Source organism: Anabas testudineus, chromosome 2 (genome assembly GCF_900324465.2).
Source record: "Anabas testudineus chromosome 2, fAnaTes1.2, whole genome shotgun sequence".
Lineage (NCBI taxonomy): Eukaryota > Metazoa > Chordata > Actinopteri > Anabantiformes > Anabantidae > Anabas > Anabas testudineus.
Window position 1 is genome coordinate 20383475 of NC_046611.1, and position 259728 is coordinate 20643202.

A 259728-nucleotide genomic window follows, 5' to 3' on the forward strand; every position below is an offset into this window, starting at 1 on the left:
CTGAAACCTGTGTATTGTAGTTTTCAAAGTCTACTAGAACTAGAACTAGTGTTCCCTTTCGTACAGTATGTATGCTGAGCTAAGCTACTGGACTGCTAGGTGACCTGTCCTATTGACCTTGATACTGTATTACAAGAATTATACATAGTGTCTTGTACATCTCATTAAGATTCTTAATTTAATTGTAATCCTCTTTTTTGCACAGAATGTTTTATTAGTCAGAGTAAGCTTAAAGAGGTCTTGCTTAAGGACCCCTACTGGTGGTAGGTCACAGTCTGGTCTCCTGCATGGAGGGAGGCGATGTTACCACTACACTACCCAGCAGCTAACATATTTCCTAAGGCAACAGAAAAGACCCCGACTAACCTCAAAACCACGTCCCCTATGAGAAATATGGGACATTTGCCTGCTCTAACACAAGGGGCCACGGACTCATTGATCACCTCATTCTGTGTATGTTAGTTTTCTCTGTAGCTTCTTCATTTAAAGATGGATTGCTTTTGCTCTCACGTGCATTCTGCAGCGGGCTATCCCACGGGGACCACTGTTGCATGAGGCTTTTCTGCCTCTCTCCCCACATGTAGCACATGCTACGGGCACACAGCTGGCCTTATCAGGATTGCTGCAGGAAACACGCACAGTAATCTCTCTCAAGACAAAAATATTCCTTAAGTACAGGAGATGCACTACCTCGTTTTTAAACTGTGACGATGATCTTGAACACATGTCGGTCACGTTTTGTCATACACATACAAACGTCTGGATTCACAAAGAGCCTTGAAACAACTGACTCTTTAAAACTGTTTTCAGCATATTTGTCTTTAGTACATCAAATATCCACTCTGTATTGTATCGCCCTTTTAGCCTCACAAATCATTATAAGAGCAGAGAAATACTTTTCAGTGTCTCTGTTCTCTGTGAAAACTGTAGTGCTACACCACAGGGTCCAAAACCACCAATGCACACCACATGGTAGTTCAAAACGAATACATTTTGTATTAATTTATGCAGAAAATCTGTACTTCTTTCTCAAAACTGTTTTCAAGATATGTGTACAGACATGTGTCTGGCACGATCGTGCTCAGATTCAGTTCCTTCCAGTCTTTCCTCACACTGGACCAAATTTGGATTTTACTGGCTGCAACATGTAAACAAAAATCCAGGCTTCACAACATCCTTTGAAAAGATTTAAGGTGTCCTCAGTTACACAACATTGATGCTCTGTTAGAGTCTGTGGGCTACATTCCTAAAAAGAAAAAAAACACAGGCATAGATGTATTAGGCACTAATTAACGCTTTGGTTTTGGAGATTATTATGCAATAGTGTTAGTTTTCTGTGGCCCTGAGAGCTCAGTGCACTGCAACCTAAAGTATCAGGGATATGCAAACAGACAAAAGCAGATGACGAACACTTGAATTTAATAAAAAGATATCCTGCAAAGTGAGAAAACACACAGCATCACGACACTGCACGAGTTACAAAGCAACACAAGTTTAACTTGGTTGTGTGCATCTTTATAGTGTACACTGGAAGCTGTTCCGCACCTTATTTCTGTATTTGGTTGTTTTTTTCCTTTTCACTTGCTGTCAAATAGTGAAACTGTTTTCTTCACGCATCATGTTCATTTGTTTGCGCTGAGCTATCAGACCATTCTTACTGTGTATTTGGAAGAAGAGATGCTTAAGCGCCAGGCTTGTTAACTAATACAGCAGGCACTAGAAGCATCACAAGCCACAAACTCTTCTTCCCCAACACTAACGTGCATGTTTTTTTTCTTCTGTGAGTGCTTTACATCTTCCTATTTGCTTGTGAAACATGAGCCACCATCCTGCATCTTGCATGTACTTCTCAAGTTGTAACCACATCTGGCTTCACCTCACTCAGAGATGTCAAGGCTGTTTTGTTTTGTTTTGTTTTTTGTTTTTCTTTCTCAGTTTTATGTTGTGATCATAAAATTTTGGCCTCAGCAAAAGGAAAATAGTGAACTTTGAGGAAAACATCACTGTCTCTCCTCCCAGCGTGTGCATGTTAAAAAAATATTGTGGAAGACTTAGATTAGTTTTCAGACACCAGAAAGGGGCAACAAGGCTAAAGTGTTAAAGTGCTGTATGGCAGTTAACTAAATGTTGAGTTATTGTGTCACATGTTGTCAGTAATCAGGGAAATGATGTGAAAATCTCTATACTGGTGTTAGTGGATTGAGTTAAAGCGACTAATTTGAATCAAATGTGTATTGTGTCATTTAGCTTCTGGACCATAGATCTCAGTGAGTAGAGCTTAATAACTACTTGGTGAAGTTTAGGGAAAGATTGTGGTTTGGGTAACAACTCGCCTATTGATGGGATAATAAAAACTCAGTGAGGTATATTTCACATCATTTAATTAATTTAGATACATGTAGATTTATTTATTGAATTAAATCTTCAACTTTGTTATAATTATCATTTATTTTCAATTCTATGTGATTTTGTGTGGCATCTTAAAAGCATTCCCATGTTGTAATAGTATCTATGACGTCAGGCACTCATAACTTTGCTCAAGCCCTCACGATTTATTATTATATGTTACTGGGACTTCTATGTATATCTTACACAATGAAACTGTAGTAAACGATTCATTCAAGTCTGCTTTTTCAAACAATTTACAGTGTAAAGAAGTGGGGGGGTTTTTTTGTTGTTGTTGTTTTTTTTGCAGTGTGCACCCCTCTGCTGTATGCATTACCCAGCCTTTCACTTCCATTAATTGTCCATCTGTTCAACCTCCATGTTTCTCAGCAGAGCACTTTTGACTAATTTGATCTCCATTTAGTCGCCTTTACGTGCATTATGTCCTGCCTTCACCGGAAAATAGCTCCTGTAAATGTGTCCTGAGGAAGACGTGTGTTTGTGTGTTGCACACAACCTTTGAAGTTTTCCTCCAGAAGAAACTGGGATAACTTCAAATCGTCACAGCGCTGCACGTCAGGACCTCCCTGTCAGACCTGTACTGGAGAGTTCGAATGAGCATCCTAATTAGTGGAAGCCTCTGTGTGGTGAAATGATGAACCACAGTAGTCTAATCACCCTCACCCACAGCTCAGCCTTTGGGTTGAGCATGAGGTCCTCAAGTTGTTGCTCAGCGCTCATTGCAGTGACCACGTGTGATCAGAGAAGACACATGATAGATCACCATTGACTGACAGGCAGAAGCCAGTGTCCTCCCGCTCATTGTAGCTCTCCTGCCGTTTATTCTGACTGTTTCAAGCTTCGCAATCTTGACTTCTCTTGTTTAGTTAAACAAACCTCCAGCCATACACGCTGAGCAGAGAGGTGTGTGCCGACAGCCAGTGCCCTTATTAAAAATATGCCATGCTGCGAAAAAAGCAAGGTGCGGACCACACTCTTGAAAGACTCCCCTCTTCCACTCCCTGCAGAGAATTTCAATTTCCCCCACGAGTCTCAGGTTGCTCAGCATGACTGTGTCCAGCATCCGGTCCTGTGGGTAGAGACAGAGGCAAAATTGGCTCCAACCGTTCAGGTTTCAAAGATGGTCTCAGTGTCTCCATGAGGCCGTCTGTCAATCACAGCAGAGTTTCTCCAAACAAGCCACACAGCTACTTTACTGTCTGGGTGTTTTTGGAATTATTGTAGCTGCTCAAAAACCATTACATCTCCTCACACAGAGAGCAGTAAATGGAATTTGTCTTGAGTGCCTCATTGAGGGTATTTGTGTCGCCGTACACACTTGAAGACGATCGCTTCCCAAGGTTGTGAATATGTGTAACCTCCAGCATCAAATCATAATAAGCTACGATATCAATGTGCTGGAAACAAATTTAACCTCATCGTTAGAGCGGCACCCACAGTCAAAGCCCAACTCAAGGTTATGTTGTTTGGTCGGCTCCTGAAATTATAAATACACCTTCAAGGTTTTGTTTGGGTCAATAACACAATTGTTGTACACCGGTTTCAAATGTTAAAACATTGAATTTATGTTTTTACATTTGCATGCTGTGATGATTTCGCTCACTCCATTGTTGTTTCCCATTTGTAACTGGTTGTTAATGACTGCACCACGTTGCCTCTCACTGGTGTTTGCATGTGTTTGATGTCCTTAATACCTGCTGCTTAATGTGGCCTGACATCTGGTGTTGCTTTCCTTTGCTGATGTTGTTTCATCCTTTCATCGTTCACCCCCCCACCCCACACCCCCATTTCAGTTTGCGCACCACTTCTGTCATTGCAGTTTGCACATCACTTGTGACATTTGCATTTCTTCCATTATCTGAAGAAACAACACCACACGGCAGCTGACACCGACTAGTAGGTGAGAACGGACTGATGCAAACTACCAACGTATGCGTCACAATCCAAAATGACTATGCAACCACACGATTTTGACACAAACAGAGCCTCGTGTTTGTCCACTGTGGCATTTTTTATTTTCTTTGCAGTCATCCTAATGGAGTGGAGAATGATCTTGTGGTGCAATACGCTGTAAGATTATTTAACACAGAAAGAACAAATAAGACAAACAAGAGGTCACATTCAATAATTTAAGTGACAAAATACAAAATAATTGGACAAAATAAAAAACCAAAGAGACATTTTAATGTAATACTTTCTAAACTAACCAAGAATAACTTCATATGTATGTTCGTCTTTGAAATATACAGAAAACAAAGTTGTGCCCTCCACTGCTCTACATCGTTCTCAGGTGTTTAAGATGCAGACTTGAGAACTACAGTTTCTCGGAGAGGTTAGCGATGGCAGCTGTACCTGCAGCCACTGGCTTTAAGTGCATTATTCCCTGTCCCATAACAACTATGATTTATTTATAGACCTTGAGGACATGCTTACGTGGTCAAAACTAGCAGGAACGTTTAAAACTAGAACCAGTGAACACAGAAGCGATACTCAAACGCACGATGAAGAAAGCTCAGCGGCATCTCACTTTAACTGGTCATCTTTGACATACAGTATTTAAAGAGACACCGTGTCAATTAGACAGAGCATTGAAGTATATTAAGGTTTTTACACCCAGTTTACTAAATGTGTTGGTGTCGCTGAACGTTGTGGTGTTCCAGTTCCCTTATGGTGTTTCTATTGTTAATGTTTTCCACAACATTTTCAAGTTGATGTAAAATTTTAAACACAAATAGCAATATAAGGTGAGCATTCTTCTTTGTGTGTGTGTGTGTGTGTGTGTGTGTTTTTTTTTTTAACACAGCCCCACACATAAATATTGCTTATTGATGTGCCTGTGCCTCCTGAAGATTGCTTCATTGAAATGTCCCATCACTATTTCAATCTCTCCTTCCATCCCGTCGGACTCAGTTTACAATTTGCACTATGTCAGTGCCGAGATGTAAGGTAGTGAGTAATAGGAAACAGGAAATGACACTGACCTTCTGTCAAGAGGATCAAGACAAAAGTGTAAATGCTTGGCACAGTGACTGCCAGTCAGCAAATGCGTATAGTATCACTGACCAAACACTGTTAAGCTTCGTGGTTGTTTTCACCGTTGTGTCCTTTTCACGGTGTGTATTTTTTGACCTAGAAAGTTTGCTGCAGCATGCGACTGCCCTTGTAGAGATAATAACATTGAATTGAACTAAATTATTCATAATCCTTCACTCACCAAGTTAAGTTTTTGGAGGCTTTGCTCAGAACAATCCAGATGAGGCACGCAACACGAACAAACACCAAACCAACAAACACTATTACCCAAATTAGTTTATGAAAAAGATGTTTGTCCTTTGTCTTGATGTACTTTCCATAGTTTGGACTTGTGGTGGGTCTGACTCTGCACTGTGATGTGTAGAAAGTAAGGGCCACAATTCCTGGGGCTGCTTTGAGTCATTTACTGTATTCCAAAACTCCAGCACCAGGCGCGTGCCTAGAAATCTTCAAATGGAGGGAAGACCAGGACACACACTCTGGGAAAGGGCTTTTAAAAATGGTTAAAAATGTGTTATGCTCAATTTAAATCCCTCCTTTTAGAAAATAATACATTTTATTTTGTTGTTTTGAGTGTTTTTTCCAGCGTAAGAAATGCAAACACACAAGGTTTTATATTCAGACATGAAATATCATCCAACCCAGGCCACTGCTATTGTTTTATTTATAGTGATGCAAATGGGGACCTGAATCATAAAGAAATGACAAACCACTTTCTCATTCTCATAGCACTAACTGTCCATGAAGTTGTCCTAAGCACAGTTCAATCTTTTATTGAAGTCTGACTTTATATTATACTTGTATGTGTTAAGTGTATTAGTGTATATTAGTATATATATATATATATATATATATATATATATATAATATAATATTCTGTATGTCGAGTGCAAAGGCAACTGAATTATTATATATATATATATGTATATATAAATAATTCAGTTGCTTTTGCACTCGACATACAGAATATTACGCCATCAAATCGAATCTTTTTCCTTTTAGATCAGATTATGTGTCAGTAAATTACAAAGGATTTACCACCTGTCTGATCCCTCCTCACATTTCTCACTCCAGCGGATTATTCTGTAGTAATGTTAGTTAAGTGCGACAGTATCATACCAATAGAAAAACATAAAAATAGGGCAAACGTTATGGTGAGTTAGTATTATGCCTTTAGTTTTCAACTTCATGTTACTGGACAATAGATGCTGTAGTTTCATTTGAAAAATCACTTTGACGGTGAAGGGAAAAAATGCATGTGTCTGATGTGTGGGCAGATTCACTGAGCTGACTTCTGCTCTACAGAGCCCATGAAAATTTTACAGACACCGTCAGTGTTGATACAGTTACCTGTTTGACTCCTTGCTTGGAGGTGTACAATAGCCTACAAGTTCTGAAACTCGCCATGAATATTTCAAGAAGCTAATTTCAGCATCCCGAAGGATAACTGGATTTTTACAAAGTCACATTTTATGAGAGGTGACAGGAAGAGAGATGAAGATAAAAATCTATTTAAAATCAGCAGGAACCAAACAAGCTCACAACGGCTCCTGCCATCGCAGCGTCACAGCCACCTATTTGCTTGAACTGATTTTGTTCTGTTTCCCCCATTTGCTGATGCAGCTATGCAGATATTGGTTTGTGTGACACAACACGTTGACTCTGTACAGAAGCAAATAAACAGCCCTCAAAACTAATTCCAATTCTAAAGAGTGACATGCGATTTTCTCAGAGGGTGCCAAATTAAACATCCCACTGTGACTGATACATCATTTACTGCCAGTGTTGTGGTTTAGCTCTTTGCAGGGTGAGATTACAGCTGTGGTGATGTTGGTTTTCGTTTCTTTTTTTTTTTTTCCACCTCACTCTTTCTTGCTACTTTCAGAGAGTCTGGGATTTAATCTGACACTGTCGGGAGTCATCTTTTCACAGCAAACACATCAAAGAGGCTGGGAGAGAATCAGAGTTCTCCTAGGTGCATTATTCAAATGGGCAAACTTGCTTCTCATAGTTTGGGTTCTACATCTCGTCAGCCTCTGCAGCTGACATGTCGCTGTGAAGACGGGGAATAGGAGATGAGTTTCTAGTGTCACTCACAGCAGCATCCAGTGGGAAACTGCAGCGTCTCTGAAAAGGGACTAAAAGATGAGACACAGTGCAAGGATAACTGTGCCTACTTCACACCATGCAGTGTTTTGGCAGGAGAGCACAGACCTTTTCAACAGCACCACTGGCCCCATTCCCCCCGGCTCCATCTGTAATGTACACAGATCAGTGTATGAGAGCTTTGCATAAATTCATGAGACTATTTGGCCCTAATTAAAATCCATAAACAAGTGAAGTTCAAGTTCATCTGCAGTTCACAGTGAAATGTCGCATTGATTTCCTGTGTTCCTCCAGCAGCCGGGGAACTGTGAATGGTGGCCTGTGAGGGCAAACTCATCAGTTTACAAATAGTCTTTCCTTTCAGAAAATGTGTAAATGGATTGTTATGCTACAAAGATTTTACATTTCAACCAGTGTTTTTTTTATTTTTGTATCTTCTTGAAGTAGACTGAAGAAAAATATCTCCAGACATCATGGTTTCACCTGCTTCTTTGCCATGTTGGTGACATTTATCTATCGTGTGGTTTGTCTGTCTATTTGTTTGTCAGTCCACCATGTTGGTCCAGACAGATTTATTTCAACATCTACTGGACGCATTTATAAAAAGTTTGTGGACATGTCTGTGTTTCCCAGATGACATGTGCTAATGACTTGACCCTTTAGATTTCTCCTCCGTCTACAACATGAGCCTGACATGTGTAGTTTTGAGTGAAATGGCTCAACAGGTTGTGGATGGATTGCCGTGGCATTTGGTTCAGACATTCCTGTTTCCCTGAGGAATAATTGAAACGACTTTCAATTGATCAAGTGATCTCTCACCTTTTCCTCTAGGGCCTGGACAAAATCAATTTTCTCTCATGAACAAATATTCGCAAAACTATTGATATTTCGAACAGCCTCTGCCTCCTCTGTTTTTTAGTATGTTGGCATGCAAACACACTGAACCACAATGGCGAACACAAATAAATATTATAAATAAATATCATATAGGCTAGTTTTTGGCAAACATTATGTTAGCAATATTAGCATCGTCTGACCCTTGTTCAAACATGAATACTGCATCTGTATCTACATGTTGTGTTATGCTTGTCCTATGGTAGTCCATATTGGAAACTGAATGTAGAAGGCAGAGTTAGATAATGGAGAAGAGAGGAGACAAAATGCAAATTAAAATTTTGTAATAATACTGCAATACACAGGACCTCTTGGAAGACATTCATAGTGGAACGCTCACCTGTATACACGAACATTGCTACAGCTAGTTGTGTAACAGATGAAAAGCTGAGAGCCAGACACAGAAGTCCAGGCTCACTTTCTCACCTCTGCACAGCTGGTCGATCATGGCATGGAGTGGCTATGAATGCCAGACTGTCAGTTTTGGAAAAGTTACAGAAATGGCCAGACACAGCTCCCTCTAATAAATTCTGGTTTTGCTTAGAATAGAAAAAATATAAAAGACATCGACCTGTTTTCATCTGTCCTCTGAGGTTTTCAACATGTCCTTATTGTCAGACTGCAGTGATTTTCTGCCTGGCAGACCCAGAACGGTGCTTGGAGGCCTGGCCTAGAGAAGCAGCTCTGAAGGCCACAGAGGATCTGACTTCAAAGGCAGTCAGTATTAGGAGTGACCAGTAGCTGAATGTGCTCCTGCATAATTCTCTGGCACCTATGAACACTCGTGTTCCCTGCTCTGTTTGGGCTGCAAGCTTGACCAAAGGCAGGGTGATGTTGTCTGGAATTAGTTCTGATTACTCATTTCTTTAATACAGAATGTTCTTCTTTGAGTGATACTCTTACTTTAAATGCCATTAATTCTGTCCAAGGAAGACGCTTCAACATTTGAAAAATAATTATGCACAGTAAGCAGTCTTGTTTTGTAATTTGTTGGAGGAGGAAATCTATAATTTTTCAAGTTTATAATTGCTTAGGCAAAACCGGTAGGGAATAAAATAAGTGATAAGGACAGTGGATTCCCTGTTAAGATGTGGGTGCACCGTACTGAGAATGTTAAGATTAAAACACACTTTGATGAAAAATGGAATTATGAACACAGGCTTGTCCTCGCTGAAGGATGCCTCACCAGAAAAAGGGTTGCTTTCCTGAGCCTTGAAGTAAATCCCTTGACATCTCCTGATGTGACTTTTAATTAATTCCGAAGTTTCTTTCAAAAGTTTCCCCTCACAGGGAACATCCTTTTGACAGTGCCATATGACTTTTAAGGGCATGCCTTAATTCAGCAAATGCCACCGAATCAATATAACTGCATTACCACTATAAAAAAAAGTTTATATTACTATTTGTTTAACGCTTAACATCACAGTATCTGTCAAAGGATCTAATTAAATACACATGTCAACCAGTGACTGACTATTTCTAATGGCAGCGGTAACCTTTCCTGCCATGGTTTGCAGCCACTGTTCCCTGGCAGTACAGTCGGTGCCAATTACAACTTATGTAATAATTTAGAGAGATAATCCAAGCCTTCAATATTTATGATGGCACTAGGTGAAAAATGCTTCAAACACATTTGCAGACTCACAGACAACTGCATAATAATGATAATGACTAGAATCTGCTCTGCTTCCCCTCACAGTTAATAGGTTAATGAATAACTGGTAACGCTTTATATTACAAGTTCTGTATTTTCTACATAATTTACTGGAAATGTTTACCATCATTTCCTAAAAATTTAAAATGCACACATTGCTACAGTTATTAAGCACCAGCTAATTAAAGTATGTAGTTTTGTTGTTGTTGTTGTTAAAGAAAAACTTGGAAAATATGTCTGCAGAAGTGAAACATTATTCATAAACAGACATCAATAATCCATCTAAAACTTGACTAAGACTGAATAATTCACTTTTGAGGTTCCACATCGAGTGACTATTTAGCAGTTATACTACTGCTATAATCCAGTTTCTCTCATTTATTAGAAAGTACTGGTATTAACAACAACACAACCAGTTAACTATCAGAAATGTATGAGGAAATTTCCAGGAAATTATTGGAGAGATGTAAAATAAGTCACCGTGGGCGGACGCACCCTGAACTTCTACAGCACTGATACAAGGTGGGAAGTTAAGATTTTAGCTAGAGTTTATTTAAACTTTTGTTCTGTATAAGAATACATATTATGATCCATACAATTTACACAGTGTACATCATTTTAAAATTGCTGAGTTTTGTGCAAACAGTGGTAGTAAGGATGCGCAGACACATGTTAATCAACTTTTAATTGTCCCTAAACAACAGTGCTTTTTGCCTAAAGAGAACTACACACAGGATTCTCTATGCAAACCATTCACCAAACCAAATCCCTGTAACTTGTTTTCTGTTAATATATGTAGTGGTTCATTCATTAGAAATATAATCATAATTAGTCATAATCAGAGCACTGGATTACAGTCCTCATGTTTCCAATTTCACTGCACTGTGACTTTACATTGAAGTAGTTCCTCATATTTTTGTTTTAATGGTGAGAGGTGGATTAGTCATTTACCTTTGACCTTTGAGAGACAGGCTATTTCCTTCTTTTTATGCTAAGCTAACCACCTGCCCATTATAGCTTTATATTTAGCTTGCAAGCATAAAAACAGAATCAACCTTCTCTCATTTTCAGCAAGAAGTGAGTAAAAGTATTTCCCTATACATCAAGCTATTTCTCTAGATTTCTGTAATATAACAACCATGTTTGGAAAACCCCAATATACAACTTCTTCTTTTTCCCAGTGTATAAAATAGTGGCGCTTTGTCAGTCCCCTTTTATTTCTTATGTTGACATTAAAGGTACCCTTTTGCATCAGCATGTGACACGCTGGGAGCAGCTGTATTTCACAACTTGTAAAGTAAATAATAAATAGGCAATAAAGAATAGTACTTTTTTACAGTAATATACATGTCATTAATGTCGGGGGCAGCACAACAGCTCCTCTAGACTCAAATGTCTGTTTCCTGTGGGAAGGTCCTGTGTGCTGTTCATCTATCCAACCACTCCATCCTCCTCCCTATGTGGACTCCATCTTTGCTCTAGGTGACAAATATTGACGTGACTGGGTTCATATTGCAGCTGACTGACATTCCCATGCGTCTCACTCATATACAAAGGGGTGCCTTTAGCGTCAGTAAAGGACTTGACAAAGCATCACTAGTTTTTTTTTTATACTCTATGAGAACAAGCTGTAACACAATACTGATACTTTTTAAATCAAAATCAAGAGCAGAAGCACTGTTAAGCACATTTCTTTTAAATGCCAAAGATTCTCTTCAAAGAAACATGAAATAATAAGTTAGCACATTCAGGACATTTTTTCACTAGTTGGGAAGTCAGTGAAACATTGCTTTTCTTTTCTTTTCTTTTCATTATGCCCTTTCTTTTGATTGTTAGCCTATTGAATATTAGTGATATACCAGAGCATGGTGTTACCAAACTTTCTCAAACTTTGATCTCTATCCAAACACTTTCTGTGGAAATAAACACTGATATCTATTTGGGTTCTGTTTAAAAAGCATAGCAATATGATTGCATTTTTTTTTTCACCAAACAAATATTCTCTGGTCCCATTCAAACACACAGTGTTGTTAGGTTAATAACAACCCATGCTTATCATTCACTTTCATTTTTATGTAAATTTGGCAGCAGCAGCAGCAGCAAGACAGCCTTTTTAAAAAGAGCCTGCAAGACACATTTACATGTGTTGTAATGGTTCTGTGATTTATACAGACAGCAGGAGGGGAGTGAATCCAACCATCCAACAGGATATATATATATATATATATATATATATATATATATATATATATATATATATATATATATATATATATATATATCATGGCCTGCTTGGATTGATTAACTTTAGGCTCCTGCTTTGTGATTGGCAGCTTCAATTCTACACCACTCAGCGGGGTAACTAGTATCGTGTGTCAAAGTGCTCCTCCAACTGAGCTGCCCAGACCGCAGTGTGAACAGGTAAAAAGTTGGACAAAATTTTAAAATGTATGCAGTCAGGTTGGGAAATAGCTGGGCACATTTCCATATCATAAAAGCTGCAGCTATGATTGAGCTGAGGTTCTGTCCCTGTGTATTTTCCAGGAGGATCTGGGGTTTTTTCAACTGGTAACATTGGTAAAAACCAATGAAACCACATTTTTTTAAGGCTCATCACATTAATTTTAGACTAATTATATATACTTGTAGCCACATTTAGGCCAAACAACATTCAGTACATCTTAATCTGAAGATGGTATTTTTCCAGTATGTCAATTCTATATTATTTATTAGACATTTCCGGCAAAATTATCAATAATCTGGTATCTGTTGTAGACAAAATAGAGATAAACCTATGGCAGAGTGGCTAGTTGTGTTCAATATACAAGCATTTGTTGAGTCCCCGAGGAAACTTCCAGAAACTATAATTGTACAGCAAACCTATGAATCAATATTCTTTGCTACAGTCATGCATATATTTTAAGATGAAGTAGCGCTAATGTATGCTACAGACAAAAGTAAAAAGGTTGAGAGGATTCGTTCTATAAACATTACTGCACATAAAACAGTTTTCATTAAGTGCCAATATAGTAGAAACGCCGCTCTAATATGTTTACATACATTTCTCACAATTAAAAGTTTTTGCATCACTGCATTATATCATATGGAAACATCACAAAGATAATTTGCTGCTTTTCATGCTTTAACCCCGACTGAAACATGGTGTGGGTTTTAGTGACTCTCCGGCTAATTAAACCGTATTGAAATCCAGACATTCACAGAATAAACTCAATAATTCATGGGCATCAAACAATAAACAAAGCTAAGTTAGTGAAAGACTGACAGATTGACAAGACCGAGATGGGATAGTCGCACCTCAGTGGGAGGACGACTCAAAATCACTGTGTTTGGTGGATGGACTTACGACTAGATGACTTTACATAATAACCTGCTAATGTTTACCATGTTCTCCGTCTTAGTTCGACATGTTCGTACGCCTATATTTTCTAATTAGCACTAAACATGAAGGACAGCTGCAGCTGATGGGAATGCCATTAGTTTTGCACATAGGCTATGTCAGTCAGTTCACTGCTAATGTGGTTAAAAAGTTTACTAAAAGACTCCACCGTGTAATTAACAATGTGAATGCTGCCTTGTAAATTGTGCAAAGTGAGAGTAATTTGCATTGCTGCGCGTATCAACTCCATTTAACATCTATTAACACTTTGTGTTGTGTTTTGCTGTTCTGTTCACTTAGCATATAAAGTGTGCTTAGCCCTGCATGCTGTCTCTGTTTATTCATTAGGCTGCTCTATAGCGTAGAGGTCACACCTCCTGTTTGATAAGGTTGTCCTTTTGCCCTCTCTACAGCTGATTTGATTAATCAACATCAATTAGAGCAGCTTAGCATGGCCTGCCCTCTCCACTCTATATCTTGATGACTAGATGCTCATACATATGAGCATAAAAGCACTTTCCTGTTCTGCCTCAAATCCCCCATTACCGACTGAGATGTCGCACAAGCATGGCCGCTCATACATTAAGAACATCCGGATAGTTTTGTTATGAGGGCATCTCTCTTTAGTCAGTGTAATTCATCCAATTTCTAGCCAAAGATCAGTTGCAGAAAAGCATGCTTTTCTTGTTTCCACAATTTCTCATTCTTGGATAAATGGCACCACAGTAAGCATTTGCATGGTTAGGCAGAGAAGGCTCATTTATCTTAATCAGGACTAATATCGCCATCAGGGAGATAGAGGGGCTGAGCTATCTATCACATTCCCCCTGGTTTTCTTGGGGCAAAAAATTACTTCCGATCAATCTCCAGAAGCAGATAAGTCTACCACAGAGACCTGGAGCTTTATCACTTCAAAGCAGGGTATTTTTGCAGGGAGGGGGGGGGCCGCCAGGTCAAATTCCATCTGGGATGAGCTATTAACTATTAGAGACCACACAGTCCACAGTGAATCAAGATGATCACTGACGGTAGGCTAATGTTTCCCAAAACATCGGGACTGCTATTTGTCTGGTTTATTCTCCACTGTAGCTTGGTCTCAAACAACTGTTGGCATCATACCGTGTCATCGCTTACGATCTCAGGAAGATGGATTTACTATTCGACTAGCATTGTGTTCAGCAAATAACATATTCAGTGCAATGTGCTGAAAAAAAAAAATCTACATTTTAGAGGTTCATATTTCCCTTTCAATCACTGCACTTCCATTTAGCTGCTAACTTAATAGCTTTTCTAAAGCAATTAATTTGGAAGTGATTTGAAACTTCTATGGTGTCACTTTGTTCCCTCATTACTTTGATGCAAATTCATTTTAAGCTAAATTAAAACCAGTCATGTTGTGAGTGACAATCTTTTAGAGAACATCTAAAAAAGATTTCATCTCAGAGGGTGTGAATGTGCTGTCAAATGTGAGCGCTGTGCCTCGGAGGATATGACAGATAGGTGCTTTTTATGGTCTCATAAATGTATATTTTACCAAAAGTGTTGTACGCAAACCAGCCAACACGTTTCCCCCTTCTATAGGTGCAGGGAACGCAGCCGAGCGGATGGCATATGTCAACACAGCGATGCTTCACCGTCCAGGAAAAGTGGAGGAGTCGCAGAGACCAAAACAGATCAACCGTTCGCTTGACACAGCGGAGTGGCTCAGTGAAACCGGGCCACAGCCACTAGCTCTCTGGAGCCTCTCATCCCTCGTCACAATCAATCCACCGCAGACCGACCGTAATCCTATTTGTTCAAATAAATAATGAAATAGCTGCAGCCCCACATGGAGGCACACAGAGGGTGGTAATTGCTGCGTTTCAGGCTGGATCAGATGGGCTCTGTGGGAGGCTGGCACGGCTCCAGTGTGACCTTGTGTGTGTTTGTAATTTTCCACAAGCTTAGTGGATATGCAGCAAGCAGGGGCCCTCAGTGGGTGCACAGGAATCCTAGCACCTAGGGAGTGTGCCAAGGCCATGCGAGTGAGTGTTTCTGTGAGATGGAGCCTTTCTCACCACTAAAGAAAAAAATAAAAATAAAACACACACACTGAGGAGGGAAAGATGACATGACAACCATTAGGCAAGTGCAAGGCTGTAGAGCAAGTGTTATGTCCTTAGCTTGCTTTGATGCACTGTAATGTGTCTTGTTCAATTTGTTTACGTGCAATGCCTCAGTGCATTACAAGGACTTCTGAGGGAGCAAATAAAAAAGGTTTCTAAAGCTTTAGCCTCCAATTGAACTTGAACCTCACTCTTCGGCAGATTAACCTGTAATACCACACTTCTGAGTTTTACAATTAACGTTTATCCTGTCCTGCCAGCCTGTGTTTGCCCTCATAATCCTGTTATCCTTGACAAAATATTCCATTATCTGGAATATTTTTGAATGTCATCCTGACCAGTTGAGCTTTGGGTCACGCTCTGTTCACTGCTGCAGTAATCTGTGTAGTTTAGCACTGGCAGCAACATCTATTTGCAAGGTGAAATATTGCACCAAGCTAGGTTTTCCCTATTGGTCCGAATGGTTGGTCATTTAGTAAAGTTATGGCCCGTTGTTGTCAGTAAGGTGTAATTGCACTGACTCTTATGGCCCATCTCTCTATATTGTTGAGACGTTAAGCAGAGTCAGGGAAGGGTCAAGCCACGTAATGTTGCTGAAGAATGAATATGACTGATTGAAGCCAAAGCTTTCTAAAATGAACACTTCAGCCTAGCAGTTCTTTAAAATGCTATGTCTAAAGCAGTACCTCTGTAAAATGCACCCAGCTCTACACCATACACATAATCTACACAGCTTTACAATATACATATATACTACTCTGAGATTAGCAAATATATTTCCTGTAATATTTGATTTGTGGACCTAAAATATGCCTTTAGGCTAGTGTTTTTAAACACGCTTTTACAGTAAAGTAGCTTTAAATCAATAATTACACATAACATAGTTCTCCTTGTGCCTAAATATGGCCTAAAAATGAATAAATATGCACACTGCACAAAAAACTGAATTAATAATGGGGAAATATAAGACTGCTGTGGCCATGTAACACAAATTTCAGGTTCATATTTAACATTTTTTTCATCCTTTATGGACTACCTCTTCTGACCCACATTTTAGAACTCTGGCTTAGTTTAATACGGACCCCCCCATCACCATTACAGTAAATGTGCACCTAAAAATACAAAAAAAAACAGGACATAGGGTGGAAACTTAAATATTAAAAGATTCCTCTGTAATGGTGAAGTTGGGCTGCCTCTTCTGCTTTGTGAATTTTAGATGGCGACTTTTCGAGGTACAGTAACTGAAAAAGGACTCGGCTTCACTTGGTATTGAATCAGATCGGCAGCAGGACAGAAGGCACTAATCAATCCAGTTGCTTGCGTATTTTGTTGTGTTTTCTCTTAATGCAGCACTTTTGTGAACTTGTTTTCTCTTTTTTTCTAAATGCTGTGGCTGTGTTGCCAAATTGCTGAGGTCGTGTTCTTAATTTGCCTGTTTTCTTATGTTGCAGCGTGTTAAGTTCTCTGGGCCACCGCACTAAACGCTGAATCCACGCTTAGAGCGCCTCTGTACAAGGAACGTCTGTGTCAAATAGAATCTTTCACCAATTGCTAAGAACGCTTGTGGGGAAAAAAATAATTTTTTAGAAATTGCTTGTTGTGATGTTTTTGCCAGAGGCACCCCTTCTCCTGGGAGAAGAAGTTCGAAAGTGCAATGCAATCTGGAGATAAAAGAGAAACTTGGGCAAGGATAAAACTGCAATTTTGTTAGTGTTAAGGCTACTCTTTTACTTGTTGACTTAAAAATCAATAAACAACCCCCAGTTTTGGTTTGTATTGTCACAGAGTATAGACTTAGCTCAACAAACCAAGACCAGAGTTCTCCAATCCCTGCAGGTCAAAACCTGTAATCTTTGATTCATTGCTGCCTTTTACTCCTTGTTTCTTGTCAAAGCTTGCCTTTCCACTGTCATCAATCATTTATTGCTATACCATGTATCCCTTTTATTCCGAGACCCCAGATCTCCACCAGACAAAATAGTAAAGCTCAATGCAAAAAATTCTGATGGTGAACTCATTGAGAATACGGTGAAAAAACTGTCCCTACTCCTCCAATGTGTACTGTGTCTGTTTAAAAATTAATTGCCCTCCAGGTACAATAAAGTTGTTATTGGGTGATTGACTGATTGATACTAAATGTAACCTGTCATATAGGTGAATCGTTACCATGCCACAAAATGCTTTTTTACTTCTTAACTGTCTTGTTCCTGTGTTTATCCGTGACGGTTGTTTTTCTCACATCTACAAGTATTTGTTGTCATAAAAGAAGTTGTCTGAGAACAGCAGGGAAAGAAATTTCATCCACTGTCATCATCCCAAGCCATTAGTGAGGCTATTTGATCAGTGCTAAAGCTGAGCGGTCATGGATGGCAGCCAAGCTGCAAATCACAGTCGCACCACTGAGTGAATGAAAGTGATGTGCAGACACATGTTCAACAAAGTGTCCAAGGCTGCACCACAGCTCCATGGCTTAGAAATAACTGTGTGTGGTTTTTAAACCATGCAGTGATTTGAGAGGTTCATGGTTCAGTTACTGGCAATGACCTGAGGAGTGCCGAGCCAGCTGAAAGTGCAGAGCTGTTTGCACACTGTGAGGTGGGAGATAAGCATCCAGACTATGGTCTGTTGACAAGAAAATGGTCAGGAGTGAAGACAGGATGGTCAGAAAGGTTTAGAATTGATGCTTCGTGGTCACTGTGAATTCAGAGGCTACAATTCCCACTTCTATACAACATGCTTAACATTATCTTATGGAAGAATTTCCATGCACACTTATGCATAAGCTATAACTGTTCTATTTGCATTTAATGTGACCAAAGGTTTTTTTTTTTGTGCCAAAAGACATTTTGTTCTGTCACGAGCACGCCCAGCGCTGCTACACAGAAACTGCTCTCTAGACTATTGTCAATCCAGCTGCGCTGGAGTGCCCTCAGAGAGTCGTGCTCATTTCAATATTAATTGAAATGTTATCAAAACCACTCAGAGCGACTCATGGCAATCAATGCTGTTTAGGCTCTGTGCGGCAGAGGCAGGTCTCCCTGCTCTCACTACCATTGTTTGTCTTCATGCCATTTACCCTCATCCCTCTGAAGAAAAGATGGTGAAGTCACACCTCTGCAATTTCTACCTCAAAGGAGTGATTCAGCTTAGATTGCATGCTCACTGACTACAGTGTGTTTTAATTGACAGAGCGTACATTTTGCACATGTGAGAGAAGTGCAAAAACATGATAAGGGGCAGGAAAGACTATGTTGCACAGAAGGCCTGCCCTGCAGGGTTCCTCTATATTTCCAAAGGCATAAGGACTACCACTGTCAGTACCAACAATTTTAATTCATGCAAGTTAGAACCAGCAGTTTACCTGAAGAAAGAAAACTGAGTGATCCCTTTTCCTTTTCTGAAGTTTCAGGTTCCTGACAGTTACCAGCAAATATTTACACTTATAGCAATAAAATGACATAGGAGGTACTAAATGATACATGAAACAGTAATCCACTGGGTGACAGTATTCATGTGAAAAGAAAACATGAGCACTCAGTCCCTGTGTTGCTCTGTCAGCATTGAGAGTGACATATAGGTTTGTCACGATGGACTGAGCTTTAAGTTCTCAACAGCCAAAATATCTGTGTGTTGTTACCGCACTTAAAAAAAAGGGCAAGAAAGAAAAGAGATTTGCCTTGTGGGCTTAAGTGGTCTGAGAGGGGATGGATTAAAGAATCATGAGATAAACAACTGACAACATCCGAGCTGTAGTCCACACTAGTTAGGTCACGCTAGCTCTGCATCAGCAACATGTCATCCAAACATCTTCCATCTGCCTCCACAATCAGGGAGTTTACAAGTACTTAAGTTATTAGGCTACAGTGGGCTTTCAAGTATGAAGCTCATTCTTTAAGTGTCATGTAAATTTATCCTGTAAAACCTGGTTTACGTAAATGGGGTAGGGGATTAGAGAAACCTGATGTCTCAAGGATGAGTAGCCCTGAAGAATGCAGATTTCTCTTCCATGTACGCATAACTGGATCTCTAATCATTTTTTTACAGGAGCACATTTGCAGGATAAAGGCTGTAGACATGAAACAACAGACCCTCAACCCAAATTATAACTGAAAGAAGAACATGTTAGGAAGCAGACCTTCCAAACATATTAACTATTATTTATTACCTCACTTATGTGCTGCATGCAGTAACCAGGTTTCTTAAGTGCATGTAAACTAATTCGCCAATTTCCCAAGAAACCTGATTTCTCTAAGCAACCTTGTTATGTGCATGTGAACGCTGTTCAAGACTTTTAAAAGCATGATTGCAAAACATTTATTAGAACACTTCCCATTAGTACAACTGTAAATGAATCACATCTTTGAATAAATAAAGAATAAGAAATTCATAGATGACCATTGCTGAAATTTGGACCAATAGTACGAAAGATATTTAAATAAAACTGTATTATATATAAAAATGTACATAAATAAAGCTGCTCATTTGCTCAAAATGCTAGGAACAAAGCACTATGTACTGTGGCAATATTTTCTGACAAACTTTACAATACATGCCACTCAGTGTTTCCCCAGTTGAATGCTTTTACTGTGAATCCTCAGTAAGAAATGTTAATGTACTTCAGTGTCAACAGTAAACAGTAAGGCTTATAAGATCAATGAAATGGATTACATGCTGCCTATTTCATGTAAATCTGTCAGTATTACAAAGGCATGACAGTTAAATCCAGGACCATACCGGCAGACTCCACCACTGGTTTTATTACAATATGAAGGATTATAGCTTTAACTGGATACATGTTGGTAATAAATGTATTTTAAAAGGAAAATCCAGATAGGAACAGTCCATCTGTAACACAGCATCTCCTTCCTTACTGCTTTTTCAATAGAAAATTATTCTTTCTACGGCAGCTTTAAGAGAACTTTCAACACAAGGTCACATGTGTTAACTCAGTACTTTGGTATTTGATAATCACTCAATATATAGTGTGGCTGCACTCTATTGTGTTTTATTGATACAACTGGCAGTGTTGAAATTAGTTTCCACAGTTTCCCACAGTTAGATTTCTACTATTATTTCTTTCACTTGAGGTACAAAATAGTGAAAATATTCCTTCTTCAAAGGGACAGCTACCATAAACTGATTCTTTATTACGGGCTTCAAGATTGCTTTTTTTATTAAATTTCACTGATGTCTCTCATGGCTAGATTACTATAAAAGTAAGATAATAAACAACAGAATTGCAAAGACCATTGAGGATGTTTCTTATAACCACTCATTACAGAAAGTACAGAAAGCAACACACCAGAAATTCACCCTGATCTACGCAAGTGAGCTTAAATTGTGAAAATTGGACTATTTCAAGTTAAAAGTACCCAACTGCCTGCAGAGTCCTTGAGGCATTCTTTGGCTGATCCAGGTGTTGGAGGTACTGTCCTTTTCAGTGATAAGAGAAGGTCCTTCACATTTAAAGGACAAACAGAGTGGATCCATCTGGTTTCTCACCTTTTGACTCATCATCCTGCCAAAATACAGATTTCTCTGGAGCTGAGCCAAGCAGAACGGGTGACCTATTATAAAAGTGTCTCAGCAGTACATGTGCAGAGTTTTTCTAGATATCTTTCTCTCGTTTTTCTCCTCACCCTGAACAGTTATGGAGTGTTTGTCTGTGCTGTATATAATACATTACTGCAGAGGTCAAACTAGAAGTATATCACTGCATCCCACAGATTTATTCCAGCCAGACAGTCGATGTATGAACAAGCCAGGGATCTCACAGGACACTGAGCAGATGGCGAAACCACACAGTGTCAGCACTTTCCCCCCCCTGGCAACCTGAGAGACTCACTATGGTCAAATGTAACACGAGAATAGCAGACACCTTCAAACTCTATTTATATTGCTTTTTGCAAACAGGCTTCTGCTTCTGAAAACACAAAATATTTCCACCAAATTCTAATAACTACCCTCAGAATAGCATACTGTTGCAAAGCTAAGCGTACGGCGCAATGATTTTTGTTTTTCATTTTGGAAAATAGGTTTATTAACTCTTTTGTTAAAGTTAGTTAAGAGAACTGATATATTCCTCGTGTCTGTGCTGCCAGTATTTAGCTACATGTAGCTTAGCATAAGGCCTGGAAAAACAAGGACCCGAGCATACTAATTCATAATCGATTAACCTGATGAATATAACAAATACTTTATATACTTGGGTATATAAGATATAGTTGTTGTATTTATATAGCTATTCTTTGTTTGATGGTGAAGTACGATATCACAATTTTGATTGTAGTATATGTATGGCAAAATGTACTACAAAAAAACTATGCAGAACAACACTGGGATCGTTGATATGTTCCAAAATGGAGAACTGATCGGGCCTCTCATTGTTTTAAAACATATATTTGCAAAGACACACAACTGAGATATAGCAAGTTATTTGTTTACCTTTAGAGGGGCTGATACTATGAGGCTGATCAAAGCCTGGCCGGCTGTTCGCTCATGTTTTCCCAAAATGTCAAAGTATTCCTTTTAACTCGACTGCAATGTCAAGTTTTATTTTTTTTAATCTAAGGTTTTTATTACATCAGGAGTTTGAAGGGATACCGTTACACCTAATAGCACCTTCTGCAAAAAAAATGGTGCTCCAAGAAGAAACTATAGACCCATAATGAGAGATGGGGTTTCAATGGATGATGTGTGGTTGGCTCATTCAGTGGTAGAATACAGTTTAGAAAGGGATTGTCCTCTCACTAGTGCATCGATTGTCTCCCACTCTAATTTCGTCCTGTCTCCAATATCCGAGAGAAAGGTGGCCAGAAACTGTCGAGATCCATCACATGCTGCAAATGTATGGTGGGACGTGAAACAATTGTTTATTGTTTTTCAGCTTAACTTGCTTCCTGATGAAGTTCATTGATCTATAAAGCAATCCATGGTCCCTGGCTTCACATCATCTGTTCCTCTGTTGAAATGATTGGTTTGATCTCAAGGCCAGGCATCAGCTGTAATTACTGAGATGGGATTTCAACTGTCAGCATGATAAATGGCCATTTGACTTTATTTGTCTTGGCTTGCCATTGGCTTGCAGTGCTACCTGTCACTGAAGTATTCTATTTCCTCTATTCAGCATCACACACACAGAAACATATTGAATACCTCTTCCATCACTTCAACAGAAAATCTTTCGATAATAGCAGAGATAATTTTCTGAGCAAAATGCTCTCAGCGGGCAAAGTGGCATAACAAGTCAAGCTGGTGTTTTTCTGGGAAAGGCTTTTTGTTTTGTTTTATTGCTGTTAGAAAGTTAGTTTATCGAACTTTGCCTCTCTGGTCATCCACACACTTTGCCTGAGATAGACAGACTTTTCTCATTTTGATACAAATCATTAAGCTGGGTTGCAGAAGGAATCCACAAGGGGCGAGATGTTTGCAGGTGCAGATCTCTGGAGGTGTTTTTGTGCGTCAATGAATACAGCTCCTGGCCCTGGGTGACCTTAGCCCTTATCCCTGAGAAAGAATCAATTGTGTTTCCAGACTGCCTGTGTCGGCTGCTAGAATAGAAACATAATGCTAACAATAACAGTCAATACCATGAACAAGGGTTGTTCAGTGTACTGAATGAACTTATTTATTTGTAATGCTGGCAAATATTTGTCTAAATGGATGGGACAGCAGTTGGCCAAATGAATAATAATGTTTGTTGGAGTCTAAGATAAAGTGGAGTGAGGTGGCTGATAGAAATGTTTTCTTAACAGCCTTCCCACAGTTGCACACAATGCACCTTTTAAAGCAACCTATCCATTAGCTGTTAAACAAGCTGTGGAACATTTTGTCTTTCTGGATGTTGCTGCAGTTCACAATGCATTTTCTTCTCAACAAATCAGAAACCGTAGTTAAAGCTATTCATTTGGCAATGTACTGCCAGGCAGCCAGCAAACAACAACAACAACAAAAAAAGAAAAAGTCAAGCAGCAGAATTTGAGTAGTCAAAACTGTAACAGAACTTTTTTTTTTTTTTCTGCCCAGCTCCTCTGAGCCTTTCATTTCTGCATGGCAGTGCTCTTTCCAGATCAATTATTCCCACTAAAATAAGTAAGAGGACGCCATGAAATATTAAAGCAAAGGCTGAGCAGGGGTTGAAAGCTTCCCTAACGCGGGGGTGTTGTATCTGTTTTATTTTTCATGACAATGGAGGGGCTGTGGCGAGGAGGAGGCGCTGCAGTCGCCTGGGGCCGTTTCCGTGGTAGCTAATTTAGTCGGCGGCCCAAATCTACCAGATGAAGAGGCCATCCAGAGTTGAAAGAGGGCCAGAGCTCACGGCCGAGGCGTCCCTCCTCTTCCTCATCCACATCACAAGCACGCTGTTACCTATTAACCACAGAACTGCTGTTTATCATTTCGTGCTGCTGCGGTTTCAACTGCTGACTCCGGCTGGGTCCTCGCGCTCGCAGAAATGAGATGTGAGACAGTTATGTGTTTAGTCTGTGCGCCTCACAACATTGTTAGTGCTTTTTCCTCGCCTTTCATCTTCTTGCTTTAGCTTAGCAGCACAAGGCAGGAGCGTAGTCTCTGACTAAATTGTGAGATTTGTCTTTGCGATTGAAATGCAGATCAAACTCTGAAGGCAGACTTTGTAAATATGTTACCAAATCCTGGTTCTTACCACTACATATTTTTATTTTGAATGTCACAATGAAAAATTAATTCAGCACTATTTTTTGGAGCTGGCATGTTTTGCCTCAAGCTTGCACAGGTTGTCATTGTGTCCATGGCACTGTACTCAGCATGTTTATTACCTTGAGTAAAATGCTGTATGAAAAACTTATGAGTGTCAGCCTATTCTCCAACCTGGTACCACTGGACTGTACAATACCTTCCAGATGTCATTGTTGTCCCAGCTGCCATGTTTTATGTATTTAACATCTTTGTTTCTCACTGTTCCCATTCCCATCTGCATTATGGAAATGTGGTATTAACTCCATAGCTGTCAGCGTAGCACATGCTGTAGTACCTACAGTAGGCTGTGAGACAGCAATGAATAGACACGTCTCACTGATGGAGCTTCAAAGCGTATTGGTAGCACTGTATGCAAGCCAAGCATCAATCTGTCCCAGATCAAACACTACATTTGTCACTCTGAAGCCAACATTGAGAAGATGGAATCTGTATTCCTCAAAACTACAGAGTACTTTTCAAACAACACGGTTCACTGACTCCCGGGAAATGCTTTGCTGAAATTCAGCAATGATGCAAATTCAGCCCTTTGTCTTTTTTTATAAATAATACAAGTTTCATCGTGGTGACTTTGTTCAATTTATGAAGTGACGATATGATGAGGTTATGGAGGACACAGAGCAGCTGTAGGAGAAATTGCTTGGGGTATGTGGAACGGCCTTACAAATACTTAAATATACAGCATATATCAATAACATAATTAAATATATTAATAATATGAAATAAAACATGCATACATTAAGACACATGCATGAATACAGATAAATAACAGAGTTAAGGAACCATTCATCAGGGGCATCTGAGGTCTGATATACAGTAGTAATCACTGGATGTCGATGCCTCGTCATGTGCAGTCACACATTTCACACAGTGGCTTAGTAACAAAAAGCAGTGTAGGCTAACTATAAAATCTTACGTCAGAAAGTATTTCACACAATCAAAGAAATTGGCCCATAGACTGTGCTCGATATTAAACCAAGCCTCCACCAACGGCGCTGCCCTGTGAAGCAATTTTATTGTTAGTGCCCAAATTGCAAATGAGAAAGCCCAAGTGACAGGTTCAAGAATTACACAACATTAAAAGATGCACAAACACCTCTTAGCTGATACTTTTTGGACGTGGACACAGTTTCCAGTTTGATATATTTTTGTTACCAACAGGGGAAGAGCGACTGTGAGGGGAACTAGACGAGCTCCTGTTTTGAATTCTTCTTGTTCAAGATTTTATAATTGCCGCTGCTTGCTTAAAGCAATCACACTGTTGTTATCCATTCCATTAAAAAGAAGGAAGAAAGAGTTCACTTCATTCTGGCAAATGCATTGATGGAATGCAATGCAATTGTGCAGCCTGAAGTAAAAATAGCTGCACCAAAATGATCTTCGACCGGGCCTCCTAGTCCCTTTAAATTACCCAGAATATCTGTTTGCAGGTGCAAATTAAACCCATTTGTTCAGCGTTGTGAGAAGCACAAACAAAATGTATTCACCTCCATTTTCAGAATTCAAACTATCTGCATGGATAGACACCAGATAGAAAGTAATATGCTGCCTTTTGTATTTCAGGTGAAGTGTAATGACTTGAGGGAACGTCCCAACATCCAGACATTTAGGCAAACCAGTGCTCAACAGGATGTGTCCTGTTCTGAACCCAAGTTATATCTACAAATCTTTCAAGTTGGTGAAAATTTAATTTGCTGTTATTTCCAGTGCATTGACTTTAGGTGAACCGTAGCGGGGAGCTGTAAACAAACACCCGAGAGAAAGGTTTGTGGAATACAACATCGAGATGCGGAGCTGAAGACAGCCTATGGAGGAAACAAGGCAATAGCTGTTACAGTGTGTGAATTACAACAGCACCGCATGAATATTTAAAATGTGATCAGGAGAGACCTCCATTATGTGAGCTACTGAGCTGTAATGCCACGGCTGATTATGAGAGCAGAAACGGTTCACAAGATGTCGCCGAGCTGACAAAAATCAATGGCCCTGTGCTGCGAACGTATACAAACAGGTAGCTGTCAACTCCTGCTTAACCGCGTGCCTGCTGGTGTATAGCTCTCTCTCCACAGCACAACTCAAACATCCACATTCATAAACAGAAAAATAAGAATTTTATACAAATGGACCTGCAGAACATATTGGAAAATCATTTTTGAAGACTTCAAATGCGATCCCATTTTCTCTTTCCACTGAAATCCCATCTCCCGTAACAGAATACTTATCCGCTGTCAAGCCTGCCGTCACAGAGCGCGGTGCAGTCGCGAGCCGTGCCACTTCTTTTACTTCTCTGCTAATCTCAGGGGCACTGCTGCAAATTAGAATTTGGAATTGATGAATTATGGCGCCTGTCCACACTGGGTGCTCCTCTGCCCCTGAATCAATTTAAGTGACTTTTCCCCCCACAGTGAGAATGGACTTTTTGTTAAATGACTTCATGAGAAAGAATTATAGCTATAAATCTGAAGCCAACACCAGCTGTTATGAAGATTTATTGCCATACTTAATGTTAATATACCACCCCGCCCTGTCATATCAAATGCTCAGGCCAGTGTAGGTCAACCAGTGGGGTTTCTGATTATCCTTATTTCCATGGTGCCCAATGAAATTAGCTTGACAGTAAAAAGGTCAAGACAAATCAACAACTTCTGTGAAAGTTGACACTTGTCAGGTGTCCTCAGAGAAATGTGGTGTCAAGACAATATTCTCCGTGTGTCGCATTTTTGATTCTTCTATAACAGCGTGTAGTTTATGTCACCACTGTGTCAATATGTGATATTGTTATAAACATGAGTGTTCACAATGTGTCATTGAACATTTAGACAATACTATTTAGGAAAATTATGAACTTCAGATTGTTAATAGACTTTTTAAAAGAGTAAGTAACAATAAAAAGGCTCCTTGTTTAATTGTTTAATTCTGCAACAACTATTAGCAAATTAACAAACAACTATTTTGAACAATTATCATGTATTAATTCTGTACTGTTATTATGAATCTTTTTAAGTTCTTAGATCTTTTGAATCTCTCACCTTGAGAGTTAGAAGTAACATAAAATGATACACATTAAGATAGGCCAATGACAAACTCAGGATAAGGTTTCATTAATTGATGTGTTTGCACCAAAAGCAAGTCAGCTGTGCTTTTGATACACGTATCAAGCTCCTGATGCTTACTCTCCACACTTCTGTGTCTTGCTAACAGCATTCACATTATGCTTATGTTATCTGGTTGCACTTTCCTTTCAAATATACTTCAAACCTACTCTCATAGTGAGTTCTGCGCTGCTTTATTACCTTTGTTTACATTTCATTTTAAATAGCGTGATTTGCCAACACGCGTACGCCATAACTGCAGCTACCATCGGTGCTCGTGAATTCAAATGCCACCTCCACGCAAGCTCGGTGACATTTAATAAGTAGATTAGATAAAATGCAGTTTCTTTCACGATGTCAGGAAGCTGTTGAAACAACAGTAAGTAGAGTAAGAGTTAGGAGAGTGATTTCCTTCCCCGTCTGTTCACAGCTTGCACACCACCTGACCTTTCACCTGCATTGGATGTTTGCTCCAAAGCGCCGGTCAATAAGGATTGTCCCACACAAATTGAATGTTTTTCATTCCCTGCATCACCACTTCAGTGCCCCAAGCTTTGGTGCAGCACAGTGATGTTTATCAGTGATGTTTATGACAGAGATGGTGGAGTTTAAATTCTGTTGATATGCAGTAAACGGCGATGGGGGCTTTGAATTGCATCCTGTATCTCGACACTTCCAGCGATTAAAACTGAAGAAATAGGTCTATTGATTAGTTATTCTTCAAGATCAGTGATCATTTTAAACTGATCATTACTTGGGGGCCATCGTTTTTTGTTTTATTTGTGTTTGTTTGTTTGTTTATCGGTTGTTTCGCTGTATAATTCTTGATTACAGTTGTAGCCTCAAAGGATTCCTATATGCCCACACAGAGAAAAAGAATGAAAACAATAAATGATAATGACACCTCCAACCTTCAGCCCTCACTGAGAGGGAGAAAAAAAAACCCTCATTAAAAAGTTCAAATCAGCAAAACAAAGTGAAAACAATTAGCGGCTATTCCATGGTGGGCCGTAATATCAGCAGTTAAGCAGCACGCTCTTCTTATTACTTAGAAGGCGATGGGGGGATATTGTCGAGATCTAGCTCTGCAGGGCGCTCCAAGTGGGCTCTTGTCATTATAGAAACTCAAGACCTATCATCCTGGCACACAGAGCCGTCAGAATGAGCCAGAAGCAACAGTGTGGAAGCCTAATTGAACTCTCTGTGATTCCCTCTCAAGGGCTATTCTCAGTGCTCATTATCTTACCCTTGTCCCTGTAAAGACCAGATGAGTTTGCTTTGACTTTGAACCTCCCTCTCCAAACAGGTCACTCGAGCTCCCCTTGTCCTTTCATCTTCCCTTTGGCTTTTATAAATAAGCAGGCCTGCCTTTCTCTCCAGGGGCGCGGTTGCATCACCTCAGACATCTGCCAGCAGTGGCTCTACTTAGAACAAAGTGGATCCAGGCAACCCTGCTCTAATCACTTTTGTCATACTTGGTGCTGACTCTGCCAACAGACTGAAAAAATATATTTATATATATATATATATAAAAAAAAGGGAAACACAATTTCCAGGACTGTTATTTTTCCTCTATTTTCACGCTTGTCATTTTTACATCTGTGTTCAACATCGTGTCACTTTTCATTTTACTGAAAAGCTTTTCGAGTTCTTTTTTTTTTTTCTATCCTACACTAAAGCACTCAAAGACTCCAAAGGATGAAGCCACTAAAATCCATCTTTTCAACACAAAAACACTCGATAACCAAATAATCGTGGCATGTTGCAGCTGTAATGATCATTAGCTACTCTTTCATCCTTGCTCACACATGTCTCTGTTTACTTTATATCAGCAAGAGATCTCAGTGGTTAATGCTGTCCTGTCGATGGCTTTTCTGCAGCGTAGCCAACACAAAGCTACATTCAAAAGCCATCTGGGTTGTCGTACTTGCTTCCTGATCATTTCCACAATTCATGCATACAGCACGTTAGCAGAGCAAGAGGTTCAGGCACAGTTATTCAATATACGTAGAGTGCATAAATATCCTTTGGGTCGTTAAGGGCATAGAGAGCGAGTGGAATGTGAGCCAGTGTGCAGCCTGTGTAGACAACTGGATTTATTAAAACACAAGTAGAAAAGGTTGCGTGATATTGTTATATTATTGCAAAAGCATTCAGTCAAGGGGCTGAGGCGGATGACTGACTGTACAAAGCCTGTGACTCTGACACTGCTGCTGTGTCACCTGCAGTGAATACAGGTTTACTTTAACCATCATGGAGAACTTCAAAGGGTTCTCTAATTATGGGATCTGTAATCTAATGGACTGTAATGGATACTTATATTTGAGGAAATATTTGTCTAATCATTAAAAGGGCACTAATATTTTGGGAATATATCTATAAAAGTCTTTCTTCTTCTTAAAAGAGAAGATCTAAACCTGTCTCTCATGGCTGCATTTTTAATGTGAAGTTACCCTTAGCATCTACCTACCTTAGCACAATGAGGAAAAGAGCAAGTCTAGCTCTTAACTCTTTAACCAGAAATATAATTAGATAAACAATTCCCCCAAATAAGAAGAAGAGAACGGCTTTGTTAAAGAAAAAACCTCCATTCCGGGTAACTTTGAAACTCCTTAGTTGCCTGGTACATTAAAAACACATAGAAAACACAAACCTCACATTAATCATACTTTGAACAGTCACATGTTTTGGACGACAGAGACAAAGCTGGCCACAATAAGTGTGTGTATTAATATAAGTGTGCCTCTCTGCCCGTGTTTAGTGGGATACATAGACTCCAGCCTCCTGCGACCTTGAACACAAATAAGGCCAAAATGCTGCCCGAGTTATTTTTCATTTATTTCAGCACATGGGTCATTTGTTGAAAGTGTGCCCTTCTTTTAACTCTGTGACCGAGGCGGCCCCGCGATTGCTTCATCAGCCCCACAGTGCCTGAAGAAGCCCTCTCTGAGACATGAGTGCGAACCAGAGCGGGTCCTCGAGCTTTGAAGTTTCTTTCAAAGGTGAATCAAAGCCAGCTGGTGTCCTATTACATGGATGTCATATCTCATTTAGTTATTCAGCCTTTTAATAGACGTATATCGATGTAATTGTTGGGATGGATAGTATGTGGCCACATAGTACTATATATATCTATATCTATATCTATATCTATAGATAGATAGATAGATAGATAGATAGATAGATAGATAGATAGATAGATAGATAGATAGATAGATAGATAGATAGATAGATAGATAGATAGATAGATAGATAGATAAAGAGATATATATATAGAGATATATAGAGATATACAGATATATAGAGATATATAGAGATATAGATATGTATATATATAGATATGTGTATATATATATATATATATAGAGAGATATATATATATATATATATATATATATATATATATATAGATATATATATGCGCTGCTACACTACACTACGAACAGCAGAAAGCTAATTTGACATTCTGCCAACATGCTACTATATTTAACACAATCACTCTTATGTTCACAAAATGTTCCCACACATGATATACATCACCCCACAGCAGCTGCAGCAAACTCCTGAGTGTCACTCACCTGTCACTGTGTCAACATGCACGCACACACACACACAGAAGGTAATTACTTCTCAGCTTCAGAATCTGCTGACAGGTAATTACGGTGTTTAAACATACATGAGGACACAGTCTTAAACAGACCATATATCTTAGATAACTGTGGGTTTAATGGACTGTGAAGAATCAGGGTGTTGTGATTGTTTCCTGGGAAAATGAATCATTAATTATGGATGTTTTTGAAGTTACTTCAAAGGTGATTTTATCAGAACTTCAGCACTGCCAGAGGTGTACATGTATTTAACTGTAACTAATAGAATTATTGAAAGAAATTCATTTATTGTCATTTATTTATTCTTTCATTACAACTATATAACATCATATTTGTGGGCTGCGCAGCACTTCTGTCTCACAGCAGTAAAAGTCAATTAGTATATAATATCCATACATCTCCTTATTTTTTCAACACAATTCATATTATGTGTAAAAACTACTTTTGATCAACTTTATCAGTTGTTGTCAGTTAGAATTTTAAATATTTACTAAAACAAGTCTTCTGACACTGCACAAATGATGATGAAATATAGACCCGTTTTAGGGAGACTATGGCCACCATAATAATCGTTGTCAGGGAAGCTAACAGGACATTTTTGGATTTGTGAGATGATTTTATGTCCATTAGTGACTTATTTCTGTCACATTGTTAAAGTACCAACACTCCCATCCCCTCCATGTGTCTGTGTCTGGCTGTCACTGTAATAAGGTAATTATACAGCTGGATAGTGTAGTGGTAAGATCACTGCCCCTGCATGTGGGTGACTGGGGTCCTTAGGCATGACCTCCTTACGTTTACCCTGCCTTGGCCTTATACCTCACTTGTAAGTCACTTTGGATAAAAGCTTCTGCTAAATGACAAAAAAAATGTAAGGGTTTTCAATTGTCATTAAAATAATGAATAAACTGTAAAAAATAGTTTGATAATTCACATTACTAACAGTTACATTGCTGTAAAAAGTCAAATAGTACGCCAAAACATTTCAATTAAATAACATCAGTTAATAAAACGTCCATAAAAACATATGTTGGATACGGATCTAGATGTTACATACAGTAGCTCATGTTGTGAGAGTACTTCTGACAAAACAGGATGGGAAGCACAGGTTGACAGGGATTTACCAGATAAGCAAATATAGTTTCATAGTAATCCTGTGGATACTACAGTTAATACCTACATGGCAAATAAGATTAGGTCAGTATCACCAGTGTGTTACCAGTGTGTTATGTTCATCTTAGATTCATTTGAAAGATATTTCTTTTTTATAAACGTCTGATCTATTGTTCAGAGGATGAAAATTAATGACATTTTACAAGCGGCAGATGTGAACATCATGAAAGCCCCCTTGAAATGTGATTCAGATTGAAAGGGGTCTCACAGTTCTTTTTCATGGTAATTCCCGTTTTAGTCTATTATATTTCTTCAAACCCATCAGATAGCCCATTGAGAAAATATTTGTCCCGTTATTAAGATAATTATCTACCAGCTGGCGGCTAGCAAGCGCAGTGATTTAAAAAAGAAAGAAAAATAAATAAAAGAAGAAGCAGTCAATACTTCTGAACATTTCCCTCAGTATGTAGGCCACAGGCTGTAAAGACAGGCTTAAGGGGAGGTTGAGAAAATGACTCTGTGGTTAAAGGAGCTGTGTGGATTCCCAAAACCTCCATGTTGACTTCTGTATGGAATGTAGATGTTGGAAAGTTTAAGTAAACTAAACAAACCTCTGCAGAAAATACATGGACACTACATTCCCAAGAGCTACCATGCCCCTGCACTGTACTTTGATCTGATTTAAGTGAAGGTTGCCCTCAACAAAATGGCCTCTAATTATTTTGTCTTTGAATCTGAAATGAGAAAAAAACCCACAGGGCGCTGGTGGAGGTCTCAAAGAGCTGCTGCCGACGTCCATTTCTTCATCTTCCTCTGCCCCGTCAGCTCCCCTTCGCCAAACACACTCACAATGAGAACCACGAGGATGGGATGTTACATTAAATCATGCACTGAAGGATCGGGAGCGCAGAGGAGCCTTGAATCAGAGTGTTTCCTATTGAAAAGTTTAATGTGCTTTCCTAAACAACACATCACCACTGTGTTTTAAATGCAAAGTAAGACACTGGTCTCTCATCAACACTTGCCTCGTAGGGAAAATGCTGTGGCAGCCGGCCATCTCTCTGCTGAATCACTGTATTCATTGCCATAACCAGAGTGCAAGTGCATGGGAGGACAGCAGACAGAAATATCTCACACTCTTTTCTCCAGAGGCTGACTCCAGCCCTGTGATTCTCACCCCTCAGATACGGGGCTCACCTTGACATTTCCAGGTAATGACACGACTGAGGGCTTTAGATTTTTCACGGCTCTGTACGGGTGCGTGCCATTTCTGTGATTGAACTAATAACTGATTCTTAGATGTAATTGCGCCTGTCAGCTTAGGATCGCTGTACAAGAACTCTGTGCAGAATATCTTTGTCTCTCCACGGCTTTGTACACTGAGGTTTTTATTTTTCACTTATTTTCTTTCCTGTTAAAAAAAGATTTTCATTATTCCCTGGGTATTAAGATGAAACCACAGGAAACACTATTTATTTGTCAGAGTGGTTGTAAAAAAAAATAAGACGACTGACAAAACAGGACAATGTTAAATTCTGGTCAGCAGTTACGTTTTAATCTCGGCAGGGAAGGAACAGCAACTGTGAGCTGTTGGATGAAGAGATGCAGGTAAATAATCAATGAACTGAATAATAGAAGAAAGTATTTTTTTAACTGCTGTGGTTGTGTAAAGATAGTATGTAGTTTCGATTCCACGTTGTAGCATGATGATGTTTAATGTTCCCAGCATCCACCGGTTAGCAAGCGCCTCTTTGAAGACACGCAATAGCTTTAAAAATACTCATAAGAATTTTATTTCATAGAATAAAACATGAACATTTCCTGACCTTCGCCGCAGACCTTAACATAAACTCAATCAAAAAACCTATTGACTTCAGGACGAGGGAACCAGAGGTCAGGAAATGCCATTTCATTTACGGGTTTTAGTGCTCACCATACGACACCTTGTTGAATGATATAAATGATATTAAATGACCATCACGCTCTTGCCAAGACGTCTGTACGGTAAGATGTCTGTCAGCTTAAGATAAGATCTTATCTTATCTTATCATGCAGCCTAGAATCAGGGAGGAAAGACAGCTTGGCTCAGATCGCAGGTACAAACATCCATCTACTGTAGCAGGCTTCTAGTGTTAGTCCAGAACATATCCCTGCATCGAGCAGTCCATTCTTCTTTTTGGTTTGTGTACAGGCTAAACAAAGCTGTATAGCTGCATAACAAATGATAGTTGTAATAGTTGGATGGTAAAGTGAGTAACCTTTGAACCTTTGTTCCCCCGGTTTATAAGAAATGCCTTTCTAATAATGATGATAAATAATTCAGGGATGTAAAACAATAATGTTTCTTTAGTAAGATCATACATTTTTGTAATAGACATGACGTTTCGACTGTGTTATTTCTAAAAAGTTGTATTAGATGACGTGCTCCTCATTTCCAGGTGTACACTGTGTCGAGTGGGGCTGTAACAGTTGTGTTACGGTGCAGGGTTTTCTCATTTGCACTCTCTCATGGGCTTATTCTCCATAGAGTGGATGAAGCCTGTACATGTGTCATCTGAACTGCAGGAGATAACTGCTGTGCTTTCTTGCTTTTCAAGCCTCTGAAGCCTACCTTTGATTTTCCTCTGCTCTCAGCTTTGCATTGATACCATCTGGCAGGAATGGAGAGCTAGTGAGCTGGGCTAGAGAGGAGGGGAGGGGAATCATGGAGTACTCTGCTGTCTGATTAATCATGCTAATCAGCGATGAGGGGTTCGAAGTCCATTAACCTTTTCTGAAACGCCACAGTCTGCCATTCTTCTGAGGGCACATACCAAGTGGAGCACCAGCCGTAGATGGGAGGGAAAAAACCCCAAAAAACTGGAGTCATACGGAGGCAGGCTCAGGAGCGAAACACCTGCGCCGATGATGGGACGAGGAGAGTTGACAAAATATGGATTCAGCTCTCCTCCTGTGCAGCACAAACACACCCTCAGTCCTCCCACCCATCATAAGACTGTTAGGAGACCTTCCCCCTGAGGGGTCAGCTGTGCCTGCAAAACAGAACTGAAACAAGGATAAAAGGATCATCCAGTGCTCGGCTAATGTGTGGGCTAACGTCACCGAAATAGCAGCTGAGGTAGTCGGTGTTGCTATTTAAATCATAACGAGCCGCGAGATTACAGAGGCAGTCCACTATGATAGTGGTTTCTAGTTTTCATCCTGTCAGAGGCTTGATTTCTCAGCTATAGCCAGAAGCATCGAGCAAAATAGCACCCATATTTCTAACATACAGGCATCGTAATCGCTTCCATTGCATCGTTGTAATGAGGAAATATGTATTAGAAAGCACTAAAGCGGCAGTTTCAATTTTCTGAGATCTAGGTGTGAAAGAATATGTCCCAGCTGTCAATCCAGAGCAGAACTATTGTTGTCCTCAGACTTCAGTTTGATTCTTTTGAAGTCTGAGGGTTGTTGGTTTTTATTTTTATTTTTTCACCACTACCATTTATGAAAGCTACAGCAGCCTAAAGAGAACATGTGAGCTTCTTTTTTTTTTCAACACAAAAGCAGCACTGCACAGCTGCACAGTCTAAGGTGGGGGAGTTTGCCTTTAGACGCATGGATTTCTTTCATGGGGCATACAGGATGGAGTTTTTTTAGTGTGTGGAGATACAAATAAAAAAAAAAATGAATGGAGGAAAAGACTGGTGAAAGGTAGCTAATGCAATTTCAGATATCTCTGAGTTGGTGTGTACTGAACCCAAAAAAAAAAAAAAAACGTCTTTTAAAGCCAAAACTCCCCTTCAGACACAATGCTGGTGGTATCCTTGAAATATGAGAAAGCTCAGTATTTGTGAACAATTCTCTCCTACAGCCAAAAGCTAGATTATCAGTGCTTTTAATGCTGAAACCTTCATGCAATAAAAAGTATCCAGCAGTAATAACCTGGAGATTTCATCAAGTTAGAGATTTTCTAGTTGGTATCAAGGAGCATCACAAGACTCTGCACTTGCCTCTGCTGTTTTCTGCTTTGGGAGAATTGATTTGTGTGTGTGTGTGTGTGTGTGTGTGTGTGTGTGTGTGTGTGTGTGTGTGCGTGCGTGCGTGCGTGCGTGCGTGCGTGCGTGCGTGTGTGTGTGTGTGTGTGTGTGTTCAGAAATCCAAATTGAGGGGAGGGAGGTTACATACTGTAAATGCACTGGCCTCCTGACCAACGGCCTCTAGGGAAATGAGTGCCAACATTTAGGCCAGTCTCTCCCTCTGTCTCTTTATTTTGTTCTGCGAGTGTCTGTGTGTGTGTGTGTGTGTGTGTGTGGGTGTGGCAACATGCGTACTGTAGGCTGGAAATAGACTCCACAGATGATGGATCTTACAGGAGGGATGAGCAATTTTGCAAATAAATAACTACAGCTCAGTACGAGCAGTTACAGCCATTGCTGTCATTACCCATAATGTCAACAGTAACTCCATCAGCCTATTTTCCATTTATCCTGCTATAAAATATACAGCGTGCACTGGTGTAGATCGATGTTTAGCTGTCTGGTTCCAATCAAATGACTTCATTATATACAGATTATGTTCACATTGTGGAAATACTTTGTTTACTGTAAAATTATACTGTTAAGAGGCTTCTCTATGATTACCTTAGAGTGACATTACCTTTGTTTGATATATCATTGTAGATTATAACAGTATAAAAGTGTATAGAGAATTTTAGAAATGGTATCACTGCATACAATGTCTAGGCACGGTAGCAGAGGTATGGTTAAAGGTCCATATGAAAACTAGTGGAATAACAATGTGTGTCTAATATGAGTTTTAATAATGTCATTAACAAATATTAAAAAGCACATCTGCTCATTGAAAGATACAATTTGAAAACATAACCAGTTAGTTTAGTTTACCTGCTGCATAAGAGATGTTTCTTACTTGACTAAAACGTGCGAGCTCAGTGAACTTGCACTAGAGGTTTAAGGTCAGCACACATAAGCTCGTCCCCTCCAGCAGATCCAGTACATGCAGACTTCTAATGTCAAACTCTGCACAAACATCATTCTGCACAGCAGAGAGTCAAACATCCAAGTGAAGTAACAATAAGCAAAACACACTTTCTGAGCCGAGGCGATCGTTCAGATCAAGGTGAGATTGTGGTTATGGTTAATAATAACAGAAACATCAAGCACAGCTCTGACAGAACGCGAACTCCAGAAGTTAAATATGCTACACACCCATCAACCATCCCCGACCTTCACACCCTGACTTTCTGCCTCTCAACATAAAGAACACACTGTTTTCTGCATTGCTACCAAACTTTTGGCATCGGAAATAAATCATGAGGTGCATAATTCTCCAACACTGAGCAAGTATGATTTATGCCTGTCCCCTAGCTATTGGGCTGTATTTCATGAATGTGCAATGACACCAGGAGAACAGAGAGAGATCTGGCAAAAAAAATAAATAAATAAAATAAAAACTGCATGTGTTTCTGGTAAGTTATCAGCCTGAGAGGCAAGGATGCATCTGTATATTCAGCCCAACCTTTATACAAATGATATACGACACAGCACAAATCAACATAATATGATCTGATACAAAAATTCCTCCTGCGTCGTTAGTTCTGTCTAAAAGCTAGAAACAACATTTAAATATTGGACACTGGTTACAAAACTAATTCATGCTTAAACCAATCACACATAGCAACATCATAACATTTGCTTCCACTGCAGTAGGTCAGGACGTGGTTTTGCAGCTGAGCAGCACACCAGAACAGAAACATACTTGGATGACTCTGCAATTCACAATTTCATCACTGGAAGTAATGTGCAATAAATAATATGTGGAATGCAGAAGACCGTAGTTTCCATGCACAGAGGCTGCAGAAAGCAATCATTTTGAAAATGCTGACACTGGATCGCATGATCCAGAGCAGAGTCGTCTGATATTGACGGACTTGGCTGGTAGTGGGGTTGGTATAATGTGCAGTGTCTGAACCGAATAGAAAAGATGGACTGCACAAACTGTTGCTCAACTAGGGTAGGTAAATAAGTACCATCAGAATGTTTTCATTATAAAATCATACAGCAATAAGCATGTTTGTAGCATTAAATGTAAATACGCTGCCCTGGTCCTACTGAAAAACTTCACGTTGGTTCTTTTTGTGTTGTTTTTCAAGGTTGGTTGCATAATTTATATTTTGTTATTTAGACTAAAGGTAGTAGAAATACTGTAGCAGTGAACCCATTTAAATAACAACCCAAAGAACCTGTGTTGTAATTTTAACTTTATTGGTTTGGGACATCGCTAAAGCTGGGGTTAATGGTCAAGTTATTATTTATTCATCCCTGTGGGGAAATTTGTCCTTTTGCATTTGAACCATCCTAACTATTTAAGAGCCATGTGCAGCCACATTGCAACACCGGGGGACCAACTCTACTTCTGCGGAAAGTTCTTCGGGTCAAGGGCAGCTTCAGTAGTATTTCTAATACCTACAGCCACATCTGTGTCTTTCGACGAAAGAACCCAAACATCCTAAACAGAGACATGCGAGTTCAACACAGAAAGCGCAGCGCTGAGAATTGAAAGCGGAGCCTTCCAGGACATTTAGATTTAAATTTAGATTTTGCTCAGTTCGCTCAAGTAGGGCTGAATCAAATTTCATTGAATGGCCAGATTTGAGTGCACTCTGGTTTGTGTTTGTATTGACTGCGCATTGGTTTTGTAAATTCAGAGTTTTCCCATAGCTGTGAAAGTAAGATGCTATCACTGTGCTCTGTAACCAAATTTCCACTTCTGTTCTTTTGATAAGAAACAAAACATCTTACAGCACAAACAGTCTTTATATTGGAACAGATGAAGAGAGGCTTTCCAGTGACTCATTTGTACATACTGCTATGAATAGAATACCCTGCCTGTGAAGCTACCGCAGCACTAATCTTTTTCTGGATGTAACAAAAGCCTCACAATGCACAAAATATATTAACTAAAAGGCATAAAGATCCTTCTCCTGGTCAATACTACTGTGTGGACTAATCATTTAGTCCAGCAGAACAAGCTATTTAGAAATGCCAAGGCTCCATTAAACAGAGTTCTTATCTTTCCCGTGCAGATCAGAGAAGTGCCACATTACTGTATCTGGTTTTGTATAAACAGTGACCTCTCTTGAAGCTGTGTGCACCTTGATCTCAAATGATGACTAACTTTAATTTGAGGCAGAGCTTTTCCCTCCAAGGTTTTTACATTTTATTTAATTTTTTAATGATTCAAAGGGGTCAGATTATGTTTTTCATCTTCTGATGTCACACATACATATACTTTTGTTAGGTCATGGTGCCCATCTTAGACATAGTCTGAGGCCCGAAACCTGAGGTGAACATGTGTTTGCGTGCTGCAGGTAGTGAAACACCCAGGGCTCAGTCTGGCTAATTCATTTTGTTTGTGTGTATTTTATTTTTTATTTTTTCGAAATGCTGCATCAGTGTTGAAGTTCATCACTGGCGATCTGCACTGGGCATCTACAGCACACCACCTAAGCAGGCCATCCTGCTTTTCCTCTCAGGTTAGCTGCCACAGCTCTGCTTATGCCTAGTGCTTGTTCAAATCTTTGTGCAGACGTGAATATGTCTCACAGAACAAAACAAAATTATTTTGCTTACTTTTCCCATAAATGAATGAGTCTAGCAACAGACTTAATAATCGAATCAGTGGGACCTCAGAATAAATATAAAATCTTACATTTAGCATATTGTGGACAATTTAATTACCTTAATGTACACTATTTTCCTAACCTCCTTTTCCTGCTGTGAATTTCCAGATACTCACATTTCAGTCAGGTTCTAAAAATGCATTCCCCATGTTTAGCACCTAGTTTAATTCTATAATGGTGGGCCACAAAGCACAAAGTGAACATAACATACCACACGGAGGGGGCGCATAAGGCAGCCCAACAGCACTAACATAAGAAAAACCTGTCACAAGTCCAACATGGTCAATATATCACTCAATGCACTGGGCTGCTGGTCCAACCCAGATAGGATGGAAGCCAGGAAATCTGGGCTCAGACCAAGGGGCTGAACATTGGATCTTTTATTTATCGCTACAACCGTAAAACGTGGAGGCAGACCAGTGATGAAAGGAAGGAGGGAGGATGGGAGTAGTCATGTTAGGAAGAAACCCTTATCTCCATAGGAGTGATTGATGGGAATAAGGAATTGGTCCTGTCATGGTGTAATTACACCAGTCTGACAGGATGTGTTTGAAGGACAGAGCTGGAGAGTACAGACTGAGAGGATGAAGTGATTCATGCTGAAGGAAAGCGCAGCAAAACAAATGGTGTCACAGTCTTGACCTTGTAACAGTGACAAGATATCATTTCTCTAGTTCATTTTAAACGATTTCTTGCCTTGGACCCTTTTTTTAATACTGCAGGTTTGTTCATTGAGACTCTTCATGGTCACTGCTGGGAGGGGCTAAATTAGATTAGCCCTTCTTATCCCTCTTTATGATTCTCCTCAAAGGAGGTTTTGACCGTCAATGCTGTCATGGAGTTTAATGTAGGAGGCGGCTTATACATATGTGTGTGTGTGTGTGTGTGTGTGTGTGTGTGTGTGTGTGTGTGTGTGTATCTACAACTACTGTAGTTTCACTCAATCCTTAGTAGTAAAAAGTTCAGTGTCAAAAACAATGAGAACAATGAACACTTAAATATCAATAGCTTTGATCTAAGAACTTAAAAAGCATGCGAAAATGTTCACGTTGACCATGACCATTAATTATTATTAGGCTAGAATTCATTTTAACTGGTGTGTTAATACTTGGCAATTAGCCCTAAACATAAAGCTGAAGTTAATAGTGATGTTTCAACATCTCTAGAGCGACTTCAAGGCTAAAACAGAGAATAAAATGTATTGATCTGGAATTTCGTTTAGCCGCTTCCCCAGTACGTTAAACGCGGTGTAGGTTGCACAATACAACATGAAGGACAAACAAACAAGAAAAAGCTTCCTCTGCATCTATCCACAGTCTCATCTCATCTTGGAACAATTTTAATCCCAGGTAATGCCACTGTTTACACTAGATGTGGCTCTGAAAAGGAGAACAGCAAACGCAGCTCTCATGAAATGTAATGTTACAGCTTTCATAGTGTGATTAGGTCAAATTGAAAAGCATTTTGTATATGAGTTGGCAACAGAGAGTAGAATCTCCCAGTTTCATTACTTGCCTATTAGTTTGTATTTTTCCCCGATACTTACTTAATAAACTCGCTGTTGATCTCATCAGTAGCGGCCACGGGGACAGCTGACCCTGCTCACTTGAAGAACTAACTCAGCAGTTCTCCTTGAAAAACACAGTTCGCCGGTGACCTCGAGATGAGCTCAGTTCCCCAAGTGATCTAGGAAATTGGCAGTGGATTTAAGATATCTTGCCCTTCCCTCAAATCTGCTCGATACCTGGCATTTCTTCCTTCCTCTCGGTCTTTCTTCTTATTTCCTCCATGTGACTCAAATCCCCTATCAGTCTCTTCTCTCCCTTGGGTCTCGAAAGTTTTTGTCTAAATAAGCAACTCTGGTGTCAGGACTGGCACCTCTGTGCTGCCTCTACGTCTCAGCTGAACCGAATCTAGTCAAACTTATCTTCGTTACTAGGAAAATGACAAAGGACAAATAAATGAACATTGATCTTAATAAAGATTCACACCCATGGCTCAATTAGCTTTGAAAGTGTTGTGATAATTCTCGGCGTGTTAACATCTGTCACCAGTGTCACATCAGTGACATTGTAGAAGATTATCTAAACTGGCTGACTGACACACGAGGGAAACATCAACTCAATCAAGCGTTGAATTTCTTATACTGTAAAACATCAGTAGTTAAAAAATTCACCAACACACCAGAAAGACCATCTGAGGCACAGGAGATAGGGTGTGTACTGAATTGTGAAGGCAAAATAACATTTTGAGAATTTGGATAAAAGATGACGAATGACGTCTTTTCTTGAATGGCACAAACTTCAGTGCGCTCTCGTCTAAGAGAACTCTCAGATCTCATAAATAGTTATTCCTTTCTTTTCATCTCATTTCATAAAAAAGGTCACCACACAATTTTTATCATTATAGCTGTTCCTTTTTTTTTTCCCCCCACAGTTAAAACTGCCAAACACTATTACTGTCATTATGTTATCCAAGGCACACGCTGGATAGTGCACGGGAATAATACTAAACCTTCTAGAGCAGGAACGGTGTCAGGCAAATGGAGAAAAATGGACGTGGAGTGAGTTTTTCCTCACATTGTGGAGATCTGCGTCACTCGACTATGATTTGTTTGAGTAATTCTTTTGACAGCTCCTTAAATAAGACACCGAATATTGTTTTACTGAACATCTGTACACATCGTGCAGCGCATTAGGACAAATGATGTTTGATGAAACGGCTGAATGAGAATCCATTAGAAACAAAATAATGAACTTGTTAAAATAATAGCTACAACAGCAAGGTTGCTATAGTTATGTAATTCTTGTCATTAGTGGATTGAGGAAATAAATTAATTTTTTTTTGTGAGAACTTCCAACTAAGCATGGCCAACATGTCACATGTATTAATTATTTTAAGACAGCAGTCCACCATTGAAGGACGCTTATTGCTCTGCCGTATGGCTCAATAGATCCCAGCATTAATATGCAACACTCTTTTAACTTTCATTATTAACCTCTGAGCAAGACCAGTGCGTGGATGACACATGACAAAGAAAAGAAACCCCATCAGCCGTGTTGAGCTTGAGTGAGAAAATCCAATAGCGAGCTTAGGAAATGAAAAGAGCAGTTTGATAAGAGAAATGACTGGGAATGATTTTTTTATTTTTTTTTTTTTTCCCCCACTCCTTTATTGTGAGCCGTCTCTATGAAAGGCCATGAGTGTCTGTCACGAATGATTCTGCTTTCATAGAGTGGTCTAATCCAGGCTCTCCATGCTGTCAGGTCCACTGCTCCTCATTGTGTTCCTTGCCTATCTGATTATCTACAGCATTACAAGTGGCCACAACCACATCAGCGCATTGTTATAAGTATAATACATTTCGGCCAGATCTGTGCTTTACAGAGCCATGACTATGAACAAGTTTGAAAGGGTTTACCACAAAGTCCACAGAGGACTGTAATGACATTCATAACCTTTCTGTGTCCCTTACAGCAGCCACTGAGGATATTGTGAGTATTAAAAGGCCTGTGCTAAGTTAGAAACTGTTGCTGTGTATATTCTGAGCCTTGTGACTTTTCATTGAGATCCCTGTACTATGTTTGATACCGTGTTTTGCTCTGTGTCGTAATTAGCATTGATTTTGATTAAATAACCAAAAATACCAAGCATTGTCTTTTATTTTCTATTTCAGGAACACCACTGCTAAGAAACATGCTGCCAAGTGATGAGCTACTAACAAGCCCACATACAGGTTATGAACAGTGAGATATTTAAGCCGTTCCTATGTAACTCTGAACTTGTGGGAAGATGCATTTTACGGTTACATTTGTATAATAACTGAAAAATAGAAAAAAATAATTGTCTTTAAAAGTGCAACAATGCCCACTTATCACAGGCTCCCACACAATGTTGTGTTCACAGGAGAGAAACAATCAACCTATAATGCTGTCGTGCCAAAATGTTCCAAGGCCAAGTTTTCAAATTCAATGCAAATTTTAACCAAATTTCCAGAAAATCTAACTCAAATGTAAATGAATGCACTGTTTATTGTTTTGTAAATGTTAGGTGTTGAGTGCATTTATATTTTTACCATTTATAGCAATTAGAATCATGAACCAATTCATCTGTGCAAAAATAACCACTGCACTGGGCGACTTGATCTTCAATTCTTATGAGCATTTGACCTTTAATGACCTTAGTACGACATGGTGAAATGTGCAGAATCACATAGGAACTGCTAAAATCACTAAGCAGTGGCTAATTAGCCTACTGTTCACCGTCTAGCTGGTTTCCTACGAGGCTGTGGCAACTGTGGCAAGTATTTTAGTGTCCACACTACCTATGAAAATACCAGTACCAGCAGTGTCACTTATAAGTAATAGAGTTGACACATAAACTCATAATTCTGTCCAAATGAATAGATTCAAATATAAACAGCAAAGGTACTGATGTGATAACAGACAATTATATTTATTTCAGCAGTAGATGAAGTGAACATCTGCACGCAATGACTGATATAAAATGTAAATAGTGAAATGTATATGATACTGTAAAAAAACATATGTACATATTCCTGTCAATCATTATTCAGGAAAATAACTATACACTACTTCATTTCTCGTGTCTTATTGCTCACACACCAGAGTTTTGGGTTGGTCTCGTTGCCATAACAACGTCGTTATTCAGCCTGATCAGCACTGAGCGCACAATAGGGTCTGCATCAATGGCAGCCAAAACATCACTCTGCAATCAGCCCAATCGCTCTACAAGCCTCTTATCAGACTGCATGCACTGACAAGGCCTGAAGCGCGAATCAGATCCACCTCATGAATGAACAAACCCCACCACTGACTGCCACTTTTAATTTGATTGGGCAAATAGAGATTTAATGGGGGCTCACTGGGAGTTAGACTAGCTCGGAACGGGCAGGCATGCCAAAACCTCGTCCAAGGTGTATTATAAATGATGCCTTTTGCCCCTTAAAGGCAGCCATTAGAGCACTTAATCATTAAACATTGCTCCTTAGATACCCAGCAAGTCCTGCTGTGTTAGTGCAAAATATGCTCCCTGCTGCAATTCATAGCCAAGCATGCTTTTTTTTTATAATGTCAGACCTACTTAAAGGACAATATCCCAATTATTCACCCTTGGGTAATTTGTCATTCAAGCTATGCCCAATTTCTGGGATCTCATTACAGCTTGGTCTTTAAATTATTTAAATGTAAAGTATTTATTTTGCATTGCTTACATAATTGAGTGGCATCGCAGAATCATCAGCATGTGAATAATTATCACATCAAAATCTAATTTCATTGCCAATATTGTGCTATGAAGCTCTATTTTGAATAGCACAGAATAAAAACTAAAAACATGTTGGTATGATGCAGCATCTTTTCAAGGAGGGAGAGAGATTTCAAATGACCTTTTCATCAGAGGACCAAAAAAAACGCTCTGTTGTCCTTTAAGCTTTCACGGTACACAGCTCAGATTCTGTTAAGAGCTGCAGCACCTTTGAATTCAAAGTGATGATGTTGCATAAACTGTTTTTCTCCTCGGGGTATAAAACATCATCTCTTCTCCCACCGTACGTCTAAGTGAAGAGAGGGGCTGTTTTGGGAAATGTATTTCATCAGAGTTTTTAAAAACTTTTCAAACACCACTTGCTCCTGCCAATTAACAGCCACCGCAGACGTTGCAGCTAGTTGTCAGGATGTGAAATGCGTATGACTGTGAAACCACCTGTGATCACTTAACTGTGCCAGATGTGTCTGTAATAGAAGATTAGTTCATGCTCCATATGACCAAAAGTATGAATACGTAATAAATATGCAGTACGGAGCATGTTTCAACTAAACTATCTAATTTACAAATGGATTTTTAGATGTAACGTGGAGCACTTCTCCATCTCCGCTCATTCGTATGCACACGTATTATTTCATGTCACCTCAAGTCTGTCTTGATAATTGTTGAGGCTTCCTGTTATGTTTCCTGCTGTGCTTCTGTGGTTGAATTCGGCTTCTCTGAATCTTAATTAAAACTTTTTCAGTCTTCTCTCTTGTCAGAGGAGAACCATGTTTAGCTGCATATTCATCACGCAGCGTATTGTGTTTGATTGATTGTATCAAAGTAACTTCCTGTGTGCTCCTTTACACAACTTCCTGATTGCTATTACAGCTTGGAGAGTCATGCAAATGCTGTAGCACACATGAATTGTTGCCTTGCAGCTGCTTCCCGTGTTCTCCAGTGAAGATTATTGGTTAAGATGCAGCACTGTATGTTCTTGTGACATTTTGTGTCCAAAGAAAAAGTCACCACCTGGATTTAACTAAGCAAATGGGTGCATCCCATTGGATAATTAGTGCATGGATATTGATGTTTCAGCCGCCAACAAGTTATTTTACCTGAACTGATGCAGTGGGTAGCTTCTCATTTCTTAAACAACCATGTCTGAAGACCTGTGGTCATGGAAAAGATGTTAATCTGTTTCAGAAAGGTCAAATTATTGACATGTATCAACCAAAGAAAACACCTAAGGAGATTGATGAAACTACTAAAACTGGGTTAAGAAACTGTCCAAATAAATGCCACAGTGGAGCCTTTTTTCTGTTCATTCACATTAAATTTACATGTCAAGAATTTTATATCTTACCCAAAAACAAGTGACACATTTTAAAATGAAGTTAATAGCAGTACTTAACGCCTTCATCCAGAGACTTTTAATCTAGTAGTCTCTTTATTCTCGCTTTTTTTCCAGCCTTTGATCACAACTCAGTCATTCTGGAAAACATGAGATTTTCTCTGCTTTTTGAAGATACTACTAAGTTTAAATGGTGCATACTGTGAATAAACTTGTTTTTTTTTTATGTGTGCTGGAATATCAGTCAATGGAAAGATACAAATAGAAAGAAAAAAGAAAGATTGCACAGAAAATTCTCCGTCCCCCAAAATTCTCCTCATCCCCTGCGTGAATAAAGCTGTGGAGTTTAGCTGACTACATGTTAAAATGACATCTTCAACAAGTCAAAGGTGCAGAGACGAGAAGGCTCGTCTCCAGGGAAACCAAAATTTGTTTTTCTACATGTGGACAGTTTTGATACACAGCCAATAATTTCAAACCTGACTGAGCACAAAATAATTCTATTTTCCTTTTTTTAGGCCAACACCATCCAGTGAGTTTGTCCCTCTGAATATTTATTGACCCAGTGTTCTACATTTGAACCTCTATGATTTCAACCTACTCCATTTCTCATGATTTATCATAAAAGTAGTTTGTGTCATGTTATAAAACCTTTGAAAACTGAAAATCCAGCACCTGTTGTAAAAAATAGTCTGGATGATATGTATCAGTGCATTCTGCGATATTAATGCTATGGAGCTATTTTTGGGTGGAAGTGGGGGGGATGAAACAGCAGGCCCTCGCCCAGCAGGACTCCAAACTGTTGGGATTAATTGCTGCAGTGTGGGTGATACAGCACCTGTGGGCAACTCATCTACAGTTTTAGCATACACCTGTGTTATAAAAGTATGCAAAAACAAAAAAAAAAACATGTTAACCTGGTTTTAATGTGTGAGATATTAATGAGAAATTTACTGGACTCAGATTTTTCTGCTTTCGTCTAGTGTCAGCAAATTTCTCAGTAGGACGTGAAGCACTGTTGTAGTTAAAAAGAAAGAAGTTGTCAGCTGAATACAAAGCAGCAAAAATTGTCCTCAATCAGTCCATGTTTACTTTTTTTTAGTGGAACATGGTGAAAATGTGAACCACATGCTGGCTGAAGTTTGATTATTCCATGGCCAGAAGCACATAACTCAACCAACAATCTGCCCACTGAAATGCAGGCATCCTCCAAGCTCCAACAGAGGACAAAACCACCCTTGAAAACCCCATCATGACCCAGTCTGACAGATCTATTTAAGACAGAAAAAGACTAGAGCTAGACACATGAGCCTACTTCAAAAACAAATGTTTCCTTGAGCTTAATAGGTGGGTTTAAGATTCATATTGTTTAAATGTCATCCATGTTGATACAGTATGTATGATATCACGAGCCCCTTGCTTCATGGTATTTTGGTGGTCCAACCAAGCGGGAAGTGCAAGCAAATCTCCAGAGCATGGAACAATCACAGAGAACATTTTCACCAAAATTGCACTTCACAGTTGCTAACACACCCACTTCCGTCCCCCTACTTCCACGTAGTCAAGTTCACAGGGCGACAGAAAAACACCCGACAGGAACTGGGAAGAAAATAACCTGTGTGCACGGAAAAAAAATTCCACTTTAGGAGAACGCCCCAACATCCTCCATGCAATATCATAAAAACAGACCTCTCTGCCCCTCCAGAGATGTTCTGAGACACGCTGCAAAGGTAAATAAAGGTCAGAGGTGAAGAGGTTGAGCTCAAAAAGATTGACAGAAATGTCTCAGTTGGTTAGACGCCTGTGCTGCAAAACTGATTTTATAAATAAATTGCAAAGGACTGTCCTTGTAATGTTCCTGCTCCTTGACCCCTTTTTCACACTATAAAAAGCTCTTCTCCTGTGTAGGTCAGATTACCTGTGACTACATTAGTGGAAATACACTGAGTATGCCTTTATTTTCATTACACACCAAAAGTGTTAAAGATTAGTTTTTTAAACTTTGCAAAAAAAACTGAGTTAATGGATCTCCTATGACTACCCGCCAGCAGAACCCACTGAACTTCATTTGTTGGCAGAGGAGTTTCTGTGCTGAGGTCAGTCATGTATGGAGTCTCACAGGAAATATACTCTACTCAATACAGTTCATGTAAGTCTTCTTTTGCACTATTTTAATCAAAGTTTTTTGTTGAGTTGCAGGCTCAGACACAAAGTGGATTGAACTGCATAGACACAGTTAACGTCCGCAGAGATGGTTATGCCTAAATGATTAAACGTGGTAAATAATCAATTAAAACCTGGTTTATGGCTTACTGCAGTTCTCAGAAGATGCAAGATGCAGATGCAAGACGGAAGAAAGTATGGAAACAATGACACAGATGACGCTGATGATGCAGTGGCCGACAATAAGGAGGAGATAAATATATTAATGCATAATGCCAATCAATTCAATTTATCACAGGTGTGTTAGACATACAGGGATTTGAAGGAAAATAAAAGTGATCATGGACAAACTCCATAAACTATCCAACATTGCAGGTGTTATTTATTTTGGGAGCTTTTAAAAGCAATTGAAGCCATTTTGTTGACTACCTTACTCCAACTCTTAATCAACTCTTGAAACAAAATCTTGCACTTGAACCTAATGAAAAGGAAACATTTCTTCCATTAGCACTTTAATGTTTTTCTCCTTGACTTGGATATTTTGCCTTGTACCTCACTTGTTAGTCACTTTGGATCAAAGCTTCTGCCAAATGACTAAATGTAAATGTAACTCGTGTTGTGTGCTTCTCTGAGCTGATGGCCAGAAGTGAACTTCCCAGGAGCTTCGTCCTTCCGTTTGTGAGAGGACGTTTGCTGACTTTGTCTGGAGGTATACATGGATACGATATTCAATGGATATGACAACAGCTGGCCTGTTATTAGCTACTAGCTATTAGCCCTGTAAAATATAGGCCTGATCCTAGGGGATCACCCATCACCTCAGACTGATCTGAGGTCGTCTGCCTCATCATATCTTATCTTCACTTAACATCATTTCTTCATTTGAACTTTAAATCTCCTCTAGAACATCACACTGTATATTAATGAAGAGTTGAATACAGTCCAGTCTTGTATGACATACACACAGACTGCAGACAGGAAAATCATTTGAGCTCATCCATCTCTGACATGGCCTGAACAACATTCGAGCATGCAATAGGACTACTCTTTTTCCTCACACTGCACCTTATACATTTATTTTGTATACCTCCGGTATGTCCAAGAAGTTGCAGAGGTTTTTATCACACCTGAATGGATTGTCTGCTTAGTGTGTTTGTTTTTTTTCAACATAAATTCAATGTCAGGTTTGTTCTTCTTCAGCTTTCTTCATTTAAATTGTGTTAATGCTAACTCGTTATTTAATGCAGCTCTGATTCAATATACTCAAAAAGAAAAGCTGGTAAAAATGTTGCACAATGATGCAACTGCAATGATCACAAATAAATCTAATTGAATGTCTTGTGTTAAATCAAGTCTAAAGCAATTAATATACTGACATATATCATTGAGTTTGGCAATGAAGTACTACAATTGAACTACTGCAATGTCCAACTTATTTACTACTACTTTAAATATTGCTTGGAAAATGTTTCTTTTTTCACTCATGTTTTCCTTCTTTTATTTATCTTAGTAGCAGTTTTTACAAACTGGCATAGTCCTGTACAATCCTTGCATTGGGTCAATCTGGGTAGGCCACTCAATCACCCCTTTACTTGCTGTGTTCTCCGTGACAGATGTGTCCCTGCCAAGCTCTTCCTAAACAAATGGATGTTTTCTGTACAGTATACCACAAGACCTGCTGCTTGTTTGCTGAATCAGGAAAACCACCTTGCTGTTTGTCACTTCAGGGGTCTATATCTCACTCATCGGGCGATAGGTATTTTTTCAGCAAGACAGATTGATACATCAGTTGCCTATTTTCTGCACACTAGACTACAAATAACCTGCTTGTTTCTGTACAGGACTGAACAGAGCCTGCTTTGTGCATGTGTTTCCAAAGACAAACCACACCTAAGCACCGTTTCCCCTTCACTTCCTTAAATCTGTTATCTCGCAATTTTATGCAAATAATATTACACAGGCAGAAAAGAGCTAATGGAAGACATAAATACACATTGTTAGTGTTGCTCTGTTGGTGTTAATCATGCACTGATTTTGATTTATTGCTGCATCCTTTAAAAGCATCAAGTCCACAGTCTTTCCAACAAGCAATAAACTCCTAACAGCAAAACAAATTGTTTGTTGGCACATTAAACAAAAAGGGGGTTTCTGCTGATCTGGTGGCCAAATGCATAGGACATAAATAAAACCACAGTGTTTTCTTCAAAAACAGGCAAATAAAAGCTTTATTGAACTCATTCATGGGAGATCAAAGTTGACTGTTAAAAGGTGGAAGGACACAACCTCCAGTGTGTTCAGACTGGCCATGACGTGAATTTTGGAGGCAGCATCATTGTTTATAGAATTAGAGGCATACTTTGACATTTTGGGAAAGACTCCCAGTATTTGCTTTCTTGCAGAAAATTTGACGAGAAAATTGAAACCGCTCTCGTGTTTGCAAGGTAAATATGAAGAAACCACCAGAAGACAGTTAGCTGGACTATTTTCCAAGCCAGGAAATAATCTAGCACATAACCCCCTGTCTAAACCCTGTCTCTTGAAGTATAAAAAAATGGTGGTAGTTGTATTTTGTTACATTTGGACAGGGCCAGGCTACAATCCTTCTAAAGAACTAGGCTAATGAACAGCTGGCTTTACCATACAGCTCCTAGAATCAGTATTCTCATCTATGAAGGACAGCAAATATGCATATTTCCTAAAATGCCAGTTAATTCCCTTAACTGCAGATGCTGAGTAGACATGAATGGTTCAACATTGATTTATTCTAGAAGGTACATTTGATGAAAACGGTGTCTGTGCAAGTGGATAATGTCAAGTCATAAACTCCTCAAGGCTGTAATCCACTGTATTTGGGTATTAACCAGCCTTCTCTCTTTTGCTTGCAGCTGGTGCAGCCTACCAGTTGGTACCAGAAAGAAAACATCATTACATCTGTACCAGCATCCTTGCATCCTTGACTCCCTGTCAAATACTGTACAGGCCTGAGTTCAAGGTCCTCTTATTAATTTTTAAGTCCCTACATGGGATGGCACCTCAGTATATACGGTATGGGATATTTCACGCCTCTACTCCAGTCCCATTTGATTTGAAAATCATTTGCTCCTGTTTCACAATTAGGGCTCGTGTCAAACTGATACCACAGTCCTTGAAATATATTTTTATAGTCAGTACATCAAACTGTTCTCGGACTGCAAAAATCTGTGCAAGAAAACAACTCAAAAAATAGTTTATTTAAATCAATCTGGACACACCTCTCCTGAATTTTCATGATTCATTGTTAGCTATTCGAGTATATAACCATGCTGTAGACCTCCCCAAAGAATCTTGTTGTGTATAAACCCTTTGTATAACTATATATGTGGGTCAAATCAAAAATGACATTGTTTATTATCTAAGAATAAACAGTGATGCTACAGAGGGAAGGACCATTTCACCTAATAACCTCTAATTCAAGAGAGAGAAGTGTTATCCAGGCCTTTACGTACAGCGTATATGTATGAACCTGGATTGGAAGAGATTTCTCCGCAAAAGCTATGAAAAGCACTATAGTTGAATTTTTAAATTAAAATGCATCATTGCTTTTTCATGTATCAAATAGACCTTGAAATTGTATTTCCAGTGGGAGATGTTATTGATATTATAGAGCCTTTGATTGTGTTTAGGTGGGAAAGGAGGGAGCAGGCTTAATGTAGTAAAACTATCTGCATCATTGTGCTCTCTCAAGCTGTTCCTAAAAGGGCCATCTGTGTTGCAGCACTACAAAGGTGTCACCAGTTTATTCTTATAGACAAGCCAGTAGTTTAATCTGAGGAATTTCAACAGCTGCAGTTTTGTTCCATGCAGTTTGCAAGACTAATACTTTGCAACTGCTACGATATGTGGAAATCAATAATTAGTTGTTTCTGTGAGTCCAAATCGTATCTTGAATCTGTACATGAAAATGCATGTATGTGACATATTGATGAATAGAAGATGGGACTGTGCTGTGATTATTCTTTTAAATAATTGATCACATGTGGAGACCTGCTTTTTTTTTTTTCCCTTTTTAGCAGTGAACACACAGACTCTGCACGCGGCTGCCACCCTGCTTCTGCTCTAGAGAAAGACAAACGGAGACGGCATGAAAATGCAAAAATGCCCTGATGTACCAGTGGTTCAGAAAAGCTACACGGGCCTTGAACTGCACACGGCTGGTCCCTTTCTGCAGTCTGCATTTGAAAAGCTTGCTGATTACCCGCTGCTGCTAATCATCAAGTCAAATCAAATTATAAAATCTGAAAACTTTAATGGAGAACTAAAAAGTTATTATTATTGTCCAGCTAATCTTTAGCAGCTTCATATCCACTCCACTTGTCCTGTTGTAAAAGGCCCCCGGTATTACTAGGACTAGGTGAGTGTTTTGTTGATGTCTGGCAGCTTCAAGTAAAATAGCCATCACTGAATGAATGACTTGTTCTCTGTTTTTTTTTTTTTTCTTCCCACCATCAGTAATCTGTCTGGCTCTTGGCGTCTTCTTCTCCATTCGATAATGAGGTGCTTCCAACCTCGCCCAGGGACTTTTTTGTAGCTGCTCTGCCAAATTTGCACTTCTGAACAATTTTTAATTATACTCTGTGGTATGAACATACACCAGGGGTGGTCCAACAGCATTGGCAGGGCGCGTGCCAGTTAAAAATAATTATGTTTGTAAAGTGAAAGACGCTTTAAATATTCGTGTTTTCTAAACAGGTGAACTGTTGAGATGTTTCCAGCTACTGTATCCAGCTCCCATAGTCGAAGTATTGGCTCATTATTAACTGAACATTAGTAGAATCAATGATACGAAGCATATCAACAGATAAAGAGTGACTGATGGCGGTCGTTAGAGGTTCGTGGCAAGGCTTTGTCATTAAGAGATTTCTGCTATCGATTTTGCAGAGGTCACTGACATTAATTATGCCAAAGAAGATCTGATGATTAAATCATAATGCAAGGCATGATAAAATCTGAATTATAAGTAGGCTATGATAGGGAGATTAAATGCAACGCAGCAACTGGCGGGAAAACGCTCAGTCAAGACTCAGAGTCGTAGAAATTAATGATATGGATAACCTTTACTGTTCATCAAGTTATCACCACTGCAAGATCTATTTCTTCTCGATCTAAAATTATCAGCGCAGCGTTCACAAGAATAGCTCGGCCTCTTTTCAATCATGTGTGTTCGCAGTCAGAGAGCGCTGCCCATATGGTGCGCTACAGAGGTCTGAGCTTGAACGCTGCCTTCATAAACCCATGGTTCATAAAACTTAAGGCTCCCCTTAAAAAATGTGGCCGTGATTTAATTAAGACGAAAACCCACAGTCCACTTCAGTACAAAGAACATAGCTGCTGACTCCAGCTATTCCAGACACTTTTACAGCAGTTGCACTTCACATTGCCGTTTCTTGTTAAAGTCTGTAATTGTTTTCAGCATACGGGGATGTTGAGTGGGAGTTGGTGAGCAACAGCAGTAGGAGCAGGGCACACAGCTTTTGGAGATGCTTGAGTTACCATCAGAGGTATTTTTCACCTTATTTGCAGTTTTCCTCGCATATCATTACCACCTTGGACCGCAGTATAAATCTGTGTTGGTTCATTGGGGGCAATACAGATATTTAAATGTGATCATTTATCAGTGAGGGTGTGTTTATGGGAGCTTCAGGAGCTGCACAGCACAAGAGAGGTCAAAAGGATTTTGAATTTTCTAAAAGATTATGTTGTAAAGAAAGTACTGTATATATCCATTTTTACATTTCTACAGTGACTTAACTCATTGTAAGTTTATTGTTATATGAACAGTCTGTGTGATGGAGGCTTGGAGAACTGCACCGACATGAATTTACAACTTGGGATCATTATCAAGTCATATTGTATCTGTTCCTTGTGGCTCTGCATGTGGTCTGGTGGCTTCGTATATGTTAGAGTCTTTACATCTCCACACCAGGAAGATCTCTTCACATCTAATCAGTTGCTCCTAGATGTGCCTACATCTAGATTAAAACAATGTGGTGTCCAAGCATTTAATAATGAGGGCTCCATTACCGAGGAATAGCTACCACCAGACATTAAGTTTGCTCCTAACATCACTCTTTTTTCCAGTCACTTCTTCAAACATATGTTTTCGCAGACATTCATTCAAGATTCAAGAGATTTATTGTCATATGTATGTATAAACTGTACAATGAGATTCTTATTTGTAACCCTTCATTCCACAGTAATAAAAATAAGTGAATTTACAGTAAAAGTTAACATTTACAGTATGTACAATATATATTCCAGCAGTAGCCAAGTTTGATACTTGTATTATTTTGTTTTGGATGTTATTGTGAGGGACTTTGTAGCCTGGGGATAGAAAGTTGTTATATAGATTAGATAGTTTACTTTGTTAATGTAAAGTGATTTCTTTAGCTGTGTACAGTTTTTGTGAATTAAACTTTTTCTTGAAAGTCATCACACTTCTCGGTTCCTATACACCTGCTTGGCTGGGAGGGGTCCTTCTAGGTAAACTAAAATCCATTCAACACATTTTCATCATCCACAAAAGTTAATGGAGCATGATTATGTCTAAAGTTATGGTCTTAATGTTGTTTCATGTTGGGATTTCCAGCCTGCTAAGAATAAAACTTCCATGGAAAGATACATTGTAGCTGTAATTTAACAGAAATAAAACATTTAGATTATAGTCTGAACACACCCACGCTTGTTTTTACCTTCACAAGCCAATTGGTTGAACTGTACTCGACTGTGTTTCACACAGGACACATATACACTATCCTCTAATCAGACTCAGTATGCAGAACTATAGCCAAGAGCGGGAAGCAGCCTCCGTCCTCGGAGATCAAACAGGATGCTACCCTTTCTCTATTCTTGCCTTCTGTCAGGAGGGCAGAGCCTGCCTCGACGCCTCTTTATCTTCCCCCTCAGCTATCCATACACAACGACGGGCTGCATCTGTTCACAAATGCTTCACTCGTTACAGATAACAGTGAACAGGAAATGGCCAGTGAGCAGGCCATAATAATAATAATAATAATAGAAAAAAATACATCCATGGTGTGATCACAGTGTACTTTAATTTGTTGCTCAGAAGCACAGTGTGTCACAGTTTTGATTATCAATTAATTCTCTTCCGTTTATTTAAATAGCACCGACCAAAAGTACTTCACGCTGAAAATGTAAGTTACTTCGGACTCTATCATCTTGTGACGGACATTTTTCAAAATGTTTTACAGACAAACCACATTCAAATAAAATCAACAATTAATTGAAATGTTAAAAAAAAAAAAACGTAATTACAGCAAACCATCAATTACATAATAATGCATCCAGATTGAGTCTATAATTGATTTATCTAAATTAAATTTACCTGTCAAACATTACATCATCATCAGCTAATTATAAATCCTATCTTGCAGTCTATTATTCAATATTTATTTTAATTGTTTGTCTACAAAAATGGTCCTTAAATATTTGGTGGAGCTCATGTACACGTAGTTTCACTTTATTCTGGCACTCTCAGTTTAGCTATTTGATCCAAAAAGAAAAAGAAAAAAATAATCAAATGCAATCAAATGCGTATGAAAAGCGTATGAGTCAAATTGAAATCCAAAGCACGTTCAAAGCCAGATGTGCAAAAGTGTAAGTAAATCCATCTCTCCAAGACTCCTCCTACTGTAAGTGTAACTGCTCCAGTAGGTGGTCTGTGGAAATGGCCTCTACAGGAACTGTTCCATCTTCACCCTGTTATAAGGGCATCTCAAGTTACACTGAAATTACACAGAAATTAGCCTTTGCGGCTCCAGTGATTTAAACACACACAGTTATACTGAAGGCGCACGCTGTAACATTTATCTGATGCCTGATCAGTTTGACCATTAAATGATCTGTGTGGGTTAGTGAGCGTAATGAGAGGAAGAGGCTACAGTTTGTGTCTCGCTCACAGCTTTTAAATGAGACGAATCAATGTAATGCACATTTTTTAAACACAGAACTGCATTGAGTTGTGTCTAATTAATCCAGATAAGAGAGTTTTAAAATGAAAAGTGGAAACTAAGAGTTGCAGCAGAAGTTCTCACATGAAATGAAATGAAATAAAAACTATGTTTTATTATTGTTACATATGTTTGAATAAGCATGCGTGTCCATTTGCACTTGCACTTCACCTTGCAGCTTCCCTTCTTCTCCAGCTACCCTCCAAGTCAGTCTAATCAATACTAACTTGTCTCCATGTGTCTTACAGCCGGTTTAATTCCACAGTTTTACAGCAGGGAGTGAAATGTAAATAAGGTCTTTGTATTCCTACAGTAAATCCCCTTTGTTATCAGACAGCCGTGTTGCTTTATCTCTCGGTCACTAGGCAATACCATAGCATGTCATTATAGGAGAGGTGGTCTCAGTATTGTCTGACATCCATTGTTGTGAGAGAGAAGAGACAGCGGCGACACGATAATGACATTGCCGCAGTAAAAGGAAGCCTGAGAGCACATTGTGTTTGTTGGTGGTCTGGTGCAGGCAGAAGAATAATGGTGGATGAGCATATTACCCTTCATTAGTGGGTTGACCAGGGCCGGTCATTTAAATGGAGTAATTACTGGTGTCACGGTGATGATTAATGGTAATGAATGGTACTAATGTGTGACATCCGTCAAATGGATTTGAAGATCTATGCAACTGTTGCAACTCATTGTTGATGTCCACCCGCCTAATGACAAGTGCATCTGTTTGAATTTGACTCATAGAGAGAGACACAGTCTTCTAAAAATTATAATATTATAGATAACTAATCCAAAAACAGAGCAAATACCTTTTGTGATAACTAATGCCACGTTTTTTGTTTGTTTGTTTTTTAATCAAGATAATGAGGAAATATTTTAATGAACGTCAAGTCAAACATACTTTATACAGAACATGTTTAACAAATTAAACCATTTTAGTTAATTAATGAAAATGTCAACAAGACTATATTTCATGAATGCAGCTATAATAAATACTGTTTACTGACACACTATGTTACTTGGATTTGCAGGGATGAGCCTCTCTCAACTCTTTGTTTTGGTTTCCACAAAGTCAGTCAGTTGTTTTAGTTCCCTCCCACTGCTCTCATAGAAGAGTTCTCAGACGCAGCAGGAAACAAACCACAATTAGAGCCTCACCGGTGGACACAGTGGAACATGCTCCAGGTAAGAAGACATAGTCTATCTTTTCTTTCATTGTTCCCATCACTTTCAGAGGGTTTAATATTGACAAAACAAAAAGAACCACACTAATTTCAGCACAGTGCTTTCGTTTCCTAATTCTAGGCGCTACTTGTGCAACAACCCCACCAAATTAAATGATAAAATATACAGTCCATGACCTTTAGACAGACACAGAATTGTTTTCCAATCTGATGCTGCTATCAGCAGGACACATCTGCTCCTTTCAAACCCATTACATATCACTTGTGGAATAAATCACATTTATCATCTGACAACACTGTGTTTCAAGTTTTGGTTCGGGCTAATGACAGAGCATGGTCTAGATTGGAATAAGTACTTTGGTAGTGATTGATTAAAGTCAGGGGAATCTTATCGTCAAGCATACAATATACAGTAAACACTAAATGTTAGGTGATCATACTTTAACATAGTAAATAGTTTTTTATTTTTAAAGTTCAAACTTTTGTTTATTGACCCATTCTCCACCCCAATTTCCCCTCAGCATCATCACCGTACCTCCTCCATTGCTCATAATTCCTAGAGCTGCTACAGGGATTTGTCATTTGAACATGCAGTATACATTTGTCATATTGGGACATTTGCTATTGTTCTACAATCCACTGAAACTAATCTAAGTATGAAGCAACAAACCTAACTTGAATATGATAATGCACACTAAGCCAGTCAAATAGTTTTTCTCCTTTCTATGGATTTTTATTTCCTATTTTTTCTTAACACACACACACACACAAAAAAAAAAAGAAATGATGTAAAGTTGAAATTCTGCACTCACTGCAGAAAGAGTGGCACTAATGTCACATCGTATTCAAATATGCAAGCAAAATGCGCGTGAATGAATTTTCCCTGTGATGCAATAGAGATGAAACATCGCCAGTCATGGCTGTGGTGGGTGGATGACAGTTATGTCCATGTTGACGTATGGCACCATTAAGAACAAAAGCTCCACTCCGGCAGAAGAGACATGACAACAGTGTCGCCACAGATCTGATGGGAGCACACATCTTTTCAGTGCCATCTCTGACCTCTATATCTCTTAGCTCAAGATAGATGCGTTTTCATGCCTGGCTTCAGGCTCTAATAGTCCATTGATTCATTCACAGTATGGCCTGGAGTTAGCCAGGTCTCTGATTATTTATTTTCCTCTCCAAAACACTCTGCCCTCTCTCTCATCTGTCTTATTAAAATGTAGTAGCAAACAAAACCCCAGTCTCCCTCTATCTGATGGTGCAGAGAAAAACAATTTTAAGGGATTCGCGACGGTTTATAACCCACGGCTCCTGGAGGAGAAAACACTCAGAGGTCTTAGATGAGATAGACCTCCAAATCAATCACTACCGCCAGAGGATTCCTCACACTGATGCTGGTTCTGATTGACAGACCTCAAATCTTTTCAGCGACTGTCAAACGTAGTCAACTTTGACCACCTGCTTTGGCAGTCTAGACTTCGTGCCCTGCTGTGGGGAGGTTAGTGTGAAATTTAAAGTTGTTTACGATAAAAAAGTGTGAAGAAAAAAAGAAGAAGATGGGGCGATTATAGCAGAGCAGAAATATTTTAACAGGCATGAATTGCGGTTCAGTGGATTATGTGACTATTTAAACACGCTTTTTAAAAACTGTTAAGGAAAACATATAGGAGCGGCCTCTGAAGCTGGAAGCATTCACTGCCAAGGTCATTTTGGCTTTTTTTCGTGGAATGTTACTTATATACTCAACTGGAATTTGATCTGAAATTCTTATTCTCCCAGATGTTTTTTTCCAGACTCATACTTGTGCAGCTGGTGGTTCAGTTTGGTCTCTACATTCAGGGGGGGTAGCCAACCACACATGTTTGGGGTACGCCCTGGTAGTCCTGAAATGACAGATGAGGGAAACCTGTGTCCGTAAAGCCCATCTATCAGAGCAAGATCTCACTTGGAGGGTGGAATTGTTGACTTATTGAAACCTTTAATTTTGCAAACAAAGTTGGATGAATGTGGTTGAATTTAACTAGAAAGTTTGTCCTTTATATAGAAACAAGACAGATGTAGGAGAGGAGGCTGATGTTTGTGCTTGGGAGGCACTATAGCTTTTGTAGAAGCAAAGCTAAGTGAATACCAAGGGTATACCAAGGGAAGGAAGGACTAAGAATCATTTTTCATAATGATTTGAAGGCGCTTTGCCAAATATTCCTACATTCTTTTTAGAAACATGTTTAATATTTCATACAGATTGAGCTAAAATAAAATATTGTTCTTTAACTTTTAACTTACAAAGCACAACCATATACCTCTCCTATTGGTCATACGCTTTCTCCAAGTTCACAAGCCAAATGTAATGCAGAGTGGATAAGCCAGCTCCCATGACCCCATCAAGTAACACATGGGTAAAGAGGTATTTCCCTGTTTGTCCATCAGGACTGAAGATGCATTTTTCTTCCTGGTTTTGAGGACAGAATAATCTGAGGTCAAGTGTTCACTTGGATGAGGGCCTAGACGGCCTCTGGGGAAAAGCTAGTCCTAAGGGTGTGGAATTGCTTCCCTTACCGCAGCAGAAAGAAGAGTCCATTGTTAGCACCTCCCTCTTCTCTCTCTACTGAGGTGCCGTTGGCTTTGAGTGGTTGTTAGTTCCTCTCCTGCTTTGTGATGGTGGGAGCGGTACGCCACCTGTAGTGTGTCCAAGGTGTCAAGTCATGAAGAAGTGATGACGCTTCATCACAACAGAAGTCAGGGTACCACAGTGGTGGTCTTTGAGGCAGGAAGGCCGAGGGGGTTTTCGCAAGGGGTTTGATAGTAAACTTTCAAACGGACCCATTGTCTGGTCCTACTGTCTTCTTCAATTTCCCCACAGAAGCTGCACCATGTGACACTGTAACAACTGGAGCACTGGTGGCCACTTCCCCAACGACAATTTCTGTCTTATCCGCGTCTGTTAGATCTCTTTTTCTACCCATTTTGCCTGCAGCAAAGAAGCTGGCCAGAAGCTCGAGGCAGAATATAAGGCATGTCTCAATTTAAGTCACATCCTCTCCCAATCAAGCAATCACATGGAAATGATCCTACAGAGTGAATATTGAGGTTCACAGGGTGAATGTTGGAACAGTGTTCATGAAAACAAACTGCACACTAATTATGCAAACAAAATATTGTATATCACATTTGTTTTCATGTGTCAACAAATGCTCACTAACTATAATGTGTGTATTTCCACACCTGTCATAATTGAAGACCATTTAATCTAACCTCCACAACACAAAATAAATACTGTCAAGCCATTTTCCACAGTACACGACTGCTGTGTTGTCATTGCCGATCTCTCGAATAACAGGTTCCCTAATTTATTACAAACAGCAGATTTTGTTTTACAAAAGCAGGGTTCACGAGAGCGAGCGTTTCGTGTCAAGCATGACATCCACATGTTATAACCACAGCCTGCACAAAAGCAAAATAATAAACAAAACTAGATCACAATTTCTACAAATAAACATCTGGTGTTTTGAAATGCAGATGGTTGCTACTGGCAACATAGCAATGGAAAAGCAGAAAACCTTTTTGAGGGCAGTTTAATTGTCTTGCAAGAGCTTTGTAGGAATGTTTTATGTAAATGCTGTGCAAGTCACAGAAAAGGATAGGTTTGTATTAACATTAGTTTGTCTTTGATTTAATATTAAAATAGTTTGATTACAAAAAATGTACACAAAAGCCTGCAGCACAAGGCTTCAAAATCCAACTTCCTATCTGGTGATAATCACAGCTTCATAATAACCCTGTCAGAAGAACCTGACATAATGTTTTATTGGATAATACTAGGCAGCGTCCAAATAAAGAACATGGGCAATGTAATAAATGTATTCCAACAGGCAGTGCATCTAGGTTCTTCTTTTTTTTTTTTTCTTCTTTTTTTTTTTTAAATGCGTTTTTTGTTGTCTATGACCCCTGTGAAAAGAAGGTTAATTGCCGTCCCTGTGAATCAGTCAGAGATGGTTAAGTTGGCCAAACACGCCCACAGCAGAATCTTCCCCGAGGCTAGGTCTGAATTAAAAGAGAAAAACAACAGCACAAAGCTATGGGTGAGCCAGGATAACCTTTATGTTGGTTACACATGTTAGGATGCTCGTCCCTCTTCCATCCCAATTCCATATGCAAGTAGGTGCAGTAACACAAGTGAAGACTAGGTGTAAGCTGACAAGAGACTTTGCTCACAAGAGGCCACTTGATACAGTGCCGTGTATGAAGGGAGGTTTCCAGTACTTATTTGATAGCTGATAATTGTGAGGAATAGACAGCAGTTAACACTCTAGTACAATGAAGACGTATTTTATATTGTTCTAACTGTAGTCTAACTGTAGTCTTAGATATTACCACAAAAGGAGGTTGTCGCTGAGAATAAATACATTAACACCTATGTCTGCTTACAGCTAAATTGTAGTGTGTTTATTAAATATTTATATACTGCTTATTCATGGCAAATAGGTGGGTCAAAGCTGAGAAAAAAAATTCTAACATGAGTATACCTAAGAAGCTTCAATTTGTGTTTAATGGCAAATGTGTAAGTTTATCCATTTAAATTAGGTGTAAAGACACAGCACATAAACCCTTTTTAAGTATATTCATTAATTCGATCAGTTATTATATTGATGTCATCTCTCTTTAAATGTCAGTCATGGTGGTTGTAGCCCATGTATAATATTTGATATACTATAAAATGTTATCACTTGTTCAAGTCATTCAGCCGAGTGAGTTTTTTGACATGCTTCAATTATAAGTGGGAGGTTGACGTGAACCGTTGCTCATAATAATAATGATTATTTAAATGAGGTGACATCAATCAGCGTTAGGCACAAAAACAACTTGGTTAGATTTTAGTGAAAAAAAAATAGTTTGGGTTAAAAAAAAAAAAAAAAAAAAACTACTTCAGTATCTTGTATGCATCCATTAATGTTGTCATGGTTACAATAATAAATGTGAGGTTAGAGAAGAATTGTGATCATGCTCTACAAAAGCAGTGAGGAAAAGAAAAGGCGGTTGGGTATTTTATATTACTGTATGTGAAAATATATTTAACACAAGAACAAAACACATGGAAACAAAAGCTAAAAGGAAAAAAGAAATGTAGAATTACCTGCAGTCTAAAGCTGAGAGTAGCATTAGGTTTTTGTTATGAGTCTGGCTGCCAGTGGCTGGAATTACTGCTTTCCCTCTGAGGCTTGCTGCCTGAGGCAAATTAGGTCTCCAGGATAGTGTTATGGAACACAATAGACACAATGCATCCATCACTGTAGCCACCTACTCCATATCCAAATTACAGTACTCACAGTAAGAGGCACTTGTTGCTGGGGCCACTGTCCTGCCCTGCAGACCCCTGACATGAAACCTCTGTCTTTTAAAGTGCCAACAGGAAGACCACCTTCACCAGAAGCTAACTGGGACACCCAGATTTTAGCAGATGCTGTCCTGCCAGTGGCATTTTTCTGTCCCAATCAGTTCTCTGAATTCCCCAGTGGCCAACAACTGGGGTAAAGATTTCTTCAGGCTTTGCAAATTTAGAAGATAAATTATAACAATGATGATAATTTATTGTGTACAGTTAAGACAAGAAACACAATATAGTTGTCAAAAATACTCCATGCACCAGATGGCTCTGCCAGACCTTCCCATAGCATTATCCTCAAGCTCAGTCCTGTCAAAGGTTTTGTTGGATATTAAGCCTTAGAGTTGTTTAGGTTTTGGACCCCTGCTGAGGGTTATAATTACTACAGCTTTATCTCCATGGGGGTGAATGGAAAGTAGCCAAAGGTTAAAAGTGTTTCCACATGGCTGTGCTTCAGCTAAAACATAGAGATTGTGCCTAAAAATAACCCTGAAATGTGGATTGTTAAAGATGAGGTTATTCAAATTTCTCAAATCCTAATCAGTGGTGAGAGAATGACATCCCACCCCATGTAACAAAAGACACTGACGTCCTTTCAAATGGAAATATCACTGGCTTTCTCTATGATTCATTTCTCTCTGTTTTACATTTTCCACAGGCTAATTCCTGGTGGGTGCATTTAGGCACCTCATTGTACTGGAAGCACACCACTTAACTTGACACCGTGAGTTAACAGTCCAAAACACCAAGCTTGGCACATCCCTTATACAAACAACAATCTGGATGGCATAAAATTGTTATCAGCTGCAACAAATGCTATGTTGTTTCCAGCATTTGCATTCATTAAAATGTTCCATATCAAAGAACGAACTGTCACTGATGTCAAATTCATCCCCTGAAATATGAAAGCTTTTGCTTACAGAAAGCATTAATTTGCAGGGGTGGATTACAACTTTGGATGGCTGAACATGAGCAGTGAATGCTAATGACACACACTGTGTTTAAATTAAACAATGCAGAAAAGCTCATTTTGCCTTCAGTTAAATTATCAAAATCTCCAGCAGCATTCATTCCTTCATGCATTCAGAGCTTCTGTAGTGACCCTCATGGTAGTCGGTGGCACAACCACAGTTATATTTAACATCCAGGAAATTGTGGCCATTAATCTACGGTGTTGCATCCAGTGCAGCTAGGGCGGGGTAAAGATGTGACAGTGTAGCTAAAGGAAACAAGGAAACTAGCTGCTGTACGTTTTGCATTATCAAAAGGTGCGTTATTTTGTAAAATCCATGTCAACGAGATGACCAAGGTGCCTCACTATTTCTTTCTTTTTTATATGACAGTAAACTTGAAATAAGTTTGTTTTGCGTTTTCAACATAAATTATTACTTTATTTTATTTATTTTTTTATTTTTATTTTTTTTAAATCAAACAGGCGTTCATGCCCACACATTAAACAAAATATTATTCTTATAAAAACTAAATGTAATGGCTAATGAACATAATATTTAATTACTTTTTTTAAACAACATGGAAAAAATGTTAGCATGTCAAATTAAACTATATTGTGATACTCATGACACTACTGCAGTTTGTTGCAGATATTGTGGCTGTGTAAATCTGCTCAATGCTAACGTGATGGAAATAGAAACCTGCTCTATGGGGTGCATCCTGTAAATGTATATTACCTTATTATAGTGACTATATAGAAGAAAAACAGGCATAATGGGTTTTTTTATATTGTGTGAATATATATACCAAAATACAGTTATGTCATGAATACTAATGTGGGTTTGCACCCCAGCAGATTCATGCAATAGTGTTGTTAGATTTGATTTTATACAGGTCCACATATATCATTACTATTGGACTGGTGAACATTGGTGTCAGACTTACAGCAAAGCTTTATTCCATCTACTACAGAATAGACATTGCCCTAAGTTACATTGTTTTAACTTAGACATAGTGTAAATAATTGCAATGTGTACAAGGCAAACCTACAGTATCTGCAGAAAACAGTTCTGGTAAAATCTGAAAATTCTTGACCAAAAGTGTTCTGAGGCACCAAAACCAAATTGGTACATTAGAGAAACACCCTCTGTGAACCACAGAAAAAAAGCCACTTTCTTGGTGAATAGTTCTGATATACACCACTGTTGCAAAGATGCCCCTTTAGGTCCAGTTGCTCTGTGAATACACTGTGACAGAGGATAACGCGTTTCAGTCAATGCACTTTGGCACTGACATAAAACGGAAAGATACCTTCCTTCCCTTCACATGGGTTTCACATAACGGTGAAGATTTACAGGCAAGGACAGCAACAAGATGGAAAGAAACTAGCAGCTTTCTATCCACATTAAAGTCATTCTGGGGCTAGGCGGTGCATCATTATATCCAAAAGAAATGTCACAATATCTGCACAGGGTTTTCTGTGGCTTATTTTTGAAAAAAATATTTATTTTTTTCCTTTCTAGCACCACCATACAGTAGGTTGATATTTTTAGGGAGAAGTCTTGTTAACTATTCAATGGATTTGAAAATTTTCAAGGTCCCCCAAACAATGACTCCTTGATTTTGGTGGGATGTCAGGTTTTTACTTTTTCAGTAAAATATTACTGCAATGATTAAACAAATTTGCACAAAACCATACAAAACTTGTGTTAGTTTGATAAATACACTAAATTAAGATGGTGAGCATGCTAAATGCCATAGTGTTAGCAATGTCATTGCTAATGTGAGTATCATCCACACAGAGCTGTTAGTGCGGCTGTGGATATGTCCAACTCATTTGTGGAATTTATTCCATTAAATTCTTAAATATATATATATATCAATATCTTCTAATAATGTGTATCATCTTCTTTAATACCTCTCTTCAATTAATATGAAACAAGTAGCAAGATTTTAGTATTAATGGAAGGAAGGAATGCTCAGATTTTGTGTTATATTGTGAATATATTACAGACTAATAATGGGAAACAAAACCTAAAGAACATAGTGAGCATTGTTTCACTATGACGTTGAATCATAGCTTCTCCCGACAGTTCAGTCAGTTCCTGTTTGACAATTCTCCTTTGAAGTGGCACTTCTTTTAAAATAATCCCCCAGGTTTACACGTACTGTAACAGTTCAGACTTAATTGCAAGGACCTGAAGGAAACCACAACACAAGACAGAGTCATTTATGTGCGAGCAATATTTCCGGTGAACCAAATAGGATGAAAGAATGCATCTGGTACACTGGTTTACTAATGAATCTTTAATGGGTATTATATTTGCTGCAAATAACTGTACTCAGACACACTATTTGCTGCAAATAACTGCTGGATGGTTTCCACACATTCAAAGTGAACAAAAGAAAGGCCGGTACAGACACATCACTGAGTCCCTCTCGTCTAATTCAAAGCGATTCATCACCCTGAGTAATACGATACTCGCTCATTTGCATATTTGATGCTAATGTGGTGTTTGTTTACGGTAATGAGCACTTGTAATTGGATTTTAATTCATTATACGAGGAACTGGCTATTGGTGGAAAAGAATTTTGCAGTATTTACGTCAGTGAAGGCATCAGTCTTTATATCAGTGCATTTCTTGTGCAAAAAAAGATGTCTTGTGTTTCCAGCAAGGCCCCAAAACTAATCTGATTTTAGCAAATGCAATACTTCTTTAAATAGCTATTTAGGGTTGTCTGTGACTCAGTCCACTCAAATCAAATTGTTCAGCTCTTACTTTAAGTATCTCCCACTTTGTGTTACTATTCATGCATCAGCATCCTCCTGTGCAGCTCAATCGATGTAGCGACACAACTTCCAGCGGCTGTTAGATGAATATCTCTCATCTCTCCCCTCCGCAACACCACTGGAGAGTTTCAACAACATCAGTGGAAGACAACCATTAGAGCAACATTGTACCATGTGAATGAAATCATTGTCTACAGCTTCTTTAGTCACAAAAGAAATTGTTTTTAGACCCACTGGGACAATCTAGAGTGAGATAACCAAAATTGGTTGCCAGTGATGTTAAGACGTGGTACAGTGTTTTATGTGAGATAATGGACAAGTGGATTCTCATTAGGTTTTACTTATGTGATCAAAATTTTAACTGCAAAGAGAATTAAAGTAGTTTAATATTTTTAGAAAAAAACATAAGGGCAGCCAAGATATTCAGTAATCTTACCTATCCATACAGCATACTTTAAAGAAAAGCTGTATAAGGATTTTTTGTTTGCAGTTTGTTCTCTCATCAATATTAACAGTAGATGATAAGATGATGCCATTTCAAATCAGTCAGTATGAAACTACAGTTGACCAGCCAGTTGGATTAGCTTCACTAAAGACAGGAAACTAGGAATAACTAGTTTGACTCTGTCTGGGGCGAGAACAGTGACAATTCTCAAAATGATTCTGCAAACTGAACATTTAATTCAATTCAAAATCTTGTACAGGGGACATATTCAATAGGAAAAGTAATTTTAATCCACTGCATTCATTTGACAACTACAGCAGAATAACCCTTGAATGCAGCACTATATATTGATATCTTAATTCTTACTTTAAACAAAAAATATATGCGCTTTTAAAAGCATGCACTCTTATTAAACTATCTGAAAGGCTACCTACATGTGGTATTAATTGTTAACTTCAATTGTACGATATAAAACACTCACAGATGCTTTTTTTTTTTTTCCTCTCTCTCTCCTTAAATTATGAGTCATTTTACTTTTGATAATTACAGGTACATTTGCTCATAATATTTACTTTCAATTAAGGGATATTTTCAATTCAGGACTTTCACTTGAAATGGAGCATTTGAATATTGCAGACCTTTTGGGTGAGGAAAGCATTTTGATATTTCCTCTACCAATGACAAACACCAGTATCCTGGAGCTACAGTAAATTAGCTCCTGAAATAATAAAAGCACATTTTCTAGGTCTGATTCATGACTTGTATTTGCAAGAAATGAGTGTTAAAAATATGCATTAGCCTTCATAAAAGTCACCTACTGGTGCCTTTTATTATCATTTTTTATTCCTTTTACTTTAGTTTCAACATGTTCAGGTCCGAAACAAATCTTTTTTTGCTGGTGCCAATCCTCGGTAAATTTTCTCAAAGCACAGATGACATATGTCAAGGCTACGATCCAGTCATACACCCTTAGGACCATGTTTTGAGGTTGGAATCAGCTCATTTGGAAAACCTTGCCACCTGTCATTGTCAGATGATATCTCCAACAGGCTTACACACAAAACGAGGCTTTCACCCCCCACCCTCTCTATTTTCTACAGAACACAACGGTCTGAACGCCCATCCTCTTAACAAGAGTGAGCTGGAGCTCAGAGTGCAATATCAAACTGGCAGCTCGTGCTCCCAGCTCATGTTGCCATGGTAATAATGGTAGAATCCATAGTCTTGCCATTTTGGTAATTCGGTTATTTTAGCGCGAGAGATAGACCTCATTGGCGACACAGTCGAGCTGCAGAGACCACAATGAAAAGAAGGAATTAAATGTGTCACCACATTCAGCATGACTGAAATATACAGGAAGAATGAGGCAGTGTAAATGGAATAACCCAGAACACCACATTTCAAATGCCATATGTCACCTTCATGTAATAGACTACATAGACTGCATTTGTTAAGCTCAAAAGCCATATGTCTTTACCTCAAACATTTATGGTTCTTATTGCCTGAAACCTACTAAAATGGCATTGAAAATTGTGAAGATCACTCATGCTGTTGGAAGTACTTGCTTTATTATAGAACCATGTTTATCAGGCACATATAGAGCCATGAAAATAAAAATCAAAGCAAATGATCAAATAATATGTTCCTGACTTGGGGAGTCCTATTTTTAGATCAAACCCAATACCCTGTAACATTGAGTATAGGCATATACACTCACAAATTATGTAATTTTAGCCCAATTACATGTTACAGCATCTTCATGAGTAAGTTCATAATATCACAATAAAAAAACTTGCAATAACTGATCTATTTTTAATGTACATGTTGTACAAGTCATCATGCACCATTAGATATTGTAGTGTATTCAACTGTTAAAGCATGTTTTGTATGAATTATTGTTGCATTAAAACTTATATTAAGTAAAACTGCAAAAAAATTATAATAATTATCCTTAAGAATGATGAGAAATTCATCAGCAAAGACACAGAAAACTAAACTTAATTTTTTTTTTTTTTCCTCCAAAAGGCAGAATTGGTTCTAAGCTCAGTTCTTTGGTTTTTGGATTGAAAAGATTCAGAATACCCTCTTTATGACCTCGTTTTGAGGTTGGACCATCATTATGAAATCCATTCATAGCCACTGAGGTTAATAGAGATACATAATCATCAAATCTAGCTTCAGCACATTACAGTGGTTGATGTATTGGCATGGTTAAAACACAGCAAATCACAACTATACATTACAGTTCCTCTACTGTATTCACTTATTTCTGGAGTTAAATTATGTCAGAAGTTCACTGTTCTTATATCAACCCCCCCCCCCCAAAAAAAGAGAGAAATTACATGTAATATAAGATTTCATTCATTAAGTCCATCAACTGAGACAAAAACGACATCCGCTACAGCCGCTTCTAAGAAATTGAAGCTCTAGTGAAATTACACTGTATTTTTCCCAGGAACGATGAATGAACTGGATTGAATAACCTCTTAGAGGAACACTTTACTTAAGTCTATGTAGTATTGTGTGAACATTTAATAAATGGTATAAAATGTATTATAATGAAGCCTTACGCAGCTATGAGGACATTTAAGCAGTTGTGTTAAACTGTATTGTCACTCATCATCTGTACCCTCATGTATGGCTGCCCACAACAAGAATTATAGTGATTCACAGATACATTACCACACTCTCATATCTGCTCATAAATGGTAAGTGTTCAAAGTGTAAGTGTAAGGAATAAACTGTATACCTACTATCAATTGGAGTCATTAGTGCTAGTCATTTTTATTTGTTTCTTCATGGACATTTTGAAGCAAATCAAACACAGTACAATACTTTTAGTAGAAGTATATAGTGGCAAGAAATGTCAGTAGTCAGTAGTAGAAGTACAGGAACCTCTAATGTGTAAAAGTACAGTACTTGCATTTCACCAAATTATTTTGGTCAGTTTTTTATAATGTATTGTGCAAACAAAAACCCTCCACTGCAAACTACTTAAGTATACTATCATTTTGTGCACATTACTGTATGTGTTTTTACAGGGATCAATGTAATTAAAGTGCAAATTTGAACATACAGTTCAGTATGTTTACGTATGATGCACAGCTCTTGTCACCGTGAAGTCTGTTAATCTCCTCTCATCTTTTCAAAACAATCTGGATGATTCAAGTTTACCCAGACTACAGATCTTACAGTCAACATTAGTATTCAGACACTTATCTGTTGAATCCAATTTTAGCTGTACATACAGTTTTGTGGTCAGTGGCCAAATGGATATTTCATACCCTTAAACTGAATTATGATAAGACATGAAATGACATAGTTGGACTTAACAAAAGCTCCAATAAACTTTAAAAACTAATTCAATTTAAATGTAGGAGTCCTTGAAAACCCCTGGATACTCATGGATATTTCATGACAGCAATTAGGATCACAAGCTATGAATGACTGATTTCGTTATGACCTCAGTCTCTCACAAAGGACAGTGAAGAGGCTTGAAGATCAAGCACACTTGATGGGAGACCCCTGCTGTATACTGCCCTGTGACGGCAGGCTCTGGCTCCCTGCGTGCGTTTAAATCACCCAGCCTGATGAAGTCAGCTAAATGCAGCCTCGCTGGAATTTTAAAACTGCTAGCTGCACCGCCATAAACAAGGAGTATGCTACTTTTAGAGGTGGCAATAGACACATAGCATAAGCTGTTACTCTAGGGTCCACCGCTAACTGACCGGCAGTCCTGTTTCTCCTTGGTTCAATTTAATCCTGTACCTCATGCTCCCATCTGGGACACAGCAAAGAGGATTCAACTCCATGAGGATTTACAGTATGATAGTGCACTTGCACAGACTCCACTGGCAGTTTATTAGGTACACCTGAAACAGCAAGTGTAGCACTGGCATTACCCTGGCTCCAGATAAAGCCCATTTAAAAAGCATCAGCTTTTATCTAGAAATACCCTAGGAGTCTCCTTTTTTCTAAAAGACATCATGGTCTCTTATGGGCACTTAATTCAGGTTATATAAGTGCAGTGGTGGCATTTTTTTTTTTTTTTTTTTTAGATATTAGAGCTTATAGAAGGCTCTGGTGTCTGCTATGTGGCTGACAGAAAGTGATTGACAGTTTGCTCATCTGGTGCTCCCTCTAGTTGTTGAACTTGGCACAAAGACATTTGGTTTGGCTTCCTTTCAGAATTATCATCAAAACATTTTTTTATAACCATTGAACAATATTGCATTGTATAGGAGAGGTGTTTGTTATTTAGCCTCAATAATATTAACTGGGAGACAAAAATAACACCTGACATTTACCAGTATATAATTGTACAAATAATATCCTCCACAATGACACTCATACAAGAAAAATGCATTACAGAACTGTTGTATCAGACTGCATTAGTTTTTTTCTTGGGTTACTTAATGCGCTGCAGAGTACACAGTGTAAATTATCACAGCGTTCTTACATGAAAAGTCGAGCACTAGAATGAGAATACAAACACTTCACAGGAAGCTGCTGCACTTTTGATTCAAGGTGTAACATTGCGATAGGAAAGAGAAGCTAACAAAGATAGCACAAACATGACAATCTCCATATGCAGCTGACGCCTTCACTGTGTGGGATTAATGAAAAATAAATATATAAAGTCGATGTTTCATTCACAACCTCACCCCAAGGGATGTTATCAGTGTGACAAGCCTGGCTTCATGTCGCTCTGAAATGTCAGACACACAGACAACAGTGCCATGGTCCATTCTTAATGATTCACAACACCAATCAGACTTGCTCACTACCTGCCAACTTCATATTCCTCGTCTGAAAGCACACAATGGGCAGAAAGCGGATCGCTGCAAGCAGAGGATAAAAGGAGAGGGAGTGCTAGTTTCGGAGATGACATGAAATATCTAGGAAATTGCCACCATCTCACAGATACTCTCAGAGCAAGGAGGCGCAGATTCAAAGACTAGCACTGTCACGTGTTTCAGACAAACACACAAAGTCTGACATAATATACTTTTACAGCCCTGTGTGTGGTTTGAATGTATAAACAGACAGGATAATGTAAGACTGCTAATTTGGGCGATGCGTGGCACATCTGTGACAACACACCATTGCAGGAACAGTAATGGGAGCCGTCATAAATTGACTGAAACTAGGGGATGAAACACGGGTTTCCAACAGCTTTAATCATTCTATTTTGTCAAGATAGAGGTGTGTCCTGTCTCTCCTCCTGCTGTCGGCTCTGTGGCTCATCTCTAATTCAGGCTGATTGAAATAGCATTCAAGCACTTCCTTCAAACACACCAAACAGAGAGACTGTGGCAAGCCTATCTGGTTGAGAAACAGCTGGATGAAATTATGTTAGAGTGTCGTCATAGAGGAGAAAGGACTAATTTGGGGTCTTAAATTTTAAAGTGCTCAGATTACGTGTTCTTCACGCCCACCCACATTATAATGTATGCTCCTGGAGGATGTGTAGATTGATGAGAGCGATGGATATGTGTCAAACAGGGTGGTGATCACACAGAGTTCCCAAAAAAGGCTTAAGACTGACACTTGCTGAGACACCTTATGTAACAACCAGGTCTTTTAAACCAGAGAATGACGGTTACTTTAATTATAATTTTAGTTTTATCCTAAAGGGCGGCTTCCACAATTTCGTGTCGCACTTCCATCAACTTTTGAGAGACAGAATTACAATAACATTCATTTAAGCCATACAAAGTTCAAGTAAAATAGCACATTTGGGTTTTATGGGAGGTGGGCACAGTCACCCCCTGCAGTCTCTGCTGGTTATGTGACTGTCTCAGAGGAACTTGTTCTTTCATGCCCACATCTTTCAAACATCACACCTCTAGTCTACAGAACAGGCTTTGTGTTAAAAGTCTCTAGCACATGCTGAGAAACTCCATAAAAACAGATTGTTTCAGACTTTGAAAAGTACTCTGGGTTACAGTTAGTTAACTAGAAGCAGTTAAATGTGACACCAAAAATTTGGGGGAGCTTTTCTATGGAAGCTCCTGTGACTGGCTTGATTGGCAGCTTCATCTGAATGCCACAGCATGCCCAACAGTCCAGCCATTATTCTACTACTAATAGTCATACCAAATTGGCAATCTTTGCCCTAGTGTACCTTTAAAACATTCTTATGTCCCGTCTCCACTAAAGCATAGAGCAGAATAACCCAGACATAACTCTGCACTGTCTTGTTAGGCAATTTCATCACCCAGCAAAAATATCCCATTGTCCAGCCACCGTCATTGTTCCACTATGTACTGTAGCAACTCTGAATGAAATAACTGTCTTAATAACAACACGTGGTACCACAAATAAATTGTGTGTTAGTATGGACAACACAGGGCTCAGATGTGTGTTCCAGCACCTTCCGGGCCCGCAGCACCCCCCATTACCAGCACCTCCATACACAACACAACCCATTAGTGTAGCCCATCTTGTTGATCCATCATACAGTTAGGACACAATAAGCTAGCCAGCATTCTGCCTGAGGCATCAAATATTTGAAATAAACCATCAGCACCTCTTCTGTTACTTCATGTCAGCAAGCAACCAGGCCCAACACAAGGCAGCCAGCATGCCACGCTAGCTAGTGTCCTGCCCAAGCCAAACATTTCAAATAAAACACACACATCTCTGCTGCTACCTCATGTTAGCAAGCAACTAGGTCAAATTACCAGCTAGCCACTGTGCCGTGCTAGCTAGCATCCCACCCAAGCCGCCAAACATTTAAGGTAAACCACCCAAACATGACCAACCTGCCATATCAAACACTATCCATCGCGTATCAAGCCAATCCTGCTGTGCTATCTCATCTTAACAGACTGTCAACACACAGCTTTTTAAATTCAACCCATTCAGCTCTTACCTGTGTCTCTCATAGTCACATAGCTTTCTTCAAAACAACAACCATTCTCCAGAACAGCCATATTTTACACTTCCTGCTTTAAGCTCCGCCCTTTTATACCAAACTCAGTAAAACAGAGAAAAAAAAAATGTACTTATAAAATAATCCAATAAAATCCTACAACCAGCATCCACTGGGGAGAACCTTAGCTTTCCCCCCTCTGCAGCATCCTCTGTGTACATGTGTTTCCTCTCATAGAGGCCCCTTTTCTGCTCCATCCTCTCATTGGACCAGATTCACAAAATAACCAAGCTGCTGTGCCCTTAACTACAACCAAGATCTGGTCTTAGATGAGTGCTGGCGATCTCCTGAGGCATCATGAGCTGGTTTTCTAAACCTGCTCTTATTTTCCAGACGTAGTAATTATAACCCTCTGGTTACAACACTAAACAAGTGTAGCTACAGTTATGATGAGTAAACTTAATGATCATGAGCACGAAGCTTTTGATGGTGATTCTTAAAACAGGCTGATTATTTTAAAAACATGGGATGAGGTGTTAAAAAAAATAACAAGACGCTCCTTTCTAGCGAGCTGTCTGCTGCTGGATTTAGTGTTCCTGTTGCCTTCACCCCTCCAGCAGGAGGAAAAGTTTGTTTTTCTCTGGAACAAGAAGTTTATCTGACACAGCATATTTTACTCAACTGACTCAGCTATTCTCAGTGTTTTGAATACACGACAGCTTTGCCCATAAGGACATTTATCGTTGCTGATGTCACGATACTACATGTGTCAGATTGACAGTCACATATTCTTACAATTTCCTGTTATTATTGGAGACAATGCCACATCTTGTTTCTAGTGAACCACTCAGCACACAAACACATACACACACACACACACACACACACACACACACACACACACATATATATATATATATATATATATATATATATATATATATATATATATATATATATATATACTTGTATAGATGAAACGAGCGTTATCTGAGGCTTTGAACATATGATATAAATAAGCAGTCTATTTTTGGACGCCTCCCTCCTCACATCATCCTTTCAGTTGCCCTCAAACAAGACTTACCTGTGAAAGTCAAATTTAGTCTTTGACAGACATACAGGGTGCAATGTTCAATGTGCAACACATCAAATGTCAGACGTCTGTTGATGGCAAAAGCAGAGGAACATCAGTGCTGTGCGACTGCAGTATTTTTGTGCTGTTACTGAGGGAGCGCTGTGGTGCTGTTGGAAACAAATGAAGCCCTTTTAAACAGGCGCTGTGAATGACACAGTAGTGACACTTTGATCACGCACACCTGAGATGCAAAAGACACGAGAGCCCTCGACACTCTTGCCAACTGTTTTTTTTTTTTTTTTCAAAGTGTGTTTTCTACACGAGGAGTCATTTCAAACACTAAGTGTTGGTTGTCTGGAATAAATGTGTTTAAAAGTCTGCCACCACAGAGCTGCTACTTGTATTTAGAAATATTAATATCTAGTAATGAACTACGTACACCATCAATGAAGCTGTAGTTGTGATCATGTGCCAGAGTTTAAGTTGTCACTGTTGTGGTTAAGTTCTTTGAATTGTTTTCAAAGAAAATTAGTGGTGGTGTCAACTGTGAACTTCGTAACAAGATGTAAGGTTTAATGCTGACAAGCTTGTTTACATATCATCGATTAGAGGCTGAGAATGAGAATGCATGATTTATCTGGGGTTACTCTGGTTTCCTTGCTAATCCCTGATCATCCCTGATCAAAGGATGAGACAGACAGATTTGTTCAAATAGCCAGTAAAATCTCCAGCACTGGGACACTGACATATATGTAGGGGTGTTCAGACAGGTTAAAAATTCATGTACCTCTAAACTGCTAAATGTACTTTTTGCAGATAGCAGTTTCCTTCTGAAAAATATGTAAATCCGTGCATTTACCAAAAAAAAAAAAAAAAGCACAGCTGATCTCGCATTTCATCTGCCTAAGGTACTGTATGTGTATCAAATTCTGCCTCTGCACTGAAGGCCTATCAGTAGATGAACACATGGGAAAAGAGGATTTTGAATCTGCCTCTCACGGCGCATATGCAAGCCTGGAAGTAGCTGACATTTCAAGCTCTGTGTTTGGTGCGAATGTGACACATTGCGATGAACACGCAAAGGTAAATACTTTCTAGGCACTGAAAGAAATGTGTGGAAAAACCGAGTGCCTTTCTTTTCCACCACACTTTTGCAGTAAACTTGCTCGTTATTATTTTTTCGTGTCTGCCTACATGCTGTTGTCATCATGTCCTCAGGCGCTGGATCCACAATTCAGCTTCTAATGTAAACTACAGTTGACCAGCTGGCCACAGGATTGTTAAACTCACTTTTTTTGGCCAAAACAAGACTGTGCTTGACTCTAATCCATCTGGCCCTTTTGTTTGCTCCTTAGCCTGAATTCTGGGTATGTTATCATTCCTCTTCAGACCGCTGACTAGCTCTGCCATCCAATTGGAGCAGGATCCCCGGGCTCTGCAGCTCTTCAAGTAATGCTGCTAATGAGCACGAGCAGGCTTGGTAGCAGGGATCAATGTCTGAGTTGAGTGTCGAGGAACCAGCTACCCCAGCCTGGCCAGCTGCTGCCCTGTATGCACCTCAGCCCTGCTGACACTGAGGCTTTCTGGGTGACGCTGAGAATACAGGTGTAGCTGTATCCCCATAATCACCTGTTGTCTCTCTCACAGCAGCACTTGAGCCACTGATACCGTGCACTACCAAACAAGTAGTATGGATCATTACATACTGCACGTGAAAGCCACAGGAAAGACACAGGAAAAATGTGTCATGTCCTCCTGCATTGTTTCAGTAGTTCTTATACAATTAGTTAAGAGTAAACACAAATAGACCGTGAGCAGTGTTGTGTGCACTGCACATGACAGGCTTCACAATGTGAGCACATAGTGTGGTGATTCAATTCAAATCAAGAGCAAGGGCAAAAATCCTTTCTCTTCCTTCACTTGTCAGTTAGGACACTAAGGGCCGGTTTATGGTCTGTCAGAAGGAGTGCTTAAAACCTGCTGTCCAAACACACCTGACATCCAAAGTGTTTGTACCTGATCTAAACAACTACACTCAAAGGCAGAGTGAAAAGTCAGCCATCACAGAGAAGGAGCACATTTTCACACAGACGGCAGCCATAGTATTTCACTGTGTACTCAAAGAAAATGTGCTAAGAGAGGCGAAATCACACCATCCCAGAATCCATCAGTGAAATGAAAACACCACCATGTTGGCAGGAATAATGACATTTGACTGATGGACCTGTAGTAAAGATTTCATGACATTTACATGATAACTAGATCTAATGAAAGGGTGGATGATGGTATTAAATAGGCATAATTAATTCATATAAAATCATATCCCAATACAGCACTGTACTTACAGTATATTGTATATGGTCATCTGTGATCACCCATGGCAGCGTAAACAGATAAACTATGATGGGATACTGTACTCTTCTCAAAGCAATATACAGTATGTGCAGTGCACCCTTTTTATTATATATTGCTGTGAGATCTCATTCTTTTGATGCTGTGCCTGCTGCCACACTGCTCACCTGAAAGCTACCACCACTGCTATTCATGAATATTTTCCTCACCTCCACCCCAGCATCCACCTAGAAGCTAGAGAGTCCACCATCCCAAAATAAAAAGGGGGGAGTTATTAATTTCACTCCCCGCTCACTGCTGTCCTGAGGTTCAGGTTCTCTTGTTGGGGGTGAGCCTTTGAATATCAACACTGTGCTTACCTTACTGTGCCAAACGGACAGGAGGAGGCGTTCGAACAATGTTTGAAGTGAAGCAAAAAAAACATTTGGGTGTGTCGCAGCGCTTTAGGAATCTAACTTCACAACAGAGACAAGAGATAATCGGAGAATAACAGGAGGGGGTTTCTAATGTCTTCAGTCGGAGGAGTCTGTGGATTTGGATAAATAAGCTCAAGATTTCCAGCTGCTAAATTAGCACAAATGAGTCAAGGTGAAAATTGGCCCTCAGTTTGAGCACACCTTGGTTTTTTCATTATGATCTGCTCCATGCAGCGTGGTTCACTGAAATGTTCATCGTTTCAAATGTTTAGTTAAAATATAGTGGGACAAAACCGATCACGTTTAACAAGTGATTTTCATAAAATGCACCTGTGGTTATTGCACAGGTTGCCAATCTTTTAACTCTTTAACATGAAACTAAAGCAAAATGCTTGTCAAATACTACCTGTTGTATTATGTCCAGTTTATTTTCTAAAGATTAAATATTTTTTTGTTATTGTCTTATCAATGGGGCATTGTATGAGACATTTTAAAACAGCAATAAAAACATCTACAGGAGGATTACCATCAATCCAGCATTTTTAGTTTTGGAGGTATTTTCCTCAAGGTTTTTCTGCAAGTGATAGCTTCAAAAATCCATAATGCATTAAAAATGAAAACTTTATCAGTTCATTTCTACTGACATTCCTGACATAGAAACTCAAAGGCTTCATGTGGAGGAAAAAGATGAGCGCACAACAACCTTAAAATAACAGTTGATACAGTTTTCCTCATAGTTGCATCACTTGTTGTCCAGAGTGTTTCACACAAAACAAACAAGTGACATTGAATGCAGCTTGAAACCATAAAACCATTTGTCACAGCACAATGTAAAAACAGTTCCTTGCATCAGGGCCAATTTCAGTATGGATTAAGGATCTTTAAGTGCCTCTCAAAAACAGATTGTGATTTCACTCTGTAGCGCTGCTGAGTCATTGAGCAGTTCAAGCGGCTCACACAAGTGGGTGGATGTGCGCTTCATGAGTGGACTCTCACATGGAAATGAGACAGAACAGAGGAGAGAGTGAAGCTCAAAACAGTGTGGAGTGATAATTGGGCTGTCAGGTCACCTTTGTTCAAAACATTTGCGTAATTGTGTTATGTGCTGTGCTTATAACACAGTGTGTTGGGTTTATAGTTCCTTATCACAGCAGCAAAAGGATCATTAGAGAAATAACCAGGGTGGATAAGAGATCTGGATACACTGACCTATTCAGCTGTGCCAAAATTGTTATTTTCTGGCCACATACAGTGCATAAAATGTTATATATTACAGTACAGTAGGATAGCTTTTGGAATAATTGTTGAAGCTCTCAACTCACAAAGCTGTTGAACTATTTAACAGTTTTTACTTATCTGTTGTGTTGATTACAGTTACAGAACTTTTTTTTTTTTTTACATTAAAGTTGCACTACTACATATTTTTATATCAAGAATAGTTCACGGGTTCAATCATAGTGAAACTGAATAAAACCTACAGTGAATTATGACCTCACTCTAAGACTGAGCTGAGCCCCTTAGCTGTACGGTGCATTTTACTGCTTTTTAGCTTGTTGTTTTGGTTTTTCAGGCTGCAGCTTTAATGCTCTGCCTTGTACTCTTGCTGCTCTCATATTCCCTGTTCTCAGTCAGGACAGGCAAACAAAGAATTATTAGATAGATATTTATTCTATACTACCTGCTCAGAGGCAAAACAGGCAAAGTTAACAACAAGCCAATGTAAAACATTTAGCAGCTAATTTCATTCAGGATTTGTCCACCAGATTTGTAAGTAGGTAATTATTTGCTGTGATATAATGTGTTATAAAATGGTTGAGGAAAATAAGATAGACCCACAAAATATTAGACATCAGTTCTCATAAAAACAATATGTCTCTAGAAAGTGTCCTTGACTGTGGCAAACAGTCATGTTAGTTGACATTTCCCATCCATTGATTCCCATCATTGGTTCAACCTTTCAGCGTGCTTTGGCCTGACCTACACGGGCTCCACGGGGAGGCACAATGCCACTGAGACCGGCACAAAGCGGCCTCCTATCGATCACCGTGCGCCTAAAAATAAAGCCAAGGCCTAGCAATGACAGAGAGGCAAGGAAAAAGCCTGTGTCTGCTAATCAATGGTGACCTAGAATTTTATGTCCTGGATCAATACATCACACTTTTCTCCCATGATCTAATGATCTCTTGCATGTGTCCATCTCTGACACTGTTTAGCACCACAGAGACAAATGTCAGGCAGTAAATTGTAGTCATTTGGCTTGTAGTTTTGATATATAGAGTGCTTTTTTTTTCAGCTGAACCCAAATATTAATGGATAAAGAATGTGCTCATTATGTGTCACGCAAGGGCTTTAGGAGACTTGTAACAAATTTGCAGACTGATGTGACCTTTCCAGACAAAGTAAGATTTAATAGGCCCTGAGTCAGATTTACAGTTTGGATATGTTAATTGCACGCTGGTCATTTGTTCACCTATTCTTTCTTCCGTAAATCTCCTTTTACATTCCCTTTCACTTTCCATTTTTCCCAATTTGTCCCCAGCTCGCCCCGTCTCTCTCTGCTCCTCTATCTCTCCCTCCATCCCTCTATCTCACAACAAGAGCCCTGCTTGCTCAAGGCTATGCGCTATCTCCCCACATTTCTCTGGTGAATATTTTATCTCGCCTTTCAAGTATTATTTTCATACAGAAAGGGCTCCTGCATGTGTCCTGCAGTCTCTCTCTTTTTTTTTTTTTACCTGCACTCTTTATTGTGAAACATCTGTTTCTGATGAGGTGACAATCTGTTTGCCCATTTCAGGAAAGCTTTTGATCAGTGAATGCAGATGAGGATTATGAATTTTTATCAACAAGTGCTCATCAAAAAGGCACAAAGTCAAACTGTGGTCATCTGGCATGGAGCCACAGATGGCAAGCTTAAATTTAAATGCTGATCATTTTTTTTTGCACTGGCCTTTGTGGCCCTACAGATAGAGTGCTCTGGAAAAACTCATTATTTCTTCCTCTGTTTCTGTGTTTCTCTCCCTTTCTCCCACCCTCCCCATTTCTACTGCATCACTACCCAGTGTGACAGTGATTTAAGCTGTCAGACATTTCAAGGCCCCAAATTCTCGACTTAGTGACTCACATTTAGGATCAGTGGATCCCACTTGTTTGCATTTGGCCAATTTATATCCTTAGGCTGAATGCGTGATGGTAATAGTCCAATTCATTTTTCTCAAACAGTGAAGAGGTGAAATGGAAAAAGAGAGATGAAGAAATATGCTAACGTCAGTGATTATGGAATAATGGATAAAGGGAAAGTAAGGATATGAAATCTCAAGAGCAATCTCTAGTGCATTCATAGTGTTACATTTAAATCAATATGTGTGTTTATTCACAAATGTTTTATTCATTGGGCACATTCTTTATGGAAGAAAGAATAAGCAATAACTCGCATTTGCAATGCTTTGGTCTGCGCTTTCATTCAGTTTGACACTATCCTGTGCATGTGCTTGTCTACCTGCATGTTCACATTCATCCCACCATGAATTCCAGCTGAGACTGACGTGTGTCAGTATTGTGAGGGAGTAAATGTCACATAACTTCAGCTTCTGATCAATCATAAGAGCTCGCTGCGGCTGCACAGAGCTCCTCACAACTTTCAGCATACATTAGGATTTCCCATCAAGCTTGAAGTTACACCTCGCTGGTGCGACCTCCAAAGGGGAAGAGACAGAGAGCAAAAGAGACGAGAAGCAAGAGAGTCAAAGTAGACATAGCAGCAGTGGTGGTGGAAGTAACAGACGAGGTGACATAAATACGACTGGGGGGGGGGCAGAGCTAAGCCATAAATCATTTATTTTCCACCACTTCAACAACTGATAAATCACCCATTCAGTGTTCTGTGGAGTGGCTAGCCAAGACACCAGATCTGGGTTGGGATTCAGCAGAGACCAAATCTGGGTTAGCAAGTGATTTAAAAATGCTGAAACCACTGGAAATGGGTCTTTGATAGAATCACGTGTTCAGCACTTACTGTTCAAAACTGGGATACACGCGCTGTCTTGCCACAAATTTAGGATTCTTACTGAAATTCGTCCTAAAATTTGTGATTCACAGTCTCTGACCTGATTTAAACTAAGAATGGAAAAAAATATCCCCTTTACTTTGCTACAAAACAGGCGTGTTTGTGTAATGTCAGAGAGAAAATGACCAGAAAGAATCGTCAGTAGACTGCTGTTGTTTTACTGACAGTAATTCAAAGACCGTAAAATGTTCAGTATGACGTCATATATACTAATGTTACTTAGGGTCAGTTCAATTTTAGAGAAGTCTGACTTCGGACCCCGAAAACAACATTATAATTAAACAAAGAATGATTGCAGAGTCTAGCAACACCACAAGTGTCAATATATTACAAGCACTATTTTACCACGATTAGCATTAAAGCCCACAGACATTATTTAAATGTACTAAATTATCAAACGTAGGAGTATCTATTATGAAGAATAGCCCCTATCAGTGTTATTAAATATGACAGGTTATTAGCTTAGTCTGATTAGCCTAATGAGGCATTTACATGTAGGCAGCAGTTTAAAGTTATGTGTATAGCAGGTCGAATAGAGCTTATTATTTCTATTTTATGTATAGGTGGCTAATTTAATGTATTTTTATGCATAATATCTTATAAACTTATGACAGGTTTCTGCATGCAAAATCTGGATCTGAAGTATACCTTTTAACTATGGCTGTCAAGTGAAATACAAACTAAAAAGCAGTAAAAAGTGACTCACAGTAAAAAAAAAAAAAAAATTATAAAAAAAAACTTGTATAGTATTCATGTCGCTTTCCACCATTTCTAACTAATTGTGACCACAAAACGCTGGAAACATCTTTCTGTTGATGACTTGCTGCTTTATTTTCAGGATGAATATTCATTTATTATTATTATTATTCTTCATTTACTTTAATAAAAACTCAAATCTATGTCTTTTTTCCTTCATTATTGACTTTTCATTCATCATACATTAATTTCTAGTAAGAAAGGGCAAGCTCCATTATTATTTCTAAATTAGTGTCCACATACTGTACAGTACTCCTCTTGTCACGCAGCCATCATATTCACTTATGTAATGTGAACTGAAGTCTTCAGTCACATCCTGTCATTTGTTGTGTGATAACTGCACAAGCTGTGAAAACCCTCAGCAGTGGTTCCACATGGACACAGAAAGATTACAGCTGATATGTGCTAAAACCTGCTGCCTGACTTGACATAAATCCAATCTCTGGTCAGTTCTGTAACTGTGAGCATACACTGAAGTCATCAAGCCCGGCTCTGGGGCGGCCAGCCCACGCCTGATGTTCCCTGGACAGAGTGGAACTGTGCCGACCGGGCATGACAGATGGGCACTGAGATACCAGAAACCTGTGTGGCAGTCACTTCCCCCCCACAGACGGTGCGTGGTGACAGCAATGAGCCACCTATAAAGCAGAGGGGAGTAGAAGGGGGAGGACAAGCGGGAGGGACGTGTCAAAGAATGATGGGTCAGAGATACAGCGCTAGGAAATGGGCTCATGACTCACCCAGGAGTATCAGTCACGTAAGTCATAGAAGCTGTGGACGAGAGCCAGAGGAAAGTCACATCAAGTTGGGGCCATTTGTGAATTTTGACCCCATTTAACCCTCATTTGATACTAATTAAGTCTGACCCAATGTTGCCAACTGCTTTACTGTTAAGCAGCTTCTGTCAGGGGCTCAAAATATAGGAGAGGAAAGGTCTGCAAATTTACATAGAACCAGTATTCTGGAGGAGCACCAACAGGGAAATCTTACTGTGAGTGAACACACTGGAAGCACAGTAACACTTTCTATGCAAGATAAATAGAGGAGTGGACATCATGTTTAGTGATGTGTAGTTTTAACACTAAATTATACAGACCCTTAAGGACACTTGACTGGGAACGCACCATCAAGACGTCAAACAAAGACCACTGCAAAGCGAGTTAACCAGTAACACGTCCTTTCCTTTAACAGCCACAGCTACAGTGTGCGCATTTTTATTTTCTCTTATTCTATTTCACTAGTTATTGTCATATATTGTCAAGTTCATTTCCTGTCACCTTTCAACTTCAAATCCAGGACTAATCTGCACTGGAGAATCTTTAATCTTCAAAAAGTACGCAAAGCATATTGTTCAATATACAATGTGCTACAGAAACAAATCAGTGAATGGAAATTATTTGAGGACATAACTGCTTCGTGCACAGTTTCACTGTATTACAAAGTAAATACAGAAAGCTGTCAGGCATGTATGAATGTATAAACATGTGCGTTATTCATTACAGGCTGCACGCGGACTTCCTTTGGGTGCTTTCGGAGTTTAATAAAAGTGCCCGCTGGCTCTGAAGAAATATGTTTCAAGATGAATGAGGGAACAAAAAAAAAGAGAAAACGCAGTGCATCCTAACTCTGCTACTGCAGCTTTTCACGTTCCCAAGTGTCAGCGGATTCACCGTCTAACTCTATCAGTGTGTTTTATTGCTACAAACACCAGAACAGATCTGTGATAGCTCATCATTACACCCCTTGAATGATTTCACAGCTCATAGATTCATTTGGTCCAGTGAACAATGAAACGGTATGTGCAGTAGTGCCAATAAAATTCCTGCTGAGGCACACAATCTGACATTAGTGAGGCAGACGAAGTGGATACAGAAGGCATGTGTATGTGTGTGAGACGAAAAAACGGGGAGGCAGGGAGAGTGTAGCATCCTGCTATGATCACAGAAGTGTCATGGCACGACGGCTGCCAATGAGTCATTATTCACATAACAAGCTAACACAGAGGCCTTCTCATCATGTGCCGTTAAGGAGAGCAGGGCGTACGGCGTCGGCGACGGCGGTTAGAGGGAGCTTGTTAGCCGAGTCAACAACACTTCATTATCACTGGCAGAGACCACAGCCCAGACACTCCAGCATTTGACACTGGGGAAGCCGTCATCATCGTGTTTATCTCTCACAGGCATACTGATGTCTGAATTTCTGAATTCACAGCAGCAGACATATTGGAGGGGAAGATCTCTTCACTTCGTGTTAAGAGCCGGGCAGTTTACCAAGACTGCTGCTTCAAGTCTTTCCATCATTAACATTTCCGCGGCTTTTGACAAGGCGCCGTCGAAACCAGACAAAAGCTTCACTCAAAAGTGGTTCGTGTTTGACAGCTGAGTTATGAGTAGCAGTTTCTCCGGCTCTTGGAGCCGAGCAAAGACCGTTTTAAAATCTCAGCATCACTGTGTTGCTAGAACTCAGCAGTATACTTATTAGGCTTCAGTTCGAACTATGTACAAGCCAACAACTCTCAGAAAAAAGACACAGTGTTATCACCTGAGCCCGCAGCTTCCCCCAGCTTTAGCAGCTCAGTTTATTCCAGCTCTCTGGCCTCCAACTACTTCAGTTCACTCTTTTGTTTTCAGGAAGCTGTGTCAAGGGTATATTAAACAATATGCTTTGAGTGATATTGAGGCAAATTTAGCAGTTAAAGATCCAGATTTTACCCTCTAGGGTTGGAGGAGACCAAAACAGAGCTCAAAGGAGCACAAGGTCTGAATCTGCAGGATATTTAAACAAGCAACCGACTGCAATAATCAACTCAATATTAGAATTTACTTTCTACTTAAACAAAGAACAGTTTTAGCGAGCAAGAGTTTAAAAATGTTTGACATTACAAGTTTGTGTAAAAGAGTTTTCTGTAATTAGTGCACTTCTTTTCATTTAGTATGTTCTTTTTTTTTCTTTTACCTACATTAATACTAATGTTACTCATTCGCAGTAATCAGACACAGTCTGTTTGAAGTAATGTTTTCATTATTCTTGATTAATTATTTATAGAGGCCTTACAATTCAGTAAATGTATTTATAAAACATGTCATGACTTGGTGTGCACTCAGTGTTCATTTACCATTGTTTGTCATTGTGGCTCTTAATGAGAATAAATCCACCTGCGTTCGACCGCAGAAGAAGAATATGTATTATAATCAGTTACAAGCAATATTTATCGTCAGATTGTCCTAATAAACATTTATAGCTGCCCGCTTGATGGTTTCCTGCATGATAAGGCCTCAAAGATTTAGCATTACTAATAGTGGATCTAAATACCAGCTGAGTACTGTACAACATGCTGTTGAAGGTTATTGCTACACAGCAAGCCACCGTGCTCCTTAAAGTGTCTCCTGTCATAAAGTTAAAATAAACACTGGGTTATGCAAATATGTTTTCCTCCACCCAAAACGGGGATCACAAAGTGTCAGTCAGTGTAACCGTTTAATCTTTGATCCTCTCGAGATTCAGACTGTAATTTTAATAACAATTTATTCATATGCAAAGTGATGGTGTCTCTCCTGCATGTAAATAGGTGAGGAGTAATAACTTTCCAGATTCATTCTGTTATCTGTTGACAGAAGCAAAAGTGAGAGCAGGCCATACATTATAAATAGAGAGAGGTGGTGGGCAGGTTCGTGTGTACCTATATCTGCACATGTGCATCAAGAATGAGTTTGGGCCAATTTAACTGCAATGTTTGCTAAGAGTTTTTGAAGTTAAACAAGACAGGGTTGTTTCAGCAAGAGTAGCAAGAAGCTGTGCGTGCATGTGTCACTCATGGGGGATAGGAGAAATTAAAAATCAGGTGGCTCCACACCTGTATAGATTCAAGATTCAAACAACTATAATAATCCCTGCGGGAAATTGCTTTGCCTTGTTACAGCTGTTCTCTGCTCAACAATAAAGGAAATGAGAAAGAACCACACCAACACCAACTTCATCACCCTTTAAACTAATGAAGATGGATAAAATGAGGTGTATAATAAACAGAGGTGGTACAGTATGCAGAGCAATGACTAGTAACGGTAGAGTGAAGATTAAGACGATGGTCAAAGTTGGATGTAGGGATGTGACGTTGAGAAGAATTGTAAGTTCACAGTGCAAATACAGTGGCAAGAAAAAGTATGTGAAATTATGTTCTTATTTTAGGCACATTTTATTTGTCAATACTCTTGACTTAGATGAAGATCAGATCACATTTTGACAAATGAATGGAGAAATCCCTTAAATTCCAACATTCACATACTTTTTCTTGCCGCTGTAACTTTATCATTACTGGTAAAGTGCACTAATGATGGGATGGAGACAATAAGCACATAATTAATTTGACAGCAGCGTGTTGTACATTGATTTTCGGGCCAGTTTTAGGTCAGTTTGCGTCTTAGTCGGCGTTGTAAAGTTTAATGGACACTGGAACAAGGGTTCTCCGCGGAGCACTTGGCAGTGATCAGTCCCTGGCTGATGCTGCTCTGTCCAGCCAGCACAATGTTGAATTGGTGGGAGGAATTGTCAAGGATTGAGTGGTGGAGTTTCAACAGCATCCTTTTGTCAGCCACACCATGTAGAGAGTCCAGCTCCATGCTCCACTCCTCCTGATTAATTTGTCCAGTCTGTTAGTGTCCACCACCTTCACGCTGCTGCCCAGCAGACCACAGCATAGAAAATGGTATTGGCCACCACTGACTCACAGAACTCCTACAGCATGGCATGTCTGCAGAAAATACAGCAGGCTCTGAGCTTTTTTGTAAAGTGTCATCGAGTTTACTGTCCAAGCAGGCGCCCGAGTATTTGTAATGTGAAACAAAGTCCACCTTGTCACCCCAGATGGGAGTCCACCACTCACTCCTTTATGTTAGCCACACCAGTCCACCAAGCTGTCCACCACTGTCTGTTACTGCTTGATATCTCTACCCTGAATATGTCAGAGAAAAGAGCTGGACTTTGAGTTCAATCTAAAATCTGAGTTAGATACTTACTGGTTCCTGCACAGACTGTGAAAAATAGACAAATTTGTTTGTGCCTTCGAGTCTTAAATCGCACTTATTGGTTATAGGTTGGGCATGCCAGATAAAAATGGGCACCCTTCGAAACTGAGTATCAAACACTTCTCCACATAAAAGAGTGAGAGAGCTTGTTTGCATCACAAGAGTTTGGAGGGTGGTGTGCTTCTATAGACGTTTTCCAAAAACCAAAAACACAGGAGCGTAAGTGAAAGGAAGGGATTAGCCAGCGCTCAATTATTTCACCATGTGAAACCGTTTTTGTTCCTCAGTGAACTCAGTGAACTGTAAATGAAATCTTAGAGACGAGTTTGTTTAAAATATTCATCAGCATGTTGTCCTTTTAAAATGTGATGCATTGCACTGGACAGTGCAGCAGCTACCTATAGGCTCACTGTACAATGCAATGTAAAAAAGCAGAACAAATACAGCAGCTCTTGTGTCCTCTAATTCCATTTGATGGAGAGAGGCGTGAAGATCCAAACAAAAATGCGTAATGTACAAAGAAAGATAAATGGATATCAATACGCAGCAAGAGCAACAACATTCATCATTTGTAGACGATAGTTCTCTTAATTATATTATTCTTTATTCCACATTACACAGAGACGTGTAGCAAATGCAGCACGAGACTCTGCGTGTTTCATCTCTTTCTCCGAGAGATGAATAAAATATCAGTGCAGATCCAAAGATCACGTAAGTTGTTGATTTATCGTTTTAGAACAACGTGAGTTCTTGTTGTTGTTTGTAATATTCGACAAAAATGCTGCAGAAATGTTTATGTGTTAAAATCTGATTCTGAAATATGTAAGCAATCAGAATAACTTCCGGACTGATAAGATTGTAGAAAGACATAAGGAAGTAAAGTAGTAGTATTTCGATTGACTGCCGGTATTACATGTGCACGTTAAGGTAACAACATATGGCATCTGTTCCTCTTCCTTTCTCTCTCGTGTTGCTCTCAGGACAAGCTGATTGATGCAAACGGGTGCGGCAGAGGACTCGAACAGGTAATGCTGCCTGCCTGCTCCCCATTCTTTGCTCGTGACAAATGTATCCTCTAAGTGGCTGTGGCAGGCTGTGATCCTGCAGGACCGTTCACGTTGCATATGAGCATTACATTTTTTCATTAACTCCAGGTGCACCGTCCCATCTTTCCCCACCTCTGTCATCTTTGGAATAGACCTGGGCTGTGCGGCCCCCACACACTCTGTTTAAGCCCAATCCAGATAGGCAGCAACGCATGACAGACCATCTCTGGCCCTGTATGCAGCTACACCACACGGGCACGCACATCATACAGACACATAAAACTGGAGCCACAGGCACAACCCACTTTGGGAAAAAACAGGGCTGAGGGCCAGTTCTGAATCTGCCTCTGGCTGTCCTTCACAAACCTCCGGGCTACATCCTCCTGGGTGGTCTAAGCAGCGTGGAGCTCTGAGAAGATTTATCTGGATGGTTGACAACTTCTGCACCACTCATGCAGGCTGCTCATGTCCCTATGGAGAGCACATGTCACTGCCTTAAAAGCAATGCTCGTTGACAATGACATTGGGAGATTGTTTTTATCTGCTATTCTCTTTATTTTTCTGGGGTTTTGTGGAAGTACAGTTTGAGTTTTTACATTTCAACGTAGTGGGAGGTACTGTCTTGTTTTTTGTTTTGTTTTTTTCAAGTAAAACATTTGTTTTACTTTATCTATTTTCAAAAGATGTCTTTTCAGGGATATTTTAAATCTAGATTAATCATGACAGATTGGTCAAAACAGCCCCCCCAAAAAAAGGGACAACCGCTGTAGTCAGGACAGATTACAGACCTACTTGTTTTTCAGTTGACTGGAAACTTTTTTCCTTAACACGTGTGTTTCTTGTAGCAGCATCGCATGTTGAAAACAAGAAAATGGCATTTAGTTGTTGTACTGTTGTCTGTTGTCATGAAAATTTAAACCATGACCCATCCCTTTGAGATTGGAAGTGAGGCCTTGTCACCAGCAAGAAAAAGAAGCCTGCAGTTTCACTCAGAATAAGAATCAGTTCAATTTATTGTCATTTTCCTATTTTTCCTGCTTACAGGTGCACAAATAAGATAACTAAAGATTAAATCTAAACACAAAACTAGCAGCAACTTGGACATACAAGATCTTGTATATAGAAACATGACATGCTGCTGGTGCGCTGGCAAATTTTGTAGCATTTTGATGCACAAACTGTTCACATCGTTTAGGCTTAAAACTTCTGCACAGCCGTCACTAAATACACTCTCTAACTATCTCAAGTATCTCAAAGCGTGTACATTTGGGCACTTGAATTTGACCATTTGAGCTTCTAAGCTCTTTTTCAATTGTCCAACTTGTCCACAGTGGTTAAATATTAAAGATACCTTTCAGCTAAATGTAATAAAAAAAAATTTAGTGCAGCAACCAGGAAAAAAAACTGTGTATTATTGCAGCCCAGAAGGTTTCTGTCAGAAATATTAACAGTAAGACCAGAGGAGTCTGTTAGACTCAAATGTTGTGGCACTTACAAACAGTAATAGTCCTCGAGCTTCATTATTGCTTGTTTTTAAACGGGTTTCTAGGCCATCTACTGTCTACAAAATGTATTTTAAAAGATTAGTTTGCACCTTGGGGTCATTTTAAACCAAATAACTGCTTACAATTATGTTTTCCTAATTATGATTATTTCGTGATTACATTACAGAGCTCCCTTGCTGTAGCAAACACAACATGGTCTCCGGGCTATTGAGTGAGGGAGGTGACAGTGTCACTGAAAGCAATTAAAAAGCTATCAGAGGAAGCTAAAAAGAAAACATTTCCTATTAGATTGCAAAGTTAACCACTGGCCTGAGCCAAATGTGGCCACAGGAGCACTAAGATGTTATTACTCTCTGCATGCGCTGTGTTGTTATCCCTCCGCGGTGTTGGATGCTAAAGTGGGCTCGGTAATGACCACTAACAGCACTCTGCGTTGCTTTCCCAAAGAATAACATATCAGGAGCGGTCATCTCTACTTGACTTCACACAAACTCTCAAAGGCATTTGTCATATTTTAAAATGCATTATTTTTTTTTTCCAGTGCTGTAGTGATGCAGGACTGTGTGCATGAGGGGAGGCGGGTGGCGTGGTCCCCCCTCTAGAATGTGTTTTATCATCTTTATCATCCCAGTCTTTGCTATACTTATTACTATAACGTTCCTCCGCCTTTTATCGAGTTGAAATAATTGCTGCACTCTGTTGTTGTAAATTCCAGTGAGCTCATTAGTAGCAAATGTGCGTTTTTAATGCATGTGTTATCATTCTATTGGTTTTACCGCATGGATTTTAATTGTAATGATATTCTGTGTATTTTACTGTATGATTTATATGCATGCATACCCCACTTAGCAACTCACTGGCAGAAAGCAGGGCAAAAAATACAGCATAAGACAGCACAGACACAACAAGAACAAGAAGGGACAGACAGAAGTCACTGATTTCTTGGGAAGGTGGAACAACATAAAGGAAGAGGACAAATACGATGAGTGGGTCATAAAAACGGTTGTCCTACCGTTATGAAGGTGAGGTGTTAGTGGAGCACGTGGACAGCCTTGGGCACATAACTGCGTTTATGTTGGGTGATAGTGGCTGAGGACTTTCCTCCTGCTCGTCTTGCTGCAGCAGAGGTGGTCTACCGCAGGGACAGCGAGCGGCGGACAATGGAAGCTGAGCTGCATGTCATGAAGTCATATGCTGAACGACCTGAAAGAATAACTCAAACAAAGATCGCCAGGATGAGCAAACCAGAAATGAATGGTACGCATACGCAAAGTGTAATACTGAGTACAAACAGTGAGGGAAGGAAGTATTTGAACAATGATGCTGCTATTATGTGTGCAGAAGCACTGGAAAAGAGCAAGCATCATTTTTACGTTATCCCTCTGGTCGCCATTTCTTAAACGGTGGCTTTATTGCTGGTGTATTTTACTAAAGGGCTTTTTCACACACTAGTGTGTGACACAAGTGATGTCTGTCATGGGAGCATTTCAAGTATTTTATGTTGCAGTAAATCGTGCATCTGGCACAAGTGCAGCCACTTTCACTGCAGATATCCATCACGGAAGTGACCATTTTATAGAAAACTGTCATAAAGTCAAATCTGGCAGAAAAGTCTCTGCTATTTTAAGGCGTCCTCAGCAAAGCCAAGCAGCAATGTGGATTCTGCTGAGAGAGCTAAACCCCTCCCTGCTTAAGAAGTATTAGCAGGGAGTGCATAAAGAAAGAGAGCCACTGCGATATGCCTCCGTTCCTTCAACATGTGCATTGTTTCTACTTTTATTTAACTGGTGGACCAACAAGAGATGCTGAACGAACAGTTTGACATTTTTTAATAATTCTTCTTGTTGAGTGTAAGAACATCAGTACCACTCTCACATTTGTCCATTAAATATCAAACCAAATCTAATGACATTTAGTCTACCTTAGTGTAAAGTCTGCAAGCAGCTAGGGTGGCTCCATCTAAAGGTTAAAAAGAAAATCCACCTACCAGCATCTTTAGCTCCCTGACATCTTATAGCGTGTTTAATCTGTACGAAAATGATAAATTGTGGTTTTATAAGAGGCAATTTGCTGAACTATTTCTTGGTTGACTTGCCATTATATGGTTGTCAGCTCTAGAGCCACTGGAGACTGCGGGAAGTTGCTGTTCCCAGTCAAGAAGTAGCCGGACTCACAATACACTGTAAAAGCACAACCTTTGGTCATTTCACCCTTTTTGATTTCTTCTTCTCTGTTGTTTTGTAGATGTTTGTGTAGGTGTATTGCTACAGGATGCTGTTCAGGACAGAATTCGATAGTGTCCAAAAAACATTAGTTAGAAAACTGTCACACATAAAAATTTAGCAGTTGATATTAAAGGAAATAAGAATAAAATGATAACCTTGCATCTTAAACAACCAAACAGTAATTAAACTGGGAACATAAGTCAAATGCACACTTATAGCTGCAGGTACAGTATGTTAATTGGACACTCAATTAATATTTTAAGATTAACATCAGGCAACAAATTGATCCGATTTCAAACCTTCTGTAATTTATGAGGGATGATGATGGATGTATGATTACATATAAGTAAAATCTAACAGTATACTATATTCTTCCCTCAGCTTGTAGCCACATACATATATTCTAGACAATCCCCAGGACGAAGAGCAAAAGCTCTGAACTAAAATAAAGCCTCCAGTCTTCACAGAATGTGACACTCGTGCCCCAGTAGCATTTCCTGAGATATCCAGTAAAAAAGGATTCAGAGACGGTTCCCACAAGGTCTCCTATTCCTGCCATATGTTGACGTTAGTGTGTGTACATGAGTGTGTGTATGAGTGCACATGCTTTACGTTCTGTGACTGTGTCATCGGTAAAACCCAGCTGGCTGGAGTCACTGTAAGGGAGCTTGGAAGTCTAAGCTCATGACCCAGCAGGCGAGTCACGTAACGTCCCTGAACATCTGTGTGAAGGGACTGAGGATCAGATTAAACGCAGGCTGTAGATGTTGTGAGACACACACATACCGTACTATACACGCTGCACGCGCTCCTCAATGCGTTGATGAACCTGTTGTGTTCCTTGACTGTTAAAGCTGATTTTAAGCTCACTGGATAATCTGGCTGCAGAAAGGAACCAGCCAAAGACAGAGGCGAGGGAGAGATGGTTAGAAGCAGCTGGGTTTGGGTGCATGTCACATCCTCCAGAAACATTTACATCTCAGGTACTGTAAGCCACCGTGATCGCCCTGAGGGGACAGGTCCCTTCAGTAAATGATCACGAACCGGGCAACATCATTAGGCGACTGCTGTGTGGCAGCAGGTCCTTGGCAGAGTGATAAGCAGAAACGCTGCTTACAGTGCATTTACAGGTGACAGTTGTTATTCTCAGCAGAGCCGCGAATCACTTGCAGGCTTCAGCTATCAATAAAGATTCGTCACAAATCAAAATATGGACCACGGAGAAGCAATTATTGAGTTTTATTAGTTCTAATTGGCGAAATTGACACTAGCTCCAGCTCTCTTTATAAAGAGCGTGGAGGGTGGTGTCTTGCAACAGCATGTCTACACTGAACAGCCATACAGCCCCATTTTTACTCTCTAAGGCCAATTTTCCTGTGTATCACATTAAAGTACAGGGATTGTGTTGTGAACATTTCCAAAGTGTTGGTGACCTACAGTATAACTCAACAGGCTGCTGCCTGAATGCTTAGTAACTAGGCACAAAAACGTCCGAGTCAGATAAAGATAAAATAAGTAATTTACAACACGCGGTGTCCGACGCAATCACACAACAATGCCTCTTATAATGATGCCTTTGGACGCCAAGAGGGACGAGAAGATTTTGTAGATACTTTAAAGTTTGAACTCTTTTACAGGTTTTTAAACATTTTAAATATGTAATTTTGAAACATTTAAAAGTCAATTGGAGACAGTGTTTTAAACCACCACATCACACCAGTGGTAGCTTACTATGCTAGCTACATGTAGCTAAATAATCTAATTTCAGCATTTAAAGCCTGTTGTTGTCAAATCAATGAGTCGAAGGATTACGATTAATTATATGTTGCCTGTAACCATAGTTTATTTGTGTGGAAGTAACCATGCAGAGGTCAGGTTTACAAATCGTGTATCAAAACACAAATTACAAACAAATGTGAAATTAAATGTTGCTTGAATTCAGATTTTAGTTTGTTTGTTTTCCATGTACTACAATACTTTAGAAACATGGTGTATTTCAGACCGTAACATTTCTTTTCTTATCTTATTTTCCACTGTCAGTTACTATTCTCTGAAGTAGTATCAGAGCGTGTTGAGTCTGTGTCTTTCTTTTGTGTCTGTTTTTTTTTTTTGTTTTGTTTTGTTTTTTTTGATGCAGGAGAGGTTGTAACAGCTTTGATGGGCAGCAGACATCTTCACACAAAGTCATTTTCACACAGCCCCGAAAAAAAAAGGTTTTCCAAAATGTCAGGCCGTTCAGAAGAAAACAACAGCAACATGCACCATCTATCGACTGACAAGATGACAAGCGGCTATTAAACCCAGTTGAACTGTCAACATGAAGTCTAAGCACCAAAAATAGTCCAACGGCAACAATAAATTATCGAACTCCTGACGATGGAAACATAAACAACAGCACACACACACACACACACATACATACATACACGAGTCGCCCAGTGAGGGGAGGTGATGTCTCAAAAGGGCAAATTTTCCAATACAGTTTGTGTAATTAGGCATTGAGTTATTTCTTTTTTTTCTAAGTGGCAGCAAACAGATGGACTTCAGCAGCTGCAGCCATCTATCAGCCATAATGCAAAAAAAAAAAAAAAAAAAAAAATCTCCACTTCTAACAGGATCTGCAAAGCCTCGCAGAGAACAAGTGTGGGCTGGTTTCCATGGTGAGCAAAGCTAATCAGCCATTTCTCATCTTGGTGAGTGACACTAACCGAGCTAAGAACACCCTCCAAATACAAGCTCGGAGCATTAAGTGAAACAACCAGCTCTCTCGCTACCTTGACCCCGCATGTGACCCTAAGCCATTTAACACCTCCCATGCGAGTCGGGAACGAGATGATTACTACCTCATCTTAATTTGACGTTTCAACATAAGACAGACGTCACAATGAGCAGCAAAGCGTAATTGCCCCCCCCCCCCCCCCCAAGTCTAGCACGCGAGATTGTTGGTTCTCGGAAAGAAAAGAGACAGCAGGCCTCCTTCATTTGCCACACGATGAAACTCATTCTCAGAATATATGGCGAGGTAATTGAGCGATGAATTACTTTTTGCATCAGCACCACTCAATGACACTGATTCTGATGTAGTAATATATTATCTCCCCCTTTGCGGTAATTTATTCCTAAAATGACATCCAGTTGAAAATGAACATTCTCCTTCTTTATCAGATCTGAAAACAACCGAACTTCCCTAAAGCATGTGATTTTTTAATTTTTTCTACCGCTCAGTTTCTGTGAGGGTCAGACTTCAGAAAGTTGCGCTGTGGCATTTTTTCATTATGTGAAGTCACGTCTCCGAGTTTGACTTGTGACTGCTGTCATTCCCTAAAGAGAAGAAATAAATGAGCTTCACATCAAGAAATGCAATCAGCCACGGTTAAACCCAGATCTCCAAAAATGTGATTATATCTGACATAATTGAGTAGACACCTCTACCCAGGATTACACTGATGAAAAATAAAACTCCATTTATATTTGTTATAATTGAAGCTCGATGGAGAAATAGATGTCTAAATGGAAGACAAGCAGACAATTTAGACAAGAGAAAAAACAGAAAATGTCTGTACTGGAGATACAAAGAGACTGTAGTCAACACGAAGAAAAGAGGACAATCTTTATTTCAATCTTTTAAACCTGTAATAAAGTGTGACAATCTCAATTCAAACCCAACGAGGAAGTTTGGCAGAGAAGAGTAGGCAACTACAAAGACCAGAAGGCAAGGCGAGGGCACGGTTTCCTTCAGTGCAGTTTCACAGTAATAATACAGATCGACTCTGTATCTTCAAAACAACGGGGGTGATTAGGTTGAGGTGCCTAAGTCGATAAAAGTTACAACATTTACTGAGCTACAGAAGCACGATGGAATGAGCAAGAGCGAAAAACAGAACCTGAAGCCAGTTGACAAAATAGTAGAGAATATTACTTTTACACAATAACAGAATAAACAGCTCAAAACATTCATTACTACTTGAAAATATCCCGTAACAGGCTCCTCTTAGTAGTTGTCATGGAGTTCGAGTTATCACTACGTGACACGTGAAACACTCCAGAAAAGGTCAGCATGTGGGCCTTCAGTTAAAACTGCTCTGTTCTCAGGGTTATGAATCAACCTTCACACTCATTCATCACAATATATTTATAGTTCCCTTAAGCACAAACCTCTATGAAAAGCTTTCAGTGCTCATTTGAAATTAGATTACTGTGCAGCTCTGTACAGTAAATATAATGCACGGTTGTTTTGGATGAATAACCTCAATCTGTACAGATAAATAATGCACTGTAGTAAAAAATACCAGCTTAGTGTACGCATTTTAAGCAACAGTTAAACAACTGTAGCCAAGCAAACAAAAATGAAGGTTACAATAGGTAACATGGTATAAAGCACCACGGAGTCTGCAGTTTGCTTCAACTCGTCATTAACGTTATTACTACCTATTTTAACTAAAACTATATTTCCTTAAGTCTAACCAAGCTGGTTAGTCGTTAAACGAGGTGATAGCTCTGCGTTTAGGTTTTACAGGATTGATGTATCTTGACCGTTTGTTTGCTATGTACAGTCACTGAAAACGTGTTGTCACAACGATGTTGCCAGGTAACCAGGAGGTTTTGTGCGGATTCAACTAAATGGATTGAACATGTTCATTATCATGTCTAAGTGTGCTGATAGGGAGATTCTGTTACCTTTGAACAGAGTCAACAACAGTTTAGCCCCCGTTTCCACCCAATGTGCCAAACTACACCAACCAGCTGCTGGCAGCAGCTTCTTATTCAACATAACAGACTAGAGTTGTAATAACTTTCTCTCAAAGCGAATTTCCCACAATGCTTTAGTTTAAGTAAATAATCAGCTTTCTAATTTGCGTGATGGCGTCCTACATGACTGCTCTGTAAAAAGTGGAACTATTCTGCTTATTTACCACAAGATGATGTTTAGATGTTGTTTTTATATCACTGTTGTGACTGTGCTCTGCTCACCGGCTTAAAGAAGACAGGGAAGCAGTGAAGGATTAAAAAAAAAAAAAAAAAAGGTGAGGATGAATTTAACTGCTGTTGTGAAATTAGCTTTTGTTGCCACAGAAACAACCGCTGTCAATCTATTCTCCTGTAACACCCTGAGTTTTTCCTAAGTGTTAACGTGTTACCTTCATTTTTGACTTTTTAACTCATGAATGTTCTCACAATTGTTTACTGCAGATGCCGAAGATGTGTTCAGGTGCTTTAACTTTCCAGCGCTGCCAGAGATGCACTAGAGATGCACTACTGGGCCCTAAATCCTACAAGGTACACTGTACTGAACAGTTTTCATTAAAAAAAAAAAAAGGTATCACACACAAAGTGTAGCAGATATTAGGAACGCTTGCTTTTCTCATGAAATAGGCAGCCAGGTGAATTCAGGAGGAAGCAATAACCCTTACTTTATTTCAGCTGTTACATACACTTTAGTCACAAGGGTATGAAAATAGGAGAGGTAAGGATTTCTAAGCCTCGAGACAACTGACAGTTGTGGATTGTAACAAAAAGGGAGAAACTCAGTAGCGGGTAGACAGTCCTAATATTTTGTACGCTCAGTGTACGTCTCAGTGCATTTGGATGTAAACTTCAACCTGAACACTGAATTCAATATCGAAACCAGTGATGGGGGACATATTGAAATATAGAAACAGACAGAGCCAGTCTATGTGAGGAACATGAATTGTTAAAAGCAGTGGGAGCCATTGATGCATGTTATGGGGCTCTGCTATACAGGTAGTGTAGAAACTATCTATACTAGACATTTTTAGCAGGTTGGTCGAGTTGGAATGGGTCAAAGAAATTGAACATTTGCTATGCTCCGTTATCAGACAGGCCGATGCAAATTACTATTCTAGCTGTCTACATAAATGGACACTAACAGGCAGCTGACAGAAAAATAAATTGAAATACATGACTGTCTCGGCACTTTGCTCCCCCTTAAATTCTTTTTTTCAGGCAACAAACAGTAGAAAAAGCACAATTCTTTTATGGCAGATTTTTCCTTCTTGGGCACTTTCTATACACACCACTCACTACACTTTTTAAGCCTACATTGTGGGTTGGGATTTGAATGTAAGATTGATCTGTTTCTGCTGCTGTAGGATCTCATCGTAAACTGGAATCAAAAACAAAAGTAGAGTTAAAAACTATAGAAGGAGGATAGAATAAGGGCGTTTCACTCATTTCAAAACAACATAACAGTGTCAGCAAGCGTCAGCATCACATGGAACAGACCACTGGTTTGTTGAATCATAATAAATAAATGTTTGGTTCACAGCCATCCCTTCTTCTCTTTGTTATCAAGGTTAGGAACTGCAGGTAACAGTCTTCGCTCTGAGGCCTCCACAAACTTTGGAAATTGATCTTTCTTCTACATGACACAACAACTGGGTCTCTTTATGCTGACATTGAACCGTTTGCCTTTAGCTTCTGTTGCTTCTTGTGTTGATTTTTTTTAGTTATACTTATTGTGCTAATTTAATGTATGCATTATTCTGTATTCCATTGGTCCTTGAAGCGTTTTGTAACCACTGTTTTGAGACGCGCTATATAACTGAAGTGACGTGTTCACACTCCATCGTTAAAACAGCTGTTAGTTTTAAACATGATTCGATGGCTTCGCTGAACAGCTGACCTCACACACTGACACACAGAACTCAAAGATAAGAGAACAGTCTGTGCTACAGGGGCTCTGACAAGAAGTGAGATGAAAAACAAAGAAGCAGAACAGTAATACATTGATATGTCTTTGAGTTTCATGTCACTGCATTTGACTAGGCCCATCATCCTCTATGTGGCAGGAGCCCCTGTGTTAATCGGTTTTCTTCTCCTCGGGGTCCTTTTCGCCAACATCCTCTTCCTCATTCTCCTCTTCTTCTTCGGGGCCCTCCAGCTCAGCCACGCGTTGCCTCTCATCTTCCTCTTCCTCCTCTTCATCAGTCATGCCCTCCCTCTTGAGCGCGTCGATGTCATCCGAACCGTCATCCGACTCAGCTGTGCAGATGCCATAGCACATCAGGCTAATTACACCCAGCGGTAGGCCGAACAGGAAGCAGCCCAGCAGTGGAGAGCTGCGAAACACCGACTGATGGAGGGGGCAACAAAACATGAAAGGAATACAGTAGGGTGGGAAGTGAGGGAGAGGAAGAAAAAAAAAAAAGAGTTTGAGAACATGAAAGGAAAAACATATTTATCTAGAAACATTTAAACAATTCAAACTGTCCATAGGGGAGTTGTGGCAATTTGAATGAAGCACATATTTGCTTGGTAGCACGGAAGTTACTAAGCGTAAAGAGTTAACAAAAATCAGATGCTGTCTGTTGTCTGTGTGGAACCTCAGCAGATAGAGATGCTACAGTTTGCTGAGTACACTTTTGCATCAATGCAGCAAGAATAAAGTAAAGAAAAATAAGGAGTGCTTCATGATGATTGCCTATTTATAGTAAAGTAGGCTGTTAAATGGCTGATAAAAGATATTCATTAAGGCTATAGGAAATCTAATGTCCTTGGTTCAATCCAATGTGTATGTACGTTATGTGCTGTTCTTAGTGCCTTTTACATTTTCATGACTTATGTCACGTATGTTTTATTTATCATGGCTATTGAACTGCTTCCTTGTGCTGTTTTGTGCACCTATATGTAATTATGCATGGATGTGGACAATGCTGTCAATGGCCCTCAGCAGCGCACCTCACTGTTTTCAGTTCAGTAGTCTCTAGCTCATCAGCAATGTTAACACATAAAAGACGAACGCATTATAAAAGGCTGACTGCAATATTATGTCTTTACAAAGTGTCTCTCCAACACTTGTTCTGACTGATCACACCCTTAACAGGTTTTTATGTTGACTGGTTTTGGGAATGAGGAAACAATATTTGGACTTCTGCTGAAATAATGTTTTGGGTGTTTGTCATCTACCTACACAGCCAACTCATTACCTAAATACAGAAATGAAAAAATGGGGAATGTTGTGGATGAGATTCAGCTGCACTGACTTGTGAAAAGCAAATTACAGAAACTAATTAATCTGAATACTTCTTTGATTGTCATGAAAATGGTTAATTACTCCTTGTAACCACTACTGCAGCTTGATATGTTACAACTGGTTAGGGGAATAAGAAACAATCAGCTGACATGGACACAATGTCAGGCTCAATCAGTGGAGAAAAAGAAAATGTCAGATGACTGACCATCTGCTGACCGCAAACAACCATTAACAGCAGTACTGCTTAGTGTCTGGGGCTCTGGGATAACTCTAATGAAGTTTCCATGTGCAGTCTGTCAAGTGTATGATGACTACTTACAGGAAACAGGATGTATACACAAATTCACTTAGAACAAACAGGGGTCAAGAGCCGGTCAATCCAGCCCTGACCTTTTTTTTCCTAGGTTCATACACAGAGAACAACAAACACACCTCCCTCTCCTCTCACAGCTTGTTCAGTGAACTTTATCAGTCTTGGAGTAAGTACCTGATGATTTAATACAAGTGTTAGAGCTCGTTCGACAGCCACTGTTTGCTATAGTAAAGAGCTTCCCATTAGCTATTAGACGAAGTGAATTAAAATCCCTGTTTGGAGGGCAGATCAAAAAATATTTGTGAGAAACTAGCAGACAGGCGCATTATGCTTTTAGTGGAGACACTGCATATTTATTCCTTCATTTGCATTATGCTATTAAGCTTAGCGAGTGTGTTCAGCAAGCAGGTCACAAATCATTTGCAGAAACTTGGGCCGGCTTTAATATTTTAGTATTAATTACATTTTTGGATGTGTGTATTCTGTTATAATGTTTATGTTTTGTCTTGTACTGTGCTGTTGTGTTTTGTTTTACACCGATGAGCACGTCAGGGAGCTTTACCCTTTTATCTGCAGTCCTTTAGGCTTCTCGTACTTTTTTCATTGTACTGTACTGAAATAAACAGAGAAATCTTAAAGTTCAAACATAAGAAGAGATTTTAACTTCATAATGCACTAATCTGTCTGAAGATATTTTCTGCACACACACGCACTTTCTTCTCTCTTCCTCGCCCATCACGGTCTCACCTCCTGCAGCTACGCACGCAACCACACACTGTAACTACAGATGTGCAAATGCTGCATTCGTAAACAGTAACTTTTTAATTTTTTTACATGCTACCATAATTTGATTCAGTACATTGATCTTTTTTTAAAGTCATTGCTATGTCAGGAACATATTTAAAGAACCAGTTAGATATAACAAGGTAGAAAGTCAACTGCAGCTGATCTGCTCCCTGGTCGATATCCATGTGCAGGACCTATAATTTAACATTTGTTTTACATGTATCACTCCACTACAGAGAGGTACCTCTCTCATCTTCTGCAGTCAAAACAGCGCCCAAGTCACTGAAGGACAACTTTGAAAGTTCTTCTCTAAGTGATTTGACAAATGACTCATTTGGGCTTAATATAGCTGGATACATCAGAGACAATGTACCTAGAAGGGAGTCTTCGGTCACAACGCCTGCCAGCCACTGAGCTGAGAAGGAGGTGAAATATGCACGTACCCTCCAGTCATTGCCACTGGAAGAGGGATGATAATTGCTGGTGCTCTAGGATGCTGGATGAGCTAGAGATGCGTATGCTATGCTAACACAGCTGGTTATGAGTCATTGGGTTTAATGTGGCTCCTTCCTCATGCTCCTGTCAGACTTGCATTTAGACGGGCTCTCCAGGGGCAAGGTGATGGCTGCAGCCTGTCAGCTTTGTGTCATGTCACTGTGAGCAAGACAAGCCATTGTGATGCTTGCAGCTCACTAAATTTAGAGAAGCACGCGAGAGACTCGCATTACATTCCTCCTACAGGTGTAAGACAAGCCTGTCACACATGGGTTCTTTACTTTTGTGCAGTTGCTAATGAGAGGCTAACAATCATTCACACCGCACATGCACGCACGCAGCCCAATGAAGTGTCGGATGTCTTTGGGTTATTTATTATTTCGTGTTAAAACATTTACTTATGCCTGACAGGTGTTCTGTGAAGACAAAAGCAGAGGTCTAGTGCTCACTGTGTGTAGCAAGCCTTAAGGTGTGCTTCGACAAAAAAAAATAAAATAAAATAAAAACATTTTTCACACACTGGTCACAATGGGTGAACATGTATTCAAAGCCTTTTATTTATTCAGGCATAATAGTTACTGCTATTCTTCCAATGAATCCATTTATAAAATGTCAAACCTGACCCGACAGCGAAAGAATTAAACCTTCAGTAAAAATATTTCAAAAAGCTTTTCTTTGTACCACAGTTATGTTTCAGGAGACGATAAACTGTCTTACTTTACATCTTCCTAAATAATATTGAAGACATTATTATGGCGAAGTTGAGCCTGAACCACAGTTATTATTTTGTGTATTCAGAAGCATTGCAGCACAGCTTACACTACACCCCCATCACATCCTTGTTAAGCTAAACACCCGATCTCCCAAAAGATCCAACTACATTGAATAAAGGTGGCAGGAGAATCAAGTGCAACCTCCTGACCCTCTCCCCTCCCTCATCGCTCCACCTCCTCCTCCTTCTCCTGCTGTTGCCTGTTTTTCCTCTCTCCCAATACTGCGTTCAGTGCCTGCATTGCATATTCTTGGTTGTATACCAGGCCTTTTCCTCTGAATGTTGTTTTGCTCCCTTGGGGAAAGTGCGGCACATGTGAGCATTTGTTTTGCACCGTTAGTGAACTTGGAGCAGGGAGCATATATACTGTATTTAACCCAAACTGGCAAACACAAGGTGAGGCATAGTGTGAAGCATGTCAACAACAACAACAACAACATTAGTGCATAGGGTATCCAGTATTACTATATTTATATACGGCTCCATTGTAGTTAGACAGTTAACAAGAAGATTAAGTAGTTTCAGGTTTTGTAGTCTAACATAGATAAATTACAAATTTTCATATGAACATGTTTTGCTTTTAAAGCTTGTTTCATTCACTGAGTATAAACTGTTCTTGATCCTGTTCTGTGGCTAGCACACATAATGTTTTTGTTTTTTACTTGCCGTTTAGTCAAATATACAAAGGAGCTCTTCTTCTCGCTACTGCTTGCTGTCAGAGGTTGCCATTGTGTTTTGCGGCGTGTGCGCGGATGCCTGAATGTTATTGTTTTTGTGATGTTTCGCTTTCACCAGTGTCTTTCTTCCTAACCCTAACTATCTGTGTCTTAACAACTTCAAATATATGTGTGGGATACGAAGTTCTCTTCTGTGTATGTGTCTACGTGAAACAGTCTACGAACTCTCACTCACTCACTAACTTACCATAATGGTGGATCTGGCGTCAAAGGCCACGCGTTTGAGCCTTTGAATGATGCCATCACCTCCATACGCCTGCGGAGAGACAGATCATTTAATGACGACAGGAAATGGATACATATCGGTTTTACATTCACCATTTCCCCTCAGCCAGTATGTACAGTAGACAACAAAACAAATGATCAATACAGTATGTCATCAAAAACTAAAACTGCTCACACAATAATCAAGCAGCATGAGGCAGGTCGACTGGTATCATAAGTTCACTTATAAAATATTGTTTAATTAACCGCTTCCCTGCACAAAAATGATCTAATGTGCCTGACTTCAGTTTGTTCTGCTATGTCTTAGCTCATTTACTGGCAAAAGCACCTGGGCAACCAATGAGCGATCTGTCCTCACATTTATTCATCAAGATGGCCAATTAGCAAGCTCTGACTAAGCTGTGAACAAACTGGAGGTAGGCATGAGAGGATTTGTGTGGAAGCAGCTGTTACACAGACTTACCTTATGCTGCATAAGTAGTTTGACAAGTTTTTGCAAACATTTTTATAGCATTTTGGTGAAGCAAAAGATAGAAGACTTAAAACCTCAAACCAGGCTATGTGCCACAAAGGCTTGTAGGTGAAAATGTGCTAGGGAGATGCCACAGTCTGCCACCTGCCCTCCTCTTGCTGTTTCAAGCTTTGTGCGCTGCTGAACACGCATCTTTTCATGGTTCTTACAAAAGTCCAAAAAAATCCACTCTCCATATTCCACGAATATATTAAAAGAGCATCCTTGAAATCTAACAATAACCCTTGTTACTTACTCTAAATTAAAATGAATGGATCTAACACATTATTCGCAGTTTTTCTACACGTAGCACAAATCGGTCATGAAACAACTCCTGGCAGCATGTGGCCCAAACTGTCTGGGCCACTGGAACTGGACAAACTGCAAAATCATAGAGGTTTCTGTTGCTGTATATTTGGTGGAAGGTGGTTTGTTTTGCCCAGTAAAAAATAGCCCAGACCTTTCTTGGAAATAAAAAAGGCCAGGACCTCTGGCTGTTTGGCTTATGGTTTCATACATCTGTTGACTTTTGTGTAGTGCAGTGAAAACGAGGTTTCTTGTGCAGATTAGTGTGGTGTAGTAGTGTACACACTACAACACTGAATCATGTAGTAATCTCTGTGTTTTACTGAGACTGGGTGGAATTATTGCGATTAATCTGTTTAGAAGGAACAGCAACATGAAATCTAAACATGCAGACAGAGATTGCAAAAATACCTCATCTGGTGAAAATATTTTCCACACAGGGCTTTAAATGCAAGGCAACATGCTTGATTAATGAAGACTACTGGTGTGATTACAATGGTACAACACAAGGGGATGGGGGAGAAAGGGCTACACTGAGCTGAATGCATAAACAGAAAGCAAGAGAAGGGGAAGAGGGAGAAAATCTGGACCTGTGCAGAACCGTTCAAAACGCCGCTGATGAATTGGACCAGCTGCTCCATGGTCTCAACTGGCTCACTGGGCAGGAAGTACTGCTCGTTGGATGTGTTGAGGATGATAACGGAGGGCACAGTCACCTCGCTGAGGGGGGAAAAAAAAAATACAGGAAGCACAGCTTTTAATCTTGTTAACCTCAGTACCCTGGATTGCCATTATCAAAGTGTATCATTAGCTGGGAACAAATTGTGGTTTCTTAAAGAACAAATTGTAACACAGGAAATACAATAGTGAGATAAACAAACTCTTTGTACTCAGACCAACCTAACTTTTCCCATGGGCATTCTTTCAAAGAAGGGACTTTTTTTTCTTCCGAGGAACAAGACGATGGAGACTGGCCTATTTCAGTGTGGCATTTTGTCTATCTTTTATGCAAACAGTGTGCAACTCAGAGGCTTTATGGGTCTGCGTCGGTCACAGTTAAAGAGACCTTTACAAATTACAGCTGACAAGTGAATCACAGAGAATAAGAAGAAGAGGAAAGCAACTCTGTGTCCATGAGGACACATGCAAAACTTATACAAAAAAGAGAGATGCACACTGTACGCTCTCAAACCCACTTATTTCGACAAATCAGCAGAGGAAAGCCAGAACTCAGCGAGATAACGAAGAAGGTAAGATAAACAACAAATTCCTCTTTCACAAGTCTTGCACTACACCAAAGCCTGGCTTTGATAAGGGACCCCAGTAGATAGGCGCGCACACACACACAGGCAAACCAACAGTCCATCACCGCACCGCCTCCTCACATCCCTCCGTTGTTACTCAACCAGTAAACAAACTGCACAAACACACACATACACACACACACGCATGCATGCACTCACGCACGCACGCACGCGTATCCATCACTGTCCCAATCCACAACCCAGCTGAGATTAGGAGTGCAAACACAAACACCCGGCTGTGTGGTAGTCAACGCCACACTATGCTGTCCAGCTGAGATCTGCAGTCACACAGATACACACATACGCACACATTATGACTGCATATTTCCATCTGACATCCTGCCTACTCCAACAGATGGCACCCATTTAAAATAAATATGGATTAGCCTATTCACCTCTAGACTGGAGGCTGCTGGGGGTTTGCCACCCATAAAGAAGGGCCATATAATGTGCTGTATATAATTTCAAGAGGCAAAAGGCACATGTGTTCATCTATTTTATTTCATAACCATATCCAAATGTCTATTCTGAAACCATTCTATCTTTTAATAACTATATGCTCAAATTTACTTGTATATCTTTTGTTTCACCAAACAAATAAAACATCTCTTCTTTCAAAAAAGTAAATATGGAGATAAAAAAAATAATGTAAAATTTATTTTTGCATCTGAAGTTTTTATTTAGCAGTTTAGCTTTTAATAACATCTTAGAACTTAGATTAACCACATGTTAATGTAAAAATCATGTTTCAAAAATAACATTTGCATTTGGAACAATCTGTAGTGGCTGTTTTTACTTAGGACCTTAGTGGCACCCCGTTTCATAATCAGCAGGTTATTAGTTCTTTCTCCTCAACTTTTATTTTCTCTCTTTCTGTTAGCAGAAGCACTTTCCAAGCTTTAATGCTATTGCGCTGACTTGACTTGATTAAAAACCTAAATGTAAACTGTAATGATGATTACAGCCCGCCCAGGAAGCATACGTTGTGAATAAAGCGTAAGACTTGGAAGACTTTAGGTGTGTACAAGTTAAGACTTGCTATTATGACTCATAAGGTGCGGTAGTGTATAGTTTATATATAAATAATTAAATGTACATAAATGATCATTTATTAAACAATCTACAAATCAAATGGCCTCTGGTTTGTGTAGTAAAGACCTTCCTAGTCATTCACCCTCTGTGATTACAAGTCTCCCCATCACACGCAGACTTTTCAGTCATCTCACATCTCCAACTTCTTCACAGCCCACAATGCATCCCATATAAGGGGTTAGCGATAATCCTACATTTAAACAGAGGCAGAAACCGCCTCAGACTTGAGAGTGGTGCTCATGTTGTGTATATGCGTATTCATGAATATGTCTATGTGCTCTGGTGAAAGCAGGGGCACTCTTATGCCAAACATACTGCTGCCAGAACACAGTAATCACTGTGATGACAGAAAGCGGGATAAAAAGCCATCAGATTTATTTCCCTGGGCCTCCTAAGGGAGAGGATTAGTGGACATTGACAGGCCAGGATTTGATTCCTCAAAGGAGGGCAATTAATCCTGTACTACTGTGGCCAAATTCAGCCCTGTAAAACCCAGAGAAATACATATTGTATGCATTCATGCAAAATTAGGAAGGCTAATCACCTCTTTTATCCTTAAATATAAACACAGGCTGCTTAATTTCCGCCGTGCACTGGGGGTCTGTTGGTTGGTTGAATATAGTCATATTTTCAGTACAACTTCTACTGTACTCCCTGACGCACTTTTAATTACACAGGACTTAGGAGACCATGTCTGTTATAATCTCCCTCATACAAACAATAACACGCTCAAATTAAAATAACAACGGCCTGTTACGCTCACAGACTATCACACAAACAAACACACAACATTATACAAAGGAACACATAATTAGATACTGTACATTGGTAGACACAAAACAGACACGCCAACTGCTTCAACCCTTCTGGCCCCGAAACACTCATGAAGTTGTAATTAAAAGCGTAGGATGTCAGTTGCGAGGCCTCTCCGAGCATGACACCCCAACAGTCGGCCTCAGCCTGAGCACAAAGCTACTGCAACAGGCCTCTATGTGTGATCAGCACTGCACTTTTACAAGCCATTAAAACACAACTGCTATAGATTTAATCCACACATATTCCTCAATATCCTGCCCTCACGAAAGCAGATTTGTAGGATCTTTGTGTGCTTTTACATATGTGTGTGTGTGTGTAATGGCAGGGGTTTAAAATTGCCAAGAGCACTAAGAAAGAAATGACAGTCTGTCTGTGTAATTGACTTCTCCACTAGAGAACATCTAATGGCAGAGGGCTGGCATTACAAGGCAGCCCAGACCTGGATAAGTAGCTGACAGAAGGTAACATGAGATAGAGAAAGGGGAGGATGACATGAGAAGACAGAGAGAGGCTGGATTTGAGACACTCACCCCATAATGAGGCTGTTAATGTAGTCATTCCCATCCATGTGGCCAAACTGGAAGTCTCTGGAGATGTAAGACAAATCAGCAGCATGAGGATGTGAAACGGTGCATCAAAAACAACACACAGCAGACTAAAATGAGCTCTTTTCTTCCTGCTTCCTCTGTGTTCAACACCGGAATAAAAACTTTTAACACACAAATATGAAAACACAGAGAGAATGCACACGTGGAATCGTAAGTTCTTGCTGTGGAAAACTGGGATTACTGTTGTCACTTGAAAGGAAATAAGAAAGTATCCCCTAAGCTCTGTCCTATTCCACCTGGTGTTTCTCCCCATCTTTTACGCCACAGAAACAACTCAGGTGATTTATCTAAACGATAAGGCACAATGAGGTATTCAATTTGTATCTCATTGCAGCCTGAGCAGAGTGTATTGTAGGAAGAGCAAGGAAGGGGGTTGCACAAGTCCAGGAAAATCAGAGACTTCCACCGAATGACTGATTACAGGGCCCTCTACGTATATATTATGTTCATATTGAATCACAGCTGCATCCAGCATGTTTGTTCCCTGGGTGCTAAACAATAGTGCCTGCACTTATATCAATGGTGTGATTATGAAAAGATCAAACTTGAACTATACAATAAATCCAGAATGTGTTAATGAGGATCTTCCTGACAGTAGTCAGCCAGACTACTGGGAAACAAGCGCATCAGAAAGGCGGCGTGTTACTTTTGCTCTGAATACGACAATGCTTTGAGATATGGATCAGACATAAAGTAGTTGGAAAAAAAATCAACAAGCCCAACACTGATGGGGGAGTGTGGTCACATCCTGGCACGCAAAATTGGATGAGAAAATTAAATTCCTTTTGCTCTTTCTTATCTAAATATTTATTGCTGTTTCCCTAAGTATGTCCAGCTTCCCACTCCCAATGACACTTCTTGGCAAGACTGCTGAGCAGAGCGAAAAGGGTGAGTAACTTGTATGTGGGAGGAAAGGTATGGAGCAAACTGAAGGCAAGAACATGAAACACAATTTTCTGGTCGGCTCAGATTTTGCAATGCGAAGACTGGATTTTGGCCATTTATTTCAATTTTCCCCCTGCAATTGATCTGTTGAAGACATATTCATGGACTGACATTCACCAGGCTGCCAGAAACAACTCCAAACTAATGACGATGTGTGTTTCATCTACTAGATGTGAAGTTTGCTACTTTTTGGTGACATATGCACCATGCATATGTTTTCACCAGTGACCATGACACTTCCAGCCTATTACATTACATTATTATATACTGTATATTTACGGTGCTTCATTTGCGTGGCATGGTTAACTGTCTGAACTATTGAACACTCAGTTGGGCTAACATCCATTTAAGGCAGAATAGACTGGAATACTGCAGAGCTTTATTTCCTAAGCTGTCATTGGCTCATTTCTACCACAGCCTCCAAGTGACTGAAATTAAATAATTAATGTTGGGGTAACAACATCTAAAATTCTGAATTGGATCTGTGTGGACCGCAGTACAAGCCAGTACCCCTCCACCTCTCAATTTAGCTGACCAGGGATCACAGACAAATGGGGTAAAACCTATAAACTGGTTCAGTTCTTATTGCAATGGTCAAATTTTTCTGTAGCCCCATAAAAATATACAGAAAAAATATTGTGGCTATAATTTCATGTGCTGATTAGTGTAGTAAATCATTCCAGATGGTTTATATGGCTGATTTTTCACCCCTTCGCCTAGTATTACTAGTAGTTCCAGCAGGAAATCCATTATTTAATTCCTTGCCACAAAACACCTTTCATTTTAAAGTATGTCTGTGCATTGAAAGCCTGCTGGTGAACAGGATGAGAGGATTTTATTTTCTGTGCAATGCTGTTGTTTTATATAACTACCTGCTGTAAAATATTGTAATGCTGAAAAACACTGTAACGCCCATATCACCTGGAATATTCAATTAGTTCTTCTGGTTTCTCCATGAGAACCATGAGCAGCATGAGGCCTTTAGTTCGCAGGCACACTATAAAATATAAGATCCTTTTCTGCTCAGGAACTAAATAATATATTCTCTATATATGTGGCATTCACTTTCACTGGAGAAAAGAGAAATAATGCTGTATGCAAGTTGGTTTAAGCTCATTTATATCAGTGTTCACAGACAGATAAATGATGAGGGTGTGCTGTACTAGGAAGTCAGGGTCAGAGGTTTCCACACACACTGTACTCATTATTCAGCTGGACTAGCTTCTTCTAATTCTAGTTCCTCCAAATCTTTGTGCATCAACATCACTACTGACTAGTGCAGAGTTTCAACTCTGCACACGCCCACCAACTGACAAAATCAGACTTTAAGTACAGTTCGAGCACATGTAGGCATGTGCCTCCTTTTCACCCACACAAACGCAAGTCCCCGCTCAGATCTTAGATTTGCATTCATTGTTTCTTCCGTCCAAATCCTACAAATGATGGGTGAACTGAATATCACGACTTTTATTACTGGCTCAAATGGCGTCTCCTCATTCAAATGCCAGCCGCCGTCGCCTGTGATCTGTCGCCTCTGCACCTCCACCCACCACCGGGGGCAACACTTGAACCTACATCTTATAATTGCGAGTACCATTTAGGTGTGTTGGAACACTGTAGGCAGCTCTGATTTCTCAAAAGGCTTCAAAAAAACAGCACTGGGTAGTGTGGCAGATAATTGAAGATAGGGATCTGTATAATTCAATCAGTCCTAATGGGAATGCCTGGAGAAAGGCTTTGATCGTGGTGGTTTGAGTTACACCTATTCATTCAAAAACAGAAATCTATCTGATGAAGCAACGTGGTCATTGATGGGGAACGGTGTGGATCTTAAGCGCGACATAATGATCTAAATGTGACACGTTTTTTATTAATCCCTGGGAGGAAATCCTCTTGTCACCTGAGTTCTCCTGGGTGATCAGAGATTAGGGGTTAGCTACAGAACAGTGACCGGAGCGCCGAGTTCAATTCAAACTTGAGTGTGCTTTAACCTGCTGCACAGATTCAACTCGACATGTGATTCAGGAGCCCCTTTGTTAAACAGCTGGGTGTCTGTGCACTTGCATCATCTCCCCCCATCTTTCCAAACCTAAACGTCTGCCATAAGCCAAAACAACAATGATGCCAAAATGACACATTTTAAGTGCATTTTCCTTATTCAGTGTCTTGTTAAATTGGTTCCTCTCCAGTAGGAGAACAGGTCGAATCAGGCGGCGCATAACATAAACATCCCATCTCCAGTTGTTATTGCACAATTGGAGCCGGAGAAAACAGAAAATTATGTATTAATACAAGCTGAGCTGAGCTTTGACTGACAGCTGAAAAGAACACCTATATTTGGAAGCTGACATTTTGCATAATTACCTTTCTACTGAACCTCGACGAAAACAGACGTGCCCTGACAAAGGCATAAACCTGCTTGTGAACAGACAGGCAGCGTTCCCCAGTGAGTGCACCATCCTAGAATAAATGTATAAATTGGATATTCATCTTTGACCTCATCGCGTATCCGTGCCTTACCTGTTAAAATGTTCTCTGTACTCCTTTGCCACTCTCTGAATCAAGGTCTTTAATCTAAAAGCAAATGAGAAGAGAGTAAAATGCCACATGAGTTGAAGTCTAACCTTTTTTTAGCCAGTGTCTGCAATTTGTGGGAAGAGCCAAACAATAACAGCGAGCCTTATCTGTATTTGAAAGCCGTAGACTCAAGTACAACTATTGTGGTAAGTGTGGGAGTGTACGGGAATCATTTATACAGAGCCATGCTTTTAATTTCAGTGTTCTTTGTACCTGCCGCTCTCCTCTGTGGGGTCCTTCTCGTCGATGACTGCAATTGCCACCAATTTGCCTGAGGTGGCAGACAGGGATTACAAATCACAATCAAACACAAAAAAAGGGGTTAGAAGAAGACAATGGCAAGCAGATAAGAGGCTCTGGAGGAGACGCGTCACCTCTCGAAAAGGGGGAAAAGAAAGGAAGAGGCAGCAAAAACGTTTTATTCATTCGTCACTCAAACATTAAGCTAGCTTAGCCTTTCTACTTGGTTGAACAAGTGATCACTTTCTGGTTGAGGAGTTATTTCTGTGCCATTCACAACCTCAACCCACAAAATGACAAATAGGCCTACTTTAAAAAAAAAAAAAAAAAAAAAAAGGCTGTTACACAACTTAAAAGGTCTGCTATTTGGACTTGTATGGTTTGAGGCTAGGAACCCCTTGTTGTTTGGATGAGAGTGCCAGCCTGCCCCCTCCTGGTCACTGTTGGCCATTGTGTGGCAAGAGGAGGAAAGCAAGAAGAAGTGAGGCCATAAAAGCTTTTTTTTAAAATATAAACACAATGCTACAGTGCGTGGGAATATTTATAGATTCAAGATGTACAACATACACTTCAATGTGTCTTTCCCAAAACACTCATAGCTCTGTGGCTGAGGGGAATGCAGTGAAAAGTTGTTGTTGTGTTGTTTCTATAGTGCATCCTCACGGGAATACAACCTGTGGAAAGGTGCATAATTAACTCTGTACAGACTTGTAGAGTCTAACTAGGAACACAGATCCTGCTATTGAGCTGAATTAACTACAGTCCTGGATAATCACGATAGCCATATTATTTTATTACAGTCATATAGTCTTTATCGCTATGGGATATTTAATTTAACATCTTGTTTGCAGTGTTTCTCAGTCAAAGCAATACCACAGTCTCCCTTTTAAAAGAGGCTAGTCTTCCTTTCTAAGGGGGTTTATGAGTTGTGACTAATAGTTTACATTATAGTTACTCAATTACTAATGCTGTATAGATCAATTATAAGGGGTTTATAAGAACCATTTTAACTGTTACTGATAGAACTCAGTAAGGAAAGCAATCCTAAATACAAGGATAAAAGTCATTAATAAAGGGTTCTTCATAATGCTCTGTATCTTGTCTATAGGAGACTGGAGGTCAAACAGCCCATTGGAAAGGCCTGTACGATGGGTTAAGAAAACTAATTTGGTGTGATGCCAGCACAAGATACACACCTGCCAAGGGGAGTTTTTACAACCTGGAAATCACAAGTTGTCTGAATAAAGGGCAATTATTGATCTACGAAGCATCAGATTTATTAACCAGAAGTGATATTGAATAAAATAATTAAGTATTTTCTTACAGCACACAGACTGTATATGTTTATTATTTTGCACTTCTTTTTTTTTTTTTTTTTACCATTGTTGCAGTTTTAGTATTAATTCAAAGCCTCCTTTCGAGAGACTCTTTATTACTAAAGACTGGATACACTTCCTCGGGCACAGCTCGCTGAAAACTCATTAAGACATCTTCACCGGTTTCTCAGCCTGCTACACTCTGGCATCAAATCTCCCCCTGTGGATTCAGTTGTCGAAACTGGAATGCTGAAATAACTAGTGTTGTTTTCTCCAGCTTCATACTCCAAACTGAGATAATTCAAGCTTTTCAGTCACTCTGAGTTGATTACTGTGATGGTGAGGTTATAATGTCCAGATCTTGTTTTTTTTTTTGTTTTGTTTTTTTGTTGTTGTTGTTTTTTAACAATGCCCAAGCAAAGATCCACTGAGCCTGTCAAGTTTAGGACTAGAATGAAAATCATGCTTCATGATTTAGCCGCAGAAAGCATTTCTGAGGCACCAACTCTTCACTAATCTCATGCCGGTAAGGCTGTAGGGCCTTCAAGTTTCAGGTTCTTCTGGTAAAAGCCTAAAGAAAAAGCTATTAGCTCACATGAGGTGATGTAATTGAATTTCTAACACATCCATCTAACATGCTGCATGGCAGATTTCCTGAAATCTGCTCAATCATATTCAGGCTGAACCAGCTTCCCTCCTAATTCACTGCTTTGACAATTATGTTGTTTATCCAGCTTATCTTCTTCATTGACTATTTGCATGACTAAATCCACTAATGTTAGGCAGCAACTCTCAAGATTAGAGAAATTCTTAGAACTTATTTTTGCTGTAACTGCAAAAATCTTTCACTGAGCATTTAAGCGATGCTTTAGGCAAAGTTGTTATCAGTACGTGATGTAGTCACTATTTTAAAAAGGGTAGTTTGAATCATGGTGATTGGACTATCATTCATTTTTTGCCCCTGAGACACAGCATTCAAATGTCAAATTACTGTACATCACAATACCTGTCTGTCAATCTGTCAAATAGCTTTTCACTTTACTACCAAGCCTCATCTCTTTCTATGCTCCTGTACCTTAAACTTTATCCTATAAAAAGATCAAAATCACCGGTCCGGACAACTAATCAATTTCTGTTTAACTGGTATTTTAACAAGTTTTCCATGTTTCTTGTCAACATCATGATGTGTGGGATGGGGCTTTGAGAGCATTAAAATGTTGCTCAATCTCACCCAAGTGCATGAAATCTGATACTTGACTGAAATGCCTTCAGAGACGAGGCTTATTTGTGGAGGTTTGCACCGCTTTCCACAAAAAGCATGAGGCAGCCTTTTTCGATGGAAACTCCACCAAGTTATTTTTACAAACTGAAGGCACAGACTGTGTCGACTTTAATCAGTCACACCCAATTAAGGTGCTTTAGTTACTATTCTGTATGCAGAATTATCAATGCGAAGCAGCACATTTGGCACAAATGGGTTAAAAACTCAACGTAAGCAGGAACAAATGTAAGCAACAGCCAACCATCGAGCGTCACTGATCTCAGTAAACTGCACACAAAGAGGTAAAATACTGTATCTAATATTAGAGAGCAGCTTTCTCTGCTCAAAGCATCAATTTACCGCTGTTTAAGAGACAGTATGTATTTCGGTCCCAAGCTCATATTTCCTATGTGAGAGACAGTGAACGTACATCTGAGCAGAGTAGAGAACATGGTCTTGTGGAGAAGTTTTTTTTTTTTCCTTTCATAGCCACAGTACAAGATTAAAGCTGAATTCTTCACAAGAACAGTTCTAAAAAGTTTCATTTGCAATTATAAAGTCACCATGTGGTAAATTGGGTGGGGAATTAAACACTGAGGATTTTAATGTGAAATAAAATTCTGATACACTTCATATACATTTATCATGCTACACACTCTTCTACTGTTTCTTTGTCATTGTCATTCAATATAAAATAGATTAAAGCATTTAAATCAAGTGTTATACAGCTTTTGCTCACAATAAATTTTTGTTTTTTACCCAATTTTTAGATTAATAGATGATGAAAATTACAGTTAAGCGCTAAAATCAGACTGTATGTGTTTAAAGTGGCTATTACAGTTTGATTTTCAGGAGGGATTTGTATAAAAACTTCAGCTGGAAAAAAAGATAAATATACACTAAACTTAGGAAAAGGCAATCTGGGACTCAGGGACTATGGTTATTACGCATGACAAATTTTTATGCATACTCCACCTGTTTCTCCTAGCTCATACAGCGTAAAGCCATCGATCTGCAGGTACCCTTGGAAGCGCTCCCTGTTCACCCATGATGACAAACTACCATCTTCGTATTCTGCAACAGAGAAGAAGATTCTGTCAGGAGGAGAAGCCCAAAAAAAAGCCCTTCAACATGCAGCACACAGCCTACCTTATTAAAAGCAAGGCAGAACACTTTATTGATGCCTGGGTTGTAAGAAGATCACAGTGTTTACCACCTGTGAGCTCTCACAGGAATTAAGAGCTGGGCACAAGCTGAGAATGCATAGACAGAGGTTAGCCAAACAATGATCAGAAACTGTTGTGACGGGGAGGAGGGTGGTCGGGGTGGGGGGTTGCCTCTGGCTTAAGTATTCAGGTCCAGCTTTTTAGGGGTCTGAAATGGCACAATGGACTGTGACACAGAGCGGGCAGATGGGGAATTAAGCTAGATGTAAACAATCAAAGTAAACAGTTTGGTTGTCAAGATACAAATGAAAGAAGATTCTGTTCAGCCTGGATTGTCCACAATAATCATGTTACAAAAGATTCATTTGCCATTTATCAAATAGCTGGTTGTCAAGGATAAAAAAAAAGTCATTTTGATTCACAATAGGTGCTATTTTATTTAAGGGTTTCTGGCTGATCTGACCTCATTTTCACAGCCATTATGCCTTTCTGTCTTCAACAAAATAAATAAATAAACCTTTGAGTTGTAAATGACTCTCCACACTTAGGTACATTCATTTTCCAGACACAGTTCTGGCAGATTTTTACACGTTCGGAATGAATGCATAATTCAGCAGACGCATCGGGAGGAGGAAAAAAAAACTGAAAAGTGCAACAAACAAATAAAAAATTAAGTGAACTAAAATAAAGGATTGCTTCCTGAATGTGAACCACATGTTGTTGCTACCCTAACATCTGGAGGTAGCATGCAAACAGAAACCCGAGTCTGTCCCTCGGGGTATAAATAGGGTGTAACGAAGCTGCTTAAACAACACAGTTTTCTCCAGCTGAGAGGTTACAGGATGCTCATAATTGATGTCAAATGTAGCTGGGACCTCATTATGACATGTTAATAAGTTAGCATGACCCTTCTGCCACCATTACAGTAATTACAAGTACACTGATGACTTTTACATGGTTCTTAAGCTGCAGCGCCCCAGAAGAGCTGGGAGCACAATACCAAACATGACAGCCTAAAACTTGGAACACGTTTTTCAAACCTCAAGGTCATAACTTAGAGTCAATCAATGTGGCCTTAAAGCAGTGCAAACTCCTTCTCAGTTCTGCTGCTGAGCAAAGGCAGAGAAGTGTCTTTGTTCAGACTGCTGAGTCAGTCAATCTGGTAGAAATTCCAGTAAGTTCTTTCCACAGATGTTTTGGCTTTATAAACAGCACGCAGCTGCCCCGCGCTTCTCGCAGAAGGGAGGCAGAGAGCTGAAGGCACCGTACTGGGATCGTACAGCCTGATGAACCCGCTTCACCTTGAAACAAATTAGAGCTGCTCTCTTCCTGGGCGCCAGCTTCACAATCTCCATACTGCCCTACAGGAGCCTGTCAGCCCCCAGCTCACACAGCAGGAGACAAGAGAGAAAGATGAGGGGCAGGAGGGGAATAACAACAGACAGTGGGTGGAGTGGGGATGATCTAGTGTCAGAGTGTTGAGGGGAGGGAGGAGGCTGCTCTGACACATTTCAAAGACGAAGGTTAATGGCACAGAAGACCTCCAAGACAACACAAATGGGAGAGAAGCGAAACCAGAGGAGAGAATGAGAGAAAGATTGGTACTATCAAAGACAACTCAAACAGGGGAAGACACAGAAAGTGGTTGAGGACGGAACAATGGACAAATTTAACAGAGGGAACTAAATGACCAGTATTGAGGAAGGCAAATGATGTCAACACTTCTGACCAGTTATTGCACTTCATCCACACTGACCTCATCCACTGTGCCACCGCAAAATGTCATCAGTGTGTTATCACCTTATGAAGTGTGCTCTCGTCTTGTCAACACATTCATGGACTGTTTATCAGCCCGTCATTTAAGTGCTCCCAATGCGCATATGCAAAATAGTTCTCCCTCACAAGTGGCAGCTTTATTGGATTGGCAAGGTCATAAACTCCCGAAACTGATATATTTATGTTGAGTTTCTTAGTATTAGCTAGAGTTTATTAACACTCAGTAACATCTTTGAAGACAACCATGAAGCGTTTCTAAATAGCATCTTTGTACACCGACACACAACCTAATTGCGTGTATGTGCTTTCTTACGGCCCTTGAATTTAGCCTGGCGCAGCTTTCACTGCACACAATGATCAAAACCATTTCACACTTTGAGCACAGTAACAGTGCAGACCTGTGCAGCAGTATGAAACTGAGGATTTGAGTAATTAAATATGTATGAGCCCACTGTGCTGTACTATATTTTAACAGCGCTCCTCAAAAAAGGGATGCCGCCGTTTGTGATGTGCACTAAACCAATCAAAGCTCAACAACAATATGTCAAATATCGTTTCACACAAAGTGAGAGGGTGTATTTGGACAGTGTGGCATTGAACGGTGGCGTCCTCTCTGTAAAAAACACAACAAGACAGAGGGGCGGTGTAAGGAGAGTGCATGAAAATGTGCAGTGAATTGAATGGGTTTTGAATCGGCAGGTTTCACAACATATATACACAAACAAACACCAGGTGGGAAATAATTAAGTTGCTTGTATATTCTCAGAAATGCCAGCTCATAAACAATAAAACTCATAAAAATATAATATGCATGTTATATATTCAGTCATGGTGAGTCATAAAACAGTGTCACTCGGTGCCTATGCAAATGTGTCTCGGAAGGTTGGCCAAATAACGTTTGATAAAACATTTCTGACTGCACATCATGCAAAGGGGAAAGGTACAGAAATCCATATAAGGTACTTGTTCCCTAATGCAACATGCAGTCTCTCAACTAGAGGCACACTATAGATAGCTGAGATGTAGAGGAACCACAGGTGGTTGAAAAAAGACCAGGCAAATTACTTTCTCTCATACAAAGTGAAGAAATGTCTTATTGTAGGTAAGTGCTTAATGAACTACATTCTTTTTTTTCCATGTTTTCATTTGTTTTTCATGTGTTCTTCTTTCTTATTCTCTAAAAGCTTTCTAGAGGCTTGAGCTTAAAAGGAGAAATCTGCCATTTGAGGGGACGGCCATATCATTTTGCTGTGCAGCTCTTCTTTTCAGTCCTTGGCAAGCTTAATATGGCGTCACCATGGCGATGCTAGACATCCACCACATCCTCTGCATCAGGGTCCTGGAGGACTCCGCAGAGTGTGGAGTTTTTGTCGTCAACATTTACTGTGATGAGCCTCGCCTGCTGCAGCACTGGTGCAGGAAGCCTGCTTTCAGGAATGATCAGGTGGAACAGACGGATGTGAATTTGCAGAAGGCAGCAGAAATGGATTTTGTTCTCCGGGCGCTACACCGTGCACCAAACGTGCCCAACAGCCACTACTGGGGCCCGTTTGTGTTGGCATTGTGCCTTGATGCTGTTCGCTTCCGCTTCCGCCTCCCGGCTCAGGCCCACAGCTTGAGCATAATAAAAGACATCATGGAGGAATATGGTGAACTCACATTATATCGAGTATGTTCTTCACAATGTGCAGCTGAGAAAAAGCAGCTCCTCTAAACCTCTTACGTCAAATAGGATTTTTTTTTTTCCCCCCCTGAGACGTGACATCTGTTTGAGGGATTCAGTTTGCGGCTTTGTTCAACTGTATATACAGTACCAGCTCTGCACTGGCTTTTTTGGCCTAAACTGTGGTTTCTCACACCCATGCAAGCCAAGTCCATCCACCCTGGCCTGCTATGTGTTTCCGCCCAAAGACAAACCAACACAACATCTCTGGCCTCACCGCACACACAATAGTGGGCAGAGCCCTGTGTGCTTTATGATGGGCCAGGCACACCATAACTCAGTGTGGTGAAGAAGATGAAAGAACAGCAGCGAGAACGGGAAAATTATAGGAGAACAGCTCCAGTTACAAGCTTTATACGAGAAGAGAGGAGGAGATCGGAATAGAAGGGAGAAACGGAGAATAGCATGGTACCCCACGGGCCCCCTGTATGCAAAACTAATGGAAGAAAACCAACAAGGGAAGATGCAGACAGACAAACACAATACTCACCATCGTAGGTAAAGTAGGTTCCGTCCTTAAAGACTACAACCGCAGGAAGCTCTGGCAAAGTTACTGACTGGTGAAAACAAACAAAAAGAAAAAAGACTTTGTTCATTTAAAACCAGCTTCCATAAATCATCTTTACTCTCTGATTGCATGTGCACCTGCAAAATATGGGACAAGGCTGTCAGCAGTAGGGCACTGCAGCAAACTGTAAATCTTAAATCCCTCTTTGCATACTGCACAGACAGTATTCAGGTGTGCTGTTTGTATATACAATTACAGGAAGAAAAGTATGCTAAAAAAAAAAAAGTCATTATTTACGTCACTGTGGAAAACTAGAAAGGACAGAAACTGAATGCATAGTATCAAGAGTATGAATAACATATGCTGGCGAAAATATGGAACTCTCATTTGAATATCTTTCTGAAATTCATTACGCTTCCTCTGTTTTAAAAGACAAAAATAAAAATGCATATTCGAAGGATTACCTCTGGCAAGACTTCCTCTGAAGCCGAGAAGAAATAAGTGTAGACGACGAGCTCAGAGGCTACATCGTTGTACTTCTCCTGCAACAGCAAACGGGTCTTTCAGCATTTGTTCAATAGCTTTCAATAAATGAGTGTTTAACTGTTGTAAAGGTTGAGTTATTGCTGGGTTTTACATAGAACTTATTCTTTGTTCCAAAAGCAGCAGCTTTGCTTCCATCATTCAATCAATACACACAGTTTTAGCATTGTGGCTGCTCTAAAGAAGTTGGGCACCTGGAAATGAGAGTGGCATAAGTGGTGCTTACTTTGAGGGGGGACGCCCCGCCGACATACACAAAAAGCACGTTGTGTCGTTTCATCATGTGCTCATACATCTGCTTGCTGGGAAGCGCACGGACAGCTGGTCTGGAGAACATAAAATCCACAAAGATGTGCACTGATGAGATTAAACATGTCACTAAATTTAAATTAAATCAGACAGCACTGACATTGGGCAACTAATGTAATAACCACTGCAGGAAGTCCAACAATTCTGCCCTTAATTTGTGTGATGGTGGCACCACCCAGTGGGGCTTCAGCAATTTGCAGCCGGGATCTCAAATCGGAGCCAAGCTTTTGATCAAGCCCTCTGTCACGGATCTAGCTTGATTTCCCTCAAGGAGGAGAAAATCTGTCAGGCTCGGATGATACAGTGGCTTAAACTGGAGCATCAGAGGCAGAAATCCATTGAGCTATGAAACAAATGTGGCCTGCATTGATAAGCTTGCCTGGATGCTTCTTTTAGCATGTGTTCCTGTGCAATGAGGAAAAGCGCCGCTCATTTATCAGTTTCATGGATTTCTTCCTAAAGTGGTGACTGAAGGCTGTGACTCACCCAGCCACCCGGTTTGCGAACTCGACAATATCGTCTTTGGTCCTTGGTCCCTTGTAGTTATATGCAAGGTCACCTTTTAACCTGAGAAGAAGAAAAGGGAACGAAAATGAGCTGAGAACAGCTGAGAATTTCATTGTAAAAGAGAGCTTCTTGTTGTTGTAATCACGGAGACAGAAGCATTTAGGTGAATTAAGATAAAGTGGAAATCATTGAAGGACATTGTATTTTGCAACCATGGCATCAGTTTGCCTGAAAAACCTCAACCAGACAACTAATTGAAAAGAATAATACACGAGAGGCTGAACTCAAACTCAATGGTAGATTGTGATTTGAATTGTTTTGACTGTGTCATTTTCAAACTAGCTGATTTTGTTTGGTTTAAACACCCAGTACCTCTCTGTTATGTCTCTTAACTACACCTTTCTAAAACTTGCCAGGATTTCCCTTTGTCTCCAGAACAGCGAGTCCTTCCGACATCATGTAAAAGAGTGTTTTTACATCAGCTGTTTCAAATACTCATAGTGAGGATTTGGTTCAATATTCCACCCGTGATTGCTTTTCTTAATGTAAAACCACTGTAACATGTGTCTGCTGTCCAATACATGTTTCTCTTATTCTAGAAAGATAGACCCTTTTTTCTGCCTAATATATATTCAAAATATAATTGACAGACTAACTAACAATAATAAACAAATGTCAAATAAATGGTTGCAGCACTATTTTAGCCCATTAAAGACAGCTCTTGGTCAAATTTGCAGGTCTAAAGTCTGTGTCTAGGACCTGAGCACAGCAATAACAACCTGCCTCTTACAAGGTGTTCTGTTTTGATGAAACAGCAAATCTATCTGGAAAAGCTCCTCTACCACAAAGGTCAAGTTAATCTAAATCAACATACCTCCAATGAAGGAAAAAAAAACTTAAATAGTACTTAATTGAGTTTCAGCCAAGGAAACAGCTCGATTGGAGCTCCTACAACAAGCAGAATGCATTAAGGATTGCTAAGGTTGCGTCAGCCCACAAGGTCTAATGAACTCCGGGGGAAAGAGAACTCTAAATCAAGTCTCCTTCTGTCTCTGAGGGAGGTATCGTGTGTTCTTCGATGGATGTTTCATCACTTGCTTGGTTTAATGTTATGAACCCTGCCGTGATCCTGTGGCAGTTTCCCAAATGAGCCTGATGAAACTAAATGGGAAACCCATTATAGCAGCGTGAAGATAGATGATTCTGTTTCAAATATATGGAGCAAACTCGGCATGTGTACGATGATCATTTCTCTCATGTCAACATGAGCTCTGCTGTTGAGCAGCTGGAGGCTACGTAAATTCAATAATTTTATAGAAAAAAGTCACTTGCACTTTGAGAAAAAAAAAATGTCATAAGTTACTTGAAGAATATTGGATGAAACATTTCACAGTTGGAAATAGAAATCACGCAGGATATATTTGTTGATCAGTAGATCACAAGATAACCTGAAGTGATTCAGGGAGATACCTGAGAAAAGTTAAATATAACCAACAGGCAAATGTAAATTTAAATCACAGAACACAGTTTATTATCCAAGAAATGTGTAACGCACAGCATCCCTGACTGATGAATCTAATAAAATTTAAGATCTAAAGGTGTGAATAGAGTTTGTCACTTAGTGATGCATTAGGGAAGCAGCAACAACACTTTATTCTCTCGTGAGTAAACCATCTCAGAGCATCACAACAGGCCAAAGCTCAAGAGAAAACCTCGACAGCAGGGAAAAGCATCCTGATAACAACACAAAACAAACTTAAATAAAGGCATGTGAGACGCAAGCGGGGGATCACGCAGAGCTGGATCAAATCAATCACTAATCCTCACTTATTTCTAATGAAATGTAAAAATTAGACAACACTTGCAAATACTGTATTGGACTGTGACCACACCACTGTAGGGTTCATACAAAATTCCATAAGCCTTTTATTTCACTTTGATTCTAATGTCTGGTAGAAAGACAAATGACAAAACAAACTGTTTTCTAACTTTACAGTATGTTGATGGGTTTCAAAAGTTTCAATTTAAGACATGTCAAGTTCACAGAGACCTGTAGTATCCAGTAAGTAAGAGAGACACTTACAGTTTTATGGTGGGGTAACCACGAACACCAAACTCGGATGCCATTCCTGCAATACAGAAAAAACAATCACAAACAATATATATATATATATGTTGAGAAATATCTTTCACTTCAAAGGTTTTATGTTTCCATCTTCAAGAGGAGAGTCTCTGTGCTCCGGGGAACACTCTCAACTTTACAAATGGTTTCATATACCTGCTCTGAGTTATAGTTGTATATAAAAGTGTAGTCACCCCTGACAAATTTTCAGATTTTAGTGTTTAGTTTGTTTATTCGTTTTTATTGGAAAGTTACCCACCTTCTCTAGGGTGAGAAACATAACACAATATTTTCAGCCAATGTGTACATGGAGTTAGCACCATTTGGGAATTTTCTCTTAACTTTCCTTATTGTACAGTATTTTACCAGCAGATTTTCTATTATGTTTATGTCAGAGTCCATTGCAAAACCTTCAGGTTGCATCTCTTGAGGTGGGTTTTGAGGTATGTCTAGGATCACTATCCTCTTGTAAAAGCCATTCTCTTTTTGGCTTCTTCTTCCTTTCTCTCTATTTTTTTTTTTTTTTTTTTTTACACATATGGATGTTTGCTTCCATATCGACATATGATGAATCCAGGATTCATGAAATTCCTTTGTTATTTGGATAATTACTTCTGTTTTAGTTCACAAAATGTTATATAGATTTTCTGATGAATTCTACTGAAATCCAAAAGTATGCAGAAGTTGGATGTTATGATGAGGACACAGACAAATTTTTCCTACTTCTGAGTCACATAAATCTTCCTGCACATTTTTTGCTGTTAAGTGAGGGTTTTCATATGCTTTTCTGACAAGTCTCCAAGATTGTTCTTTGTCTTCCAGAACTTGACCTCCAGTGTTCCACTAAACTATCACCTCTTAATTATATTTAGCACTGTGGGAACTGCAAATGTTGTGCTTCTTCTTCTTGCAGCACTCCCTGTAATGTGAGTTTTACATATCTACAGAAACTGGAAGAAAATCCAAAGACAACTGTTGACATGCCTCGGGCCTAATAAGCTAATTAAGATAACAACCCTTTAGGTGTTCACATTTTGGGTAAATTATGCTTTTATTTGTTGATGTTTGTTAACATTATGATATGAAAAGTAGCTGTGCATTGATGAGTCTATGGGCTGAACATACTGTGTTGAATGTCTTATGCCCCTGAAAGGCCGTGTCTGCAACTTCAGTAAGAGTGCTGTATCAAAAGTGTGTATATACTTTGGCAAAGGGGAGATTTTAGTATTGGATTTTTAACAAATGTGCAAACATTTCTAAAACCATGTTCACTTTGTCGTTATGGGTTATTAGATGTAGTTTCACTAAACAAACAAGAACGAAGTCTGAATCCTCATCAAAGCATCTTAACTTGGATGACTGCTAGCGTCTTGTCTTTCATGTTCAGCCATAGCCACCAGTTTTTATGTCTGTTTCCTGCCTTTATGCACATAACCACAGTGATTGTGTACTGGGCTCAGTGTGCTTTCACAGTGAGTGATGCCTCTTCTGTAATGATCCTCTGTGGGAAAGTGCTTTTTGGCCCAGTGTGCATCATGTGACCGGCACAAACGTTGCAATACTGTGGTTTGGCCACTACAATAAAATTGCTTAATTTAACAGAACTCTATTTTTCACTAGTGCTTTCATTCTAATATTTTGTCACCATTTATTTATTGTGAGACGAAAATTACAATAATAATGTTAATGCAGAATCATATCACAAAGACAAAACCAAATATCCACTTCCACCAAAATCCACTTTTAACATCGCTGATAGTGCTTTTAAAAAGACTTGAAATCCTTTTACATGCAGAACATCACTATGTTGTGTCACAGCAGTCTGTTTAATAACCAACTGGGGACACACAAGCACCAAGGGAAGACATTAGAGTGCCTCATCGTTCACTCACCAGAGTAAGCAGTGGCATCCATCTTTCCCACACGGACTGGCGACCCAGAGTTCTTCAGCTCGACTCCCACCTCCTGCCATATCGGCTCGAGTTTTTTACAGTAACCACACCACGGTGCATAAAACTGAAAATAAAAAGCATAGTGATCAAGTGATAAAGCAAGTGATGTTTGATATGTCCAAAATGTTGTCAGCATTGTGTATAAAGTAAACTTGAGGTTTTGTACTGTGTAAAATTTAGTGAGTGTGCCAGTTTAACAAAAACTATTTTTGTATTTTTCACTTTATTTCCTTTTACTCTAGTAAAAATACTAACTGGTTATCACAGTTTTACTCAAGTTAAGACTACAAGCTATAAAAGCACACCAGCCAAATGCAACGTTGTTAGTGCCGTTTTCAGTGTTTGGATCCTAACTTTTTGTCTTGCCTTCATGTAAAGTTATAGGACCTTCAAATCGTATCATCAAAACAAACAAAAGACAAAGATTTTCAAAGTTTTCATTCACAAAATTAATTGTATTTTGTAAATACAGAATAGGCTAATTCAGAGTTTAACGCCTGCATGAATTCATTTTAAATTTACAGTCATGTTGGCTTTGTTTTTAGTCTCCACCTGGCTGCTGTCTGACCTTCTTCACTAGATATTTACTAACTTTATAAGCCATTTAATGCTGGCAGACAGCACTAGTTTTTTGTGTGTCATTTACAGTTTTGAATATTTTTGGTGTTAGCAGTTAACTACTGCTCTTGATAACAGGGGCAGAGTGTGAGCAGAGTGTCAAAACTCATTCCTGCATAATCCAAACTAGCAGTGAAAGCAGCTTTGGGTGCTTGAGCTGAAGGACCCAGACACAAACTCTGACATAAACCCCTCCGAGCCCCCTGGCTTTGCCTGGTACGCATGACTTCTCATTCACTAATCACAAACACAGAGGACAGTCTGCAAACCCCACACGACCCCGCACTCTTCTACCCCACCCTGACCACTGCCACATCCGCAAGGGATGATCAGGACAGTAATGTGCTGGATATGAAGTAAAGCATAGCTGAATGGACCTAAACAAATTTTTGTGTAGTGTGTGTGTGTGTGTGTGTGTGTGTGTGTGTGTGTGTGTGTGTGTGTGTAATGTTAGGCTTACATCAACCAGCCAGATGTCATTCACTCTGGTGTCTTTAAACCTATCAGAAAGGAAAATGCAGTCAAAGGACAGTTTTGACAATTCAGCAGATACTAGACAAGGTTCATCTTATGCTACTGTATTCTGCAGACACGTCACAAGATGCCTGCTACATGTTACACATGAAAACATAATGCTACAGTTGCCAGAATAAAAATTAATGTGGCAGCTATGTGATATTTGTATTATGTTTTTATATTGTTTTGCCCAAACCCAAAGACATTAATTTCACTATGTGAAGTACTTCTACTCCACTATATTTCAGAGGGACACTTTGTACTTTTCATGGACTACATTTTTTAACTTAATACTTGGAAAATTAAGTTTTCTTTTTCATGTTAGTGATTAACTAACAGAATTTAATTATCACTGCTGATTAACTTAGTAATGACAAACAGTGATTGAAGCAATTGCCCAGTAAGAGACAACAAAAACTAAAAGGACACAGAAAACAACCATAAATGGACACAAAGTGATCCCAAAGAGACAGAAAATAACCACAAACAACATGACGGCCTCCTCTGTGGTCCTTATGTTTCTTTCAGTCTGGGAGTCCTACATAGAAAGAGTGGGGAGCCTTTTGCTGTCACTGCCCAGGAGCATCTTATAAATCAATGTTCTTAGGTACATGAGGTTGAAACTAAGTCAGTCTAACCCAGCAGTCCTGCAGTTAATCCTCCATTCAAGGTGTTAATGTTCAGTTTTTGTAACTGGTTCAGCTGTATGAAGATGTTGTTCATGTATTGCATTAACATTATATGATTGTCTATTATTTTACCAAACCTATTTACATCAACAAGTCTGGGCTTAATACAAGAAACATCTCTCCGTATAATACAGCGATACGTTATGTGCATGGTGCACACCATACATGTAGTAAATCTTTGAATGCAGTACTTGTACATGTCAAATAATGTTACAGCTACTGTAGATTTAGAGTACATCTTCCTGTAGTGTCCACCCTGCTTCTGTCCCCGTGTAGCCCTCTGAAAATGTACTGGATCTTACAGTATTTGCACAAGTTAGGCAAAATGCACACTGTCATTGTTCTGTTTTTCTGGCTAACAGGAAGGAGGCTACACTCTGCTTTGCATCCACAGAAAGTGGATGTGTTTGTACCCTCGGAAGTTACAATCCATGGCCATGTTGTACTGAGTCAGAGGCAGGAAGCTGAAACACTGAAGCAGGTCTGGAGGGGTGCATCACTTACGTGTCGTCTAGATCTTCCACAAATGCCAGCACCGCTGAACTCAGAAAAGCCGCTACTGCTGTAACAGGGACAGAGACACGGACTCAGACACAGTACTTGTAGATATCGTGATGTGAAGAGCAGCTTTTCAGTCGGTTTCCTGCAGCCCTGCAGCCTCAAACCTCATGACTGGAGCTCCACCAGCTAAAGCTGTGGTCCCAGCTAACTGAGCATCTCTCTGCTCCCCAGCTCCAACAACAGCAGCTCTGAGGGTCGTTTTGACAAATACCGTAGCAACATTTGAAACCAAGGGTTAAATGGACACAAAATAAGAAGTGAACGTACCTCCACAAAGGAGAGAAGCTTTCACTTTGGCCATCGCTTCGAGTGGAAACAGCAAACAGGAAATACAGCCGCTAAACCGGACCCTTCTGCGCATGTGCGAGACGGCGCCTTCATTACGGGTCCAAACACTAAAAAACGAAAAATAATGTGATTTAATTTGGAAATAATGACATTAAAATTAACTCTGTTCCCTGTGAGAAGCGCTATAAAGGTGATTTGGAAGTATTTAAGAACGTATTAGTACTTTTATAGGGAACTGGTTCAAAAGATCTGTAACTTCATTACAGAAAAAAAATTGAACAATTCATGAAAAAAAGCATGGATTTTGAGATTTTGATAAGCATTTAAATTCCTTTTTTAAAATCAAATATTCTAACATAACTATTCACGTTACTTAAAAGGCTTAATTTAACTACTTCTTAAATCAACTAGCTGCACCAGTCATGATTAAGTTACTTTAAAGGGGAAAGGAAATATACCATTATCTATATTCATTCTAATATTTTAATCAATTCATACACTATTATTTATTTTTTTGTCAATCAGCTCTATTTAAAAATTAAATAACGCAAAGTTTTTGGATAAAACAGCAATCAGCTAACGATGTGTGTTTGAAAAGAGTAAATAACAAGCCAAAATATGCAGATACTGATGTGCTAGAGTTTCTGTTGAACAGGCAGTTAACACAATTCCAGGTCTAAATGTGTATTTATGTATTTATTTACATTTTTTTGTCTTTACTCATGTTTGATTCTGAAACAATAAGTATTTAACTTTTGAAATAGGAAAATGAGATCTGGGACTAAATCATTACCCACCACCAGGCGGCCCTCTAACACTTAAATGAGCAACAGGCCCAACCATTTGCTTTTATCCAAGTAAAAGCAGCATACTACAAAATAAAAGACACACAGTACATGTATACATCCATCATGTGTATAAGTGCACATTACGTATGCAGAATAACTCGTAACAGCAGTCATTCAGGTATTTTTCTTTAAAACTGTGATGATTTGCCGGTAAAGCACTAACCTGAATACCCAGTGATACAGGTTTTAACGTGGCTCTTGCTTAATTGCCTGATCTTCTTATTCTTCTGTTCTCATGATGGTGTGTACTCTTGGTCTACCCAGGCAGCTGTTTCCAACTGTGCTGCCTGTTTGTGCTTGAACGACATCTGTCTCCCTGCACTTATGAGTTTAGCATAAGAAGCCTTTTCCACATGCACATTTTCAACATACATTAGGCATCAACAATAGCATAAGAGTCTTCAGATTTTCCAGTGTGACAGTGAGCCTAAAAGAAAACTTAATGGAGCCATGATTAACTTAATGATTACACTTCATCAAGTTTACCAACAACTGCATTAAAGCTGCTAAAATAAATTATTTATTATACTATTAGAAAAATGTAAGACTCCTAATAAGCCAAATTAGCTAAGGTAACCTAGAGGTTCAGCCATCCCTTTTAACCAAGGACACTCCCAGCAGGGAGTATATTTGTTGACATACAGTAAATTTGTGATAGAGCATCCTTTAGAAAATGTAGAAGATAAAATTAACATAGACTGGAAATTAATCTAAATCTACATGCACTTTGACAATCCTCAATTGTTATTTAACCAGGAAGTGATTTTCAATCATGCTTTCCATAAAAAATAAAAAACTCCAACAACATTTATTTTATTGAAAACAGATTTATTTGTTTTGAGAGGGATCGAGAATAATAAATTGTATTATAACACTGTTTGAGTAGCTTTAAAGTTATAAAACATTTCACCACATTTAGACCTATCATACAGACTTTATTAATTTAATGCAGCAAAATATCTGGCATCAACGGGTTAGCTTCATATAGAGCACAACTTGAGTTTACAAAATAAATAGCATCTTTTGTGTAAGATTATTTTCATGTTATCACTTTCTCCTATGGTGAATCTTCTCATCTGTGGCTGACAGACTGACTGATCAATGGAAGAGTACCAGCTTTGTCACTGCTTCAAATCAGAGTACCATTTTAGACATAACATCATGGAAACTGTGGCAGAATATTTATAAAGCAAGGACTGCATATGCTCCCAAATGATCTTTAAAGTAGATGGAGAAGTTGTAATACTCTTTGAACTGAACTCACACAGGAAGCATGAAGCAGTTCTTTGCCAAGAAATGCTGTGACTGTGCTTTAAAAGTTTCAATTACAAATTCTAGCTTTTTATAATTATAGAACGATGTTAATCAATGCATTTATGCATGCTAACTGAATCCTTTACGTCAACAAATATGCATCAGTTCACTACGTCATTCTTGGAGAATAGAAAGAGCATGAAATAGTTTCACACCCTGAGAAAGAGCTGTACTTTCTCACGGGGTGAGTGGTGATCATGACTGTGTTACTAAATAGACTCATGCGGAGGAGCGTCCTGTTGAAGTCTTGTGTGCCAAGTTTGTGAGGGTTGAATGCCTTTGTATTTCAAAGGGCAGAAAACAGGACACAAGCTGTGAGTCTACGTTGCGAGGCCACAACATCTTCTGCATTAACAAAGCTGTCAAAACACTGAAGACAGATGGATTTCCTCACTGTTGACCCTCCACAAATATACTTGCCTTTCATTTGCATTCAAAACATAATGTTCCACTCTTTTAGTTTCACAAATGAAGGCACCCTCGTTATGGTGGGAGGATCCATGAAACACACAAAAAGCAGAAGTTTTAATCAAGCGTTGGACACAACTTTCCTTATAGAAGGTTTTTAGTGCGGCATGGTTGTTTTTCCTCTTTATATAAGGGAGGACTTTCACAAGTCAAGCGGCGGACTCCCACATTCACTCAGACTGTAGTCAGCTGTCTGACTGAACCCACTCACGTCATCTTACAGAACGGGTATATGACCTCGACTGACCCACAAACAAAGCTCTCTATTTTATCACTTAGCGGATGTCAACAAGAGTAGTGAGATGATTCGGTTGTATGCATGAAGGCACACACTCAGTCTTGTCTTTAATACACCAAATTATTTGTTTAAAACATAAAATAAGCCACATTGCAAACTACAAGACTAACACATATTACACTGTCATTTGTTAGACGAAACTTAAAAAACGCAGAAAAGGCAGCTTTAAGTTCTCACTTGTGTTGTAACAAAACAATTTACTGTCTTTAATTTGACAGCAGCAGTCCAAGACCCAAGTGAAGTACACAAATTGAATTGAAATATTGTATTGGTAACTTAAGTTTCTCAAAGTTTTTTGCAATTTACCAGCAGCTTTAAGTAAAACCTTTTTTTATTCTACATATTTATCCATATTCCTACCATTTCTATTCATTTAGCTGATAGGTAGCTAAAACGTCACATTTTTTACGAGAACCTGTGCCATAGTTTCATGTCAGTTTCACTTGGATCTTAGCGTACTCTCATGCCAAAGAGCCAATTCCACAGGAACAAAATAGTATTTTTAGGCTGATGCATATACAAACGAAAAACAAAGTGTTCTAAATGCTTGTGCACCACAGACAAAGATCATACACAAAGCTTCATGACAGCTTCCTGTATTCCTACAAGAATAAAACACTGCCCACAGCACAGACAGAGCAGTTTAAGAAGAGGCCAAAAAAACATTGCAAGTGCAACACAAATCTCCTGGTATGGCTGATGACATCCTCGAGGTCCACCGGAGAATTACCTGTGTACAGTTCGACGCTACAGATAAAATAAGTCAGTCGAAAAGACAGAGAGTGCTGGTGAATTTCACAAAGATCTAAGGAACAGTGAATGGTCCGAAAAGGTTCATTTGTTCTTTATGTGTAGCCCTCACTGCTTCAGTAGCAGTCATTCCAAATAACATCACCCGAAAGGCTTCTGTAGTCCTCGGATTACTTTTCTATCTTCTTTTAATGTGTTCTGATCCTCAAATAAGGCTCCGGATGAGGCACACTGGTGACATCACATAAAGTGGCAAACAAAGTGGTGGTTTGTTCTTTCAACATTTTGGTGCATACTGATCACCTGCCTGATTTCACAACAATCCTTGAGGAGGCTGCAATTAGAAGCAGCATTTACTTTGGCCACATATGTATACTGTTTATCATTGCACTGCCTGGTTCCTTTTAAGAGTACATATTCCTCAATGACAGCACGATGTGTCCATCAATGAGCCACTGTTAGGTATATTCTTCATTCCAGGATGTCGGTTTCAAATGGGACCAGATGGTAGTAGGAAAGGTTGGTGACATACGCTTCTGTGTCCTCCTCACACAAATCTGCTTCCATTGGCAGAAACTCTGTTCCATCCTCATACCTGGCAATAAAATGAAAGTCACATTACACAAGAGACAGGATTAAAGGTTCTGTTAATGGTCTCCATCGGCCCATGGAGATTTCCTATGGCAGCACAAGGTCAGAGATTGGCACTAGAAAGAATTTCAGCTATTTGACAGTAATGTAAAGTCTTGCTTTGTGTGAAATACCAAGAGCAATGTGTTCCTCTTTTGCTTCCTACACACACCCAGGGAAGGAAGAGGTGCACAGACACACTTCCTGTGCTGTATAAAGGAGGAGGGGGGGTGTCCTGGGGTTGACTCACAAAAATGCATATCCTTACATGTGTGGAAAACAAACAGGGCAGACTGGGACAGAGACAGCTATTTCAGACTGGTCTTAATACTCACGTATGTTCTACAGAGTCAGTGGATGAAGGTCTCTCTTTTTCCTCTAGGATACTGTCATCAAACACGATGGTTTCTGTATTAGCCAGACAGAATCCATTCGATCGCATGATTTCTGAAAGGTACAGAGTTCACTATTACATCAGCTGCATGTACTGTAATGGTGTGACATTATCATTGTGACATTATCATCGTGACACAGGTCATGTCAACTATGGATCCATTGCTTTGTTGTCCAGGAATAAACTAAAAACATACCTGATATCTTGATTGGACTCTGGAAGCATGGCTGGATTCTGTGGACTTTGTCATTCCTCAGTACCTGGTCCAGTGGTGACCGCTCGAAGAACGTCAACATCACCTCTGACCTGGAATACTGAAGCGACAGGATACGTTTCCCAACATCAGCTTGTTAGTCACAGACAAGAGGATTCATACATGTCCTCTCCTGTAGCATAGTAAAAATAAATCCCAAACTATAGTGAACATATGCTGAAGGTAGCTGAGTGTCCTACTTTGCACGGCATGTTAATGGCATTCTTCAGTAGTCTTTCCACCTCGTTCAGTTTCTCCTCAATGTCGTTTGCCTCTTTGATTTTCACCAGCCCTGAAACAAACCAAAAATGCAATGTGAACACCTGAATATGACTATATGACTATAGTATGATGTGTTTCGGAAGTATTTTTGAAAGTAAAAGTAAAGTAGTACTATCTGTTGTTGCTAAAAGAGAGAGAGGAAATGGAAATTACATGAAATTCAGTTGAATGTGAGCCCTTAATTTATCATTAAAATGTGACACTTACTCTGGTTTATTTCTACTTCCTTATTCCTAATTAAGACGCTAAACAAAGACGGTAAACATTATGTCTGCTGAACAGTAGTGTGTTAGCAATATAACTGTGGGCGTGTGAGAATGATGATATAGGCCTGCTGATATTTACCACAAATAGCACGAGGAACAAATAAACTACTTTCCACTGACTTTAGTACACGAACACAGTGCACACTGACACCATTATATTGCCAGTGTAAAGCAGTAAAAACAGAGGAAAGTAATAACAGTGGGCAGAGAGTGGGTAGGCTGCAGAACAATGCATGTGTCAATCCCGCACGAACCTAGGAATGTAACTGAGGAGGTAGTGGATGTGTAAAATCAGCACTTTGAGCAACACAAGGATGCCGCCCATGTGAACTAGAAGTCGGTGAAGCATCACTTACTGCCATGCTGACAAATAGTGATGTGGTGGAGAGAGTAATGCTGAGGACTGCAGACACACTGGTGAGGCTCTGTCTGATGTAGCGGTACAGACACAGCGGTCACTGTTACATGGAGGCACTGAGTAAGAGAGCATGAAGCAACAGTGAACAGTCACAGCCTCGTCCATTTACATTGCCCCACAGTGATGACATCATATCTATGGGGACGTGAAGAGTGATTGGTGACTTGAATCATCACCAGTCTTCTTCCGCCCAGTCTGAAGCTCACACTGCATCTCTCACATTGCTCTTGCTGACAGTCTACGCTGTTTTATGAAATGTTTGATTTTTATGATCATTTTAGTGATTTTGTGCCAAAAATAGAGCCTTAAAAACCTACAAGATGGTGCCAGCTAACAGGAGTTAAAACCTACATTGAGACAAAGCCAAGATGACTTTAATCTCTAAACCCCACCAGGTCAATAGAGTTACCATTGGAAAGAAATTAGCAAAAGTGGAAAGTTTGTGTTCTGCCATGTACAGAGCTAACAAATGCACAGTATTTGTTATTATTATTATTAAACCTTATCAAAGGGCGTGTTAGGAACAGCAATAGCAAGCCCACTCTTCAACATTAAAAGCTGTTTTCTGCACCACAACACACCGACCATGTGGTGATCCAGTGGAACGTTTGGAGCAGGAAGCTCTTCTAGGATACACTGAGTTGCAAGTGCAAATATGCAACAGCAAGCTGTGTCGCTTTTGAATTAGGGTCTCTGAATACATAGATTACCCCTGAGAAAAATACTTTTCTGTGTGTATCTAATCTCTGAGCCACTTGATGGTTGCATTTACACTCCTGATGTTTTGTACTGCATAAACTGGCACGCTGTGTAAAATATTCAGATGGTATATTAAAAAAGGTCTGTTTAACGTGCAATAGAGAAGTTACATGTGGTTATTTTTGCAATAGCTTGACTCTAGTTGCGCAAGAGTTAATTGAATTAACCACAGTGGATGTGTACTGTGAGTTACTGCTGCAAGCTGCTGGCTGATGTCAGGTGCTAGTTGGAATCAGATAATATGTTTTACTCTTCTCTTCTGGCTTAATGAATATAATTGTTATTGTATTCTGTGTGTAATGCTTTCACTTGTTAGTTCTGAACTGGACTGAACACAACACGAACGACTTGGCCTGAGCAGCCAGGCAGCAAAACACTGCAGTGCTCCACTGGATTGGCAGTGATACTCCTCCTGCTGCAGCTCTCCTCGCACTGTGGCACGTAGTGAATCACCAAAATACCAAACAGGTGTATGGAAGGAAAAAACAACACTGTGCCACAGGAGATTACCCCTCAGAAAAACCCTTTTCTGTGTGTATCTAATCTCTGATTTGTTATGTTTGCTGTAATAACAGGGTGGTTCTGAAAAAAAAGGTCCACAAGAGTATTTCCTCCAATTTCTTATATAAGAGTCAATTTCCTGCGTTTCCGGCTCTCTGGCTACAGTGGTTCTTATGTTATAAGTAAGTATTCAACAATCTCTGCCTTGGCTCTGAGATTATTCGTTAAGTTCATTTGGCTTCAAACAGGTTTATGTTTCAGCAAAACTATTTTAGCTTTTGGTTCTTTCTTAACAGCCCTCACTCGTATTTATCTCCTTTTGAAATATTGGCGCAAGTGTCTGTATTTATCTAGAAATTGTAACAACATGGTTAAACTCAACGACAACAGCAATTACCTGAAGTGCATATGACATTCAGCGCACATGCCCACAACATATTTTTGTGTAATTAAAAACTAAAGTTACTCATTTGTTAGTTACGTGACATCACACCATGCTGACAAGCAGCTCCCTCTGCTCTATTGATTGAAATAAGAAGCTAGAAGTGGGTGTACAACAGGAATTTTACTGTTTCTGAGTGATCCCCGAACAGGTTATCTAAACAGTCATTCAACAGTGTAACCACCAGCTATTTCACGTCTATCTTCTGCATGGATCTGATAAGCACATGACAGCAGCCTAACACTTTATCGCCTATCTATCATCTAACCACTAACTCTCTGCACTGTCATCAGCAGGCTATTTCTGGAAGTCTCAGTCAACACGAAGAAGACGCAAACAACACAAGCCCAAAGATATTTAACCCTCAATATTCATTTTGTTGTCGACTTTATATTACTCTGTCCTTTCATTTCAAGTCAGTCCTGCCAGTTAGCTCAAATTTGCATAGAACATATCCTCTGGTTTTTACATACATGGATTCATCTAGCAGTGCCTCTAAAGGTCATTAATTATCATGTTTGCTTAATCTGTACAAAAACCAGTAAAGTGGGACGTTGGGGTTTTACGTGTCACCACACCGCGCACCTGAGAAGTATCATCTCATTACTGAAACATGTCTTGTCCTGTCTCTCTACTGAACACACAAAGAATAAACTGATATCAATCCTTGAACAAACTCACACTGAGGCAAAAACAAATAGTTTCCAACAAAGTAAAACTATACTAGAAAAAAAGAAGAAGATCGTATGATGCAGCGATTCTCCACTGACATGAAAACGAGAACTTCTCATGCGTGGGGGTAGATTTCAGAAAGGCTGTGTCTATGTTCCTTGATGATATCTGGTTCACGTGGAATCTGACCAATCGCTTCCTGTCTGTGTTCACTCACAGGTCATTTGTGAGACTTCTGCAGACCAGAGGGACTAAATATGGGAGGTCCACTCCCCTCCCAGTCACCCCGTCTCTCTCTCTCTCTCATGATGACATAAGCCACTAAAGCTCTGCACGCCTTCTTTGCTGCTTAGACACAGCAGATAAATAGGAAAACATGAGCAGAGCCAGGAACTGCAGCAAAGTGGATTTTTCTCAGGATTTTCAATCTCAGAGACAATTAGAAGGGACACAAATGCAATCTTGAAGATATACAGGAATAAAGGCCATTAGGTGGATGGTTTTAACCCTTTGGTTTGCTATCTATCATTGGAATTTTAAAACCAGCTTACGCCATTTCTAAAGTAACCCTAACGTCACATAGATGTTAACCTCTGAGCTGTAATCAGGAGGGTGACAGACACTAAAAAAGAAGTGAAAGGTGAGTCATGGGATCTGAAATGTCTCTTCCCAAAATGCTTTGCACACTGCACTGGCAAAAGGCCAAGCGGAGAGATGGCAGCAACTATTTCTGTGCCTGGGCACGAAGCAAAGCCTTCCAGTCGCCACTAAAGGGATGTTTCCACAACATTCGTATAAGCTCGGTGGGTAGAGACAAAAGGGAAGTGCCAAGGAGACTGTGTGGGTAAAGAAATACGCACAGAACAAGCTGGGACTGCTGCCAAACCCAGTGGCAATGCCAGGGCCCCGCTGTGTCAGATCCAGACTATAAAGGCCAGAGGTTCATCCCATGTGACAGAATACTGCCCTCCACAAAGCACAGGCTAAAACAATGTCATTCATGTTAAAAGACAGTTCTTTCAATTAAGGTTTGACCCTACAACCTGTTAATGAAGGTATTTCTCATGGACCACTGTCGATGATCTATGTCTTTGTCGCAAAGGACAGACCAACACTGGCAGTTGTGTGACGTGTCACGGTAACTATAATATAACTACTACAACCATTAACATCCACATAACTTCAGAAGAATTTGTTGGGTTCCCTCTTTACATTTAGAAATGCATCTGTCACTGCATTTTTGTATTGTCTGAAAGTGGGCAGCTAAAGCCACTCCTCCTGAAGAGTTATCATGCATCCGCTGTGAGGCGCAAACTGTCTCCGACTTTTAGGGCGCTAATGAGACATATGCATACAGACAAGGATTGGAAATGTGGCTTCAGCGTGCTGGTCTCATGGTCTTCAGGTTGTGTGACAGGTCTCCTGATGTGACGTCCTGAAGTGGACTTGGTTAATCATTAAACTGTCCAAACAAAAACACGCAAGTCAAAGATCTGGAACAGTTCAGTCCAGATTGGCCCTTGATGATACAACATTGCACATATGAAGCTAAATATGAACGGTTGTGGTTTAAATGTAAGTTTTCTGTTGTTCTGCATAGTAAAAACTTACTTTCTTCACCTGGGGCCTAGAGCTTATTTATTATTATTATTATTTGCTTGTATTTCTCAGTACTGATGTTTTACATCAAGACAGCTGAAGCACCAACAGTAGAAGAAACAGCTTCATACTATAAGTTACTAGTTGTGTTGTAATGATCAGTTATACGTGACTCAGTCTAAAGCATCTGAAAAGAAATGCTTTATATTTTAACTTCACACAGCTGTTCTGGCACCAGAGTCTGGCTGTAGTGAGAAAAAGATTCTCAGCAGAGTGTGTTGTATTGTGTGAAACTACATTTTCCTCCCCAGAATCCACTACGTTTTTCCTGACATTTATTTTAGAGAAGACCTATTTGTAAAATAATCAGCTGACCAACAGAAAAAGAATCTAGTGGTGATATTTCTGCCATTTAAGGGTTTATACAGCAGAAATGCAGAACTGAATGTCTGAGTTTGTCTGTAATCACACAACAAGGGGTCATTTTGAAAAGCTGTAATCCATGGAGCAGGGTTTTCATGAGTGTTTCTGACATTGTTTATAACTTTTAGCCTGTTCATGGAGTGAAAACAGCATCCCTGAAGAGAAAGTTGGAGGGAGGCATCTGCACCATATGTCCCCACAATTTGTTCCTGCGTCCCTGCTCATAGTTGAACCCCAACAACGTCTACATTACTTGTGTAGATCCGTGTGTTTGTGGCAGCCCTGCAGTCCCTGTATTCATGATCTATAATCACTTGGGGTGATTTCACTGCACCGTGTCATTTCCCTCACACCCACCTTCTATCAGTGGAGACTTGGACAGGTCTCTGCTGTCCTCAGGAAAGGACTCCACCAGTCTTTTAAACAGCCGCCCCAAGTCGGAGTAACTCCGATGCAAGTATAAAATGTTCCTGTCCGACCACTCGGTCCTGATCTCGAAAAACTCCTCTTCCTCTCCCCGCTGGCTGATGATGAGTCTCCGGATCCCGTTGACCCAGCAGTCCCGGACAAACATGTTGACCAGCGACGTCCCTTCAAACACAGCCGATGCCATTCCTCGGACGTCAGTCCAGCATGCTGGGGCGGGCCGGGGGGGGGGGCAGCAGGGTGAAGACTGGAGAAGACAAGTTGGAAAACAAACAAACAAAAGATCTGGGACGAGACGAGCTGAGCAACTTTTCCCTCAGTCCGCGCTGTAGCAGCTGTAGCAGCTGTAGCAGCGGTGCGCGCAGGAGGAGGATGATCAGTGCGTTTGCTCAGCCCATCTCAAACGTGGCATGATTTGAGGAGAAAAAAAAAAAACAACTTTTAACTTCAAGATAACGCCCCCAGCACAGATCTATTTGGCACTATCGATCCATCGGCGCGTGTTTTGCGTCTTCTTCCTCTAGAAACCATCAAGTGAAGTTTCCTTTTTTCTTTTTCATGTCCTGTTGTTCATCTCTCAGAGTGAAGTGAGACCCAGTCGTCCGCTCCGTTTCCTACATTGTGAGCGAATCACTTGACACTGTCTGGAGAAGCTTTTCCCTTCAGCTCTGTTTCCTCCCCTCTCCACTCTGTCCTCCCTCCTTCCTTCCTTCCTTCCTCCCTCCTTGACAACAGGGTATTATTAGGCAAAAAACGCAAAAGGCTGCAAAAACATAACTGTCCAACAGTTTATTTATAATCAAGAGGGGAAACATTTTTTTAATCCCTCTATGTTGATGTGTTTATGCAGTTGGAGGTGTTGGGTTGATTCCTTTGCTACATCCTTCTTAAAAAACTGAAATTCATCTTCTTCCCTGCCACATAAGGAGCATTAGCCTTTACTTAAGCAGCATCTCTGACCTCATATAACTCTCCTCTTTATAAAACACTAGCACTGCAGCCACCTTTTAGCCACAGTATAGCCTATTATTCGCCTCCAGTGAGGGTGACCAAAAAAGGAGCAGCTTTCCTCAGCACTGCTTTACTGAAAGCCATGGAGAGGCATCAGAGACCAGTAAAAGAGCCTTACTGGAAGCCATGGCCACGTGAAGTAATGGTGATAAACTGCTGCAATGTGGGGAAAGGACTGTCTGCAAACACTTCTGGTAAAAGCAATTCATAATGATTAGTGTAGGAAATATCATCTTCATTGTAAGTAAAACCCTCTTTACTGAGTATATGCGCAGATACACACAAAGCCTAATGGTGGTGGTGTGAATGCAAAAGGTCTGCGCAGAAAATGGGACAGTTACGATCAGAGAAAGCAATTCTGCCCTAATGTGCACATTATATTTTATGAGATGGAGCAGATGTTTGGTGTCTGCATTCATGCTTTGAGCTTGTAATTGCACCTTAGTGACTATTACAGTCAAACTGTGGTAAAAAAAAAAAAAAAAATCAGATCAGATCAGATTAGTGAAAATATGCAGCCCATCAGGAAAATCCATATTTTCTATTTACCACGTTAAAGCTGTCCAAAGGAAAATGCTACAGTGGAGAAAAGGAGATTATTATGAATATGTGGACAGAGGACGTGACAGCCAGCATTTGTGGATGTTTGTTTTCTTCTAGTGAGGATGAGGTAAAAGGTGTAACTGAGTTTCAAATAGGCTTTCGGTTTCATTTCGTAGTTGTTAAATTAGTTGGATATTGTTCAAGCAATGTAGTTTTGGTTACTTGAATCTATTTTGATTGTACAGGAGGAGTTGAGAGCAGCAAGAGGAAGCATAATACCTGCTATGGAGCTTTAAGTGGATGGAAAATAATAGGGTGACTCATCTTGGTGGTTATTTACAACAACAACTGAGTCATGTTGGAGGTCCTTCACAGTGGATGGTTATCACCGTCCATACAGTCCCGACAACAATTAACCCGTATCATTACAGTGGCAAAAATTATACAGTGGGAAGAAAATGACTGTGATGCACTGTGATAATAAAGCTGCGCCGATCAGCACTGAGTGTCGATGCTGTGATGCTGTTGTTGAGGTGTAAGATGCTGCGCTATGAAGTAAAATGAACTTGTACAGAAGCAGAGCTGAATCATCAGCCATCTGCTTTTAAGTGGTCTCTATTCTCACAAACGCACGGCCATTAAAAGATGATGTTAGGGCTCAGGTTGTTCTTTAAGGACAGAGTCATCGAAGCAACACCACACAGGAAGAATCCAGATAAATGCTGTGGCCTTGACTGCCTTGACGTTAAGTATCCCGCCTTAAAACGGAGAGAACATGACAGCTTTGTGTTACTGAGCCCAGTTAAGACTCCATTGTAACAGGCCAGTTAAGCAACCACTTGTTTCTTCATGCTACTACAACTTCACCAGCAAAATTTGCAATGAACATGGTTTATTGATCATCTAAAGAATCTACAATTAATATAGCTGTTTTTTTTATTCATAACAAGACATCCAATAACCAGAAGTTTCGGTCTGAATCAAAGGGCCTGAAAGATCGACCGACTGCACAGCTACAACTTTAAAGTGAAGCGTACCCTATTGTGAAATAGTCCGTTTGTAGGTTGGTCTTTGACGCTGTGGTTAATTTTTTTTTTTATCAAATGTGGTAATGCTGTATGCTGCACATTTCATGTTAAGCATGAATCAGAATGATCATATTACTTAGTATTTATAAGGCACCCCCGCTGTCCCTCACTGTAATAATAGGATGTGTCTGTTTCGAGCAGGGCTTCAATGTGCAGTTTGCCCACATATACAGAGTCAGCACATTCTGCTTCGATGCCTCGTTCCAGTGTAATTCCTCTGAAAGAGCAAACTTTTAAAAGGAAAAAACAGACGTTTGCCCAGTCATCCTCAAAACCCCTTGTCGTGCAGAATTCTGAACACATTTGGCTGTCGTTACGACAGAGGCGAAGCCAAAACTGTGTGTGTGGGAGAAGTATGAGAGCAGCCAGAATCATTGAGGGTTAGTTTGTTTGATGAGAATCTGATGTGGGCCCATTCAGTAATCTATCCGTGGAGCAAGGGTGAGGAGTTTCAGCATGCTGCATTTGTGACCAGCATTTAAGATGTAAGAGACATGTTTTTGGAGCATGTTGACTGAGGGAGGCACAAGAAGATCAACACCAGTGTCACATCTGGTCTTTGAATATGAAGCTGGAACCAGGAGACAGTCGGCTTATGGTGTTCATTATCTCATCTCTCGTTAGTAAGAAACACTATCTCACTATATCTAATGCGTCGCACTGTATCTGGCATTGGATGGATGAATGCGTTTACAGTCAAATACATGCGTAAAAAGGAATTCGGACACACGCATCTATAAAGTATGTTGATATCACAGCTGTTTCTGTATTCATCCATCCATCCACTATTCTAACTACCTGTCTCCTTAAGTTTCGCAAGAGTGCTGGAGCCTATCCCGGCTGTCATTGTGACTGAGAGGCAGGATGCAACCTGGACAGAGATGCAGCAATTTAGAGTCACCAATTCACCTAACATGAACGTCCTTTGACGACACGGGAAAAAAAATGCAACAGTGCTGACCACTGCAGCTGCTGTTTTCTAACTTGTCACCTTCTCGCTTCCAGTGTCTGAACCTACATTACTATCTGCCCAATAGAAGAGCTTCTGTAGATTTCTTCGTTGTAATCATTCAGTCTCAAAGCCACTCTGCTCTAGTTGCTCACAAACCATGACAATGTGAAGTTGCTTCCTCATCCCTTGCCTTGCAGCAAACATAAATTGAAATCTCCGACAAGGCCATATGCGTGGGTCGTACGCCCAAATGTGCTCCTTTAGCCTGCGCCAGCCCATTCTCTTAGAAAACCAAAGATCAGAGGCTCGTAAAGCAAACGCGTCCAGAAAGGAAGAGAAAAGAAAAGAAAGGCATAAAGATGGACGCGTCTGTCAGGGAACAAAGAACATCTGCGCTGATGGAAACTGGAATTGCCTTTTTTATTGAGAGGCCTTGTGAAACTGCAGCAGGACAGAGTCGTTCAGAAGCTTCACCCTGTACTTGAGCACAACAGGAAAACAAAACCCTGTGAAGAGTGCGGGGTCCTGCAGGGATAGTGGGTTAGCACACCGCCCGAGTGATTTACCAGCCTCTGTAATGGACTAGTTGTCTTCTCCGAGCATCTGTTGGACCCAGTATTTTATAGCTCCATCATTATTGTGTCTCCAGTGGAGCTTGGACAGTGGAAGCTGTAAAAGTCAAGACAGACTTAACGTCTACTTGCTTTATTTTTTCTCTATGGAAATCCAAATTCCAACTACAAGAGCCGTAAATCAGATCAGTGGGGGAATCCACGCAGCTGGCTCTGTGGATGTTCAATAAGTAATGCTACCTCAGACTTTACAGCACAAACTAGTGAAGCATTATGTGCTAATTTTATAGTTGTGTACTGTTTGTGTCTGTACGTTGGCATATTTAAACTTTTCTCTTTATTTTCTTCAACCCAGAGAAGTGTCCATGTACACATCTGTGTTTTTTTGTTGTTTTTTTTTTGATGGCTGTACCATTATTTTAAAGGGATTTTTTGGATCTAGAAAAGTGTTCAAACTCTATAAAAAAGGAAACTGTTCCTCTGAGGTGACAACCTGCAGCGTGAACTAAGTTGAACTGCCACGATAAAAAGCTACGGCTTTGATGAGTTCATTTTTGTTGTAAAGTAAAAAAAAAGTCAAACACAAACACAGAAACCCAGGCTTCATCTTTACAAATAGATCTCACAGCATGAATCAGAGACTGTGTGACACATGGTCACACAGTCTCCAGACAAGCAGCAGACAACATTCGCCGCATTCTGTATAGCTCCATGATTTACTGGGCATACTGGGACAGAGGTCTCCACTAATGGAATATGTAATGTCTCCATGAGCGACACTTTAATCTGTGGTGAGGCCTCCAGCTCCCAACTTTATAGTATAAATCTGATTGCAGCACAAGGTCCAGAGTGTGAGTTACAGCTCCAGAGGCGTACACGTATATTTACAGTACATCAGAGAGGCTCCAGCAAAAACAGGAGATTAGATCCGAGTTTTTAGGTATTTTTATTTGCTGCTCTATGAAACCAAATCAAAGGAAGCAATGTTTTGAGTCTTGCCTATATGCCAAGCAAGATATGACCATAACACACGATGATGGTGAAAACACCTGCAGGACTGTCATTCTCCAGAAGCGCTTGTCCCATCTGCCTCGATGTCAGCGTTCATGCTGCCATATCTGCACGCCTCTATTGCTCTCTTACCACTGTGAATAAGCACGCACAGGTGGCTCACAATAACATGGTTTACTGCCTCATATAAAACTGTCAAACGCAGATAATACCACCGCCTAAATGCGTTTGCATGGTTGAATGTCAAATGATTTGATGAAGCAGTGTTAGAAGCTGCTGCTTACTTTTTACAAATAAGCCATCAACCTATGTGAAGGAACACATTAAACCAGATTTGGTGTTTTGTTTTTTTTCATACTTTTATTGAAGTTATATATAGTGTTAAATGCTAACTCTAACCCCAAATGCTTTCACAACCACTACAATCTCCTTAGATACTGAATGTTGCGTTGTTGCTCACAGCTCATGTCTCCCGAAGCGAGGTGCTGATCTTTCTGTTACAAAGCTGCACAGGAGGAGACAAAAAGTTAAATCAACTTCATCTGACATTTATGTTGAACACTGAAGGTCACTCCTCCGACGTGGACCCTTCCCTGCAGAAGGGGCCCTAAACAAGTTCTGCCCTTTGCTGTTTTTGTCGCTTCATGTAGACTATTCAGTGTCTCCACCTGAGGCTCAATGTGAATTCTTGCACTAAATAACTACAGTGTCATTGTAAATACACTTTACCAACAATGCTGTGGCATTTATCTTTGGAGTGGATAAGGTGCTGGTAATCTTTTATTTTTGAGGGTGATTGGGCAGAAGGGAACTTACTCTTTCTAATCCCCTGCTTTCCTGTGAGGAGGCACACATTACCATGGATACAGCATTGTTTGTGTATGGCGACAGCCTCTCGCTATCGCCTGCAGAGCCCAGGTCTGATCCCGGGAAGAAAGACCTGAAATCCACCAGGAGCTGAGGAGGTGCAGGTGTGGAGCTTCCCACAAACTTATCTGCTGTGTCTCACCTCTCTAATTGTATATTATTATTACATTATTGATAGATAGATAGATAGATAGATAGATAGATAGATAGATAGATAGATAGATAGATAGATAGATAGATAGATAGATAGATAGATAGATAGATAGATAGATAGATAGATACTTTATTGATCCCCAAGGGGAAATTTTGGTGTTGCAGCAGCCATTACACACAAAAACATTTGAACATTGAGTAACATGATCTACACAACACTACACGAGACACAGTACAAGAATAACACACAGAGAATAGACAGTAATAACAACTAAACACACAGTAGGACTTGAATGTAAAGTGACTAAGTTACACATTGTTAAACCATCAGCATGGACACTGACCCCCTGTCAGTGAATCATTGTACATGCTGATGACTGTTGGCACAAATGACTTCCTGAACCGTTCCTTGTCACAGCGGAGCTGGAGAAGTCTATGACTAAAACTGCTCCGCTGTTTGACAAGCAGGCTGTGGGGAGGATGTGAGCTGTTCTCCATGATGCTCAGCAGTTTGTGCAGCATCCTCCTCTCCACTGCCTGCTCTAAAGGTTCCAGAGGAGCCCCCAGCACAGAGCCAGCTTTCCTGATCAGCTTATTCAGATTCTTAGTGTCGCTGGCTCTGATGCTGCTGCCCCAGCAGATGACAGAAAAGAATATCACACTGGCTACAACAGACTGGTAGAAGATCTGCAGCATCTTGTTGCACACATTAAAGGACCTGAGCTTCCTCAGGAAGTAGAGTCTACTCTGTCCCTTCCTGTATACAGCCTCTGTGTTGAACTTCCAGTCCAGTCTGTTGTCCAGGTGAACTCCCAGGTATTTGTACCTCTCCACCACCTCCACCTTCTCACCCAGAATGGACACAGTGTCAAAGCCAGTTTTCTTCCTCCTGAAGTCCACAGGAGGAAGAAACAAACAAAATATTACCTGTTTGTTAAAAAATTCTCAGGTTGAAGAGGTGCTGTAGAATCCCAGAGAGCTGCTCAGAACAGGACTTCAGGACTCTGGGGCTGACACCATCAGGTCCTGCTGCCTTATTCTGGTTCAGCTTCTCCAGCTGCCTCTTCACCTGGCTGCTGGTCACTGACAGATGGGTAGGGGAGGTGGGTATGGTAGAGGAAGGAGAGGGGGATGACGGTGGGATCATTTCTTCTGCAAGAGTTCCAGTGACGGGTGTGGTTTTATGACCGTCTCTGATGTTCCTAGTAGGATGGGTGTGGGGGGGGGCAGCAGTGGAGACGCTATATATTAGACTTATTCTAGATTAGTTCTGTTGTCTCTAACTTTTAGTATCAGTTTGACTCTGCTTGACCACTTAGGGGATGAATAAAGTGTTGTGTTGTCTCATCTTATGTTATCTTAATATAATGTCAATACCCATCACAATTACCGGAAGCAAGTGTGAAAAATCAAAATCAATGAAAATTACTAGAATAGTCAATGATAAAATGCTTGTCATCTACCCAGTGAATTAGTCTAACCATTATACAGCTAACATTACACAGGCTATGTATGTATAAAGATTACAGCTGCCAAAGTTATTACAGTGAAATACCAATTACAACATTTAACTCTGAAGGTGAGTTGAGTAGAAGTATAAAATGGTAAATGATAATATTATTATTGTACTACAACAACATTTAGGTACCTCTGCCTTATACTATTCTACATAAGTAGCATGGCCTCCTGTTGCACTATGCACCATACTGTCACTATACTATTGCTCTGCATGTTCTGAGTAGATTTGTTTGACTGACTGACCCACTAAGCTTTGATTGATTCACATGAGAATTAGAGGCAGTCACAAAGGAATTTTGTTTGTCAAATTTTAAGACTTAATGAAACTGACATGTCAAGTGTAGAATAAGGGACATGAGGAACATGATCCGCGTTGACAAACTGGACACATTCGTGCACCCTGGTGGACAAAAGCCACGCCGAGCGCGCAGGCCGCGGCTGCAGTGCTCCGCCGGCACCGCAGGGGGCGTGTGAGCGTGGGGGGGGTCTGGTCGACTTCTGTCGTCAAAATCAGCGAAACAGAAAAGGTTCCAGAGGAGAGGAAAATGGCCGACGTTGAGATGGACCTCACGTCCAGAAGAATGAATAATGGCAATGAACACGTGTAAGTAATGTAATTTAATAGAAGACGCATGTGGTGATAAGGTGTACGCCGTTCTCAATCTGAAATCCAATGGCTACAGTTCAGTAAGGTAGAAATGCGCAGGCTAGCTGTAGCAGGTTCACGTTGTTGCCGGGGCTAGCTAGCTAAATCACATACTAACGCCAGGCTAACCCTCGTAGCCAGCTAACGCTAGCTAACGTTCTTCAATGTTAGCTCGTCTCGCATTAAGTTTTCCCAAACGCGCAAACTACAAGTGTGTCTCCTCTGCATCGCTGGGTACTTGATTACATGAAGCGTGTATGCCAGTTGTATCTGGTAGGAAGCATTGATTTTGTAACGTATTGTTAGTGTGGCTAATGTTAGAAGCCTTAGATGCTACATAAGTTGGCTCAGAACGATTAGCATATCCGAGCTAATGCGGTCTTGGCGGTCGTGCTCAGAGGTACAGCGAGTAAGTGACGTTTACAAACGTTGCTGCACTAATACACACATTTACCCATATGAAGCTTGTGGTGATTATTAACTACATTGCCGCTTAGGCTTTCTGCGCTGTTCAGCGGACGCTTGTTAAATCGAGTACGTTACGTAACCCTGCTTTACCCTAATATGTAGCTTACCTAACTTTTATATTTTTGTTATCTAGCTAACGCTAGGTGAGTTAGCTAACATTAGTTACATGCTGCCCACCGGGTAAAGGTTGCGACTTCGTTTCAAACGTGTGGAAACGATGTGTTTCAGAACGAATTGCGAACAAACAAACAAATGGATGCATTTCTGTGTCGTTATCATAAATAATAAAATATATAAATCTACTGTGTCCACGGTGCAATAGCTGTAAGGACTCTGGCTGGTGCCCTGGTTGCCATTGGTTACACGAGGTAAAGGGGAGACAAGAGAAAGCAGCTTCATCCAGGTTCTGTGTTCTGCATCAAGCGATTGTAGTTTTTAAAAAATGGATATTTTATAGTGGAGTAAGCCTTTAGTTGCTTAAAGTTAAATTAATCTATTTTGATACTGATTGTCAGTTTTAAGCAGAAATGTTGATGTTTCATCTCATCTATTATCATCTATTGAGTATAACACTAGTGGCCTAAATCTTTTTTTCTTCCAGACAAAATATTACCTGTTTGTTAAAAAAGAGCAGATCTTATTAGTACTTGCACTCGTAACTTTTTTGGTATTTAAAATGTGAACATGTTAGAAATGCCACATGGATCCAGAGATGTCTTCAAATTAAAGTTGAAATATAATATTGATCACTGTATGAACTTTGTTGGATTATTGCACAATGTCACAATTATCTATAGTCAGTTGATTCGCTATCAATGAACTAGTTGTAACACATTGATTTACAATGTAAATTTGTACTATTGCCCAGCCATCCACAAATTTTGTTCTGTATTTAACAGGAAGCAGGATCTGGAAAGCCATGAAAGAAGTGGAAATGAGGACAGCGGAGACATGTCTGAGGAAGAAGAGGGAGAAGAGGTAGGGGTGGACAACAGCAAGACCTAAATATCTTCAGTGGTATGATGTCATGCTTCTGATATAAACTCTCTACTTCAGCTTTAGTTAAACTGAACTTTAACTCTTGTCAGTCTTGTGTGGCAGTGGTCGTCCATGTCTGCACTACAATAAGACTGTCTCTATCTAGACTGTGGTGGCCAATCCTGGTCCCCGAAGACCACTGACCTGCTTGCTTTTTAAGCATTCCTGCATTTCAGCTTCTGATTGGTTAAACACACCTGATCTAGGTAGCCAGCATTGGGTAGGCAGGCATAGTTGAAAAACAAATAAGTGGCCCTTATGGACCAGGTCTGGCCACCCACAATTTAGGCCTTAAGTATAAGTGATCATAAATGCATAACTGCAGTCACACATTGTAAACTAGCATATAAACATAATTGAGATTGTACCCACCTCAAATCTGTTGTGAGCACATAGTACACCTTAGGAAACCTTCAGTAGTCAAAGTGTACATCATCGGTCTGTACTTACAATGTGGCAAAGTGCAACCATATTAAGTTATGTTCACAACCTATCTAAAATTGTAAATGTTGAGATGTTCCGACATCTGATCCATCTATTAATCTTATGTGTCTTTTAATTCTAGGAGGAGGCAGAAACTAATGGTGAAAAGACAGAGGAGGGGTCCAAACATCACAGCGGCAGTGGTAAACACAAGAGGAAAAAACACAAGCATCGTAGTAAGCACAAAAAACACAAGCATGCCTCTGACGAGGACAGGGACCGCAAACGTAAACATCGCCACAAACACAGAAAACACAAACGCAAAGAAGGTTCCCCTCCCTCTGTTGCTGCCCTGTTTGGTTCCTCCAGCCATCGAAAAGGTGAATCCTCTCCCTCCTCTGGAAATCCAAGTCTGGATGACAGGGCCTTGCTGGAGGACTTGGAAAAACAGAGGGCCATGATTAAAGCTGAGCTGGACAGCCAGTTGATGGAGGGCAAGGTTCAATCCGGCATGGGCTTGATCCTTCAGGGTTATAACTCTGGATCAGAAGAAGATGGAGATGTCAGGGTAAGAAATGGAGAACAGCGTCAAAGGGGCAGCTCAGGTAAAACCGTATCTCCCAGAGGGGGAAAAAGTGGGAAATCTAGACGGGACTCCATAGAAGGTAGTAAATCCACCTCCAAGCGTCAAAGTCGGAGTAAGTCTGCTGAGAGGCCTGTTAAGGAGTCTAAGCAGGACAAGCTGACCAAAAGCACCAAGGATGCAGGTGTAAAGGATAGAGGGCGTGGCCGGAGCAGGTCAAAAGACAGAAAGCGTTCAGGCAGCATTGATAGATCCAAGGAGAGAAAGAAGTCCAACTCCCCTTCCAGTTGGAGAGGAGAGCAAAAAGGAAGCCGTACTGATAGGCGTTCCTCTCCACACCTGGACGATCGACCAAACCAGGAGAGAGCATCCCAACGGTCCAGGTCACCTGGAAGAGAGCGACAAAGTCGTTCTGAAGCTGACAGGGACAAGCGGCCAGCCAAGTCTCCATCCAAGGATGCATCATCGGGGAAAGAGAACCGCTCCCCTCACAGACGAGGGCCTCACAGCCCTATCAGGAAACGCAGTGTTTCTCCTGGCCACAGAGACGCCCACCGTCCATCCGCTAGTGCCTCAGATAGAACATCGAAACAGAGTCACTCTCCATCCAGAACAAGGTCCCCACCCAGGAGAGGTCGCAGCCGCTCACCAGAAACTAGGAGGAGGGATGCTGACAGGCAGGAATCGCCACTGAGGTTGGTGAAAAGAGTTGTTTTAACTTGTAGAACTGTGGATTGTATGGTAATGTGAGCTGGCTCTGCCAGATAAGTTAGAGTGCAATTTCAGACAAATAAAAAATGCCAAATGATGGGCATATACCAAATATTTGATGGTTGATTCGTTATAAAATATGGGGTTTAGAGTGGGTTTATGCCGTGTCAGCTGCTCTACTGAAAGTCTGTTATAGTTTATCTGCACAGTTTTGCTGAAATGGCAATGTAGAATGTCTGGTTCAGCCTGTCTGTCCACCTCACTGATGTTGGAATAGGAAGCGCTCTCGGGCAGATGCAGGGCCAGGCAGAGAGAGATCACGAGAGAACAGTCCCAGATCAGCCTCTCGCCGTAGGATGAGTCGCTCGCCTCTGAGACGGAGGTCTCCATCACCACGGCGACGTTCTCGCTCTTCCCCTCGCAGACGAAGCAGGTCTCCACTAAGACACAGGTGATGGCAGCTCATCAAACAACTGTTACTCATCTCTGCTCGTGACAGATGTTTTTGTTTTTTGTTTTTTTTTTTTATGCAAATGTAGTTGACTTTGACTTTGTTTTTATCTAGTCCGGCAGTCATTTGTTCTAGGGGATTTTGAAAATGGTATCTCGGTGAGGGCTGTTGTAGGTTGAATTTATTATGAGACAATAAACTATCCTTCTCTGCAGATCTGGGGAGAGAGACCGTTATGGTAGGCCAAGACAATACCGACGCTCGATGTCCCGTGATCGAGAGAGGAGAAGGCGGCGCAGCAGAGATGAGGACAAATTCAAGGGCAGTCTTTCAGAGGGTATGAAAGTTGACCAGGAATCCTCAGAAGAAGAAGTGTGAGTAAAAGATGCTTTCAGTTGTGTTTCTGTGGTGGGGTGGGTGAATTGTGGATTTCTCCACAATCTTTAATGTCAGAATTGTACAGACTGAAATTAAATGTCAACAGCGTGTTCTGATTAAGTTTAATCAGGTGCAAAACAACATGGCAATTAACTGAGAAGTAGGTAAAATTTAACTTTGGTATTATTCTTTGCAGGATGGAGGATTTTGATGGAGAAGAAATAGATGAAGAAGCTCTCATTGAACAGCGCCGTCAGCAGCGTATGGCCATTGTGCAGGTCTGTTCCCCCCTGTGCTGAAACAGATCACATTTGTTTTGAATTTGCTATAGTAGTCCAGTTTTAGAGATGAGTAGTAGAAAGTAAATGTTCTGTATACCTGACATGTATTCTTAAGGGTTCCATTCCTTTCAATGTATAGAAATACAAGGTTGTGAATGAGGACACCAACATGATTTCGGAGCCCAGCAGCCCCCAGAGCAGCACACGCAGCCGTTCACCCTCACCTGACGACATCCTGGAGCGAGTAGCTGCAGATGTTAAAGAATATGAACGCGAAAACGTCAACACCTTTGAGGCCAACATCAAAGCAAAGCACAACCTCATCGCCCAGGAGAAAGACGGTAATGTCTTGGTTAGGATTATCATGTGTGTTGGCATACAAGGCCAACTGAATGAACCGTACAGTCACCTGTGTGCTCTGTATTTATCTGAACTAAACTAACTAAAGTTTCCACATGCAATCAGTTTCTCTAAAACAATTCTAGAGGCAAATTGCAACAGGACTCAAAATAGAAAGAATCTCCCTAAAATATGCACAGGAATTGTTGAGATTTACTTACAAGTTGGCACACACAAGGCAATCATAGTGGTAATGGCAATCAGTGTGTGTTATCTTTGACAGGTGAGTTAGCTTAACCCAGGTAACTACACATGATTATACTCTCCTTCCTCAAGCTTCTACCTTTTGAACTTTTGAAATGTCGTCATTGAACGGATATGTAGGTCAGTGCAAGAACATAGCTTTCTGTGCACATCTGAAACTACACTGCTAAAAGCCCCGACAGGAAAAACTTGGATTTTAATAGCAAGAAAAATGGCTCTGACTGCGCTTCCACAGCTCTGTGTTGGTGAGTTTAGCAGATATGAAGGAAGTCTAATTTATAAAGTTGAAAACTGATTGGTAACATTTTTAACTTGACTTTAAATTGACTAAACTGAAATTGTGCATTAATATTGGTACTTCCCTGCACTTTAAAACAATTTGGCATTTTTGTGGACTCTCATGTGAAAATTGTGACACGATACAGTCTTGCCCAAAAACAAATAAGTGGCATGATGTGTGTACGAGAAATGCAGAATTGTGTGATGCAGGGGTTTTAATTTTCTTTCTTTTTGTCATGTGTTCATTCAGTTGCTGGCTTGTAATCCAAAGCCTGGGTGTCTCTGCCACCAGTACCATGTTTTGATCTCTGCAGAGTATGTGAATCAAACACATGTTCCAGATATTTTGTTTTACAACACAGCGGACAACTTGAAGCTCATCTTGTTGGTTTGTTATTGTTCTTTGTTTCAGGAGCAAACCCAAAGAAGCCGTCAGCCCCCGACATGTTTACAGAGTCAGATGACATGTTTGCGGCTGACTTTGACGTAAGTATTCTGATATTAACCTTGGTAGTAATAATATTATATTATATTATATTATATTATATTATATTATAGTCGACACCATTGTGCCACTGACCTAATTTTTGGGATTGTTTCTGCAGAGTGCCAGAATGAGGGCAGCAGGTGTAGGAAAAGACTTTAAGGAGAACCCCAACCTCAGGGACAACTGGACTGATGCCGAGGGTTACTACCGTAAGCGTCTAATTCTTGCTTTTTGGACTGTCCGTTTAAGAAAATAAATGCTTGGTTAATGTCATGACATCACATAATTACAACATCATATACAGGCAGCATCTTATAGACTAGTCTAGAGTAACCTAGACCAGTCCATATGGTGGTTTTGAGAGTAATCTTTTTTAAATACACATGTTGTTATTTAGGGGTAAACATTGGCGAGACACTGGACAAGCGCTATGATGTTTATGGCTACACTGGGCAGGGTGTGTTCAGCAATGTGATCAGAGCCAGGGACACTGCCAGGGCCGGCCAGGAGGTGGCAGTCAAGATCATCCGAAACAATGAGCTCATGTAAGTTAAATCTTTAATATAGCAAATAAAAACATTTACATCAACGTCAGAATTTCATCTCCTAAGATACAACAGTAATACAGATGTTTCATTGAATACTTCATATTGACAAACATCACATGAATGTTGGTGAACAGGCAGAAGACGGGATTAAAAGAGCTGGAGTTCCTCAAGAAGCTGAACGACGCTGATCCTGATGACAAGTTCCACTGCCTTCGCCTCTTCAGGCACTTCTATCACAAGCAGCATCTTTGTCTGGTATTTGAGCCTCTCAGGTACTGACAACAGAAACACTGATTCATTCTACCCATACATTTACATGTGTGCATGCAGTGCTGTTTGTAGCCTTTGTGCTGGCCTCACTTGTTAATGGCCTGTTGTATTGTCATCCGTAGTATGAATTTGCGCGAGGTGCTGAAGAAATATGGTAAAGACGTTGGACTCCACATTAAGGCTGTGCGTTCCTACAGCCAGCAGCTCTTCTTAGCTCTCAAGCTGCTCAAACGATGCAACATCCTCCATGCAGACATCAAGCCAGATAATATCCTGGTATGATCTCAGTGCTAACTCAAAAAAGTCAAGTTGAACCACGTAATAGAATGATGACAGTTAGCTTATTTTGATGTGTAACTATAACATTTTTTTCTACCCTTAAAAGGTGAATGAATCCAAAACTATTTTAAAGCTGTGTGACTTTGGTTCTGCATCCCACATTGCTGATAATGACATCACACCATACCTGGTCAGCAGATTTTACAGAGCTCCAGAAATCAGTAAGTTATATCATCATCACCAACATTATTAACCATTAATCAGCTGCATTCAGAACTGAACCTTACTCTCTTTCTGTCTCAGTCATAGGAAAGCCTTATGACTATGGGATCGACATGTGGTCAGTCGGCTGCACTTTATACGAGCTTTATACTGGCAAAATCCTGTTTCCCGGATCTTCCAACAATCACATGATCAAACTAGCTATGGACCTCAAGGGCAAGATGCCCAACAAGGTAAAATTGCATCATATAACTTCAGCTCCTTCAGTTATTGTTTCCCTTTACTAGGTGAAGTGTTACTCTCTCAGTGTTGAAGAAGTTGTGGTTGATGCAATCGTGTGCTTTTCTTTCCACAGATGATTCGTAAAGGCTTGTTCAAAGACCAGCATTTTGATCAGAACCTGAACTTCCTGTACATTGAAGTAGACAAAGTGACAGAAAGGGTAAGGTGGTCAATCTTACTTCTCCAGCACATCTTACTCTGAGTAAACCTGAGCAAACTGCGATTAGTATTCACTACTAATTCATCTAAACTTTCTACCCTTCTTTCATTTGTCTGTCGCATCAGGAAAAGGTGACGGTGATGAGCACCATCAACCCCACCAAAGACCTGCTGGCGGACATGATAGGAGGCCAGCGACTGCCAGAGGACCAGAGGAAGAAAGTGATGCAGCTGAAAGACCTACTGGATGGCACCCTGATGCTGGACCCAGCCAAACGCATCAGCATCAACCAGGCTCTGCAGCACCCCTTTATCCAGGAAAAGATCTGATACCTTTAATGCCACACACTCCCAGAGCAGAGAACCAACCACTAAACCAGCTCTGACAGAAACTCTGCAGTGATGCAGGCAACACAGACTTCTACTCTGAATGTCACGGATTTTTCGTTCTTCCTCAGCGTTATTTTGTTTATGGATACATAATTGTGTTTTATTGTAAATAGATCATTGAAACAGTAGCCATTCTTGATTTGCGATTTCCAAATTATTTTGCAATTTATCATTGTAAACTTGCGCTCATACCTTGGCAATGCAGTTATGGACTTTATTTAACTGGCATTGAAGTGACAGATGTTTAAAAGAAAAATATAATTCCTGTAAATACTGTATGTCTATTGCATTAACAATCTCAAGCAACAGACGGTTGAGTTTTGTCGTAGTTGCAGATGTCTGAGTACATAATTTCTTTTATAACCACAGTGCTCATTGTGGGGCGATGCATGCTTTTGAATGTGCACCCTTTGTGCTCTAGATTTCCGTGATGCAGGCCTGTGTAAAAGCTCTGTATGTGCATCAGTGTCCCACATGTGACAGCAACAACTCCTCCATCCTACCCCACCCCAGGTCTGTAGATTCATATTATGCACCCATTGAACAAGATGTTTTTATTTTATAAGAAGGTAGTCATTGTTTTGTGTTGCTGGACATTTCCATGATTTTTACCTTCCTGTCCCTCCAGCGCTCTGTGTTCTGGCTCTTAAGGCCCTCACATTCAAGTGCCTCCTGTATGAGCCTGTGCTTAAAGATGTGTTAAAACAGCAAAGAGTGCTGGCAAATTGAAGCCACACCTGTGATCTTCTTGTCCCATTGTTGTATATAGTCCATAGTTACTGTCATTTCATGTATGATTATTTTCCCCCCCCCATTAAGTGGTTAAAAAAAAAAGAAAAACAAAACAAAAAAACAATCTTGTGATTTCAATAAAGAATAGTTGTGGAAACGCTGCTGAAAGAGCACATTCAGTATAAGACAACTTTTTAGTAATAAAGTGTTTCCTGTTGTATACAAACCTTTTTCTTCATTTTATCTCCGACATGGTGGAATTACAGAAATGTTATGTTATATGTCAATATCTCTGTCCAATGAAAATTACACTGGGCAACAGATGTGCAACACGTTCCGATTTCACAGTGGAGAAAATCCTTGTAGTCCATTAAGTGATTGAGTGAATGTTAGAAAGGTGGTATAATTTGGGGGGGAAATTTGTTTTTGGCTGCAACAGCCTCAGCATCAGAAGTCAAAATGCTCTATCATGTACGTAGTTAAAACATTTAGCTCTCATTTAGCAAACTAGCTCTCATGCTTCTTCTGAGCAGCGGAAAGTCTTAACTGTGCCCATCATTTCCGTTGCATGATTGCACTTGTGTTGAGCATCTAAAAAGCATAATGAGAGCTTAGAAAATATTCCCATTTTGCTCCATCTGCAGTTAGGGAATGATGCAAGATCTCTCAGTGCTTTGTCAGAGTGCATTAAAAGGACTTCTGATGTGAGCTGATGGGCTGTCAGCCTTAAGGGGTCTGAAAATACATGTGGGCTATAGTGAAATAACTACTGGTTGAGATGTTGCTGTGAATGAGCAGGCATGGTAACAACTTCTGGCTTTAATCTCAACTGAGAGAGGTGAGGGATGATTGCTTTTAATCTGACTGTGTAACCAGACAATTTACTCCGATTGGTCACTTTATTAAGTACATCTGTACAGTCTAATGTAAACCAATACAGCAGCTCTGACATGAACTCTACTTATTGAGCTCATAGTGAGCGGGTGCATTATATTAAGACATGTTTCTAATTTGTTGCCCCCCTCACCTGCATAACTAGGGTGGCCAAAACATTTGATTTAGATACACTGATTGTACAGGTGTACCTAATAAAATGACTGATGAGTGTGATACCATGATATGAAATTCCTAAGTATTAAAGACGCAAGCTTTCGCTTTCCAGTGTAATTGCAATGTCCTGTGATGATCAGAAGAGGGCATCAGAAGCATTAACTATTCTCACTGAATGAAGTTACGGATGGTGGCTAATAGGAGGAGTATGATCCAAAGCAAGTAATTAAACATATGTATTCAGTCTCAAAGTCACCTGACATGTTTGCAGCAGATACTCTGATCAGGTAACCAGGGTGATTTATAATAGTTAAAAGAGTGTGTGTGTAAGTGTTATAGAAGTAGTTATATCCCCCATCTTAGCTTGTTATCGCCATAAAAATACATAATCATACAATACAAACTAATGTTTCAAAACAGGATATAAAGATGAAAAGGGACTTAAAATATGATTTCCATTTTTTATTAAAACCATACAAACATTTGTAGTCAGTTATAAAAGAGCAAAGTGGCTCTTCTGGCAGAGGGGCAGTGCTGGGCACTTGAAGCTCCGCACTGAGCCAGATCTGTCTGGCCTCTCCCCAGGGCCTAGGAATCCCTGCTTTCAAAGTCAATTCTTTATTGGCTCCAGGATACTTTCCATTTCCTCTGCTAATCCCACAGAAAGAGTACTGTATTTACACATTATATATAAACGCACAATAGATGTGGAAAAAAAAAATCAAAGAAAAGTAGAATGCATTTCGCAAATCTTCAGACTTTTCTTATATAAAGTTCTGTCATTTTATCTTTTTTCGGATCTCACAAGACATTTTACAGGTTTCATTTTTATGTTTCACAATGGAAGATTGGCAGTGATCTTTCTCTTTACCGAGAGGCAAACACGTATAAGGCACATACCTCAGTGTTGTTTCCTTCTATTAAAGGAAATGATTTCTACTTCTTTGAAAAATTAAAAAAACACACAATCAACGCACAGCTACAAAAATGGCAAAAGTACCAAACAATAAAACATTTTGTACCTCTTTGATGATGAACAAAAAGTAAACTACTCAATATTTTGTGTGCAGTTACATAGCACTGCAAGGCAATACTAACACTGTTGACAGTCACTGCAATACTTGATGGCAGTACACATTCTGAATTTAAGAGCTTTGGAGAAAACAATACAGATTCCTATAAAACAAAACACATCACATAACAGCACTTATCATCGTGAGAGGAAAATTCATGTGGGGTGGACCATCCTTGGTCGTTAAGACAGATTAAAACCATGAAGTACACATATCAAAGTCATGTACGCGTACATAAAGCACCAAATGGGACCTCTGATCACCACGGAGAAATGTCCAACCGTGCAATCCAACACCAAGAATCTGATTATCACAAACAGAATATAAAAACACTGTTATATACATTTGCAAGTACCTTACCAGACTAACTAAATCAAGCCATTTAGATATCAAGTAGACAACTATCTATGGTGCCTTGAAAACTTGGATGTGTCGTCCATTTGATTTATTTATTTATTTTTTTGGACTCAATACCATCTTAACATAAAACACCACTTGATAAAAATTGGTAGAAGCACTGTAACATTTACAGATTCACAAAAGTAACATACAAACAAAATTACAACAAATGTAAATATATCACTTATTAAAACCTATGATATATAAAGTTATCATCAGGGCCTGTTAAATTTAATGACCCATGTCTCACCTGCTGGAACAAGAATGGATTTAGTGTCCTGTTGGGGCACAGCGATAGATGCTTTGCACATGGGCTAGCCTATGTACTAATATAGACAGTGATCAATGTTTAATCTTGAATGCATGCATTTTTACCAACAGTGACAATACACAGAATACTGTTTCATAGAAGTGAGCTTTTGCTCACCATCACATAGTAATACAAACAGAAGGGCTTCCAAAAATAGCCTTCATTCCAGAAAAGGAATATAACTATTTCTCTATACATAATTTTGACACATCCCATTTTTGTATGAGATGACATTTTTACAAAATACATGGGTTTGGCAACCGCCAGAACACCTAAGTACATAGTAAAGTTCTCATAATTGCCACTTTTATCTTAATCTTCACATACACCAGAGTTTTTCTCGTCCTTTTTTTCCATTTTTCCAAAGGGAGGAGAAAGCAGAGAGAGAGAGAGCGAGCAGCTACTGCATGATAGCCAGAAACTTGCTCTCCTCAGCAAGGGTGGTGAGGAGAGAGCTCATGTCTCCAATAGCCATGTTGTTTACGCCAGGAGCCATGCTGTGAAAAGTTGCTGAAGCTCGGGGAGTGGTCAGGCGTGATGAGGTCCTGGACAGACCCTGAAAGATCGAGGGACTCAACACCCCTGAGACCATGCTACCCTGGTCATAGCCATCCTCCAGCATAGTACCAAAGTCCAGGCTTAGCGCCTCATCTATCACACGAGGCACATTGCTATCCACCGTGCTGGTTACCTGGTCTGTACCAGGGGATAGAAGAGCAACCGAGTTCCCACTGCCACCACCTCCCACAGCCACGGAGTCGAGCAAGCACTGGTCCTCCAGAACAGGGTAGGATGAGGCCTTACGATCCACTGGTTCATAAGAAAGGCAATTCACAAAGCCCTCTTCTAAGTATCCATGGTCTGGAGCCTCCAGTTTCAGCCCAGATACTTGATGTGCAAGGGAACAGTGGTCTCCACTATTCTGCAGCTGTTGCTGCTGACTGAGATTAGTCTGGATTTCATTAGCGCTCTTCAGATTGAGGTACTGCTGGGTCCTGACTGAGTTCCTGTAAGTGTTGACTGGTGGGCAAGGGGCATGGACTTGCCGATTGTGTTGAAGAGTGGGTCCCTGGGAGAGGCTTGAGAGGTTGTCCATGGATGCCCTGCTTAGGATTAGGTTGTTACCAACCTGGCAAGAGCTGCTGTGGTTTGGCTGGCAGTGGCTCTGTTTTTGAGCTCCACTGGAAACCTGCTGTTTGAAGACCTGCGGAAGAGGCTCATTGATGATCTGTGAGAAGTTAGGCCTTCCAAAGGTGTTTGTGGAGGTGTGACCAATATCTCTCATCTCCATGCACGAGTTAGGCGTTGTCTCTAGCTTCACCCCAGGGTTGGCACACAAAGCACTTTGAGACTGATTATTTTGAGCACTGTTGTTCTGGAAATCAAGGGACACTTGAACGTGCTGAACCACCATGTTTCCAAACTTGCCAAAAGGTACAGACACAGCTCCATGTTCTGTGCCGGGCCACCTTGCACAATGTGTCTGATGGCTTTGTTCCCTCAAAGGAGACCTGTCAGCACTCATGGAGCTCACTTCATTCCACTGGATGGGAAGCTTACTGGGACTCTTCCTCTGTGCTATCTGCTGCTGCTGGAGACTGTGGGGAGCAGGAAAGGTCATATTTAATCCCAATGTCTGGATTGGTTCAATTTCTTCCATAGATGGTTGGGAGGTGTCCCTTTGGCTTGAAGCTATTTGGTCCTCAATGTGCATGTAGGAGCCACCATCCACCTGAACCTGGGAGTGGAGATACTGCACAAGGTCGTCTGGTAGCACATCCTCATCCTCAAGCAACAGGCCAGCCTCCCCACCATCCTCCATGGCCAGGGCCTCTAAGGCTACATGTTCTGTGATGCAAGCAGTGTATGGTGAGTGCTGCAGGCGCCTCAGCAGGTTTCCTTCTGAGCGGGTGTAGTTCTGTAGGCTGAAGTTCCGAATCTCAGGTGACGCATTATGAGACAGAGGTGGAAGAGGGTGGAGATTGTTAAGGCTGTTGAAGCGCTGCACTGGGGGAAGACTGCAAATATCAGGAGCTTGCGTCCGTACTGGATCACTGGCCCTCCGGTTCCCATTCAGTGCTCCCTCTCCAGGATAGAGGACCCTCCTCCTGTGAACAGCATGTCCCATATGCCCACTGGTGTACCCGTTGCTGCCGTCACTGCAGTGATGTGGCCTGACCAGAGGTGGCAAGCAGTGGTCACTACCACCCTCATCCATCATGCGCTCCATGTTGGGTAGAGGTGTTGGAGGTGGGCCACCAGTTGCTGCTGCATACTTGGCTTTAAGGTGGTAATGCTGTGCTGGGGTTAGATTGAGCATCCCTCTTGATCCTCCTCCTCCTATGCCTACTCCCCCTACACCTCCAAAGCCTCCCCCTGAGGGCGCCCCTCCACCCCCTCCTCCTACCCCACCTCCATACTGGCTAGCCTCACTGGACCGGCGGGAGGCATCAGTGGAGATGGGGTCATAAGAGTCAGTGGAGCTAAGGTTGTGGAGGCGGCGGTGGTGGGAGGCTGCCATTGTACCTTCACTTTGGGAAGCCTGGCTGGAACGTCGGCTGGAGAAGCAGGGGGAGATGCCCGAGGAGCGTCGGCTGCTGCTCAGATAGGCTGAACTGGCGGCACTACCACTGCTGTCACGTCGGTCTCGGAGTAAATTGAGCACAGTTAGCTCTGTGCTGCCCAGCTCAGCATGAGCAGGTGGCTGAGGGGCAGGCACCCCCCACGGTCTGCCCAGACAGGATCCTGGGGGAAAACAGACAGAGAAAGGGAGTGAAAAGGAGAACAAGGAAAATATGTGGTAAAAGGGAGATTACAGCCAACTAAGTGTACGTGTGGAGAGATCCCTGAAACAGATGTTACTATAGACAACTGGCAGGAGTTGTCCATGAAACATTGTTACATGCAACAGTCACTGATATGATATACAGCTTGATATGGCTTTGATACCATTTTACAGCAGAACAGTAAATTTTAAGCATTTGTTTTGCCTGAATGCTTCAGCCAAAATAAGCAAGATGGAATCTCGGATAATTCATTTCTCTAAGTGTGAACTGCACACCCATTTGTGGTGATGCGTAAATTCTGCAAACAGGTGCTTTTTATTAGATATTTTAAGAACAGTTGGACTAAAGTTCTCATAAACACTTGGACACTAAGTTCAATTATTTAAAAGCAAAATTAAACTTTAAGAAACTTTGGTTAACCTTACCCTTCCCCAGGATGTTAGGTAGTGTGGAACCTCTGGGGGGTGGTGTAGGGGACAGGGGCCCCAACCTGGGCAGCGCTCCATTCACCTGCTTCAGCCTCTCCATCTTGACATGCTCCATCCAGCGCAGGGGGCGGCCAACACTTCGCCTAGCCTGCAAGGTTAGCATGGCTGCGGTTGCTGTGGACACGGTGGAGTCCATGATTGGAGCTGGCTCACCCTCGCACTCCTCCGCCTCTTCATCATTTTCGTCTTTCTCCTCGTCCTCCTCCAGCCCCTCCCCTGGCAAGTGTCCGGCTCTCACAGCAAGCTGGACTCCACTGCTGGGATAGGTGCTGATGGGGGACTGGTCACTGCTGCATGTAGACTGACTGCCAGGGCTTGGCTGAGACGTCTGAGAGAACGACCAAGAAGGACAAACCAGACAGGCAGCAGATTGGAAGAAGAGAGGAGAGAAAAGAAGTAACAACAGCAGATGATTATCATGTTGGCTTCAGTTAATACAACCCAGTATGCAGTGCCATATATCAGAGACCGTGATTAAATGCAATGCTTTGAAGGATGGAGTCCCTGTAACATTCATAAAGAATTTACTGCGTTGTTTTGAAATTTTTGAAAAGTGTTCGTATAATCATCTTAATCACTGCAGTGTTTTTTCTGGTAGCACAGAAACAACAGCTCCCTTTTTTCTTTTAAAAAAATAGATGCTTGATAGACAAGGTTCGGTACATGATTACACAAGTATTATATCTCTCTGTGATCCACTGTGGACACAAAAAAGAGAAAATCGTGTTTTGGATTTTTTAAGGACAAATAGGATGAAGACCTCTTGTGAGAGCAGCTAGTGCCCAATTAGGTTGTTCACTGAAATTTAGGAATTGTGTTGCACTGAGAAGAAATTTTTAGCAACAAAGGTCAACAGTGTTTAAAGACCATCTACCGTGTTTCGAACTGAATGATTGTGACTGCATAGCAAATTCTCTGGCAGTATCAGGTGCCTTCACAGTTCTGCTCGAAGGCTTTGTTTACAAAATGCAAATATCTTGTAAAATTAAAGTGCTTACAATGAATGAGAATCACAATCTTTTTTTTTTTTTATGCGAGAGATGAGAAAATCCCACAATGACAACAAACTGGTCATGTTTCGGGTGAGTCTCAAGCAGATGTAATAGGATGAAGTCCAACACACACCAAAAATGAAAAACAAAGAGAAACAAATGACTAGGGGAAATATTTTACAAATGCAACGTGAAGGGACACCTATCTCACCTGATTACCCACTGTCCTTAGTAAGGAAAGGAGAGAGTTGCCGAAGCATTGGGTAGAAGAAAACATTTGCTCATTAGAAGACTTTAATGTTAAAGGTGCATGCCCCATTTCAGTGTTAAATCCCACACAATGAAATACTCATTAAATTGTTACCTAAAAGTAATGGAGGTGGTAGTAAAGGTTTTAAAGACGGCCTAAAGGAATGTAAGGTCTGAGTGTCAGAGAGCAAAATGGATATGAAACATGAAATGAGTCTTACCATGGGCTTCTCTGTCTTGATGGACTTGACCTGCAGACATTCATCTTGTTTTGAGGTAGCGTGGTTGTACTCCCTTTGGTCCCCATACCCACCCAGGGGCAGCTGTCCTGGCGACCGGCCCTGACTGTTGCCCCCAGGTTCCCGCGGCTGAGTTGGAGGACGTGGATAATCTCCGCGCTGTTTCTTGGTGACGTGCGCTTCAGGCCCGTGCACCGTCTTCACGTGCTTACGTAAGGAGCTGGGGTCCGTGTAGCGTTTAGTGCAGCCGGGGATTTTACACACATACGGTTTCTAAAAACAAGAAAGGAGAAAAATCCAGTGTAAGATACACTTTGCTTGTAAACAACATACTGACTAAGTCAAAGGGGCTATAAACTGTTTGACAGTACCTCGTTTGAATGTGTCCGATTCTGATGTTTTGCCCGATCAGAGGCATTGGAAAAGGCTTTGTTGCAGCCTTCGTGCTCACACACATAAGGTTTCTCACCAGTGTGGGAACGTAAGTGAGTCTTGAGGTTTTCCAGACGAGAATAGGCCTTGGTACAGCCTTCAAACTGCAGGATGGGACAAAAGGATGTCACTCATACAGCCTGAATCTTGCGTTCTAGCATGTACGAATAAATGACGTCAGAGTATCCTTACCGTGCACTTGTGCGGTTTTTCCCCAGTATGCCTGCGCATGTGGACCACCAGCATGTATTGTGCCTTGAAGGGCTTCTGCTCTCGAGAGCATTCTTCCCACCGACATACAAACTCCTTCTTCTCCCCGTGGATGTGGTCATTGTTGATGTGCTAGAAAAGAAGATGAAAGAATTCAAACCAGGGCAATTCCTTATTATTATAAGCTCTTACTGTGTCTGTACATGAGAATGAAGTAATGTTGAAGTGTAATATGTTTTTGCCTTGGACTAATTTGTTGATCGGCTTGAAGATATTTTTGCTCAGCAGCAGAAGAGGCTGTTCCTGTTTTTCATTTCTTTTCATGTGGTACTTTCTCCACTTAATTTCTTCCATCTCGTTTCTCCTAATTCCTTCCTTCCTTCCTTTCTAGCGTTTCTCTTCTCTTCTTGTTGAAATCTGCACAAAGGCTGGCAAAAAAAGGCAGCCTTGTGAGTCTCAGTGTCCGATTTGAACAGGATTTTCAAATAAAACCCTGTCACTTCGCATCACATTGGGCCTTTGCCCCCCCATGACAAGTGCTGACAGTTGTGCTGCCGTGGCAACTTCCAATCTGAGGCTTAGGAAGAAGGAAAGGTGGGAGGGTGGTGAGGAGAGAGGGCGAGAAATCCAAAAGTTCAGACCAGGCATCTGAAATGCAAGGGTTTTACAACTCCAGCCAAGTACTATATCTGTGAGCACCACCTTTTCTCTTGCTCCTTTCCTTCTCTCCTCCTTTCCTCCACTTTCCTGCTTTTCTCGCCGTCTTTTAGGTGCTAAGTGGTGGAGGTTATAGAGGGATGAAAGAGGTGCTGAGAGAAGAAAATACATGCCGGGGTAGACCCTCTGGGAATGCAGTCAACATCTGGCTCTCTTTCATTGACAAACCTGTATGGTGGCCTCTGAAGTGCCTTTTGGAGAGCAACCCAGGGAGACAGACACAATATCCTGACCAAAAGAAACTGGTATTATTACATTCCTGAGCAGCAGAGAAGTCTTTTTACCTTGGGGTAAATGAAGAAGGATGGATGGCAACAGGAGAGAGGGAATGGGATAAATAAAGACTTTGAATGCTTTTACATGACTGGGGAAGCAACGTTTTGACCAAAGAGCATCCAGGGTCAGTTCCCCTCTAGGAATGACAATAGCATATTTGTACCTCTCTGGTGCCCTGCCCACTGGCCAGACCATGACCCCTCATATAACAATAGAGAAAGAAACAACCCTACTTTAAGTCTTTCTTCAAGATATTTGGACCCCAAGTCTCTATAAACCCACTGCACACACTTCCCAGTAATCCTATAGGATCGACAAATGAGTCAGCACGGTAACAGCGGCGTGTGACAGCAAAAGCCAAGAGTAGAATTGACACTAATATATCCACAAAGGACCTCCATTATTCTCACTTGACATTTTTTAATTTTAAAGTGACAAAACAAGACTAATTTCAAGGAAAATGATTGGGGGACTGCGTGGCCACAGACGTTAGTGAAGTTTCCCCAAGATCGATCTCCTCCCCACCGCGGTCAGAGCATCTGAACAGCCTGACTCGTCTTCTCTTTTTTCTTCCTCTCTGTGAGGGAATCACTGTGGCAAGAGATCGGTCTGTTGTGAGCAGCGTTCAATATCCCGTGGCTGAGAGCGATGGGAGAGCGCCGTGTTGTCGGAACACGCCGACTGGCTGGCACAACACAAAGTGCATGCACGCGCTCACACACACAGATGGATACACAGTTACACCCTGTTTGTACAAATGAAGGAGGTCGTTGACGGGTGTGATGCATGAGCCTCTGAGCTGACAGAGAGAAGAACAGACAGCAACGGGGAGAGAGGCCGCCGAGAAGCCTAATGGCATGATCTAATGGCAATCCTTATTGAATCAATAATCTCCATGCTGAGCAGACAGGCCCCGTTGGCCGGCTAAATCGACAAACAGGTGCTGATAGCGGCAGCATGGCAGGTTATTCATCTTCCCCCTGCCAGCTTATCGGCCAACAACTGTAAAAACGCCACCAAGATGGATTTAGGAGGGAGTCGCACGACAGGGAGCGCCAGGGACACGGACACAGGGGACACTAATGCCGTCTGTGACGTATGAGAGGAGCGCGTGCTCACACACACACATACACACAGGTGCAGACAGTGTTTTCTTGCTTCAGACCCCTGCTGTTTTGGGTGCATGGCTGAGACACCCATAAACATAAATAGCACTAGAACACAAGAACACTTTGACATTTTCACACGTTGACAAGTGGTTTTAATGTGTCCTAAACAATAAAAGCCTCTGACTCTTTTTTTTTTTTTTTTGCAATGCTGAAACCCACGCGCTTCTACACACATTACTGTAATACACCAAATCCTATCTTTTCTTCTGCTATTTCTCAGCATTTGCCCACTTCAGTATCCATCTCCATGTCTCCTTATCAAACTCTCTCTGGGACACAGTCCTCATGCATTAGAATGCAAGCATGCATGAAAAGAGGGCCTGTTTACAAGGCAATTTCACTAAGCTGTGGGACCCGCAACACCGTTTAGCTTTATCAAACACTGCCTAATAAATCATATGCTCTTTTGTGATGTCAGTTGCTGAAGTGCTTTGTGTAAAGAGAGGAAAAAACAGCATGAACAAGGCAAAGGGAGGGAGGGAGGAGTACGAGGGGGAAAGATTGAGTGAGTGAGGGAAGGAGGGAGGATGAGAGTAAGTGAGTAAGCGAGCAGGGGGCAGGGAGCTAGAATTGGCATGTGTAATTCAGCACAGTCTTTTCATCTTAGAGTAAGATACTCTAGACAGATAAGGGGCCTAATCCTTCTCCTGATCAAAAAAAATCTGCATTTTACCAATTAAAGGCCTGCGCCAGCAGCCAGAGAGGGGGGCTGCCTTCAAACTGCACCCGCATTTATCTCTCTTTAACACCAGGGAGGCACACAGCAGCTGCCTTAACAAGCCAGCTCCCCATCTAAGAACAAGGACATCACAGCGCCACCTATGTAGATGACCTGGAACAGAGTGGTAGACTGTGGAGGGTGGAAAAGGCCTGATGAGCTGCGAGAACACACACATGCAAACCACCAATCAAACCCCACGTAGTCCTCCCGAAAGAGTTACTTGCAGGCTGATAATAACAGGGCAGAACCTGAATTCTTCCAAGCCAGGAAAGGTTCAGTCACTGCAGTGAAGAAGCCCTGACGAACACAAAGTCCTAGTTTTCAGCCAAAGAATCTAAACATTAAACGGAGAGGATTCAAATCTGATCACCTTAAATTATATCTTGTCAAAAAATGCTTTACCATATAGAGGACAATATGACTTAAGTTCATTCTTCTCCTCATACAGCAGTGAAAATGCATTGCGCCTTTGTAGATTTCTTCACGGCAAAGCATCAGTAATAGATCAATGAGAAAATAATAAAAGATTGTTGAGCAGGGCCATATTAGGAAATTATGGGAATGTGGGGCTGGCATCTCAGACGACAAACCCGAGTGAAAATGCCCACTTCAAGAGAGACATTAAAGAAGCCACCAGGCCTTATCTTTAAAAGTGTTCCCTCCGAGGGGAAAGAGGGGAGGGAGGGAAAAATGAAAGAGAAAAATAGAGAGGGAGAGGTTTTATGCCCAAAAATGGGTAAGCGAAAGAATGTGGAGCCGAGCAGAGATGGGAGATGAAGATGGAGAGGTATAGAGAGTTGAAATGTAATAAATGAAATCAAAACAGCAAACTAAAATTGACACCCGCCTCGCTTTTGCTGACTGGGTAGGCCCGATAAGTGAGCTAAATTGCATAGATCTGATGTTTATCTTATCGGCTGCACCAAGAGCGCTTAAACGCAGATGATAAAGGAACGCCGCGGCATGTCATGGTGAGAGCACGTTTGAGAGTGTAAAAATATGCATCAAGAGCGCAGTTGGAGCGCTTTTGAACAAGGTGGAAAGCAATGAGGGTGGTGTGAAGGCTTAATTCTAAAATTAGGCCAACCACAAAGAAAAATGGGGGTATTTGAATCAGTTCAGCTGTTACTTTTAATACTTCAAAAAGCCACTCGTTTCATGACACAGATTGTCAGCACACAAGACAAACTGCCGCTGCTGAATATGAATCCATGGAGAAACTTCAGTTCAGTTCGTTACAACCATGGAGAAACTGGAATTTTTTTTTTTTATCGTGTTTTTTCCCCAAAGCCATTTCAGAAGACAAGTACAGGGGGAAGGGACGCTCCATTGTTTGGTTATATGGAAATCCCCACCCCCCCACCCCCAAACCCCTTCCAGTGTATGAGTAGCGCCACTGTGGTCCAAATACTGTACTTATCCTATTACTGAGGGGGGTGGGGGTGTGGAGAGATAAGAGCATTTTCTCGTCCGCTCTGCTGAATTAGAGGGCAGGGATTCTGTAGACGAGCACTTTTATTGGCATCTCTCTTCACAGCTGCGCGTGCATAGGAAATGAGAAATAAATTGCAATATCAGAAAGTCAAATGCTGAAAAAGAAAAAAAAAAAAAAACAATTTGCAGGAAAAATGGAAAAAAGCATTTTGTCGGTGTGTGTCTACACAGATATCTGATAATAAGTGTAGCTTGGCGAGGTTATGCCCGGGTTGTATATGTGGAGGAATGAGAGGCATTGCTTTGTTCACATGGCCACCTGGTGTGACTACAGTAGGGGGATGTGAGCGAGCTTTTCTTCTATTAAGAAGCCATCCTCCCCTCGTTTCCCACCACCTCAACTCATCCCGCTCCCTGAAACAGGGGCAAGAAGTTGTCAAGATCCTCAACCTTTGAGCTGAGCCCTTCAAACACAGGAGGCAGCCCATTCCGGGCTGAGGATATCAATTATAGATAGGGGTTACCACCGCAGCTGAGGATTGCAATGTCAAGGCGGCAAATAGACAGCTGTGAAGAGCTGAGGATCTTTCTATCAGATGTGTGGTGATGTGCTTCACGTGCACACGTGCGCACGTGCGTGTGTACACTCCACCATCTCTTGTTCGCAGCATCATATTTTTCACCACTTCTCCAACTTCAGTCCACTCTCTCTCTCTCTCTCTCTCTCTGCAAGCTGAGGGGTGAGCAGTTCACAGGCCGCGAGAGAGCAGCAGAGCTAATAGCGTCTGTGTAAGTAGCCGTAGTGGGGGTGACACGACCATAATGTCATTAATATTTAGCTTAGCGGTGAACCCTCGGGCACGGCGTGATGAGAGCCATCCATCTCCTGGGCTGTGTGAGAGTTCTGATAACAGACAGGAGGAGGGTTGGTCCAGTGTAGACAAAACTCACATCCTGACTCTGGGAGGCTTAACCCGCCAAATCAGTTAGCGCCATTCAGCTGTCCAACTTTTGAGCCCATTACCACCATCCCTGGATCCAATCAGGAATCCAGTAGCAGTATCAGTCCATGCCTGCAGCTCTGACTTTACTGTAGACTACTGCTGCACAAACACACTGGCACACTGTGGACTGATAGGAGGAGTTGTGCAGAATAGTACAGCTGCAGCTGATGTTCTGGGATGTGAGAAAACCCCTCGCAGCGTACAAACAGACACAAAGACATTGTCCTTTTTGTCTTTTGGTGCGTGCTTTCTGGGGTGAATGGAGAGCCCTTTTATATAAGACCATCCTACAGCTGACACTGTTGCGTTGCCCTGTTTCCCTACTAGATGTTTTGGTCCTAGAGTCAGTTTGTGAACACTTCTCTGTACAGGAAGTGATGAATCGCAACTAAAGAGTGAGATACAAGCCATCTGCTCAGGAGCAGCAAGCAATTACTTGGTTCAGAGTAACTGGAGTCAACAAAATAAAATGGTTTGTTTTCTGTGTCCCTTTTTTTGAACGGTTTCCTGTCTACACTCTGCTGCGGAACCATTAGAGCATATTTCTGGATAAAATGTTTGGTACAGCTTTACATAGACAATCAATTATTCTCTGCTGGAATCAGACTTAAAATAAGCATCTTGTTTGTGTGTGTGTGTGTGTGTGTGTGTGTGTTACTCACTTGTACTAGTTGCTCTTGAGTGTCGAACTCGCGGCAACAGTTTTCCCAGTGGCAGTTTGTCTCATAAACGACCTCTGGCTCCTGTTTGCTTTCATCTTTGTCCCCTTCTTCCTTCACCAGAGTCATCCCATCAGGATGGTCCTGAAAAAGTGAACCACTTCCAGTACAGCACACCATACACCAAGCAATGTAATGTCATGACACGAATGGAAATAAACTGCTGTAAAAGCAAAAGGGATCAGTCCAGTGGTACCAGTTCTACCACTGTGCTGTTTCATATGAAAGACACAGCCAATTTGATTTGGTTACAGGTCTCAGCCACAGTGCTCTTGTGAATCTGACCTTGTTTGGGTGTCTAGGAGAGCGGAGAGGTAGCAGTGAAAGCCCCACTCTGTATTTTGGGGTTTGTTACACGATATGAGCAGGCGGGTATTTGAGGAATCTAACCCGCTCTTCCTGCTGAAGGTTGCTCTATTAGTCCGGACATATTTCACTGTCACAGTTAGGTGGCTGAGCACAGCAGAGAGCTGGTGTGGGCGGATACAGGAGAGCCTGAAGACTCCACCGCACACCTCTGACTGAATGTGCAGCTGAGTCCACTCTAATACGATGTTTCCTGCAGATGCAGACATTTACAACTTTCACATTTCTCTTTCATTTTCCACATCCACTTACATTTTTGATTAAACCAAAGCAAAAACAATTTCCTCCCAGTGTCCCAGAGATCAATGGATGGTCTGGCTTCGGAAACTGATAAGAGCAAGGCGGGAAACTAACACAGAGAAAGGAGCAAATGCAGGTAAACAAATCCAGCCCGCAGCTGGTAAGCATGCCTATTGTTGCAGCTCTTTTGGCAGGTGACCAGCTATTGTACGGGCTTCTCATTCTAGTGGAGAAATCACGTAAAAAAAAGAGGCTGGTGAATTCTGGGATTACGAACCAGTTGGTAGTGTGATACTGCAGTATTTGCCTGAATGAAGACAGCTTTGTCAGATAACCAAAGAATGGCTCTGAAGCCGCTGGAAACTGAATACAAATGTGGACATTGTTAATAATGTAGGCAATCTTCACCTGTACGCTTACTGCGCCTGGGCTCGGCAAATCTTCCTCCGGTTTCATTTTGGAGCGTTTGTGGTGCATCGGGTCTCCTGTGCTGCTCACGGCAGATTCACTCGTTGGTTTGGTCTGAGGAAACAGAAAATATTTGATGTCTTACAACTCGGATTTTCCACTACATAGACCATTAGATTTATTTTAATTGTTCTATTCCTTCCACTATACTTGAAAATGCATGTAAAGCTCATTAGTCAACTGATCATTTTCCTAATCAACCAGGAAAAAACAGCTGAGGTCAAGCCGTAATGAAACCGTATCAGTCGCAGGCAAAAGCTTTAACTGCTAATGACAAACTATGCAATTCAGTGTATCAGATTAGGTACCCTAATCACCGCAGTTAAAACAAACTCACTTGCTTGAAAAAACAATTCAACGAACCAATCCACAGAAACCAATGGATGACCTGAATTTGGCCTTGCCTTAAATTCACCCATGGGGGAATTCTTGTTTCATGCAAAGTCTGGCCGAGTAAAATAATTAACAAGTACAGTTTAACCTACTGAAAAAGAAAGGTTTGTAATTTACCGTGTGGCTTCAAATATATTTACTTTCAAAATTTATTTTGTTTATTTTAAAGGACAACATGTGACACATTTGCCCCTCGATCTTTGCTGAGAGATATGAAATTCAGCTGTGGCCTCAAAGCAATATTGTGTTCATTCGGGAGGAGGAAAGGCAATTTAGATGTGCCCAATTTGAATGAGGCCTCATTCATGGTAGCACAAAATTCGAGCGATGGGAAACAGCAGGGAGGACTGGTAATAAACAAATGTAGGCCCGCACATACAGTAAAGGTTGAGTAAGGAGAGAAAAAGCCCCTTTGGATCCATCCATCCATGTCAATATTCCCTCTCTATATCCTTGCTCTCTCTCTAGTGATTAATGGAGTCAGCAGTGGGATTCTATGCTAACAAGCCCCTTGTTGTTTGCTGCAGGCACGTTCTGGGCTGTGCTTGGCAGTCTAAAAACAAGACACAACGCAAGTAGGAGGAAACTCCCAGGAGATGAGCATGTAGAGGGGGGGTCCTGCCTGTACCACGTTAGCTCGCTACATTTCGCCAAGTTGTGGCTGGCATGTGACGCCGCTATCTATTACCTGTGATGATGAATCACACAGCCGCTCTCACCTGTGAGGAGTCGTTGGAGACGGCCGAGCGCTCGCTGGCGCTGAGCCCTGTAGCGGGGATGCCAGGTACGGGCCTCTGGGTGGCAAAGGCCGGCGTTGGATGAATGAGGGGGGGACTGTGGCCAAATGCAGAGCCCACAATGCCTGGTTGACGGCCAATCAGCTGCTGGTGCACATGCAAAGCTACTGGTGTTGGAGGGTAGGCGAAGCTCAATGCAGGGCTGGAGGGAGCAGAAGGAGAGAAAGGCAGACTAGTTATAATCACAAAAGTACAACTTCAATAAAAAAAAAAATCAGCTGCGAAGGCAGCAAGGCAAAAAGAGGGAAATAAGAGTGAATAAATGGATTGTTCTGGATAGCTCCTCATCCCTGAGGACAATCTGACAGGAGATGGTGTGGTAATGCTGGAACCACGGGGCTGCCGGCAAAATCCCTGCCAATGAATGTTCAGCTTGTTAACACACAGTGAATTATCATCTGTGTAAGGCAGTATGTCATTCTTCCAGTGGGCAAATGATACAGATGATAAACAATCTGGAGTACGTCGCACAGACTTGTAAATAAAGCAGAAAGATGCTCTGCAACAGAGTTGTTCCAGAGTTGGCAACTTTCTTTTTTTTATATATATATATCATAAAACATCCAAGAAGCCACGCAACCTCCTCTGGGTCGTGTATAACCACAGGTGAACCACGAGATAAACACAGATCCGTGTGGCTCGACATCAGCGGCTTCCATTCATCCTGAGCTCTGACGCTTCGCTCTCACTGCGACCCATATGTCTGCTGACCTTATTACCAGCCCACTGGAAATCAATGGGCCGAGACACATTTGGGGGCCCATCTGCTTGTCATATCACTCATCAGTCTGTTGGCTCTGGCTATTTTGGCCCTGTCACCAGGACAGTGCCTGAGCGCGCGACGTGATTGATCAGGCTCTTCTTACAGATCGCTGATCAATGGCTGCGGGTGGGGCGATGGATCTTTCCTTTTCCCTTCTCTCTTCTCTTCTTTTGCTTCCCTTTGATCGCCTCCGGTACCGGGGCGTGATGTATGTGATGTTTCCATGAGGTGTACCGAATGACTGACACAAGCCGCCGGGGAGGCAGGCTGACTGGCTGGCTGGGAGATCGTCACCCACATGGGGGTGTGACACGGACAACACACACACATACGCTTATTCAAAACACCACACACTTCTTTTACCCTTTTCTGGCAGACACGTTACATAATGTTATGTGATATTATGTTGGCATCCTGAGGGAGACACAGGCTTTTCCATCACAAACGTGCTTTGTTAAAAAATACCAATCGATAATATTAGAAAACAATTTACACCATCGCTCCCCACAGGGAGATCTTGCTGTTTGATGTAATATTGGCACATAGGAATCCCTGAATGATCACCGCTGCGAAAAAACGCGGTCAATCAAAGCTCCAACATCATCTTCAAAATACGGCATGCTACCTGATGGCCCCAGCAGAGAGGTGACCGTAGGAGCCGCTGGTGGAGGAGCTGGAGCGCGAGTTGTTGAGCATGGTGACGAGGGAGTTGGGCGAGTTGCGGATCATGGTCTGCAGGTCAAAGCTGTGCTCAGAGAGGGGCGAGATGGGCAGGGGCCGCTTCCTGCTGGGCCGTGATGGCAGCCGCGGGCTCGGGAAACGAGTGCCTGCAGAAGGAGGAAATAAGAGGAGACATTTAGAGCAAGGTACACGACTGGCTATCGAGGAGCAGCAGTAAAAGTGAAAGGTGAAAAAGTAAAGCTAGAAACGAACCTTTATCTGCTCCCTCACTCCCTGCTATCAGGAACAAACATCAGCTACGTTCCTATGAGTGAGCTCCCAGTTAAAAAACTTAGGATTTTTCTGTTTGACTTCAACCAAACTCTAACCTAATCTAACCCTAACAGATGACATTTTTGTCAATCATCAGACAAAAGGCTTATCTGAATGAGTGTTCAGCTGTCACTTGATGCACTGCTTGCATTTCATCCATGAGAAAACATGCCTTTTATGTTGGAGAAATGCTCTGACTGTGTATGGTAATATTTAATCAAGTCCAATTTGACTCGTTATTCAAATGCAATCAGTGTTGACTGGAAATACGAAAAGGGGGTTTGAAAAGGTAAAAGGCAGAAACAGCACAACCATTCTCTCTGCACATACAATGAGCCACGGGTAGAGATTAAAACATGACTTTTGTTGTCTTTTCACACGGAGATGTCACAAACAAGACAAGGAAAAACAGAGGAAGACGGAAGGAGGGGAAAAAAGCGCTGAGGGGATGTCGTGCTTTGTGCATGAACTGACACAATGACTTTGTGACTCAAGACTTGGAAATAAAACATTTTGAGTTATTTTATAAAGGCAAACAAAACCAGCTTACGCAGCCCCGGTAACCCCCCTCCATATTTACATCCCCCACAATCCATCCATCTCCCAAACGTAAATGCGCCATCTCTCGTTTGACACATCCAACGATTACAGAACGCTCCATTCACATGGTAATCAGAGAGTGTGGATGTGGATGTGTGTGTGTGTGTGTGTGTGTGTGTGTGTGTGTGTGTGTGGATGCCTCTGTGGTGTTCTGGCATACGCAGGCCTGAGGTTCAACTACAGCGTGAAGCTGTAAGGAGAACATTAGTCGGGTAGAGGACATGTACATGTGCAACTCCCTGAGCGCACACAACTGTTAAATACAGTGTCATTAGTTGCGTGACATTGTTTGACATGTTTGATTTATCACCATTTCCCTCAGTTTAAATTATACATTTAATCCTACTTTAAAAAATCATCCTTTATTCTACTGGTTTAGGCAAATCCAACTTTCTAGGTGTAGGTGCTGACACACCTGACACTTTCAAAGCCAAATTCACATGAGTGTGAGGGACAGCCTCCACTTGAGGTGAATTAGGAGAGGGAGGGACTGCTGAAGAGCAGGGCCAACGTCCCACCACTGCAAAGTCTCATGGGAGTGGTGTTTATTAATGCACAGCCCAAATGATAAATCGGCCAACCGGGGAGACAGAGAGAGGAGCGTCCTGGCTCATAGCAGGACTGTCCCTCTAATTTCCTCTTGATTTATGGATGCGATGGTTGGTTACGCACTGCGTCATTAATTCTAACGGCCAGGGAGGATTCAGACAGGCCGGACTGATGGCGTTGGAAATAAAAGCTGGTTCCAAACTGTGGTTGAACCCTCGCTGACACACATAGGGGCCACCTGAGAAGGACACTATCACAGGGGAGGGCCAGAGTGTCAATACGAGAGTGCCAGCCCAGGAAAGTTACGTTAGGACACAGGCACCACAAACAGCAAGAGAAACAATGAGTCTGCACGTCAGTAAAGATGTGTCTTTATTGACGTATTTATTGAGTATTTCTTAAGATTTGTGTCCTTGTGTTAATTTTCAAAATGAAGACTGTGCCCCTGTTTTCTTTAACAGACACAAATATTTGCTATTTAGCAAAATTACAGCTCATTATTAACTGCAATTAAATGGCTGGTTTAAGGATTAACCTCGTTCAAAATGTTACCAAAAGGAAACCTCTTAATGAAAAGACACAGCTGTAATAAGAAAAAGAGCAAGGACATTTAAAATGAGCTAATACACACCACAAATACAGACTTTAGTGTGGTGATCTATGAGAGCTATGGTACTAATTAGGCAGTGTGAATGTAGACAATAGCCCATTAAAGCACAAACAGGCAGGACAGGACCATTGTTTCATTAGCACAGCTCTCTCTGAAGATAATTACACTGATGTGAAATAGACTAAAATAGCAGCAGTAACATGGTAGCCCAGATTATCAGCAAAAGCCTCTTGATAGACTCTGCTCTTTGTATGTTTTTTTTTTTCCTTCTTCTTCTTAAAATCCAAACACTTTAAAGTGTTAATTTTTCAGGCGTTGGAACACACATTGTTGCAACATGATGAGTTATTAGCAGCAATGATCACAGGCGATTTTTAAGTGAGGAGCACCACATCTCCACTTAGATTTGGCCCTAATTGTTATGTTTCAGTCTATTAATCTTAAAATGTGACACAGAAGAAAGGATTTCTGCAGTGATGAATGGTGGGACATTCCAATTCCCACTTAATAGCAATTAATTTTCTGATACCCGCACAAGTTTGGCTAGTTTTAATTAGTTTGTTCTGAGGAATAGAAGGAACTTCACCCCGGATTTCCATGAAAGCGGCGTCTGCCTGACTAAATACATTCTCATCAAAGGGAATGGGGTGAGCCTGTCTGACCTTTCTAAGATTTAGTGTGCGTTTAATTTCCTATTTACACTTTAAAATAACTCATTAGCATAAGTCCTCGGCACACAGTCCTGAATCCAACACATTAAGACAATGGCTCATTTAAATCATGTCAAAGTAAAGTTGCAGGTTCCTCCTCGGCGTGGTTTGATCTATATATAGTAGGTGAATTGTAAAAGTGCATTTTAAGGGTTGAATTCCCACAGGGACCACCCATGTTATAATGTGCAGGTATGCACACATAATGCTTCAAGGTTCGGAAACCAGTAGGAGAGAATGTGGTAGGTGTCTTTTAGTTAAAACGTCACAACTTTTGTATAAAAGGGCCTGATGCAAAATATCAGGCGTGTGTGGTAACAAGTTCTCCGGTTATAAACATTCACTTTTCTATATCCTTTCAGCACTGTACTCAGCGTGGCTGACTGTCCCTGTGTGTCCATGTGTGAGTTCATTGCAGACTTACTGTCCATTGCCTGCAGGTATTCCATGTGCAGGGCACTGGCGCTGCTGGCACCGGCTGTGGATGCCACAGTGGGGAGTAGGTCAGTTGCGTACGGGCTACGGTGGCCGGCCAGTAGAGCCATCTGGTGATAGTACTCAGCTGTGGTCAGACCTGTGTGAGGGGCTGGAGGAAGAGGGCAAAGAGTCAGCAAAGAGGAAACAAGGTAACCAAAAAGTGAAGTTGACAGATGAGGAAACAAAGGGCATGCACAGCAAAAAAAAAAAAAAAAAAAAAAAAAGGGAAGCAGTTAAAAATATAAGAAGGTGAAAGAAAACTGTAGAACAAACAGGAAAAATTATTAGGTAGTGATAAAAACATGACAGGGAGAGCACCTGCAGTGCATTACAAACCTACATTCATTTACATTAGATGATAATCAGCTCAGCAGAACGGTAATGAGCACATTAGCAACACCATCAAGTTAAGCAAAACAGCTGCACAGGGAGCATCACCTGAAGAGGAGAGGCTCACTGGGGATTACCGAATGCTTGCTCAGAGATTATAGTGAGTGTGCATTAGTGTTTGATTGATGCATTTATGCCAAGCACAGGATAACTGATTGTCTTACAATAGGATCCTTAAACAGCCTTTCTCTTCTTCTTACTGTTCCTTGATCGCTTGGAGTGAGTGCACATATGCACACACATACTGTATATATATATATATATATATACAGTATGTGTGTGCGTGTGTGGTAAGAGAATGTGGGCTGACACATCTTTTGCCAGAGATGGTGCTTGAGCGTTGTACACATCAGGGCTGCAGTCGGCAGATATGCAACCTGCTCCTCGACTCTCCTCCTTTAGACTCCATAAGAAAACAAAAGGCCTAAATCTGCCCCGATATATCTGCATGCATAAAGATACAACAAACGATTCTGCCTCCACTTCACTCTCCCCCTTTCTCAAAATGCCTCTCTATTCCAAGTCATTCCCTTAGTTATAAGAATGCTGTAAGTCCTTGAACTGTAGCCTAAAAATAAACATCTGGCGGTGGGCTTCCTTATGCAAATATTCTAAGAAAGAGCAAAGCAAAAGACTAACACTGTGGTTATGGATGCAAATATGGAATTGGTTCAGACCCACAGAGTGCTGCAGCTCTTTTTTTTTTTTTTAACTCCAATTGAAGCAATAAAGAGGAACTAAATAAACACTGTATGAGGAGATTTCCTCTTAAGGCTGGCCTGTACGCCTGCAATATGCATCCATGACTGGTTGAATGCATGTAAGAAAAAATTCTAAATTAATTCGATCTGGGTATTATGTCTACAGTGGAAGGGGGGAGTTTCTTAATTGTCTCCGCTGTTCCGCCTTAGCTTTGCTTTTGCACTCAATCATAATATGGCCCATTCAGTATCCTTGCACAGAAAAGGGCTTTGTGGAATTTCTAAATCAGAAATGCTGGCATCCAAGTGTGATCCTGGGGGCAAAAAGGGGGAGTGGGTGAAGGCTGTCAGCGTGGCACCCGATGTGGAGAAGGCAGAGACATGCCTTAGGACTTGGTGAGCCACCGGGTGCACCTTGAGCACAACAATAGGATCAGGGTGCAAGCCAACCTTTGACTGAACTCCATCTCACATGAAAAAAAAGAAGAAATGTTGTAAGAATGGAGCAAAAACGTAAAGAAAAAGAAAACAAAAGCTGAAAGTAAATGTGTGGCAGCAAGAGGGTGGCACTAAATCCCACCCACTTTAAATCTCCATTAGATTCTGTTAATTAATTCATCATTATTCAAATGTACTTTTTAGCAGGAGAAATCTTTGCATATTGAAGAAGGAGGCTCCCTGTAAGCGCTGTGATATACTAACAACACAAAAGCGGATGGGTTAATTAATCGTCGCATTGATTAAAGAAGTAATTAGATGCCTCATTCACAATTCCCAGCATTACAGACTGAAAAGGGATCGTGTGGTAGGTTGGAGAAACTATTCTGAGTTAAAGCAAGCCAGGAATGGTGCACATTTTGTTGTGCTAATGGAGCATTGGAGAATAGAGAGTTTTAGCCCGAGTGCTTTACTTCCTGTTTGCAAAGAGTGCAGGGCAGGAGTTGAGTGAAGCTGCAAGCAGAGACTCTTGGTCTTCACTCAGACGGCTTTTAACAGACCTGGATGAGATGAAGTTGAGTGTGCCGGTGTAGAAGAAATGTCCTTTCTAGCTGCTATTTCAGAATTACACTTGGAGACGAGCTGGGGAGCTAAAGTGGGGCTCTGCTGCTGAAGTGGTTGATGGGTGGGGACATGAGGGCCATAATAGGTCATCAGGCCATTTCAAGACCTTTAAGGTTAACGTAGAGTTCTGGTGAATTAGCTCTTTGATCAGACTATTTCTATAACATGCAGCAGTTTTATCTCTGTTTTGCTGTGTAATTATCCTCTACTGTTAAAAATACAGAAGATACTAAATACCTGCTTCTTCACTGTTGATTCATGTGTAGATTCTACTGGTGATTCACTGATTAATCATTGGTGCTAAAAAGAATGATTCAATAAAATAAGTATGTCCAAAGATATAATATGTCTCAATTTACAAAGATGCAAAACTCAAAAAAGGATCAAAGCTTCACATTTAAGAATCTAGTAGCTGTGTTTTCTTTTTTGGTTTGACATTTTTGCTTTATTTGTAATTTGTATTGTATTAAAAATAAAAATGTAATCTCCTTAAACTTGTCCATTTTGTACAATGTTTCTAATACTGGTCATTTGTGTTTTTATAGGATTTTGCTGTGTCCTGTGTCCACTTTTATTGATTTTCCAGTCCGAATCCACACGAGATCTAAGGAAACAAATGCTCCCTGTAGGACACCTCAACAACCCCCCCCCCCCCCCCCCCCCCCCCCCACCTCCACTACAAACCCTGAACTTGAATCGGACCCTCCCTCGTGTGCGCCGTGTAACTGTACGTGACCCTGCCGCTCATTGATGCTTCCTCCAGAGGTCTTTGACATGACTCACAGATCAAAAGGATTAGCCTCCCTCCAACCTGCACCCCCACCCACACGGATCGCAGCACACTCATAATACTCCCATCTACCCGCTCCCTCACTCAGATAACATCTCACCAACCCGTGGGTCTTAATAGAGATGGATCTAGTTGCCTCTCACCTGACCCTTTCTGATCTCAAACAGGAATTAAACTGATACAGAAAATCAAGATTGCTCCTAGTAGCAATCGAACCTCCATAATCAATTCCAGCATTTATTTTTAAGGGTCCTTTGAGGCTTTTTCACTCACTTCTGTTTCACGGGGGCTGCGTGCAGATGTGTGCATGTGTGTGCTGGGTGTATGTCTGTGCTGTGAATGTGTGTATATGCATCATGGTTTGCGTGACAGTGTATGTTTCACTTTATTCACCATCTGCAGGGCTGAGGCCCCGGGTGGCTGACAGAACAGAGATGGAGGGGCTGCTGTGGAGTGAGCGGATGTAGTCCATGTATGGATTGATGTAGGGGTGCGGAGGGTGAAATGGCGACTCTGCCCCCACAGAGGGGTTCCGCTGGGGCGAGATCCGGATGAGGGAGAAGTCGGAGAACGCTGGACTGCCTGCCAGCGCAGGAGGCCTGCAGAGACACACAAAAAAACATACATGAATACATACGTATTTTAGATCAGTTAAAAACTCAAATGATAAAAATCATAGACAAGAAAATTCCTGTGAACACGACACTGATAATCCACAGTATTGTTAATCACATCTTTTTATTCCACTGAACTCTTCTGTCACCAATTCTGTGAACACAAATTATAAAGATTTGAGTTGCCTGAACCGATGAACATCCTGACTTTACCACCATGGGTGGACTGGCAGTGGCCAGGCCAGACAAACGGACTGTGACACTATCTCTCCCAGTCCGTCTGCGAGGCAGAGAGGAGAGCACTGCATTCCAACTGCTCCCTACGCAGACATTTCCTCAGATCAAAGGCAGCTTTCACCACTGTGTCTTAATCAGAGGGAAACGTTAGACCAAGCTCACCACTGGCCAGCTCCAGACAAGCAATGCTACACCACTCTACTCAGATAACTTCAAACTTGGCTTTGAGCTGAAACCGTGTACAGAATTGCACATGACAGATACAAAAGTTGTACAAAATCCATCAACCAAGTCTCACGCAAGATGTCTTTTTCTTTAAATAGAAAATATGAGTTTTATCAGGCCACTCTCTTTATCAAAAACCTTTACTATGAATTGTCTCTGTGGTACGAGATGTGAAGTAAAAGTTGAGAACAATCAGGAAAAAGTTTTTAGGATGAACTAATTTGTCTCCCTTCTTATAATTGGCTAGGAGGGCTAGGAAACTTCATAATGATGGCCTTCACCACAAAGGCCTTCCCCTGAGGATCTGGAGAAATCCACATATCAGCCAGACATTAACAGGCTAAGAGATTAGACTGAATTAGCCCCTCTACTTCTCTGTGGCTCCCCAGTGGACCAGTCTACTGTGACAAAAGACCCCAGGAGAAGGAGAGGATGAGCGCAGGAGGAAGGGGAGAAAAGTGGGTGTTTAAAAGGGAGGTGAGTTGAGAAAGGGTGGGGAAAAAAAGGGAGAAAGGGCAAGAAAGAGTGAGAGACCTGGCCCAGAATTTGTCTCACAGTGACCTTGAGCAAGGCCAGGGGAGCGGAACAACCCAATTACGACCTCCGCCCCGTCCCCTGATCCCTACCGGCCTCTCTGTCCCTCCACTTCACAGCTCTCCTAATGAAAGAGCTCAGGCCAGGGCCAATAATGAGCACTGAGGAGCGGAAACAACACACACACACACACACACACAACTAGAGCCACACAGCACAGACATACATGTACACCGGCAGAATACAGGCTTTCTGTAATTAGCTCAAAGGGGCCATGGTGCGGCTTTCACTGTGTTCAAGTGTGTGACAACATGTCTCAGCGATGATGAAGCAGGTATGTGTGTGCGTGTGTGTTTGTATGGCTATCATTTAGAGGACCACTTTAACAAAGTGAGGACACTTTAGCTGCTCCTCACAATGAGAAGGGTGTTCTCATAAATTAAAAATTCCAACGGAGTAGATTATCATGGCCTACGCGACAGTAAGGGGCTCGGGAACGCATGTTTCCACACGTCTGCTGTCAGAAAATCCATGAGAAATTGTTTACTTCCTCCATGCCTCGCAGGCCACACTGAGGGCAACTGTGCACTTTCAAACAAGCGTGCATGTGCGTGCGCGAAAGAGCGCTTTCATCTGAAACAAGTCATGTGCCCACATGCCGCCATAACACGCATGATGTCACACATCACAATAGAGATGTCGCCATGTACACACGTACAGGCTGATGCACATGTGCAACAGAGGGAAACACACAAAAAGCAACCGGCTCATATTCTGCAGCTGATATTTATCACTCTTCGGCAAGTGTAACACACTTAAAATCCACACATTTCCAAACTTACAATGCGCCATTCTTCTGTGTGCATGAAATGGCAGTATATGGCATTTTTAGAGGAGAGGTAGGAGAGTTTCATGACTTCTTTTCCTCATCTGGCCCGCCTTCTACTTGTTTGAGGAGAGCCAGACACCCACTCTGGCTGCCATGACACTGATTAACCCTGTCATGTGTTGGCTGCATCTCCCTCTGCTAACCCTGGCTAAATGCCTCTGCTTTGCCTTGTTTTCTCAATTAACTTAGTGAATAAGAACAAAGGCATACTGGCAAACTGGGAGCACTGGAAAAGGAGGCAGGCAGAAAACAAAAGACAAGAGAGCACACATGGAGATTGGAAGGAAGATGGTGGCACAGAGAAAAAGGAGACTTCAGCCTGTTGAAAGGCAAAGAAAGGAAGCAAAACTCTGAAGAGAAGGAGAAGAGAGAGGAAAAAGGAGTATGAACAGTAGTCAGGATGAGGGGGGGGGGAAGATATGGACCATGAATTGGGAGGGAAGGGCGGACAGAGAAGAGTTAGGGGAGAGGGGGAGTAGAAAAGAAGAGGTCTCAAGGGGTGCGGAGCCAGGTGTGCGGGGATTTGAGGATGACAGCCGAGAGATGGATGCTTCGGGGGAGTGCGGTGTATCGTAGTGCATGTGAGAGAAAAAGCAAAAGACTGTCCGACCGTCTGTGTTCAGCCGCTCTCTACAGGGTCGTGATCGTCCTCACATCTGCCAGCGTGCGTTAATCAACATTACTAAAGAAAGCAATCTGACAGCGTGCGGCGTGTGCGCAGGAATGTTCACTGTGTGTGTAAGGGAGGTGTTTGCCTGAGAACTGGTGTCTTAGTTACACCTGATTTAAGATTTCCATCAAAGCTGAACCGCGGAGTTTGCAGATTTTTTCTTGCTAGGGAGAAAACGTTTTCCGGCGCTCCTCTACATCCTTTACTGGGTTTTGAATTCCTATTAACCATAGAAGACGCCGTCCTGCAAACAGGGCACGAGGAAAGCCTGAGCTCCTGACATATGGAAGCCATTTCCTTTCACGTGGCCTTGCTTAAATCAGCTAGTGCCTCTTTAAGACATCGCATGTTTACACGGGGCGGTCTGTGGATTTTAAACTGTCGTCTTATTTCACCGGATGAATGTAGGCCTGCCAAGTGTAAATATGCCCCCAAAAGTTTTTGAGGTTTCATGGAGGGTTTGTGTGTTCATGTAAACACTCCCTGAATCTTTGTTTGGAACAAGGTTATATCAACACTAATAATTTTTATTTTAAAGCTGCAGGAGAAACACACAGTTGCGGCGAAGGTTGATGACTTCATTCAAGACAGAAGGTATCATTGTGGTGCAGCAGTGAGACCTGGTGGTATTGACACAGCTAAAACAGGAGCTGTGCTTTGCAAAATACTTTCAGCTCAAGCGTAAAATTGTTGCGTATGAAATGAAAATGGCATGATGTGTATTTTACCAAAGGTTAGAGGAAACAAAAAGGTCCAATTCAAATAATCCAAAAACTCTGAATGAAAAAAAGACAAGTGGAAAAAAGAGTCAAGTTTATCCTCTTTGGTAAAGTCACACAAGTTTAAAACAAATGTGAAATGTGGAGAATGCAGGGATAATTATGGGATTCACAAACCTTCTGATGTGTGTAATGTGGAAATGGAGAATTATTTTGAGTTCAGCTCATCTAATATAAGAAAGTGTAGCTTATAAGTCTTCCATGGTCCTCACCTGCTGCATTTAGGGGATGAAATGGTACCCAATGGATGGTAAGGTGAGAAAGGCCTCACCCATCCTTCTTGGACGCTGCCTATTGTTTGATTGTGGTAAATGCTAAACATTATCCACCGCTATCTCCAAATGATATTATATATTGTATACATGTAAAAACAACAAGTGTGCAGGTCAAACCCATGCAGGCCCGGCTCTCTTGACACCTCTTGTCTGTGGCCACAAGGGGCTGAGAGTGGTGGGAACTGGGGTTTAGCCTGAAACTGGGATGAGCCAGGTGTCAGGTCCTCGCCTGACCAAAGCTGACAGCATCACACGCCCACTTCCCCTCAACCTCACCTCACCCTCACCACCTCACAGAAACCTGTGCCCCCCCACCCCCCCCACCATCCCCAACCTCAAACCCACCCAGCCGCAGCACAAGGCTGCCACTGCTCTGAAAGCCTAAACCAGAGAGGAGGAAGAGAGAGGCTCCTGACAGCGGAAACAGAAGCACTTTAAAGCTCCAAACTCTTTCACCAAGATCAAAGAGCCACAGGAACAGAGCCAGCTGAGACCCAAGGAGAGAGGAAAGGGAGATGAGACAAGGAGAGAGAAGACAGAGGCAGACACAAACAGAGGAAGGTGGATCTATTCTGGGTTCTTAATGATTCAATGGGAAAATCTTCATTACCTTTCTGCCGCTGAAACACATTCCAATGACTTCATTTTCCACATTAGTAATGACAATTACAGAGCAGCTTAAACTGGACTTCAGTTTTGTATTTAGATCATGTACGTCAAACCACTGGTCTCTGGTTAGCAAATAATAAACCAGCATGTCTGCGTTAAGGTAGTTCCATTTAAAAATACATATTTTTCCACACTAAATCAACATCTCATACCCACAAAGGGGAGCTTTTCCAAAACGATACATCTGATGCAGATGGTGAATAAAGATTTAGAAAGATTTTGGCACATGATTGTCGTGTCATGTATTTTTCAGTAACATGACTGACACATGTCAGTTTGCCAACGATGTTAAGAAGCCAACTTTCTTTAGCCTTCGCCTCGCTCTTTGATTGTTTTTCTCAATAGGTTATCACACAACACAGGGGTTGTCACTAACATATTTGTCTGTTTCATACTTGATTTGAAGGGTCTCAACGATAACAACCCACAATTACTGTTAGCAGGTGACATGTACGGCTACTTGACTGTGTCTTATGTTTCATACGTTTATGAGTTTGCTCAGTTGTGAGGGGGCTGTAAGCTTCTCCTTTCTTTCTTAATGAGCTCTTTTTAGAGCTGTCATCCACGTAGCCTGACAGACAGCTTAACAGGATTTATAGTATTTGATATTCTTCAGTGATGGACTTCACTCTAGGATAGCACTGAAACGCTGGACAGCTGTGTTGCACATGTGGTCCAGTCATATCATGCTTTTAATTTTACTCTTCACATTACTGTGTTTACATTCTTTCGCTGTGTGAAACAACCAACAGCGGAAGAGACTATCGGACTTGGCTGTATATACATCCTGTGTGATGGAGACGTAGAAACGTGGTCTGACTTAACAGAGAAAGACTTCACAAACAGTGCACTGATTCATTTTTAAACTAAAAAGTCTTATGTCTTATGTCTGACCATCACGTTTGGTGGAGGTGCAGCATAGCTTCATATCTGCAGCTACTATACACAGTGTCATAACGTCCTGCCAGTTTACTATAGCCAACAGATACAGTGAGAATGAACTTTGTTAAATGTGACACGTCCTTTAGTCGGTTCTGTGACAGTTTGAAATCTGTATTTCCTCCTATCCACTGTTTTTCGTCTGGCTGGGCAGAGCAGGCCTGGCATGGCGAGGTTGCCAGGCTTTCAGGGTAACTATGTCCCCCCGGAGCTGCGAGGTCTCTGCGTGACCCTCTGACATCAAAGGGCTGGGTGGGTTCATGGGGTGAAGAAGGCTTTCTTTTCATGGTCACATCAAGCAGGATTCCCTCTCTGTGGGATACCTCTGGAGGCGTGCCAGACATTCCCATACATCACATAGTCACTTCACACACACACACACACACTGACACACACTCGCTGTCCAGTTGAATACTCAACTCTCTCCTTCAGTCTCCTTTCAGAGTGCATTTTAGTGACACTCTCATTGTCTATGTATGAGCAGCGAGAAGAGCAGAGACACGCACTTGTCCAGCCAGAAGACTGTACGGTGCATCCCTGTGGGCACGTATCGCTAACCCACACTACTGTAGTGATAACATATGTTTATCAGCAGGAGTGAGTGAGTGTGACAAGCTCCACTCCTAACAAAAACCAGTCCAGGTGTCAGAGGATCTGCTTGTGTGAACTAAAAAAAAAAGAGGTCACGAGGTATGTAACACATAAAAAATGCTTGTTGTTCCAGAGCAAGGCTCCTCGTCACTCCTTCCACTCTCACGAAGAGGGAGGATTACGCCTTATCGAAAAAGGCAAGAATCACATCTTTAAATCACTTGCAATGGTTCCAAATTATGCCCGAGCACAATCATCATTTCGAGAAGTTTATGTTTGGCTTTGCCATGCAGCAGGGGCTTTATTCACAGGCTGTTTCCAAAACCATTTTTCCACACTGCAATTAAATGTAATTTCAGCGATCGAGATAAGAATGTCTACCAAAACGAATCAACAGAGCATATGCAAGGCAAGAAAATGAAAACATGAAAGTGAAATTACACAAAATGAGCCTGCCTTTTTTTTTTTTTTCAAGCAATTTCAAGGGCGCTGAAATCAGGGAACAAACACGAGACCAGAAAGAGACTTTTTTTGTTCTTTTCTTTTTTTGTTTATCGTCTCCTATGCTTGGTTTTTCCCTTTTTACAAACAGAACAGTTGCTTTGCATGAAACGTTCAACCTTCATCTCTGCTCGCTGCAAATTACGCACATGATTGCCACTTTCTTTCCCAAACAAGCACAGGTGGAACTGGAGCTGCTCTCAGTCAGTGTTTTGAGTTCTTCTAGCATGCCCCGGGCTAAAGAGGAGACAGGAGAGGACTCCTGGGTGTTGATGTGTTAAACTTCTGAAAATCGAGGAGGAAGCACATCTATCTTTCCTTTTCCTCCCAAATAGTGTCTCGATGGCCCTGATGCCTTTACACAAAAACTCAGCTGATGCCTGCAGCTAAACAGGTTCGGGTTCCACACCCCATCGCCTCCTCTACCTGACAAGTCAGGTAATGAGCGTGCACATCTGTGTACGTACACAGGTGAGGAGAACCAGTGTGGCCCAGGGCTGCAAGGAGCGGCGTGGATCCATGAGAGAACTCCGCATGATCCTCCTCCATTCACCGCGTCACACTGGGCTGCCGAAATAAGCAGCCGCATGGATGGGCCTGAGCAATTCACAAACAATACACAGCACTACAAGACAGCAGAGACACACTGCTGGAGATGGTTAATCCTTCAGACAGAGATCTGAGGTAGAACAACAGAAAAAAAAAAAAAGGGGGTCGAGAGGAAGTGGAGGGGGAGGGAGAGCTGAGACGCGGAGGGAGGAGAACAGGAGCATCAGGTACAAAAAAATATATGTTTCCTTTTCAGCACTGAAAATCTCCTTTTCAGAATGAAATCCATCACGTTTTCCTAATACATACTTCTCGTGAGGGACGGGAAGGAAAGAAACGCCGGACAGAAGAAAGGCATGCGCTGGTGGGAAAGTGAATAGACACAGCCTGCTTTATTCTGGCCATTTCATCCATCTTGCTGGACTAATAAAATGTCAAGTGGAGTTCCTTGATATTTAATCATGAGTGCGTGGTGGTGCCAAGCTCGGGCTTGATGAAGCTTTGGGAGGCTTAAACACAAACCTGCAGATATTTTGGATATGCCTAAAGGAGGATATTTCACAAACCTGCTGCATAAGTGAAAGAAAACTGACATGAATGGAAGGGAAGTCCTAGTAAGCACTCTTTGGAAAGCATTTCGCTTTTTCCTTTGGCTCTCAGAACAATGCAAAAAGAATTCTGTCTTCACTTAATCCCTTTAAACAAACTTTCCTTCCTAATTACAGATACATCAGATACGACGTACAGATACGTCAAACCTTGCTGCTTTTTTACAGGAATCACCCTGCAGCTGCATGACTGTGCATATTTGTGCAGCTCCCACCGGACACTCACAGGGGGAAAATAAAAACAAAACTTCACAAGCTGACGCTTTCTCAATAAAAAAAAAAAAGAAAAAAAGAAAAAGAAAAGAAAGGCATCATGGGAGACAGAAGTAGTGAAGGGTTTCTTTTTTGGCTCATTCCAAACTCCCAGCAACATTATTAGATGAAACCATGCTCTATCATGCTATCAGATGTAATGGACGCCACATCTGATAAGGGAGATAACGAAGGGCTGGGAGAATAGAATCACTTTATGTGATATGAATTAATTTTCACTGGTGAGAAGTGTGTAAAGGAGGGAATTTGTGATTTAGAGGATAAATAGAAAAAAAGGGAGGAGAAGAGGTGCAGAAGCTGTAAAAAAAAAGGCAATTAACTCATTTCCTCCCACCTTAAAACTGTCAATGGTCTTCAGTAAAAGCACTTTATAACCAACGTGTGGTAAGATTTTACAATGTTGCATTTAGGTTTCTCCCAAATCATTTATTGAAGGCTCAACTAGGAGAGATGGAAGCGAGGAGAGAGGGGAACGAAAGAAAAAGGGAGGCGCAGAGGGAGAACGGAAAATGAGGAGAGTTGGAGAGGATTTATGACCCTGTTCCCTTGGACTCGTTACTTGCTGTAACTGGCCCCCAGAGTGGGATCGCTGGGTCTGAAGCCCAGAGATCAGAGTAATGGAAATTACACATTTCAACACTGCTACAGCACGACGTCTGTAGGGCACAAGCTGAGCGAGGAGAAAAAAAAAAAAAAAAGCTGAAAACCAACTGTCAAGTTATTAAACTGAAACAGATTATTGTTGAATTAGGTAAAGAACAAAATATTTTCTTTTGTGAAATCTGTATTGCAGACGTCAGGACAGTGAGACGATGTGAGGCGCCGTGCTACGAGGGCTGGGTTATATCTCGACACTCCCTGCTGGCCAAGCAGCGACAAATGTGACACACCCAGCGAATAAGTTACCACTGAAACCACTGAAGCTTATGAGCTTTTATTTATGTGCTCTTTATGAATGTAATACATCATACAAATGAAATGTTACTGAAGTGTTCCTGTCCATGACTTTTGAATTTAAGGCTTAAAGGATTAATAAATTAATTAATTACTCTACTGACATAAAATTAATTTCCAATATTTAAAGCTTAAGTTCCAAATCTTTATATCCCTTTATCTGTGCAAGCTGAGTGTTTCTAGGTTTTTAAACTTGGATTTGGACAGATACAAAAAACAACATAGTAATGCGCCAAGCACAAATAAAAAAAAACACAAAAAATGATTAAATAAATGATTGTATATTTCAATGTAATTATACATTATTTATACACAGTACATTAAAACATATTTAATAAAAGATTCTGTATAAAGAACTGCAGACATGAAAAAATGCAGTCAAATAAATAACCTGACGCTGGTGTGTGTGTGTGTGTGTGTGTGTGTGTGTGTGTGTATGCACAAGTGCTCAGACACACACACATACGCATTAGCGCAGAGCTGTTGGCACCTGCCTGTTATCTCTTCCCCTCAGACCTGGTTTTCCATTGTGCTCCATGGGAGAGCTACAAATTGAGATCTCAAACATGAAGAGGGGGCAAATGATGTGTGTATAGAAAATCAAATCCACTAATGTGCTACATGTGCAAATTCACAGGCCTCAAATTCCAGATTAATGCATTCCTTTTTTAAGCGAAATGTACCTTTTTCAAAAGATATTTTTAATGGGCCCTAAAATTAAATTTAACCAGAGGCTAATACTGGAGAAATTACAATGAATAGGAAATATCTGTTAAAGGAATAATCGGCCAGGATTTGCATGAATAAACGTGTTATGTAAGGAATCATTTGCACACTGGAAATAAAGCCTTTTATTTTCTGTTGAGATTACTATTTGCTTTTAACACATACTAAATTATTCATAAAGCGTTTATCAGGGAGCAAAAACATTACATTAAAAACATTTGAAAAATTCCTCTGATTCATAATAACTATGAAAAAAATACGAAAATTCACACAGCAGCTGCAGCTGCGGCAGCCTCGGCGTAGGTAATCCTAGCCTGGTAAGTAGAGTTTTGGAACATGTCTTAACAGATCTCCACGGGTAATGACTCAACCCTAAAACCTTTACAGACCTTGTCAAATATCTGCTGTGCCAAACACGTTTTTTTTTTTTTTTTTTTCAGTTTTCTCCAACCTGCTGGATCCATCGTTCTCAAAATACACAGGTGCCTTCAAAATATTACGGCCCTGAGCACCGGCTGAATAGGAAAACAGACTACACTGCCCATTTAGGATTCTCAAACTGGTGTATTACAAAAAAATAGATATACTGTAACTTCAGTCTGCCCACATTTCTGCTTAGGCATTTATCTTCTTTCTCTCTAAATCCTGAAATTGCCTCAGAAAAAAAAAGGGGGAGAGATACTTTCCCCTCCTCGCACATTTTCACAGAGTGGTGCACAACTTTCTTTCTTCCCTGTTTTTTTTTTTTCTCCAGTGAAAATTGAAGAGGCTTTATGTCAAATATGGCTAAAGCCAGCCTCTCCATATCAAACAACGCAGCGCGAAAATTACTGTGGCGATGATAAGGCTGCCAGATAGAGTGGGAGAGGAGAGCGAGGGGGGAAAAAACTGAAAGGAAGTGACTCTACTCAATTATACTGCAAAATTGGTATGACTGAATATTTTTCATTCAGGTGACTGATAGTATCAGTGAAACTGCAATGCAGATAAATAAAGGAGCCTTCTGTCAAGAATAAACACCATTAATCATGAAGCCAGCTACTGCGTGACCGCCTGTCCCCCCAACTTACTCCATACAGAAAGTATTAAAGAGGGGGGAAGGAGAGATGAGGGGGGGAGCCAGTGACTGCACCAGAGAGGGGTGACCTATGAAGTCACACAGAATGGGTTTTAGACAGTTAAAGAGGAGGATGAAAAAGTGGCCACCGTCTCTCCCCCCTGCGTTTCGGTGACAGCAGCCATCTCTGGACAGAGATTATCAGAGACGATTATGAAATAATCAGCAGCTCTTCTTTTAATTTATGGCTTCACTTCACAGTCTGTTTTAGTCCAGACAATATTCAAATGTGACCATTAATGATGTGATTTTAAAAAAAATTAAAAAATGATGCGACTGTGTCATATGTTAGCAAAAAAATTTGGAAAAATATTGTAATTTGTGGCTGAAATATCAACTTTTAAATGAGGCACTGACATGGTCACACACGTCAAGGCACACCATAAATACACACTGATGAAGTTACATTTTCCTCTATAAAGGCTTTACTCCACGCTTTTGTCTTTCTATTGTTTTGCAATATGTGTGTGTTTGTGTGTGTGTCTCTGTTGCAACGCTCGGCCTCATCCCATCTGGAAGGAGGTGTTGAGATAAGACTGTGGTCTTTATGCTAAGCAATACGCTGCTCCTCTATGCCCAGACTGGGCGCTCTGACAACAGTTTATGTAAATAACAAAACAACATGGCACACATCTTAAAAAATAAATAAATAAACACAGAGTCTCTCCGCCAAAGGCAGAGGACAACGAAGGGGAAGCATGTGGAAGACGGCGTGAAATCTGGCGAGATTCTCTGGTGCCTGCGGAAAGTCAATTGGAAATCTGAAGGTAACAAGGTGATTCACTTGTTTTGCTCCCATGTTGCTCTCTTAAGATAAAACTAAATATGAAGCAACAGCTCACACATCCCTTAAGTCAATTAACTCCTTCCTGGTTCATCGTTTGAGAGCTGAGATGACAGAGACGTGCCGCAGCTCTCCCCTCGCTACCTGCAGAATACCTTTCACTCACTCTGGGCCCGCAGCTGAACAAACACCCTGCTGAATGAAATAACTTCACAGGCTGGGAACATGGAAACACACCATCACAGCCCCCACCAGCGCCCCACTCCCACACTGACTTTAGTCTCACAGTTTCCTTTGATTTAAAACTTCTGGTGTCTTTGCAACATTTTTTTTAAAAAACATTAAAACATCATTAAAGCAGCTATGTACTGTAAGTAATTATATTTTTTAGGTTTACGCCATCTTCTGGGTGATTTAAATGTTAGTTTTGTGGTTTTAAGTCATGTCAAGCATGTGCCCTCATCCTGTTTTATGATGATCTTATATTACTTCAGATCTTCCTCCACTATCAAAATGCAAAAGCAACATGTGACTCGAGGTTTTCTTGATGTTTAACAAATGTATAAATTCTCGACCCTGTCTCTTTGACTGATTCCGCCCTAAATCCACATGCAGTAATCTTGCAAAAGGTTGTGAGTCAATTGCTTATCCCATAAGAGTGTTTTGTTGTTTTAGGAGCCCCATTCACAGCACGAGGGCCTGGGACTCCAGAATAAACTCTGATGTTGATAATTGACTTGTGACGAATACCTCTGTTTGTTCACAGTGGTCTCCGGGTGACAGAGGGCCGGCGCTGAGTCGCATGAGAGGGCTGTTTTGTTTTGCTGTGTACCGTGGTCAGGCAATAAAGCTGGAGTGAAAGGAGCGGTCTCCTCTCTTGGCCCTGGTCCCCCCCCCAAACCCCCATTAAGCTAGTCCCAGACAATAGCGGTGGCAGAGGGGACCAAAGCTCCCATGGAGAGACTACTCTTCGCAGATCAATGTGTTTATTTAGGCAAGAAGCATCTTCACTGGAGCAGGACCAGCTTGTTCTCTCTTCGGTGAGGTTAGAGGTCAGCTGTTTCCGGACCAGACAGACATGTAGGGGACGTTACAGAAACTCAAGTAAAGTTTGTTGCCAGTTGGTTTCAGCTTCAGCTCAACTCGGGATCGCTGTAACTCTTGTGAAGTACCATTCTTTAATGTGAATGCACGGTGCAGGAAACCCACAAGAAGGGACCCCCTCCCTCCCCCCCTGACCCTGAGGCTTTAATATTGAAAGGCACATTGGTACCTTCCCCACAAGAATTCATAAACTAAACGATTAGCCTCTGTCTGTAATTGCGCTCTCCCTTGCCTAATAGGGGAGGTGAGGTAAAGAGGGAAAAAAAAAACAAAGGACAGTTAATTTGTGATTTCCTCTGCTCATTTGAAGGCAAATTAAGTGTCAAACAGCTAATACGGAGCATATTTCATTTTATGAGCTTTTAATTTAATTCTACCGCCTCATATCGCTGGGGCGCGTTAGCTGCGCTGCTAATGCCCGCTCCTCGTCTGAAAACGGGGGTCATAAATAAACATGTTTCAATTAGGCCCTTCACAGTAATAGGATATGATTCTGTTCATTTGCCACGTATGTATGGTGGATGTGTCATTGTGGCAGAGAGGAAACAAGCTGCTGGGCATTCGTGGTGTTTTTCTCCGGCCACGGATGCCCAGTGGTGACTGGCTTGTGTGCGTGGCGGGGGAAGCTGGCTGGATTGATGGAACTGCCGCAGGGCCAACCCAACTGTAATTACAGGCCGTAATGAGAAGCTGCATGGGGAAGTACTGCAATAATAGTGCCTGTGTACTTAGGCATATCTTTGAGATGGCTAATAACGATTAATTCTGTTCAACGAGGAGAACTTGTCTTAAAACAATTCAATATTTCTCTATAAGCCGCCTCCTGTCCTCCATTTCCCTGAAGCGACAAATATACAGCGCCTGCCTCTATTTGTTCAGGCTGGCTACAAGCAACAGGACCAAGAATGCATCACTTCAAATACTCAAGGAGATTTACTTTTGGCTGTAGCCGTGCAGTCGTAAAGTTTAACCACAGCTAAAACTTGCACAAAGCCGAACCTAGGAGTGCAATTAACTCCAATTTGCCATCAGGTGGTTCGAACCAGCCGTAATACTACGAATGATAAGTGCTTCTGCTCACTGAGGAATTCTGTCGTGCTTTTTTAATCAAGCAGGCAATATTGTTGCTTCCCAGTGCAAAGACTCAAAAGTAGTTGAGATCATTTCTGCGTGAAACCCACGTAAGTTAATAAATGACGTAAGTGCACAACAGCGAGTTCTCAAACTTGATTCGAATATGCCCGGCCACTAAACAGCTGTCTTATAATAATGACAAATAGTTTTCCTCAGTGTAGTGTGTCATATTAAACAACTCCATGCTTAATGGCTTGGATAAATAGGCTATAAGTAGCATGGCAGAGTACGGTCGTGTCTGCAGTGACAGCAAACCAAGCGCACAGATAACTCCTGTCCGAGCAGAGTGACTAAAGACACCGGTGCTGCATAACTTCTCCCCCTTAATTCAATTCCCCAGTTCAGTCTTGTCCCTATACCCCCTCCTCATTTCTCTCCTCCCCCTCGCTAACCTGTGCTCCACGTCGTACTAAAGCGCTCCTGACGGATAACAACCCAGGCTGTTTGTTCAAGTTTATGTTGCCGGCGCGTGTTCGCCCCATTATCTCCGCATAAGCTAAATGCTAAATTATATTTGCCATTTTGTTTGCAGTGACACGGGGCATCAATCACCTCCTTTTTTTTTATTTCTTCGCCTCTCTCCCCCCTCTTTTTTTTCCTGTGCTGCAGCCCCTGAGCAGGAGACGAGGGTTTGAGAGATGGGGTGGGCCAGACGTGGGGAGGCGAGGGGGGGGGACATAAAAAATTCATTACGCTTAGTGGCACATCAGCAAGGGAGAGATATGACTCCTGAGGAGGAGGGGGGGGTTGATAATGATGAAGAATATCAAACATAATGCGGCCCAAGTAGCTGCCCCATCCAATTTGTCCTCGTCGCGCGGTGATCGCTTCCTTCGTGTCTGCGGGCAGGAAACAAGCACCGCAAGGACGATGAAGCATCTCCTTGTGGTACTTATTGTTTGGATGCAGAGAATACAAATGACAGTGAGGGAAAAAGAGACAGAAAGAGTGAAAGTGCGGAGGGAGAAAAAGAGTAATTTGTGCGTGAATGTATATTAGTGAGTGAGCTGAGGGAACGCAGCGCTTTGAAGTTCTATGCTGACCTGGCCTGCACCGTCAGAAGCACTCATGGGAAATATGAGACTGCTGTAGTGAGAGTTCCCGTGCTTAGAAATACTCACACGTTTTCTTATGAGGCATGACACCATGTTTGTACCTTCCTATGTGATTGCCTGTACATGCTCATGATTGGATGAGGCTGAATGTTTAATTGTCTGCGGTTCGTGTGTCAGAAGCCCACTGATGTCAGAAATGGGTAGATGTCAGCAGAGGCATTGCATCCTTCTCCTGACAGGGCTTGATCACTTCTCTTATAGGAATCACACTCTCCCAGGTTCCCCTCTCCCTGTTCTCATTTCCATGTCTCTGACACATGTTCATTTGCGTGTCTCTGACATGCGGATCATGTTGCGCACGTACAGGGCCGTGGCCTTTGATCCTGAAAGAAAAAGAGCGGCGCCCAGCACCCATGAGGAGGACGCTCTACGCTTAAAGGTGGAAGGAAGTCTAGGGGCTTGATTCGGATCGTTGTTAATAGCAAGGAGCTCGGCAGTGTTTTAGTCGAGTGTGACTGAGTGACCATATCAAGAGACTTACACATGAATTGGTGGCACAGGCGAAGGCTCGTAGATGTACCGTCCCTGGGCATGTCTGTCGTCAATTGGCACAGGAGGATGGAAGGTAGGGAAGAACTGTGGTGCAGCTGCACAGAATAACAGAAAGAGAAAATAAAATATGAGACATTTTCTTTGCACTTTGTAAGAGAACCAGCTCCTCTACTACATAATGTCATGTGAGTCGTTCCCTCCTCAACTAATCTAAATAGCAGCTATAATGAAAGGCAATGGTTGATGGTTATCTTTTAGCAGACCCACCCAAATGAGTCCTCTTTAAATGGGCTGAACTAGAAGCTGCACAACACCAAAATGTTCACTGAGGAAGTCTCTGTAAATGTCTGGAGGCCGATAGAACAAAGAAAAATAAACAGTGATAAATAACCATAAGAAAATCAGCCAAATGGCATGTTTCTCACTGTACGAAGCGTAATGTGATTTTAGTACAAAGGATATCATTTAAGTACAACCAGGGAACAAAGTGAGAGCAAAAACATCCTTTTCCATTTCAGTCACAAATGCCACAGAGAACCAAGAGGAATTATTTATTTATTTATTTATTTATTTGCATAATGCTTTCAAGCCTTTTCCTATTTTCACCCCTTAAATTGAATTCACATACAGCACAAGACGTACGCACTCACCTTCTAACCCCCACCGCACTTCACACCATAACTAAAAACTAAAGTTGGAAATGTGTTCTGCAACCGTGCATCCAATGTTGGACAAGTCGCAACGTGTAAACCATCAGTGGGTACTTTGCTCGCACGCTGCCTATCTAAGGGCTGAGTCGTGTAAAACCTTAAAACAAAAGCACAGAAACAGCAAATGACTATCACACACAATGTATTTATTTGGGTCAACGCTGCAACAAATTAATCACTTCTCCATTCTCATGCTATTTGAACGCACATCACTGCCAGATGTTATTTTATTGCCTGCTATTGAGGCCGCTGATATGCTGCGTATCACCACCCTGGGGCGAAGCATGTGTCAACATCTGCATGCTTTCACGTCTCCGAGGCTGCTAGCTATGTGTTTTGTTTTTTTTTTTGCTTGTAAACATTTGAAAGTGCGTGCCAAGAGGGCAGATGGCCAAACAGCGTGGTGCCTGACAGCTCAACAAGTGTTGGTCCACGCCAAACGCAGCTGCATCAGTTGACCCCCCGCACCTCTCAGGTCTGTTTACCTCATCACTCATTGCTTCATTTGTGTGATCACTGCCAGCTTCAGGCAGCACACCTACAATTAAGAGGAGATTCAACAGATTCAGTCCAAACTACCCTGACTTCGAGTTCTCTGTATAAGTCAAGTTGCAACAACATCAGATACTACACTTTCTGCAATGCAATTTGATCTTCCCTGTCTATTTGAACTCCCTGCTCTGTCAAACTCGACTCCTGCCAGTTTATAACACAGACCTCCGGTTAAAAATGTATAGTCTCCCGGTTCAAACAGAAGACAACCCATGTGGTGTAACATTTTGGAAAGATCGCTCCAGAGTCAAAGACACAATGTATACTGTAACTGTCTTCACAGGCTGCAGTAACCCATATGAGTAGTAAATTGACTTTGATGTGTTCAATTATTAGAGGCTCTTTTAAGCCCAACACTCCGACACATATGATGCACATCAAAACAGTGCTGACTCTCACACATGCAGCAAACAGACAAATGTACCGGCACAACATTTAGCACCTTATTTCTCTGTGCAGAGGACCAAGGTGGCAGCAAATCTTTTTAAATCATTTTGGGAAAAAGGGATTAAAAACAAAAACCTATGGGCTGATTAAAATATGAGTAAACTAGTATTAAGTCCAAACTCACCACATGCTCTATATTGTAGATGGACTTTATTACCGTTCACAAATACACCCTAAAGTACCACTCAAAGTGATTGTCGAGCTAACCGAGTTTGCTCCTCAACGAGTGAAAACTTCGGCAAACTTCTAGAAACCATGTGAGGTTTTTCACTCTGTTTTCACAATAGCTGATATAAGTGGTCAAAGCCTCCTCCATACAGCTCTGGCAAGTATCTGACCCCTCAGTCTCTGTGTGTTTGATAGTTTTTCTCCTGATGACTCAGTCTTGGCTTGGCTCAACCGGGCTGATTCCAGAGCTGCTGAGGGAGGGAGGGATGAAGGGATGTTGGGATGGAGAGATGGGCTGGTGCTAGGCTAGGGCAGAATCTGTTTTGTTTACTCTCCACAGCTCCACTCCCGGGCTGTTGGCCCTTTTCTGTCAAGGTCGGAAATGAACTGTCAGGTTTGCTGGGGTCTGTGTACTGTGTTCTAGTTTGATGGGAGTAAAAGCTTTCTGTTCTCTAATCTTGCTGATCCCTGCCCACATTGCAGGAACTTTATACTAGCCTCTGTCCTGTTGGGCAATGGGGGATGACTAGAGATTACAAACTGTGAAATCATTTTCAAACACTCCACCCCCACACAACACACCTCCATCCACTCATCCACCAGTCCTCATTGAATTACCCAGATCCCTGTATGTTTATATCTCTGGAGTTCCTCACTCAACATAGCTCTAAGCCGAGACTGGACCTTTTTTTTTCTTGATCCTTCATCAACCCCCTCCCCCCTCCTCTCACTGCGGCCCGTGTCTCTGCCGCACGGCAAACTGTTCCACCGAGGTTTATTTAAATCCAACTCAGAAGTTTACTTTACCATGGCCTTCTCTAAATAGAGCTTGCCACCTCTTTTACGCCAGCACAGCTCTCCATTAGCAAGGCAAACAGCCCTGTGTCACTGGAGGGAATGTATACAGTTGCAAAGAACAGAGGGCGAAGAAGAGGAGGGGGGGCTCCATCCTGCAATCCATCTCTAGTGTTTCCTGTAGGGACTCCTTACTGTTTACTCCAGGACTAAATTGCTCTTGCTCTTCTGGATATTCAGGGGTATTCTCATCTTCTAATACAGAATACAGCTGGAAGGCACATACAGAGACTACACACACCTAACAATTTCTACCTTCCCATTGCGACCACACACCACAGCAGATCCAGCGTTCCTAAACAAAGTGCAATCATAGTGTGTTTGTCCCTGTTGAACAGAAAACCAACACTGACAAAGTAGAAAAAAGATTTGAAAAGTTTTCTTAGCCAATCAAACGCAAAAACCCATGAATCCAGGAGCACTACGTATCGTAGTTTGCAAACTGTTGAATTACAGATAAAACATTTTTCATAGCTCTTTAACAATTTAACAGATCTTCAGAACTTCTCTCCAAACGTTTTAATGACTGCAGTGCAACTTTTTTAATTTTAGGTTTTACATTTTTTCCTTTTTATTCTTTGGGTTGGAAGTCATTAAGACATGATTACAAATGGGTCCTAATGAAAGGGCAATTAGAGGAAAACTTTGACCAGGCTCATTAATTCTAATTCAACACAAACACACCATGCTTGGGACCAAAAGCCAGCTTCCTCTTCATTATGGTAATTGCCTTGTCTTTTATTGGACACTTGAATAATTTCAAAAGAACAGGGAGGACAATGGGAGGATGAAGCCTAAAGCACATCATTTGCAATATCCTTATTGGTTAATCTCCTTTCATAATGAAAGTTTCACCACAACAGATCTTCACTGTGCTTTGGAACATATGTGATGTGATACTTCAAAAATCTGAGCTGTCACTCACACTTGTGATTTGAGTTTTGACAATAGAAAAACAATTTCGCCTCTTGCTCTTTTGTTGTCAACTCAGCATTGTGAGTTTATTGTCTTGACGACTAAACCTGGGCTCCTCCTCACCGCTGGTGAGGGTTTACTGCTTCTGCCCTAACAGAGTGTCACCCATAGGCGAGGATGAAACGCTCTTCCATAAACACTGCACTTCTCATCGACGCGCCGCTGCGAGAGCACAAAGAGCCAGTGACAGATTGTCATAAGCGACTAAGGCGGAGTGAGAAAAGGGCTGCTGGGACCTGCTCGAGAGGTTTGTGAATTGCTAATGTGGAACATATGAAGCCTGTGCCGGGGCTGTGACTGCCAGATTTCATTATGCCACCTCTCTCCCTGCTCATGATCTCACTGCTCAAGCACGCTCGTCTGCAGAGAGGCCCGCAGTTACACCATAGCGCTGCAACACTTCGCAGAGTGTGTGAAAGATGCTCCATTCTTTGTCTGTGTGCATGTTTGCAAGTTGCACGGTGCGTGCAACTTGTGTCACTCCTTTTGGGAATTGAAAACGAGCACATGTACACGACTTCACTGAGCGGACACAATCCTCTGCATATCTCTTAGGTGGGTTTTTTACTTACTTCCCAAACTTTTTACACTACAGCCCTTTAAAAAGAAGCAACTTTATTTTGTACTTGTGACCCAGAGAGTGTTTTCACCTGCAGACTTAAACACAGAGACCCGAGGAGGTAAATGTATCAAGCACTCTACAAAAAATTCATTAAATAAAAGTGCATAACATAAATTTATGCGAGCTGTTTTTCTCTTTTCTTCTGTCCTGGTAATCATATTGCAACACTTCAGATATATCTTGTTATCACTGGAAGGCGTTTTGACATGAAGCACATGAAATGTTTCCTGAGTATTAATACACATGGCATATCTGCAGACAAGCATGACTGTGAGTATTTAGTGTGTGTCTCAACAACATAGCCCGTGTAACACTTACGATCCTGCTTCTTCCTGAAATGTCACAGTGAGCATCCTTTCGTTATCTGCCTGGCAGGAGATGGAGATGAGAAAGCCTTATACGGAGCATTAGCCAGAAGTAGTTTAGAGGCTGGCTCTCATGTGAAGGCGAATTCCCCCTCTGATCAATCCCTTTACACCCCCTCTCTCATCATGTTTGCTTACACCGAGACCTCAAGCTGTTTGGACATGTAAATAACACTTTCCAAGACTGTTTAGCTAAGCTCAATGGGAGTTGCTGTTGACTTTTGGAGCGCTATGCTTAATTACGGGTCCCAGATTGTTTCAGGTCTAATGGCCTAATTACCGCTGTATAAATTAGCCTAATGTCCTTGCTGTGCAGAGCTTTCTCTACTGTATGCAATGCTTGGGCTCTAGAATTTCATCTCCTCTGACAGACAAAGATGAAAACAAGCCTTTATTCAGCATAGAGCAATAAGAAAGATGGAGAAGAAAACAAGCAGAGAGGTTAAATAACAGATGAATGCTAAGTGCTGGCTTGACAATCTCTCTGCCATTCATCATATACGCAAGCTGGCAGATCACACTCTGCCCTTCCTCTTTAGATCAATAGATTTTTTTTTCTCTCTTTCAGGATGTTTTTTTCCTCTGTCTTCTCTTTTTTTCTGTCTCTCTTGCTCAATTGCTCTCACACCCTTAAACACAAACAGTCTTTCTGTGGGTAAAAGTAATTTACATGGTGGAAAAGAAAAACAGAGCAGAGAATGGAAAGTGAGTGGTAAAAAAAAAAAGAAAAGAGAGCGAAACATCAGCTATGCACGATAACAGGCTCCCTGTTCAAGTATACATTCCATCGCTACTCGCTGTCAGAAGTAATTTGTTTGTCTAGACTGAACAAGTCGGTCAATGCCCATCCTTTCTTTTCATGGTTCTACAAGTCTATGCATATTTGCACTAGGACTTAGTGTTCGAGCAGGTTATCTCTTTGCACTAATATTTACGAAGTTAAGTATAGAATCATTTTTCATTCAACCAAGCCTTCACTGTGCTCATACATCATCCACATGACACGCACCAATATCCTGCCAAACTTTATCTAAGAGTACCAGTTTGTACTGATAAGTACCCTCCGCAAAATATAAATCAATTTGCATTATCTGAAGTAGTACATGGCAAGAAATACTTTTTTAGCAACGGGAATGATGAAGTCCAAGATGCAGACCTATGTTCCAAGGAGCTTGTAGTTACCTCCTCACCTCCCTCCCTTCTTTATAGGTCACACACATATCTCCAGCATCTGCAAGACATTTGCCAAGCAAAGTCAATCTTAACAAATTGCACAAGCGAGTGGAGGAGCTAAGCATGCACTCGGCTCATCCAGGGGGCCCCAGCACCGTTCAGCCCCAGCTATTCCCTGTTTGTCTTTCCTTCCTCCCTGTATCCCAGTGTGTACCAGGGAGTGAAGGGTATTTCGTGGGGGCCTCTGTGGAGCGCCAATCTATCTCCTACATTTGGTGAATTTCTCCAGATTGGGATAAGCTGGGGAGCAGAACAAAGCGCTATGCGTCGGCCCTCTCCCCTCACTTCAGCACCCTCTCTACCCTACCCTACCCTTGAGCCTCCTCTCCCTCGCCCAGCTGAGGAGAGATTTACACAGCAGTTCTGTAGCTGAAGCACTCTGCTACACCTCTCTCCCCTTCTCTCTCTTTATCTCTCACATCTGTCTATCTCCTCATCTCCAAACAATGATACCTCTCAGAGAAAAGGGAGTTGATTTAAACCTTAGGTTAACTCACTGGGACTTTGCTGCATTTATTTTGCTTCAACTATCCCCATGTGATTTATTCTACTCCAATACAAGGCCGCTTTAGCGTTTGATCTATTTTGAGGTCTATATTTGGGAACCAGAGTCACCAAAGAGATGAAAACATGTATCCTGTCCACTGCACTGCAGTAAACCATTCTGGAGACGAGGTCATATCAGTGACCATGTTCATGATTGCCAGAGCTTTATAAGGCGACTTTGTGACAGACTGGCCTTCTGTAGCCATGTGTCAAGGCTCCTCCCAAGGCTCCTGTGCAGGTAATACTAAAACTGCATGTGGCTGTGTGAAGGCTACTGTGAGGCTAATACACCTGCACTGTGATAACACACAAGCTCAACACTGTTTGGGGAACCACGACAGCTTTTCAATCTTGAAACAAGCTGAGAGGCCACAGAGCAAAACCAGTAATTTTAATGTTATTTTGTTTACAAAATTGCACTTTCAGTTGAAAACTGCACTGAGTTCATTCTTGTGTTACATTAATGTCAGCTTGCAGAAACTTTTTTTTACTTATTACCTATGCTGTAGCAGAACCTGTGTGAGTGAGAAGAGGAGACATTTAAAAAATGGTTGTATATTTGAAAACCAAGTCTGGAATCTCAATCTTGAAAAGTCTTTCACAAAAAGGTGGAGTTCATAATTGGCAACAAAATGTATGATTTACATATGGTGTTAAAATTAGTTGAACCCAGTACATGAAAGGTGCGAAATTAATCTAAATAAAAAAAACCATACCACTTAAATAACATTGCATGTATAAGTTTAGAACTATTCAAAATAAAAATACAGGACAGACTGTTATACATGTTATTATCAAATAGTACTTCTTCCTGTATTGTTAGGTCTATTCTTCTATTTTCCACCAAGACATTAGACGAAGTCTGTGAAGGCCTCTGGAGGTATGTGGCCATTATTTGGGCTAATGGAGGAAACTGTGTGTCACAGAACAAAGACAAAGCCAAGTGTCACAGCAATCAGACAAATGGCTGCTGGGCTCTGCAGGGCCAGACAGAGGTCGACACTTGCGGACCAATTAGGTCTTGTGAGTACAACAACATCTGGAACTCGCTGGTTCTCTTTCTTTTATAGTCTCTGTGCTTTTTGCATTGCTGTCACCTTACCCTGTCTTTCACCCGCTCTCTCAGTCTTGCACATCTCCCTAATTCTTTCAGTTAATCCCACTCTCGGTCTCTCTCTCTTTCTTTGCCCCTATCATTATTCTAAGCGCATCCTCCTGATCTCTCCCCTTTCCCTTCTCACAGCATCCCAAAACAAGGACAAAGTTGTAATCCATTTACTGCACCCCTGTCAACAGATTCCACCCAAACAATCCTAAAAGACTTACAAACAGGCCTAGGTACTATCAAGGGAAGGGGAGGAAAGAAGAAGCAGAATACACAAGGGAAGACAAGTGAGAGCCATAGAAAAAGAGAGAAGAAAGAGGGGAGCATGTGAGGGGAGTGATGGAGATGAGGCAGCAGACGGAGGGAACTTGTGTCACAGTGATTTGAGTCTTTGTCACGCAGGTGGCGCCCAGGGGTTCCCTCAGCCTGGGCAGAGAGACAAACTGGGGCCCATGTAAACCTTAAAGAGGATTAACCCTGCCGGAGCGCTTTAATGAGACCTGAAAGTGCGGGGCACCGGAGAGCCCCACTGATTGAGCCGCACTCGAGTCAGCTCCCAGCGGCCCGCCAGCCCAGTGGCCCAGCAGCGCTGCTGTAGCCCCGTGGCCTACAGCTGCCGGCTCACACTGAGCCACATCAAAGAATCCTGTCTGGGAGAACCCTGAGTTGGGAGGAAGGAGTAGGGGATGGGCATGAGGGAGGTGGAGAGTATGAGCGAAGGAGAGTTGGGAGGAGGAGGATGCCTGGATGGAGGAATCCCTTATCTCCTCCTGAGAGGATGCTGCTCTGTGGTGCGAGATTGTCTAGAGCTGCCACCTGTCCCAGGCATCTTTGAAGGCAAAACTACAGCCTGTGATGGGCCTGACCTCCTTGAGCTCCCATTCTTTTATGTCTCTCTTCATTTTCTGCTTTGTTACACCCCCCTCCTCCATCTTCTCCACTCTCCCTGGCTCTCGTCTCTTTTTCTTGCCCCTCCGTCTCACTTGTACCCTCAGACTCAGCCCTGATTCTCCTCCTGTTTCTCTTTTCCCTGGTGATATCTTACATTTCACCAGAAACATTTTAATTATATTGTGTTCATCAGCCTCCTCTTTGTGTAGAACAACTTGTGAGTGTCCGGAGACAAGAGCAAGATATGTTGTTGGCTGAAGGGCTGAGGGGCTGCTTATCTTTGCCACTATGTGAGAGGGATGGAAATACAAAAGGGAGGAATTAGATTTGGATATACAGGAAACAAACATGTAGAAAGACATGAAATAACTGATTCTCCCACAGCACACAGAGGTGATTATCCTATTGGAGACTACAGGGTAAGTAAAGAGGGAAGAAAAAGCTCAAGACATTGTGGCTTTAACCATCGAGCTGAAGACAAGGCCCTGTGAGCATTCAGTCTTCTTGTTTTTAGTGTTTAGTGTTTAATGTTATTGTTACCAGGACGCCTGTGCAGTTTGCTGCACTTCATTCTCATTTGGGATGGACAATATACGGCAAATCTTTGTTTTAAGCCTTCACGACGTCAGCAAAGTGCTATTGTTCCAACGCGCGTCTGCGACTTGACTGATTAACCAATATCATTTGAAAAGGAGTAAAACACACTGACAGATGTTGCTACAATGATACCAAGAAATGCTGACTTCTCTTCTTTGAACATCTTAAGTTCTCTGGAAATTCTTCTTAAGCCCTTTCAAATTTAATCTTGTCATTGTTAATAAGAGCTGCCGTTACTCGGAGATATTCGGTTCACACGCACCAGCTTTGTGGTAAGAGCACCACATGACCTTAACCGTATGCATTCGAGAAGCACTTTAGACTCAGTTTAACCCCCTTAAATCATCAAGCACTACATGCATGTGAGAATATGGCCTATCTTACAGCATGAGATGCCTCTAATAAGCTGTATAAAAGGGGATCATCTGATTATCCCTGGTGTGCTGGACCAAGGGGCCACAGCAGAGCATAGGCCGATGTTTTTCTTTCTTGATGAAAGGAGGTGGATGGAAGGGATCCCTCTGAATTGCCTGCAGTGTGCCCCAGGCTTCTCTGTGCCGGCACACCGCTGGGGGACTACACCGTGCCACCACACTCAAAAAGCCAATATTGAAACAATCACAAAGACAAACAGTTACCCTTGAAACAGACACGTGTCTTCTCACCCCAGGCTCTTCTCTTTACTCCCCTAGTTCTTTGGGGGAGGGTGTTTGAACCTGTATCCCAGCTAGTACTTTCACACTGAAACCAACAAGAGGCCTCAAAGTTTGTTCTTTGAGCTCAATTTCAAAAGAGCCTCGCTTGTAACTTTTTTCCTACAAAAAACACACACACACACACACACACGTTGTAATTGGTCTTTCTTGCTCTGTTTGCTGAGAGACATGTGGAAAGGTCCATATAAACTGAATGACAAAGCACTGTAATTAACTGTAGTCCAGGGCTATTGTTGTGCAGATCACGTTCATTTGGTGACAGCAAGCTCATTCAGTTCAGTGGTCAGCTGCATTTTGATATTGAGGCAGACAGACTGACGCCGGTGCAGCGACTGGCCTGCTACGACCCAGTAGACCTGAGATCAGCATTGTATAGCATTTTAGAGTTTAACCCCCATGACTGGACACTGACCACCACACCATAAAACCGAGATGGGTTTTACAAGATAGATCAGTGTTCTCACTGGCTTTCCTAGAACGGGGGGTGAGTATGATCCAGGTAGCAGTCACTTTCGGCCAGGCTCACAGCCTTACTGTGATACATGTAAAGGAATTCTTCAACGAAGAGATTCGTACCACCTCTGCCTCTAGCTTAGCAGGCTTGGTTTCTGAGATCAGTCAAGGACAGCAAGGCTTTAGGTGTGGGGATTACGCCCTGGCAGTCAGATCTAGGCTAGATTTTTTAAAGGAGCTAACGCAAAGACTATTGTACTGATAGTCGGGAGACACAATCAATGTGTCTGCTCTACTCCTATCAGTGACCTCCTGCATCACAGATACAGTGCAGTCGTAAAACTTATGTCACTTCAGTGCCAGAATACTTTGAATTGCCTGAAACGCTTTGCAGATTTACTTTCTTCTGGCTGCGTCCCTTTCACCAAATGTTCTTGGGGGTTTTTTTCAGTGCAGTTTTAACGTTTGCAAGAAAGCAATTGAAAAAGATATGATTCAAGTCCCTCCATGGATGTGTTTAGTCTGGCAAGTGTTTTAGAGAGAGACACTTTAAAGAACCTCAGAGGAAGCAGAGATGCTTCACCAGCAAGTGGTTCACTGTTGCTGTAGGACCACTGACCGGCTAATCAGTGTACAATATAAACAGATGTCAGTGCCACGCATCCCATTCACACTTCTACACAATTAGGATCTTAAAAAAAAAGACTTCTCCCTCATTAATCCCCATCTCAATCCTTTCTTCTTATCCCACAGCAAAGCTCTATGTATTAGTGTTGTGGTAAGCAGGATATGGACTCTTATCCAGTGTTTGCCCAAGAAAAGCAGCTAAGACTCAGGCATCACCACGATTAGCTAATGCTGACAATAGGGGCAATGTTTCCTTAGTGCCTCCTCTTTTCTGCAATGAAGTGGGTGTAAAAAAAAAAAATCACAGAGTAAACACAGTCTTAGGCCACGGACATAAGAGAAGTGGGAGATCACAAGTCTGGGTGAATAGCAGAGATTTACCCAGAGCACAGACCCCTGAAGATAAACCCCTCTTTCTATCTCCTCATTGTTCAACTCCCACGCCTCCCAGAGCTTCTCCACCACATCAACGACCCAGCAGCCAGGTGTGGGGAGGCTGCAGGTGCCATCTCATTTAGGCACATTAAGCAGTGACACACACCAGCGCTAAGAGTAATCGGATTTACCTGGCTGTTTGCTGCATGCCGTGGTGCGCTGTGCAAGCACAGCACAAAGGCTTAGGGCCCCCTCTCCATCACAAACACACACACAGACACACGCGCGCACACCTGGGATGAATTTAGGAGGTGACAAAGCCCTCATAGAGAGGGACTGCCGCTGCTGCAATAAGTGTGTGTGTAAAATGTGTGCGCTTACATGTGTATGTTGAGCCAGAAACCAGAACAGGAGCCAGCGCCTTTTTACATCTTGTGCGACAGACGCTACAGGCTTCTTGTTCAAAGCCACTGAACGAAGGAGGGGGGGGAGTGTTTTAGGGGAACCCTTTCGTTCTGCTGACCCTCAGACCGCTGGGGCTCATGGGGACTGAGCTCTGGTGCTGGGTTCAATCAGACAGAATGGGACCACTGCCTTTAGGGACACCCCCATGTCCTCAACACCTGGGGCCAGGAGGAGGTGTTTTACACAGCAGGGCTCTCATCTCAGATCATAAGTCTTCGTGAGCAGAGCCGGAATCAGAGGACTGACATAGAAGATAAATGAAAAACACTAGAAGCCATTCGGACCTCTTTTTATTAAGTCACAATTTGTGTTTGTTTCTCTATAAACCACTCAACTTGTTATGTCAATTTTTAATCAATTATTTTAATAAGAATTATAATTATAATAAGTATTATTATTAATAAGCATGTCAATTACAGTTTCTCAGAGTCCAAATTAAGATCTTTTGTCTAGCTGATACTTCCCAATCATATCAAAAAGAGAAAAGTGGCAAACTATCACATTTAATAACCTGCAACTGGTGAATGTTTGGGGTTTTTTTGCTCAGTGCATTAAACACAGTTGTTTTATTGCTATAGATTTGCTTTTCATAGACCTTTATAGCTAAATGTAAAAGAAGCAGGGCAGAAAGAGCCTCAAAACTATGTGCATCATGCCGACGTTTTCTCAGCAAGCATCACTGTGCTCTGCTCTGCGCTGCTTCGTGTGATTGCAGTCTTCCAGCCTCTTCAATCCCAGAGCACAAAGAAAGCCTCTTGAAGCTCCGCGGCCCCTTTGACTTTTCCTGCTGCGTTTGAACTCTCCATTTCAGACTGTGACTTTTCCACATGACCCTAAGTCTGAGAGTGACCCCCCTCTCCCCACTCCTACCCCAAAGCTTTAGTGGTCTGGAACCACCAGAGCTCCTTCACACATACCCACACATATACATGAAATGAGAAGTGGCAGTGTTGCTGAGTTAGGTCAGGATGTAATGGGCAGTAATGTTCTGCCCTCCAGGGTCCTGTCCACAGCACCATTACCTGGTTTTAAGTAACCTTTCCCGTTAAGAGGCACCTTGGTGACTCCCAGGCACCCAAGCACAAGGGAGCAGTAACTAATGAAGTGGCTGAATAAATAGAGTTACAGTATAGGGTTGGGGTCCACTGGACTTTTCATTACTGCCACTGGATTAAAATCACTCTCCAACTCTGCCCCAATTCAGAGCCAATTTAACCAAACCAAACAAGCTATCACATCAAATTCTTGTCTGCAGACTAACTCCTGGCTACCATGGCTGCTAAATTAACCTCTCAATCAACCTTTTACTCCCCAATCATCTATCTCCTGTTCTTTCTTTCCACATACACACACAGCTTCACTTTCATCTAACTTACTACTGTCTATCTCACTTTTTTTTTTCTTCAAATTATCAGTAATTCACTGAAGCCACAGTTCTCCCTTCACCTCAATCTCTCAAGCTTCATCTCCATTAGTCCCCCTCACCCTCCAAGACCCCCCCCCCCACCCTGACTTTCTCTCACAATGTTTCTGAGTCCCTGGGAGAGAGAGAGGGGTAGACTAGGGGGTGGTGAGGTTTGACTCGGCACTGCTTTGGGGCTTTGAAGTGTGTGTTGATGAGAGAAAGTGGAGTACTATGCTCAGACAGGCCCCTAATGAGGGAATTAAGAAGCTACGCTGGCCGTTCCCCATACTAACTTCCCAGGCACAAAACAAGACAAGTGTGCGTGCATGTGTTCACAAATGTGTGTGTAGAGGCAGGGGCAAGTGCAAGAGAGGCTAATCTGTCAGATTTAATCAAGCATCTGGCAGTCCTGCCTCTCACCTACAGTGGAGACAAACTTGGGCTCAGTGTTTTGGGTGCTACAGTACAATCATGTCCTTGAGCTGTGTAGTTTCTTCACTTAAAAAAAATCCATAAGTTTACACTTTAAAATAAGCAACTTTTATGTGGCTACATGACTTACGATAGTGTGGGTCCAGGTAGCCATTGCGAGGGTCCATTGCAAACAGGGTGCCTCTGTACGGCAACGTGTGGTCAGCCAGGTGGGGCAGGGAACCATGCAGCTCCTTTTTCAGCAAAGATGGCCGTTCGTCTGTGGAGGTGGAGGGCTCCTCACTCACGCTCCTGTCAGGGGCACCAGGGGTCGGGGCCTGAGAGCTGATAGCATTGCGCCTCTCACGATGGTAAGGTGTACCTGAACTCTCGTCCTCTGCAAGAGCAGAACGATAGAAAGAGAGAAGGATAACTGTATGTTAGAACAGTTAGAAAGATTTATTATTATATCGGAATAAAACTGTGGTTGTATCTCATGCGTATTCCCAATCTCTCGCTCTGTCTCTCTCAAACACACAGCTGAACATATGCATGTTCTAAACCCCAACATACACAGGAGGAAGGTTGTTCATGTCGAGAGAGTTGGAGATCAGCTTTTAAACTGATACCTACGAGGATTATGCAGCCCTAGATGTGGGAGTTTAGAGGCAAATAGTGTTGAGCAAAAAACCATGGATTAAAAAATTCCAAACTCTTCACTTTACTTACCAAAAATCTGCTCTGCTTCTCCTTTTTTATTAAGAATGGATGCAACATGGGCTTTCATCCAGCATTATAAACCTGCTATTAACCAACGTCTGTTCTCAAACTAAATATTTAGCTCTCAGACTGAGGGCAAAAGTAGGAGGCAAAAAGAGAGAGTGAGCCTGTAAAGCTTCTTTGCATGGTGGATAAAGGAGATAATTGTGGAGTTGAGTTCAATGGGTGAACTGACCCTTGACCTTTGGACTGACCTCTGAACTGGCATGTATAAGGGTCACCTAGTCTCCTAACCCAGTATGAATCTTTTGTCTACTATAATACTATGTAGGCTAACTCAGAAATGTAAATTTATATTTACAGCAAAACTATTTTATTAAACATGTTAAACCTTTAAATAATACCTGAGCTTGTTTCTTGTTTCGTGTTGAATTAATAGGAGAATTCATACACGTGTCAGCTGATTAGAGCTAGATGCTGTACATGACACATTCATAAATGTGGTATAAATGTGTATACCAAGTCTGTTCTCTTCTCTATTCAGGCCCTGTTGAGAGGGCTGGTCATCAGTACAGGCCAGTGCTCGTTCTTGCATAATGCCGCACACTGAGAACCTGGCAAAATGCTGCTGTGCTGGCGCCAGAGGTACTGCAGCATTAGCAGCCTAGCGGTGTAAGACTCCCCCACTATGTGCTGCAACCTAACAGCATCCAACTGCTAATTCAGAACAGAGGAGAGGGCCAGATTAAAGAGCACTACCTTAAGCACTGTAGAGGACCGCCATAATGCTGTACCACTTCACAGAAGAAGAGAAGCGATCAGAAAGGGGGTGGTTAAGAGAGAGAAACAGTGAGGTAGGATGAGATAGAGAGAGGCGAACAGAGAGCAGGAAGAACCCACGGGTTGCGTTTTTATTTCCCTCACTCTCCCACATCCATTACCTGCATTCAGACCAGCTGTGCCCCTGTGCAGGACTGGCAGAAAAATCAAGAATTCTTAACGCGCATCCGGCTGCCAGAGAGGCAAGCCTCATCCGCAGGAAATGACAGTGTCAGTTATGATATAAGTATTTAATCCTATACTGCACAGCCAGTGATCTTATTAAGGGAATAATGGCACTTATACAGTTAAAGCTGGATTAATAGGTCTGCTCTTGCAAAGCGCAATATTAACATAAAGGGATTTCGGAATTGGGTTCATCTCCTGACATGGATTGAAAGAAGTCAAGGCTGTAAAATATGCTGGGAGCAAGCAGTGCTAAGGGTAGAGCATGTAGCTGTGTGTAGCACAGGCTTCTCTCCGCTCTTTCATGTCCAGAAAATCTAGCATTACATCTGGGAAAGTAAAACTGATCTGCATATTTATGAGCTCAATTTCTTGCTTTCATACAGATACAGTATTTAATGTTTTATAAATAGATCCACTAGGGCCTTAGATAGTTCAGCAGCTAGGAGGCCACTAGGCACTTGAACTGGCCTAAAACATATTCTGCTAAAATTGTGAGAAACTTCAACTTCAGCTCAATTCAGAAAATATACTTTCATTACTATTTTCTCCATAGTTTAATTTGTCTTGTTCACTCTCTTTCACATCTTTCTTGTTCTTGTCCTTTCTGTTTTATTTCTGTCCCCAGTGATCCCCACTACTATTCACATATGTCTCTCTCCTCCAAGGGAGGTCAAGCGACTAATAGTTCAATCACAGCAGTGTCACAGTCCCACCATCCCCCTTTAGTCACCAAGCTCACAGGGGGGTTCATCATTCTACCATGTACCACCTTAAGGGGCTTCATTACTTCATTTCATAGCACCTTAAATGGTTAAACAAACACTCCACAGCACAAGGGTCAATTGACTCAGAGCGGTGGAAAAAAACAGAAGTCTAAAGTAAAGATTTTCTACCTGCTGGTGGAAACTTTTTGTATTCTTATAGCACGTCAAGTATCTGTCAAAACTGGGCTAATGAAGACAGAGCAAACTCAGGTAAACACATGCAACTTTGAAAAGTTCAACCTCGCAACACTTCTCTAACTCTGACCATCCGCCCAACAGACCCTTTCCCTTTTTCCCTCCCTCATTTTTCATTCCTCTTTTATTCCCCTCTCTTTTCCCATGGTTGCCGCATCCAGTCCTCTACCAGTTTGTAGGTCTATTCAGCCCAACACAAAAGCAGCAGGCCGGTCCTCTGTGGACCAGAGGAAAGCATGCCTCTGAAAAAACAGAAAAAAGAACTATCCCGCTCTCTCTCTATGGTGATTGAATTTCTTAACATCTTTTCAAAAAGCGCTTAAATGCCTGGAGGCGAGAGGAAGAAACAAGCTAATGGTGGATGGGGAGCACTGAACAAATTTCAGAGCCCTTTCCTGCTCGCGTTTGAGGTTGAAAGCGAGCTCCTGCCTTTCAAGTTTCAAAGTCCTCCTTCCTCCCGCAGTGTCACTGAAGGATTTGAAAAGAAGGTAATTGTGCTCACTGCCGTCCTGATCAGAGCACACGCCCCAGCTCTAGTATTTCAGGAGCTTTCTCTGCCACTATAATGGTACCTGGTGCTCCATTCCTGCATTCTTCCTCCCTTACTTCTCTTTCTCCTCTCTCACTCTCCAACTCCCAACAAATGCACTCTCTCTTGCTCTCCCTCACTTGCTTTCTATCCATCTTTCACCCCCAGCAAGCCACTCATTAAATCCTAAAGCCCAGGTTTCTCCCTTTTTTCCCCTTGTCTGAGGTCCCTATTGTAAAACTCTGGTTCGAATACCTTCAGAGAAAACCCTATGCATGGCCTTTAATGCGGCAGTATAAAAGAGAGTGTGGATGCAGTGACAAAATGAAATTTTAAAAGAGATAATGAGATATGGAGTGGGGCCAGTTCCTCTGAGAGTTGGGCTCTGGGACAAGGGGGGCTAAAGTTAAGGGTGCCCAGCCAATTGAAAGAAATGAAAAGAGAAACAAAAACCCTTGGCTTGTTGTGTTTTAAGGTATTTTCTAGAGGCAGAGGTTAAGAACAAGGATTGCTGTTTCTCCACATGCCAATCTGTCCTTTCTCAAGCATCTGATTTGCCCTCCAGCCTGAACTCAGTCAGATAGTCTCTAAAGCTGGGGCATGTATGTTTCATAGGTTCACAAAGGGCCATTGCACATTGCCACGATTTCCCCCCGTTACCGCCTTTCCTAAAAGCCTAAAACATCAGAGGAGGTGTTGTTGCACCTCTGAGCCAAAGCCAGACATAAGCTGTGTTCCACCTTCGAACTTCTCAAAGCACTGTTGTCAGTGGCACAAACAGGTTTTGGCTAGGGAGCACATGCAGAGTGAACAAGGAGGAGAGGAGTGGAGGACATACAGTGAAATCACAAAACACTTCTTCAAAGCTCCTCTCCTCCTGTGCAGTAATCTCTTGCTCCTTTTTTTTTTTTTTCTTCTTTCTGTTGCAAATCAACTCCCAGGAAAGACTCAAGACTCCCCAATTAACAATGAGAGGGGGAAGAAAAATTCCAGCAGCTGGCTAGAGTTTAATAAGAGCACCTCTCCAAGCGGCTTAGGCTTATGTACCTGATTCACCGGCCCTGGCATTGGCGCTATAGACAGAGGGAATCATTCACGATTAGCGTATACTGAAAGAAGAGGGAGAGTGAGACCGCTCAAACTCCTCCAAGCCCAACACAACAAGAGCGTAGGGGATTACTGCAATTGTATGAGATATTTTTCTGATCAACTTCTTGGCTTAAGCATCACAAGGAGCTTGGTGCCTTCCCCAAAACAGAGTTCAGTTTTGCATTATGTGAAGGTTACTGAATTCTAATAGGGCCTCTTGTATAAGGGTGACATTTGAGAAACTCCTGGACAAACAAATCTTCTAAATGTTAAAAGGCAGAATCAGGTCATTACCCTACTATCTGCGTGCAGAATAGTTAGCAATTCCCAGTCAAAATATCTGTCAGAGCTCTGGAGAGCTTCAACAAACATAAAGTTCACTCACTCTAACTTTGTGCTCATATTTGATTCTGTCTCTCCAGAGCGAATCCATGGTTGTACATTATTTAACCATCAGCATGTAACTGATGTTTGGATGAACTGCAGAGAGGCACGGGCAGGTCAGGATGTTCCCTCTCCTGGTTAACAGTCTATTGTCAGCTGCTGATTTCCCAAACAGTGCCCACAAATGCCCTCTTCAATATTCATCTAAGCAAATTCGACGACTCCCACATCTCAATTTGGCTCTCGGCAGCCCACGCCCCAACCCCCTGCTCCACGGCCCAGCTTGTTCTCTGTGCCGCCGGGGGTCTGCTGGGACGCACCCAGAGCTCAGCATCTCACAGTCCCAGTCTCCAGGCCCCGGGGCTAGGGAGGGGCAAATCAAAGCTTGCTTGGCTCCTTCCTTCTTTCTTGCACTCACCTCAAATCAGCCTCACAGCAGGGGTATGTCATGCCAAGCCGCTGGCTCCCCCCAGCTACCCCTTATTCACCCATTAGGGGCACAGGCCCACCATAGAGCAGCCCGAAACCCCACTACCATTTCATCAGGGCCACATTGTGCGGAAGCAATGAGCATTGCAGTGAAAGAGCTGAAAGCCCTGACTGAAATGCACACTGATGCATTTCTGACCATGGATAGTTATGGCTTTTAAGGGTTTTCACTCAAAGGGCACCTTGGCCTGAATTCTTTGAGGAATCAAACACCAAGAGATGCATTTGATCAAGGCTTCAAAGTAAAAACTGCCATTTAGTGCTCTGATTGGCTTATACACTGTATTAGCATTGCTTCAGATAGTCACAAGCCAGCTATGATCAGCCGTAACCTGTTAGTTACTTTCACTGTCCTCTGTAAGAATATAACGTGATTGAGTGCTAGGGCAGACGAGGGCAGAATTATGTCCATTTGGGAAAGTGGGTCTTTTAGGGCAAATCTAGGCACACTGCCCACCAGACCAGAGTGGGCCAGCTTTCCACTGGGTCTCAGCATTGGAATCCCATTTCTGACCCAGAATGATCCCGACCAAGTCTGTGGCACTCAGATTAGGAACAGCTTGCCAAAAGAAATGGATACCCAGCCAAAGCAAAGAAACCCTGAGCCAATAGTTGGGATAAAATAGGAAAAATAATACAGTAATTTCAAGCACATCAAACACAATTAAAATGCCACTGTAGATGTTTTCCACCTTTCAGTTTAGAACAATATCATAAAATACTTTCACTTCATTTTCAGTAGTTCAAAAGGTATGGCCCTGTTTTTTGTTTGGGTAAAAATGCACATTTACACTGTCCATATACATACAATTACACTGCATAACAGTATCCTCGGCTGAGGCATGGAGGCCCACATTAAGATAGTTAGGCACCACTTACAAGGAGCTGGATAATTAGACACTTCAAAGGCACCTGCCCGACATCCCAGAGGGGGCAGGGATCCCCGCCCTGTTTAAAAGCATGTTAACTCCTATCTGAGGCTAGCAGGCTAATTTAACTTTTGACATTTGATATCTAAGGAATGAGAGGGATCAGCCATTTAGCTGGAACAGGATTACCCGCCTGCTCACCCCCCAACAGCCCTCCTTCTCCTCTCCCTCTCGCTCCCCTTCAACCCCAAAAAACCTCTCTCCCAGTCAGGCCGGATTCATTAATTTTCCTGCTGCTAAGCACTTTATCAATGACTGGTGTACGTCTGAGTCCAGAGCGGACCCTCTCTCCCTCTCACTTCTGTGGTGATTAGCCTTGTGGATGTTCTGATCTGTCTAATTCACTGCCTGCTCTGTTGCTGCTGATCTGTACCTGCTATGCAGCTCAGTAAACAGAGATTAAACTGTTTCAAGAGCCACGTTTAAAATGATTACGTCTAAGAGCTGGAACATGTTTTCTGTGGAGAACTATGTGCAAGCTCATATGGGATGAGTGCGCTCTGCCCACAACAGTCAATGTGTCCCTTTTTACATGAGCCGTCGTTCCTGTTACTACTCTGCAACACTGCAGTGGGCGCTATAGGCCGGTCTACAGCTGCACGTAGGAAGTTTCTGTAGAAGAAGACAAAGCAGGCAAAGCCAAAGAGAGAGTATGATAATATTTGAGCCAAAAAAGTGAAAATGTTCTGTGTACTGTTCTCTGTCCAAATTACACATTATTTCTGTATTTAAACACTGTACACCACATGTTTTTTTATTTGCTTTACAAATACTCTGGTTATCTACTTATTGTGAAGTTTTGAAAGGAGGTTGAGAACGAAATGCTATTGTGAGAGTTGGGTTTCCCCCCGACCGGTGAGACAGTCGCCAATTAACCTCACACTAGTGAGAGTTTCAAAAAGCGAAAGCAAACCAGACTGGAAACACAGGTCAGGTGCAAGCAGGGAAATTTCTTCCTTCTAATGTTATTCGGTGTAAAGTGCATTGACTTCCAACAGAAACTCCGTCCCAATATACTGAGATATAGTCAGCCAACTTTGACATATCACATGTTGAAAGGGGCTGGGAGTTAATTTGCATCCATAACTCTACATTAGTCTCAGTCTAATGCCTCCTGCTAAATGTCTACATTACAGGTTGAATCAGGGGCTACACATGAGTGTGACAGATCTAGGTTAAATGAACAGCATGGCTGGCCTTTGATGCTGCAGCTGGTAATGCTTACAGTTCTAACCCGTCACATTTGGACATAAGGCCTTTTTACACAGGATATACATAACAATTTGAATTCCAAACTACAGGCCAAATGCCGCGCAATAACATAATGAACTGATTCCTTCAGTGTGTTCCTACAACAAGGGTCTGTTCTGCACACACGTTTAAGTTACCCTGTGCTAAAAATATCTAATAGAAACAGGTTTGCCTTTACAGCTTGACACATTAATTATTTAAACTAACATTTGCCCATTTTCCACATCACTTTTCCATCAAAGCTTCACAAAGAATCCTTTATAACTGATCAGTCATCATTATTCGCCTTGTAATGCTATTATTACTATGGCTGAGAGTTGGATGGTGTTTGCTACAAAGTCCCAGACCTGAACCTCACCTGTCACCAGCATGCGATATGAATGAGAGTTCCTCTTGATAAACAGTGTGTAATTCACCCCTCTCCCCTTAAAATACAGGTGAGACTTGGACCCCTTCATTACAGTGTCTGCAGCAGGCAGGGAAAGCCATGCAGATTAGAGGATCTGACATGTTGGCCAAACAGACTAAATCACTGTCTGCTGGAAATGGGCTGGAGGTGGGAGGCAAGTAGGTGAAAGGAAAAGGCACCAGACTTTCTATGCGATAAGATAAATGCCTGCGTAATACAAAAAACAGCACACTGCAGGGTGAAAATTACAGGTCTGGACAATATGTGGGACTAGAGGCTGTAACCGTCACATTATACATATGTAACAAGTTAGATCAGCTAGTATGCATCAACCTTAAGTGTCACTTAGTTCCTGCAGTTCCTAACTCACTCCATAAATAATTTAGGCATGTCCTAGGGAGGACAAAAAGTCAATGGCATAAAATGCCACCATAACAAACAAGCACCGGGGCATGAAACATCCATTCAACAAGCTTAAAAATCTGTTTCCTGCACCACTGGATCTAGAGGTTACATGTCAAAGAGCCATGCTAATGCCTTCGAATCTATTCACATTCAGGTTCTGGGTACATTTTAAGTAAATTTATAGAACTGCTGTCACTGGGACTTTTGGGTACACTAGCATTTAGTGCTATTCACCATTCCAAAAAACAAGACTTCTTATCCATGAGAAGTTTCTAAGTTGTGGAGCATTGGCTCCAGCACATGATGTACAGTATGTAGTTTGACTTATGAAGTTACTACTCTTTACATTCTTCTATCTGTCCACATGTAAAGTAGCCTCCTCTTTCCACCACCTCTCGGTTTCCCTCATTGCATCTCCTGCCTCAACACTATCTGCCCTATCAGTCCATTTTCCTCACTTCCTTTACTCCTTGTGTCTCTCCCCTCCTGTTGCTCTCCTCTCTCAGTAATGAGCTCTCCTCATGTATGACCTCTCCTGTCACTCTCGCCAGTGGAATCCCTCGCTTCTCTAATCTCTGCATTACTTTGCCATTAATCCCACATTCCACACAAGGATGACTGCTGCAGCTCAGCTGACATGTTGCCTTCATAATCGAGTGTCCTTAGCTGAATAAATAGGTGGGATGGAAGGAGAGCAGTGTTTAAAAACATCAAAATAAATAAAATACTTCACCTGTAGAATATGGTGGCCCCTCCCCTCTGCATCCTTTACTTCTTCTGTTTTGCCTATTTACATCCCACCTCATCTATCTCATTCTCACTTTCTGTCTCTCATCCCTCACTCTTCCAGGTCTTCTCCCTGCTTCCACGTATTCCCCAAATCTGCTCAATCTCCCTCCGTCTGCCTCTTATCCCTTTACCTCCCTCTCTCCATCCACTGCGCCCCTCCATCCATCCTTCTACCTTCCTTTCAGAGTTGCAGCGAGACTGCTGGACTCACGCAGCCCCATGCTGAGCTACTCCAGAGCCAAGCCAGAACAAAGAGCCCATTGAGCCGAGAGGAGACATAATGTGGGCCGCCTCTGACAGCACCAAAGATGAAGTCATGAGGTCGCCAAACAGTTAATAATGACAGCCCCTTCCTCCAGCTGCACCAAGCGTGTGTGTACAGTCGTCAAGGAAAGTGGGAGAAAATGAGACATTATGTGCCTGCATTCATGCATGACCAAGTATCTACAGTATGCAACGCGTGTGTACATTTCTTAGAGCATGTGGATGGATAAAAAGCTTTTAAGAGCGTAATGAGATACTTTATGACACTCAAAAATGCGCTCAATCACTTTGTAAATACCACAGAGGAAAAACAAAACCTTCAGAGAATTGCACTTTTAGTTTTTTGGCTTCTCTCCAGCTGCATTGAACAACACCCTTACCACCACTCCCCCCCACACACACACCTCCCACCCCCCTCCCTTTTTTCTTATTGGAGTCTGTCTGGCGCAAAGTCTGACATGAGACACATCTCCCCAGGACTGGAGCTGTCGCTGCGAGGCCCACACTCCGAACATCATTAGACTCACAGCTTCAGGTGAGATCAGGCAGGGTAGGAAAGACGGAGAGAGGTGCGTGTGTTTGTCTCTGCACAAAAGCATGCATGTGAGAGATTCAGTTCAAGCATTAATCTCAATGCCACTGCACGGCCATGGCCTATTAAAATACCTTTACAGGACCACTTGCTTGTCAGCCTCAGGGCTGAGTTGTGCTGAGGACAAGGGGGAGGAGGAGGCGGGGGAGAGAATGGTGAAAGACAGCTATGCAATTGATTAACATTAGAAGGACTTGCTCAAGTTCAAATTGCATGGCGCCTCCGCTGTAAGCTACAGACATTTGTTTCCCCGCAAGTAGAATGTTTCTTTCAAACACTGTCTCAGCTACACATCTGAGTTCAATTCTCCGCATGCCCCCTCTCTGAAAATCAATTCCTCCTCTTCTCCTCTGCTCTTTTCCTCCAGCTCTGTGAACAGACCAGGGCGAGGGGATTACACTGTGCCACCCCAGATCCAAGCAACCGACTTATCAGCTGACACCCCCCTGCCATCCAGGAAGAAGAGGTAGAAAAACTGGCCAAGTCGCTCCGGCAGGGATGTGTTTCTGGGCTCTGTCTGCCAATCGTGGCAACTTTTTTCACACTTAAAGCCTGAGCTATTTACGAGAGCCCTGGGAGAATGCATGCGCAGCACCGGAGGGTGGGAAGAATGGAGGGGAGAGAGCTGCTGCTTCTCAACCTCTGCTTCTAATCAATCACCAGAAATCACTGCAATGGTTTATGGCCTTTGATCCTAGCTCCTCTTTCGCACTGCAAGGGAAAGAGTTGGGCGGGAAAGGGGAGGGAGAGCACAGAGAATGATGAGAGTCAAGGCCCAGGGGGTGTGGAGGTCAGGGGATAGAGATTAGGGCATAGGGCCTTTTGCGCTCTCAAACCTAAAAGCATGTCTTGATTTAATCCAGTGAGTTTTGAGCACAGGGCTGCAAGCAGCTTGAAACATACAAGCTGCTTGAATGCAAAAAATAATCAAATATATCTAGACGTAACCTGTATCCATGTGATTTTAGCCTTGCAAACTAAGTTTATGTGTTGTATCCTTAACCAATTAATAACAGTTGTAAAATATTTACATTTTGCTTAATGAAAAGTAAAAATGACACTGATTGGAGTTCCCATTGAATGAGAACTGAAGTGTGGTAAGCAAGCGTGAGCAAACAAAACAGACAGAACCCAGAGAGGAACACAGCACATTACATCCTCCTAGCCAGGTCAGGACACTCCTGCTTTGTTCCTCCTGGCAGGAGGGAGTTCACTGATGCCTACCAACAAATGGGCAGAGTGGTAGAATAATCAACTACTGTTTCCCCACTTTATGGGTTTATGAGTTTATGGGGCCCCTGATCACCCCCTCACATAGAGTGCGATCCGGCATGATCGCAGACCTGGACTGGTTGACTTACTCCAATCCCCCCACACAGGGCAGACTGATTTGTCTTTGTGAGGCTGGTCATTGGTTCAGAGACAAGTCCCTGACCCAGGTCACCTCTGACTCTAAGGCCTTTCAGAGTCTCAGCATGTTAGTGAAAATGACCTCAGGTTTCACTAAGGAGCCTTTGTATTGGGCAGCATGAACTATCACAACATATTAGAATTAAACATCTGTGCTTGACTTGCTACAACAAGTAGGATGAGGACTGACCAAAACCAAACATGCAATTCCACTACAGTGAAGTTCTGGCATCTCCACAGCATGCAAAAGTCTGGAGCCAGTGTCTTATATGTATCCTCCAGCAGTGAAGGAGAAGTGCAGCTCCAGCAGGCAGATCTGAGCAGGCGGATGAGTGCCAGGCAAGAGCGGCCAGGCTGGGCTGGGCAGCTGTGGTTCCCCAAGTACCAGTGAGGCTAAGCTAATCCTGCGCCTCAGGCCCCTGTGCTGTGGCTCTGCCAAAGCGTGTTCCCCTGCTGCTGCAGGAAATTGCCTTCAGTGCAGATGTCCATGAAATGGTTATGGCTCACCAAGCACTGCACCTCTGTGTGCACATCTACTATACTCTACAGGTAAAGTTTATATTTGATACCTATGTTTTCTAAAACTGCACAGTGTACTATCCTTCAAACCATTTTGAGGATAAATTACTATTTTCTTTTATGTAATTCTGCTAATAGAATCCGTTTTTATGTATTATTTATGTACTCTACAGAGGTCTTTTGACACTAAAAGCCAGTTTTCCTGTGTGGGGTTGTGTGTCAGGCTCTATAACGCCTCCTCCATTGTGCTGTTTGACCCATGGGCCAGCCTTAGCTCCCATGAGGTCCCTTATCCCTCCATCAGTCCTCTCTCATTAGCCCCCACAGGCAGAGCCCAGAGCAGGGTAACACAGAGGGGCCCCGTGAAATACATACAGCACAAATACAGATGGAAGAGATCACTTTTGACCAGTTCTGATTCACAAACTAGCACATGACAAATAATCACCAGTGGTTATATTTCTTGCAATTCTCAAATTGTCAAATCCCTGTCAAACTTCCGGGTACTGATTCATTTGTCAGAATTTATCAGGAAACAGTGTTCGGGTGTCCTTCTTCATGTTATGTATTTATCCTTTGTTTTCTACTGTTACACCAAAAATGATCAGATTGCCAAAGCAGCTCATCCTTTAGTGGCTATAAAACAGGGATTAGAAAAGTGAAAAGCAGAGGTGGCAGCATGGGGAGGGAGGAGGAGGAGGAGGGGGCTGGGCAGGACACAGTGGAGAAACAGTTGATTATGAGTCCCATCAAGTGATCAATGATTTCATTAATAAGACGGATCACACGGCTGTCATCGCTGTGACACGGGCTGAGGGATGGTCCGCTCCCAACGCTCCATTTTCCCCATGCCTCCCTCCCTTTCTCCCTTCTCCCTCCCTGTCCTTCCAATATTGCCTCCCTCTGCCAACAACACAGGAACGCCAAGGAAAAAAAAAAAGGGATGGAGCTGGGTGTTGATGGGGGTGGAGGGAGGTTAGTCATGGAGGGGTGGGGGGAGAAAGAAAAGTGAAAATCCATTTTGAAACCCATTTTCAATTAGGGGTCCACAAGCTGTTATCACAGGTGTCCCAGAATGGGGGCCCGTAAGTGAAAATGTCTCCTATCCGTTTCTGAAATGAAACCTTATCTGCGAGGCACAAAGATGGTGGGGACAGCATATCTGTAAATTACTTTCCATCCCTGCTGTTAACGGGAACTTTATTTCTGTCAGATGACATTCCCCTCTATTTACTGTTGATCATTTAAATGGCTGCCTAAAAAGAAGGTGGCCCTCACTCTTCTTCTATCTCACCTCTCTCTCTCTCTGTATCACTCATCCTTCGCCTTCCTTCAGGAGATTTTTTTTTCAAAGCAGTCAAGTGTTCTTTTACTTCTTTAAACACTTTAGCCACACTACCTCCTTTTTTTCTTTTAGGGATTTCTCTGGTAACCTCCACGAAAGGCTAACATTTGTTGCCCTTGTAGGCTTAACTTGCTTGCCCCTGAAACCCTTTTTCTTGCCCTTTTAAGCATGACCATTAAAAGGTCTCCTACTTCATAGACTGGTTTACAAGGGCTCTGTTATGTTAAAACTGCCTTCCCTGACTATTTTCTGAACTGTGTCTATTCTCTTCCCCACTTTTCAAGTTTCATCAAATTACGTACATTAACTCTCTCTCATTCTTCAAATCAGCAGAATCATACAAGTAGAACCAACTAGAAACTTTTCCCTCTTTCTTTAATAAATAACCAACCCTTTAGCCCACAGCTTGTTTTTTATTTGTGTTTTTTATTAACCAATTATCCCATGACAACAGTTTTTATTCAGCCAAGGAGCACGGACACATTTTTTTTTTTTATGCTTGGGACCCAACAAAAGAATCAGGGGACTTTGTGGTCCACCTGCCTGCCGAATGATGGGGGTGGGAGGGGAGAGCACCCCCCAAAGGACCCCTCCTAAAGAGCACCAATCACAGCATTGTTGTGGCACAGTCGGCCCTTTTGAGCTGTCAGTACAAGAGGAGGGGGCACGGAGATGAATGACACACAGGATGACGCCACCATTTAGCCTACCATGTGGGAACGCTCTACCAGGACTCAATAATTGCTCTGAGCCTGCTCTACTTAGACAAAACTTACAGATTAGGGAACAGGGGGGAAAAAACAATTTTACAGTTAAATCTAGACAAAAGTGCAGCTCGCTAATCAGCTATCAACATGTTTGCACGATGATTCAAGTCAAAGCTACACTTCCTGGTTGTAACTTAGCCACCAAGCCAAACTCCACCTGCCCCTCCTACTTCTTTCCCACTTTTCACGACTTATCGTTGCCTGGTGCACCACAAGGTTTCTGCTGTGCTGAGATCAAGGGCCAATACTCTGCTTGATAGGAGGAATATTTCGCCGGGCCTGACTAGGAAGAACTAGTCACTGGGGTCCCACAGCTGCTCACAATTACCTTTTGTTTGGATGGAAGCGGTGGGGCAGGGGCTAAGGGGGTTAAAGTTGAGGTGAGTGTAGGGTTACACCTGATAAGAGGTTATGAGTTCTGGGGGCGACTTGGGAATGCGCTGTAATTATAACCACACAAAGAATGTGTAAGCTATCTTATGATTCCACGAGAGAGACTAGGATCTAAAAGGGACCCTTCTCTGCTGATAAGTATCATACCTCCCCTTCGTCAAGTAAATTATGAGACTACTGTATTTTAGGGAGCGTAACATTGCTTAAAGCTGTAGTGTATCTTGTGACGTGTCACTGCGAGAGACTCCTCTGCAAGGTTTTCAAGACAAACATTATGCTGTTCAGAACTGTAATTACCAGCACATTACAAAAAAAATCCACATTCACAGAGCCAAATTACATCCATGCTTTTTCCACAACAAACTTTTTTTTTCCTTGCAGCCCCTTTAATTAATAAAACAGCGCTGGCCATCTGGGAATGAGTAAGAGTGAGAGTGTTCCCAAGATGCTTCAGAATGCATTACCTTACCCAATCCCTGTGATAACTCCCATATGGGGAGCAGTTTCAGCAACTTATTTACCCTTTCCTGCACTGTTTGTCTCCTGTTCACATTTAGGATTATCACGTTTGACATCAGCAGATTCAAACTCTCTATCAGGCCACCAGTTCCAGCTACTAGAGCCAACCCTCCATACCCAAAACCTTCCAAATCCTCTCACTGCTAATGAGCACAGCTGCAGCTTAGACCGTGGTGATCTCAACTCTGGTTTTGTTATGACTTAAGCTTGATGCTCCAAGGCTTCCAGTGCAAAAAAAAGGCCTTGTAGCATCAGAAATGAGAATGAAAGGCTGAATGACGACAGGCCTAATGAACTGTAAGCCCCACACCGCTTTTAATAGCATGTGTTGAAGAGATTGCTATGTAAACATGACAAAGTTTTGCTACCAGTGCTTATTGTGCGTGACTCGCTGTGAGCCATGAGAACAAGAGGAAAGTAAACAGTCATAGCCAAAACACTGTACGTGTAAATTTGAGGGGAGTAAGACAATTTCCTCATAAAGTAATGAAAGCATGGGTGCAAAGACATTCTTTGGTCCCCAGTAGATCCAAAGCTCAATTATGTTGAGAGATGGCAGGTGATGTATTGTAGCCACATCTCAAGTTCACCGAGGTCTGGAAAGCATCAAGGGATGCTTGACAGTGAGATGTTGTTACCCTTGGTGACAAAATTTAGAACAGAAATAGAGGAAACTTATGGTTCAATGGCATATTTATCCACAAGTTAGGGACATATTTGAATAACAGAATAACAAATGAGCCTTCAGAGAAAACTTTATTTTTTCACTTTAACAATCCTGACATTATGTTATAGCTAGATATAGATATAAGTCTCCATAAAATGTATTTTTTAATTATGTTAAGTTAAGTTTGTATATTTTATATTTTTATACCATATTTCTCTTACCAGGTTTATTTTTAACTGTCTATGGTAAAAAAGTATTTACATAATAATAACACCTATGATTTCTCTTCATCCAGTCTCCTGGTGGCACCATATTACTGCATGGCTTTTTGTCCCATGCTCCTCTTTACAACTAGTAAACCGACTAATGGCTCAATCTCCTGAACTGGGTGTGTTCCAAAAATACCAAACTGATATTTACATTAAACAGCAGCTGAGCGTGCATTTAGAGGTTGAACATACCGTTTGACGTGGTGCTAGAAGCCACCGCCTTCTCACTGACGTCATTGCGTGCTGATGAGCCCTTGGTTGCCACAATGGTCTCCACCTTCTTCTTCTTCTCAGCTGCTGAAGTGGCCTGGGAGTGGGTTTCCATAGCGATTGTTCATTCCTCAACACCTCATGGAGACGGGATAACTGGCGGAAATGAAGAGGAAGCTACGTAAGACACAAATGCAAAGGAGATAACACGAGATGAGTCTATCCACAAGCACAACCCGATTTAATTTACTTTCAACCTGCTGTGGCTGGATATCCAAACCTTAAAAAATAGTTCGCCTTATTTTCAACTATGTCACACTAAACTTCTGACTTCTTGTCAAAAAGCCGACAACTCTATAAACATAGCAAGGCAGGACATCTTGCCTGGGTTTTATATCTCAGAATAGAAGTAAAGGCAGTTTGTGGATATACTGATAATCCTGCTCTAGCAGTCTTTCCAGAGAGAAAGAAGAAACCTTAAGGGGATACCACAGAGAGAGAAACATTCACAGTCCTGAAAAAACAAGGGTTGTTTGAAGGCCCTTTTGGGAATATCATGGTGCCGGGCAATTTTTCTTTCAAAGAATAAAGGTGGTTCAAGTTAATACTGTCTGTGGGTTTAGAAGGGGTTCAGCCAACAGTCTAGCAGACATGCTGCTCAGTTCAGCACCTCAGAGGCTGTCTACAAACTCAACTCTATCTAGGTCATGGAGGTCTCTGATTATGGAGACAACACAGTGATACACCACAACCACTCATTTACACAAAATACAGGACAGCTTCATTTAGCCCAATACAAAACCTTTACTCAGACTCCATAATTCATGGATAATTGCTGAAAATATTTAGTCTGACTAACATTTTCTTTCCAATAAAGACCAGCTAATTACCTGTGTGTACTATTTAATTGTCCACCACCCTATAAACATGCATGGATACAAAGGCCAGCAGTAAAGTCAGCAATAATGCAAACAGAAGAGTGCTGCTGAAACTGCAAGAGACGGGGGGTGGGGGGTTTCTACTAACTCCCCAAGGAGGGAAGGCAATGGGGAAGTGGTGAGGGGTAAACTTCAGACAAACAGTGTGTGCTTTGTTTGTTTTTTTTTCCCAACCCCCTGAAAAACCAGAGTCTGTCATCCATTCTGACCCAACAACAACATCTGTAAGCAATTGCTGGCTTACAAAAAGAAGGATAAGAAAAAAAAACACAATGCAATTACCCCCCCTACCAATCAAAACAGAATTAAACAAGAGCTCGTCCTCTAATCACTCCCACATGAATACATATGTAGCCGTCATTCACAACCAAAGACATTTTTGTCCTACTTGCACAGATATCATCTCAAATCAGTGTTGCATGCATTTGACAGAGAGGATGCTTTCATTTCTCTGAGCCTCTGCAGCATGAGCCAGTTAATCACTAAAACATGTGCAGCGCATGTACAGTATGCCTGCATGATAACTGATAGGTGCTACTCCGTAACTTTTATGTCCAAGAACTGAAACGATCAGAGAAAAGAAGCATGAGAGAACCAGCTTTACAGATGTCGTTAAATAGCTCCCAACACACTTTGCATAGCAAGAGTGCATACATGTACTGTATGTGCGTCTCCTTGTCATCCCCAGCTGGGTCAGGGCAGAGCAAAAAAGAGAAAAAGTGAAGTGAATCCGAGGGTCAGAACTGGGAGTTTGCAGGGGAGGCGAGGAGAAAGCGGGGCATTCCACTGGTCGGGCAAATATTCACAAGTCCAAGCCACTGAAGCGTGTCTGACCGGCCTTTTGTGTTCCACAAGGCAGGCCACAGTTCCAAAGCAGCAATTAAAAGCAGAACCTTTTCACCCATAATCCCTCTGACCTGGGTGCCCACACCCAATCCTGCAGATGTTCCTGTTTTTGCTTTAGTCTTTTGTGCTGCTCATTTTGGCCCTGTCCCACTCTCCAAAAATTCACCAAAGACACATCCATCGCTGTTTACATCAAGACATTAACATGTGGGAAGGACGTTTCCTGACGTGAAAAAGGTTTTTTGTGTTATAACCTGAGGATGGAGACCTAAAGAATTTGTCCAAGTGTCATGTCATTATTATGTAACACTCTGAATCTTCACTGAAGAAAACAAACATCAGACCTTTACATTGATTCTGCATCAGCTGTATGTCACAGAGGCCAGCTACTGAAGACGGCATTACAACTAGGCATTAGTTGCTGCCGCTGCCCAAATTAAATGTTAATTTCATATTAATGTCTTTCCTATGAAATGTCTGTCCTACACCCAATTAGAGAAGAGAGAAAGAGGGTGTATCTTTATTTGTGCTCAACTATAATCCTTCCACACTGAAAGGGAGACGATTAAACAGGTTTAAAATACCACAATTCAGACTGTTCTCCCGAAAAAAAAAAAAAAAAAACATTCTTATTTTATAAGCACATTAAGCAAATCAATTTAACATAAATTACACGCCTTGGTGACAAAGGCGCTGAGTTGAAAGTCATCTGCAAATTGTACACATCAAAGTGAAACACTAAAATAAACTTTTGCCTTTGATAGAAAAATATCTTTTTTTTTCTACGTGCAAGCATTAACAACTGCTTTGTTTTGTTTTTTCTGTCTGTACAAGCTTAAGTTTGTGATACTGCTTAAGGTGTAATTCCATTTCATTTGGTCACTGGGATCACATTTGCAAATGCAAACACACTCGCTCGTACGCACACACACCTTGAACCTGGGGGATATTTCTATATAAACTCTTGAAGTGTCTTCTTAGATTTGGCCCCCTCCACCCCTCACAGACGGGGTACTGTATTTGTGTTCATTTCATTAGGGCGACTGTTCAGTGTCGAGGGCCCCCTGAGGGGGGAGACTGGCAACGGCACAGCATTCATCATCATTACATCAGCGACCACCGAGATCTGCTATCTTAGGCTTATCAACACTGCACAAACACACCGCAGCACAGCGAGTTAGAGGGGAGGGGAGCGATTGGAGATGGAGACGATTGAGGAAGATTGTGAGCAAAAGTGGGATAACAGGGGGAGAAAATGAATGGCGAAAGGGAGGAGCGTGAAAGTGTGTGTGTGTGTTTGTGTGTGTGCATGCATGTGTGTTGCACCTCACTGTGCCCCTACATGCCTGCACATGTTTTCCTGTGTGTACAACGTGTGTTTTGCACATTTTGCAGCTATGCCAACAACATTAAGGGCTCCTGCACAGCTGGAATAACTAAAATACTGAGGGGCGAAGAGGGGGGAGGAGTCTAGGCCCCTTCAGCAAGATTAGCTGAATCCAGCAACAAAACAATATACGCTGGCTCGGGCTGCATGTGTTTGCATTGGATAAGGTCAGTGAGGGAGTGAGGCCCCTTAAGGAGACTGTGGAAGTGCTCGGTGGTGGTTATAGGGCCTGTCATGGGTTCAGTATCCCTCCTGAGGAGGTGTTCCCAAACTCAATGACTTTCAGAGGAAACCACATACTTAGGTTTCCATGCTGTGTTCAACACTGCACTTAGAGTTGCCCTTGGCCTTGGAAGGCAAAGGGGAAGGAGGTGGGGGTTTTGGGGATTTGGTGGCTGTGGCTCCTATTCACCAGTGAAACTTAACATTGTGCCCAGATGGCACTAAGTCTGGCCTACAGCTGATGGGGACCAGCCCCTCAAGTAAGGGCCATTTAGCAGGAATTAGTCACACCCTGCCACACACACATATATCAAATCCCAGATATGCACTTGCAAACTGGTTTAGTGCTGGGCCTTCTCAACCTTTTGTGCAGCGTGACATGGTTGTGCTATTTGCATTGTTCGCCATTTACATGTTTCTGTATTATCGTACCACAGTGTGTGAGTCCCACATTTTCCAGTTACGTTGCAATAACGTTATTGATTTTATTCATTTATATAAATTTTTATTGATTATTTATTAAAAGCTCTCATAAATACTGTAGGGTAAGACCCATTTTTTGTTTTCTGTCTTAAAATGAAATCTAATCTCCTCTTAACAACAAACGATTCAAGGCTGCTGTTATAAATGCACTTGACAAAATTTGAAAATTCAAAGTCAGTGCAAATGAAAAGTGTATATTTTTGTCAAGGACAAACAGTGCAACAACACAGCCCATCAGCAGCTTTTAGCAGCGCTAATACGATTATCTTCGCATGCGTCTTGGTCCCTCAGACCTTTCCACTTAAGATGCTTTGGAGGGCTGGTGAGGGACCCTGTGCATTGCACAGCAGAATGAGCTGAGTGCATCTTACATTCCTGTGTAACAAACCCATACGATGTAATCATAACGCTTACATGATGCCTCTTTTACACTCACTACCCAGTAGATAAGGGCAAAATAAAGCATGCACCACAATGGAAATGTTGCGCCTTTTCCCTGCAGCCCCCTGCTTATTAAATTGTTTATTTATTTATTTTGACTTTGCATTTGTTGAGCCACTTGTATCAGGGCAAGTGGGGCTGTGTAGACTAGACAATGGGTAATGCGGGAAGATTTGTTGCCGTGGTGGCCCAGTTGTGCAGTAGTGGTTTCCCCTGCTCTCCACTTTTTTCACTTTCTTCCTATGCTAAATGGTTGAGCCTTTGTTTGATCAGACAGGCTTCCTGATTCTTGGGAATATGCTTGTTCAGCCATTTGCTAGAGGCCAAACCAAACAATGCAACCTATTACTTCAGCAAAATACTATGATGGTACTTGGAAAGAAAGAAAAACATATCCAGAAGTTTATGTCCTCAACTTGCCAAGATTAACAAAATTACAAAATTAGTTTTCCACACTTTATTACAGATTATACTCATATAGCACCCACACAAGCACTTAAAATTCACTTTGTTGGAAAAATCACAAACTGTAACAGCCGTCAACACATACTCTACACCTACACTTTCCACTTGCACATGGCGAATACTGTAAAGCACAGGAGAGTGCAGTCTCTATACTGTCAGTGGGCCTTCTCATCTCCAGTGAAAACAGTCTTGTGTCTGTGGAGGCATTCTTCATATGAAGCTTTAGAAGGCACTCTGCAAAGACGCCACAACCAGAGAGCGATGACAACATCCTTCGTTGTGTTTTCACAGTGAAAGAGTACATGTTACGCTGCGTGCTGCGTTGCTTAAGAGCGCAGTTCCTGTGTAATGGGTGTCAGAGACAGGGAGAAGCTGTTTCGACTGTGTTTGAGAGTGTGTGACAGTGTGTATAGGAATAGATGCACCAGGTGCTCCTTCCAATATGCAAGTGCGATCACTGTGTGCAGAACATAAATAAGAGAGGGGACCCCAGGGAGGGGATGAGTGGAGGAAGAGAATTTCCTGTACTGTTGAAAACCTCACACACATCTCTCTCTCTCTGTCTCTCTCTCTCTGTCTCTCTCTCTCTGCCACCTCCTCACGTGTGCACTCAGAGAGGGATCAAGCAGATAGATGGTCCTGTATGAGTGTAGTGGCAGCAGGTACGGCTTTGACAGAAGGTCTTCACACTTGGCCCAGGGGACTGTAGAATACACTCCTCTTATCCTCTGCGCCTTTGAGAGAGGCGTATCACAATGAGCAGTGCTTTTTGAGGTAACTGAACCACTGAGAGAAAACTGTACAGCTGCAGGTTACAGAGTCATTGTGAAACTCTCCTGCCCATTTGGGCTTGAAGTTCCCTTTCTCTTCAGTTCAGTTTTCCTCCTGACTTATTTTGTGAATACTCCCTCTCCTATTCTCATTCTTTCTCTTCTCCTTTCTATCTCTCTTTTCTTTCCTTCATTCCTCTGTGTCATTGGGTAAGTGTTTGAGCGGAGTGAGTCAGTGTGGCTGTGTGATTAATGACAGGCACTGGCGTCTCCGGGGCCGAACACTAACAACAGCCAGGGGGCAGTGCGATAATGCGCAATAATAAAGCCAGCAGACAATCAGCCAGGCAAAGCAAGGCCTATTAGCTAGCCCCATCAGGACGGCTAAGTGAGAAATTAGCCCTTCCCAAGCTCCGCCACAATTCATCAAGTGCTGCCCCTGAATCCCCCCTCAAGAAGTCATAATGTTTACTTAAAGATTGGCCTCGATGCCCCAGTGGTGAGCTTTATTGGCTCTTATTAATTCCCGCCCTGGCCCTCGCGGCCATGCCATCTAAACTGAATTAAAGGGGTGAAAATTGGATGAGATGAAGTTGTCTTGGTGTTTCGCTCTCGCATGATAAAGCTGGACCCAAACAGAGGGAGACTTGAAAAAAATAATAAATGGGGGGCAAACAAATTGGGATGTAAAAGAATGCTGAATGAAGCTGTCCTAAAATGTGCCGCAGTCAGTCAAAGGAATGCAGGGCGAGAGGGGGGGAGAGAGAGAGAAAATGAAGAAATGGCATTTAATGCTAGACTTCCTGTGTGGATGGGAACGGATCCAAGAGGGTAACACTGGGTCACACATTCCTCAGATGCAGAGACAGATTATTCTGATGTATCTTCACATTCTCCTTATCTTTTATCAGGCAGGCCGAAAAATACCTTCAAATAAAACCACTCTATCAGCACGCCGACCTTAATTCAACATGTCAGTGATGGAGAGGAGTAAAAAGGGGAGGGAGTACACTCACACGGTGTACATGCTCTTAATGAGGTGGCCATGCTGGTCTTAAACCAACAGAACAATGAATCACACATACACTAAATGGGTGTAGTTTCATTCATCTACATTTTATATACATTATGACAATTATATTTATAATTTATAATTCAGTCAGTGACGCCAATCTGGCAACTGATGTTTGAGAAAACGAAACGGCTTTCATAATAAAACAACTCAGAGCGAATGGCCCTCATGCAGGTCTGTAAGTGGAGCATACAAGTTAGGAGTCTCATCCTTGTGAACTGTGGGTCTGTGTTACAGGATTGGCGGCAGGTGAGACTGTGCTCTATAGAGTAATGTGGAGTATACCGCAGCTGAGGTGTGAGATCAAAGACAGATGAAGCTCCCAGAGACTTCGAGCTACCTGACGGCTCTCCCAACGGCAGCATCAGGAGACAACTCTCTCCCTTCACTTTCATATCAGCCACAGAGCCCCCCCATCCCTCTGCGCCAGCTCGTAGGCTCCAAACACACACACACACACACACACACACACACTCACAAGAAGTCTCAGAGGATTTGGCAGTGCTGCCAAACCTGTACCTCACCTACAGCAACACTCCTACACACACACACATACACACACAGACAAACACGCTGTTGCTCATCAGAAACCAATGCATCAAAAACACACTGTTGAATATTTCGGATTTCGGGAAGAAACTCCCAGCCCAGTGAAAAAGACTCACGCAACTCAAATACCAAGGCAGTATCACGCTAGAATGAGACGTCATAAACTGAGTGTTCCAACAAAAAAACTTGACAGAAACTCTATAAAGTGCACAGTCACAAAATGGCCCCCTGAAAATCCCCAGCATTAAGAGCAAGGAACGAGACTGTCATTAGAAAGGCAGCCCCCTCAGGCTCGCCGACTTGATCATGAGGAAGCCAAACATCTGGGTGTAGTTGCTCTTTTCAGCTGTTTGCAACCCCGCCTCAAATAAATCAGGGAGCTATAAAGCCATTCCTTAGGACAGCTCCTAAACAAACATGCTCGACACTTGCCGGCTCACTCACTCACCTCCGCGTGCTCAAGCATCCCGGGCCGGATAATGCAGGCAAATACATTTGTGAGGAGGAGGAGGAGGAGGAGGAGGAGGCCTTAATTGGAGTGTTTGACGGATGCCTGGGGTTAATTGGGAAGCATGGAGAGCAGCTGGCTCCACGGTGGAAGTTGAGACAGGGATAATAAGTTCATCCATTGCAGGAGAGACAGTTAGTGATGAATCAGATCAGAGGAACAGTGTACTGTAATCATCCTAACATCTCCCCTCCTCCACCCTGCTCTCCTGACAAGCAGAGACAACCTGGCTCCCAGCTACGCAATCTGGCACCTATCACACAGGACTGACAGTCCCAGAGAAAAGATCACCCGCCGATGCTTCACACACACGCACACACACACACACACACACACACACACACACACACACACATTTTTGTATAGCAGTCAGTGTGAGGACACTCATTGGCATAATGCATTCCCTAGCCCCCTACTGTTGAGTAGGCCATGCTAATCTACTCCGTTTCAGTTTTTATTTTTATTACATGTACTGCTTCACCCTAAACTTTACCCTAACCCAGCAATTCAAACACCCTTCTCCTTGCGAGGACCGGCTAAAATGTCCTCAGTTTGTTAAAACGTCCTCAGCTCAATGGTTAAAAATGCTCACAAATGGCCCTCACAATGACAGCCATACAAGCACTCTAATTACCTACACATACAATAACTCTTACCTCTAGGACATAGAACCTAGTTTATAAGTTCACTGGTCGATTGTATGTAAATCTCTCCAACAATGTGTGTACTAATGGCTTATTACCCTGCGTTAGTTGGTTTGCATTGATCTCTATGCCAGAGGGAGATGGGGAAACTAGAGCAGTTTGCTGCTCATATGTACAAAGCAGGACTATAATCACATCCCAGCTTGTTTCAATAAAAGCAACATTAACATAAACCATCTCAAAAACACTAAAACGTTCACCCCCGCTTGGTCCGTGCAAGAAAAACAGGGGAAAAAAACTTTCCTGGATTACAGGGTAATCAAGGCCATATGGGATGGGGTTTTATAACTTTGTGTGTCTCTCTAAAGTGTATAGATTGTGTCTCCATAGATTATGACTTTCTAAACGAGAAGTCTCTGTTTCCAGAGGAAAGCATTCTTAACCGGTATATATAAAGAGAAAGAAAATGCTCCTCTCTCTCTCGGTAGCTCTAAAGGCTTTAGCTATAACACCGAACTCAGTTCCTTGTGCTGGAAGGGTGGGTGGAGGAGCGCTTGGGAGCTGAATGAAGCCCAGGTAGAGTCATAGGCAGTAATGGGAGGAGACAGGGACTTAGAGCGCCACACAAAAGCCAGGCTTTATAAATAATTCCAAAAGCTAACAGGATCCCTTGTATGTGTGAATCTGTGAAATACATTCACACATGAATGCACACACCTGCATACACACACAGTGCAACCAGGGGGAATAGGTTATTCACACTGCTCCACTGGGGCTGTTGTGTGGCTGACCTGCCTAGATTGGTAAATTTGGCTGAATATGGTTCTTGCATAGATGCAAAAATGTCTTGAACAACAGGAACGTTCATTTCAGCAAGACCTACACACACGTTTACACCCTCGTACACTCACTCACTCATAATGCAGGGCAGCAAAGCACACCGGAGACCTGTCTTGTAAATCTCTTTGTGAAAGCAGCTTTGGGGGTAGACAGGGGCTTACATACTGAGCCCTGAGGTAGAGCTACAGACTCCACTCCCTCTAACCCCCCCAATGGTCGTTCTCCCTCTCCCACACACATACTCTGTGCTCTCGTCTTCTCTCTCTTCCTCGCTTTCCATCTACCCACATTTCCTCCACCTTTCCTTCCTTTCTCGCACCTTTTCCGTTGCTCTCTCTCTTTCTCCCTCCCTCCATTCTCCCCTTTCCCCTCTCTCCTCCCCTCTGTCCCAGCATAGGCTCCAGAGCACTGGTCCTTAGCCCTGCAGGCTCCTGTGGTGTTGCGGTGACTAATGTCCTGCCTTTGCTCAGACAATGAGTTTGAGACTGAGCCGGGAAAGTGTTGAGGAGGGAAAAATACTCCAGCACCTTTGACAAATGAAACCCTTCGCACTCCCATGTCCACTAAGGGAGGCTTTACAATGTCGCGCTCCACGCTCCACATCCTCCAAGGGACGGCTGCAACCCGCAAAGCCGCATCTAGGGGAATATAATGAATTCTTTGGGAAGTCTAACCTTGCTTTCTTCATGAATAAGATATATTTCTAAAGCATGTCGACCCCTCTTAATAAAAACACCAGTGTGGCAGGAATAGCCAAAGCCGTTTTAGGGCCTCATGTCCACCTTAATATTTCTGTTTCTCTATAAATTTTCTCAGACCCACTTCTTTCCAGGCCTGTCATTGCAAGGCCAGTCCTACATTTTCTCTAGAAGGTGGAGGTTCCATGATGACAAACTGTCATTAAAAATGGCTGGAGTCCCCCTTTTTCAAGGAACTCAAACTCTTAGATGCTCCCTCCTCTTCTTCATGTACCCTACCCCCATGCAATCCTGAAAGGAACTGGGCTTTGTCTGAGGGGCAAAGGAGAAGTGGAATCCCCCCCACCACCACCGCCACCCTTACCCCTACCTCCCCTCCCCAAACCCTGTTCCTCACTCCCTGCGGAGTATTGTTAAAACACAGCCCCCTCTCCTTCCACGGCCCGGGCTCTTAAAACAGCGTGCTTTGCATGAGAAAAAACGATTAGTCTTCAAATGCTGCGCTGTCAAAGGAGGGCTCTTTCAGGTTGGGGCAGAAATTTGCTCAGATAGTAGAGTTCCTCTTTTGTTTTTCTAAGATGAGGCATTATTAGAGCCAGGGGTCTGTTAGCATTCATTGCTGAGAAGAACACACTAGAGGGGTTTATACGGGATGCCCGCACCCCTCCTTTTCCAACTTGCCCCAAGTCCGCAGCGGACGGAAATGAAGGAGCAGACCAGGGGAAGAGGTGCTCATCTAAACATGTTTGAAGAGCAGAGAGAATGTCTGGGTCTGTGCTTCTTTAAGGTATTAACCTTGGGATTTACATTTGACATTGAAACAATAGAGCTCCCCTTGACCTCCACTCCAGGATGCAACAAGACTCAGGGATAACTCCCTCTGGAAGACAACTACAAGCAGCGTGGGATAGCACACACAATGTCAGCATTATTGTATGACAATGCATAACCTAATTACTAATGTAAGGAAGGAATTTAATATAGAAAAGTTTAGAATATAGTTTCTCATACTCAAATAAATTTGGTGAGGAAAAGTATGTGCGTACTGGACTCGACAGAGCCTGGTTCATGGCCTCAAACATCAAGAAACAGGAGTAAGTGACAGATCATTGTTCACAGCGAGCGGTCGGTTCATCTGTCCCCCAATCACCACCCCAATGAAAACGCACAGACCCCCTCATGGATGCCACATTCGGCTTCCATCAAAGCGCACACAATGCCACGTCTGCAATAACAGCCTAAGCCCCAGGAAACTGTGTCTTTAGGTGCTCAACTTTACACACAGCCCATAAGCAAATGGGCCCCAAACCAAAGCACTTCACCTCTTGCTGCTATACTTCACACTGCAGACTTAAAGACATTTTTACGGCAGCTACAGCAAACAGAGGAGGGAATGAGAGGCGCCCTCGTGTAGGCGCGAGTTGTCCTGTTTCTCCTCAAGCGTGTGAGACAAAAAAAACGCAGCCGCTAACTGGCACACTCTGCATTCTCGCACTTATACCTGCATATTTGCAATAAAATTTGCCGTGACCTACAACAGGTCGTGTGTTAAGCTGTCAAACACAACTTCATTGATTGTAAATTAAAATCACTTAAACCCCATATTCGTGACTGTTTTTCCTGTGTTTTATTCGTTTTCATTGCTGTCTTTGGTGCCTCACTCCGGGAGAGCAGTTCTCCATATTAATTGAGTTTCCAACAGGCCAGAGCCATGTAAAACAAATAAGATCTCTCTCAGCTCCTGCTAAGGTAACTTAAGTTATTTCTGTTTTTCCTCTGTGTTCTTAATTCTTTAAGCCACATAAAAAAACAAGGAAAAAGAAAAACAAGACAACATAAAAACACATATGTTATATACAAGTAAAAGAAGAAGAGACAGAGAAAGAAAAGGAGAAGCGCAAATGGGCAGCAGAATGCGAATGTACTTGGATTGTGATGACTCTTGTGTTGTTTGTCAAAGCCTAAAGTGTATTAAGATTCCTGAATGTGAGTAATAGACATATCTAAAATGACTGTATGATATCTAGAGGCCCTCCCCCCGCACTCCCCCCACTGTACGCCTTATCCAAAGACATCACCCGGCTTGAAAGGTGCCTTTAGTAAGCTCCTTGAAGCGGGGAGCAAGGGTCCCACTCTGGGACAATGATGGTTGAGGTGGAGTGGAGTCGAGGGAGCAGGAACACATAGCATATTAAATCTGCTGGCAGAGCTGGGTCGGCCGCGCGGAGAGCCAGAGAGCCAGATCTGAGGCATGCCCTGAAGGGATGGCTGGGCCTGGGGATTAGGAGGCCGAGGAGAGCCCTCACGCACCCAAAGACCCCTTCTTGTCTCTGCTCGCACGCAAATGCATCCAGACACTTTGACGCTCCTCAGGTTTGCCATCTCAGCCCAACTTTTCATAGTGCACCTCACAAACCACACCAGCACACACACACACACACACACTCACACGCTCTCATGAACAGCCTTTTTTCCCTCAATCACTACCTCAGTCTGACTTGTCCTCTGTCTTTCCCCACTGTGTCTGTTTCATTTGATGTCAACATATCAAAGTACCAAATCATCAAAGTGAGAGATTTCTTTTGGGGGCCATCTATTCAACTACACCAGTTATATGCAAGGGAAGCAACAGCTAATCATATTACACAGGGAATTACTCCAAACTGACACCTCCCAAGAAACAGGGCATGTTGCAAAAGCACAAAACTGAAAAAACAAAACCTTCAGAACCTTCAACACCATCAAACTAAATACTAAAAGTACACCACAGCCTTCATTATCTTAAGGAAAATCTACTTCCTTCACATTATCCTCCTTTTAACAAAACATTTGCCACCTCTCTGAGGGTTTCAGGATGCAGCATTAGCCCAACAACACAGCTCATTAAGGCCTTTTGCATACAACCCTGATAACAGGTATTCTTGCTGCAGGGTGTAAAAGGCCTGAGGACAGAACCTGCCTTTAGCTGTGAATGCAGGGCCTTAAAAAAAGAGGAGAGGGCCATAACTCAAGAGCTAATAGCATTTCATCTCCATGCATTAACATGACAGCCCTTATTCTGCCAGGTCGCCGGGTCATGGGTGTGAGCTAGTGTCGCTATGCATAATTTTGCTTAAAGGAGTTAAGTAGATAACACAGCACGCTGCTGCTATCTGACGGGCTGACTCCTGCAGAGGGAAACGTTATCCGCCTGTTCTTCATGTATGGAGCTCAAGAAGCAGAGAGCGGCAATGATACATCTTCGCTGGCTACAGTAAGCGAATGGCTCTGAGCTGTGCATCTCATTCCAGCAGATTAGCATCTTAAACACTGCTGCATTCATCACTGCTGCTGCATCATAATGAGACAAAGTCCTTTTTCTTGGTCAAGGTGCACCTGTGTGACATCAGTATCACCTTTGCCTAAATGTAATACTACAACAATATTAAGTGCACACATAATAATAACACGTTTATATACAGAAAGTGTAATTACCAAATGGTTTATCAAGTTGTTTTATATGGTAAATCACATTTGGAAAATTCACTTAGATTGCACATTGTTGTGAAGAAATAGAAATTAATGTCATTCATTATGTGTAACATCAGCAGAATATTGAAGCCTTCAAAAATGTGACTTATTCACATACATTATGTGACATATTAATGTGACTGAACACACTTCATTTAACGGTGGTGGATAATATTACAATCTATCTACAGTGAAAATGAAATCAGATGGCATCTTAATTTTGGTCTCTAAAAATAATGGTACAAATGTGATCATATTGTATTTTTAATTATCAGTATAATTTTAAAATGCTTAATTAACAAATAACAGGCCACAAAATGCAAAACATGCAGAGCACAGCTCTCGTTGTTTAATATCTACAATTACATTTACAAAAGATTTTCATGTTGTCATTTTAAAATTAAAGACATTAGGCCTAAAATCTGTGGACTTACAGGCCTGATGTGTCAGCTTTTTATTTTTTATGTGTTTTATTGCCCACTTGGAATGCCTGTGAAATGTTATTTTATTATTATAAATAAAATAGAGCAAATATTAAATGACAGTTTATGTGACAGTCCCTTATTTATTTTATTGCACAAATGAATTGAAATGAAACTCTGCCCAAAGCCAAAATCCCAAGCCAAGATAAATGATGGAGCTGCCTCATAAAAATGACTTTAAGGAGATTTTTATCTGCGCAAACTTGTGCTGTTAAACATCTTATTCTGTGCGTTCAGTCACTGTTCCGTCTCAAGGCAGCAAGTCCTCCGTTAATAATTTGTCAAGTGTCAGAAAAAGGAGGATTTGAGCTGCACCGCATGGTTGAGCACCTCGGACCTTCACAGTCTGTACGAAACCCGAGAGCAGACAAGCAGATAAAATGTGGAACAGCTGGCGAGGACAGGAGGGAAAGTTTCAAACAAATATCTGCACATGTGGAAGCTCGGGGGCTCCTGGACCCCTCAAAACGAACACACAGATTTCTGTTAAAGACTTTTTTTTTTTTTTTTTTTACCAATATACATGTGCGTCCACGTGAATTTGTTTTGTTAATGTCTGATTTTTTTTTATGACTGTCTAAAAAAGGGACAACCCCATGATTACATTAATCATAATTATGCTAATTCCAGTGGTTTCAAATAAACTAAATTATAGCAGATTTATACTATTTCTCATTTTGCTTGGGGCCCCATAAAATTCTCCACATGGACCCCTGCGGTGCTACAGACCCCACTGTAATGGGTTTAAATTTCAACAAGCACATGCACATGCCTTTGAACACGCTATGATCTACAGATGTAATCCAAAATAATTTGGATCGTTATGCAAACTGAATGATTTTTACACTTTATAAAGCAGATGAAGGTTAAAAAAAAGGATGATATGAATTATTTGCTTTAACTTACAAAAACTGACACAAATAAAAAAAAGTGCACTGAAAACATCAAAGATTATTTCAGCTTAGTTTCACCTGTTTAAATGTTTAAATGAATATTAGCAGATATCTTCCTAAAATCATGTGTGTATCAAAAAAAAAGGCCTCAACTTGACTTCCTCATGTAAAATGCTCAAGTGGCAGAAGAGCTGTAAAATTAAATATATCTATAATGTCAAAGGTCAAGGGTCAAACTTTGTTTGGGTTTTTTTTTTTCCTTTAAATAAATTGTATCTGAGCATGCTCTCACATCTTCTCTAAGTCTGCCGCACTCCAACAGAATAAATTAAATCAATAACAGACATTGACACATGTATATAAATATGCATATTTCCCCCCACCCACACACACACACACACACCCGTTTCTTTAGGCACAGGTCCAATAAAGTTTCAGTTCCAAACTCTCTGCAGAATACACGTGTTTTTTTCTGCTCTGTCTTGTAAAACATCAAAAGATCCAAAAAAAAAAAAAAAAAACACGCTTGTTTTTCATTAACGCCAAACTTTGTGCAACTCCAGACAAGTTTTGTTTTGTTTTTTTAAATGCACACGTCTCATACGTGTTAAGTGTGCCATTCGGGGCTTTCTATCAAACTAGCCTGCACTTATTTCACAGAGAATAAATCACAGCCAGGCCAAGTTTGAACACGGGCTGCGGTGCGCAGGGATCCCCACATCGAGGAGCGAGTTCATCAAAACAAATGGTTTCAGACGAGAGCTCCTCCAGCTAATCCACTTCACGTCTCCATCTAAACTTGTGTGAAACTCCATCGTTTGGAAAACGTGAAGCCTGAGCTGCTTCACACAGTCAGTCTGACTTCACAAGGTTTTCAAAGTAGACAAATGAGCGCAACAATGCCAAACAAACAAAAAGTCTATCTCGCCTTTGTGAATTTCTAACAGTTTACTTACTTCTTTTTTTTTTTGGTGATATCTGGTTATTCTTGACTCTTTTTTTTTAAATCTTCTTAGAAAATAAGGGGATTTGTCTTCTTTCTTCTTCTCCTCTTCCCAACTTGCAGATGTGCCTCTGGAGTTGCCTGGGACTTTCTCTTTTTCTTTTTTTTTTTTTTACGCTGCGAGTCCAACTCCAAAGCGGCGCTGCCAGAGTTTTTCCTCTTGTGAGTCTTTCTCCTCCTTCTCACAGTTTGCTGTGTTCAACCACCGCCGGACTACCACCATCAGTCTGCCGATAATATCTGCCGATAGCAGACCGCAGATGTGCGTAAAAAACAACATAAGCGTGAGAGAAGCGCATGGAGAGTTATTCCATTTAGTGCGCTTTTTCGAGGAGAAGAGAGAGGGCGAAGTGTGGGACTCCAGCTGCTCCTTCCCTCGCTTGACTCCTCCCTTCGGATTGCTCCCTCCTTTACTCACTGCCTCCCTCCTTTTACATTTGGTGCACCCCATTTCTTTCTTTCTTTCTTTCTTTCTTTCCTTCTTGTTGCCATTTTGGAAACTTAAAAAAAAAAAAAAACATTACCAGTAACAGACCCTGAACAGACACTGACTCTTGTTAAGCAACTATTTATTGCGTATTTACAAAACTCTTCAAAGAAATGTTTGTTTTTTACTGAAAACACTGTTGTGTTGTGTTTGTTCCTGTTTATGTCCTGTTTGCTTGGTTCATATCTGTCTGTGTAACTTCTCCGGGCTATGAGTGTTGAGCAATGACTCTGGGTGGGCAGCAGACTCATCGAGTCATGACTCAAAGATGCATGATGTTTCATCTAAAACAGCAGATTCAGTGTAGCGTATAGCTGTTGCAAAAAAGTTTAAGGAAACATCCTGTTCTGCACATATGCTTACATGAATTCAATTAATAAAGTCACAGGAGAGAGGGGAGCTAACACTCTCAGTCCTCTTACTTCATTAAGTACCTTAAAAACATTTATTTTATAGAGCCATTTGACTCACCTATTGGAAACTGTTGATTTGTGAGGGTTAAAATAGTCCCCAGGGCTGAGGAAAGTCTTCCTGTAGGGTTAGGTATAATCAATATACATAATCAATATGGAGGGAAATGATATGGTAAGAGAGGTCTTTAGGGTGCTGTTCCATGAATCAATGAAGAGGTGGGAGTTTAGAGAGGGAAATCACTGGTTAATCGTTCAACCACGATTTGAATGTGTGTGTGGTCGAGAGGTCAAGTCCATCAAGTCACAGTTATTTAATCCGAATGTTGCACATATCCTGTCATCTGAAATTGTAACGCATAGGAGTTTGTTTTTAATTTATAACACAATCACTTGCTTATCGTGTCAGTCAGGTCTGCACTAATCACTGTCGGCATCAATCACAGCCTAAGATCTTCTGTCACCACTGTCATCATATCTGTTGTCAATAACCCTCCGAATGTTTGATTCTGATTTTGACAGAATATGAAGATGGATTTCCGATGTCAAAGCTAAGCAAGTTAACAAAGCCACAAACTCTTGTGAATGTGTGAACAACTATTTTAAGTGCTCCAGCGCAACACGTGGCCTCGAGTCAACTCAAATTGTCTCATTATTTGTCAATAAATCTGCAGATGCGTGCAGTTTTTGCATTTTTCCACCTTATCATATCCGCCATCATCGTCATCGTCTAAAATATCAGAATAAAAGTGTTCGTATTCAACTGTTTTTCATTCTAAATAAAATTAAATGACAAACCCAGAAATGCTGCAAATGCACAATGATAGCATTTGAACTGTGTCAGTACAGTGAAAATGCTCGTGTCCGTGAAGACAGGAAGTCAGGCCGAGAGAGGAGACAGTCAAAGGTGTTCTGTTAGACACGGCTAATTCTCCTGTCAGTTTGTCAGGCGGTGCTCATCTGGCCCGGACTACACAGAGATAAAGTCCTTGTTATGAATCTCTCAAAGAGAATCTGAGGAACGTAGAGGTGGGTTGGGAGGGTGGGTAGGTGGGGTTGAGGTGGGGAAGAACAAGAGGGTAAAGGAGCAGGAGGGGAGGGGTGCACACGGGCATCAGTAGGGTTAGCGGCTCCCCAAAGTATTTCATCAAAGAGGGCCAGGATCCTGGGGATTGAGATTCTGCCTGGAGGCAAGTAACCAATGGTCTCCCAAGAACATATTCCAAAGTAGGACTCGCAGAGCCAAAGCACACATCAAAAGCACCTCTGTAGCCAAAGCGATTCTGGAGGAGAAAGAAAGAGGTTCGGGTCCCTTCTTGGCCCCCTTTAAGCCCCAGATCTCACCCCAATTAAGAAGGAGACTACTGTTTGTTCCAGACCCTGAGATCTACAGACAGGGAGGTGCACTCACTAAGGTAGACACTCCAGCATGCTCTCACACACACACACACACACACACACACACACACATGCACACACAACCAATCACATTCATGCACACACCCTCGCATACTGTCACTTTTCTTCACACCGCAATCAAGACCATGAAAGAAATGCGCCTTCCAGATCAGCGCCTGTGTCTTGTGGTTATTTTTCAAATAGTGACCAACTGACAGAGCACGTTTCCAGTTTCAGCCATGATCTCACTGAAATTATATGTAGTGCTCGGTGTGTCCACATATGTTACACGAGTAACAGTAAATCAATACTTGGCCCAATGTTGGATTTTTGCCTTTACTTCCTCGCCGCTGGACAGATGTCACTGTGAAATGGATATGGCAGAATAAGCATATTATATCCACACAGATGTGACTGCTGGAAATGCACTGGCTGCACGGACGGAGGAATGACAGAGGCTCCTGTGTTTCTCACAGCAGAGACGCAGCATTTTAACATAAAAGGAGTGTTTGAAAATGTACACACAGCAGTGGAAGACGGGTTTGATGGCTCCCGCTTAAGTAAAAGAGGCAATACTGCAGTATATAAATTACAAGTAAAAGTAATAATAGAACAGACATTTCTGATATATAAAATCATGATGTACATCAAACAAATGCAGTTAGCAGTATTATAAGTATTCATTGATTTGTCAACAACCAAACATTTTAATACATCCCTTCGACACTTGTGACTGTGTAGTATGTCGTGGACTTTAAAGAGCAGCGAACATGGAGCACGTGGTGGTCTAGTGGTTAAGACACTTCTCATTTACCTGTAATGACAGCAGGTTAGGACGGCACCTTTTCCGTGTGTCCTGTTTGCCTCCGTTCAGTTACAAAGGGGGAAAACAGAGAAAATACACATCTGTATTCTTTCAGTTCTTTGAACAGCACAAACTAAATTTCACTCACCCTCATTATGATGGACCAAAAGCAGAAATCTCAAAAACCTGGAGGCATAAAAAACCACCTACCTCTCTGGAAGGGCTGGAATGTGCTCAAATACTGCAATCACTGTAAGTACAATTTTAAAATGCACTACAATTCAGAGAATGTCATCCTACTTTTTTACTCCACTACATTACTTTACACACAGTTTACAGGTTGAAGTTTTCATCCAGTGAGGTTTTAAAATACGATGCAGTGCTGTCTTTTAAAATAGATTTTTAAGCTTGTCTAATTGTATAATAATATAAATAGATTTATTATTATAATAATAAAGAGGTTAAAGATGCTTATAGAAAATGCTGTAACAAGGCATGTGTGTACTAATTCACTTTGATCGTGATAACATCGTATAACTGTTGCTTGCTGTCTCATCTTCTCCTCCCCATGTGTCCTGTCCGTATCTGCACTGTTAACACAGGCCTTGACGGATTTAGTCAGAGTGTTTACTCACTCTTAATCTAGGCTCAACAAATGTCAATTGTGTAGAGTAACAAACGATTACAGCCACCTGACACTGGGTCTGTTTGCCAGATCTGCACCAAACAAACAGAGAGCGTCAGTGACCTCTGCTCCATTGTCAGAAGTGAATCGAGTTCTTCCCCCCTCTCATCGTGTTGGCTTCTCCTGCTCTCTTTTCCTTTCCCAGACGTTCTCTACCTGTGCACACTTGTACATTCAGGACACTGAACACAGCATTCCCCTTTTTCCTCCTCCCAACATCTCTCCTCCCCCCTGCCGGAGGTATCGGGTGGCTTGAGTGGGCCATTAGTGTGAATGACTGATAAGGCTCTCAGCCCCCAATCAACAGAAAAAGGATATTTGCAGTTATTTTGAATCCGTCAGAAATAATAAACGCAAAACTATATCCACTCATACTATTATTTAAGCAATTTCCCTGTGATATCATCCCATGGGGATTTTGTGTGGATTCCAAATAACGACATAATAAAACCACGACGCCTGTGCCCCCTTATCAGGCTGGATTAAAAGGGAATAATGAAACAGAGAGGGTTTGGAGCCTTGTGTGGTATGAATATGATTATCTAATGGACTCCAATGGAAAGGCATGTTAATTCCACTTTAACGCAAGACCTTTCCCAGACTATTTCCTGCCCCTGGCTCCTCCTAAGACCCCTCCTCTCTCCCCCCTTTGACCTGTTTCTCTGCCTCTTTCTCCCATTTCCTTTAAGTTTAAATAATCGTTTTTTTTTTTTCCACAGAAGTCATTATGCCCGCCGTCTATCTCTGTGTATGAATGTGAGCATGAGAGAGTGATAAATCCCCTCCTCGTCTTTACCCTGTCCTCTGATCTAATTGAAGAGTGTTGGCCTCTTAACTTTCATACAAAACCACTCCAGGCAATTATCAATATTCAGATTTTTTTTTTTTTTTTTTAGAGATCATTGTTGCTGAAGAATGTGGGTCACTTTCATACACGTCAAACTTTCTGAGAACACAGTTGAAGTCACATTACACGCTTTGATACTGGGCTTAACAAGCCTTTAGTATTTGAATACTGGGCCAAAAAGGCATCGTTGTGAATGACGTCCTGCTACTTTAAGCACGTGCAGCAAATCTTCCTAGTGTTAATAAGAATTAATGCTGTCTCTTTAAAATCTCATAATCAAATTATCTCAAACATTTCATGCATAGTGGTCACTACAGTGGACAGCTGTTCAAAAGCTGTTAGGGTTAAAGCCATAGACAATATTTCTCTGTCTTTTTGTAGAAAATCTTATAAATGCTGCAGTTTATCAGTCAGTGGTTAGGTTTAACATTTTTGAAAAGTATTAGAATATGTTAAAATGTGAGAAAACATCAGATTAGCATTAATTATTTATTTTAGTTCATAGTTTTCACACAGTATGACTTTTTGCTATTGGTTAGTTAAATACAATTTTCTGTGTTAAAAAGTCAAACAAACTCCATATAAAAAATTTAAAAAATTTAATTAAACATAAAATATTTTCATGTCTAGGGGGGAATAAAAACACTCTTGACTGAGGTTCTTATAATTCATGCAATAAAGGGTTAATTTACCACTGATTTTTATTTTTAATTTTTTTGCTTGCCATTGCCCACTTTTCGAAGTAAAGATCATGATCATTTCTAGCCGGTGCAGCTTTTTGTTTCAAGGGCAAACAATTACTCATCCAAAACCAAATAAAGATTTAAGTCATGTGCAGGCTTTGCTGTCAAGACTCTGTAAGGATGTTGTCAGACACACAGATGTTACGTGTGTATTTTGCTATTGATGTTGACTGATTAAACACACCTCTTCTTTTGATCAACAAAAAAAGTCCCAGACCAATTCAAGCGCAAATGGGGGGTCATCATTAGGCCCATTAGGGCCAATCAGAGTCCTTGAGCCGTGTAGTCAAGTCCATTCTCATCTAGCGAGGCACGAGCAGTATTGTGGATCAGGGCACACATCCTGAGAGCAGACTGAGCTCCCACAGGACACAGTTAAAAAAAAGCATCAATATTTCATCAAACTACTCTCTCTTTCTGGTCCAGATCAAAGCCTCGACTCCCACAGTCCTACAGGTAGAGATGGCTCTTTTGTTTTTGCTCCTCAGGTAGAGCAGCAGTCAGACTCTGTTCGCTTTTGGAAACCTTGCAACACTCAGCCCATCCATCTCACGGCTTACTGCCTCTCTTTTGGAAGAGGAGGTGAAAAGAAGGGTTGAGACTGTGAGGGTGAAAACATGTTCCAGAGATGTCCAGAGATTGAACTTCTTGGCCTTGTAGTGTTGTATTGTTTCCTCTTTTTTTTTTTTCAGGTCAGCCTATAGTGAAACTAATAGTGAAAGCAAACCGCTGTGTTGTAATTTGTTTCTGAAATATTGCAATAGCATTGCAAAGTCATTCCTACTGGCATCATCATTTTTACAACTTTAATATATGTCTTTTATGATTGCATTTGAAGATCATCAGGTGTCCTAAATTTAAAATGCAAGGTGGAAATGCAGCCTTGTGTGTTTTTATACTATTAATGCAAAAAAAAAATAGGGAATTAGAAAATAATAATTAATATATTAGTTATACTGTGCTGTACCAGAATGAAAAAAGAAGTACAGCACCTGCATTGTTCTGTGCTGCTCTGTACCGTGGTATAAATGATAGTGGAAACAGGAAGTGTTTTAATACTTCTCATTATTCAACTGCAATTTAATGTGTGTTTAGTCTGTGCACAGAAGAAGAGGAGAAGAATTAAAAATGAAATGAAATAATGAGATAACAATGTCATCTCAAAAACTGATTAAATATTTACTTGGATTTAAATGTGGATATGAACATCTGCCTTTACATTCAGCACAATTACCAAAAATTCAAATTATTGCCTTCATTATCGTGGCAAATAATTTCCAATTATTAAAGTCTTTGCACCAAGCATCCTAAAAAATCTCTATCAATTACAGAATCCACAAACCAAAGCCTCAGCAAAATGGTAACAATTGTTAATTTATCATACATGAGTGCACATCAATATGTGGCATATTGTAAATACATCTGAATTGGAAATCTTCACAGATTTTGGAAATTAGGAACACACATCATTGTCCATGTCGGTTGATTGTCATTGTAAAGACAGGATGTGTTCTCTTTAAATCACCTTGACATGTGCTTAGTATGTTAGTGCATGGCTTTGTATTTACCATCATGAGTCTGTTAACGTGTTTCCTCCCCCGTATATCAACTGTGATTTTTCTGCTCTCCCTGAACACACCGCGGGCCTCTCCTCCTCTCATCATCAGCGTCAATCTGTGGCTGTCACTCGGAGCCGGACAGTGACTAACGACATTCCCAGTCAGTCAAGCACTTATCACCACACAGGTAACACACAGGCCTGGAAATGACTGACATGAAATGGAAACGTCTCTCATTCTGTGGGACCAGGAGCTGAAGTGAAATATTAGCTGTGGGAGAGATGGCAGATGATAAGATGCTCCCCGTTTGGGCTGGAATTGTGGAGGTCCGAGTTCTATTACATTTCTTTTTTATGCCGAGGAATGGTATGAGGATCCTGTTTGCTTGGATAGAGCATTGCTTCACTTCTCCATTTCCTCTGTTACGTGCAATATTCCACTTTACGCAATCTGTTTCAAATTTACCAATGAGCCTTAACCTAACTTTTATGATGACATATCTGTAACTTGTTATAGTAGTAAATGGTGCTCATAGCCAGAGGGCCATTGTTGACAAAAGCTATTGTCCCTGAGGCTTTCTGTGAGACCAGAGTCCATTTGAAACCATACTGCAGCCCGCTCAGTGTCAATGGGTCACATATGGCTTACTCCGTCTTACCTATTACTCATAGACTCCACCGTGTCTTCTTTCTCTCACACATCTTCACGTGCACACACATATACACAATTCCCTCTGTGCAGAAAGATAGATGGGATGTTCCCAAACCACAGGTGCTGCTCTACTTGTGAGTCTTTCACATTCTTCACCACACGGTCCAGACCTGCTCAGTTTTTTACTTTTTACTGTTCTCCCCAGTGGTGATTACGATGGTGCATCAGGTCTGTGGGATAATGAGGGACATGGAATATTACTAATGCCGTGTACAATCAATCTGCCTGTCTATTAGCAGCTCTATGGGAATGAGATGCTTTTGCAAGAGCAAGAGAAACCTCATGAACTTGGAAGTTGATGTCCATAGCTGCTCCTCCAGACGTGGCGTCCCCTCCGGATCGCCACTAGATGGAGTTAGTTTCATTTCCAAGTTGTGTGTTTGCTCTCACTTAAATCCAAACCACAGGCTCGCCCTGCTGTGCAAGTGATGCCACCTTGTGGTTGAAATTGAAATACTGCATGTAACACAGTCTGGTAATGATTAAACTAGTGGTTCTTAGCAATTTGGCCTCTGACATGAAAAGAAGTGTCTAACTGGATCATTTGACTAAACGCAAGCACAATCAGAATGAGCACCAATCTAACAATGTCATAAAACAACATATTAATCACAGGGAAGATTTTCTTTCTGCAGTGGTTTTACTTTTGATTTGTTAACCATGCTTTGCTCATGATGCTTCAGTATGAATGCAGAAGTTATATTCTTAAACAGTTATTGTGAATGAGCTTAATAATTCTTCCTAGTTCTACTGAATTTTGATCATAGGAAATTTTTGCTACAGTTTTTTACCCACCCAGGTCATTCATAACACACTAGCCACTAACACACCACTAACACCAACCAGTCAAGTTGCAGTTTACACACAAGCCTGTCCAGACTCATATTCCGACCAGTTCATCCATAAGTCCAAGTGTACATTTGTGCAAGAAGAAATTCCATCCAGGTATTTCTGATATATTGCATTGACAAGAACAAGACACACATGAGATCACAGTGACTGTTGACCACCACTATTAGTTCATCCTCGAGTCCAGGTGGTTGTTTGTGCCAATTTCAGAGTTTTCCTGAGCTATCATGTTCAAAAGAATGGGGCGGACGGACAAGACAATATCATGTGCGTTCATGTGCTCAAGTCACTTGATCCCAAAATGGATGTGAGAGTGTGTCAGACACAAAAGACTGCAAATCATCACAATAAAAACAGATGGTCTCCAAAAGAATCAGCTGTCCATTGCTCATGGTGTTTTTCTCATCCTGAACTTATCTAGGGTCCAGACAAATCGTCTGAGGAGGTGGCTTATTCATCTCATCCAGGAAAAACCACATATAATCTGATTACTTACTCCCTTTTGAGACAAGAAGATAAATTGCATTTTGCAACACAACGTGTCACATGTGTCTTGTTCCCCTTTTTTAAACAAGCATGACAAGCACTTCTCCCTAATGTGCTATCGATGAACTGTTGCCCCCTATATAAGACAGTGGATTAAAAAAGAAAGAAAAAGAGGTTTTATATTACATCATCCTGCAAGAATCAAAGCAAAGTTTGTAGGTTAAACTGAAATACACAAACTTGTTCATGCTAAAACTGTGCTGTGTGGTAATATTGTTTGTGCTGCTCTCGAGTTCAGCTCAATTCGAAGCATCAGTCAGGGTCCACGAGAGCATGTATGGTGAGGCCTCAGCTCTGCTGCAGAGCGGGAGCATGTTGTTATAGATTTATCTGATGGTTTCCTGTCGTGAGAAGGAACATGTACAAAAGTGCAAAAAAAAAGAACGTATCTGTGGTCTCACCTGAATTCGGCAGGTACGTTGTAGTTGTCTGGGGCCAACCTCAGTGACCACAATAACAAGCCAGCCTTTTGTTTATACAGTTGATGCACAGCACATGTACCCCATGTAATTCAAAGTGTCTGTAGACGTAAAGCTATGTTTGATAGAGATGGAATTCACAATGCACTACTTTCATAGCCATATCTAATTCAACTTTGCAGCCTTATCAGATATGTTATTCTAATGAGCTTGCAGGGTTTAATGTGTATTGCTTAATGGAGAAAATAGAGATAGAGCAAACCAAGATGCCAACCTCAAATCTCAGCTTCGAATCTTTTTTTGTGTCCCCTGATTCTAAATGTATACAATATTGGCAGTTTCTGTCTGGGGGTGTCTTGAAACTGTGATGGTTCAACACAGAGCTCATCGCCCACAGTTAGCCATCACAGATGAGCAAAAAGCAAGCCACCAGCCCGCCTTTAGACTTGCATGACTTTCATGCAGATAATGTGGCTTTCACACAAAAAAAAAGAAAAAAGGCATCTGGGCATTCAGCATGCTGCGTTGTGAAGCTGTTGAAATCTTATGCATCAAAGTAAAGTTGTGGCTGAACATGGAAAGGTTCTCATGTAGCGGCACCTGTCTACTACTATTGCAGCCAGTGTGGGTTATGTCTTTCGTGCAAGTTTGAATGGGCATCCGTTAGCATCCACAGCGAAACTGCCAAGTCATAACCCAACTCAGACAAGGTTCAGCAGTTAAGAAAGATGATGGCACAGACAATGGCACAGACTGTCAACAGGAGGACTAGTCAAACTGAAAACATTGTGGATTAGACTAGCCACAGTCACAAGTACGTTTCCCACCACACTAGAAACGTTACACAGTGAAAGCACTCTAATACTTTCCCATATATAGTACATACAAATTGTTGATCTCATCATTTAGCTCTTCAGTCACCATTAGTGTGTGGCTGAAACTGCAGTTGTACCTCCTTCCTGCTTGTATTTGTTGTACGTGGACAGAATAGCAATGAAGAAAAGTGCAGTATGTTTTGGATTTTTCTCATTTTTAATTTTTGCTTTGCGCTTAAAAATAAAAAAACACAGTTATTTCTTTATGCACATACAGCAGCACACAACAAAATCACAATGGAACGAATGTAAAAACACAAATACATATTAAAAACACAGTATTTACAGTAATATACAGTTTGTACAACAACGTCCAGGAACAAGGTGGTGTGACTCTCAGAATAGAAGGGTGCTTTAACATTTTGTCATTGCACCAAGTAATGCATATGGAACTAAATAAAAAAAGATAATCTTGAACTGGCCTCACGTGTGAGGTTTAGAATTTGAGGACAACGTGCATTTATAAAGAAAGAGCAGGGGTGGTATCGGTGTCCGACAGGACAGAGGGACGTTTGGGAACTGGCTGCATTTTGCTGAGCCCCCCTTTGCCCAGACCACCAGCACACATCTTCATAATCCTCAGGAGGTCTTGTCTGAACCGAACTCCAATGAAGACGTACAGGAATGGGTTCAGGCAGGCGTGTGTGTATGCCAGGCTTTTGGCTATCTGTCCAGCTACATCGACAGCAGTTAAAGTTGTACAATCTGTGATGGTCGTATTGGCTGCCTGCAGGGCCTCCACTATGAGCAGACTATTGTAAGGCAGCTGAGAGAGGACAAACACAAACACCACAGCAAAGATGACACGCAGGGCCTTGTGCTTTTCAAAGCTCTTGGCCTGCAGAAGTGAGCGAATGATGACAGAGTAACAGAAGAACATAACCAGTAGAGGAAGGCAGAAGCCCATGCAGATCTGCAGCACTAGCACCAGGATCTTAGTCCGGTTGTAGGCGTTGTTCCAGTAGACCAAAGTACAGAAAGACAGGCCACTTGTGTCTGGCTTCACCTGAGCAAAGATAAACTCAGGCAGGGCCAGGACAGTTGAGACACACCAGACACCTAGGCAGGCAAGTTTGCTGTAGAAGAGTCTTTTCTTCTTCAGGTTCTGCGCCTTTATGACTTGCACAATAGCAATGTAACGGTCCACGCTGATGCAGGTAAGCAGGAACATGCTGCTGAAGAAGTTGATCTTGTAGACAGCAGACACCATTTTGCAGAGACCAGTGCCAAAATCCCAGCCCTTGATGGCATCAACAGCCCAGAAGGGCAGCATGCACAGGAAGAGGAGGTCAGCCACAGCCAGATTTAACAGGTACACGTCAGTCATTGTTTTCAGGCGGTTGCGCACAGTGGTATAGATCCAAACCACCATCAGGTTACCCACAGCCCCAAGGATGAAGATGATCCAGAAGAGAGGTGGTTCGTAGTGACCACGAAACACGCGGACCCACTGTCTTTCACACATGCCTGAGCTTCCAAAATTATAGTCGAAGTAGTCAGTGGACCCCTGCATTTAGAAACAGAAAAACAGATTATCCACTGCGGTATTAAAGGGGGGTTTCTAAAACAGATACACTTGCCTTTTTCTTTTCTTTGTTTTCACTTCCTGTCAGGCTTTTTTCCTGTCCCTGTTACCCAACTCACTAACTGCTCTCGGGGTTTCATAGCATCTAATGCTTCTAGTGGGATATAGTGACATCAAACACTGTCTGTGACGTACGAACTAACCAGAGTGTGCGAAAAAAAACTGCCGTCAGGTGCAGGTGTTGTGTCTGTGCCAGAGAAACCACACAGCACAACTTCCTGCTGCTATCCAAGCCTGAGGGGGGTAAACGATCCTGAGGGGCTCCAGAAAGGGGGCCCACAGTAGAACTTAGTACCCCAGAAAGATCACATTTAGATGTAGGGCAGAGATAAACAGCAGGGTGGCTTAGGTTACACAAACAATGGAAAATTTGATGCTGATTCGCTTCTGACTCTGACTGTGGCATTTGAGTATTCTGTAGATGTCTGCTGCAGATAAATCTGCTGCACGTGGATCAGGATATGATCCAGGAACAGGTAAATGTTCCAGGTTAAAATATTAACAACAGGGTACAACAGTTAAAGATTATGTATCTCATAAGGAGCATGTGTCATGTACACATACTGGTCTAAAAGATTAAAAATGTAAGTAACAGTGTTTTAATGCATTCTATAAAATCACTATTTAGATACTGCTACGGTAGTTAGTACAGTGTACTTTTGGAGGTACTGAAGTACTCCATTTACTTTTACTTACTACCATTATTCCACTATATATATATACAGTATATAATATATAGTGTATATATATGTAGTGTATATATACAATATACTCCACAACATTTATTTGACAGCAGATTTAGATTCTTAATAGAAAATATAATCAAAGAAATGATGTTGTGTAATTATGGATTAACCACCCGGGAGTATAGAAAGTACTCCCAGCTCCACCTTTGGCAGTCTGTACTACACTAACACAGATCATTGTCCCTGATTAGCATTTAATTACGTAATTACAGTTTTTTCTTTGTCCTATATTTCACATTTGAGGGATTGTCAAACAAATCTGGAATAAACTGTGTCACAATCAGCAGTGTTTGAAATACACTGGATTCTTTAGTGGGTATCTATGCTTTAGAGTTACTAAATACTACTTACAATACAATACTTTTTTAGCTAAAAACTTGACTATTGAGTTTGCGTTCTTCTTTTATCTCTAAGATACTGCAACGTAAACCAACTCCGCACCACAAACACATGTGAACTATCTTCCTGTCCATCACAGTAAATAGCAATAATGACACTTTCTTTGCCCCACTGAATCAAACAGTACATCAAAAAGACTAAAGACGTCAAAATTTCATATATCACGAATGATCATCATCTCAAAGTAATACTTACATTTTCAGCATCATCAGTTACTGTGGTCATATATGTTGTTAACGTTTCATCCATGTTGTCTATAGAGAACCAGATGATATTAAAATAAGACAACCAAACACAAAAAGCTTGTAAAAATAAAAAAAAGGCTAGAATATTAACAATTAATTATTCACATACATGTTTAAATGTATATGAAAAGTTATGTTTCTATAGTTTTGTAACAAGTCTCTTACCCATTCAGTATTGAAGTGAACAGAGCAGCCTCTCAGTCACAGTACAGTCACTATGTGTGGTAGCGCAACAACCTTTAACAACCAGGCTCATCTCTTGCTTATATACTTTCCCTTTAACCACAGGATCACGTGCTTTGAACAATATTTCACTACATCTCTGTTACAGTAGAAAACACACACGACAGCACGCAGCCCTCTGAGCAGTACCTTATTTTCTTCCAGTTGTGTAGCACTGGATTAAAATGTGCATCACGTAGTCAACTGTTTTTCACAAGGTGTGCTAGTTTCACAGGGTAGCTGCGACGCTCAGGCTGTGCCCACTGAACCGAGACCATATGGCTTGAACAAAAACATCAAACCCACATACCCCTCCACAGTCGATTGAGTTTCAAGTCAAAGCCCAGTTTTTGACACACTTTGTGTACACAGATGGAGCACTTAACAACACACACGAGTGACATGTGAAACTGGAACTCATGAAGTGTGATTAAAGTCAAAACTGGAGGAAGTAGATAACGCTGAGATGTCCTAAGTAACCCTCATTGTCGCATGCCATTTCCAGGTGTCAAGGGCTCTGGGTCAGCAGGCGGTGTATTAGTTCCTGAATTGACTGAAATTATTGTGTCAAGTGTAGGGGGAAGCCTTTTTGCAAGGTTTCATATTACAGCGAATGTTACGCTCAAGCTTGTGGTGATGAAATAATGCTTTCCACTTCTCAGAAAAACAATATCCTTTTATGATAAACTACCATGATATTAGATCTGCTGAAGGTTATTTAAAGGAAAACAGTTGACATGTTGGCCAGTGTCATACTTTCCTTTATCATGTGTTCAGTACATATGAATCTGTATCCAGCAGATTTTCAGCTTAACATAAAGACTGGAGACTTTTTATACCTTTTATAAGCGACTTGGATCTTCTCGATCCCGATCTGTTTGTGAGTGAATGTGAAGATGTTGAACTGTGCTTTTCACTGTAGCTTTGTTTGATCCAGATGTAACTGTACGACTCTGGTTCATACAGTAGCACAGCAAGGACTTTGCAGTCAATACAAATACTACTACTGTAAATACCAAAACCACCTCTATAATTTTCAGTTTCTACACCATTATTCCCCATTGTCTTGTTTTCAGCCACTTGACCTAAATATAATTTACTGTAGAAACCGACAAGTATAACATAAGCGCCTGAGTCATGCAGTAAAAACTACACTGTAAATCACAGCCCATATGATAATGTATGTAATTCTCTGGTACTGTAAACTAATGGAAAAGCAAAATTCATTGGTAATGTCTAAGGGAAATTATTAAAATGCCACTGTGTGTCACAACCAACCACACTGTCACAAATACAGCAAAGTAGAAAGTCCCTGTTAGTTAGTTTCACCTAAAACTGAAAACTATTTACAACCAGAAAAGGGACTTAATAAAGTGGGACAATTATGGAACTGAGGAAATAAAACATTCTGATTGACAAGTCTGAGTTTAATTTTATGTTAGTACTAACATAGCCAAAAATGACATGGTTTGAAGTATTTATTCATCAAGCAAAGTGTTAAAATCTCTTCACTGGTTGAGCTTCCTTGTGAGTGTGTGAGGCTGTTTTGGCTCTTGCTAAGTTCATCTTGTGTTGCTATCTTCTTATGGTTTCACTTCCTTAGCTGACTTAATATTTTCAGTCTTCGCATGTCATGAGCATTCAGTGCCGGAGGCTGAGCCTGAAAGCCAGCAGCTCTTCAGAGTTCTAACAATTGCTGGTTGCGTTTCTCGATTTCGATCATAGCGTATTGGAAAGAAACGGCTGTGTCATGATCAGATGAGAATTTTTTTATCTGGGAACAAGCTGCTGATGAAAGTGGCAGACTGAGAGGTTTCACAGTAACTGCCAAAGTTAATTGACCACATTGTTCTGTGACAGAGTGTGGCATAGTGTTCTTTGTTGGAAACCTACCGTATATAGAAACCAGTGGCACATCTGGTTTTCTTGGGTACTACCGATGTTCATTTTATTGTGTGTTGCATAGTAGTAGTTGGTGGCTGAGGGCAGTTAAGACTTCATAGTCCAGAGTGGATTGAAAAAACTGTTTCACACAGTGGACAGAATGAAAGCCATTAGTTACAGTTTTAATTGAGGTGCTTCCTGAAAGGATGGAGAAAATAGCAAAGTCAGAGTTTTACTGCAGGATTTGACCAAACGTGTGACTGTGAAACAGCTGATCTTGCACATGAATAAAACAGCAGCCTTTTATAATCACTAGTAAGAGTCAAAAATCATGCACCATGACTTCTGCTGGGGCCTTGGACTCTCACACTCCCCCTAGTGGTAATCCATGGTGAATAATCATCTAAAACTTGGAAGTGCCTAAAACTTTTTATACTATAGTGTATAAGTGAGGAAATTGCCCTAAATTTGTACCAGACATTTCCTGCTTAACAATTACTATAAGGCAGCTATATGATAACTTAATGTATGTTCTCCACTATATTTGAAATAACTTTAATTTTTGAATATCTGATCAACTGAAACAAATTTCCCCTGTGGCCTGTAAAACAAAAATTTATGTGACAGTTTTACAGTTCACTGACTGCTGGGGCTGTGGGAACTTTGGCTTCTGAAAACGGATGACAGAAAATTGAGAGTCCATGAATTAGTCACCAGTAAGTCATGACACAGTCAATAATGATTTTAACTGTTAATACAGTGAATGTCACTTGCAACTGGGACAAAGAAGGCAGCTTGAGAGTTACATCACTTGCTCAACTTGCATATGTGTTGACTACCTGTTATTTCATTCTCAGAAGAGACTAAAAGATGCAGCTGTTCACCTCAAGATGGCACAGATTAAACACATTGATGTTATGTGTGATATTGAGGTACGAGTTCAATATCACACATCACATCACTGTTTTGTGTCGCATGTTTATCTGATCTTTTCTAACCTTCACAGCCTCCACACTCGCATGGGCCTGTTATTTGGTCAAACCCCACATTGACACAGTATTCACTAGGCTGTAGTCCGGGAGATAAAGCTGAGGTGCAATGTGGGACAGAGATAAGTTAGAGGCAGAGACAAAAGATGGGTGTGGAAAGCAGAACACACATATCCATTTGTGCTTTCTAGTTAATCCTTGACCTTGGAAACAGCAGCTGACAGAACAAACTTAACTATAGGTCTACTTACTTACTTGTTCTACAACATTTGACTTCATTTTAATTGACTTCAAGTCAATTGTATTTGTATAGCGCCAAATCTAAAGTATAATTGTAAACAGAATTATATATAAAACCCAACAACCCTATTTGAGCAAGCTCTAAGTGACAGTGGAGAGTGGAAGAAAAGTCCAGGAGAACCAGGCTCAGGGTGGGCGGCCATCTGCCTCGACCGGTGTGGTGAGTGCAAACAGCAGGAAACAAAGAACAACAACAAACAGCACAAACACTGGACAGGTTGGTGGGGCTAATTACAGCACTCTGGAGATATACAGTTCCAGGCCGAGGAAACCTGCAGAGGAGAACAGAGAGAGGGAGACAGAGAGGAGGAAACAGAACTACAGGAGAGAAAAGACACAAAGGTAATGCAATGGTAGCATTTGAATGGATAAATGAGAGGGTAGGAGGGGAGAGGAGAGCAGAAGACTCAGTGTATCAGTAGAGGTCCCCAAGCAGATTAATCTATAGCAGCATAATTAAGAGATGGTCCAGAGTCACATACAAAAGGAAAGTTTTAAGCTTAGCAGAGAGGGGGTCTGCCTCCAGAATCTGAACTGGGAGCTAGTTCCACAGGAAATCCTTCACTCTGTTGCAACAAAGAGTTTTACAGAGGAGGCAATAGGGCCACTTAACAATCATGAGAAATCGTGGCTTCAGAGAATTTTTCCCAGTCAATCATTAGTTTATGATAACTTTTAAAAAAAAAGACACTCCCCTCAGCCTCAGCTGGATTTTGTGCACAGTGCTGTGCTTATGTTGGCACGCTATATTGTTAAACTAACATGGACCTGGTAAACATTTTATATTGTTGTCTCATCGTGAGCGTGTTACCTTTAGTTCTACATCTGCTGTGACTATTGCATGTGTAAGGAAAAAACACACATTTAAAGAACAAATTCCTTTGTTCCTCTAAAAATTACACCATCATTCCTTTTTTTTTTTTAAACATTGCACTGTACTCGTGATATCATTCTATATTCAGAAATGTGTGAAATTTCTCATGAGCAAAAATCTGCTTGATGATTCTGAACAAAAGTCAAACAACAGAAGCTTTTGTCTTGCTAGCGAAACCGAGAAAATCCCTTTGATGCCTTGTCACTGAGCAGGAAGCTGCTGTCAATGGGTACACCACTCTGACAAGTATTAACATTGGCCCCATATTGTGGGAAAGTACTGTCACTGTCGCAAAGTGAGAGATTGAGTTTGGTGCTCACAGACTAGTCACCGCTTCCTGTACCTGCTTGCTGTGATTTATTTCATGCACTGGTAGACAGCTGTTCATCATTTGCATCTGACATTACTACCAGTGTTCCCATGGTAGTTAGTACTTAGATGCTACTTATAGAAAACAGATGCACACAAGTAAAAATTCACACACATTAAAACCACCAGGTGCTTTTAATGTTGTGGCGGATCAGTAGTCTGTTTCTTATCTTTATTCTGGTTCAGGAATTACCGGTAGATAAGACATTTTGCACTTTAATGCCACATTTTATCTCTTATGTTTTGGCAGCAAAAATAAGAAGTTGAATTTTTATTGGTGGGCCTTTTCCCCTGCCCCTTTTTTCTGCACCTATAAAACGAGAGGTACATCATGCATTCAACCCCTGCACACGATGCAAAACCAGACTGTGGCTTTAAGAGTTTCACTAAAAACAAGTGGGGGGTTGACAGTTAACTGACAGGTGACCACTTTTCTTACTCTGCCACTATCTCTGTCAACTTTTGTTACCACAGGCAGGGCAAAAACATGAGTTCTTTTTTTGTCCTGAAACGAAGGAGGAAGTAGATGAAGAGATTAAAAATGTTGACTTCAAAACCAAAACCAAATTCTGGTACAACCATTGTCGTTCTTAACAAATACTATGGATGTCAACAATAAATTAGAAAGCACCAATAAACATTTCATCATAATAGGCTCA

At 41.3% G+C, this 259728-nt stretch overlaps 5 protein-coding genes across 6 annotated transcripts; 1 reads left to right on the forward strand and 4 right to left on the reverse strand.

Moving 5' to 3' along the window:
• Window positions 1-98052: 98052 nt before the first annotated feature.
• LOC113164814 (protein disulfide-isomerase TMX3) lies at window positions 98053-128366 on the reverse strand. 2 transcript variants are annotated; one of them, XM_026364311.1, is made up of 16 exons: window positions 128273-128366; window positions 127949-128006; window positions 126700-126739; window positions 125562-125685; window positions 123631-123676; window positions 121527-121607; window positions 120958-121057; window positions 120653-120730; window positions 120171-120237; window positions 115991-116089; window positions 112412-112469; window positions 112142-112195; window positions 108599-108655; window positions 105447-105576; window positions 104002-104070; window positions 98053-99811 (listed from the first exon to the last, which is right to left on the reverse strand). In XM_026364311.1, the coding sequence occupies exons 1-16, from the start codon at window positions 128364-128366 to the stop codon at window positions 99539-99541; spliced, it is 1428 nt and encodes a 475-aa protein (XP_026220096.1). In that variant the 3' UTR covers window positions 98053-99538. The 2 variants fall into 2 exon arrangements, with proteins under 2 accessions (XP_026220096.1, XP_026220097.1); XM_026364312.1 differs by having other exon boundaries at window positions 127949-128003; window positions 128273-128355.
• Window positions 128367-131002: 2636 nt separating this feature from the next.
• pxdc1b (PX domain containing 1b) lies at window positions 131003-139671 on the reverse strand. Its single transcript, XM_026364315.1, has 5 exons — window positions 138968-139671; window positions 133449-133540; window positions 133192-133309; window positions 132937-133048; window positions 131003-132566 (listed from the first exon to the last, which is right to left on the reverse strand). Exons 1-5 carry the CDS (start codon window positions 139221-139223, stop codon window positions 132443-132445), a joined length of 702 nt encoding a protein of 233 aa, XP_026220100.1. The 5' UTR covers window positions 139224-139671; the 3' UTR covers window positions 131003-132442.
• Window positions 139672-147267: 7596 nt separating this feature from the next.
• On the forward strand, window positions 147268-156201 carry prpf4bb (pre-mRNA processing factor 4Bb). The gene is made up of 16 exons (XM_026363046.1): window positions 147268-147355; window positions 148765-148843; window positions 149469-150604; window positions 150898-151071; window positions 151287-151445; window positions 151646-151727; window positions 151870-152071; window positions 153025-153098; window positions 153218-153308; window positions 153497-153644; window positions 153782-153919; window positions 154040-154193; window positions 154303-154417; window positions 154500-154651; window positions 154774-154860; window positions 154986-156201. The coding sequence occupies exons 1-16, from the start codon at window positions 147297-147299 to the stop codon at window positions 155187-155189; spliced, it is 3054 nt and encodes a 1017-aa protein (XP_026218831.1). The 5' UTR covers window positions 147268-147296; the 3' UTR covers window positions 155190-156201.
• A 1293-nt stretch (window positions 156202-157494) lies between these two features.
• Window positions 157495-241485, reverse strand: gli3 (GLI family zinc finger 3). The gene is made up of 15 exons (XM_026362756.1): window positions 241076-241485; window positions 225354-225527; window positions 209607-209852; window positions 195927-196032; window positions 180552-180757; window positions 177163-177324; window positions 173902-174103; window positions 172436-172655; window positions 171264-171377; window positions 170193-170333; window positions 164192-164341; window positions 163939-164103; window positions 163550-163840; window positions 162025-162415; window positions 157495-161558 (listed from the first exon to the last, which is right to left on the reverse strand). Exons 2-15 carry the CDS (start codon window positions 225484-225486, stop codon window positions 159214-159216), a joined length of 4872 nt encoding a protein of 1623 aa, XP_026218541.1. The 5' UTR covers window positions 225487-225527; window positions 241076-241485; the 3' UTR covers window positions 157495-159213.
• A 10125-nt stretch (window positions 241486-251610) lies between these two features.
• Window positions 251611-254805, reverse strand: ccr9b (chemokine (C-C motif) receptor 9b). Its single transcript, XM_026361064.1, has 3 exons — window positions 254597-254805; window positions 254382-254440; window positions 251611-252963 (listed from the first exon to the last, which is right to left on the reverse strand). Exons 1-3 carry the CDS (start codon window positions 254598-254600, stop codon window positions 251917-251919), a joined length of 1110 nt encoding a protein of 369 aa, XP_026216849.1. The 5' UTR covers window positions 254601-254805; the 3' UTR covers window positions 251611-251916.
• Window positions 254806-259728: the final 4923 nt, after the last annotated feature.

Excerpts from the sequence above, each read along its gene's own strand:
- LOC113164814 (XM_026364311.1), bottom strand. The coding sequence starts at position 128,366 with ATGCGCAGAAGGGTCCGGTTTAGCGGCTGTATTTCCTGTTTGCTGTTT. Across the intron at positions 120,731-120,957 it reads GCGGGGCGTCCCCCCTCAAA|GAGAAGTACAACGATGTAGC; the intron begins GTAAGCACCACT and ends TTGCTGTTGCAG. Across the intron at positions 104,071-105,446 it reads TTTTGAACGGTTCTGCACAG|GCGTATGGAGGTGATGGCAT; the intron begins GTCCAGATTTTC and ends GTCTCTCCGCAG.
- pxdc1b (XM_026364315.1), bottom strand. The coding sequence starts at position 139,223 with ATGGCATCGGCTGTGTTTGAAGGGACGTCGCTGGTCAACATGTTTGTC. Across the intron at positions 133,310-133,448 it reads CCATTAACATGCCGTGCAAA|TATTCCAGGTCAGAGGTGAT; the intron begins GTAGGACACTCA and ends CTGTCGCTTCAG. Across the intron at positions 132,567-132,936 it reads ACTGACTCTGTAGAACATAC|GTATGAGGATGGAACAGAGT; the intron begins GTGAGTATTAAG and ends TTTTATTGCCAG.
- prpf4bb (XM_026363046.1), top strand. The coding sequence starts at position 147,297 with ATGGCCGACGTTGAGATGGACCTCACGTCCAGAAGAATGAATAATGGC. Across the intron at positions 151,728-151,869 it reads AGCGTATGGCCATTGTGCAG|AAATACAAGGTTGTGAATGA; the intron begins GTCTGTTCCCCC and ends TTCAATGTATAG. Across the intron at positions 152,072-153,024 it reads CATCGCCCAGGAGAAAGACG|GAGCAAACCCAAAGAAGCCG; the intron begins GTAATGTCTTGG and ends TCTTTGTTTCAG.
- gli3 (XM_026362756.1), bottom strand. The coding sequence starts at position 225,486 with ATGGAAACCCACTCCCAGGCCACTTCAGCAGCTGAGAAGAAGAAGAAG. Across the intron at positions 177,325-180,551 it reads GGGCCTCAGCCCTGCAGATG|CCCCTCACACAGGTCTGACC; the intron begins GTGAATAAAGTG and ends CTCTTCCTCCAG. Across the intron at positions 162,416-163,549 it reads TCAAGACAGAGAAGCCCATG|ACGTCTCAGCCAAGCCCTGG; the intron begins GTAAGACTCATT and ends TCGTTCTCTCAG.
- ccr9b (XM_026361064.1), bottom strand. Across the intron at positions 252,964-254,381 it reads TAACTGATGATGCTGAAAAT|GGGTCCACTGACTACTTCGA; the intron begins GTAAGTATTACT and ends TTCTAAATGCAG.